Consider the following 278,866-nt stretch of genomic DNA (forward strand, 5'->3'; position numbering starts at 1 on the left):
GAGGAGGGAGATCGGGCGCGGGATGTCGACGGGCGGCATTCGGGGCGCCTCTTTTTGAAACGGCGATTATGAGAGGAAACTTCAAATTGATTTTCTGAATCGGTTCCTGGGATGGTGAGAATTGATGGGGTGGTTTTTTTTCGGAGAGAGATGTGCGGGAAGGAAAGAAATCGAAGGAAGAAAACATGGAAGGAGGGATTTCGTTAGGTGCAGAGGAGACGAGCACGAGCTTCTCGTGCTCGCTGGCGTTCGAGATGGGATGGGCCGGCCCAGTTGGGTCGGTCCATTCCTTTTTTTTTCCATTTTCTGTTTTTATTAATATCTTTTGATTCCTAACTCCAAATAAGGGCAAATAAACTCGAGTAAATTTGCAAATTCAAATCCTCCAAAGTGTGAACTTTTGGGACTTGAATCCTTTCAAAATAAAATAAGTAAAAATACTTTTGCTTATATAAATGTCATTTGGGCTTTATAAGTAATACACAAAATAGGTTTTGAAATCTATTATGAAACATTTGTTTCATAAATTAGTTTAAACTCCTATAAAATATTGGGTTGGCATATTTTGCACTAAAACCCTTCCTTAGCTAAATACCCCATTGGGTTGAACTCCAAATAAAATCTCATAATAATTATATGGTTCAATAAATTCCCAAATAGCTTTATAACACCAAACCTCTCACTTTGAAATCATAGCAAATGTTTCCAACTATATATAATTTGGGAAGTCACCTTATCCCACTCTCAAGGACGGAACAAATGTTGGAATAACATTTGCACACGCGGATGTCATGTTATCCTCTTCTCGAATATTTGATAACTTGTTCTCGAAAACAAAATGAACATGACGAAATAAAAATCGAAAAAACATAGGTGAATCATTAAATATGTTTTCCAACCATATACTTGGGAAAGTCATATTATTCTCTTCTTTAACATTTAAATAAATGTCGGAAATTATTTCTAATAGATTCAAATATTCCAACGATGCTCTCAAATGGTCATGGCATCCAAATTGGAAACTTAGTGTGCTAATTAATTCTTCAAAAAGAAAATAGGATTTATTAGATGCGAATAATAGTTCGGATAAAATCATAATATGCAAACGGTTCCAACTGAAATACTTTGAACTTATATAAATGTCATAACCATGTTGTACAATTTGGATAGTCATATTAATCCACTTTTTTGTTGAATATTCAAACATGGTGTGAAAAAATTTAAATAAGTCCTAAAAATTTCAAATCCTTCAGAAATTCACAACCAAAATATTTCCAAAGCCAATATTTTATTTAACATTCCAAAATGGGAAAATTCTGGGATGTTACAGGCGAGGAAGATGACGGGGTTCCGGTGACGCGGGGACGACGGAGGCGTCGTCTAGGACGAAGACGAGGCGGCGGCACGGGCAGAACTCCGACGGCAACAGTGCACCAAAAGACGAACGACTCGCATCAAAAGAACAGCCACACGGAGGGGAGAAATAAATACCGAGGAGGGGAGCAGCTTACGCTTCGGTTCACCGGCTGCAAAGGAAACGCGGCGGCGGCAGACGGCGAGGAATCGCGGCGGCGGGGTCGCGCAATTGACTGGGGAAGCAAGGGGGAAGAAGAGAGGAGGGCAAGGGCTTTAAAAGGACGCGCTCGGGGCTCCGAAAGAAGGACGGGAGAGGAGATCCCGGCGGTGAACGTGCGGCGGCGGGGAAGGATGGCGCGCGCGTCGCGCGCGTGATTCCTGGCCCTTTCCATCGAGGAAGAAGACCCTGACGCGTGGGTCCCACGCGTCAGTGGCTCGAGCGCTGCAGGCGGGGCCGTCGGCTCGGTCGGTCGGGTGAGGGCGAAGCTTGGCCGGGACGGTCCGGTTTTCTCCCTTTTTTTTTTCTTTTAGCCTTTTCTTTTTCTCCTTTTGTCATTTCTTTGATATCTTTTGATTTTGAACTCCAAATTGGTCCAAAGAAATTCTAGAAAATTTGTAAAATCATTTTTTACCATGATACAACTTTTGGGAGTAATTTCTCCTCAAAATAAAATATAAAAAAATACATTTGCCCTATAAATGCCTTTAGGGCTATATAACTATTTAAATAAAATAGTATTTCAACTCCAAATAATTATCCAAAAATTATGGGATAGCTTATTTATGCACTAAACCTTCAAATGGGTGTAAACCCTAGGGTTTAAATTGAAATAAAATCTTCTCAAAGGCTTTTGAGATTCAAATTTGAAATCAAATATGCAATTGTGGCATGATGCTTATGGATGCAATGCACATGTAAAAGTTTGACATTTTTGGGATGTTACAAAAAGCTTGTTTTAGGGTTTTAATCCCTTGTTTTTGCATCTTGCTTTTAACCTAGTATAATGATTTTAATTGCTGATACTTTGGGCCAGAATTATAATCTGGTTTCTATCCAAATAAAATCAACCAAACCATGTCACATGTTTTGCATTGCATCATGGCATATATTTCTTTTGCTTCTATTGTATGTTTATGTATGCATTATTTGCTTCGCTTAGTTTTCGCGGAGAGCGAACAGTGTGATTGCGAGGAGTGCTTGAATACCAACTGCTATCAAGGCACTAGATTTTATTAGTTGCATTGTTAGGATTATTATTGTATCTATGATAGCTATGATTCTCCTACTAGTATAGGATACCCTTGCTATGTCCTTACCACCAATTGCCATCGTAGGTAGTCAAATGCTATGCTATGTTAGAATATGAGGGTGGTATTATTACAATGTGATATTATTGTCAATATGAAGTAAAGTATGTTTTCCTAGTGTATGGCAAAACAAGTAATTTCATGAACCGTCATGGGTGGGCTGCTTTGAGTATTTGAGATGTATGCGACATCAGGTCCATTTCTATGGGTCCATTTCTATGAGTCGTCTCGCCATGTCTATGGGAGCATCTGCGTCACAAATGTGGGATGCCACCCGGGGTAACCAGAGACTGAATTAGTTTCCTTTTTACTAGCTTCCAGTACAACCCCATGATATTATGGGCTCTGCCAGGATGGGTGTAAGAAATAAGAACCTGGATCCGAGGTGACATCGGTATCACCTTCATCGCCGCTTCCCCACCTTTGAGCAAGGCCTCCAGTTTGCCATGCAGTGCGCCTTTGCGCCGATGTGCCGGGACTACGGGAATGAGTTTCCCGAGGACTCCCCCTTCCTCCTCTTTGGAAGGCGGAACCATGCATGCTCGGCCGTGGCACTAACCGACGGCGAGGATGCGACCGAGGTGACGACCCACTTCGAGAACATGGAGGCAAACACAGTGGACTTAGAGTCTTGCCTCGAACACGAGATGACCAGGGCTGACATAGCCGAGGAGCAGGCCGGTAAACTACTGGGGGAGAAGGCCCAGCTGCAAGGGGACAAGACTGTACTGGAGAATACTGTCCTCAACATGGGAGGCGCCATAGAGCAGCTGCAGTATGAGAGGGACCAGGCCCGCTACTACTGCGAGCAGTTCAAGGCGTTCATAACAGCCGCCGCCACAGCCGCACCAGCTACTACATCGGCGCCTGTTCAGACCCCACCTCCGCCACAGGATCAGGAGATGGAGCCTCAGGAGGGAGTACCGACTGAGGAGGAGGAGCCCCAGGAGGTTCATGAGATGGACACCCCTGCCTCCAACACCCGCTCCAAGAAGAAGGCGAACGGGGCCGCACCATCAGCCACACCTCCCTAGCCTTAGTGGATGCCTACCAGACTTTATAGTTTATTTTGTTATCCGTACTGCGAGTTAGTCATTGACCATACAAACTATGTGTATGGCAATGTAGATCGATTGCTTTTTCCGTACTCTCTTATTATGGGCAGTGTCCCATCGTGAACAAGTTGTGGTTCGCTGATTTATTTTTTTCAAAATCCTTTTATGAATGTCTGATTGTGTGATTGAAATAAGTCTGAATTAATGTTTTCTTGTGGGGGGCTTAGATATCCTTAGCTCTATTCTATCTGTTTTTCCTCATCTATGCTACCCTAAACAGATGCCTCTAAGACTCCAGAACCCCGCCAATAACGCTGAGGCCAATAACGCCGGAGCAGACAGAAATGCTACCACCATGCAGCAGTTGTTGGCAGCACAAACTCAATTCCTTCAGCTGATCACTCAGCAAACGGCCAACAACAACAACCAGCAACACCGCCCACCTCAAGTGGACATGCTGACCAGATTTCTGCGGTTACGAGCACCCACCTTCTCCAGCTCCACATAACCCATCATGGCCGGTGACTGGCTTCGTTCAGTCAACAAGAATCTGGTCACCATCAACTGCAATGATGAGGAGAAAGTGAGGTTTGCAGCTCACTTGTTTGAAGGACCCGCAGCATCGTGGTGGGAGAACTTTTAGATCACCACCCCCATCGAGAACGTCACCTGGGACATGTTCCAGGAAGCCTTCCGCACCGCCCACATCTCTGCGGGGGTGCTTAGCCTGAAGAAGAAGGAGTTTCACAGGCTGCGACAGGGAGGCCGCTCTATGTCGGAATACATCGAAGTGTTCAATCAGCTGTCCCGCTATGCACCGGATGATGTGAACACGGATGCCAAGCGCGGAGAGAAGTTCTTGGACGGACTGAACGACGAACTGTCGGTTCAGCTTGTTGTTGCTTATACCCCCACCTACCAGTCCTTGATTGACAAGGCCATTATTTTGGAGAGCAAGCTTACTCAGATGGAGAGTCGCAAGAGGAGACACCATCAGGGGAACCCCCACACTGGCCCGCATCAGAAGCAGCAAACCTCCTATGATGGAAGTGACAGTTCATCCTTAGGCAGAAATGAGAGCCATAACAGCCACCGCAGTGGAGGTAATGGCCACAACCACCGCCAGGGAAGCCAAGTAGATCACCACCAGGGTGGCAGTGGGAACAGGAACCATCAGCAGCACCAGCATCAGCATCAGTCTACTCGCCAAAGGCCCAACAATGGCAACGGTAACGGCAGGAACAATGGCAATGGCCAGGGCAACAATCGTCACTCTGGTCAGAACCACAACGCCAATAAGGACCTGAGCAAAGTGGAGTGCTTCAAGTGTCACAAGCTGGGACACTATGCAACCAACTGCCCGGAGAACCTTGAGAGCACCAGGAACAAGCCCAATCCGTTCCAGAAGGGCCACGTGAATCACGTGGATGTGGAAGAGATCACCGAGGAACCAGGTATCATACTTGGCACCTTCCACATTAATATTTTTGAAGTACTAGTTTTATTCGACACTGGTGCATCACATTCATTCATCTCAAAAGTATTGGTAGATAGAAACAAACTACCCTCTAAGACCATGGGTATACCTATGATGGTAAACTCACCTGGTGGAACAATGTTAGCGACCCGATACTGTCACCAACTACCCCTAATATTGGGAGACACACTTTTCCCTCTGACCTCATAGTGATAGACTCCCAAGGACTGGACCTAATCCTGGGAATGGACTGGTTGACCTTGTATGAAGGACTAGTAGACTATGCCCAAAGGACCGTCTCACTTACAACCCCTGACAAGAGACGCATCCGGTACAAGTCAACCCATGAGCTTAAGAAACCTAAGGTTAATGCTCTTAAGGGGGTTAGCATGGACGAGGTACACATAGTGAAGGAATACCCAGACGTATTCCCAGAGGAATTACCAGGCATGCCACCGGACCGTCACGTAGAGTTCCTCATTGAGTTAATGCCAGGAAGTGGACCCATAGCCAAGACACCATATAAGATGGCTGTGGATGAATTAAAGGAATTAAAGAAGCAGCTTGCCGAGCAACTGTCGAAAGGTTTCCTCCGCCCCAGCTCATCACCATGGGGAGCACCCGTTCTGTTTGTGGAAAAGAAGGACAAGAGCCAACATACGTGCATTGACTATCGTTCACTAAATGAGGTGACTATAAAGAATAAATATCCTTTGCCCATAATCAATGATCTATTCGATCAATTGAAAGGGGCACGTGTGTTCTCAAAGATCGATCTGAGATCAGGATATGTCCAACTGAAGATCCGAGAAGCAGATATTTCCAAAACAGCTTTCACCACTAGGTATGGTTTGTATGAGTACACCGTGATGCCTTTTGGTTTGACCAATGCACCTGCATACTCAATGAACATGATGAACAAGGTGTTCATGGAATTCCTGGACAAGTTTGTCGTAGTATTCATCGACGATATCTTGGTGTATTCCAAGAGCAGAGAAGAGCATGAGCAGCGCCTGCGCCTAATTTTGGAGAAGCTGAGAGCGCACAAGCTGTACGCCAAATTCAGCAGGTGCGACTTTTGGTTGTCAGAAGTTAGTTTCCTTGGACACATAGTGTCAGGAGCCGGAGTAGCTGTTGACCCGGCTAAGGTAGCAGCAGTTACAGAGTGGGAGGCACCGAAGAACGTCGGAGAAGTTCCCAGTTTCCTTGGACTTGCTGGTTACTACCGGAGGTTCATTGAGAATTTCTCCAAGATAGCTAAACCCATGACCGAGCTCTTAAAGAAGGAGAAGAAGTTTTACTGGAATGAGAAATGTGAAGAAAGCTTCCAGGAATCGAAAAAAAGACTAGTGTCAGCACCCATCCTTGTTTTACCCGACCTGCAAGAGGACTTTCAAGTTTACTGTGACGCCTCACGTCAAGGATTGGGAGGAGTTTTAATGCAGGGAGGAAGAGTTGTAGCATACGCTTCGAAATAACTAAAGAGCCACGAAGGCAACTACTCCACTCATGACTTGGAATTAGCCTCGATAGTGCACGCCTTAAAAACTTGGAGACACTACCTGATGGGGAAACACTGTGAGCTGTTTACAGATCACAAGAGTCTGAAGTACAAATTCACCCAGAAGGAGTTGAATCTGAGACAGAGGAGATGGCTAGAATTGATAAAGGACTATAACCTGAATTTATAATACCATCCGGGCAAGGCTAATGTGGTAGCCGATTCTTTGAGCCGCCAGGGCTATGTGAATGGTCTGACAGCTAGAGAATTACCGCCTGATTTGTGCGAACAATTCAAGGATCTTAGACTGGAAATTGTACCGGAAAGTTACTTGGCTACTTTGGAAGTACAGCCCACATTGCTGGACAAGATTAGAGAAGCACAAAAGGGCGACGCTGAAATAAAGGAGATAAAAGAGAATATGGTTATCGGAAGGCAAAGGATTTTTGAGAAGACGACCAGGGTACCATATGGTTCGGGAAACGCATTTGCGTACCGCAGGATCCAAAAATCAGAAAGCTGATATTACAAGAAGCCCACGACTCACCATACTCGATCCACCCTGGGAACACAAAAATATACATGGACCTCAAAGAGACATTTTGGTGGTTCGGATTGAATCGAGACATCGCCGAATTTATTGCCTTGTGTGATGTGTGCAACAAGGATAAAGCTGAACACCAGAAGGAGCAGGATTGCTAAGACCACTGCCAATACCAGACTAGAAGTGGGATAAAGTAGGCATGGATTTTATCACCGGTTTACTAAGAACCAGATCAGGATATGATTTCATATGGGTAGTGGTTGACCGTTTGACCAAGGTTGCCCACTTTATACCGGTAAAGACCACTTACACCAGTGCTCAGCTAGCGAAACGCTACATGTCCAGGATTGTGTGTCTACACAAAGTACCCAAGGAAATAGTCTCAGACAGAGGTACCCAATTCACCTCAAGATTTTGGGGACAACTACATGAGTCTCTAGGAACGAGACTGGAGTTCAGCACAGCTTTTTATCCGCAGACGGATGGACAAACGGAAAGGGTAAATCAAATCCTTAAGGATATGTTGAGAGCCTGCGCTCTAGATTATGGATCCAGTTGGGATGACAACCTACCGTATGCAGAGTTTTCATACAACAACAACTTCCAAGCTAGCATAGGAATGTCACCGTTTGAAGCCTTGTATGGAAGAAAGTGCAGAACAACATTGTTATGGGATGGTGTAGGAGACCGTAGCCTGTTCGGTCCGGATATGATAAAAAAGATGCGGAAGAAAAGGTTAGACTTATCCGAGACAGACTGAAGGTAGCTCAGTCGAGACAGAAGAGCTATGCAGACTCCAAACGTAGGGAGGTTACCTACGAGGTTGAAGATAGGGCGTATCTCAGAGTTTCACCGATACACGGAGTTAAAAGATTTGGAATCAAGGGAAAGCTAGCACCCCGTTTCATCGGACCTTTCAAGATTTGGTCACGCCAAGGAGAGGTGGCCTACAAATTGGACTTACCGGAAGCACTGTCAAATGTCCACAATGTCTTTCACGTATTGCAACTGAAGAACTGTCATCCCGAGATGGCCGACACACCCCTGAGGGATACGATTCTGCTCGAGGAGGTCCAGCTGCAAAGTGACCTCACCTATGAGGAGAAACCGATCAAGATCTTGGATACAGCTCAGAGACATACTCGGTCCAAGACTATCAAGTTTTGCAAGGTTTAGTGGGACCATCACACTGAAGAGGAAGCTACTTGGGAACGCGAGGATGATCTTCACGGAGACCACCCGCACCTCTTTGCTAGCCAAACCGAATCTCGAGGACGAGATTCATCTTAAGGGGGTTAGGTCTGTAACATCCCAAAATTTCAAACTCTTTAATATGCATTGCATTCATGAGCATCATGCCACATTTGCATTTTTTAATCAAATTTTGAATTGCAAAAAGGCTTTGAAAAGGGGTTTATTTCATTTTAAAACCTTAGATTTGCACCCATATGAGCTTTGGATTTTAAACCAATGGGATTTATCTATAAAAAGGGGTTTATTGCATAAATGAGCTACCCCATAATTTAGTATTTAATTTGGGTTGAAAAACTATTTTATACAAATAGTTATAAAGCCCTAAAGGCATTTATAAGGCAAATGTATTTTTATATATTTTATTTTGAGGGAATTTAGTCCCAAAAGATGAATCAGGTTATAACATGATTTTAAAAAAATTCTGGAACTTATTTGAATCAATTTGGAGTTCAAAATCAAAAGATATCAAAGGAATCAGAAAAAGAAAAGGAAAGAACAAACAAAAAAAAGAAAAACGGACCGGCCCGGCCATTTGGGTCGAACCGGCCCATTCCCCGCGCCGAGTAGCCCGAGCCAGGCCGCCGCCTAGCGCCCGCACCGAGCCACCGATAGGTGGGGCCCACTTGTCGGGGTCGTCTTCCCCGCAAGGAAACCCCCGTGCATCACGCACGCCCGACCCGCGCGCGCCCGTCTCATCGCCGGCGCCGCGCCGTCTCCCCCGTGCTCCTCGCAGCCTTCCAAGCGCGTCGCTATAAAGCTCGCACCCCCTGCCGCCATTCCCCTCTCCCAATTTTGCTCATCTTGCGCCCACACTGCCAAATTTCACCGTCGGAGCCGCCACTGGACGCCGCCGTCCCGAGCTCGCCGCTGACCGCATGGTGCGTCATGGACAACACGACCTCACATCTCTCTCCTCTCTTCCTGGCGGTCATTTTGACGCGCTCCGTTTTATTTTTGGTGCACCGCAGCCCCAACCTCGCCGTTGACCGAAGCTCCGCCGCCGCCACCGCATCTCCGTCGTCCTAGGCGATGACCCCGTCGACCCCGAGCCTCACCGACACCGCCACCCTCTTCACCAGGACGAGTCGCGCCCCCCGCGCTTTTCCCCGACGCACGAAGCCGCCGGAAACGCCCGCCCTGTGTCCCCGCATTGCCGGAGCCTCGCCGGAAACCTAGCGCCGCCGCCGGTAAGCCTCAAACGCCCTCAACCGTCCGATCTAGATCAAGGGCCAAGATTAGATCAATTTATTAGCCGAACCGGTATGCAGATCTGGCCGTCTGATCTAACTTAAGTTAGATCCGACGGTTCTCTTTTAATTTAATCCCGAACCAGTATCCTACAATAGGAACGCAACACGTGGCCCGGATTAAAAATTAAAAGTTAATTCCCGGTTTGATTAAATGGCAGTTTTGCAGAAAAACCCCTAAAACTTCAAATGCTCTCAACTTTTAAACCACTGGGCCAAACATGATAAACTTTATCTTTCTGGAAAGCTCTCGACCTGTAGAATCTTTTGCCATAATTTAAATTTAAATTTGAATAACTTAAACACAGTCAATTTATAGAATGAATTTGAATGCCATTTAATTCATATCTTATTTTTTAAAAATCCTTTTTATTTGAAACCAGTGCCCAAAAATTTGTTTTATTGTTCTCTGTTCTTTGGAACAGAGAAATAATTTTTTTTGATTTAATTACTTGGCTGATGCCAATAAAACCTTGTTTTAGGTTTTTAATCTCTTGTTTTTGCATCTTGCTTTTAACCTAGTATAATAATTTTAATTGTTGATACTTTGGGCCAGAATTATAATCTGGTTATCTATCCAAATAAAATCAACCAAACCATGTCACATGTTTTGCATTGCATCATGGCATATATTTCTTTTGCTTGTATTGTATATTTATGTATGCATTGTTTGCTTCGTTTAGTTTTCTCGGAGAGCGAACAGTGTGATTGCGAGGAGTGCTTGAATACCAACTGCTATCAAGGCACTAGATTTTATTAGTTGCATTGTTAGGATTATTATTGTATCTATGATAGCTATGATTCTCCTACTAGTATAGGATACCCTTGCTATGTCCTTACCACCAATTGCCATCGTAGGTAGTCAAATGCTATGCTATGTTAGTATATGAGGGTGGTATTATTACAATGTGATATTATTGTCAATATGAAGTAAAGTATGTTTTCCTAGTGTATGGCAAAACAAGTAATTTCATGAACCGTCATGGGTGGGCTGCTTTGAGTATTTGAGATGTATGCGACATCAGGTCCATTTCTATGGGTCCATTTCTATTCGTCGTCTCGCCATGTCTATGGGAGCACCTGCGTCACAAATGTGGGATGCCACCCGGGGTAACCAGAGACTGAATTAGTTTCCTTTTTACTAGCTTCCAGTACAACCCCATGATATTATGGGCTCTGCCAGGATGGGTGTAAGAAATAAGAACCTGGATCCGAGGTGACATCGGTATGTAAATGTGTAAGTGGGGGCGTGTCCCTCAGGTGGTCTGGGGGATTATGTTCTGAAAAGTCCTGTAATCGATGCCATTGCTACTCTACCATGAGGACAGCAAGGGATTAACACGTCGATTTCTTGTGGGTAAAGTGTACCACCTCTCGAGAGTGTCAAACTAAGTACTTAGCCGTGTCCCCGGTTACGGAGAATATTGAGCGACTAGATTTGGGGGCTGTAAGGAAAGTCTCACTCATTCCAATTTCTTAATAAAATGAATGGTTTGAACAAGGTAGGAGCAATTGATGTGTCTACTCAATGTGCTCTAGGTTAATAGGAGCATGGGTGTGTCTACCCCGTGTCCAATAGAGATAAAACTATTTGGTTAAAAATGATAGGATGAAACATTGATGCTTTTATGCAAATAGCCAAACCCCACTTAGCCAAAATATGCATGTACTTGATAGGTCCTTTTATAACCTCTGGTGAACTTGCCAATACATTCAATGTATTGACCACGCAGTGGCTGCAATTCACAATGCAGGTGGATCAGACGATGAGTGAGATTCGTCGTTGTCGTGTGGGTCATGTGGTTACATTCCAACATGCTCTCACCTTGGAGTAGTTGTGACCCTTATGCTCTACCTTTCCGCTGCGATTTGTGAAACAATATTTTGTCGTTTTGAAACTATTTGTTATGCGGACCCAAGGGGTCATGTAAGGTTGTAAGTACAATTAAATTCTGGATGATGCGTTGTAATAAAGTACTTTGACCTTTGTATCTCGATATTTCATCTTGAAACTGTGTGTGCTAATGAGTCGATCCAGGGACTAGCACGGTAAGCACAGAGATCGAACCCTGTACGGGGGCAGTCGCTTCAGATGGTATCAGAGCAATGTGTTGCCTGTAGGAACGTGACCCTAGCTTGGATTCGGATAAGACCAAACCTTAGGATTACTTCTTATACCTATCTGATCTATATATATATATTATTCCTTATCCCTACTCGTCTAAATCATTGCATTTACATCTTACACATGCATGTCATATTTGTTAATTTATTTTACCTTTACACTAATTACTATGCCATTGTACCACAGATACATATTTTCTTTTTATTTATTTTGCCACCCACCACCATAATCATGTTGTCATGTTATACTCATATTACCATGCATCCTTTTCTAATTTTTACAATTCCACCTTTAATTGTAATTTTTGTCATTTTATCCACCCTACTATCTTTATCTTTTATTTTACATGCGTTCGACCGTTTGATCATGCCACTGATACTTTCCTACCTTTCCTTCTTTGTTTTCTATAGATGGAAAGCCCACCACCATCCTTTGGCAATGTGCCGCCATTCACCCGCGTCTACTACCTCTTCACCGATGACGAGCTGTTGTTCAGTGCCCCTTTGGCGGCACTGTGTGCGTCCCTCGACCTGCCACCTCCCAGGTTCAGAGGCCGCGTCGAGCCCGCCGTGCCAGAAGGATGGCAACCACGGTGGGAGATTGAAGCGAAGGTCTGCGGGCGTGAGATCGCCCCAGCGACGCCGGATATCACCTTCATCGCCGCTTCCCCACCTTTGAGCAAGGCCTCCAGTTTGCCATGCAGTGCGCCTTTGCGCCGATGTGCCGGGACTACGGGAATGAGTTTCCCGAGGACTCCCCCTTCCTCCTCTTTGGAAGGCGGAACCATGCATGCTCGGCCGTGGCACTAACCGACGGCGAGGATGCGACCGAGGTGACGACCCACTTCGAGAACATGGAGGCAAACACAGTGGACTTAGAGTCTTGCCTCGAACACGAGATGACCAGGGCTGACATAGCCGAGGAGCAGGCCGGTAAACTACTGGGGGAGAAGGCCCAGCTGCAAGGGGACAAGACTGTACTGGAGAATACTGTCCTCAACATGGGAGGCGCCATAGAGCAGCTGCAGTATGAGAGGGACCAGGCCCGCTACTACTGCGAGCAGTTCAAGGCGTTCATAACAGCCGCCGCCACAGCCGCACCAGCTACTACATCGGCGCCTGTTCAGAACCCTGTACGGGGGCGGTCGCTTCAGGAGCGTCAGGTTTTGGTTGCCCTTGACAAGATTGCTGTGCTTGAGTCGAAACTCCAGGCCGCTTCGAGTCGAGAGGACTTTCTTCTTGGTGAATTGGTGAAGCTTAGTCTTGATCTCAGAGGTATGAATTTTTTTTCTTGCTGTAGTCCTTGATGAAGGTGCCCTTTGACTAATCATCCCCCTTTTTTTTTGGCCAAGGATTGTGTAAGAGCCGCATGGTGAAGCTGAAAGAGTCAAGAATCGGCTGAACCGGATTTTGTATTCGGGTCCGGCTGCCCCAATCTTTTGGTCCAATCGTGATAGAGGGTACACCGTGGCGCTACTGCAAGATCGAGTTGCTCGTGCTGTGACCTACCTTGAGTCATGTCAAGATCGCTTGACGACTGAGCACAATATCCTGTTTCCAGAACTGACCAGTCCGAAAGATCTGAAGGGTTTGATCCAGAGATTTAGTGGAGGTGGCTTGGTGAAGGGGTTTTTGCTGGAACAAATGGTAGAAGGGGCAGTCGTGTCCCTTGCATTTGTTCGGCTTCGCTACCCTTCACTCAATTTAGAGATGTTGCATGTTCCACCTCCATCAGTGCTAGAAGATCTTCCACGGGGGCCAGTTTACGATTCAGTGGAGCTCATGGCTCGCCAAATGATCGCGGCCGTGACATTAGAGTAGAATATCTCTTGATCGAGTCTTTCTTTAAGTGAAGTTGTAAGCTTGGAGCCTGTCGGGTGCGCGACCAGCGCTCCCGACGGGAGTAGCCCCTCGGTCTATGCGCGACTGTTTGCAGTCGGGGGTAGACCCAAGTGCCTTTTGCTTCCGTCGTGTCTGTAATGTCAGAATTTTAAGTCCAATAAAAACAACTGAAATGCGTACCTTTGGAGTCTGGGATCCCGATTGTAAAGATACTGAGATGAAATTCCATGAGGAATATAATAACCGACGAGCAGATGTAGATATCCTGAACTCGTATTATAAGTTGCTGTAGAGTAGCGAATAAGCCCAGTACGAAATAATCAGCCGAATTCAGGCAGCATTTTGTTTGTGTCTTGATTTTCCCGTAAGTAGTGGGAATCAGAATTTATCCATCAGTCGATCGGACGCAGCTCCCGAGTGAGAGGTGCAGCCAAGACTATTTAATGAGTCGATTGGCGCGGCCAATACTATTTGATGAGTCGATTGGACGCAGCCCCCGAGTGAGGGGTGCGGCCAAGACTATTTGATGAGTCGATTGGACGCGGCAAAGACTATTTGATGAGTCGATTGGACGCAGCCCCCGAGTGAGAGGTGCGGCCAAGACTATTTGACGAGTCGATTGGACGCGACCAAGACTATTTGATGAGTCGATTGGACGTGGCCAAGACTATTAGATGAGTCGATTGGGCACAGTCTCCGTATGAGAGGCGCAACCAAGACTATTTGATGCTCAGTAGAAGAATAATATCTTTGTGGTGTACCGGAGTACACAGTCGAGGAAGAAAACAAATGTAACATTGTCGCACCAGTGGCACCCGGGGTACCACCGCTGCGCGACGCGTGGCCCCCTCCCTCGGGTTCTCGGGAAGGTCTCATCACGGGGAGCGCCGACGAGCTTCCCGGCAAGCTACCAGCCCGAAAGGGGCTAGCTGGGCTTCTGGGAATATTCCCGCTTAGGCACCTCCCGGAAAGCTGCTTCTCGGGAGGAGGTTCCCGGGTGCGCTGGGCCCGGGTGCTTCCCGGGCCGACTTGCGGGGACTGGGGGTTCCCGGACACGTGCCCCCGCCTCGGGTCATGGGGCCCACTGGACAGCGCCACGCGGGCGCGTGACGGGCGCGGAACGCGCGGTCCCACCAAGGCAAGGAGTAAGGCGCGCGGCTCAGTAAACGAGGTGACCGACGGGTAGTTACCCATCCGATCCAAGGAACAGTGGTTGTCCAATCCTACCCTAGGGTCCTAGGCCCCTAGCAGCGGAGGTGGCACCCATGCATGCCACCAGCTCAGCAGGGAGAGTTGCGTGCCTCCCCGTTGGACACTTGTAGCACATGCACCGTGGCACATGTGGCCTCCCCTTGTGTATAAAAGGAGGACCCATGCCAGCGGTCAAGGGGGTTAGAGGGTTGACAGGTCAGACAGTTGGAGAGGTGAGTCAGTTGGTCAGTTAGTTGGTTCGGACGAAGCTCGCTCGATAGATGCTTACTGGCTCCAGTAGGCAGCCAGCGGAGAGTAGTGAGGAGTGCCTAGCAACTGAGAGAAAGCCCGGAAGCTTGCCCGGCAACCTGTAAACATTTGATCCGTAATCAATATCAGCTCAGACAGGCAAGACTAGCGCGTACCCCTAGCACTTTGCCTCGCCGGCCCCGTAGGGCTTCATCGGCCGTGCCGGCGATCATCTGGTCTCCACCCCAAACGCCCCTACCGAACCTAAAAGGGGGACGTGGCTGCACGCCCCCGGTGTCGGAGCACCGAGCGACGACATTTGGCGCGCCAGGTATGGGGCGCGGGAGTGGACAGCGCTGGAGATCGCCGGCAGCAGAAGTTCCCATCGGCATTGGCTTCGATCTTCTTCGTCGACGAGCCTTTTCACCATGCCCCCCAAGTGGGCTGGTGATTCATGCATAGACCGCGTGAGGCAACAGTGGTGCACACGCGGTCGCACGACGTGCGACCCGAGTCGGGAGCTCAAGAGAATCCCGAGTCCTCGAGGGTGCAGCAAACGCAGCTGCCTCCACCGCCTCCCCGACCGTCGACCGACAATCGGCCGAGGGGACCGGCTGCCCCCAGCGCCGGGGGCAGTCGGGCGAGCATGCATGGCGTCGCCGGGGCCAGCCAACGGGTGGAGTCTCGACCCAAGGATGCCCTGCGGCAGTGGCACCCGGAGCACACCGCGTCACGGGCGACCCCTGGAGGTTCGCACCCTGCGCACCCGGAGGCGTCCGGGGCTAGGGCGGGAAGCAGCCGTTCAGGAAACCGGTTGCCCCCCGTGCGAACCCCGGCAGAAGCCATCGTCGCCGCGTGCGTCATGGTGCGGTACAGGCCGCAGCAGGGCACGCCGGCGCACGAGACTTGGGGTGAGGAGTTGGAAGCGCTTCTCGCCCTGGCTGCCCAGCAGCCGCAAGGCGAGGGTGCCCCGGTATGCTCCGGCCACGGGCCGAACTCAGAGCGCAAAGGCGCGCCGCCCGCCTCGCGACAGGGGAAGAACCCTCCCCCTCCTTAGCGGGGCCTGGTAGACGGGGGCCCGGAGGGGTCCTCGAATTCATCGCCCACCGTCCCGGGGGGCGATGCGCGTGGCATCTTGAATGCCCGACAACAGGAGGATCTGCGCCGGCGCTTGGAGCGCCGGCTCAGGCGCGAGGTCGAGCGCCAGCGCCCCCTGGAGCAAGAAGACGCTCCCCTGGGCCCAGAAGACAGCTGCACCGCATTTGCGCGTGAGTTGCGGCGGGTGGTGTGGCCCCGTAAGTTCCGAGCGCCTGCGCTCGGTACGTACGACGGGACCGCTAACCCCAAAGATTTTCTCCTGACCTATACGCTGGGCATGCATGCCATCGGCGCCAGCGACAAGGTCAGGGCGAACTGGTTCCCGATGGTCCTGAAGGGGTCAGCGCGAACCTGGTTGCTCAACCTGCCCGCCGGATCTGTCACCACTTGGGCAGACCTGCGCGAGCAGTTCGTGAGCGCATTCCAGGGCGGCTATAAGCGCCCGGGAACCATGGCGGAGCTGCACACAATCGTGCAAAAACCGGGAGAGACGTTGCGGGCCTTCGTCAACCGCTTCTCCAATCTCTCCTATTCTATCCCGGAGGCGGAGGCGGCCGCCATCATCAACACCTTCGCCATCAACGTCCGCGATCCCAAGATGCGTGAGAAGCTGAGCACGCATCGGATCCGGACGACGCAGGACTTGTACGCCTTGGCACACAAGTGCGCCATGGACGAGGAGGGGCGCCTAGCGCCCGAGCGGGCAGCCCAGGCTGCCGCGAGCCCTGGCGAGGGCTTGCCGAAGAAGGGTTCCCGTAAGCGCAGCGGGAAGCAAGTCCTCGCTGCGGACTCGGGGGCTCCTGCTGCGAGGCCCAAGAAGAAGGCCTTGCCGGGGGGAGAGTCTGGTGGGAAGCAGGGCGACGCGGCCCGCTGCCCTATCCACAACAACTCCACCCACGACGCGCAGAGTTGCCGCGTCCTGCAAGGGATCAAGCAGCGGAGGGAGCAGCGCCACGAGGAGCGCCGCGCCGCCGGCGCCTGCTTCAATTGTGGCGACATCGAGCATCTCTCCCGAGATTGCCCGAACGACCCCAGAGCGGATCCGAGGCCAGCCGGAGGTGGTGCCGGCAGGGTTGAACCCCAAGGAGCTTCCACTGTTGGCAATGGGGAGCAACACTTCGCCCTTTCGCCTCCATCCTCTTCCGAATCTCGCATCCCTGCGCTCTTGCCAGCCTCCGACCTCGCCCCCCATGGCGCCCCCACCACCAGGAAGGGGAAGGAGGTCCAGTCTTCAAAGAAGCCCGCGACCAGCAAGACCGTGGCGGCACTCAAAGCGGCCGCCGCCAAGGACCAGAAGAGGCAGGAGATGCGCACAAAAGTAGCCTTCTTCCACCCCGGCTACAACGGCGAGGCGATGGGGAAGCTCCAGCACGCCGTTGCCTCCAACTTTAACAAGCACGGGGAGACGTGGATCTTCCCGGCGGGCGTCGAACACCAGGATAACGACTTCCGGGTATTCGCGCGCTTCCTCCTCTGCGGCATGGTGCCGCCCTTCTCTCTGTTCCTCCACGCGCTGATGGAGTCTTATCAGTTGCGAGTGGCGCAGCTCCACCCCACCTCGCTCTTCCTCCTTGCCACCTTCCAGTTCCTCTGCGAGGCGTTCGTGGGGGTGATGCCGTCGGTGGGGTTCTTCCGGCATTACTTTTACCCGCGCATCGACAACGCGAAGGCGATATCGTCGGGGGTGGTTTTCCGTGCCCGCGACCCGATGAAGCCATTAGGACCAGTAAATTTTCAGTATAAGTTAGTATCTTTAATCTGTCAGAATCAGACTAGCCAGCTTTGCAAGCCAGTAGGTATTTCTCTGTAGATCCTTTTGGGATGAGACTTGTTGGGTTAGCAAGTGCAATCTTAATACTATACAGTAGTATACTTTTCATCCCATGTTCTATCATTTAGCACCATTTGCCAAACAGCCGAAGTATCTAAATTATAACAGTTCCTATAGACTTAAATTCCAGACTTAGCCACATTAGTCCATGCCCAACCAAACTTTGTATCTGTTAACACTATCTTATTGATTAGCAATGTTCCAAAGCCCATACATGTTGATCCATATTTCCAAACCAGTTCATTCTTTCTGTAGTGACTAGAGTACACCAAACTCTAATTTCTGGACCACTTTGTACACCTTCCAAAGTTAATTTGCAGTAACCCATGACCCCTAGAAAATTGTATCTGTTAGCAAACATTGACTTCACCGTTTCAACTCCGATAGAACCCAAGCCTTGTTCCTACCTCTTAGATCTATGCCTAGGATAGCCTAACAGTAGTTAGGTACTGTTTAATTTAAACTTCGTATGTTGTTTTGGTTCTTTATTTGGAGTTATGATTTGGAGTTCTCGAATAGTCATTTATTATTGCTTTTCGTTCTTCGCGATAGATTATACGGAGTGCGGAAACTGTGAGTATCGAAAAGAAGAAGAATACAAAGACACTAATCAGGCAAGTTCACTTTGATCATTTACCCATTATTTTATTATGCACTAGATTTTATTAGTTGCATTGTCAGGATTATTATTGTATCTATGCTAGATATGATCTGTCCTAGTAGTATAGGATACGTTTGCCATGACTTCACCACCAATTGCCATCGTAGTAGTAAGATGCTATGCTATGATAATATACGAGGGTGGTATTGTTACAATGTGATACTGTTGAATTACAATATGATTTTCCTAGTGTATGGCAAAACAAGTAATTCAATGAACCGTCCTGGGTGGGCTGCTTTGAGTTTTCGGATGTCGTGACGTTAGGTCCATTTCTATGGGGCCCGCTGAGTCGTCTCTCCGTGTGATTCGGGAGCGTCCATGGTCGTCTCCCCGTCCGATTCGGGGAGCGCCTGCGTCACAATGTGGGATGCCACCCGGGATAACCAGAGACTGGACTAGCTTGCTGTTTAGTAGCTTCCAGTACAACCACATGGTATTATGGGCTCTGCCAGGATGGATGTAAGAAATATGAATCCGGATCCGAGGTGACATCGGAATGTTGCAGTGTAGGTGGGGGCGCGTCCCTCAGGTGGTTTGGGGGAATATGTTCTGAAAATTCCTGTAATCGATGCCGTTGCTACTCTACCCTGAGGACAGCAAGGGATTAACACGTCGATTTCTTGTGGGTAAAGTGTACCACCTCTCGAGAGTGTCAAACTAAGTACTTAGCCGTGTCCCCGGTTACGGACAATTATGAGCAACTAGATATTGGAGCTGTAAGGAAAGTCTCACTCATTCCAATTTCCTAATAAAATGAATGGTTTGAACTGGGTAGGAGCATTGATTTTCTACTCAATGTGCCTAGGTTAATAGGAGCATGGGTGTTTCTACCCCGTGTCCAATAGAATTAAAACTATTTGTTCAAAAATGATATGATTGAACAATGATGCTTTTATGCAAATAGCCAAAACCCCACATTGCCAAGTACTGCATGTACTTGATATGTTCTGTTATAACCCTTTGGTGAACTTGCCAATACATTCAATGTATTGACCCCCTAGTGGCTGCAACGTTTAAATGTTGCAGGTGAACCAGGTGAAGTGTGAGGTACGAATTGATAGGGTTGCGAGTTTGCATTCCAACATGTTTCGACTCTGGAGTTGTTATGGGACTCCCTTATCTTCTGCCTTCCGCTGCAAGATTTTATTTTCTTTTGGAGATAACCCATGGGGTTATGCAATATGTAAGGTACTATTAAATTATGGATCAATGCGATGTAATATACTTTTGACCTTTGTATCTTCATATTACATCTTGAAAACTGTGTGTGCTAGCGAGTCGATCCAGGGACTAGCACTGTAAGCACAGAGATCGAACCCTTGGTGAAGGGGGATCGCTTCACGGTCGCTGGACGACGAGGCGGGCCAGGTGGCTGCGTCCCCGGAAGTCGTCGCCGTGGAGGACGACGACGAGGAAAGCAGCGACAGCGCGCCCCTGATCCTGAGAAGGTCAAGAGCGTTCGCAGCGGCCGCAGCCACTTCCTCAACAGCAACGTTCGCCCCGGCAGCGGCCCCCAACCTGGCGGCCGCCGCCGCTCCTGGGGCGCCCGTTGGTACTACGACGGCATCCACGGCAACAGGGGCCGCGAGTGCCTCGGCAGCGGCCCCTGTCTTGGCGGCGGCCGCCAGCTCCGCGGCGGGAACCGGCCCCGGGGTGCTTGCCGGTACCCCGGCAACGTCAGCACCTGCGGGGGCCACCGGCGCCCCGGCGACGGCCTTCGCTCCGGTAGCGGGGGCCTCCGCGTACTTGGCGCCCGGCGTCGCGTTGGCATCGCAATCGACACCTGGAGCTCTCCGGGTCACGACGACGCCGCGGGCGCCCACGGCGCCGCCCACTCGGGGGGTCTTCCGGGGCTTCGCGCTCCGGCGCCACCCTCCGAAGTCCTCCTCGCCGGCGGGCGCTAGCAAGAGGGCGAGGAGCGATTCCCCGCCCGGTTCGCCAAGCAAGAGGACGCGCGCTGACGCTGGCGACGCCATCGATCCCGCTGCCTCGGGGGCTAGCGTCGGCGCTGGCGCGTCCCTTGGTGACCCAGCCCTAGCGGAGACAGAGCCGGCACCGGGTATGTCTTCGTTGATTTTCCTCAGGCGCAATTCCTGTTAACCAAGTTCATAACCATACATTCTCTTCCTGCAGCGAGTAGCAACTCGCCCGCGGCAAGACCCTTGGACGCTCCCGCTGGCGCGGGCGAGGTAGTGGAGGCTGCACCGGCAAGCCCGACGGCCGCACAAGGTAACCGCCCCGGTCGCCCTTATTCGCCTTCAATAGCACCAACCATCGCCGACCCTCATGCTTTTCCACGGGTGCAGGCACCAGTGCGCTCGCGCCCGAAACAGGCGCGGCCGTGGTCGACCCCAACTCGGTCGCCGGGACCGCGGGGGCGGAGGTGGAGTCGGAAACGGCTCCCGTGTCTCCCCCGCCGCGACGGATGCAGCGGCAGCAGTGGAGACCGCCGCCACCGCCGCGGCACCCGGCGACGCGCCTGAAGCCGCGGACGTGGCCGGCTCGGGCTCACCCGCCGTCCAGCAGGGGACGACCCCCGCCGGAAGCAGGGAGCCCTCTCCAACCCCGGTGTCCGAGAGCCTGGGCGCGAGGGAAGTTGTCGGGGAAGGACGGCAAGACCCGCGGGAGCAAGTTGGCGACCCCGCGCCCAGCTCCGCTTCGGCAGCTGGGGCTTTATCATCCTCGGGGGCCCTCCCCGGTACCGACCTCGGCACCCTCGCCGGGGTCGCTTGGAATCCTCTTACCTGGGATCCGAGCATCTTCGAACGGGGGCACCGGTTCCTGGACGCTGTCCGGGACCAGCAGTTCGCCTTCGTCACCTCCTACAACGACGTGAGGGAGCGCCACACCGCCGCCAAGAATCAACTCGGCGAGGTGCGGGAGGCCGTCGAGAGAGAGCGGCGCGAACTCTCCCGGCTGCGCGAGGAGGCGCGCCTCGCTGAAGAGGAGGCGCGGCTGGCCCGGCAAGCCCTGGAGGCTGCTCGGGAGCCGGTAGTCCCGGAGACTGAGCTCCGTCGGCAACTGGAGGTCCAGCGCACGGAGCTCCAAGGAAGGCTCGACGCAATGGCGGCAACCCTAGAAGCTTTCCGGAAGGAGCATGCCGAGGTGCTCGCGACGGCCCAGGCGCAGTTGGACGAGAAGAGCGAGCTGATCACCGACTACCGCGGCGAAATCGAAGGCCTCCGCGTCCTGCTGGAGGTGCAGGTCAAGGCCGCCGAGGGTGCGGCGAGGGCGGCGACTCAGCATGAGGCCGAGCTCAACTCGGTCAAAGGCAAAGCGGCCGGGCTTGAGGACGAGCGGGCCACCGTCCGAGAAGAGCTCGCCAAGGCCGGCGAGGCCAACGCGACCCAGGCCTTAGAGCTTGCGAAGCTGGAGGGGAAGGCCGCGCAAGATGCCCTACTCCATCACAGCACGCTGGTCGGGCAGCGGTAGCTCGAGACGGGGAAGCTGGCGAAGATCACCGAGTCGCTGCGCGACCTGCTGCCCAAGTTCGAGCTGTAGGCGGCGGAGGTGGACGGCACGGACGTCATGACGTTGATCCCCTTCTTCTCCGACTTGTTGGGGAAGCTCGGGGCGCTCGACGTCTGGATCGCCAAGTACGGCGCCAACGAAGTCGCCAACTGCGCCCGGGAGGTTGCCGGGACAATCCTCCCGCGGATTCATCTCCGGGACCCGGAATTTCCCTTCGAGTCCCTGCTGGACGCTTGTCCGACAGCGAGGACGAGCCCACGCACACCCAAGCAGTGCGCGCGTTCGTCGACGAGGTCGTCGAGCGGATGCAGATGAAGCCGGAGCCTGAACCCCCCGTCGACCCCCTGGACGAAGACGGCGACAGCTATCTGCCGCAGCCTCCAGCTATACTCGTTGCTTCCCCTGTACCTCCATCTTGTTTGCTTTTCCTGCAAGTATGGCGCTTAGCGCCGTTCGGACAATGACCTTTTGATTAGTCCATGTAACCACTCGACACCTAGTCAATCAAGCTTGTTAGTTTGCTCAATTTTTGTCCTTTTATTCCCGAGGCCGCCTCGCGGGGTGGTTCCCTTAGCCTGTGCGTGTCTTGCCTTGTGTTGCGGGGGGACTCGCACACGCCTCACCCTTGACCAGACCAGGGACCCGGGACGGACCCGCAGTGCCGACCTGGGGCCAAGCGGTAGCGGGGAGTCACTCCGCTTGCGGGGTAACCACTCCAAGCCGTGTCCTCCCGGGGCGGACCCGGGAGCCACACGGGGAGCGCACTCCCCCCGCAAGCGTCCCTTCTAACACTCCGGCTACGCGCGGGATCCGGGGCCGCACCCAGCGGGGCAGTGCTCAGTTTCGTTCAGCTCTTAGCGAGTTCAGCGTTCATGTTCAGATACTTAGTTTTTCCGTTTGGTCCAATGTTCCGCGATGCTCTGCGGTAGAGTGCAGACGGGGCGCTACCTCGGTAGGAAACCATCCGGGGCACCTGTTCAGGGGAAACGATCTCGGAGGGATGCGGCAGGAACGCGGGGGCAGGATCGCCGCCGGCGGCAACCGCTACCGATGACGCTACCACCACGCTCACGCGGCAACCCTCGCCCTCAGGGGCGGACCCTGGCCTTCAAGGACGAACCCTGGCTTATGAGGACTCCGCTCCGGGAGCAGCCGCGAGACGGCTATAACGTCCTCGGCGCCGGCTTCGCCACACCCCGAACGGCGGGTACGGGTGACGAGGAAGTTATAGCCTTCCAGCGACAGCCCCCGCAACTGGGGAGACCTGGGTTTTCTCCAGGGGGACTCGTCCCAAGGGATGCGACGACCCTTGTTACCCGGGAGCTAAACTGCTCGAGGGCCGCGGCAAGGACGCGGTGATGGGCCGGAACGAGCGACGAGCGCCGGCACCGGCGCCATCACAGCGTCCTCGCAACGACCCGCGCCCGAAAAAGGCTCTCTCAAAGAGAATGCGGCCGGGTCTCTGTGATAGTGCACCAGCCGGCACAAGGCACGGATGGCACGCACTACCATAGAGTCTTCCGTGGCCGACCCTGCTCCTTTGGTAGACGCGGGAGGGAGGCTAGCCACCGCGCGCGATGGATCCGCGCGGCACCGTGGCGCCTTTTCCTCGAACGCGGTGCAGTTTCCGCTGCCATGCTTACCGGATAACTGCGGCACACGTGGCGGCCAGCCGTCAACTCAGGAGCCTCGGAGTGCGGTGAACCCCTTGTGTTGCGGTCCTCCCTCACCGCAAGGCACCGGTTTATGGTGCGACCCGTGGGCAGCTCACGGGCACCACAGTGTACAAGATTCCTCCCTTTCCTGCAGGTTAGACTCTTACCAGGTCCGGGGTGCTACAATTTTTTTTCCGAAACTTACGAAAACAAGTAACGCAGATAAAACAGATGAATCTCTCCAGCTTCCTAGCCCCCGGCACAAAGGGGTCGATGCCAAACTTGGATGTGAGCGTTTCCTTTCCCAGGTGCAGCGACTGCACGGTGCACGCTGCGGGAGGCCGAGCAACCGCACGCCTAGTGATGCACGTTGCGGGAAGCCCGCCAACGGCATGTCCCGTGCCGGAACGATCCAGCAACGGGTTTACGTTTCGAGGCCACAACAGCCCCCTGCTCACAACCAAGTATGGAAAGACACCTTTGTGCACTTAAAGCAGGAGGCAAGAGGGGGAAAACACGCGAATGAACAAGGCAAAAACTAAGCTCATGGGTGAAACACTTATCTTTATTCACAATTAACTAGCGGTTTACACACGGGGGCTGCCCGGTTACACTAGTTCGAGAGGTATGCATCGGAGGCATCACCTGAGGGTCGGCCTCCGCCGCTTCACGGGTAGAACTTGCGCAAGTGTTCAATATTCCAGCTATTGGGCACCGGCAAGCCGTCTTCGGTTTCCAGGCGGACAGCCCCCGGCCTGGTCACCTGCACTACCCGGAAAGGGGCCCTCCCATTTCGGAGTCAACTTGTTCCCGGCCTTCGTTCCTTGTATCCGGCGTAGGACAAGGTCTCCGTTCTCGAGCCCCCGGGGACGGACTCGTCTGTCGTGATAACGACGGAGTCCCTGCTGGTAGCACGCGGCTCGCACAGCAGCCCAGCATCGAAGCTCTCCGACGAAGTTTAGATCATCGACCCTTTGCTCGTGTTGGCTGGTGTCGCCGTACGCGCGTACTCGGGGAGATCCGTACTTGAGCTCGAGGGGCAGCACCGCTTCTGCCCCGTAGACAAGGGCGAAAGGAGTTTCGCCCGTTGCCCGACTAGGTGTGGTCCGGATGGACCACAGCACGGGCTGGAGTTCTTCGATCCAGTGCTTCCCGTGGCCTTTGAGCTTGTCAAAGGTTCTCGTCTTGAGCCCCCGCAGAACCTCTGCGTTGGCTCGCTCCGCCTATCCGTTGCTCCTCGGGTGAGCGACGGACGCGAACCGCAGCTTAGTACCCATGTCTTCGAATTAGGCGTGAAACGCCGCGCTCGTGAATTGCGTGCCGTTGTCGGTGATGATGCTGTTAGGAACACCAAACCGGCACACAATGCCCTTAAAGAACTTGATGGCCACTTGGGCGGTCACCTTGCGCAGTGGTTCCACCTCCACCCATTTGGAGAACTTGTCGACGGCCACAAACAAGTATTCGTAACCGCCAACCGCCATTGATAGCTTGCCGACAATGTCCAGTCCCCAGACCGCGAACGGCCATGAGGACAGGATGGCATGCAGGGCCTGGGCTGGTTGGTTGCTCTTCTTTGAGTGGAACTGGCACGCTTCGCACGTCCTCACCAGCCACTCCGCGTCGGCCAGGGCCGTGGGCCAGTAAAAGCCATGCCGGAAAGCCTTGCCGGCTAGAGCCCAGGAGGCCACATGGTGTGAACACGTGCCTCGATGTATGTCCTCCAACAGTGCACACCCTTCTTCCTGCGGCACGCAGAGGAGTTTGACACCATTCGCACGCCTGCGGTAGATGCTGCCGTCTATCACAGTGTACATCTTGGCTTGCCGCGCGACGCGCTCCGCGGCGACGTCATCCTCCGGGAGAGCCTCCCCTTTCAAATAGGGGAGGAATCTCCCTGCCAACGCATGCCGTCATATATATGACGACTTTTTCATACTACCGGGTGTAGTTACTCCCACGAACGTTTCACACAAATTTGGTAGAATATAGCGCAATCGGGAGAATGTAGAATGTAATATATGGTTAGTATGTAGTATGTAGTATGTAGAACATAGAATATATAGACACACACACAGATTAAAGGGCAAGTGGGTGGTTTTTTTTATTCATATGACTATATGACATGTGCTTAATGAATAAATCCAACCGTAGAAAAAAGTAAAGACCAAATACCAAACTGCAAAACCGGCTCAGTGACCCTTCCAGGCATCCACTGTTGAACGCATCCATCTCCCAATCACGCATCTCCTCTCTCGCAATCGAGGCATTCTTCTATATCCGCTGGCCACCACAGCTTCTGCGATGCGTCCATTTCCTCCAAAATTTTCCCTCTTCTTTTGCGGAAAACCTCCAAAATTTCCTATCTTTTGTGTAGATCTCCTGCCTTCTGACGTAAATCCCGCTGCTCTTCCATGATCCCCTTCTTTTCCCAGTTGCACCGCTGCTGCACGTAGTACAGGTGCCGACCGGTGAGTACAGGGGCAGAACAGAGCCGAGGGCAGGGTCGCGGGGGTGAAGTGCAGTCGTGCGAGCAAGGGGCGGCTGGTTAGTGGCTGAGGCTGGAAGACGAAGGAGGGGACGACCGTGGCTTGCTGCGGAAAGAAATCAGGGGCGCGAATTATTCTATCCCCGTCTTGCATCACGGAATCTCAACAGGGAGTCCTGGGCTCGCGTTTGGGTAGTCGATCCGCCGACTGTTGGAAATTAATCAAACTTGTCCGTGTCCGACGAGAACGGGTTGATTGGTTTCCTAGTGGAACTCTGAGTGTTAGTCCTAGTCGGATTAAGGGTCCTACGTGTGTTAGGACTAGGTTGTTTGCGTGTATAGATATACACGTGAACTAGGCTGCTGTAAGGCATCGATTGAGTTTCAAGGAATAAAAAAAGAAAAAAGCCTTGGGCTGTACGTGAGACAGCCAGGCACCAAAAGATCGATCTCGCCTCTGTTCTGTTTGTTCTTGCTGTGTGCTCGTGTCTTTGGACCTAAGGTTCCGTCGAGTTGCGTCAAGCTGCCGCAGGCGTGTGGACATGTAATCTTGGTCAAAGTTAACAATTGGTATCAGAGCCACGTGGTTGATCTCTTAGCAACGGGAGATCATACTGAACGTCGGAAAGTACTCGGCGTCAGAAGCCACACGGTTCGAGGTCGCCGGGGAGCCGCGAGTCGAGGTTGTCGGGTGAAGGCTATGCTGCGATTGCGTAGGGAAAGCGACGACCAAGATCATGGCTATGAAGGAGGGGGTGTCTCTGCAGTACCCGATGTTGACAAAGACCAACTACTCGATATGGGCAATCAAGATGAGGGCAATTATGCGCACACAAGGAGTCTGGGAGGCGGTGGACCCGGATGCTTCCAAGAAGGTCGCCGTCGATGAGAAGAAGGATGAGACGGCAATTGTGGCCATCTATCAAGGCATCCCTGAAGACCTTGTCGTCATGATCGCTGACAAGAAGACAGCTAGGGAAGCATGGGAGACGCTGAAGACGATGCGCCTCGGAGACGATCACATCAAGGAGGCTAGGGTGCAAACCCTCACGTCCGAGTTTGATAGGCTCCAGATGAAAGACACAGAATCTGTCGATGACTTCGCTCTTCGGATGCCGTGAAGAAATTCCTTCGAGCTGTTCCTTCAAAGTTTCTCCAGATTGTATCTGCCATAGAGCAATTTGGCGATTTGAAAACAATGACCATGGAGGAGGTCGTTGGAAGGCTAAAGGCTCACGAGGAACGTATACGAGGCTACGACGACAAAGGTGATGATGAGCATCTTCTCTTGACAAGATCAGAGTGGGTATCTAGGGAGTGCGGATGAAGTCAAGCTAAATCTGCTAAATCCATGATTCAGTGCTGGAACTGTCAGGAGTTCGGACACCTCAAGCGGAATTGCCGTAATCAGAAGAAGGAACCGAAGAAGGAGAGGACGGAGGCAAATCTCGTATTTGGGGACATCGATGATGGACCGGCACAGCTCTAAGGTTGGAGCAGCGACAAGAGTTTTAAAGAGTCGTGTCTTAGTTTTGTTTTCGTTTTGTTTTTGTTAGCATGCTAGTAGAGTCTGCGTGTGGTCAGGTTTGTCTAGTCCACGTCGTCTATGTGTCTCGACGAGGAGATCAAACTCAAAAGCATTGTGAGGCGGTAACCAGCGATGAGTCTCTTTAGTGAGGCCATATTCCCTGCATGAGACTATGTAATTAGTAGCATGTGAATGTTTTCCGTCAGGAGTGGACAGTGTTGCCACAGGGTATATGATGTAGTGCACAAGGTTAGCGTGGCCGGGAGTTAAGATCATGCGTTGAGTCGATTTGGTCGAGTTGATGAGTAGACAAGTTTGGATTAGGAAGAGTTTGTTGGAAATTAGTCAAACTTGTCCGTGTCCAATGAGAACGGGTTGATTGGTTTCCTAGTGGAACTCTGAGTGTTAGTCCTAGTCGGATTAAGGGTCCTACGTGTGTTAGGACTAGGTTGTTTGCGTGTATATATACACGTGAACTAGGCTGCTGCAAGGTATCGATTGAGTTGCAGGGAATAAAAAAAGAAAAAAGCCTTGGGCTGTACGTGAGACAGCCGGGCACCAAAAGATCGATCTCGCCTCTGTTCTGATTGTTCTTGCTGTGTGCTCGTGTCTTTGGACCCGAGGATCCGTCGAGTTGCGTCAAGCTGCCGCAGGCGTGCGGACGTGTAATCTTGGGCAAAGCTAACACCGAGAAGCGCCGCCTCTCGCGCGAGGTGACAGCAGGGAGGGAGGGAGGGCGAGACGTGAGGGGAAAAGATAGAGAGAGAAAAAATGATTCCGGTACATACAAGTTTTTTTCTTAGGTGGCGTATCCCTCATAATTTTAATCTCCAAAATTTTCTATCTTTTGTGTAGATCTCCTGCCTTCTGACGTAAATTCCGCTGCTCTTCCATGATCCCGTTCTTTTCCGAGTTGCACCGCTGCTGCACATAATACCGGTGAGTACAGGGGCAGAACAGAGGCGAGGACAGGGTCGCGGGGGTGAAGTGCAGTCGTGCAAGCAAGGACGGCTGGTTAGTGGCTGAGGCTGGAAGACGAAGGAGGGGACGACCGTGGCTTGGTGCGGCAAGAAATCAGGGACGCGAATTAATCTATCCCCGTCCTGCATCACGGAATCTCAAAAGGGAGTCCCCGGATCGTGTTTGGTTAGTCAGATCCGCCAAGAAGCACCGCCTCTCGCGCGGGGTGACAGCAGGAAGGGAGGGAGGGCGAGAGGTGAGGGGAAAAGATAGAAGAAAAAACGATTCGGATACATATAAGTTTTTTCCTTAGGTGTCATATCACTCATAATTTTGATAAAAATACCTACCGCGACGTCCATATCATCACCACCAGCTCCAATTTAATATATGGGACCCGCTACACAGTGTAGGCTTACAGCGTGCGCCCGACAAGGCCACGTGCACGTGCTTTCAACCCCGTGCGTGATGTCAGAACGCGTTTTTTGTTGCCATCGTGATTAATTTCCCATCCTTCCGTACACTGCCCAGTACCGTGACCGGCCGCTGGGCGCTGGCTATGCTCATCCATAACACGCATCTTCCCCACGTAATTACATCCAGCAAGAATTCCAAATAACAGATCCTCCGTTCAGGGAATACGTCCACCCAATTACCCAAAAACGACGAAAAAGAGTACTCCAATTTAGTGTAAATTTGCACTAAAATCACGACAAGTATTTAAAAACGGAAGGAGTACGTCACAGTTCTTTGGGTACACAGGTCTGTCACAAATTCAGTGCTAAGTACCTAGAACAAACGAAATGCATGGAGAGAATGTACACGAGTTATCCTCCACACAGACTGTAACAAATCTGCAAACGAGGAAAAGAAATCCACCAAAACAGTTAGACAACTCTTGCATCCCCACTTAGGGCATCTTCAATAGGCAGGTGCCACAGCTGATACTAAAAACAGAGAGATACTAAAAACAGAGAGAGAAGCAATTCACATCTTAAGTAACAAGTGCTCCAACGGAAGATTACTTTGAATTGTTACTAAACACCAAAATATAATATTAAATGTTGCATGTGTGTCCGGCTAGGGAATAGGATGGAAGAGCATGGCTGTGTGTGCGCGGGCAATATGGCGGGTCCCCTCTAAGTAGCAGCGAGGAGGCCTCCAATAGCGTTTTCAGTCGGTACGAGTGCGTTGGTACTGGTGCTGGTATCGTTTCTGACAGAAGTAACCATTTCATCGCATTTCCTCGACTTTTTCGTCCATGTCATCAAATTGCTGGCGTGGCATACCACTAGTACCTGCTTATGTGTATTGTTGGAGATGCCCTTAGCATCACATACAATTGGCAAGAGCAAAATTGACCATCTTCTATGCCTGCATGAAAACATTACACCAAACTCAGCTCCAAAACCAAAACTCTTTCCAATTATCTAAAATTTTGCTGAAATGGTGAAGATAAACAATATGAACACAAATTCAAATTGCCAGAAGGATTGATAGATGTGAAATGCATGTAAAACAAAAGAAGTTGTGTCTAGCAATCAGCCAAAACTAGATCATTCAAACTTCATTTGACTTGTTAATCTGGCCATCAACAACAATATGGCTTGGTTCAGTATCCACTGCATTAGTTAAATCATGTCTATTTGAAAACAGTGTTACTGCAAAGCAAAGGTAAACATCATGATATGACAAAAACTACATCCAATATATTAAACTTATCGAACACATCTACAACTATATAAGGTAAAACTACATCCTATCGTAAGAAAACTGCATCCTATCTCCATTTGAAAAGAAAAACTACATCCTATCTTCCATTTTCTAACCTGTCATGTGTGGTACCCAAATAGCAGGTAACACATGCTTTCTCTCCTCTTGTTGTGGTCTCGCGTGATACGAAAAAAATCCGCCTCTTCATTCCATCGCTGCACCTCCTCTGCTTTATCAGATCTCCCTCTTCTTTTGTTCTATGAAAACTCCACACAACTACCAAAATTTACACTTTCCTAGGTCACAAGTAGATGTAACTTTTAACGTCACAATTACATCTAAAAAAATAGGACCGTCTTCTTTTGTTCTATGAGAACTCCACAGAACTACCAAAATTTACTTTCTCCAAGCTCACAAGTAGATGTAACTTTTGACATCATAAATATATAAAAAAATCAGGAAAGTAACTTTTAACATTAAAACTACATCTACGGAACTCATGAAAGTAACTGACATATGTTGAAACTACATCCAGTAGAATCGTTGTCGTCGCACGTGGCTCCGACACGGGGATGCGCGGGCACCCCCTTTTAGGTTCGGCAGTGGGCAAGGCCAATGCAAAGCGTAAGAATGCAATGAACACGAAAACGCTTTTTACCCAGGTTCGGGCCATCCGGAGGTGTAAAACCCTACGTCCTGCCTGTCGTAGCTTGTATTATCGAAAGATTGAGTGTTTACAAGTTGCCGGGGGAAGGGTCCCCGGGTGCTCTCTTTTTGGTTAAGTGCTCCTTGCTACTCTGGGCTAGTGCTAGTGCTGAACTATGAGTCAACCCCTGGACCGTTGGCGGGGGTCCTCCTTTTATAACCAAGGGGATGCCACAAGTGCCACGGTGCATGGATTACAAGTGGCGAGCAGGGAGCTTGGGCAGCTCCTCCTCGGTGCGCTGGCATGCATGCATGAGCGCCAACCCCACGGCTAGGGGTCTAAGGCCTAAAAACTAGCCCTGGGCAGAACCCCCCTCCTGTCGGGTCATTAAATGCGCCGTGCGCTTCACTCCTTGTCCTGACGAAACTGCACACTGGGCGCCTGCCGCGCGCCCACGTGGCGCTGCTGCTTTGTTCGCTCGGCCCCGCCCTCGCGGCGGAAACCTATGCCCGGGAACGCCTCCTCCCGGCAAGTGCCTTCCTGGGAGGTGCCCAGGCAAGATTATTCCCCGAAGCCCCGCTAGCCTTTCCGGACTGGTAGCTTGCTAGGCAACCTGCACGTTGCCGCCCGGGGTGAGATCCTTCCGGAAACCCAGCGATGCGACCCACGCGTCGTGCAGTGGTGGCACCCCGGGTGCCACTTGTGCAACAATCGTAAAGTAACTCCTAACCTGAAATTTACATCTAATTCACTCAAATGTAACATTTAAAAATTGAAGTTGCATCCAACAATAAATGGGATCCAATTCTTTAGTTACACAAAAAAAGATCATTGCAGTTCTATATCACCACGCATTGCTTGGGAAGTGGAGGCGCAAAATCATAGACAAAAAACAGGCGGCCAGGGATAGGGGAGGATTGGCACCTTGAACAAAACATATACCCCCTCCAATCCATAACTGATTTAGAACACTACCTACAATCAGCGACACTTATTATGGATCGAAGGGAGGGAGCATTAAAAATTCTAACTAATACCTACAATCAAAATAACACCCAAAACACTACAAAAAGCAAAACACTACAAAAAGCATAGGAACGATGCTCTCTCGGATCCAACATAAGTCTGACATCCTTTTTATGAACAAGCACATGTTGATCTGGACTAGAGGTTATTTCCCCTCTCTCCGAGCGCTACTAGCAACGGTACAAATTACTAGTACATAAATAAAAAAGGATGAAAACTAAGGCATATCAGATAACTGATTAGCTAGACAATTGCACAAAATGCTCGCCAATGTCAATTCTGGTTAACAAAGGTTCAGTGCTCTGTCAAAACAAAAGTGCATACACAAATCAACCCTATAAGGAGGAAGTTCAAACTTCATATCCATGGGACACCACCAGAGTTTCAGATATGCAAGAGTTTCAACCTGTGTTGTCTAAACACTAAACAAACATACTTGATTCAGAAAACAGATCAGAAAACTAAAACTCAATCTATTTATGCCTATAGTTACAGAAATAACAATCACGTGTGGAAGGATGTTGCTTACCTTCTCCCCCTCTCCATCCATGCAGTTCTAAGCTTATATTACATACTATTGCTGGACATTTTTAAACAGTCTATAGAATATATGTTCTCGAACGCAGTGTATCTCTCTTCTCTCACCTGGAAAGACAATAGTTTCAGATGTACAAAAGATTGGCCAGTGTAGGTATGTGCAATAAAAGACTGCTACCTTTGCCCCAGTCAAAACAATCTTGCGTGAAACAAAAATCAGAAGAACCATCTTCCGTTGCTCTATCATTAGATCAGGCCAGGGAAAAGTCCAGGCTCATACTGTAAAACAAAAAGGGAAACATTATCCGAGTTGCACTTCAAAATAAGTGAAACATGTGCAGAGAAATTCTTGCAGAGGCAGAGCCGTTCGAATTACACTTGCGAAAACACCATGAGAATATGCGAAGCCCTCTAGTCTAATTGGAGAGTGCGAGGGGAGGGGGGAGGCAACGCCGCCCGCGGGGAAGACCAGCGGCAGGAGTTGCAAGAGGCGCAAAAGAGGAGGGTCTGGGCGGAGGAGAAGATGCAGAAGGGCAAAGTGGCGGTGGAGGGGGGACGAGGCGGCAGGGAGGTGTATGGGTGGGTGGCGCCGGTCGGGCCAACGACGGCGCCGGTGGTGGATTTCAGGAGGAGATGTGGCGCTGCGGCGAACCCTAGGTTTGGTCGAGAGAGGCGAGAGACGGTCCGGCAGCTGGGGAGGAGGCGAGGGCCGTACGGCATCGGAGGGGTTGGGGAGGCGGTGAGAGGAGCGCCGCCGCCGGCGGTTCCATTGGAGACGACGGGAGGAGACTGGGAGAAGATCGAGAGGTAACCTGACGAGTGGATAAGGAAATGCGTGGGAGTTGGTTCGAGACTATCGTGTCCTTTGGATCCCATCCGACGGAGCAGCGATGTGAGCACCGTGGAAGACCAAATCGTGCGCAGGCACAGAATAGATTCGTCGTTAATATATTGGTATAAATAATTCCTCCGATTCACGTTACTTGTCATAAATTTCGTATGAAGTTGTACAGTACTAAGTCAGTGACAAATAATATATATAAAAAAATTGATCTTCCAAATTGCAGCAATGCCGCCACTGTCCGCCATGCTCTCCGCAAATGGCTTTTGAAAGCGCATTCGCGGAATACGCCTTGCCCTTTGCTTTCACCATACAGGAGGTAGGTTTCGCTTTCGCCCACAGAAATTGGCACCTCCAGAAATCCTCTCCCCTTTCCGTCTCTGTTGATCCGAACCAAACGAGCCCGAAGCAAGCGGAGCGGCGAGCGTCGGCGGCGGAGGAAGGAAGGAAGAGATGTCGTCGGCGGCGGCGGCGGGGGCGGGGGCGGGGGAGGAGACGGTGCGGGCGTCGCACATCCTGATCAAGCACGAGGGCTCCCGCCGCAAGTCCTCCTGGAAGGACCCCGAGGGCCGGGTCATCTCCGCCACCACGCGTGCCGACGCCGCGGCCCGCCTCGGGGGTCTCCGCGACCAGATCCTCGCTGGCGGCGCCTCCTTCGCCGACATCGCCGCGCAGCACTCCGACTGCTCCTCCGCCCGCCGCGGGGGCGACCTAGGTACGCTTGCTCTCGCTTGCTGTACGGGTAGATTTGGACGTCATGCTGCTGGGATCCAATGGTTGTGCATAGCGATCGATCCATCCGTTTGATTCTCGAGAATTATATCTAAGGCGAGTGAAGCTGCAGATCATCTGATGTGAAGTAGCATATGGTCTAGGCTCTCTGTAGTCACTCCTACTAACCAAATTTAAACTATAGAAGATAAATTGGGGCTATTATGTGATGGATGGTCACTGTGATTCCGTTTTTTAGTCATAAAAAAGAACACTTGATTCAACTATGCAGTAGTGTAGGGCAATTATTCGGTGGCCTTGCAGCTGGCTAATTAATTTTTTCGTGTGCTGATCAAACTTATGGATGCGTGTTCTTAACTCATAAGCACAAACTCTTGTATTATGTGCATAAACCTTTGATGTAGACTATCCACTGGATTGGATATCATTGGCTGATTTAAACTTTTAACATGAGGAACTAAATTGCCCGGCTATCTGCCATGGTATCTATTACAGTTCGAGGATTATTAGTGTGCACCTAGTTACAATGCATAGTAGATATAGCCTACCATAGGCAAGGATCGGGACCGATCATGAATGATGGAAGGTATCTCAGTGATCACTATGGCTACTGTTATGTCAGGCGGTAAAGGACCAGTTAGCATGTTTTGATGTCATTCCTTGCTGGCCTGCTCTTCTAGCATGAAAAGTCGTAAATTCTCCCACTTACTCTAGGTTGTTAATTCTCCAGTTGCGACTTGTCAATGGATGCAATTTGTTGAGTTCAGATTATACAGGATATGCACCAAACATGTGTTATGTTGACATGTCGTGTAGGAAGGTATGCTAATTGATGCAAAACAGTGTATTGTCCTGTATAATGTGCGGGTGGAAATATAGCACACGAAGCTCGAAGGATCAGGCTTAAATTAAGAGAGATGATAACGGACAGAGTTCAATAAAAAGTGCATAAACAAATTTGAAGATTTTTAGCTTATCTTAAAAATCAGGATGTTAATATCGGACTGGGATTGCAGTATGTTCTGTTTATTATATATTTGATGTTAACTTGTTATTGTGTATCAGAGAATAAATTGTTTGGAGTTTTGTCATCATATGAGTTGCGATTTGTTACATCTGCATGCCCCCATGCAATTGCCTGTGCATATTCTACAGGGCCTCATAATTTGCTGTTGTTTTCCTATTCCATGGTGCGACATCATCGTGCTCTTGTACTTTATTAGTGTCATAAAGAAAACCTAGCACGATGTGGCATGCTGTGAGCCTAGAATATTGCCTTCCTTGCTCTTCTCTCTAAAAGACTGATATTGATCCTTCAAGAAAAGAGTTGGGTTTGTTGAGATCAGTTAACTCGGCCGCATTGTCTAAATATAATAAAGACTGAAAGATGTGTCACAACTCATAAAACTGAAGAAGCCTGAAGCTAAAATTCTTGACTTGACTAGTTTGAAGATGCGGGGAGTGAAACCTTTTGCTGAACTCACAAGCTTGAGATAAGTTAGCACACAAGTTATATCAGTGTGCGTCTCTTCGTTTGGTTCTAAGGTTTACATAAAAGTTTGTTTAGAGTGAAGAGTCAAATACCATGTCGCTGCACTGATCGTGTTAGTGCTTTTTTACGTTTTATCCAATCATTTACTAATCTGTTCATTGCAGAGATACAACATGATTTTCTTGCATGTTATTCTTGATTGCACCGGAAACATGTCTATCGCTGCTGACCACACCTCTTCATGATCCATGGATGCATCATTCTGATCATTGTCTTGCAATCCTTGATAGGTACCTTTGGCAGGAGGCAGATGCAGAAGCCCTTTGAAGACGCCACATATGCTCTCAAGGTAGGCGAGATCAGTGACATCATTGACACCGAAAGCGGGGTCCACATCATCCTGCGTACGGCTTAAATGAGAAGTGTATGCCATCACAACGATGACTTTTTTCTTCTTCCAGGGCTTGTGCCTCGTCTCTCTGGCAGCCTGAAACTTGAACGAAGAAATGTCTTGTATCGTCCCACTTTTGCTACACCCATTTGAGCTTGTTGCATACATACATCAATGGTCAATGTTTGAGCTTTTCATGTCTGGTTGGTCAGGAAATTCTCCTTTTTTGTTTCCCTCATTGCATTTATGATATAACATTTCCAAACAATGTAATATGCACCACCAAATAAGTCACAAGAGTCCTTTCTAGATAGAAAAAATTCCCTCAAATTCACCATTCTGGCATTTGTCAACTGCAAAACTGAGTGAGTCGTTTTAGTTAGTTTGTGTATATTTTGTTAGCAACTTTGGTTTGTTCTTTTAACAAATTAGCACTGCTTATGCTAGTCTATCCAAATCTGCCTCTCCCTGCACAGCCGGATGTCACCCCTTGGCTCGGGCCTAGGGGATAGGGGTGGGCATATTAACCGATAACCGAAGTACCGAACCAAAAAAACCAGAACCGAAACCGAAAATTTTGGTACATAATTCGGTTGTCAATTTGGAAAAACCGAATTTAGTATGGTTTTCCTGGTTCTGACCCTCGGTTACCCGATTTAACACAGAGAACCGATCAGTAAATAGAAATATGAACAAGGGTGTCCCCCGTCCCCCTCTCTCTCTCTTTGGCCCTACCTAGCCCAATAGGCAATAGCCCATGATGGGAAAGAAAATACTTCGTCATTTGATTGATAGTCATTTGATTGATAGTCACGAGGACAGAGTCCCGATTCGCTCCACTCGTCGCTTCCAGTCTTCCAGAGCCTTGACCTATCTGCCACACTGCTGCGCCTGATTTCATCGGAATCCCAAATTTTGCAACCGCCAAAGACGGATCTCTCCTTCTTTTACTATATCTTCTCTGTCCTTCCCTCTCAACTCCGGCAGCGGCATTCCATATTCCGACGACGGCGGCGGCGGCGGCGGCAGTCCATATCTCGATGATTCGGGTGGCAGCTAGCGTTTCATCCCGGTCGCTAGCAGCGATTCATCTTTCCCGTCAAGGCTTCGTCATATCGAGCATGTCTATGCAATTTGCATTCCTTCGTTTTTTCTTGATACCGATCGGTTAATTCGGTCAAAACAAAATTTTCGGTTCCTCATTTCATCTGGGACCGATCGGTTAGGATATTTGAAGAACCGAATTGTTCGGTTAAACCGAATGCCAGGCCTACTAGGGGAACCTGCACAGCTAGATGTCTTCTTGGACGAATAACGAGCGCTCCATATTCTCAACCATAATTATTTTTTGAATTGAAATCGAACTTAGACATCATACATGAATATGAATATACGTGGAGCGGACATTCTCAGTCACAAAAATTTAGCTGGATATTACATGAAAACTAAAACCAAATGGATCATATATAAAGATAAACAACAATACAAATACAAAACTTCGAAATGTAAGTGCAGTAGAAGTTCTAAACGCTAGTGGTCATTGGATAATATGTATGCATAACATCTTTACTGTTCCTTAATTTCCGGTTACGTTAGTCATGCTACTTCCTCTTTCTTTCACTTCCCTCCGAATCTCCGAGTCCCCCGCACGCTAACAAATGGGCGAAAAGAAACTCCTGCTCCCACGAATGCGTTTGCCTTCCCAAGTCCCCCATCCCGATCCCCCGACAATTCTGCCCTAGACGGGCTCCCCCAGCCGTGGCGGCGTGGCGCTTGTCCCCTCGTGCCACCGCTCCTGCCCTCACCTGGCCGATCCCCTCTCCCTCTCCTGCCCCTGCCCTCGAGGCCTCCGCACGCTAGCCCCTCTCCTGCGCCGGATCTCGTGTGGCGGTGGCGGAAGAGGCCGGGATCCATCGCCGTCGCGACTGGCGAGGGCATCCTCCAGGCGGCCAGGAGACCGGCCCGAGGCGGCGACGCGGGGCGAGAGTACGTTCTACAAAGCTCCGCCTAAGTCACCGTCTCGCAAGATTCACCCGAGCCGCCGTCTCGCAGGAAGTTCGTCAGCGCGAGCAGAGCAGGACAACATGGTCTCAGCTTTTTCCTTCCTGCCATCCCCTCCATCCTTCTCCTTGCTTGCATCAACTACACTTACGGTTTGGCCATGGAACTTCTGAAACTGTCTTCCTGGGTCAGGATTATGAAAGTTAGATCATGATTAATTTGCATCTCTAATTAGATAGGAGAACTGTGTTCTGCCTAATGTATGTGTGAAGCCATATATGACGCATCCTCCAATATGTGGTTTCTCTCTACTACAGCGATAGGCTCTGGTTAACAAACATTAGGTCATGCATTTAAATTAAATTCTCTTATCTACAGAGTGCCATGCATGTTGTCACTTTTTTTTACAGCGCCAGACAAGTGCAGGTTTTTGATCGTTATATTTCATTGATTTCTTATTTCAATTGGTTGAATCTGTTGAGATTGTGCTGCTTAATAAAAGTTGAGGTAGCATTGGATCAGACGCTAGGATCAAACACTATTAATTCGTTTATCAGGATGTCACTATATTGTTGTTGGTGCCATATATATATATATATATATATATATATCTGTTACGTTTCTTAAACTTTTTTTTTGCTTGTGCTTGCAGACATGGATCACAACGTACCCATGACAGTGCAGTATTCATAAAACTATGCCAACTTGGATTGGCATTCCCTGAGTAGAATCAGTGCTTCTGTTCTCATAATTCTTGACACTTAACTTGAAGACTTCCAGTTATTTTTTGTTCTCATAATCTCATTGTGCAGGTACTTGAGACAGTAAGAGACTCATGTTCTGCTCTCAGACCCACAGAAAGGTATTGATAAAACTATGCCAAGTTTGTGTTTTGGCAAGTGTTGCTGTGTGCGAGTTTAGATATGATCTGTGGCTTGTATTGGTGACCATGCATCTTCTACAGAAATTTCTCCTCTGAATGTAGAAAGATGTTTAGATATGATCTGTGGCATTTCTACTCCGAATGTTTGAGGCAGAACTGCATGCTTCTGGAGAGGAACAGAGGCACATGACACTGACAGTAACCAACAGTAATGGCTCCTTTCTTTTCACCTGTCTTGATCGTAATTTGTAGGCATAATTTTGATTGCATTCGGTCAGGCCTTACCACTTTACCATGATTGTTTTCCCAATGCTAATTTTGCGTTAAAACTCATTGAGTGGTGTTCAGCTCTCTTTTGCATAAAAATTTGGTTAAAAGGGACTACACAAATTTGTAATTAATAGTAATTGTTTTTGTAAGAGGATTTTGAACATTGGTGGGGTAGATAAAAGATAGTGAGAGAAAGACATGCTTTGTGCTTTTCATATGAAATTTTGACAAGCTAGCTGTTTATATATATGAAAGACCTGGTCTTCAATTATTACTTAATCGTATTGATTACAGTGGACCATGATCATCCAAAGAGGCTGGTTATCATCTGAAGTGAACATAAATACGTTGGTTGGGAAGTCTTATTAATGGCCTTATGTGTTCCTATCCAGTTTTCCTTGATTATTCGAGATGCTTGTTTGTTTTGTGCACACTCAAGGTCGTTTCAGCATGATGTTGATTAAGATTGATATCATTATCTAAAAAAAACTAAGAATTGATCTTGTATGATTATTGCTAATGCATTTACCTCTTTGGAAGTTTCTTTTGCTACCATTTGCAGATCCAGTGATGCCATGGCGGCGAATAGGTTTAACACGTAATACGCCTCATTATGTCACTTTCATTTGCTCAAATAATGCTTCGCATGGTGTGCACTCTCTTTATTATTTTTCCCTCATTTCTTGGTTCATGCAAAAAAGATTTTTCTACAGTGATCTGTTAATTGGTGTTTGCTTCGGATCAGTTACCAGAGATTTGTTTTCTTCTCAGGTCTCTTATTTGATTATCTGATTTCTTTTATTACTCTAAACATGAGAACATGAGGTGTGCAACTATGGACAGAACAGATAATGAAGAATCTGGAGGAGAAAATTCTTTATTTCGAATATATGAGTTCCTTGCTCCCGTTTTCATTTAATATAGTGTCGATGGCATTCCAAACGTTAGAGAAGTTGGGTGAAGAAGAACAAGGCCATGCTTTTGTTTGTGTGTGTTCTTTGTGGGATTTTTTTTCTTCTTCGCTGCTCCTGTTTTTGATTTTCTGATTTCTGATATTTATCTGCTGTAAATATGAGGATTGCAGGGAAAGAAGAGGAGAGGAATAAAGCAAGAGTAAATATTTTCCAGTGCAGAGATAATTGATGTCTATATTTCTAGAGTTGTGAAGGAAAGAAGGTGGAGTTCTTGCTTTTGGTGTCAGTTCAAGTTCTCCTGTGCATTTGGAAGTGCATTCAAGACATCATAGTTGTAGGGTACTTATTTCACAAAACACGACAACCATGGATGTTTTCTTTATTTGCGAATGACAATGGTTTGCTCGCTATCAGTTCTTGCATTCAGAGTAGGAGATCAGTTTTTTGTCTTGGGGTTTGTTTGTACACGTACATGGATGTATTATCATGAACATGTGTTATATATGAAATCATTTTTATTTGTAAAGTGAAATTGTTCCATCTGTTGGGAAATTTATGGTGTCCGCACTTGTCAAGAAGATTGGTTCAAAATATGTGAATGGGGCAGCTCGTTGCCAGCGGCGGGCTCGAGTGATGGCGCTAGGCGATGGGGCTCTACAGCCCATGGGGGAGAGGGGAAAGATGGTTGGGATAACAAGGAGCTCATCATGAGTGCAACTGAGAGGTCGGGAGCGGTGGAGAGCACCAGGTAGAGGTCCTTGATGGCGACGGGCGGTGGCCGAGGCAGAGCATCGAGGTGGGGGAAGCTCGGGGCAAGCGGGAGTCGAGGAGGAGAAACGAACGATTCAATAGATATTCGTGAAGACGAGAAAGGCGGCGGCAATGACCGAGGGTTGCTGGAGGAGATCGGCGTGGTAATGGCGGTCGCTCTGACTCAAAGAAGAGGAATGCCGCAGTGACGAATCTTTGCACTTGAGGTGGATTCCTTCGAAGGTTAGGCTCAGGCATACATGATGAGTCGCACATGCATACATGGTGAATCCAACGGGCAAGAATGAGAGGATCGGCGAGGTGGTTGGCCGCGGTGGCCCGAGGCATGCACACGAGCGCCCTCTAGACTAGGCAGCATGCTGCTCGTGTCCTGGTCATAGAAAGTACAAGATGAGAAACAATTTCCGGCTATAGTTTCAGGATAGCAAGGCGGTGGAATGTTCCAAATGTAAACTTTTTTGTCAATCCGCAGCAACGCACGGGAACTCCACTAGTATAAGTAGTGGCTAGGTTCAAAGACAAGTTAAGCTGCTAAGATAGCTTGCAGTAGTTTAAATCTTAGTAGAGAGACTCCAACGCCAACCTATGAGAGTATCTCCAGGAGGTTCTGTAAAATTGGTTCCCTAAAGCCAATTCTAGGGATAGGAGAGAGAAGAAGTTGGAATTTTTTGGGCCTCCTCTCCCGCAGGTTTCCTAAACTTCATTCTCCATTTTCTTTTACACGTCACACTGACATATAGGATCCACACGTCAGTTGCACATTTTTCCTTTCTTCCTCTGCCGGCCCGCACCAATCACTGCTTGCAGATGCTCGCCGCCTTGCTTGCGCCTGCTGCCGCCACGCTGGACATCACGCCGCCCTACACCACGCGCTGCCAAGGGGAGCTCCGCGGGACGGTTTTTTCCTGCCAGAGATTTTCTACGTTTAGGGAACGGGGTGTGGTTCCCTACATTTAGGAAAATTGCTTAAAAAATTTAGGGATTGGGAACGAGATAGGAAACCTGCGCTGAGCAATTTCTGGAGCTTCTTAAAGAATGGAGGGAGACCCAACCCGCCGTGCCCTCTTCCAGTCGAAAATAATAAGGGAAAAAAGGAACTTGAAACCAGAAAAATTATCTATATTGTTCTTGTATTAGAACTGTGATGGTTCGAAATTAGCACCATCCTGCATTCTTAAAATAAAAATGCAATCATCATTCAGAATAAATAAATCAGCACCATTCTGTTACACCACGCTACAAGTAACCATTATGAAGCAGCCTGGAGCTCTTTGACTAACACTAACCGAGAAGAGATTCAATCTCATGAATTGCTGAGTTCTGGCTGTCGTTTGCGATGAACATGGATCGCCTAACATTTTTAGCCATTTTCTGCACGATCATAGGCGTTGGACTTGTGCTTTGGTGCAAAGGTAAATCCTTCTGGAACTTTGCCTAGTAACATCTCTGAGATCCTAACCTGTGTACATACAGAAAGATGCATCAGATTCCCAATGATATTAGCAAAAAGAAAATATAATGAGCTAACGTTCGCCCATTGGCTGCGCTGCATGACGAGTCTTCATGGCAATTTTGTTTTTTCAAAATGCTAATGTACATGGAGAGTGTAGAACTCTGGCATCCGTCCCTGCGTCACGCTAGGAACCCGAGCTTGCGTCGTGCTAATTGATACGAGTAGCAAATGGCTTGTCCAGCACTGGAGAAAGAGGACAGCTTACCCAGTCAGCTGCTGAATCAGAGGCCATTAGGGTTTCAAGGTCGTCACGGCCACAGTAGCTTGGGGGCCTCCAGTTCAGTCGTTGCGGAACCACATCCAACAGCCCGACCGGAATATACCGACAGGTGTAACTTAGCCATTCTAGTAAGAAATGGCGTGTTGTCTCCACACCTGAAAAGTCATTATATATCAGAACACTTTGGTTGAAGAGTCAGAGATTATTGTTTTTAAGACTTCTGTTCATTTTGTGGGTTATTTGTAAGATAATTTGGCTTCACATGGAAGTTTCCACTTTCCACTCCCTGTCAAAAAAATGTTCCACTTTGGCACTTTCCATAAAACTCAGTCTTGGCACCTACAGAAATGAGAGAACTGACCTTTGGAATCAGAGCCCCAATGTTCCAGACCGAAGTGCGCAAAATCTTTTAGAATATTGAACCTTTCCCCAGATGTAATATCCCAGTCCTTTTGTTCTTTGATCTCAGTAAATATCCAAGGCTGCCAAGTCAAACATCATGCAGTAGCACCAAATCAGTGAATCAATTACACATAAAGGCATGCCCACATAGGCAAGGGTATTCTTGAGGGAATAACGGCATGCCATTATAAAATAAAACTAGAAATAAACAAGGATGGGGCATACTCTAAGTTTCTAACCCACATAAACCCACATTAGTGGTATTATTAGCAGGAGCATGTATCTTTAGTACTACCCTACTCAGCCATGCAACCCCAAGGTTCTAAATCATACCCACAGAAATAGGGTAGACAAATTTCGAGGGCGAGTTCAGTTTGCATGTCTCCGTGAATATATTAGGATTACAAGCTAGAGTTTACTGTCTGTGAAGTATCAACTCAATGTAAATTATGCATTTTACAACCTTGAATTAGCAGGTCACCACTTCACAGTTGGAACATAAGCTAGAACTTTTCGAGACTAAATTCACTGGAAAGGTTCATGCACACCAACTGATTCTAAAGAATGATGGTTTTGGTGCCCTTGTGCTGATTAAGGTACTGCTCAGATTTGGCCAGCTAGCCTTAATTAGTCTCTCTAATCCAGCCCTAAGGTGGCCACCAATGCTGTTATTTGTTCAGTAGACTCTCGGAGTGTTCCGGGCTCCAGCACATATGTGGAGATGCCTGCTACTGTTGCTTCCGTTGGTGGCTCAGACCAAACTGCAATTTATTACAGCCAGATATGGCATCCAGGAATGCAGGTCAAATCCAATATCCTAGTGAGGCAACCACACTTCACAAAACCTTACTTAAGGCAAGTTTGACTTTCCTTGGCAAACGAACACTTTGCAGTACAACATGAAAAGGTGGAGAATAGGAAAAGAAGAATGAAATGGGTCAGTGTTGATGAGACCAACGGCTGATAAATCATGAAACGGTTTATTTCCATTTATGGAAAACCAAGTAGATGTTTGGTTTACAACACACTTTGCGACCATACTTAGGCAAGCTTGACTTTGCTTGGTGTCTGGTTCTTTGTCACAGTTTTGGCAAGCTATAATTTCTTAGCCATGCAATCCCATTGTCAGGTGTTAACAGCCAGAAGTACCACATTTGCGAAACTGTGGCAAGCCACAAAGTGTGGTGGAAAAATTGATTACCACAACTTCCGGAAAATTGGTAAGAGTATGGTTCTATGATGGGTGAAGCATACTGCTAAAAAATTGTTGTGGGCCACAGCTATTGCAGTGAACCAAATAGTTGCAACATCTCTGGTTAAGTTTGGCATGTAGTGGCTATCGACCAACTATGCCCTGATTCTTCTGTTTTCTTTTTTGAAAGCTTGCCAAAGGTTTGGTCACCAATTTGTTGGCCACATAAAGTGTAGCTTGACAATGTGTGGTACCCAACCAAACATGCCCTATGTTTGCTAAAGTGTTGCTTGCCAAAAAACCCATGACCAACAAAATGAACTGGACAAGGTTGCAACTAAAATGCTGGAATGTGCTGCCGGTGGTTTGCGCAGGGCGCAGTTGAGTGGCTGGGCGCCAGGCCGGAAGCCCTGGATGTGTGTGTGCCTGTGTGGTTTTTGTTACGGGCGCTTTGGGCTCATGTCGTGTGGCCGACAGGGAAGGTTTGCGTCGTTGGTGTGTCAGGCTCTGCCGCTCTGGGCCTAGTTGAGCTAGGCAGGCTGAGCCCTTCTCGTATGGTTTTCGATCCAGTTTTCCTTATAAACTGGTTCTGCTCCTTTCTTCTTAGTGAACAGCCAGAGCTCCTGGTAGTTGCTAAAAAAATACTGGAATGATCTAAATTCTAGATCTCACAAGGGAATGTAGAAAAGAAAGTAGAAATGTGAAGAAAAAAACTGTTTTCTTGAATGAGAAGTCAAAAGAAAATATTTTGCGTTAATAAATATGATTTTGTTTTCTGATTAAACGTATGCCTTTCAGATTGGACCTGTGCGATTTTTAAAAAATGTGGTCCCACAATGGTCAAAGCTCATGTTCTCACATGTTGTGCTGTGATCTTAAGAGCATCGACAGAAATTGCATTACAAACACACAGATCACAGAATGATCTGCTTTTTTTTACTCATAATATATATAGATGTAAATCATGTAAAGCTGTATGTGCTAACCTTGATAAGTGCACCTCGAGCAATCATGCAAGTGGAAATTTTCGAGCAGCCTGAAACATGCCTATTCCAGTCAGTGTAGGAGAATATATCACCATTGCCAATGACATGCAAGTCATCCGGGGCCTTCTGTGCACACTGGTAAATATAGTCCCAATCAGCAAGTTTGCTGTAGCGCTGTTGCCGCGATCGACCATGTATTGTTATGGCTGACGCACCCCAATCATAAATGTCTGAAACTAAAGAATCAGCACGGTTCCTGCCTTCAAAAAACGCCGTCCTTACCTGGAATCAAGCAGCACAAGGTTACCAAAACAATTCAGCTACTACATTTAATATAGAGTTACATATACCACTGGTCCATAAACTCGTAGCAAACGAACAACAGTTTGGTCCACGAACTCAGAAATGCACATTTAAAAACACAATCTGGTGCTACAGTTTAGTCCAAAAAGGTTTGGGGGGGGGGGGGGGGGGTGCTGATGTTTAAAAATGGCCACGTGGCCGTCATGTTGGGCAAAGGGTCCGACCAAAGGTTGCAGAGGGGAAACTGCGAAGTGTTTTTTTTGTATAGTTTCATCGATAACCCCTGGTCCTAAATACACATCATCGGTGACGAGCAGCAATGAGATTCTGGAGCATGACAAGACGCTGCTCCTCACATACATACCATGCCAACAAGCTCGCCGCATAGGCTGCCCTCGTGCTCGCTCCCTCTGCTACGATTAATATGCGAACGTCGTTCGCTGAGCTCATCCAGAGAGGATCCTCCGCAGGCTCCTCCTCCCAGTCGTCGTGCTCATCACCATGGCTCTCCTCATGGTAGCATCATTCATGTCCAGTATCCTACTCTTCATACTCCTCCTCGCCTACCTTTGCCTCAAGCCTGTCATGATGGCCATCACCGTCGTGTTATCATCAGTGTCAGCCTTAAGCGGCACAAGCTCTTTGCAGGGCATGGCATCATGTAGGGGTACCTTCTCCAATCCGTCACCGTCAACTCTACTCACACCGAGGCGAGAACGAGCAGCAGCAACTTTGCGAATGAGTGAACAAGGGCAAAGCACTTAGGGATTTAGCTGGCCAAGGCAACTTTGCAAGAGAAACCCCACGATACCCCCTATTCAACTGGCGGTCCAGTCTTTGTCTGATGTGGCGGCCACGTGGCCAATTTTATCTCAAACCTTTTTTTGACTTGTTGCACTAGATCAAGTTTATGGAGTTATATGTGCATTTTTTGAGTTCGTGAACTTCATTTGCTACAAGTTGGCGCATTTCACTCATTTAATATATGTTATTGTATTTAGTACCAGAATGCAGGATTTAACTGAAATAACTCTTTTTTGTTGCAATCGATTTCAGATCCCTTATCGACCCTACATGTCAGGATCATTGAGCATGCCACATCAGCATCAGATGAAGTAACAAACACCTAGGCCCTCATGCATTAACTACCTTCTAAGACATCCTTTGATAGTTGTGATATACCATTACCTTAACAGTTAACGGTCTTTCAGTGACGGCAGATGATGCTTGAACAATACTCTTAATCCTCATAGGTTTTGTGAGCAATTGGGACCCAGCTCCCTTGTTAACAACCACATCAATCGGGCAACCCATATTTATGTCAATGAAGTCAAACGAACACTCGTTATCCACAAGTTCAACTGTCCGTGCGACTGTATCTGGAAAAGCTCCACAGATTTGCACACCAAATAAATCCTCTGATGAATGTCGTCGCAGCAAAGCCCATTCTGAAGCTTGCCCCTACATGAAATATATCATATGAAATGATCTTATGAAGAATATCCAACAGATAATAATTTAAACTTCGTGTGTAGCAGCATTTCATAAGGGAGGTAATGTAAGAACTCCACTCAAATACACAGAAAAGGGGTATTGCCAAGAGGTGCTAGTGTCCTAACCTGCATAAGATTTGTGCACATAGCCATTTCTCCACAAGTAATATCAGCTCCCAATGTTTTGCACAGCCTCCGAAAAGGAAGATTCCCAACAGTAGTCAAGGGAGCAAGGTACAACTTCTCCCGAAAATCTATTATCTTTCTTTCACGTAAATGAGGTGTTTCAACTAGGTCAACTCTGCAAGAGCTTGGGTCATCTGAGGGCACTTCCAATCCATTAACCAAAGCTGAGTCTTCAGAGTACGTCGTGGTGTCATGAGTACCTAACCAATAATGTTGTTGAGAAGATCAATAAATGAAACCACAATATGAGCAACCGGAGAATTTATGACAATGATTCCCAGTCCAGAAACAAAATTACCAGCTCCATTTTTGTGAATTCCACCATCTTCAACCTTTGACTTCTTTGATGCCCTTGGTTCGACACATGGAACAGAGTTACCAACCAAAGGTTCTCCCTCCAGTTTTACCATTTCTTCACACAAACCGGAATCACAGTCCAGATTCACAGGAGGACCGGAAAGAGATTCAGTTTTATCATCACCATTCAGTTCACATGATACATCCAGATTATCATGATCAGCCTTCTGATCTTCAGTTTGTGCATTTGCTTTAGTCTTGATGACTTCCTGCATCATGAGACATATTGATCAAGATAGAAAGTAAGTATTGATGCAAAGCAGGTGTTCAAACCACCATCAGATGTACAAACATGAACCAATAAAAATGCAAGGCGCTCCAAGAAAATAATTATGCACAAAGAGAGTTATAATGGTGTGTTGAATCAACAGACTTGAAAAAAAGGGTAAACAGATAGACCAGATAGATAAAAGAATTCAACATAATTTAATTATGTACCTTAAGACCAAGATGTTTGATCTGGGCACTGGCCTTGGGAAATTTATATTTTGTCTTCCATAAGAGCTTTTGAACGTCTTTATTCAAGGGATTTATCTCATGATTTTCAGAAAGTGCATTGTTGTCCTTGTGTGTACCCAAAAAACGACAATTCAGACCATACGGACATAACTTGTCCTGTACAGTAAATGGGCACGATCCTTCCAGGTCAGCTGGTTTCTGCAAATGGAATGTAACGACAAGGTTAGCCATGAGTTGTAGGTTTAGGGAGAACACTCCATCAAAAAGGGCCAAGAATGACCAAATAAAACACCTGAGCTAAATAAGCATCTATGTCATGGCTGAAACGGCAAGAAGCACCATATTTGCAAGCATCCGGATTTCCACTTTTCCCTACTGCTATACAAAGACGTGATACAGACTCCTGTTCCTGCACAAATGATAAGTTTAGTGAAGAAAATAAACTTCATATTAAGTCAATGACAAACAATTTGTAATATCTGTTGTCTGCAGAACAACAGTATATACACAGACATAGCAAGGGCGAGAATTGACGGGATACATGGTTATGCAACAGGTGTAAAAGAGACAGCTTCACAACAAAAGTGGTACTTGTAAATCTGACTAGTAAGGCCATCCACAGCGTACCAAATGCCAAATAGACAGTATTTAGAACTGGTGTTAAATATATGGTACTCTCCAACGTAGGTGATGCCAAAAATTTTGCAGCTGGGCCCATGACAGATAAAATAGAGGTAAAAAATTGTGGCCCTCTCCACTCTATCGTTGCTTCACCAGAGAACAAAAGGAATTCCCCTTTCCCACTGCATGTCATCACACCCACTCCTCCCTCCCCTGATTTCAGATCCGACAACAACTTTGCGGTTTCACTTGGTCGGCATGGTTGTGAACCGCGAGGAATGTCAGCGCACAAATAGCTTGCCCAGCAGCGTCGAGCTGACTCGAGAGCCAGCTCCACAGCGGCCAGAATGACAAAAGCAGCCACAGGACTGAGTCAGTCCTGCTTTGCTCGAGCTACAGGCGGTCACTTACGCTCGTCTCGGCGGCCCTCAAGAAGATGCAGGCGTGGGTGGATTCTTGTCAAAGAGAAGGTACAGCTGCAGGACTGAGCCGGAGCCGCTTCTGATTCTATCTGCTTCCGCTCATCCTGGCGATAGATTCTTGTCAAAGAGATAAGAAATTTTGTTTGCCTATGATTTCTATCCATAGTGATTTTTTCCCCTTTTCTTCGATGTGTTTTTTGTTATTTTTTCCTACCGATTTGTGCAGTTCAGCCAGTTCTAGAGCACCACTTTTCCTTTTGGTTGTATGGCTTCTGTTAACAGGTGAATATTTGATCGTTGTCTTGTTGAAGAGCAGTTGATAGTTTGCCCAAGAAATGATATTTATTGCCAAGCGAACTTGGGCACCGGAGCAGCTATTTTCACCATTCCCCAGTTTTCTTGATTTGGCATTGGGCTGTACAATGGTGTGAACCGGTTCAAAAAGGCGAGTAGCAATTTGGCATAGCTGTTTGGCCTATGTTGTGGGTGCCCTAAGGCAGCCCCAAATTATCATTGCAACTCAAAGCAGGGTATTTACATTTTTACTTCAGCCAAGCATTAAAACAACCATAATGAGTACAAAGTTGCGTCCAAGTTAGCAACTAAAATTTCTGACTTAAGACACCCAAAAAGATGCAAGGATGAACTGAAAAAATAAATCCAGCTTAGTAAAGGGCCATGAGTGAGCAAAGAAAGTAGATCAGTCCGACAAGCACACATTTGATGTCAAGCTGACTGCTCAGGGTGGAAAAGATTATACTCCCTCCATCCAACAAAAGATGTCTCAAGTTTGTCAAAATTTGGATGTATCTAGACATGACTTAGTCTATAGATGCATTCAAATTTGGTCAAAGTTGAGACATCCTTTGTTGGACGGAGGGAGTATTAGCTTTAAACAAGACATGGTGCCAACATAGTAATCATAAATCTTGAAATTATTCATATATTTTATATCTAGCTACAAGTGGGTGCATGCATTATATGGAAATCAGGTGCCCACAAGTTTGCATCTTGAGTAAACCATAATCAAATAGAGCATGCCCCCATACAGACATAAGAAATCATGAATCCTCACATTTATTTTCAGTGTGTGGTTCTTGGTCACTCCTTTTGCACTTCTAGTCCTTATGCATAATTACATCTCAAAATATATTCAAGATTTCCAACTGGTAGACCTTACAGACCAACTGAGGGCCGTGCCTGCCCAATAGTCTAGACATTTTGTTATATCATCAAATGCAATCCAAAATATAATGTTCATCTAACAAGATTTTGTCCAAGTCATGCTTTGCACAGACACACATCACTTTAACAAGAAATCAGGCAACAGATACAACACAAGGAAAATGCCATCCGAGTCCAGAGCAAATGCACGCGGGCATTACAGCAAGCACCTGGCACGCACTGCTCCATCTGTCCATCACACTGGGGCAATAAAGCAAGAACCTGGCGTCCGCCACTACGGGTTACCTGCTTGCGCTCGCGCTTGAACTGGCGCTTGGACTTCTTCTCCAAAGGAACAGCGCCGGTGGCCCTGTTCTCCTCGCTGGGTGCCTCGCGGACGGGAGGCGGGCGGAGGAAGGCGGGCTTGACGGGGGCGACGGCGCGGGCCACCAGCTCCTCCGGGGTGGGTTGCGGCGGGGAAGAAGCTGCGGCGGCGGAGGGGCAATTGTCCGGCCGGTCGTCGGCCGGAGCGGTCGCGGCCATGGGAGCGGGCCTGGCGGCGGCGAGAGGAGATGGAAAATGCTACAGCCTGCGCATGATAGAGCCTGCGGCGAGGGTTTTATGAGATGGGTTTTTCTTTCGCAGGAATACCCATTTTGCAAAGGCAAATTACGAAGTGTGCCATAGTGCGGCGAGGGTTTTATGAGAAGTTCAGGGATTTCAGGATTTAACTTTCATCACCAATTGGACAAACAATACTCTTTCTGTTTATAAATAGAAAAAAGTCTTAATTTTGTCCTAAATAAAATTTGAAGAAGTTTGACCAAATTTATAAAAAACCTACTAAGGTCGATATCAAATGAGTATAATATAAATAATGTAGTGACATAATTAATTAAACTAATTTGATGTTTTAGATATTGGTATATTTTACATGCCCTTTACATAAAATTGGTCAAACTTGAAGAAATTTGACATACGACAAAGTTAGGGCTTCTTATATTTAGAAACGGAGATAGTAGTATAGTTTATTTGAAGGATGTGTTACAGAAGTAATACCATTGGAAATTTCTTTTGTATATGAATTTAATGATGCATTTTTTTTTTCATAAAACCCACATTCATTTGTTTTAAATTATGGTTAAAACTGAATTCGAGTTATGTGCCGTGCCTTGACCGGCCCGGTTGCCCAGCTATATGTCACCTGCACATCCCAAATCCTCTAAAAACAAACAAAACAAAAAACCTGCACACCCCAAAACGTTTCTTCCCTCGAACATCAACCGCATCTTCAGGTTAATGGCGACCACATCTCAGGCTCTCCAGGTGTGCCCGGTCTTCTAGCTCCAGGTTCTCCTAACTCACCCTCCTGTCCCCTGAGCGGAAAGGAACAGCAAGCGACCGGCAAAAATGGCCCAGGAAGGAACATTCATAAACGCTGGCAGCGGCCTCGCACTGATGACGACTTTGAAAGGAGCAAACACATGGCCATTATTAGCAATTAATTTCGAGCACCATGTTAGTTGCTGAATACATGCCGTAGTACTCTTGAAAACAGCCCATGTGTGAAGCTTTTTTCCAAAAAGGAAGCAAATTTTTTGCCCCATTTCATTCGTAAAAGAAGCATGGAGGCCGAAAGTACAAAGCCGAGGGCACAGCTTCCACGCGCGATGGCAGGAGAAAGAACGTGAAAAGATCCTATAATCACCAACAATATGGTCCTTCTAATCGCCTACCACCTGAGCTCAGGGTCGAGAATTTCAGGTTAGGACAACAATATGTGCTGAGTGGCAGTTAGAGCGACACGTGGCCAATTGACACCTGCCAAGATTGGATAGGGGATCAGTGACGCATCACCTAATATAAATATTAAACTTAATTTATAATTTTGAAAAATAAGACAAACAAGTATAAATAAATAAATAAAAAAGTTGCACATGTTTTAAAGATGCGCAGTTGTCAACCATGCAATGCTAGATATGAAGACGCTATCACAGGCCTGCCGGTGGTAGTGGACCTCCGCGCTACATTTCAGATTTGTGAGATTCCTCCTACACCGAAAACGATTCCTACTGAAAGAGACACCCCATCTTCTTTCCTTGGGTTCTTCACTCCAGTATCTCTTCTCCAATGCTCCAGCCCTCATCTCTCTGCAGACTGCAGGTATGTGGTCTGCGTTCTGTTTCAGATTTTCTTTCTGTAAGCTCACACCAGCAATTCGTGTTCTTGCTCCTTGTATATTTTTCTTTTCTTCTGGTTGGTTTCTTCCCAACAGTCAATATTTGTTTGTGAAATTCATGCCGAACCTGAATCATTCCGATTATCAATCAATCTCTTGATCTGGTGATTCAAGTTTTGAGAAGCCGAGGTATTTGTTGCTTATATATATATGCTCCTGTTGCAGCTGCAGACCCCCAAAACCAAAAGTAGTCAGCCATGGAAGCAGCAGATGAGGAGAGGCCCTTGCTTCTTCACCGCCTACCTCCTGACTTGAATCTGGCAAGTATAAATAAAGCAAACTATAGCAGTTACTGACTTGCAATTGGGCACAAAATAAGTATAGTTCAAATTATCAAAAGTACTCTAGCAAAAATAGTACTGTAAATCACAGTAGAGCTTAGTTTTACTGTATGATGTAGGATTGGGATTCAAGATACACTTGCGATGGAACGCTTGATGTTAAAGGACAACCTGCTGTTAAAACAAGCACTGGGAACTGGAGAGCATGCTTCTTCCTTTTAGGTACCGCAGAAGCAAAAGTTGACACAAATATTACAACAGCAGCAGCACTTCTCATCGAATAACCCTTCTCTAAATGATGCTCCTCGGCATTCTCATTGTTTGACCTGCACTAGGTATCGAATTCAGTGAATGCTTGGCCTTCTTCGCAATCTCTAAGAACTTGGTCACCTACCTTACGAGTGTGCTCCACGAAAGCAACATCGACGCCGCGAGAAATGTGTCTACTTGGATTGGCACCACATTCTTCACACCACTTGTCGGTGCTTTCTTGGCAGACACATATTGGGGAAGATATAAGACAATAGTGATTTTTCTCTCGGTTTACGCTGTTGTAAGTGAAACATATGCTGCTGACGAACATAATATTTATATACATTACATGCGGATATGCGCATCAACCAATGCAGAGGATGGGGGCACCACCTGTCTTTTCAAAAGAAAATGTGTCGTCAGCATTCCTGAACCCTTCCATTTTTATTTTTATTTTGCTAGGGGATGCTTGTGCTGACGGTTTCAGCAGCAGTCCCATTTATGCTGCAATCCTCCACCCACAGCGAGATCCATCGTGTCGCCGTCTACCTAGGACTCTATCTTACAGCCCTTGGCAATGGTGGCATCAAGCCCTGCACATCGGCCTTCGGTGCCGATCAGTTTGATATCGCCGACCCAGTGGAGCTCGTGAAGAAGAGCTCCTTCTTCAACTGGTACTTCTTCTCGATCAACGTTGGTTCCCTGCTGTCGACCACCATTATTGTCTGGGTGCAGGACAATGTGGGCTGGGGAATCGGCTTCGCGGTCCCGATGATCCTCATGAGCCTCGGTTTCACGGTGTTCGTCGCTGGTAGGAGGATGTACAGGTACAAGAAACTAGGAGAGAGCCCCATGAAAAGAGTCTCCCAGGTTGTTGTTGCAGCTGCAAGGAATTGTCGTCTGGAGTTGCCTGATGATTGCTCAGCCCTGCATCAGCTGCCTTCGCCATCAGAGGCTATCTTCAAGGTTGACCATACTAATCAGTTCAGGTACTAGAAACTCATGTTACTGTCTGGCAATTGTTGATTTTATTGCTGTATAATAAACGGTGTTTCCTCTCCAGATTTTTGGACAAGGCTGCCATTGTGCCGGCGCTGACGTCGGAGAAGAAAGGCCCGTGGAGGCTGTGCACGGTGTCTCAGGTGGAGGACGTGAAGATGCTGCTGCGGCTGTGCCCTGTGTGGGCATCCATGGTGGTCTTCTTCATGGCCACCTCACAGATGTCGTCAACGTTGATCGAGCAGGGCATGGCGATGGACAACCTTGTTGGGCCATTCGCCGTGCCGCCGGCCTCCATCGCCGGCTTCGATGTGATCAGCATGCTGGTGCTGATCCCCATCTACGACATCGTTCTGGTGCCCCTTGCCCGACGCGCCACCGGCGAGCCCCGGGGCTTCTCGCAGCCACAGCGTATCGGCGTGGGGCTCGCGCTGTCCACGCTCGCCATGGCCTACTCGGCACTGCTCGAGATGAAGCGGCTCACCATGGCCAGGGCACAGCAGAAGGCGAGCATCATGTGGCAGGCACCAGCGTACACCGTCCTGGGCGCCGGCGAGGTCTTTGCGACCATCGGCATCCTGGAGCTGTTTTACGACAGAGCTCCCAAAAGCATGAAGAGCTTGTGTACCGCACTCGCGCAGCTCGCCGTCGCGGCCGGGAACTACCTCAACTCGGCCGTGCTGGGCGCCGTCGCGTCCGCCGGATGGATCCCGGAGGACCTTGATGACGGCCACTTGGACTACTTCTTCTGGGTGATGGCGGCACTCGGCACCCTCAATCTGCTGCAATTCTGGCTCTGCTCCATTCCGGCCTTGGGATACAGCAGCAAACCAGCTTCTCGACAACGCCGTCCATATTAGCTAGCTACATTGGGCCCAGACACAAGATTGTACAATTGTGATTATTTGAGCTGCAGATTTCACTAATCCAGGAGATAAGGCACGGAATTGAAATCATTTCTGTTCATGATCAATCTTGTATATAGTGTCCGTATAGTATTAAACAAATATACTGCTACTGACCTACTGTATATTGGTACTACTATATAAATATAACATGTTTTTTAATAAGGTTACAGAATTGTGTGAACCAACAACGGTTCATACTAAGCCACATGCAAAATTTGGCTAAGCGTCATCCGTTTCTGGTGTACACATGGTGCTACAGGTTGAGCTCGGAAGCATTTCGACACATGTGCACGAAACATATAGCTTGGGTAGTATAACTAACTAGCTACCAAATTCAAGGCGCCTTTAGATCGAATGATTTTTTACTGGATTACAAATTCATAAGATTTCTAATTAAGAAATGGATTGATTTTTACAAAGTGGATTATAATTTCCTACGGAACCAGTAATCTGTCACACTCTCTCTCTCTCTCTCATTTTTTTTAGGGAAGGTGATAGATGGCTTTAGCTTAAATCAGTGACTACTCAGCTGAACCGATGTCCATAAATTCGAGTTTGTTTGGTCGACATACCTTGGAGAACCTCAAGAGCAACTGAAGGTATATAAACCTAACTGATCTTCCACCAGTCTGAATATATCAACAAGCTGAGAGGGAGAACACAGCTGCAGTAAGCCATCGAGCAATCAGGTACATTCCCTTGATTCAACATTGAATAATCTAACACTGAAAACACAGTGAACCTATCTAGAGTCAGTAGTACCTCTTCTACATGCAGCTTGGAAGAGTCCATGGTGAAAGCCACTATAAGATGTCTCCTGATCCGAGAATCGATCAGGCACAAAGGTGTGCTCCATCTTTTATTGTGTCAGTGAGATCCAATTTCTTCTCCATGTTGACTTGCCACCATTTGCCTGCAGTATAAAAGATCAGCACACTTGTAGGAAGCATAGGAATGAAATATACAACATGACACAACCAATGGTCCAATACCTATTGCTTTTCGGTGCAGGATTGCCCCTCATCTTGTCCAATATCACTCAGATTTGTGAACTGAAATTTGAAATGTACCAATAAGAAGCAAATAGTAAAAGGTAAATGCAACGAACTTACTTACAAGTCAATAAGGAACATGAGATTAGTCAAATGGGTCAAGCTAGCACATGTAGAATGGTTAACACAGACAGGCAGAGTAGTATCTGTCAACAGTGGGTTATTTGTACTTGGAAAGCAATAACAGGAGATGTGTGCTCAAGAATACAGGCATGCATAAAAGATCAGGAGCATTAGGTCATCATGTGTTGGTTTACCTAAGCAAGCCGGCAAATCTCAGCTGCTTACCGCCAAATTCACCATTGCCATTCAACACTAGAAATAAAATCCACCACTGCTATTCAGTTCAGTATACGATTGCATATCTAGACCATATGTGAGTTTTCGACAAAACATCCTTGTACAACCAACGGAATCTCCCTTTATGGCATTTTTCCTGAGAAGCACAAACTCCCCTATTCTCCGCCTCCACCTATCCTTGGGAGCCGAGGGCCGAGGCTACCTCCCAGTCCCGCTCCGGCGGGCATACCTCTCACACGGCATGCCGCTGCCGCGCTGTTACGATCCCAGATCAAAGAACTGCTGAGAAGATCGTTACTGGGCCAGTGGAGAATACCACTGATGGGCCGCCAGAAGATGGTGGGCTGCCGAACCTAAGACAGAGCAAACGGGGCCGAGTTCCATCGAAGCGATATGCCGGCCCGGACTGGACGAAGTGAGTACTTAAGGACGATGGCGTGCTGAAGGAAGGTTATCGAAGATCTGGCGAAACGAATCCTGAACTCTCGTCCCCTTCTTCTATACCTCATCTCTTGTTGTTCTTAAGTTCCGATATGTAATAGCCACTGGATTTGTGTATCATAACTCCTATATCGACTATATCCAAATCCCCAGCGAGAGGTTCGTAACACGCGCGCGGCCCTCCCGTCGCCGGCCGGCGATCTGCCCGAACCAGTCCGCCAGAGAGAGAGATAGATGGGGGATCGGAGCAGAAGCATACTTCCATCGGGGGAGGGAGGGAGGAAGGAAGAACAGCAGCGTCGGAGCAGGAAAGCCGAAGACGAAGAGGAGGGGCAGGGCAGCCTGGGCCTGGCCCGGGATATGGTGGATCGAGTCGCTCGAGCTAGCTGGGCCGCGGCCCATTTCTCAAATTCCTCAAAAGAAGAAGAAGAGAGAGAGACAGCGACCGTAGTCCAAATGTTCTAATCTAAACATTCAAGTTGCCCTAAAGAAATCTGAACATTCAAGTGGAGCGAAGGAGGGTAGTGTCAACAAAAGCGAGCAGCCGCGCGCGGCGCCGATCATCTCCGTTCCTTTCTGTGATCTCCAGTTCGCTTTCCATGGGCCGCGGCGGGGGCGCGGGGCCGGCCCGAGGAGACGGCGGGTCATGGCTGCGCACCTACGACCGGGTGGTGGCGATGGTGGGGAAGGTGGAGGCGCTGGTCGCCGGCCGCGCGCAGCTGGAGGCCGTCAACGAGCTCCAGCACGAGTTCTGGGAGGACCGCGGTGGCGTCCTCCAGGCCCGCTTCCTCCAGGTTGCTCCCCTCCTCTTGCTCTTACTCTTAGGGTTTCGGTCTTCTTCGGCTCCTAATTGATTGATCGATTGATTAATGCTGGCTGGTGCGAAGTGTAGGCGGAGGAGAGCAGGAAGAAATGGGAGGCGGCCTACATGGATTTGCTCCCCCACGACGATCATCGCAAGTTTGCCGGTAAGAATAAGCATCTGTTCCATTCTTATGATTCGCGGTGCCCCCTGTCAAGAATTTCTTCAGAGCAGTGTGCTGGGGTAGTACCGAAACCCCAGGTTACAGGTTTTAAGCCATCACGCAAACATATCAAAGTAAACTACTCCCGCAAGATCAACAACAGACCTACTTCCCTCCCCGCATTCCCACAACTCCTCACTGTAATCAGAGTATATATAAGTAGCTCGACAAAAAACCAATGCTACAGAAAGATACTTTCAAAAGTTTCTGGATGGACCAAAACATATCCTGAGTCCATCGCCAAAGATTGTGTATTCTTGATTTCCAGATCTGAATAAACTCCATCAAAGATTTGTCATGTCTGCTGATCCCATAACTCCCTTCACCGCTGCAGTAGCCGGTAAGGAGATCATTTCAAAAACTGCATAATATGTCCGCCTGGGACTGGGAGAGTTTTGTTGGATTAAGGTATATATAGGATCCATGATGCTTAGTGTTGTGACCTTTATAGTTGTTGTGGGCATTGCATGGTTCGCAGGCAGTCAAATGCAACCTTTAACTACTCCCTCCGTCCCATAATTCTTGTCTCAAATTTGCCCAAAAATGGATGTATCTATTCCTAAAAAGCATTTAGATACATGTAATATTTCGACAAGAATTATGGGACGGAGGGAGTAGTATATTAAAACAAAGAACCCAATTTCTAAGAATTTATGCTTCTGCTGACATCGTTGTGGAGTGTAGAGCTCCAAGAGAGTGACTTGGAGGATTTCACAACATTCATAGATCTTTTGACTGCCGAAAACAGTGAGTTGAAGGTACGTACAGACACATCAGTTCCATAGCTTAAAAACATGTGGTCTACAATCAGCATCTCATAGATTACCTTAATCATTGTTTCTCTTCCGTGTCTGTAATGTTAGATACAACTAAAGGAAGTTCGAAGCTGTGTAGAGGATAAGAAAAACACGACGGATCATGAGCAGACTGCAAGATCTTTAAGAGCAGAGTTAAGAAAACTAAAGGAAGCTCATGAGACCCTGAGCTCAAAGAAGGACAAGGAAGTTGCTGCATTAATTGCAGAAAAGGATCTTGTGCAGAACCAGTTAAGGAGAAAGAAGGAAGACTACTGAAGCAGCAGAAAAGCTTCAGCTGAATATAGTGGATCTGCAAGTGGTGGCCCAAAAGAAGGATGATAAGATTGGCAGGTTGCGAGAAGAAGTTTTTGCTCCCAAAAAGAAGCTGCAGGAAATGCTCTCCTCGGCTAAGGAGAAAGATGAACAAATTCATAATTTTTGCAGAGAAAATGATCTTGTGCAGAATCAGTTGAATGTAATGGAGCAGGACCATGCTGCGCTCCTTCAGGACAAAAAAAAAAGAGGCAGCACAAGCTATGGAAGCAGCACAAAAGCTTCAGCAGAATTTGGAGGAGCTGCATGTGGAGATGGATGGATGCTAGAATCGTCAGCTCACGAGCAGATGCTGCGAGAAAGATGTTGCTGGAGATGCGCTCCTTGGTCATGGAGAAAGATCAGGAATGCCAAAAACTTAAAGGCTGGCATCCTGGCACTAGCCGGAAGCGTAAGTATGCCTCATCGTTATCAGATGTAAGTATTTCATTTCAAATATATGGCTCACAATGAACAGTTTTTCTTTGCGTGTCTAGTATTTGTTTTGTGACCTTGGTTCTCCATACTGATATAACCAATGGACAGCGTTGTGTTTATCAAGTAAACCTTCTGGATCAGTTGTAACATTGATCAAATCTGCTGTTTATTGGAACTTAATGATGCGTGGCCATGAGCTGTTTTACTAATATGCATAGACAAGTATACTACTTTTCCTTTTCCCATAACTTGGTCAAAAGTTAAGGAATTCTATCAGTGAGACGCATAAAAATCAATGTCTAAAGTTCTTTTTTTTTCAGTAACTTCCCACTATTTTCTCACTTAAACTTGTGCTGATTGAGAATTTTCAGTTTGCCTATATTTGTCTAGTGAGGGTTTTGGTTTTGGTTTCTGTGAGCCTGTCAACTGACTAATGCTATTTTGCTGATAGGATGATGATCAGAATGGAAACGACGAGGAAGCAATGGGTAATCTAGTTCAAGAGCCTCTTAAGAAGAAGGGACCCCAAAAAAGGGAACTACAGCAAGAGGACAGAAGGGGCAAAGTCACTGACAACAAAAGCGTTGAAAGTGATCGGTAAGTATTCAACACCTGATGCAAGAGTTTATTTTGGAATGGTTGTTGGAATTTGTATCTGACCATAGTTGGCCTCAAAAGTCTAAACTTTTCTGAACTTTTTCCTCAGGGCAACGCAAGAGCCTAGCCAGGCTCAAGGTAAGCCACGAGCATCCTTCTGCACTTTATCCGCTGTACCGGAGTATGCATATTCGTAATGTGATTGCTGCATTGTAGTTGCTGCTGCCGAGGCTGAGAGGCTCAAGAGGGAGCTTGAGTCCACCCACGACCTGCAGCGGAGGCTTGAGGCCGCCAAAGCCCGGTCTCAGAAGGCAGAGGAGGACAAGGCAACTGCAGAGGCCTCCCTGAAGAAACCCCAGGACGCTGCCGAAGGTAAGTTGTGAAACTGAGTTTGTCAATTCCGTTCATTTTTCATGTCCTTTTCCTTCTTCCGGGCCACCAATCATTTCTTCTGAACGCAGTTCTCCAGGCCTCTATTGACAAGGCCATCCGGGAGGCGAATGCCGCCAAGGAGGGCTCTGCCAAGTTAGAAGCTGAGCTGCAGAAGGTCACCGAGCATGCCACTGGTGAGTTATCATCTCTGTCGGCACGCTTCTTGTTTGACTTGAGATCTGATGCATCTGGATGACATCTTGGTGCAGAGAACCAGGCGGTGGCTGATCGGGCCAATCAGCATGCCGCCACCCTGAAGGCGGCCACGTGCGCTGCCTACGCCGCCCTGTGGCTGGACGTCTGTGTTGCCGACAACGACGAGGCGGTGTTGCCTCGGCTGCAAGCTGCTCCTGCACGGATCGCCGAGCTGAAGACTGAAGCTGCGAAGCTGGGGGCGCAGTTAGCATTCGTTGTCACCAAGTGCCTTTGTCCCACCCTGGAATGGGGGAGCTTTGCCGAAGGTCTGGCTGCGGAGACCACCCAAGAGGAGGTCGATGTCCTGAGGAGCAAGACGGAGGAGTTAGCGGCTTGGATCTCCAAATACGTTGTCCTGTAACCACTTTTTTTCGAAAAGGGTTCCCCGTTCTCTGCATCAATCGATGCACACGGCCATTGTCCTGTAACCACCTAGTGTAGATGTTAGACGTTGGCCCACTCGGGCATCCTGGCACTAGTCGGAAGCGTAAGTATGCCTCATCATTATCAGATGTAAATATTTCATTTCAAACTATATGGTTCACAATGAACAATTTTTCTGTGTGTCTAGCACTATATTTATTTTGTGACCTTGGTTCGCCATACAGATATAACCAATGGACCGTGTTGTGTTTATTAACTAAACCTTCTGGATCAGTTGTAACATTAATCAGATCTGCTGTTTATTGGAAGTCGCTGCTTGCAAGTTACTTGATCATGGCATGATGCGGGACCATGAGCTATTTTACTAATATGCATAGACAGGTACTAGTTTTCCTTTTTACTGTAACTTGGTCAAAAGTGAAGAAACAGTATCAATGAGACGCATAAAACATCGATGTCTGAAGTTTTTTTCTTCAGTAACTTCCCAGTATTTTCTCACTGGAACTTGTTCAGTTTATCCATTTTATTTATCTAGTGAGGGTTTTGGTTTCTGTGAGCCTGCGAGTTGACCAATTGTTATTTTGCTAATAGGACGATGAGCAGAATGGAAATCATGGGGAAGCAGCGGCTAATCTAATTCAAGAGCCTATGAAGAAGGTACCTGAAAAAAGGGAACTAGAGCAAGAAGACAGTAAGAGCGAACTCACTGAGGGCAAAAGCTTTGAAAGTGATCGGTAAATATTGAACACCTGTTGCAAAGTCGATTTTGCAATGATTGATGGAATTTGTATTTGACCATAGTTGCCTCAAAATTTTAAACCTTTCTTGTTTGACGCCATGTAAGGCGGAATTTAATTACAGGCAGAACTACATCACATCTAGTTACACACGCCCTTACACTTGAGCTCTTGGAAATGCTGCACCCTTTAAGATGTGCGTTTTAGTCTCTTGCAATTGTGTTGTTCGTCTTACGTGATGAACATGTCCAGATCTCCACAAGCTGAAGTGTTCCACATTAGAGAGATCTTGTTTACAGCTGAAAAATCTTCTGTAGATTCGGTTTGCATTTTCTCCAAACTTGATTGGTCTTGCTCATTTGGCAAAATACATAAATCAGTTTGTATTTATTTGGTAGGTTCACCTGGCTTGTGGAGAGAGGTCGTTGTTTCTTTCTTATGCTTCCGATCGGCTGCTCCTATTTTCCGGTTCCTGTGTTTGCTAGGATGCTTAGAAAAATTATCACCTGCCAGACGGGAACTGTTGAATTATAAGCATGTGTATTGCCTTTTGCTATTGAACCTACCACTAGCAGCTCAAAAAAACGTCAAAGGTGACGTTTGATCACTGCTGTACGGCCACCATCCTCTGTATGTCTCGTTTAGTACGGAGGTATCAGGACCAACTCCAAAAGGCACTGTAAGATTATGTTTTCAACCTCGGATCTCTCCCCTTTGCATTCATTCAAACGGGAATACGCCGTCCACACCACCATTTATAGAGAAGTGTAGAGAAAGTTCGAAAGGAGGGGAGAAGAACACGCAGGAAACTCGCTGACCAGCCCTCGCAGTCGAGGACTGACTACGAGACAAAAACCTACTCGCTAAGATCTAACCCACTAGCAACCGAGAGTTCAATGTAGCAAAACAGCATTAAGTCTTACAGACCAACAACAAGAACCACAACAGTCTATCTACCAACAGCAAGCATCTCAAAAGCAACCACCGACAAGCAGGACTAAACTTCAGTGATCCGCGGCGCTGAGAGCACATCAGTTGGTCCAGCAACAGCCCTCGCGCCCTCCCCCGGCTGACGCATCATGTCCTTTGCATTATGAATAAGCTGCTTGGCGCCAACACGCAGCTGCTCCAGATCCCCTTCTTTCTGCAAACCTGCCCAAGATAGCAAAGAGGAACATGCGGCAAAGACAATCTCGAAAGGAGAATGGAGCACATATTTGTCAAAAGTAACTTTGTTACGATAGCTCCATATAGCCCACAGAATGACACCAAGCCCAACCACATAAAATATTTTCCCTTGAGGAAGAAAGTAATGCATCCAAACAAAGTATTGTCATAGAGAAGTAGGGATAAACTTAGTAGACAATAAGGAACCCACAACTCTCCAAACAACCCTAGCAACCCTACAACCAAAGAAAAAGTGTTGAGCATTTTCCAAATTATCACAGAAAGAGCACAAGGGAGATCCCTGCCAGTTCTTCCTCCTCAATGAATCTCTAGTTAACACGCATCATGAAAAAGCAACCCTATGAAAATTTTAATTTTAAGAGGGATCTTAGCTTGCCAAATCCATTTATGATGACTACCATGAAGGTCTTTCTCCAGCCATCTATACATTGATTTCACAGAATATATTCCTTTTCTCTCAAAATCCCAGGTGACCCGGTTCTCCTCATTAGACAAGATCAAGGCATTAGTCCAATGACAAATGGTGTCCCACTGCTGGGCCAGTACAGGGCCCAACCTTCTTCTAAAATTTATACTATGAAGATCAGACTGAAAATCTCTCACACAAACACCAATATGAGAACAAATATTATAAAGCTCAGAGAATTGCAAGCACAAAGGCTCCTCATGTTCCTTCCAACAGTCTTCCCAAAATCTCACAAGAGTGCCATTGTTAAGCTTTACTTTTCTCCCCTCCATATAATGGGGTTTAACTTTTAACAGAGCCTTCCAGCAAGGAGAGTCAGAAGCCCTAGCCTTTACATCAGCAACCTTACAACTATGAAGATATTTTGTCCTGACAACCTGTTGCCATAGCCCTTGACCAGTGTCAAGTTTCCACCACCACTTACATAAAAGACTGATATTTTGTTTTCTTAAGTCTTTCACACCTAGCCCCCTTTATGTTTAGATCTGCAAACTCTTTGCCATTTAACTAAATGATACTTTCTTTTATCACTATTACCCTACCAAAGGAATTTCCTCCTACGTTTATCAATTTTCTCAACAAAAGTCTTGGTGAAAAGAAACATTGACATATGATAGGAAGGAAAATTAGACAAGGAAGCATTGAGTAAAATAGTTTTCCCTCTCATAGATAAGCTACAACTTTTCCATGCATCAAGCCTTTTAAGAACTTAGCATCAAGGAAATCCCAGTCTTTATTTTTAAGAGCAGCAAAGCTAACAGGAACACCAAGATATTTCATGGGTAGAGTACTTGACAACCAAAAATATCAGAATAGAAAGCAGCAGTATTATTGTCACCCCAATCACAAAAATTTCACTTTTAAGAAAGTTGATTTTAAGGCCAGACATAAGCTCAAACATATATAACAACAATTTAACATTCAGAGCTTTATTTTGATCATCTTGTAAACAGAGAACAGTATCATCAGCATACTGTAATATTGCAAGTCCATTAGGAATCAAATCAGCAGCAAAACCCACAAACATGCCATTATCTTGAGCTTTAAGAACCATTTTAGTCAGACACTCAGCTGCAATGTTAAACAAGAGAGGAGAAAGGGGGTCACCCTGTCTAACACCCTTAGCATTAGTAAAGTAAGGCCCCATTTCATTGTTAATCTTAACACTAACAGTGCCATCTTTAAGCACACTCTTAATCCAGCCACACCACATGTCACTAAAACCTCTTAATTTCAAGCAATTCAAGAGGAAGTTCCAATTCACTTTATCATATGCCTTTTCAAAATCTAATTTGAGAAAAATGCCACATTCTTTCTTCACATGAGTATGATGCATCACCTCATGCAAAGTAAGAACCCCATCCATAATGTTCCTCTTCTTAATGAAAGCCTTTTGTTGAATACTGATTAATTTATCAGCCAGAGGCTCCAGTCTAAGTGTTAGCATTTTTGTAATCCATTTATAGATACATCTCAACAAGCAAATGGGCCTAAATTGTTGAATTTTATCAGCACCAGAAATTTTGGGCAAAAGTGTAATGACCCCATAATTCAGTCTCTGAACATCCAACTTCCCTTGATGAAAGGAGCTAAACATCTTCATGATATCAAATTTTATAATATCCCAAGTAGCTTGGTAGAACTCCGCAGGAATGTTATCAGGACCAGGAGCCTTATTAGGTTTCATAGAGAACGGAGCATTTTTTATTTCTTCCATATTAAAAGGTGTAGTAATAGCAAGATTCTTCTCAGGAGAAATAGTCTCATCCTCAGTCCATAGATCAGAGCTTAACTTCACCAGATTTCCATCAACAGGGCCAAACAAAGATTTATAATATTCAGTAGCATAAGCAAGGAGTTGTGTAGTCCCCTCAATATTAACATCCCCACTTTTGAGGTTATGAATAGTATTTTTTCTCTTCCTGCCATTAGCCACTCTGTGAAAATAAGCAGTATTGTGATCTTCTTGCAACAACCAATTCTCGTGAGATTTCTGAACCCACATAAGCTCCTCATCAGCATAGGATTCATTGAGCTCCACTTGAATGTGAGTTTTTCTTTCATACATCTCAAGGGACAGAACAGCCACCTCTTCCTAACTTTCAATACCAGCTAACTCCTCCTTCATCAGTTCTCTAGTCTTTCTTTTGGACCCAAACAAATTGGACCCCCAGCCCTTAAAAAACTTCTTAACTTTTTTAAGTTTGATATTAATAACATCAATAGGATCAGAGCTAAGAACAGGTTGATTCCAAATTTCAGCAACCTTAGGAAGAAATTCCTCATTTTTAAGCCAGAAAATTTGAAAATGAAATTCCCTACACTTTTTAGGAGAACTAACAGTCTCAGTTTGAAGTAACAGAGGGTTATGATCAGATTTGTCTCTTACCAACTTGGTAACATTAACCATAGGAAAAGCATCTTCCCAACAAAGAGACATAAGGATTCTATCCAGTTTCTCCAAAGTAGGATCAGTATGATTGTTAGTCCAAGTAAAGCTCCCCCAGCTAAATGGATCTCCCTCAAACCCAAAGTGTGAATAACAGAATTGAACAAGTCTGTGTGATGATTGGCCACAAAATGTTTGTTCTTTTCCCCAGCATGTCTCAAGATATTAAAATCCCCACCAACAATATAGGGACAATCAATAATAGAGCAAAAAGAAGCAAGCTCAGTTAAGAATGCCTCTTTAAACTCCTCCTGAGCAGCCCCATACACAGTTAGGAGATTCCATCTCATTTTTTTCCTATTATCCCACAAATTCAATTGTAACACATATCTCCCCAATTTACAAGTATGCATCTCAAAAGAATCATTCTTAACCCCACAAAGGATACCACCAGATCTTCCAACAGAAGGAATCCATTTCCAGAAAAAAGCATTAGCAGGATCAAGTTTCCTAAAGAAGACACACTTATAGTCTTTCTTAATAGTTTCTTGCAAGCAAATAAAGTCAAGGTTATTAGCATGGATGATATCAGAGAGGCAGACAGCCATGCCTTTCTTGCCTACCCCTCTGCAATTCCAAAAGAGACCATTCATGAGAATTTTTTATTAGGTTTCCTTCTCCTAACAGCCATGCCACGGGGTACAGGGCAGCTGCTAGGATCCAAAATGGCTTTCTTCTGACTTCTAGTCAAAGGTTTAGTCCTAACAGGAGTAACTTTAACTTTAGATTTTTTTCTTCTTTTTGGGTTCAACCAGCACAAACCGTTGATCTTCCCCCTCATCACCAGCGATCCAATCAAGACAAAGAGAAGTATGACAGCCATTCTGAGTGAGTACATGCAAATCATCAACAGGGGTAGGAATAGACTGTTTTTCTAAAAGGTTGTGTCTAGCTTGTTCAAGTTCTTTAACAACATCAATAATAGCAAAATCATTATCAGGTAAACAATTTCCCATAGAAACAGCTCTAACCATAAGATTAGAATTACTCAAGGCAGCAAAGGAATTAGAGGAGCAGGTATTAGTACCTTCCAGATTTCTCTTCTTAGTGAGCTCAGCAGCTTTCTCAAGGATCCTGGTCCCATCTTTCTGTCTGAGCCTAGCAGTAGCAACATCAGGACCCTGCCTGACAGCATGATCCTGCAACAGGTCTTCATGCTCTTCCAACAACTCTCCAGATGGGGAGTGGACTTGATACACAGAGGATTCGCGGCAAATTTCAGAAGGGGATAACTCCACTTCAGTAATAGCAGGAGCATGGCAAAGAGACAAAGGTGATGCACAAGCAGGAACCACCAGGTTCAAAATATTCTCAGTGAAGTTAACAAATTTAGGATGGATAGAAAAAATAGGTGTAGCTGGGGCAAAAGAGGAGATACAGGCCAGCCAATTACCCTGATCATGTGCAGGCTCAATCTCACGAGCAATCTTGTCAAGAAAAAGTTCACCATCCTCCTCACTCTTTTCCTCAGACACCTCCTCAACAACAGCATCCATCACCTCCATAGCAACATTAGAATGACCTCTGTATGATGAATCCTTGCCACCGCCACTAGCATTCAGATGGCCAGCAGGAGCGCCAGACACTGGTTCAGTTCTGGGACGCTTGGAAGGAGAGGGTCTCACAGCAGGTTCAGAGGCATCAGTCACAATAGCAGACAAGTTGCGTGAAGGATCACCAGAAACAACAGTTTCAAGCTCATAGAAGAAATCATAGAAATGGCGACCAAGACAACCCTCAGCAACCGGTGGAAGTTTCATCGAATCCCTACAACCCAACAAGACCCTTACAGAATCAGGGCAGTTCAGAGTGGAATAATCAATTTCCAGAGGAACACCAACCAAGGAAGCAGTGTAGGCAACATTCTTCTCACATCGTTTATCAGGAGGAATATTGGCAACCTTAACCCACCCAGTGTGAAGCTCAGCCTTAGCCCCCAACGCAACAGTCCACTGTGATAGACACAAGGTAGTCTTACAACCCCTCATATGAAAAAATTCATGATAGCAAGCTTTCTCCACCTCACGCACAGAAGGAAAACGCATCTCAAACTGTTTGGAGCCCACAGATTTAGCAGTGCATCGCCACCCAGAAGCAAAGAAAACATTAAACTCATTCTCAATATCTTTTGCCGTTGCAACCCCTTCCACAACTGAGATAACAACACTGCTCGAGCGATCTTTCAACTATTTAGCCGAACTGAAATCATGCATATAGTAAAACCCTTGCTCGGGAGACTGAAATGCACACATCGGAGCCATAAATTCCCAAGGACGAAAAACTTGACAAACAGAAGCCAAATGACCAGATCTACCACATCACTCACACAACGCCTGATCACATCGAACGGCAAAATGACCAGAACCACGGCAAATAGAGCATAGATCGGTATTACCGGATCCTTGATGAGTATCATCTTGGCGCCCAGGGAGCCGAGCTGCATCAGGATCTCCTTCCTGAGCCGCAACCAGCCAACGATCTGCTTGACGACCCCCACCTTGTCCTTGGGCCGCAGCCTCCCATCGCTGGTCGGCCGGCCCTCCCGTAGCGGAGGAATCTTGACCTTGCTCTGGCGAGTCACGCTGCCAGACGTTAGGGCGAGCGCGCCCGCGGTCGAAGCGGCCCGCCCCCCTCCCCTGACGACCCGCACCGAAACCTTCGTGACAATTTCCCCGATTGAACCGCGTCGCCCGATCCCCCATCGCAACAGGTGCAGGAGATGCAGCAACCTGAGCGAAGGACCGAGGATCGTCGGCGACTTTCCCCGTCCACCAACCAAATGTCTCACGCCGCGGCGGAGTCGAAACCCTAGATCGAGACCAGAAATGACCGAAAAGTAAATCTAGATCAGACTCACCGTGGGGATGGGTAGATGTGGGTGTAGATGCATGTACCACCGATCTCGTGCACCACCCGAACTCGGTTCACCAGGTTGCACATCGGACACTCCGCCCTGGTCCCCCCTGGTCCCACTAACCGGCCTGCTAAGGTTACCCGGCGGAGCAACCCCCAGAATACCAGGCAAAGATGTGCGACACGGAACCGCACCGATGATCACCACCTCCGGCGCTGTTGCCGCCGGCGATGTCACGGCCATCCCAGCATCGCGCAATCCGTGCTTCGAGTGGCAAGGAAACCGCACTGAACCACCATCATATCCCGCAACCCCAGCCCGACGAGTACAAGCGTCAATCGCGAATCCCCTGTCACCGATGAGAACGAAGCGCTAGGGATCAGGGAGCAGAAGAAGCTCGCCGTCGCGGCGAACGTTAGGTCGAAGAACGGACGCGTAGGAAACACGCCAACTTTCATGAGCCATCTTCTGCAGATGTACGTTGAGTAGTAAAAGTATGTTCCGTAAGATTATGTTACTCATACCATCAAGACAAAAGTAACTAGACTAGCAAAGAGAAATGTATAAAATAAAACATCCCTTATATAATAGAGGAGAGAGAAGATTGTGATGAAAAGAGAAGTGATGAGGTGGACATAGCAACCGTGTTGAGGTGTCCTCGGTTTATTTTTTTAGCTTAATGAGATGACAATCATTTCTTGCAAATGCTTAATGATACTCGCCCAAGTCACTCCCCGACGGCAAAGTCTAGGGTATATTTGGATTGTTTTCCAAATGTGCCAATTTTTCGGTGCTGACCAAAATTTGGTCTTTGTTTGGATGGTTACTAAATATGTGGCATTTAATTTTTTTTACGGTTTTACTATTGAGAAGTCATGTTTTTAGTTAGAAATCAATGGACATGCTAGGCCATCAGATTTTAATCCAACGATACAAAGTGAAAGATGAGAAAATGAAATGACCTTCAGATTTTAATCCAACGGCTCTGAAACGTCGACACTGAGGTTCACACTCATTTCTTAAAATCAGGCGACTTAAAACTAACCACGCCCTTTTCCTTACGCAGCTCTAGTTTATTTTTCTCGTCCAATTTGACCAACTTGTGACAGGCAAAAAAATGACCAATTATTTAATCAAGCCAAGTTTTGCTAGGGAACAAGTGAGGGCCACAATTCAGACACGTGCCCCACGCAGGCTCTCTCGTCTTGTGGGCCCGCCCAGGCTCTCTGTTTATATGTTGCCCCCACATCCAACGGTCCAATTCCTCGTGCCCTCCAGTCTCCGGCCTTCCTCTTCTTCGCATCGCATGAAAAGACAGAAATAGCCCCAAACGGCAGTCTCCCAACAATCCGCTCCGATTCGAATCCATGGCTGGCGGCGCCGCCGCCGCCTCGCCGGCGATGGAGGACGGCCGGGACGAATGGCGTCGCATCTACGGCCGGTTGCTGGCGATGCTTCGCAAGAGAGACAAGGACGTCGGCTCGCTGCTCGCCGACCGCTCGCGCCTGGAGGCGCTCATCAAGATCCAGCACGAGTTCTTGGTCGCCCGCGAAGCCATCCTCCAGGGCCGCCTCAAGGAGGTCTTCTCCCCGGCTCTCTCTCTCTCTGTCCCTCCCTTTGTTATAGGGTTTTCTCTTGGGTCTCTTCTCCTCGGCCGGCTGCTGACGCTAGCTAGGGTTTTGTTTGCAGACACGGAGTACGGAGGGTTGCTTGAGGAGGTGCGACGAGTTGCATCTCGGGAACAAGGAGCGCGATCTGCGGTGCTACCAGATCTACACTGGTAAGAAGACGCCTTCTTTTGCTTGGCGCTAATCTCTCCTGTTCTTGTGGGGGATCTTTGGTCCGTTTGGTGTGAAATTTCGACGCGCTATTGATAGCGGAGGGTTCTTTTCGATGATTTTGGTTGCTTGAGGTGGAAAAGGTGGCATCTTTTTTGCCTGGGTTTGGCCCAGGGGTTATTTTTGCCCTACCGACTGTCGATTTTGGCACCACTGTGCTGTTCCCAAAGTGTACTCCTAATGCTACTTTTGTGTTCGCCCTGCAATATTTGATACTGACCCTTCGTATTTGTCTTACGGTGTGCTATTCGTGGAAGAGCTTCATCTTTCTGTTCGCTGTGAAATACTTCATGTCAAATTGTTACAAATCTAGTGCTTTCATAAGGTTGGTTAACTGTACATTGGTCAGAACTGTTGTTAACAGATTAACAATCTTTGTTCCGTCAATAAGTAATGTTGTTTAGTGTTCTTAACCTTGCTGTACAGGTATGCCCTGCACGAAATTTGTGAACTTTTATGCTAGCTAAATATATATGTTATTGTTTGGAATTCAAAATTTGTTGTTACTCGCTGCGACTGCGAGCTCCTGCATTTTTGTATCGATGGACATTAAACATGTATCCCAACAATCATATTTTCTGTTATGTCCATTTACGCCCATCAAGACTGATTCCGACCTTTTTTACTCACCTGAAACTCTAGTACTGCTTTCCTTTCCATTTATGACAACTTTAACTAATTAAAGACAACACTTAAAATCAAGCAATGTCTAAGAATTTATGTTGCTACTGTCTACTGATATCATTGCTCTTTTTGTTCAATGCAGAACTCCAAGATGAGGACTTGGAGGATTTCATAACTTGTGCAGCTGATTTGGCCAAAGAAAACTTGAAATTGAAGGTACTTACAAAACATAAGTTGCATAACACACACGCATGCAGTACAATTTGTGTATTCCACTAACTATTGTTTCGGCTCTGCTTGCTTTTCTTAATTTTAGATAAAACTGAGGGAAATTGAAAGTCCTCCTGAGCTTATTGAGAACACTATGACAGATCATGAGCACAGTGGAAGAGATCTAAGAGCAGAGATAAGGGAGCTGAAGAAAGCCTACAGGACCTTGAGCTCAAAGAAGGACAAAGAAATTAAGGCATTAGATGCAGAAAAGAATTTTGTTTGGAATCAGTTCAAGACAATGGAGAAGGACTATGTCTCACTCCTTAAGAAGAAGAAGATGGAGGAAGCACGAGCAACTGAAGGAGCACAAAAGCTTCAGCAGACCGTGGAGGAGCTGCAAATGGCGGTCCAAAAGAAGGAGGATGAGATTGACAGATTGCAAGCAGAAGCCAAAACAAAGATATTGACTCTTGAGGATAAGCTACAAAACATGTGCTCCCTCGTCAATGAGAAAGATGGCGAGATCCAAATACTCAAAGGTGGGCACCTTCAGGCCAGTCAAAAGCGCAAGCAGAATGTCAATGGGACACATAGAAAATCTAGGTCTGAAGGTCATGCCTTAAAGGGAAAATCCAAAAGTAATGCTAACAGGCAATTGGTAGAAGAAGATCAACCTGAGACAAGTCAGAAGCGTCAGTGTGCCTCTTCATTAGCAAATGTAAGTATTCCAATTGTAAGTATATGACCGGCTCACATTAGTAGGCTTTGCTCATCTCTGTCCTAATTCTTGGTAGGCCGCATGAGTTGCGTCCTGCTGTAAATATGGACAAAGAATAGGGTTGATGGAATTTAGGTGAGCATCATGTGAGTCGTAGATGCTCATAAAGGACCATCACACATACATTGGGTGGCTAGTAGTGGGACTGTAACCTATTTTCAGTTTTTCACTCCTTATGTTCTTTTTTTGAACTCTTCCTCATGTATATTGTTTTTTGGAAGTCTTACTCATCTGTGTCCTCTCTTTTTCCAACTCTTGCTCATCTTTGTCCTAATTCTTGGTAGGCAACATGAGTTGTGTCTTGCTGTAAATATGGACACAGAATAAGGTTGATGGAATTTAGGTGAGCATGATGTTAGTCGTAGATGCCCATAAAGGACCATCGCACATACTTGGGAGATAGCTACTAGGACATGGCCAAATACTACACCTTTTCACTACCTGTATATTGTCTGAATTATGTTTCGTAACTTAAGGCTAGGGTGTTGGTTTGTGTGTGCACATTCCAAAACTATATAATAATGAGCTGATCTTTGTCTGTGCTGCTTTGAGATTTCTGGCTCACATATTATGATGTCCTAATTCTTGGTGGGCTGCATGAGTTGCATCTTGCTGTAAATGCGGACAAACAATAAGTTAATGGAAACTGGGTGAGAGTGTTCTTAAGTTTTGCATATCATCTGCTGTGTCAGATGATCCCAAGTTATGTCCACTAACATATGAGGTTTCAGAAAGCTTTTTTTAGACATGCCAGGATCATATATCCACAAGAGCATTGAAGCATCATTCTGCATTTCTTTAACAAGTGAATATATTTATTGGATTTTGTAACTTCATCATCTTCTATACCCATATTCCTGTGGTCAGCGCTGATTTTATCCCAGTTTACTTCTAGAAGTCAGCATGTGCTGAAGGAATGACATTTGTCCTGCAGGGTCTCACTCTCCGACGCTGCTCCTCGAGGTTGCGCTTGAGATCCTCAGCGTCGCCTGCACCTCAGCAGGTACTCTTCCCCTCCAGTTTCAAGGTCCCAAAGCTGAAGACCCCAACTCCTCCACATCCTCTGTAGTCTGATTTGATTGTATCCTGACATGTGCAGCTGCTAGACACCAGCGATGACGACGGTATTTAGGTGAAGTTTAACAATAGGTTAAACTTACATTTTGCTGTGTGCTCCACTCCCATTTGAAGGGGCGATCGTGTTTGTAACTTATTTTCGCCCTTAATTTTGGAAGTCTTTGTAATGTATTTGCTGGAGCTATGCGAGCGGTTGAGCTCGCTGGCCATGTGTGTATATTAACCATGTAATGCCCCTGTGCTGGAATCTGCGAGGGGCATCTGATTTGTTTGATTTGCGACACAGCCTGTATTGAGTTGCACGTTTCTAACAAATGTGTATGAATATTCAGTGGTGGAAGTATGAGAAAACATGACTGTTGCGTGCATTTTATTGTTAATAATTTTGGAGAACAGTGGTGCATATTTTTCATGGGGAAATTTGGTACTGGCTCCTGTCTAGCAGGTTAAATTTTGGGTTTGCGAAATTCATCTATCTTTTCAATGTCCAAGCTTTGTTTATCCACAGAAAACTGGGAAATTATTACTTCCGGATGAACGCTGATGGATTGAACTTGCACTACATTATATTGTTAAGAACGGAATATATACTCCGTATATAAAAAATAATCAGAAACAAAAGGATATTTCTGCAAGAGATATAGTAGGCGAGTAAAATAAGGGAAATCACAATGCTCTGAATAAATAACAAACTTACATAACATATATAATTGGGCATCAAGCAGAGAGAAAATCTACCATCAAGGTAGATTATGACAATTTTATTACTTCCAATTTTATTACTTACTCCGGTCCATATTACTTGTCGCACATTTATTTGTTTGGACGTATTTCGCAACTTTATCTAGATACATGTGTAACAGTCAACTTTATCTAGCTTCGATTTCTGTTTATAAAGCTTGGAGTAGTAGGAGTATAAATACGGAGTATGTGAATCGATTAAAGTTCAATCGGCCAACATTCGTGCAACAAGAAGAAATCGCCTCCCATCCCCATTTACTGACAGGCGGGTCCACCGGCATGAATGCGCTCCTCTCACGCCTACACGGGTGTTGGCCCATATAAGCCCGGCCCGGCCCACCAAGTCGCTTTCCTCTTTATCAATCCAGGAGTCTCTTGTCTCGTCTTCTTCTCCCCCACGAAGAAGCCCCCGCCGCTCCGACTCCCCTAACCCTCTCTTACTTCCTCCTCTCGGATCCCGCCGCCGCCTCCGCCTCAGCGATGCCGTTCACCCCGGGACCCTACTCCGGCGTCAGCACCCTAGCCCTCGTAAGCTCCTCTCCTTGCCCTCCCTCCCGCTTCCTCCGCAGTCTCGTCGATCAGATCTGACCCTTTCCTCCTCCCGCCTTTTTGCGATGTTTGCAGGTGGCTAGGGCGTCGGCTCTCGGCATCGGAGTCGTCTACGGGACCGTCAAGCTCGGCATCCTCAAGGTAAACGGGCGGATCCGAATCTCCAAACCCCACGCTGCCCTTCCTCTTTGTTGTTGCACCTTCGATGAACTCGTGATACTGTTGCGATCGATGAATTGTGGTAGCGTCAACTTTGTTTGCGTTGGTCGGTGTTATGCTCCTCGTATTGCTGCCTAGGTAGGGTTAGGAGGCTTTGGCTGGACGCGGTTCTAGGGTTGGATTGATTGGGTTGGGTAAGATGCGGCTGTGGTGTTTTGCCAAGGTGCGGTATTAGCTGAATGCTGGGTTTAGAGACAAGATTGAGAATGTAGGTTGCTACTACTGGAGTTCTGGTTTGGCTTAATTCTTCTGCTAGTCCTGTTGATAGCTGCTCGGGGCATCATCAATTTTGGGTGAATTGTTTCTCCCCTGCCCTGCATGATCATTATTCTTAGGCCTATAATTTGATTGGCATTTCTCATGATTTGTTTCTGGATAGTTTATGTAGCAATAGCGTAGGCCTATAACTAGATTGGCGTTGATTATGATTTGTTTTTGGATAGGTTTATGTACGAATAGCATGACTGGGTAATTCTGAACGATTGTAGGTGGGCCTAGGCAAATTTCAATCTCAGCTCTTTCATCAGCTGGCTTGGTTGCACCTGTTTGGTGTCATGTTTAGTTTGGTGTACGCCAGTGATTTATTCCGTTATCTGTCAATTGAGTTTGAACTGTAAATAAGACTGGATGCTACTTAATTTGTAGGTGTTTTATATTTGGTCCTATCACGTACTGCATTTGTTTTCCTACATATATTAAGTGTAATTATTGCAGCATGATTATAGTTTGTCCCCTGAGTTTACAAGACCTGTAAGCTTGTATTTAATTAGGGGATATGGTGTTACCTGTATTATGGCGGATCATTTCCGTAAGCTGCCTGTGATCATTCTTACTGGCCAAGCATGTATTAGTTGATCACATTTTGAAGATCGATTGAATGCATTTGATAGAACACATTTTATTTTGTATGTTTGCTTCAGTGTTTTGTGTTGATTAAACCAAACTAGATTACACTTATTGAGCTCCCTACTGCTGGATATTAAGATTCTATGTCTGCCTGCAGGCATCAATAAGTAAATACTCCCTCCGTCCTGAATTAACTGACGTGGATTTGTATAAGAATGTATACAAATCCACGTCAGTTAATTCAGTACGGAGGGAGTAGTTATCTTCATAACGACTTATTGGAGATAATGATGCTTATCTCATGCATATGCATCCTTTTCGTAATGACGCTTGTTTTGACATTTGTCCATGTTGGTTGTAACTAACGATCTGCTTACATAATTGTATGGTCTCCATGGAATGCTTGTACTATGTACCGTGCTTGAAGTTGAAGTAGTTCTACACTCTTTCAAAGAAGCATGAATCTTAGTTATAGTAAAACATCATATCTGCTCTAGTTGAAGTTGTTAGTACATCTCCTATTAAGATTGTCGATATATGATGGGATATTTGTAGTAAAAGTGCCCAGCATTTCCTTGTTTGTACTCCTTTTGTGAGCTAGCCAAATTTTCTTACTGCTTCACAATTGCTTGCTCCCCAGGCGACCAAACCCCGCAAGGAGGAAGCAGCTGCTCATCACTGACAGGGATGCATGGTGGTAGCTGAAGGACGCAGTAGATTTGCAATGTACCCCCTCTCCTACATACGAGCATTTGGTTTATGATTTGTGGAACCTCCTGTCTGAAACCCAAACCTATATGGGAGTTGAAACTAAGTTTTGCTTGTGGAAATAATAATTGAATCACTCAAAGTCAGGAAGAGAACAAAAGTGTACACATCCATCTGTTTCGCATTTGAGAGCTAGTTTTTGTTGTCGTGTGCTTGATAGTTTTGCTTGTTGGTTACTCGTTATTATTTTCTCTAACATAGGCTTGGCCTTTAATTTACCCGTTTCAAACACCTGTTCTTACCGCCGCTATGACGCATCAGTATTACTGCCGAGCATGTACAATACAGATGCTTAGTTTGGTGTTTAAGGAAAACTCCGTTGACATATGCTTTTCATCCACACATAAATATTGAGAAAATTATGATGCTGGCTAGTATGATCGACGATATAATAATAATTGCTACTTTTCCAATAGACTAATAATTAATAGTGTTACAGTGACAACTTATTCTGAACCAGTAATAATTAATAAAGTTGGAAATATATGAGCTATGTGGCGTGGAAATTTCGACGTGGAATAGCTATCAGCCGTAAGTCTTGACTTTCTTCCCACGGTCATACCGAATATCTCAGACATGTCTACAGATTCTGTGCTAGCCCCTCCAGGAAGTAACCAGTCGAAGTGGGAGAAGAGGGAGTAGAGACGACGTCCATGTACTGACCCGATGGTTCTGATACTATCTAGTAGAGTTAAGCCTTTTGCTTAAAATTCAGGCGTCACTATCTAGTAGAGTTAAGCCTTTTGCTTAAAATTCAGGCGTCTGAGGTATAGACACGCACATAGATATTTTGCATAATAAACATATACTTTTTTCAACATAGATATGGTTACATTAACAACAGTACAAGAAGTATCAAATAATACTTGTATTTTGTATGCAATTTTTTCACATGTGCATAGCCACAAACACAAATAAGAATGAGTCCATCAGAATAGTCACTAGCTGCTAAATTTTGTGAAATACCTTCATGGAGGAGAAAAGAATGGTAACAACTCATGCAAAGGGACATACCACATAGTATATAAGTCAAACATCACAAACAATTTTTTTTAAAATATTTTCGTTAGTAGTTCTCTGCAACAAAATCTGAACTCATTCTCAAAAAATACAAAGTTGAAACATGATTAATTAAAATCTGAACTAGCTACAACACAGGAGAAGTTTAAGTAGTTACAAGCTTCAACGAAGCCATTCTGGGCCTGCAAGCCGAGAGGGAAGGCGACTGTCTCGGATGGGCCGCGTCATCGGCCGATGTGGTATTGAAGAATGCTGGCCTGAGTCCAGGTCCTGACAGCGAGGTTCGCAGAAAAATAAAGAGTTGCATCTCGTGCAAGTGCAGACAGTAGAGAGTTCTTCGACTGCATCATCACAAGAGGTCGAATTTCCTGATGCTAAGTTGATTAGATCTGCATTGGAACAACATCGTAAGAAAGTTAACAAAAAACCCTTCATGAGTCGTGGTTAAAAGAACGAGCAATAAACAAAGTCTAAAAACAAAAAACAAACTCACGTCATCAAAAAATTAAAAAAATACACTTCATAAGCAGCAGTTGAAAGATAATCCCCTTGTAAAGGCTGCTTTGTCGTCGGCCCGATTTAAAGCCGCCGGCAAAGAAGCCTTTACCGGCTGGTCTTCGCGCCGACGGCCTTTGCCGCGGCCCCGATGGAAAGCCGCCGGCAAAGGACCTTTGCCAGGGGCTATTGTCTCTTTGCCGGCAGCTTTTGGCCACCGGCAGAGAGAGTTTTTCCAGTAGTGCATGCCGGGATGACAGCGGCTAAGGGTGCGTTCTTTTCGGCTTCTAGGACCGGCTTCTCCTAGAAGCTGCCCTCACCTAGCTTCCTGGAGAAACCGCATCTCAGATTTAGCTAGGTTTCAAAGTAGTTTAGACCAAACTATATAGTTTGATAGCCTAATCAAATTTAGGTGGCGGCTTCTCCAGGAAGCTGGATGAGAGCAGTTTCTCAGAGAAGCCGGTTCAGCAAACTAAAAAGAACTGGCTTCACCTTTTTTCTTTCTTAGTTTTTGATATCCACACTTGTGCAGGACCTAGTGTCTTTATCTAGTCTTTCTTCTTATTGGCTGTAGCTGGCTGATGCGATTGTATGAACAGCTGGAGTAAACCGTTGGTGGTAAGTCTTGTTGGCCTTGTGAGCCAGATTTGACTCGGCCTATCGTGCTCTGCGAAATAGCGTGCATGTTTCTCATCGGACGTAAGTTAGCAGCCGGATGGACGTAGACGATAAATTAAGGCGCATGCCATGTGGCAAATCCTAATTCGAACTTGCAGCCTCCTCCGTTTAGTTGGCCAAAAGCTGCAGGCCGGGTATGTGTCTCGTTTTTCGATCGTGACCATCATGCAGGACCAAAAGGCTTGGAAGCATGCATGCATCTCATAATGTACGTCTGTAGTCCCGTCCATCCCTATCCAGACAACCAAACGCATGCTTAGTTTGACAAATTATATGTAAATTTGTGTGCCATAAAAATCGTATTCCCTCCTGCCTATATTACATGTCTAATTTTACGGTATCCCGGTACTCCTTAACTAGAGATCGGAGTACCAAGTAAATCTGGACATCCATTTTAAAGGATGCTTTAGTCATTTTCTTTTGCTAATTTGCGAGAAATATTGTGTTTTATCTTAATCTAATCCGGTAATCCCTGGTGGCACGCACCACGCAACTGTCTCCTCCATCGTCGGGGCGTCGCCATGGACGACGGCGGTCCTCCCCGGTAACGCACGTATGCCACCCATCCCATCTCAGACCTCCCGACGTGTTGCAGATTTGCAGCGTCCGTCTATCTTCTCCTTCCCCACTGGAGATGTTACAAGCCTCAGCCGTGCATGGACGATGCCAGCCGCGCATGCATCTTGGTCGCCGCCGTCAACGTGCGATCAGGATTTGTTCAAAGCTAGCTAGGGAGCCTGACTAGCTCATCTGATTAATCGTGTGTATGTGCTTAATTAGCTGAATCAATACATGTTAATTTGTTATGGACCATATTAGCTTGCCCGGCGATTCTCTACAGGACCCGCATCCCAAATAATTCATCACATCTGTGCAATTGAATTGAATTTGTTCACGGTTAAAAGAGAGAGATCGGAACAAGCTAGCCGATCGAAGAAACACACACGCAAACCAAGATTGAGATGAAGGAACCCAATCAACAATCGAGAGAGCAATCCGGCTAAATTAGCTCGGCGGTGGCGGCGCCCCATTATCGATCATCCCTCAAAGGGGCGCGCCAGCGGTTGCCGGTGTTGAGGTTGGAGGAGCTCGGCGGCGCAATTAATGGCTTCAGCCATGGGCTCAAGGTCGGCGAGGGCGGCTGCTGCTCCATCTACCGTACCCTTCGTTTGCTTCGCCGGCGCGGATGGGTTAGGTCAAAGCACGGATCTTTTTCCTTTTTTTACTGGAGAGTATTTTTGTGCATGCTGAGAAGATCAAAATAACATCACGAGATTACGACTCTGCCCTCTAATTTAAGGTCCTCCGGTTGTTTTCGACTTGGTACTCCACATGATAAACGATGGAGTACCAAATTATGTTGGTCATTGGATCAGAACAAATGAATGGTCCATATTAAATCCGGGGTACCGTAAAGAAGCTCTAAATCATTCAAAAAACATATTAAATCCGGGGTACCGTAAAGAAGCTCTAAATCATTCTGAAAAAGTAACGTAAGGGCGGTCACTGTTACGGTGTGTTAATCACTCTGTGCTGCTTATCGTTTTTCTGAAGGTAACTAATTAATTTAACGGTTTGTTATTGATGTAACTAATTTATACACAAGACCAAAAGTACTAATCCGAGGTAGATTTATGAGTAGTCATATAGAGGGTGGCGGCGCAGTGTGTTGTATATATACCATTGGAGTTCAAGTGGCCGACAGATACAGAAACTCTCTCAACGAAACAATTTACATACAGCACAAACTGGTCATGACTCAACACAGGAAAGGGCTCAGCTCGTTCAAGGCGAAATCAAGCGCTCGTTGATCAGATAACCAATGGAGCTCCCGCTCGATCGCTTGACCAAAGCTGGGAAACGACACCAAAACTGACTGTCAAATTGACGTCACTGCACTTTTACTCCCTCCGTCCAACAAAAGATGTTTCAAGTTCGTTAAAATTTGGATGTATCTAGACATGACTTAGTGTATAGATACATCAATTCAAATTTAGTCAAAGTTGAGACATCCTTGATTGGACGGAGAGGGTATATAAAAAATGACCGTAAAATAGCCCGCTGATTTGTAAAAACCTTTTGAACTATATATAGGGAGGACAGAATTAGTATATGCATTTAAAGAAAACATGAACGCTCAAAATGCTAACGATGTCAATTTCCAGCACTGTTGGTACTTTGTACTCCCTCCGTTCCTAAATACTTCGTGGTTTTAGTGCAAAGTGCAAATTTGCACTAAAACCACGATAAGTATATATTTAGGAACGGAGTGAGTAATCATCTAGATGCATGACAGCAACAATTGCTACAGTCAAACGATAAGGTGATGGACATATCAAATGAAACGAATCAAATAACTGGCCATATAATATCGAACGGTGTAGTGAAGCGCGCTTCATGATCAAAATAATATTACAACTAGGAGATTGCATTTTAATTAATTAATCTCCAGCTCCTGGATGCTTCGAAATTTGCATAATACTCCCTCCGTCCCGAATTAACTGACGTGGATTTGTATAACACGTCAGTTAATTTGGGACGGAGGTATTTATTTGTTTCAGAAGTTTCCTTTATTTTACAATAGCAAGCCCGCATTGGGACTGCTGGTACATAGAATGCATGGTACACACATCTGCAATCTCAAAATCAACGGCGTACAATATATCAACTGTGTAAATAATTTCTTAGAGTATGTTGTATGCATCAACTAATTGGGGCTTAGACCACCCTAGATTGGCTTGACGAAGAATCTCTCGATAGTCTTATGGAGATGCATGCTGACAGTGTACGAATCGTTCCTGTTATCATAGAAGAAAGTCGCACTACGGGCTAAGCCGATAATCCGTTGCAGTGCTGGGAGCATCGCACGGTTTTCAAAGCGAGCCTGGCTCAGAGTTCTCCATTCAACTTCTAAGAGTGTATCAATTCTTGTAATGGCCACCTCGCCTGTAACGCCATGGTCGTTGACGTAACACTCTACGGTGCTTGGCACATCTCCCTTACACTTTCGGCGCTTCATATGTTGTCAGTGAGAAACTTTTAGGTTAGTATTAATTGTATAATACATACATACATACATACATACATACATACATACATACATACATACATACATACATACATACATACATACATACATACATACATACATACATACATACATACATACATACATACATACATACATACATACATACATACATACATACATACATACATACATACATACATACATACATACAGACACATACACACGTGCATTTTAAAGATTTAAGATTGACAATAATAAGATACTTAAATTATGTTTTCATTAACTTAGATTGTACGATAGTGATATCAAAGAAAAATACTTCCTAGGTAAGAGGAATTCAATTAATTTTTCCTTTGCCACAACACAACTTTACAGCCTAGTCATTGTTTAATTAACTGTAAGTTTTGAATTACATGTATGAACATATATACTGCATTCATGAATTAATCTTAAAAGTTGACTATATATGTATGTACCAGCAATGTCATTCATGAAACGTACAATCTTTGCCGCTGCTACGACAGGACCGGGGACACCACTTGTCCACTCGAGTGTCTGCCTCATTGTCATGTTATCCATGCCAGCAGCCATACACACACATAATGTGGGTGTGCCTATTGTCACACTAGTCAAGTTAATCTGTTCTTTGAAGCTTGGCTTGTGATTTTCGTGTGACCATTCAGCTTCTTGGAGATAACCAGTCACATTATTTTGAATCTGCATGAGCACAGGCAGAAAAAATTAGCCAGTAATTAAGTTTGTCTATTTAATAGGACTACTGTCTAATCAGAGATGAAATCATTTTTCACATTTACAACATGCGGATGAATTTAGATTTGGTCACCTTCAATTGCCACATTTGATTAGGGAAAACACTAGAGTGAACGTATGTGTTGTGCATTTTCCTCGTATAGTAGCAGCAAGAAAAAAATAACATTTGTCTAGTGTATATAGAGAGAGATATAAGGTTAAGAAAGGCAGAAATACTTATAGTTACCGCTTTCTTGAGGTAAGCAATATCGAAGTTGATATTAATTGGCATTTCGGTCTCAATATTCTTGAAGGTCCTCAATAACTCAATGTACAACTTCTTGAGGTACTCTGGCAGAACAGAAATGGCGCCCTCATCCCATCTACATAGCCAATTGCATTACACCAGAAATAGAGAGACATGCATTAGTTAATAGTATGGATTTGAATCCTTTTCCTTTTCTGGGAAAAGGCTTCCTTTTTCTTTGCTCCCCCCAACTCTGTATCTCTGTTTGTTTGTACAGACTGTTTTCCTCTCCTTAATGAATTGCAGTATTGCTGCTTGCCCGTCAAAGAAAAAAAAGTATGGATTTGCTGTTTCTCATGAGATTCTGGGTGATTTTGACAACTTCAAAGTACGGTACAAAATTCGAATGTACTTCCAGTAAAACTCTTCTCAAATATCCCTCCTGGGGACGGGGCTTGCCTGCTCTAGTTTAGTTTGCTTTTCGTACACAGTCCTTCCGATGCAAAAAACAGAATCCAAAATGGTAAAACTGATTGCCTCAACCTGTATCCATTGCTAAACCGAGGAATTGGAAATGATTCACACTATAAATACAATTTGTAATCCCTCTTTGTGATCGACTGAGTTTTTCTCGACGTGTTTTAAAAACTATATCACACAGTTGTGTATGTTAAACAATTAATGATCACAGTCAGTTGTGAGGTTAATTATAATACGCCGATCACCACGTTAGTAGTAAATGCTTATCCCGTTAGTGGAACATATACTACATATATAGTACATATTGATCTTATGTTAGGTATTGTTACACAAATTCAGAGAGGGAGAAGTTAAGTTTTTTCAACAAAAATAAGCAATGGTACGTATCATATCAGACTGTCAAAATATTTTGTTGCAAGTCTTAGAGATTGAGGAGTGATCTTGATGACTTGGTAAGCTAGCAACGTGAGAAATCCTTAATTTCTATTCGGTAACTAATAATGGAAAAGAAATGATGGGAACATATAGTATCTAACGAACCCAACAGAAATCGGTCATTTATCAGGTCAGCAGTTAGGGGAGATAAACCACATTTTATTATTCAAATTAATTAGTAAAAGATATCGGATTTTAGTAGGTAAAAATATCGGAATTTTTTGGGACGACTTTGTTCGGCTTTGCTACCTGAATTTGCCTGGCTTTAATAATATATGGCTGTGTGCATCAGTCGATGCAGAGGCCGGGGGTTATCCTCCTTTTCGTAAAAAAAGGAACTGAAACACTATTTTTTGTAAGAGGGTGGACTTCCCAGGCTAAAACTAGATCGCACACCCCTATTTAGTACTCCCTCCGATTCTAAATTGTTGTACATGTATCTAGACGCTTTTTAAAAATAGATACATCCATATTTGGGCAAATCTGAGTCAAGAATTTAGGATCAGAGGGAGTACTAAGTACATAAGGGAATGGGAGGAGTAGTACCGTGTTAAATTAATTGATTGGTACTGTTTGCGGGTAATAGCTTATGTTAGTAGTGCAAGCACAGATATATACATATTGACTGATCAACAGTTATGTTTTAGCACGAAACAGAATTAATCCAACCTTTGTATTGCTTGACGTAGCTTCCGGCATTCCTCTATGGTTGCATGAATATCATACGTGTCATCTATCGTGGTAATTAGAACAATCATCTTGGTGATGATACTTCGGGGGAACTCATAGCCTTTCTCATAGTATAGCACATAGGACCAAGTGTAACTCTCCACCACACGATCACGAATATAGCTTAACCCAATGTTTCCAGAAAAATGTTTCCACCACCTACAAATAAATGTAAGAGAGTTTACACGTGAATTATAAGTTGCTCTGTTTCTAGCTACCTTGATGATTAAATGCTCCATGGTTACAAGAGAGAGAGAGAGAGAGAGAAATTAACATACTCGGTGATAGCTCTCAATTCCTTCAAGTGGACATGCTGAAGGAGGTTGAAATCCAGTTTTGCGAGTTCCAGAAGAATTGGGTCGTGCCCTTCCTCTTTTTCATACTCCGAGATGTAATGCAGTGTTTCTGCCCTTTTACAGGTCCTTGGCAATGGTATGTGAAGGGCACGTTTGACTTCCTCAGCTAATGGGGACTTTAGACTGCCACTCATTGATTCGAGATGATGCTTTGCAAAAGTGATCGCTTCTTCGAGTACTGGTTCACCTTGAGCGAGAAGATGAGCTGCGTTGTATAAACTTAATAGACCCCTTGGATCATTAGTTAGATACTTGCTGAAGCTCCCATCGTCAGCCCTGAATTTGTTGAAAACATCTGCGAAATAAATAAAATTGTTTAAGGAAAAGAAGGCAGATTTTACCGTCCCTAATAATACTCTATCTAAAGTAACAGATTATTAGGTTACATTTTTAACCTTGACTTTTTGATAGTCCGTCATGATTTGAAATTATATTTCATACATCCAAATTGGAGTATCAAGAAGTAGCAGCTAATCTAATCCCTTCAATAAAGAAAGTGGACGGCCAAATTAATTCGAGGGTACCATAAAAGAAATTGTAACATAAATACTCCCTCTGTCCGGAATTGTGTACTGTACAAATCCAAATCACTTATTTCCGAACAGATGGAGTAATTAAGATGAATAATTCAATTATCAAGCCAGTAACAAGGCAACTAGCTAGTGCGACTAAGGCTGCGTTCTTTTCGGCTTCTAGGAGCGGTTTCTCTTAGAAGCTGCCCTCACCTAGCTTCCTGAAGAATCCGCATCACAATTTAGCTAGACTTTTAAAATAGAAAAGTTTAGGCCAATCTAGTTTGGTAACCTAGTCAAATTTAGGTGGTGGTTTCTCCAGGAAGTTAGGGAAGGGCAGCTTCTCGGAGAAGCCGGTCCAGCAAGCCGAAAAGAACTGGCCAGTTAGGCAAGGATTTTGCTTCATAGATATGACATATATGAATGGTCTGAATTAATTTCTGGGTACCGTAAAAGAAATTATAATATAGGTAATACTCCCTCTAATCCAAAAATATAAGTGTCGCGGTTTTGAACTAAGTCTAGTACAACTTTGCACTAAATCAGTGACACTTATTATGGATCGGAGGAGGTAATTAATTAAGATGAATAGTTCAATTATCAAGCCAGTAACTAGGCAACCAGCTAATGCAACTAAGTCAGGCAAGCATTTGACATATATTCCCTCCGTTTCATAATATAAGGCATGCACGCATTTAAAGATTTTGCTTTGACCACCAATTAGATCAACAGAATGTGAATTATGTATCATAAAAATTATACAGTCAGAAACTTCTTTCAGATATGAATCTAGTGGTATAATTTTTATAACACATGATTCACATTTTGTTAGTCTAATTGATGGTCAAAATTGAACCTCAAAATGCATGGGCGTCTTATATTATGGAACAGATGGAGTATGTATGTACGGATACACACACACGCACATATATATATACTCCCTCTGTTCCATATTAAGTGACTCAAATTTGTCCAAATATGGATGTATCTATGGCAAAAAACGTTTAGATACATGTAATGGAAAGTCAGTTAACATGGGACGGAGGGAGTATATACCTGGAGATACCCAATACCCATGCTCCCTAAGCAAGCGAAACCGAAGAGCAACCTCTTGGAGGCTAGATGAGTTACTCAATTCAGCACTATCCATGATTTCGGTTAACACGGCATCGATCCGGTCTTCAAAGTGGTGATCTATCCCAAGATGTTGGAGCGTATCCAGTAAGAACATTCTTGCCGTTGCGTTGTTGCAATTCTTGAACAACATGTGGACGTCCTCCTTCAGTTCATGGACTCTCACAATCATCCATTCTTCTGACCCCTGCCGTAAGTGCATATATATAGGTCTCATTGATTTGCATATTGACATATTGGTTGTTTCCTGCGTTCAGATGTACAAACAGATACCTGCAGTGGCTTGTATCCGATGAAGAAGTCACCCCATGGGGAGGGCTCATAGCCGGTGTGTTTCTCGTCAGGAGTGGAGGCAATGCCCACTTGAGGTCCGGGCAAAGCTTCATGGGGGGCAATAATATTCCTACACGATGAGAGTGGATTGGCACTGACCTGGACGTGGAAGGAAATTTGGCCTGGGCTTGGAGCTGTGTTTCGCAACTTCTTCCTTGACAAGCCACCGGAGGCCCTGAAGCAGAACAAGGTGGACAAGCCCCCCATATCGCATCAGATCTAGGTATATACCCGGTTGAATGCTAGATATATATGCTAGGTCTGAGTCTGCTATTAAGAGATTCTAGCTAAAAACATCGCCGGTGGAGTGATTGGAGATCTTAAAAACGTTTGCCGTCGGATGGCGCCTAATCGGTCGACTCGTTTGTATGCTAATAATTGCCCTCGCAGAACACGTGAACCACAGAGCCAGAGCGTGCCCAGCGCTCATCCATTCAGTATAAATTCTAAGAGACCCATGCTCATCACATGCACATCCACACGAGTCCCTCGTGCTCTCCGTCCATCCGTAGCTCGGCCAAAAGAAAAGAGGCCTCAGTGCGGCGAGTAAGAATGCTCGCGCCTGAGAGCCTCGTGGGCTAACTCGTTGATATCATGCACAAGCACGATCGTCGATTGTTGTTGCATTCCTATCATATACAATAGCTGATTGTTGCGGGTTTCGAGCCGTCCTATCTGGCCAACTCCTCTCCTTTGATTTATTTTACTTCTATCACCGACATCAATCACACACAATGCATACACAGTTCGAGGACAAACTCAATCATCGATCCCCAATAAGTTCGAGGACAAACTCAGTCCATTTCGACCGTACATTATCACCACTTTCTCTTTCTCTTTTTGATGTCTCTGCACATATAAAACTTAAAACTTATAAATGTGTGCAACTTACTAATTTTCAACGTCAAACCATAATGGTAGCTTGTGAAATCATAGGTGATGTGTAACATTGGCAAGTGTTTTAGATGAAACATTGATGTGGATATTTTGAGTAATATGGATACTTATGTGATGAGATGTATCTTGTTTGGACTTAGTGCTTTGTTAGTGGTGTGTTGATCCATTAGTTTCTTATGTGAAAACATGACGTGAGTTGTGTGGAACTTACCCTGAGTCAAGTCGTGGACTTGTGCTCATACTGGTTATTTGTGTGTTCGTTTTCAGGTGTTGCAGGAGTTAGAGGAACGTGGTCGATGATGGGATCGAGGGACGAAGCTTGGGAGAAGCTGATGTCGAGGATCAAGGTCATGCGGGACGTTTGTGCGAAAGAACAATGGAAATGAAGGTTACGATGATTCATGAGGGCACCGGTTCGTCGTACGTTGTTTATACCGGATATGTACGGTATTGGAGATATTCGATACATGATGATCGAGTTTTGAAGACATCACAAGAAAAGTTGATGGCATGGAGTGGCATCGACATGAAGATATGTAGGTTCAGCCGTGGCTGGATGAGAGCTGTTTAAAAATTAAACTGTGGCCTCATCAAGATGGCATCGGATGGAAAAGTGATCCACATGAAAGTTGTGCACGTCGTCGAGACAAACAACTTTGCTTTTGGAGTCATCTAAATCCGAGGTCTTCTGTGGGCCCCATGGGCAGAATAACGACTGGGACAGAGGAGTTCGTGTTGGATTCGGACTCGGTTTAGGGTCGCGAATTTTCCCTTATAATTAGAGGGCATCCTAGTTAGGGTTTCAGCAAGACGTGAGGGAACTCAGAGCTTTGGATCTAGATCAATTCTTGAAGAGTTCTTGGATGCATGGTTGCATCTTTTGTAATCGATCGAAATCGTTGCAATAAAGAGATTCGTTGGCGGTGTCATCTCTGCCACCTGGCGCCACAAAAGAGCCACCTTTCGGTGGATGTGAGCCCGAATCCGGTGGTTTCCAAAGGGGAGGAGGCAGATCAGGGGCCGCCGCACGGCCGCAGCCCGAGGAGGAGGAGACACGAAAGAGGAGGAGGGGCTTCGAGCCTGGATCCGGTGGTTTCCGAAGGGGTGGAGGGGGGGCAGGGGCTGCCGTCGCCCAAGGAGGAGGAGTCGCGAAAGATGAGGCGGGGCTTCGAGATCTGGTGGCGCCGAGCTCGGATCCGGCGGCAGAGACGCGACGTGGAGCCACACCTCAAGGCGGCGGCGGCGACGAGGAGCAGCGGCCAAGGTCTGTGTTTTTACTGCAAATACTCTTTTCTTGTACTCTCGTCTAAGTGCACAAATCAATCCAGTACTCTGTGTTTGTTCTTGTTTAAGTGCACAAATCAATCCAGAAATCCATATACTCTGTGATTGTTCTTTTGTAAGTGCACAAATCTATGCCCGTGCCTCTCTGTTTTTGCTATGCTCCTAAAATTGAGAAAAAGTGGTTTGTGTTTCTGTTTAACTAGAGATTTTTTCGGCCATGTATGCAAACGGCTAGCTGCCTAGCTTGGGATTTCACTGATGGTAAACGAACAACATATGCAGGTGATGCTCCTGGGTCACAGTGACTCCTATCTCAAGGACAAGGCAATGCAGCAGCTCAAGGCGTCGACGACGACGACGAGCAGCAGCTCAAGGTCCGGAGTATGTGCTTTTTTCTGTTCTTGTGCATCACCAGTTGAGTACTCTGTTCTTTGGTTTCATCAAGATTGACCATGGGGTGTTCTGTTAGAGTACAGTAGGAGTAGTAGTGTTCTCACATTAGTTTGCTTTGCTCAAGTTACATCTGTATAGTAGGAGTAGATTAGAGCAGCAGCTTTTGTACTTGTTCTTGTTTAAGTGCTCAAATTACTTTTGTTTAAGTGCTGAAATTCTACTCCATCAGATTGATTTCATTTTAGAAGCTGATTGATTTGCGGCCAATCGAAGGCAGAGGCAGAGCTCTGCCACAGATGGGAGATTGCGGCACCCCCAACGAAGGCAGAGGCAGATGGGCGATGGAGATGCCGGGCGGCGTAGCTCGTCTGCGTGCGATGGCAGGCAAGAGGCGATGGCGGCATGCGATGGCATCGTGCGGCGGGCGACGGCATCGTGCTCATGGCAGCTGATCACTGTAAGTTTAACTTGCGGCTGTAGCTGTTGCTCCTGTGATTTGATATATTTATGTGATTAGAGATTTAAATCCACACATACAACTGCCAAATGCATGGGGTACTGAACATGTTGTGTTAATCAACATGTTGTGTTCTTTATTTCATGAAGATACTATGCTCTCAACAATTTAAGCATGTGATGGTTACAACTATTCTGGACTTGAACACAAATCTACTCCGTATTTTGCTGAGTTACAATAATTTAAGCATGGAGTATTATGCACATGCTCTGTTTTGTATTTGGGGTACTCCGTATTTTTCTGAACAAGAACACAAATCTGTAGGAATAATCAATCTAATTTGGCTCTGTTCTGTTGCAGGAGTTGCAAAGGCACCGATCATTTACCTGTTCAAATTTGGTATGGGCATATTGCTGCCTTCTGCAGTTCAGATTTGGCTGAAGAAAGGAAGGCGGCAGGGCTGTGGAGAGAGGGAAGGAGGAGGCGAACTGGAGAGGGGGGAGGGGAGGGGGACCTGCGCCTGGAGAGGGGGAAGGATGAGGCGACCTGCAGAGGGTGAAGGGGAGGGAACCTGCGCCTGGAGAGAGGAAGAGGACGCGACCCGGAGAGTGGCCTGGTGGAGGAGACGTGGAGAAGATGCGGAGATTTGAATTTGAACGTGTTAATTGCTTGTCCTGTACTGTAATTATTGTAATTCTGAGGATGTTTTTGTAAACTTGCTTTTGAGAAGTGTCCGCGACAAGAAATTCGGTACGGAGGGAGTAGATTATAAAGTTGGAAAATATCTTTAATGGTTCATCTCTATTTGACTGATTCTCATTTTGATATTTCATTTCCAATTGCTAATTGCAAATGATCAAATAAAAGATAAGAGGGTAACATGACATCCTCATGTGCAAATGAATTTCCAATTTTTATTCAATAAACGAGAGCAGGAATAACGTGACTTTCCCAAGTATATTTGGAAACATTTGCTATGCTTTAAAAGTGCCTGATTTGGTGTTACAAATTTATTGAGAATTTATTAAACAATAGAAATATTATAAGACTTTATCTAAAGTTTAATCAAAACTTATTTTAATATAAAACTATTTACAAAAGAATATTTTGGTTTGAAACTATATTCCCTAAGCCCACAACACTTATTTTGATTTAATGGAATTCATGGAATTGTTGGGAGTTCATATGGTGTTTATAAAGCCATATTTGAATCTGTTACCCCCTCCGTTCCAAATTAACTGACGTGAATTTGTATAGATTCATATACAAATTCACGTCAGTTAATTCAGGACGGAGGGAGTAATTGTTTGTATTTGTAAAAGGGGTAGAAAACCCTAAACCTATCCTTGGGCCGAAGCCCATCTCTCTTCGCAGGTCGCAGCCCACCTCTTCTTGTTTTCCTTTCTTGGGCCGCACCTTGTGTTCCCCTGGCCCATCTTCTGCCCGTGCTGTTGCTCGTTCAACCTCCAGAACGCACCGAGCCATGGCCGCTGGTTTGATTCCCTTCTTCCCAACTGTTCTTCTACCACGAACCGATTCATTCAGTAAAATCTTCTGTTTCCCCTATTCATTTCCTAATTCCACCCACGCGCCCCGAATGCCGGCCGTCGGCATCCACCCCTCGATCTCCCTCCTCAGCTTATAAAATGCTACTCCGAGCGCGTCATTTTGAGACTTTGCCTATCCTATTTCATCCCCGTATTGAAAGTGTCACCTATAAACCTCTGTACATTCCGGTGCCTCGACGTCTTCCTCCGCCCGTCAGGTGAGATCGCTCCGAAGCACCATTATATCGGGAGACTTTTGGACCCCCTTCTACCTCTTCTTGGACTCGCCTCGAGGAGTTCGCCTACGACCTCGCCTTGGACTCGAGGAGTCTCCGAAGCCTCCAAGATAATATCCTCGATGCCTTGGTGTTCAACCTTGCCGGTAAGCACCACGCTCTCTCTGCCGATTTCCTACCGTGGCAGCAACATTCAGAAGTGAACTGTTTTGGTTAGCCACCTTTAGAAGCTCACATCTTCTGTTCTGTATATCCGATTAATGCTGTTCCTTTTGTATCGCAAAGAATAGATCACGCTCTATAATCTAGTTCAGTTTGTTCACATTTTCCTGTTCAGCCACACTAGTGCATCATCAGTTAAACTTTGTATTTGTACAGCACATTCACATTGATTAGCAAACTTTCAGAGCCTATACCTTTTGATCTATAGATCCTCTGGTGCCTATTCTTTCTGTTTTGTGTAGACCACATCTTGATCTGCACTATATGCTCCTTGTTTCTTCTAAAATATGAAACTCTTATGAAACAATTGGGACTCAAACGTGCAGTTTTAAAAAATTAAAACTAATTTGGAACATTTACTAAAGAATTAGGACGTCCACTGCATTATCCTCTTTGGGTTTTTGCACGGGCATTCGGTTATCTAGTACATAAACCTGCCCAGCCCACTAGCCCAGTCCAGCCGATAAGCCCGCCCCACCGGTACTTGTATATGGGTAACAACCAGTCAGAATCCCAGCCCAGGCTATTCCCTTCTCACCTGCAGACGCTAGCTGAGAAGAACACTGCCTCGACGTGGAGTACAAGACAAGAGCCGGGGAATCGAGGTGCAGTGCCAGGTTCCCCTTCTGGGAAAATACGAAGGAGATCAGCAGCATAGACAATATTCAGGGAAAATCCGGCGTCCGGAGAGGAATAATCCCGTTTGGTCCGGGTCAACGAGGGATATATTGAATCGATCCATCAAAGATTATGTTGACTTGCTCGCGAATATATTTACTTATAAAGTTATATACAGATTAAATCCTCCGGCCGCCGGTTTAGCAGCCATAGTTGACATTACTCACAGCTGAGCTTACGCACGCACGCACGGCCTATATAGACAAGCCCTACAAACGGCCAGGAACTAATTAAGAGCGAGCTATATAGGCAGCAATGGCAGTAGTGAGCAAGTCGTCGACGGTTGTGGTGGTCGGAGCCGACGACCAGCAGTCGTCGGGCGCCGGCACCATCGATCTGTCCTCTTTCGACAAGTCCTTAGGTCCTTTGCCAATTACGGTTCTTCTGGTCTTCGACCATCCAATCAAGGACCCCGTGGAGAGCATCAAGAAGGCCCTGTCGCAGTCGCTTGCCGTCGACCACTACCACCCCATGGCCGGCCGCCTGACCCCCGACGGCGGCGCCATCGCGTGCACCGGCGAAGGGGTGTCCTTCGTGGGCGCGTCGGTCAGCTGCGCCCTGGCCGATCAGCACTTGCCGTTGCTGAAGGACGACCTGGCCATGGGCTACCCTGGTGACTGGTGCCGCCCTGAAGACCCCTTGGTGCAGATGCAGGTGACCGAGTTCTCCTGCGGCGGGTTCGTGGTCGGGGTGACATGGAACCACGTCATGGCCGACGGCGCCGGCATGGCCCAGTTCCTGCGGGCCATCGGGGAGCTGGCCCGTGGGCTGCCATCGCCGTCCGTCGTCCCCGTGAGGTCGTCCTCGCTCCTCCCGTGCATCCCGCCGTCGGTTGTGGCCGCGCAGAGGGCCATGATGGCAGTGGCGTCCAAGGACATGGCCAGCCTCGACTTCACCATCCCCTCCAGCGCGATCGCCCGCATCAAAGGCCAGTGGGCCGATGCCAACGCCCATGAGCAGCCCTGCACGGTGTTCGAGGCCGTCACGGCGCTGCTGTGGCTGTGCCGGACCCGGGCGGTGGTCACTGCCAAGGACGACGATGAATTACCCGTGGGGATGGTTTTCCCCAGCAACGTGCGGCAGCAACTGGGCGCCGAGGCCGGCTACTACGGCAACTGCCTCGCCGCGCAGCTGGTCCAGGCCACGACCGGCGCACCGGCGATCAACGGCCTGGTGAAGCTCATCAAGCGCGCCAAGGACGGCGGGGATCAGCAGCAGCCGCTTCATCAGGGCGCAGCGGTTGGGTGGTACGACACGCTGTTGGTGTCGAGCTGGAGGAACCTGGGATTCGAGGCGGCGGAGTTCGGCGGCGGGGCGCCGGCGCGGGTGATGTGGCATCAGCGGCAGACGGTGTTGCCGATCTGCGTGGTGTGCCCGCCGTGCAAGGGGAAGGACGACGGCGTCAACGTCATGTCGATGTGCGTCCGGCCGGAGCACGCCGACTCCTTCCAAGCCGCACTCCACGCTGCTTATTCCACCTAGCTGCATGTCCTGCTGCTGCTGCATGCATGCAAACGTACCGTACATCCCTCCTAATCTCCGTACAATATTCTACTCCGTACCGTACATCCCTCCCTTCTGCTACCTCCGTCCAGAAAAAAATAGTGTCATATGAATTCTATGTCCTATATATCAACCACATATTTATAATACTTCCGCCATCTTTGTAACAAAGGATATCTTTGACTAAATTTAAATGCATCTATATACTAACTCATGTCTAAATTTATCTAAATTTTAACAAATTTGAGACATCTTTTGTTGTACGGAGGGAGTATCAAAATAGTTATTGTCCAAAGTCTTGCTTTAATGAAATCTGATGTGTTTTCTATTGCGGAACCGATGGAAATCGTGTTTGCAAATAGCCGGGAAATTAAGATGAAAACTGATAGCAGCCTGCTCTACTGTACGTCAGCAAATGGCAACCCAAGCCGCCACGAACAGATCAAATGATTAATCAGGGCACACTGTCAAGTATCAAGTGCGCCTAGTCCTCCTCGAATTCGTAGTACTACTTTCTTTGCAAGACTTAAACATAAATTAACATGAACTAGTCGTCTGACTAATTCTGACCCGCCTAACGATTGGACGACAGCCTAGCAGTTCGATTGAGTTGAATCACAATCCTCAACTTGCATGCATGCAAATGTAACAGTATTTATGCCGGCAAGCCTTCAAAATCCTCTTAATATCCGAGAAACGTACGCGGTGAAGACCATCTTTGCTTCGTGAAAACCATTATTTATAGTATATTTTTTAAATTGCATTTGTCAGGGAAGTGATTTTTCATATCCGCAAAATTTCAAGTCCAAACTCAATCCCGATTAGCGCCAGTGAAAAAACTAATCGAGCGTGAATAGTGGTTATTTAATGTTTACCCTATTTACTTGCATGTTCCTCTGTTTTATTCTTCCAAACATAATTGTGCTCTGGTCCGTTTTGGAACGGTGCAAAAAATTCATAGTTTTTTCCGTTTTGGTGGGTTATATAACCTATGTTATTAAAGTAGTTATTGTTCAAAATCTTGCTTTATTGAAATCAAAATGTGCTTTCTATTATGGAACCGAGGGAATCGTGTTTGTGAAATATAGCCGGGGAAGATGAAAACTGATCAAGTGATCATAGCAGCCTGCCATGCAGTTGACACGTCAGCAAAATGGCAACCAAACCTAGCCGCCTAGAGGAATTTTTCAGCTCCATGCAGAGGCTGGCAAACGCCAGTTGTGAGGCAGTGGTCTGATGCGCGTTAAGCGAGGTAGCCTTCGTTGACAATTGACAAACAACAATGCGATAACTCCATCTGGAGTTCTGGACTCGGTCACCTCCTGTTAAAAGACTCGAGACAGGATCTAAAATCAGTCCAAGCCAGACACGTCTCTTTCAATATACATGCAGCCTGTGTCCCTGGTACTCCCTCCTGGACGGAGAGAGTAGCTAACTACTTTAATTATGTCTTACTTTTGTCAACAAGCCGAAACTTTATTCCCTATTTTTGTCGACAAGCCGAAAATAAAAACTCTATGCCACGATATGTCTTCTATATGGATCTATGAGGAAGACCCCCACTACCTATTCATCAATTCATGGCTTCTCCCTTAAGCCACGTCATTCCTTTTTGTACAATTTCGCTCGCGCTCGCACCGTCGCACGCTCCTGTTCTTGTGGCCCAGCCTACCGCGTCCGCTCGCAGCCCACAAGTCACCACGCAACACAAGACGTTTGTTACCCCTGTGCATGGAAAAAAAATCCCGATCCCCATCCATGGCTTGCTGCTTCTTCGCCTCCTATGCGCCGCTCGCATGCTTTGTGATCGACTCGAGCCCTTTACTGGTTGGGCGCCCCGTCTCCTGCGCCTCCCCCTACCCCCCACGCCACTCCCCGACCAGTACAGCACGGCCAGGGCCGTGCCCGTCTTGCTCGTGCTGCTGGTCGATTCCCCCATCTACTTCACCAACACCAGCTACCTCCAGAAAATGATCTCCCGGTGGATCAACGTGGGAGAGGATCTCCTGGTGGATCAGAGATGAGGAAAAGTGCATCGCCGCCAAGGCGATGGCCGTCGAGTATGTTGTCCTCAACATGGGCGTAAGCTTCATTTTTCTGCAACTTCCTTTGTGCAACACTTCATCTGAATTACTGAAACATCTGAAACAGTCATGTTCTTTCCTGCCGGCAGCGGTTGGTAGCATTGACACTAGTGGGACGAGCATGTTGGAGACCCTACCTACGTACGGCGGGCGAGTTCCACATGGCCACCTTCTTTGCTGAAGTCATTTTCTTTGTCGTAGACTTACCTTTTGGCGCGGGGTACATCTCGGCTATGCTGGAGACCTGAAGAAATGCCTTGGGCAGAGATTGTGGCCTTGGGCAAAAAAGGTTTTCCGCTAGTGCCGTGGATGGATATACAAGATGGGGCGCAATGATCACAAGAACCCATGTACTCGCTCCGATCCATAAAAAATGTCACCAATTTAGTAAATTTGTACTAACTTAGTACAAAATTTATGCTAACTTAGTACAAAATGAACGGCACTTTTTACGGAGAAGTCAGAGGAGTCAGGTGGAAGCAACAATATTTTGGTTACCAGCATCTTCCAATATTAGGGCCCCATATTGGATATTCCACACGGGCCTTGAACACGTAGGTAGGGCCCTGCGTGGAGGGCTGCTTGGAAGGCGTCGGCGTGCTCCGGCCGGACGCAGAGCGACATGACGTTGACGCCGTCCTTCCCCTTGCACGGCGGGCACACCAGGCAGATCGGCGCCACCGTCTGCTCTTGCTGCCACATCACCCGCGCCGGCCTCCCGCCGCCGAACTCTGCCGCCTCGAATCCCAGGTTCCTCCAGCTTGACACCAAGAGCGTGTTGTACCACCCAATAAGCGGCTGCCGATCTCCACCGCCGTCGTCTTCCTTGAATAGCAGCTGGTCCGGTTTCCTCTCCTTGGCGCGCTTGATGAGCTTTACCAGCTTGACCGCGCCGCTCGTGGCCTGGACCAGCTGCACGAGTTGCCGTAGTAGCCGTCCTCGGCGCCCAGGAGCTGCCGCACGTTGCTCAGGAAAGCCAGCGGCGCAGGTTCGTCGTCCTCGGCGACCACCGCCCGGGTGCGGCACCGCCGCAGCAGCGCCGTGACGGCCTCGAACACCGTGCAGAGATGCTCATGGTCTTCCTCCTGATCCCACTCTGCTTTGATGCGGGCGATCAGGCTGGAAGGGATGGTGATGTCGAGGCTCGCCATTTCCTTGGACGCGACGGCTATCATGGCCCTCGGCGCCGCGACAACCGACGGCGGGAGGAGCGACGACGACCTCACGGGGACGACGGAAGGCGACACCCCACGGGCGAACTCCCCGACGGCCCGCAGGAACTGCGCCATGCCGGCGCCGTCGGCGATGACGTAGTTCCACGTCACGTCGTCACCCCACCACGAACCCACCGCAGGAGAACTCCGTCACCTGCATCAGCACCAAGGGGTCCGTGGGGCGGCACCAGTCAGCAGGGTAGTCCACGGCCAGGTCCTTCAGTAATGACAAGTACTCGTCCAGGGCGCAACTGGCCGACGCGCCCACGAAGGACACGCCCTCGCCCCGTTGCCCGTGCAAGCTATGACGCCGCCGTCCCCGGTGATGCGGCCAGCCAAGGGGTGGTAATGGCCGACAGCAAGCGACTGCGACATGGCCTTCTTGATCATAGTTTTAAATAGCCGGCTAAGCCATTTAGCGGCAGCCTGCTCCAAAAGCTATGCGTGCTATAGCGGCACTAAGACATTTAGCAGATTTTTAAAAATCATACAAAAATATCGACAAATGAGGCATCATATGATTAAAAAAATCTTCCCCTTGACATTAGTAGGAACTCATTGACATTTCAAAATACCACTTGTGATGCCAGCAAAATGGTACCTAACCCTAGTAATGCCAACAATGCATATATTGGGACAATATATGCATTTAATATGATGTTTCTGCTCAAATCTAGAAAACTACAATGAGCTGATGCACTGCTTGAGATGTGATGAAATTTTGGGCCGCACTTATGCCAAAAGCCCCAAAAATAATTATCACAGGGTCCGCTTAGCGCGCTAACGATCCCAAAATATAGCGCTATAGCGGATTAGCGGAGCTAATAGCGTTTTTCTTAGGTTAGCGTCAAAACTGCATAACTTTAGCGGGAGACCTCTCCAAACGCTATAGCGCCGCTGTAGCTATGCTATAGCGCGCTATTTAAATCTATGCTGTCCACGGGGTCCTTGATTGGATGGTCGAACACGAGGACCAACGTCACCGGCAAAGTAAGTATGTTCTTGTCGAAAGAGGACAGATCGATGGTGCCGGAGCCCGACTGCCGGTCATCGGCTCCGACAACCACAACCGGCGAGGACTTGCTCACTACTGCTACTTCTCTCATTGCTGCCTACTGGGCTCGCTCTTAATTAGTTCCCGGCCGTTTGTAGGGCGTATCTACAGGCGGTGTGGACGCTGACCTGTGACTGTCAATTATAGCTGCTAAACGAGGATTTAATTTGTATATAACTTCATAAACACATATATTCGCGAGCAACTCAACTTTGATGGATATATTAGGTGCAAGCAGGATGGACGCCATCCGAGCCGAGCTTGAGCCTGGCTCGGCCCGTAGAGCAGATGAGCCGGCTCGGCTCGGGCTGGCTCGCGGGGGCCGGCGAGCAGCATTTCAGCAAAATCATCAGTTAGCGAGCAGCAGAACAGAAATTTAGCAAGCAGCAGCAAGCAAGAAGGAGCAGTAGCGGCGGCAGCAAGCAACAAGCAGGGGAAGCAGCTTCTTCTTCCCCAAAGTCGTCGGCTTCGGTTGCGGCTTCTTTGGCTTGACCCGTAGAAGGGAGGCCATGGACCGCTCCTGCTCCCCCTTCTTGCTCTCCTTGTCCATGGGAGATGGGAGAGGACAGTGAGGAATTGCTTGGTGCTAATTCCCTCGCGTGTGGGCTTCGAGGATTAAGTTGGGCTGGGCCGGTTCTACTGTTCCTGTCGGGCCGCCAGCTCGCGAGACAGCCCGAGACGAGCCTGGCTGGGCCCGAAGGCCGAACAAGACTCTTTTAGCAACTCGGCTCAGGCTGAAAGGTAAGCAGGCTAGGGCCGAGCCGGTCCGGCTCGTCGCCGGCTCGGTCCAGCTCGCTGAGCACAGCTCGTCTGTCCACCATGATCACCATGTCCCGTGAAAATAAATTAGTACTCGGTTTTACATAATTATCTTAGATTCAGTACTACTTTGTACTAAATTAGAACGGAATATAAAATTTAAGAGCACTACTTTGTACTAAATTAGTATAAAATTTAAGACATTATTGTGGATAGGAGGGAGTACAATATTATACTCCTATAATACATAACACATCAGGTTTGGTTACGTAAGACAACAAAGAAATACTCTGGTAATAGGTGTGGCTGGTAAGATATGAAATCAGAATTATCAGTAAATACTTTTGAAAATAATTCTAGTACCTTCGCAATATATAGTGTGATATCAATTTCGTGTCACATATATATTAACCATACATTAATAATACTAAAGTAGTTATTGTTCAAACTCTCGCTTTAACGAAATCTAATGTGATTTCTATTATGGAACTGAGGGAATTGTGTTCGTAAATAGCCGAGGAAAGATGAAGTTGAACAGACAGCAGCCTGCCCTGCAGTGGACATCAGCAAAATGGCCACCAAACCATAGCAGCCACCCCTGAAAGGAAACAAAAATGATTAATCAAGACACCCTATCAAGTATCAAGTGCACCTAGTTCCCCTCGATGACCACCCCACATGTCATCTTTTTCTCGGCCCACATGTCATCCTTTTGCTCGGCCCACCCGTCATCCTTTTTGCTCGGCCCCAGCTGTAGCCTTTCCTCGGCCTACTTGTCATTAACGATGACCGTCCCACTTGTCAGGACATGCGTTGGCCCGCATGTAAGCTCAGTCGACCCGTTAAGCCCTGGCTGCTTGCACTTTCTCCTCGCAACCCCACACGTCAGAAACGGCCCTCCGGCCCCACCTGTCAGCACTCCCCGCGGCCCACCCGTTGGAAGCAAATGGTCAAATGCTCCGTCAGGGCATTTGCGAGGAATCTCCAAAGGGGCAGGTATAGAAGCAAGCACAATTACGAGGCCTCGGTATTTCTAAGTACAACTATGAAAGGTGGGACACAGAAATAAATAACCCATTTTTTTTGTTGCTAAACAGTGCTTTTCGACCCAGGACCTGTCCTTTTCCATGTCCATCGTTATATCTTTGTCTTTAATAATCAGTACTCCTTACTCTTATTGTGTCTCCTGCTTATATCTCATTCTTGGTGGTAGGTGCCTTTCGTCATGCCGTTATTTGCACCGAGCATTTTCGCTCAACATTTTCTAAGCTATACGAAATTTCCCAAATGGCACGATGGGATTATAAGGACCTACTAGACTCCTAGCTCTTTGTCCTATTTGTTGCCATCGGTATCAGCCTCCGTCCAACAATACGATGCATATTAGGTTTTGGTTGACCAAACTTTTGACCACAAATTACTTCATGAATATGTGACTAGTGTGATTAAAATTATAACCATAAGCAAATATCCTTGAGTAGAAACATAATGAATATGAATCTATGTCATATAATTATATATTAATAGAGTAATTTGTGGTCAAAGTGTTGGTCAAAGAAAAACTAATATGCCCCATATTGTTGGACGGAGGAAGTACATATGGACGCTTCGAGTGTACAAAGTTTCGGTCCACGTGGAAACCGCGCACTTCAACGCCATTATATAGAATCTTTCTTTCACCTATAATATTCACTCTTATTTTTTCCTTAACACAAAATACACGTATGTCTCCACAAATAAATTAAAGACTGAGCGACGACAGTCCTTCCACACACGAGATGCCCTCCAATACACGCACACCGTGTACGTACCGATCCTATCCTATGCACCATGCCATATGTCACCAACATAACTGATTACACGATCGATGGTTGATCAACATTAATACATATGCGTTTGTGGTTCAAACTTAACGTAGCGTCACGACCGATTGAGGTTTCGAAGGATGGCCCTGTGGTTGAGGTGCTGGCGGAGGCGGTACCAGTCGTGGACGGCGTCGGGGACGAAGGCGGCCAGGAACCACTGAAGCTGCTGCGAAGCGTCCGGCACGCAAAACGCGCCGCCGTAGCCGATCCAGCGCGCAGCGTCCCGGGCGTACGCGTCGGCGGTGGCCACGAACGGCAGTGTGACGGTCATGGTGGCCTTGACCTGCGGGGAGAGCATGCCGGTGTGCACGTAGAAGGGGACCTGGCACTACACGTCGATGCCCTGGCTCTTGTACTCCACGTTCAGGCATTTGGACAGGTGCTCCACGTACCTGCATCAATGTGCGAAAAGGCGTTTATATCTCAAATTGATATATCTCAAAGCCATGTGGCAGCTGACATGACCATTAGAAAATTTCAAAGTGGTTCTCAACAAACCTTTTGCTCTAAAATTAATTTCCAAATAACCTCCGAAAGCTTCCCTTCATTTTCTGGATGTCTCTTTCCGTTTATTTTCCCATCCAAGATATTGTAATTCCTTCTCTCTTTTTTCCCAAAATCGCTAAAGAGCTCATCAGATGACTCTTGGACTCACTATGACAACCGTGAGGGCACTCAGTTAGAAATTTGGTAAAGATTGGGAAAACTTTAGAAGGTTATCTGGAATTTCCAGTGATGCAAGTTTTGATAAATTCATCTCATTACTTCCTTAATAGCCACGTCAACCACCATGCGACACATGAATTACATGATTTTGACTGGTAGTGCATCAGCTTAATTACCAACTTTAAGTTGTTGAATGCACGATTTTTAGGTTTATAATTGTTTCCACCTGCCAAGTTTATTGACACGCCGTTCAATTTTCTCAATAAAGAATTTGTAATAGTGGATTTGTTCATATATGTTGCCATGTACAAAAATTTAAGAACTACATCGCTGCGTAAATATGGTAAATAAAGCATCTTTCCGATCAAAGACATAGAAATGTCGAGTCGAAGAAGAATGGAGTAGCGTGACCTTACCATAGGGCAGTCGTTGATCACCTTTAGCTCGACTAGGCCAGGCTCAGTCTATTATTGAGGTAGATTATGATAGTCCAACTTTTTACCAAACTCGTATCAGGACTATTATTAAATATATTTTAATATTGTGTTTGTTTGGTGTCATATATGTTTTTGGTGTCATATATGTTGATATTTGATCTCTACATTCTCGTTCAAAATCAAGAAATTAATTTATGACAACCCCACCTCATATGTATAGATATTAAGAAAAAGAGGGAGTAAATGTTTTAGTTTTTCGCATGTTGTTCGTGGCCGATTTTTTATTAATACAAGGAACATGGACCACTTTTCAGTAAATCACAAAAAAAAGTCGTATTACTCCGTCCAACAAACTTGTTTTGTTGGATGGATGAAGAATTTTGACCTTTTGGTGGCGCTATAGACGGTGTAGAGCGGGAAGGAAGGGACGGCCACGGTGGACCCGGACCCAACATTCACAACGGCGCCCCTCCCTCGCTCCAGCATGCCCGGCAGAACGGCTTTGGTCACCACAGTGAGCCCCGTAACGTTCACCCTCACCATCTTCACCAGCCGCTCCACGTCGGCCTCGTGCACGAACAGCGCCCCGGGCCTCGCCACGGCGGCGTTGTTCACCAGCACGCCCACGTCCAGCCCTTCAATGGCATCCCTAAGCTGTTGCATGGCTTCGGTGCCGGCGAGCGAGAGGTCGAAGACGACCGTCTTGGTCTGAATCTCCGGGTGGGTTTCGTGGAGGGTGGAGGAGATTTCATGGAGGTTTGCTGCGTGGAGGTTGAGGAGGATGAGATTTAGGCCCTGGCACGCGAGCTCCATGGCCATGGAGCGGCCGAGGCTGGTTGTTGGGCCGGTGATTAAGGCCCATGAGCCGTAGCAGCGGCGGAGGTCCTTGGAACGGTGGAGGCAGACGACGAAGTGAGCTAGAAGCCGGAGGCAGATTGTTGACATGTACAGTGCGCCGTGGCTGGCCAGCCAGATGAACCAGATTGGCGCCGCTCCTGCCACCATCGTTAGCTAAGCTTAGGTACGGCCTTGTCGTGCTAAGTTTTTCTGTTATATATGCAGCGGAATTGCTTTGCTATATGTGTAGTGTGCACAGGCTGTCACTCTCTTTCTCTCTTTGTATATACAGTCGGAAAATATATATACTCCATTCGTTCCGAATTAACTGACGGAGCGAGACCGGCTTTTGCAGATCATTGATTTCTTGGACGTCAAAGCTGAGTCTGCTCCTTTATGTGTGTTCGAATGGGACGCTTTGAGGGATGCTAATGATCGTGTGTCCAAACTTAGACTTGATGAAGAGACTAAGTGGTCTCAACGGGCTAAGGTTAAACATGTGCAGGAGGGGGGTAATAATACTAAATATTTTCACCTCATTGCGAATGGGAAACATAGGAAGAATTTTTTTTTTGCAACTTGAACAAGATGAGGGCACTATTGTTGGTCAACATAATTTATGTACCTACATTTCTGAGTATTATAAGAAACTCTTTGGGGAACAAGTCCCAAATTCTTTCTCTATGATGGAGGATAGGACACATGATATTGCGCAGTTGTCTCCGAGGAGAATGGTTATCTTGTGGTGCCCTTCACTGAGAAGGAGGTGCACGAAGCCATCTCTCAGGTGGAACATAATAAAGCTCCGGGACCATATGGGTTCCTTGCGGAGTTTTATCAATGTTTTTGGGAGGTTCTCAAGGTTGACTTGATGGCCATGTTTGTCCAGTTACAGTCCGGGGATCTCCCATTATTTAGACTGAATTTTGGTGTCATTACTCTCCTCCCCAAAAAGGAGGATGCGGTTCAAATTCAACAGTATAGACCTATCTGCCTCCTTAATGTTAGCTTCCAATTTTTTACCAAAGTCGGTACTAATCGTATTACTGGGATTGCCCATAGGGTTGTTAGGCTGACTCAGACTGCTTTTATGCCAGGGAGACACATTCTTGAGGGTGTTGTTGTGCTTCATGAAACTATCCATGAAATTCAAAGGAAGAAAATGGATGGTGTCCTTTTTAAAATTGATTTTGAAAAGGCATATGATAAAGTGAATTGGTCTTTCTTGCAACAAGTTCTGCGTATGAAAGGTTTCGCTCCAAAGTGGTGCGAGTGGATTGCTCAATTTGTGCAAGGGGGGGGGGGGGGTGTCGGGATAAGGTTTAATGATGATATTGGTCATTACTTCCAAACCAAAAAAGGATTAAGGCAGGGTGATCCTTTGTCCCCGATTCTTTTCAATATTGTTGCTGATATGCTTGCCATCCTCATTACAAGGGCTAAGGAGGATGGTCAAGTTGGGGGTCTCATTCCTCATCTGTTTGACTGAGGAGTGTCTATTTTATAATATGCCGATGATACTATTATTTTCATGGAGCACGACTTACAGAAAGCCGTTAATATGAAACTAATTCTCTGTATTTTCGAACAACTTTCAGGACTGAAGATTAATTTTCATAAAAGTGAGCTCTTTTGTTTTGGTCATGCGAAAGATGAAGAACAGCAGTATAAGCGTCTCTTTGGATGCGAGTCTGGGTCTTTGCCTTTTAAATACTTGGGTATCCCTATTCATTATAGGAAACTCCTTAACAAAGAATGGAAGTCTGTTGAGGACCGTTTTGAGAAAAAATTGGGATGTTAGCAAGGCAAGTTACTCTCATATGGAGATCGCCTTGTGCTAAATAACTCTGTTCTCACAAGTATGCCAATGTTTATGTTGTCCTTTCTTGAAATACCTAAAGGGGTACCGAAGCGTCTTGATTTTTATAGATCCATATTTTTTTTGGCAAAGTGACGAGCATAAACGAAAATATCTTTTAACAAAGTGGAATATTATTTGTCGTCCCAAAGAACAAGGGGGTTGGGGATCGAGCTTTTGGATACTAAAAATGTGTGTTTACTCAGCAAATGGCTGTTTAAGCTTCTTAATGAGGAGGGTATGTGGCAAGAGTTGCTACATAATAAATACCTTCATTTTAAAACTCTTTCTTAAGTTCAGGCTATGGCCGCAGACTCCCCTTTCTGGAAAGGACTTATGCGAGTTAAGACGGCCTTTTTTAATCGAGGTTCTTTTATTGTTGGGAATGGAATGAGCACTCAGTTTTGGGAAGATACTTGGCTAGGTGATGGACCTCTTGCCCAGCAATATCCATCATTATATAATATTGTGCAACGAAAAAGTGTTTTGGTTGCGACTGTTCTGTCATCTGTTCCTCTGAATATTGGCTTTAGACATACACTGACAGGGGATAAATGGACATCTTGATTACATTTTGTCTACCGTTTAATGATGGTTCGCCTTTCTGCCGATCCAGATTCTTTTTCCTGAAAACTTAATTCAAATGGGGTATTTACGGTTAAGTCTACGTATGGGGACTTAATGGATGGGAATATTGTTTTTCCTCAAAAGTATTTATGGAAGATAAAAATACCTTTGAAAATCAAGATTTTTATGTGGTTTCTTTATAGAAAAGTGCTGCTGACAAAAGACAATCTTGCTAAGCGCAATTGGGATGGGTGTAACCAATGTTGTTTTTGCAGATTAGAAGAGACTATCCATCACTTGTTTATAACTTGTCCATATGCTCGTCTTCTACGGCGAATTGTTCATGTATCTTTTAATTTGCCACCTCCAACCAATGTCACAAATATGTTTGGGAATTGGTTGAACGGTGTTGATAAAAAACTTAAAACTCAAATTCGGGTGGGAGTTTCTTCTGTTTGTAGGGCTATTTGGAATGGCCGCAATGATATTGTTTTTAACAAAATTAGAGTGCTTAATTTTTTTGCAGGTACTCTACAGGGCCACTCACTGGATCCGTTTACCGGTGGTCTTATCTACCCCCTGTGGACCAGCGGGTGCTTTTGGATACTGGGTGCAACCGTCTGGAGACGGTTTCTCGGGATATCTTCAGCCGGGGTGGATGGTGGTCCACTAGTAGAATTCTAGCTACATGATGCATAGGCATTTTTTGTATCTTTTATTCCAGTGGTTGATTTTTGTGTCAACTTTGAGTGATGCATAAGTTGTATTTTTGTGACACTGAACTTCGTAATAAAATGGCTGTGTGCATCGGTTGATGCAGAGGCCGGGGCTTTTCCCCCTTTTCGAAAAAAAACCCGATTGGATCCCACTATCGATAGATAACGGAACAACAGAGTTCACCCCCCACATAGCAGGAGATCTGATCGGTTTATGCGCAAAACATGCACAATTATGCAACATCCAGAGGGCCTCCGTGGATTTCGGGCCCCCTTCATTCCCGAAAGGTATTCTCCTCAGACCCACTCAATTCCATCCAACAAATTGCTCCGATCTGCTCTGGTTTTGGAGATTTTAGGCAAACCGTAGGTCATAATTAATGGATCTACTTACTCCTAACAGGGTATAGGTTCCCATTTTGGTTTTGTGTGATCTAAATAGTTACCTTGTTTATTTGTTGCACTGAAATTATTGGCATTACACTATTTGTATGGGCTAGGAGGGGGAGTATGGAGTAAGGAGAAGTAACTATTTGTGAAATTATTGGCATTTACACTCAAATTATTGGCATTAGGCTTTGGAAATTATTTGGCATTACACTATTTGCACATAGTATTATCTAAAGATGTTTACTCACTTTTAGGTGTGGATGTTACAGTTGAACTCTTAGGTGTGGATTTCACCGTGCTTGAACTCGTGTACTCCGTATAAAAAAAATTACACCTTAGCTTTTAATTGCCGTATATCATGAAGTTCTGATTCTGTTCGAGTTCCGATACTCATTCTACAAATACCAATTTACAATTTCTTACTGTTGCAAATTTGCAATATAACTTGCGAAGCACATGCCAATCTTGCACTGACATTGTAGTCAGTATACATGCTCCATTATTATATATTCTCTCCAAGTGCGTGGCAGAATGTATGACCGTTTAAGGGAGACCCCTATAATATAAATAGGAATCTAAATTACATCCGTGAGGACCTGAACACAGATGTTAGAATTGTACATCCACTTCTCCAACCAAGTAAGCTAGACCCACTTCCTCATGAATGTATGACCGTAAGTACTTATATGGCTAGCCTGGACAGAAGCATTTCATACATGCATGTAAGAATTACTGCTAGGCCATCTCTCTTTTTGGCTAGTCACGAAATTAATTTACATAATGAATAAGATTAGGACCGAATTGAAGGACCACGCAGCGACATCCCATCTAATTTATAAACGGAAAATATATAGACATTTTAGGAGCGATCTATTTGATTGATACTCACAGTTATTCATATATAATTGCATTTTCTGCATCACTGGATCTTGATCCAATGGCTGAACTTCGCCCTAAATACGATCGGAACCACAAGATCCAGTATTATACATGTTGGACCATCAATGTCTCGAGAATGTATATACTACTTTAATTTTATGAAGAATGTCGTTCACGTTTTTCGAAACCGAACTTTACCAACGATTAGACCAATAATATTTAGATTATATGTTACAAATTTTATGTTGTTCAAAATGTTTTTGAAATACGAATTCAATGATATAATTTTCATAACAGATTACCCTCAAATCATTAGTCTAAATATTAAATATTGGTTAAAGTAAAATATTGAATGCATGCGTGCTATGCTTTCTAAAAAGAAGGGAGTAATCAGTAAGATCATGACGCAACTGAAGGACCACCACGCTTAGCAACAGCCTATCTAACGTACAAATGCAGGATGACGTCATGCCTATCAAATCTTAAAGTGTGTCCATTTCACAGTAATGCTGTATCTTGTTTGCCGCAGCGGGCGCTCATGAATCCAGTTGGCGATGCTGCTTGAGGTCGAGATTGAAGCATTGATGTGAGGTACACTATTATACCACATGCATAACTGGATCTCGATCCAATGGCCAGCATTACCCCTTAACCGCCTAATTTCTTTTTTTTTCCAAACTCGATACATTAATTAAGAATAATAGAATTACTCAGTTAATTAACAAAAAGCCAAAGAAAAACAGTAACAAATGTTCATGGAACCGTCATGAAACATGACCACACCAAGAACCACATTGACCGACGTGGCCACCCACACTCAATTAACGCACACAGTCGAGAAAATAACCGTCGAGATTACTCACTGAAGTCATCGTCATCACACTAACACTTTTCCAAAGCTGGCCACTCCAACTTCTCCACTAACCGCTTAATTTCTAAGGCCGCCAAATTGATTAAATGAGACTTCAGTAAAACCAATGTATGGCCTCAACTTGGCGTGTACATGGACCACGGCATCATTATTAGTAGAAAAAAGGTAAGATAGATTTCTCTCGAAACAGCCAGAGCCCAGTGACGCGTGTGATGGATCGAGTACGTGTATGAAGTGCACACATATGCATAGAGTTATTATGGTGCTAACTACCGTATTGAAGTGAATGAAGATAGCGTTCAACAACCAACAGATTCCAGTTTTCAGGAGTAAAATAGGAGCATGCTGGCTTCCTGGTTCCGACGCCAACCTAGGTCCGACCTTTTGTCAAGAACATCCCATCAGTCGAGACGTCAGGACAAAATTCAGGCAAACTTTTCTTCCTTTTTTTTAGAAAGACCCTTTTCTTCTTTTTTTTGTGAAAACAACCAGGCAAATTTGGGTTCTGCATCCTGGCCGCCGCCGGTCCTGCCCTCCCTTCGCCTTAGAAGAGTCCTCCCCTCGTGCCGCCGCTCCTCGCCCGCGCCCTGGCCGCTGCCGGTCCTGCACGCCTCCGCTCCGCCACCGCCACCGCCCAACGCCCAAGACGAAGGACGCCGCCCGTAAGTTTTTCTTTTTTAATTTTTTTCTTATGGAATTTAAAAGTTAATAATAAAACATAAAAATAAAAAGTTCAAAAAAATAAAAGTTGAAACATAAAACCTTAAAACCTTTCGAATAAAAAAGTAGAAGTTCAGAAAATAAAAATAAAAAGATCAAAGAATAAAAGCCAACAAGCAAAATATAAGAAGTTGTCAAAAATGGCAAAACAAAATCAGACAACCCAAAAATGGGATGTCGGTAATCGTCCGTCAGTAACGTTTTGGGTGGTCGTCCGCCAAATATTTGGCCCCTATACATGCCACCCTTTCTCTGACTAATCGAAAATCTACCTCAGATCGATATATATGTAATTTGTTTGGTCCTTGGATAATCAGCACAGTAAGATGAATTGTTTCCGTCAGCTCCGGTGAGGAGCTACATGCAGAAAACGATCACCGTATGTGGACAACTGCTAAGGCCCCCAACGAAATACTATTACTAATAAATAGCTACACCGATACAGTAAAAAATATAGTGTCTAAAAGGTATGTGTCACCAATTTCCTTTCAGCTTTACAAGCATCGCATGGCTGAAGGACCAAATATTTTTACTGATGTGTCTTTTCTTGGAAGCCCACGGCTTCAAATTTGTCTTTTCTTGCAGGTACAAAGAATAAAGCAGGCATTGGTATCTTTATGCATCGGGTTGGAGTACAAAACTATTCTGTTTTTGTGGAGGTTTCCGCATTTGCAGGTTCATCACTTGAAATGGAGGTTCAAGCACTGGAGCTGGCAGCACAGATTGGAGCAGCCATGGGAGTTCATCAGCCAAATTTCTTAATTGACAAGAATGTTCTCGCAGAAGCTGTGGTAAAAAGCGACCCAATCAAGTATCCAGGACATTGGCATATAAAGCCAAATTATCTTCTATATTCAAAACTCGGATGCAAGAGTTATCAAAAGTAGAAGAGAAAACAACAAGATAGCTCACAGGCAAGCACATGATTCTTACAAGCTCCATAATGTTCAAGCTTTCTTTTGTAGTTGTGAAGGGTTAGCACATAATCCATCATCTTGCCCTGAAAAAGCTGTTATCAGCTCTCTAAATGTGCAGGTTTGAACATTGTTGTTAGTGACATGTTTATAAAGTGGTAATAAAATCTTCTTTTGCAAAAAAAATAATAATCCTACATGGGTTAACAAAGAGGCTATATATCAACAGTATACCTTCGTTCCTCCAAGCGAGCTTGGTTGAGGATCGTCCATTCATCTTCCATCAGTGTCTACATCCTTGCAAATGGCCAGCTCACCTGTCACGCCATGCTCGTTCATGTAACATTGTACAGTGCCTGACTGCTTGCTACCTCCCGCTTGCACTTTCGACGCTGCAAATATATGCATGTTTATGTTTATTGCATGTACCACCTTAATTATCCGGTGAAAATCCTCATTCGGTGCAAACCGTGCAAACTCTATAAAACCCATGTTTAGAAGTTTTAAAAAAATTCTAAAAAACTATCATATGTTGGGACTGTGATGTTCTACAAACCTGCAAAATTTCAAGTTCAAAATTAAAGGCATTTGGGAGAAATTAAAAAGAGAAATTTACAATGAATAGTGTCAAACACTGAAAAACACTATTCATGCCAAAAAAATATTCGCTGCTACCAAACGACATTGAGTTTGGACTTAAAGTTTACACATATATAAAACATCACTTTTCTAACATATGCAAATTTTTTTGAGAATTTTTTTAACTTTTTTGATGAAATTTTCACAGTTTGCACCATGGAGGCGGTTTTCACCGGATACTTCGCCATATATGTATCCTTGGTAGTAGTAAAAAAGATCTGTTTCAAAACTTAAGGTGCCGGGTCCTTCTTTTTCTTAGTACATGCATGGTGTATAAGGTTTTATGAAGACCAAAAAAATGACCACAAATTTCTGCGCTATATGTGATTTATATGAGTAATTCAGTCACAAATTTAGGGTCATAAAAATCACTATTAACAAAGTAATTTGATAAAAAAATTGCTGATCTTAATTCATGCATATTCCTCACCGGTTAAAAGCAAAGAGAATGGGGATTAGCTTGGGGCGGCGGCGAACGTGGGGTCTGCATTGGTCCGAGCAGAGGCTGGAGCTCTGTACCTAGCTGCTAGGAGGCTGGGAACGGAGGCGATGAGCTGATGCGGTGGCGGCAGCCACTACGCACCGGCGTGGTCTTGGAGCTTGACAACAGGGCGACATGGTCTTGGAGGAGTTGGAGCTCAAGTGGGGAGATGGCGACGGATCTGGCAAGATTGGGGAGAGCGGCAGATCCTCGAGTGGGGGTGGCGGCAGCGGATCCGGCAGGTTATGGTGGCGGGGGATCCTGGGGAGATGAGGAGAGCATCGGATCCGGGGAGACATGGAGGGCGGCGGCACTTGTTTGGGGGATTCGGTGTGGTGGCATTTTGCCCGTTATTACGGTGTGCCGTAGGGGCAATCCCACAAAACGCTAGTAGAGAAGCCCGGAAAGCTACTCCAGACTAGTTTCTCCCCACAGCTGACTTTGCACTACGATTTGGTGGGGCTGTCAGGAAGAACTGAGGATAAGTTTTCACTTATTTTGGAATTCAGCTGCCTGTGACCTAGAATCTGGGCTAGAAGCCCAAAAGAAGGGGCAGATCAGTGCCATGTACTATCTCTGTTTCGGATTTTTGGCCCTGCATGTATCTACAGGTCGACTATTTAACTCATGTTATTTCTGTATTTTTACTTTCATGCTCTTTTTCTGGCGAGAGTTGTACCCCGAGAGAAGAACGACCGGACAAGGGAACCCGGCCGATGGAGCTTGTGTGGATCGAGCTCGAGCGGCTCCCTGCGGATGGACGGAAAAAAGAGCATGGGTCGACTAGATTTCAGGAATGATTCTGACCGTCGGCCTTAGATTTACAGTTAATGGATGAGCACTGGACACGCTGGCTCACGTGTACGGCGAGATGGGAATATTGGCACATATACGAAGAATCCACCGATCAGACGTACGTCCGACGGCAATGTTTTTGGTATCTCCTGGTAATAGGTACTGTACACAGACTCCTCCAAAGGCGATGTTTCTAGACTGAAACAGACTCAGTATTAAACTGTATATAGCTCGGCCGGCCGGGTATCTGAGATCAGATAATCCAGATGCGATATGGATTGCTTGTTCTACTTCTGCTTCAGCCCCTGCACGACTGAGATGCCATCAGACTCCAGCGCCTGCGTCTTGTCAAGGAAGCTGCGAGGAAGAGTGCCCAAGCCCCCAAGGCACCCCATCAAGCTTTTGTCCTGCAGGATTGCCCGAATCCATGAAGCTCTGCCCGAATCTCAAGTGGGCATCGCTTCTTCCACCTGTGATGACAAACAGACCGCCCATGAGCCCTCGCCGTGGGGTGACTTCTTCATCGGATACGAGCCAATGCAGGTATCATGGAAAACCTTTTTTTTTACTAATAAGTTTCTATATCCATTTTTAAATATAACAAGTCTAAACTTTATCCCAAGTCTAAGTTTATAGAAAAACGTACTAATATTTACAATAGCAAAAAATATGTTAAGAGGACTAACTCAATACAACCCCCTCCCAAATTCAGAAGTGTAGGATGGTCTTTTCACGTTTTTTCTTTAACTTCCTTTTGCTTTCCTTTTACCTAATCTTTTTCTTTCTCCTGGCTCATTCTTCTCTCGCAAAGTATCTGCAGTTTAAAGTATTATTTTGACAATCCCATCGGTGAGATTGTGCGAAATTGTGTCTACTATGACGGTGTGAAATTTCGTCTCGATCCGACGGTGAAATCTCCGGCCAACTCCAAAACACCAAGTGTTGTTCGGATTCCTCGCGGCCGTGCGTCACAGCACGAATGTCTGAATTGTTCGCATGTTTCCCGTTGATCCAATCATTATTTCGACGATCCCTTCGGTGAGATTGTGCGTAATTTTTTCTACTACCACAGTGTAAAATTTAGTCGTGATCGAATGGTGGAATCTTCAGAAAACTTGAAAACACCGAGTGTTGTTTGAATTTCTTGCGACCCTGCGAGACAGCACAAACGTCCAAATTGTTCGCATGTTCCCCGCTGCCTCAAGAAAGATTTTTCCGATCCCTTCGGTGATAATGTGCGGAATGTTGTGTACCACTACAATGTGAAATTTCATCGCGCTCCAACGGTGGAATCTCCAGAAAATTGCAAAACACCGAGCGTTGTTTGGATTTCTCACAGCCATGCGGGACAGCACAAACGTCCGACTTGTTCGCATATTTTCCGCTGGCTCAAGAAGTATTTCACTGATCCCTTCGGTAGGATTGTGCGGAATTGTGTCTACAATCTCGTGAAATTTCGTCGCGATCCAACGGTGCAATCTCCGGCAAAATAAAAAACACCTAGTGTTGGTCGGAGCCAGGTGGAAAGAAGAGAAAAAATATTAATTAATGTCCACCATGACCTTTTTTATGAAGCGGAACGGAGTGATCTGGACCGTCCTTGTGTTTTCTTTGGAGTAGAGGGGGTGTATTGAATCAGAGGTCATATGTTAATAAAATGATATTTTTAAGGCGACTGATTGTAAGTCGACGCTAGCAAGCGTATGATCCAATCACTGAGATTCGTGCAAAACTCATACAAGCATAAATGATGAAAAAATCTTAATCAGGTGTCTATGATCGTCGATTGAGAAATAACGATTTTTAAGTTGACCGAAAAATAGACATTTCCATAATAAAACTAATGTAAAATCGTAAATGTTGGTAAGTGTCTATAAAAATTTAGTGAAAGTTTAAATTTTTTACTTAGAACAAGTTAGAACTTCTTGCATATTTAGGACCAGAGCACTCCAACGTCTAAGAGAATTAATTTTGCTTCTCGGATTCGTTTTTTCTTCAAAAATGAGGGAGTATCCCGGGCTCTGCATCGATTGATGCACACGGCCATAATTCTCCGATTACGTACCAAGGCACTGCAGTAATCGATCAATAATTCAGGATGCATGCACTTTTTTTTTTATAAAAAAACTGTAAGAAAGTCCCTACAATAATTTAAACCTTCTGCTGGATGAAGCCATGCCCACACAACTTTACCACCACACCAAGATGTGGTTACCAATATGCATGCACTTACAGCAGGGGTCGACGGAATGGATGAATGTGCAAGTGGATAAACTGAAGGAGGACGTACGCATGTTTCTCAAGACTTGCAACAACACAAGGGCAAGAATGTTCTTACTGGATACACTCCAACGTCTCGGGATAGATCACCATTTTCAAGACTGGATCGATGCCGCGTTGATCGAAATCCTAGAGAGTACTGAATTTAGTAGCTCCTCCAGCCTCCAAGAAGTTTCTCTTCGGTTTCGCTTGCTTAGGGAGCACGGGTATTGGCTATCTCCAGGTATATCCATATATGTCATATGCATTGAACAAAATCCTTACCTGACTTGAGGTAACTATGCATATGTTTTAGCTAGTTAGCGGCTTGATAATTGAGTAATCGAGCTTAATTACTTAAATTACTAGTATTTCTTTCTCCTCCAACGTACAGAAATGCCTTTTGGATTGTGCAGATGTTTTCAACAAATTCATGGCTGACGATGGGAGCTTCAGCAAGTATCTTACGAATGATCCAAGGGGTCTATTAAGTTTATACAACGCAGCTCATCTTCTCGTTCAAGGTGAACCAATACTCGAAGAAGCCATCAGTTTTGCAAGGCATCATCTCGAATCAATGAGTGGCAGTCTAAAGTCCCCACTAGCCGGGGAAGTCAAACGTGCCCTTCACATACCATTGCCAAGGACCTGCAGGAGGGCGGAAACGCTGCATTATATCTCGAATTATGAAAAAGAGGAAGGGCACGACCCAATTCTTCTGGAGCTCGCAAAACTGGATTTCAACCTCCTGCAGTATGTCCACTTGAAGGAACTGAGAGCTATCACTGAGTATGTTAATTTCTCTCTCTCTCTCTCTAAAATAATTCCGTAGGAGCTCTAGCCTAGTCTCGTATTTCTGAATAGACACATTCAGTCCAGACCCAAGGGAGAGGGATCGGATTAGTGTACGTTCAGAGGATATCCTCACCTCGCTACTCAAAAAGACCCGTTCAGTCCGAATCTGAGATGGCCCAGAAGATCTCTCGCCAAGTCTCTCGAAAAGACTCACCTGGTCCGAGCGTGCGGCTAACGACCTCTCGAAGCCTCTTCCAACGAGGCAACTGAACCTATTCAAAAGACATCAATGTGTCAAATTTTGTTACATATACGATGATCTTCTCTAATAAGGCCGTCGTCTACGCACTGCTTTATGCCTTATACCAGCAAGCATTGGTACCTACTATACTAGGTGTTTAATGTCTGAGTACGACAACATGTTCTACACTAAACATGGATGTTCTTGACATTAATTAGAACAAGCTAAATTGTTTAACTTCATTAGCTTTCTAGCTACAGTACAAGCTACTAGTAAAAAAACTCTCTTTTGACTTTCTTTTTACGCAAGCAACTCCCTCAACTTTATCATAGGTGGTGGAAACAGTTTTCTGGACATATTGGGTTAAGCTATATTCGTGATCGTGTGGTGGAGAGCTACACTTGGGCCTATGTTCTATACTATGAGAAAGGCTTTGAGCTGCCCCGAAGTATGTTCACCAAGATGCTTGTTCTAATTACCACCATAGATGACACGTATGATAGCCATGCCACCATAGAGGAATGCCGTAAGCTACATGAAGCAATACAAAGGTTGGATTATTGTTTTCCTTTTCTTTCAAATTACTTTGGCTTTAAATTTTATGTTCATCGGTCAATGTAACGTAAGCTATCAACGCACGTAACTAGGGGTGTTCTACCTAGTTGTAGCATGGGGAGTCCTCCTCTTACAAAAACTAGAGTCCAGTCTACAATGCTATGTGCACCCATTAATTTACCTACTAAAATCTGATAATTTGCTTTCTTATTAATTTCAAAAATGAAAGTGGTTTACTTATCTCACAAATTGTTGACCTGATAAAAGACTGGTTTCTATCGACACCTTCATTAGATATCATGTTTAGATGTTCCCATCACTTCTTTTTCGTTATTAGTTACCGGTTAGAAATTAAGGAGTTGTCACATTTTTGACAGCCCGATACCATCGCTTATTTCTTGATAAAACATAAATTCTTCCTCCCTGAACTTGGGTCACAATAACTATTATAAGATCAATATATACTATGTTGTATATATATACCAATAAAGTGATAACGTTTGCTACTAACACATTGATCGACATATTATAACCTCACAACTGGCTGTGTTGGTTAATTGTTTAACGTAACAATTGTGATCTACTCTCTCCGTTCAGGTTTTGAATGACTATACGGAGTATCTCTCAAAACTTGATTCACAAATCTAAGGCCTCTCTCACATGTCTCTCTCTTAACTAAATGTGTTAATTTTCTTGATTTTCACTCAAGCATTAATTCCTTTGCATGCATTGAGCCAATTTTGCTTTCGTACTAGTGTTATCTTTTGATATTAGTGTTTTTTTCTTGATTCTAGTGTTTTCAACATTAAATCTACTTCTCTTTTCATTGGTTACACCACTTTTTATGAAAAGCCTTCAAACCTGAACGAAGGATGTAGTTTTTATAATTAACACTTCAAGAAAAACTTGATCATAGAATGGAATTAATGCAAACTTAATTTATAGTTTGCATGTACGATTTCCATTTGTTGGATGTAGTATTTGATCGATTTAAGTTGAGGGCATGAGTTTTTCTTTTTTGGGCTCTGCTTTTTGTATTGGAAGGGTCGTGTATGAAAAACAAACTGGAATGTGTACCCCGAGGCAAGCCCCAAAGATATTTTAAAATGATATCTTAAAACTTGGATATGCCATTAACAACTCATAGCATTTATAGAGAATTAACAAGCACACAATGGTCATATTAACCCGTCAAAAACAATGGTCATATTATATGGGATTTGGTAGATTTAAATTCGGCGATCGACATTCATAAATGTCCAATGATCGCCAAATGTCAATAATCATATGGGATTAAGAAACTATTATTTCTCAGTCAGATGAAAAATAACAAATCCATATTATTAACTTAATGCACATGTCTCACGCTATTCCTGGTGTAATGCAATTGGCTATGTAGATGGGATGAGCGTGCCGTTTCTCTTCTGCCAGACTACCTCAAGAAGTTGTACATTGAGTTGTTGAGGACCTTCAAGAATATCGAGGCTGAAATGCCCAGAAATATCAACTACGATATTGCTTACCTCAAGAAAGCGGTAACTAATTAAGTACATCTGCCTTTTCTTAACCTTGTACCTGTATATACAAAAAGGCAAATGGTATTTTGTTTTTGCTACCGTACGAGGAAATTTAATACACACAAGAGCGTGTTCCATAATCAAACGTGGTAATTGAAGTTTGTAAATGTGAAATCTGATTTCATAAAGGTTGATGTATTTGCTTTCATTAAGAGAAGACAGATATCTCCAAACGAGCGTTAAGATCGATCAAATTAACAAAACCAAACACACCAACCTTTATGAAAAATAAAAAGTACTATTAAATAGACAAAAGTAATTAGGTAATTACTGGCTAAATTTGTCCACTTGTGGTTGTGCAGATTCAAAATAATGTGATGGGATACCTCCAAGAAGCCGAATGGTCACACAAAAATCACAAGCCAAGTTTCGAAGAACAGATTAACTTGACTAGTGTGACCATAGGTACACCAGCATTATGCGTGTGTATGATGGCTGGCATGGATAACATGGAAATGAAGCAGACACTTGAGTGGACAAGTAGTGTTCCCGGTCCTGTCATAGCAGCGGCAAAGATCGGACGTTTCATGAATGACATTGCTGCATTCGAGGTATATACATATATATATATAGTCCAATTCTAAGGTTAACTAATTAATGGAAGCATACCAAATTCAATTTTTTGAAATACATACTCTCTCGGATGGATCGAAGGGAGTACATGTTAAATTCAAGGTTAACAACAAATACATCCGTTCCTAAATATCAGATGTTATAGCTTTGTCTTAAGTAAGATTTCTTAAAAATTAACCAAGTTTATAGAAAGATCTAACTATATCTATATACTATAAATTTGTATTACTGAATTAGTTATATATATATATATATTCATAGTATACTTATTCGATATTGTAGTATTAGTTTTTTCTATAAATTTGGTCAAATTTTTAAGAATCTGACTTAGGACGAAGTTAGAACTTCTTATATTTAGAAACCAATGTAGTACTAGATCAATAAAATTGGGCTAGGATGTCCGCGAACCTCAGAAGTGTATTTTTTTTCTATGATATCGATTATCACTATCGCAATTTTATTGGTTTAATTGTTGGTTAATCTTAAATCTTGATGTGCATCGTTACCTTACACATTTAGTGAGAAGACTAACCTAAAAGTTTCTCACTGTCAACATATAAAGCGCCGAAAGTGTAAGGGAGATGTGGCAAGCACCGTAGAGTGTTACATCAACGACCATGGCGTGACAGGCGAGGTAGCCATTGCAAGAATTGATACACTGTTAGAAGTTGAATGGAGAACTCTAAACCAAGCTCGCTTTGAAAACCGTGCGATGCTCCCGGCACTGCAGCGGATCATCGGCTTAGCCCGTAGCGCAACCTTCTTCTTTGATAACAGGAACGATGCGTACACGTCCAGCAAGCATCTCCGGAGGACTATTGAGAGCTTCTTCGTCAAACCAATCTAGGATGGTCTAAGCCCCAATTAATTGATGCATATATGTAGCATACTCTAATAAATTGTTTAGCACACGGTGGAATATGTACACCGCTGATTTTGAGATTACAGATCGTGTACCACTCGTATATATATGTACCAGTAACAGTCCCAGTATTTGTTATTCTAAAATAAAATAAAATAAAATAAAATTCGTAAACGGTATATCTAGGCAAATGTTGAAGCATGCAGCTAGGAGCTGTAGATCAATTAACTAAACACTTATACTTCCGTAACCTTCATCACCAAATTCAAACATAAGGACGTACTAGATTGCACCGTACTCATACGATGGTCGATTTAGAATTTATAATCCTATCTCTCCTTCATGGCTCTCTCTCCCTTTCACCTCGCCTCCTTCACTCCCCCTTCTATCCTAACCCTCTTTCTCTAATTTTCTCCATCAATTGAATCTCTAATCTCACTGAGTCCGAGCTTGGTCAAGCGGGCCGGGTTTGAAATTGCCCATGCTAATAATCGAGCTTTCCACTACGCCAGAATGGGTTACTGGCGCACAATCTCTAGTGGCGGTTTCGATTGTCCAAAAAATTCACCGCCGCTGAAGGTCGTTGGAGGAATCCAAAACGAACACCGGTGGCGGTGAGCAACCACCGCCACTGCTAGTGGAGCACCAGTGGCGGTGAACGCACTCGCACGACCAGCATCGCCACCGGTGCTCTAGCACCCGTGGCGGTGGTTGTCTACCGCCACTGGAGCTCTTTAGTGGTCACTGGCGCACAGTCTACAGTGGCGGTTAAAGTGGTCCAAAAACACACCGCCGCTGGTAAGTTGTTGGAAGAATCTAAAACGAATACCAGTGGCGGTTAGCTTCCACCGCCACTGATACTTGAACACTAGTGGCGGTGCGAGCACTCATACGGCTGTCACCGCCACTAGTGCTCCTAGTACCAGTGGCCGTTTCAGTTAACCGCCACTAGAGCTCTTCAGAGTTTCCCATCCCGGTTACCAGTGGCGGGCAGATTCTTTGAACCGCCACTGGTAAGTTATCTATAAAAGCAAAGTTATTGTGGCCTTATCTTCCTCAGCTCGCGCGTCTCTAGACCAGCTGCGGCTCATCAACACAGGCGACAGCGAAGCTCTACCAAGATTCCATGGTGCCGGCGGCCAGAAGGTTGCTCCCTTTCCCTCTCCTTCTTCCTCCTCTCCCTCTCCTTTCCTCCAGCTCTTTCCTCTCTTCTCTTCTTCCTCGATCTGCCTCAAATGGCGCCGGCGGCCGGGAGGAGCTCGATCTCTCTCCAGGAGCTGTCCCGGCCGGCCCCCTTGCTCGAGAGCTCCCCCACTCTTCCCCTAGCTCCGTTTCTCCCTCTCTTTCTGCTGCTGGTTGCTGTGCGCCCCCACCCCTCTGTCTCTCTGGTCCCCTCTCTCTCTGCTCCCCTCTCTCTCTGTGATTAATTAAGCCCTCTCTCAATAAAATATGTGTTGGATGTGCATGTTCCGCGGCCATCGTGCCGTGTTTGTAAATTTTTGTTTGCACATGTATACGGGCCATCGTGCCGTGTGTGTTCACATGCGGGTGTGGGTGAGTGTTTATTTGGCAATTTTTTGTAAAATTTGTAAATTTTATAGCAAAGGTCATGCCGAATTTTTGTGTGATACTATATGTAACTTGATTTATGTTTGTTTATCGTGTTTTAGCTCGATGAGCCGTGCTTGGATGTACGAGGAGACAAGAAATTGCGAAGATTGGATAAGAAAACTGAAGGACTTCACTGATGTCGCCACGGAACATATGCTGAGAAAAGGGGACGACATGATATGTTGTCCATGTAGCAATTGTCGTAACACAATGATGCTTCTCCAAGCGATGTGGAGTTGCACTTGCTCCTACACGGTTTTGCGTTGGGGTTATTCACATTGGACTTCTCACGGTGAGGATGCCATTGAAGTTGAAAGCGACCCAGAAATGGAGAACATGGAGCATGATGATCCACCCGACGAACCATGCCGTGGCGAAGATCAAGAAGTTCCGCAAGGCAGGGTGGCCGAAATGCTAGATGATGTGCACCTGCGGAAGCAGTTAGATGACGCAGACGATGAGATAGTGTCACGTAAATTCCAGAAGCTGAGGGAGGACGCAGAGACGTCGTTGTATGAAAATGCAGGGCTGGACAAAAGTGTGCCGGAAGTAACGCTCGAACTTCTCCGAATGAAGGCAAAATATAACATCGTGGACTCGGGATTCACGGATATTTTGAGTTACCTTTCTACAGTTCTTCCTGCGGGCAACATGTTGCCTAAGAGCACGTACGAAGCGAAGAAGGTTGCATGTCCCCTCGGATTAGAGGTTGTCAGATCCCATGCTTGTCCATTGGACTGCATCATATACAAGGGTGACTACAAAGACATGCACAGCTGTCTAGTATGCCAAACATCCCGATACAGGAAGAAAGACCCCAATCCTGAGGGCCTCCCGGAGGAAGAAGTGACTCGTGGTCCAGTGGCGAAGACGGTATGGTACCTCCCGTGTGGTAGCCGGCTGGAGTGTTGGTTTCAAAACGAGAAGGAGCCCAGGTGGTTCATCGTCCACGACCCGACTCAGAAGGATATCGATCCTGATGGGGTGTACCGTAACGACAACGGTGTACTCAGACACCCTGCCGATGCGGCTCAATGGAGGACCCTGGACGAGGAGTTTCCAGACTTCGGTGCAGAGCCCAGGAACATCAGGTTCGGGATGAGTACGGACGCAATCAATCCGTTCGGAAACATGAGTAGCAAACACAGCACATGGCCGATGATCCTGTTCATATACAACCTTCCTCTGTGACTTATCATGAAGAGGAAGTACAACCACCTATCCATGCTCATACAAGGCCCTAAGCAACCGGGAGCTGATCTGAAAGTGTATCTGGAGCTACTGAAAGATGAACTTGCGGAACTTCGGAGTACAGGCCGAAAGGTTTGGGACGCTCACAAGGAAGAGTTCACCCTTCGAGCAGCTCTGCTGACATGTGTGCATGACCACTCTGCGAACGGGAACTCATCTTGCCAACGCACACATGGGTACAAAGCGTGTACAAAGTGCGGGGATGAAACGAACTCACAGAGGCTGCCAGTTTCACAGAAGATTGTGTACATGGGACACCGAAAGTGGTTGCAACCCGATGACCCATGGAGCAAGGACAAGAAAAACTTCAATGGGAGGTCAGAGCCTCGCCCGAAGCCCAGGAAAAAGACTGGGGACGAAATCTATGAAATTGTTAGGAACTTAAAGTTGTTGCCGGAAAGCAAATCCGCAAGCGAAAGACAAGGATGGCGATGGACCTGTGTTGAAAAGGAGGTCTGTGTTTTGGGACCTACCTTACTGGAAATTCTTACAAAGCCGTCACACCATAGATGTCATGCACGTCGAGAAGAACGTTTGCGACAGCTTGTTGGGCTTGCTAATGAACAATGCAGATAAGACAAAAGATAGGCCAAAGGCACGGAAGGACCTGGAGTTCTTGGGCATAAGGAAGAAGCTGTGGGCGGTAGAGAAAGAGTCACCGAAAGACCACAATTGTGAAGTCACGGTAACGACACAATGTAAACCTGCGTGTTACACCTTGAGCAAAGCCGAGTTACACAGAATGTGCCAGTGTCTTCACAGCATTAAAGTTCCATCCAACTACTCGTCCAGCATCAAGAGACTCGTTGACATGAAGAGTCACAAGCTTGTTGGTATGAAGTCTCATGACTGCCACGTGATTATCACGCAGTTACTTCCAGTTGCAATAAGAGGTGCCATGGAGCCATGGGTCAGAGAGACGGTCATGAAGCTTTGTGACTTCTTTGACACAATCGGGCAAAAGTCCATCACGGTGGAACGCTGCCTCCAGCTGAAGGATTCGATGATACAAATTTTGTGTGAATGTGAGATATTCTTCCCTCCAACAATGTTCGATATCATGGTACATCTGATGGTCCATATCACCGACGAGATAATCCTACTAGGGCCCTCCTTTCTGCACAACATGTATGGGCCCGAACGATACAACGGGGTGCTGAAGCGGTATGTTCGTAACAGAGGGCATCCGGAAGGTAGCATCATGCAAGGCTATCATGCAGAAGAGTGTGTGGAGTATGCCACTGATTGGTTGGCGGATCGCAAACTCATAGGAGTACCCAAATCACGACATAAGGGCAAACTAGAAGGTGAAGGTGGGCTTGGCCGGAAGGTTCTGGATGTGTATTCATCGGGGAGAGAGGACGACTATATGAGAGCACATACAATGGTGCTGCAACATATGTAGAAGGTCCAACCTTTCATCGACATGCATATGGAAGAACTTGAAAATCGGTGCCCTAACAGGAGTGCTAATTGGATACACAAGACCCACAATGCAACATTTGCCATGTGGCTCAAGAGTTTTTGGTATGCCAGGGTGGCGGCCAATGAAGAAGAAAGGACCGCTCAAAAGTTCTCACGGCTACCCGACGACTGCGTAGTGACTTACCAGTCGTACGCATTGAACGGGTATACGTACTACACCAAGGATCAAGATCGTAAGAGCAGTTACCAAAATAGCGGTATAGTGCTGGTTGCTGAGACTAGTTCTAATAACCAAGGCACTACAGAAGTGTACTATGGCGTGATCAAAGAGATCTGGGAGCTTGACTACACCTTCACCACCATTCACAACAATGACCCTGCCTCGTGAGGTTCCTCGTCATAAAGTGGACGTGAAGAAAATCCCGACAAGATGGGAACCATGGCAGTTTGCTTCTGCAAACAAGTTTTCTTCATCAACGACCCGACAAGCAAGAACCGTGTTGTCGTAAGGAGAGGAAAAAGAAGGATAGTTGGTGTCGACGAAGTTACTTCACAACAAGACTATGAAGGTTTTCCTGATCCAACGTTAAAGTAAAAAGAAGAAGAAGCATCATGGACAATCCAGACAAGGAAGAAGTCAAGACCTCAGGAAAGAGAGGCGGCATACGCTAGAAGTGGCCACAGCGAGACACTAACATATAAGAGGAAGGAGAAGACCAGAAAGAAGAAGGACAAGATTGTGGAATAGTTGAAAATTTGTGTATCTTTTCGTAGTTGATGTTTAACGATGCTTTTGAATGGAAAATTGTAACTTGTATTATGTCAAATTTGAAATCAAAAGCTTAAATATGTTCTGAATTTGAAATAATTTGTTCAAATTTGAAATAAAAAATATGTTCTGAAATTGAAATAACTTGTTCAAATTTGAAATAAAAAATATGTTCTGAATTTGAAATAACTTGTTCAAATTTGATAGCAAAATGTCTTAAATAACTTGTTCAAATTTCAAATCAAATGTATTAAATATGTTCTGAATTTGAAATAACTTGTTCAAATTTGAAATCAAAAATTTGTTCTGAATTTGAAATAACAAATGTCTTAAATATGTTTTGAATTTGAAATAACTTGTTCAAATTTGAAATCAAATGCCTTAATTATTTTCTGAACTTCAAAATTACTTGATCAAATTTCATGGAAAAAAATTAGCCCACCCAGTCAACACGGCTTTTCGGGTTCGGGCCCAGCCCGGCGAACCAGGGAGCTGTCTACTACCTACTAATGCCGGTTTGACCGGGCCCACAGGGCTTTGACCGAGCCCACCAAGTACAATCGGACCAGCAACCGGGCCCACAGGCCAGGAACAGAGCACAACCGGGCCCACAGGCCAGGAGCAGAGTACTATGGGAATTTGAATCGGAAGCGATGACCAAGTTGGAGAATCCTATTTATGCTGGTCGAAACGACTGTAAACAAGCGAGGTGGGATTAAACTCCCAACTCGCTTCGCGGAAGCTCGCACTGAGGAGCACTAGTGGAGATGAAAACGCAAGCACCCCCACTGCGGTGAAACGAATTGAACGGCCACTAGTACTGAGCACTAGTGGCGGTGCGGGCAACTAAAACAACCACTGGTATGATTTTTCTTTTCTCGCCTATTTTTCTGTCATTTTTCTTTCTGCTATTTTTCTTTTTATTTCCATGATAGGAAGTTTGAGAGAGAATTCACCCAAAACTTTAGAAATTTTGGTATAAATTCGTAAGCCGCTGATACGCTTTAACCACTAGTGGCGGTGAGTGCACAGCAAACCGCCACTACTATTGACCACTGGTGGCGGTGCTTGTAGCTAGATCCGCCACTGGTATGATTCGCAGGATCATTGGAGATCCTAAGTTTGTGTACCGCGTATCAGTGGGGGTTCTCATGACAAAAACCACCACTGGTGATGAATTTCTAATAAGCTATTAAATTCATATTATATTCTCTGGGTTTTAAATGAATACACCACCTCTTAGTTTATGTGTATAATAATATTGTTTATCCTCAATAAATGTTTGAACCATAAATTCAAATGTTATATACCCTGATTTCTATGATTAAGTGTCATTATGTCTGGCTTTTGTGCAATAAAAATTATATAAAAATCATTTTTTCTCAAAAAATTGTCAATTTTGGTGTGGACACTTTCCTATTTCTATAGAACACCCCTAAAAAAATTGAACTTCAAACAAAGAAAACATGTCACATTTGGTTCATGCGGTTGGATGGTTTCTGAGAGATCTACCCTAGATGGTTCCAAAACGATAAATCAAAGTGAAAAAAAGAAGAACGAAGGTGCATACTTTTGAAGTTTTGGACAAAAATTTATATGTAAGATTGTTGATTGATAGAAACTTTCCATGCAAATTTTCAAATCATTTTGAGCAAAATTCAATTTTAAATAAATTAATAACTTGAATATGAACAACATAAACATATAAATTGTTGATGATATTTCTGTATTTAGGTTTGAAACTTTGAATGGGACATGATATTAATAGTTTACACTCAAAAGTACAGGTGTTTTAATTTTTGGGTGTACACAGAATATAATATGAATTTAAAACTTGATTTAGAAATTAGTATCAGTAGCGGTTTTGCAGGTAAACCGCCACTAGTGCTAGCTCCAGGAGCACTGAGCAACACCAGTGGCCGGTTTTGCAAATAGACCACCATCCGTGCTAGCTCCAGTGCTATAGGCACTGAGGAGCACTGGTGGCGGTTGGCGGCACAAACCAGCCACTAGTGCTCGATCCAAGAGCACTGGTGCAGCACCAGTGGCCGATTTTGCAAATAGACCGCCACCGGTGCTAGCTCCAGTGCTATAGGCACTGAGGAGCAGTGTTGGCGGTTGGCGGCACAAACCAGCCACTGGTGCTTTGCTTGCTGAAACGCCACTAGTGCTGGCGCAAAAATCCCCTTGGCCAACACTAGTGGCCGTTCTTTCTCTCGGACCGCTACTAGCGCTGCCGTGCTATAAGTAAATAACGACGGAACTTGGCGAAATTTCGAACAATCACCCGCGCGTCTCTCAGACTAGCCGCGGCACAGCTAACCCTAACGCAGGCGAAGCCCTGCCGCGTCGCCGAGTCGCCGCCCCCGCCGTTCCCCTCTCCCACCCGCGTCGCCACTGCCGCCGCCGCCGTTCCCCTTGCTCCCCCACCCACGTCGTTCCCCTCTTCTCTTCCCCTTCTCTCTCCCGCATCTCCGACTCGCCGGCGCCCGCCATGGTGCGAACGCGGGGAACCGGCCGCCACCATGGCTTCTCCACGGCGTCGGCCACGGCGGATCTCCCGCCTCGCGACGAGCCGACGGATTAGGCCGCCACCCTGCCGCACAACGGAATCGGGCTCGCCGGACTTCGTGGAGGTCCGAACTCCGGCGGGCCCCCGCGACACACCACCGGCCTCCCCGGCCGCCGGCACCGACGAGGTAAGTTCCTCATGTTACTGTTTCTGCAATTAGGGATTAGGGTTAGGGTTAGAAATTAGGTTTGTTGCTGCTCCTTGGGGTTAGGGTAAGAAATTAGGTTAGAAATTAGGATTAGGGTTAGGGTTAGAAATTAGGGATAGGGTTAGGGAAATTAGGGATTAGTTGCTGCTGTTTAGGGTTAGGGATTAGGATTCAAATTTGGAAACATATAATAAAATTGTACATTTTTCACATAGTGGGAATAGCTTGATGGAAGTAACATGCTTAGGGTTTTGATGAACAAATTAATTATGTGATGATGTGGCATGCTTGATGGGAGTAACATGCTTAGGGTTTTTCTGAACAAATTAATTATGTGATGATGTGGCATGCTTGATGGAAGTAACATGCATGCCGTTGATGTGGGCCCGGCCATCATGCCGAGGCCGTTGAAATTTAAGGGGACGGCCATCGCGCCGAGGGGGTATATGTGGGTGGGTAATTTTTATGCAGGTTTCATTATCGGGTAGACCAATTCGTTAGCTTTATAGCACGGGTCATGCTGAATTTTTCTAGATTTACAGTACGGGTCATGCCGAATTTTTCAATTTTGTAAAGTAATCCATGTAAGCGCATTGTATAGGAACCTCAGGGTCGTGATGGAGAATACCCAGAGGACTCACCTTAGGTTTCTTCGTCGTCGGGCACACCAATAGCCCATAGTCAAAATGACGAGCCTGAACACGGCGGCGGTGATCCTTCGGGCTTCAATGCAGGCTCTGAGGCTACCACGTCACAGGCTACTTCAAAGAAGAAGAAGGCGCCGCGTGGGTGTAACAAGCTGACGAAGGAGAAATTCATCATCACTAGGACTGACGACGTGGGGAAACCCGCGAGTCCAAAGAGGGTCGCGTCGTGTTTCACCAACATATGCAATGCAATCATTTGCGAGTTCACGAACATCAATCAGAGATGGACTGAGGTTCCTGAGAGCGGAAAGCAAGATTGTTATGCCAAGGCATGGGAGAGGTTCGAGGTGCCTGATCCCGTGCTTCGTGAAGAAGTATTCGGAGCGATGAAGACCACAATGCGTAGGGGTCAGAGCAATTGGGGTACCAAGGCCAGAGCTTTTTTGAACGAAGATTGGGAGTCGGTGATTCATAAGAAATGGCCGAGGATCACAGAGGAGGAATGGGAGTTCAAGGAGAGGGAAAAGGATCCAAGATTCATAGCAACCCAAGAGTGGTACGCGACGCTACGTGCCAAGAGGAAATTAACCACTGCCTTGGCAATCTTGGTATCGAGGGAAAGAAGCCGGTGTGGGCGAAGGAGGACGCCGAGCTTGCGGCATGAGGGATAGTCCCTCCTGCCCCAACAATGCTCCGTCATGATCGATCCACCACCTTTGTGCGCAGTACCATGACCAAAGAATAGTGGGCGGGCCTGAAGCCTATCCGCGAAGACCAGAAAGTTTTAATCGTAAGGCCTCAACCGCCACTTCTTTTTCAGTTCAGCTTCTAACACACTCACTTATAAATTGGCACCGACTTTGTCTTATTTCAGGACAAGGTCGCTGAGTTCAAGTCGGAAGGCTCCCACGACAAGCTCCATGCACAGTGGGATTCACCACTCAGCTATGCTCTAGGAAGAAATGAGCACGGGTGCCATATTCGAGCCTTAGGAACCAGGGCCCTTCGCCGCAAAGTCTTTCCTCAAGAGAAAGAAGGCCGGAGCCGTAAAAGAAAGGCCAAGAAGCACGAATAAATAATAGAGGTGGCGAAAAAGGCGGCGAGGGAGGAGTTTTTCGCTTGCTTGAAAAAAGCAAGGGACTCCGGCCAGACTATGGAGGAGTTCGTTGCTACATATGATGGCAACCGGGGCGCGGCACCGACGCCTATGACTCCGAATGATCATCAGTCAACTCCGAATCCTTCGCCGCCACCGTATAAGAGCAGTGCTGGCTCCGGCACCGAACACCAGGATGACCCTGTTGGCCCATCTGATGACATCCCGATAAGCTCTTTACTGGTACCATAGTATATATACTCAATTACGTCATTCTTCACACCATAACACTAACGTACGTATGTTAATTTGTTTGTCATGCACAGAAGAGTACTAAGAGCCTGATATTGATGCCATCCATCGGGAATCTGGTAGGCACGCGTCGTATGCTGATGCCAAGAATGTCGGTCATGCACAACACGCCCATGGCACCGGATCATGTCAGGGTGCAGGTGGACTACGTGCTCCCGGAATTTGACAAGACGCCGGTCCCTTATCCTCTAGAGGAGGAATCAGTGACTCTAGGGCTATGCCGAGGCACGTACATCCAGTGACCCAGGAGGTTGGTTGCCCTCGCTACCCAACGTTCTCCCTCCCCGTCGTGTCCCGGAGCGTGACCGGCTTCCGCTCGACGACTTCCCTCTCCATCACCCCTTGGCCCATCCCCCAGTAAGCCGGCACGTCCGGATTCACCAACGTCGGGGCAAGGAGGCTTCGATTTCAAACCAGTGGAAGACTGCAGCGATGATGACGCTGCATCAGCTCATGTGCCACCACCCAATCCATCGTCGCCCCACCGTAAAGACAGCCAACCCTTACAACCCCCACAACCTGCACCCGTGCCACGGAAATTTGTGGCGGGCGCGCTAGAGTGCGCGTCTGGCAAGCAGGTCTCCCAGACCTTCAAGGATCAAGAGGAGGCCGAGTTTTTGAAACGCCGGCGCACCAATAAGACGGGGTCCAAAATTAGCAAGAGATCCAATGACTCGAAGAGTAAAGAGTTGGACTCAACGGGCAAGCAACCCAGCAATCCGCCAATAATCGAAGGGAATTGGGAAAACCGGCAAGATATTTTGAATATGAAGCCCCCCCTGTAGCTGGTGATTTAGTCGGCGGAGCCTACTTCATGGCTAGGGAATTCGAAAAAGTGCTGATGTTCTACCTTGGACAACCGATGGTCAGCCTTAAGGACCTAAGGAGCCTGCCGCGAGAGATGCGAGAGCTACATGGCTACTACATGGCATCATCAGCTAATTCTGCACAACATAGTCAACAGATGAATGTGAAGGTGCCAGAGTATTATGGCTTCTACGGTGCCGAAATGGGGGACCTACAGACAAAGGAATTTACCTTCGGCGTGGACTTCCTTGACTTGTTTCACGTCTTCAACCAAATGTGCTTAGACAACAACATGTTAAGACTCTGGTATGTATACTTCACATGGGAGTCCTTCCGCTGAAAGAACCACACGTTGCCATCGCCGATCCTCTCCTGTTCAGCAAAGCAACCATCGGTCTAGAAGAATGGAAACGGGGTTCGAGAGAGAAGGCAATTTCATAGCTATCTAAGTTCTTCGCAATGCACAAGCAACGCCGTTATGTTCTTACACTGTACCATTTAGAGTAAGTTGTTCTCATGACCATTGCTTTCTTTCTCGTTCCACTAAGTTGTTCTCTTTTCGGTTATAAATGTGTGTTCTTTTTGTAAATAGCGAACATTGGGTGGTGGTGGCCTTCACTTTCGAAGAAGGGTCGGTGACGTATCTTGATCCACTCCGACGAAAGAAAGGCTATGAGCAGCGCGACTTCAAAGCCGTCAAAACACTCTTCGAAGAGGCGTGGAAAAAGGCGGTAACTGAATATGAGTTGCCAAGCTACGGTGGGAAGAAAATAACCCATCACAGAAACTTTCCATGCATACAACAGCCGCAAGGTACGATCTTCTGTGGATACTACTGCGCGTACATCATCCGCAATTGGATCACCAATTTCAAGCCCAAGACGAAGATGACCTACCAGCAGATGGTGGATTACTTCAAGACGGAATCAGAATATGGACACAACCCACCTGTTCTTGTGTTCGATATTCAGAGGGAGATAGCCACAATTCTCAACAAAGAGGTCCTGAAGGAAAACAGTGATTTTTATGAAGGCGAGGTTGTGCCGATGTATTGAAACTTTGATGTACAATGTTAAATATTAAATATCTGTATTTTTGTAATAAGTTTTGTGAACGGATGCTGTTATCTTATCATGGATGTGTGGTTTTCTCATATATATATATATATATATATATATATATATATATATATATATATATATATATATATATATATATGAGGGTTCCTGTTCACCGCCACTAATAAAGTACAGTGGCGGTTGCATCCCACCGCCACTGGTGCAGTACCAGTGGGGGTGACCGAGAACCGCCACTGGTGCTACGAAAGCATACCAGTGGCGGTGAGGCATCACAGCCACTGGTAGTATACCAGTGGCGGTGTGTAATGTACCAATGGCCGTGACGACACACCGCCACTGGTATGTAACAGTGGTTGTCCTTCCCACGGCCACCGGTGCACTTTCTGAAGCTCCCTACGGATTACTAGCGACGGTTGTGGAAACCGCCACCGGTGCTAACCAGCACCGGTGGCGGGTATCATCACCGCCACCGGTGCTCATTCACACCAGTGGCGCAGACTTAGTGGCGGTCCGCGTTACCGCCACCGGTGTGTAATTCGGACCGCCGCTGCTAACCTTTTCCCGAGTAGTGTTCCCTGCTCCCCAATCGCCTGGTGGTTCGCAGAGGAGGGCCCGTTTCCGATGCCGCTTCACCCTTCCTGAGGTGCGGAACGGGTGAGGGTCGCGGTTTACGCGTGTGCTATTGTCAGTTTCCGCGTAGCTCAAATTTTTTCGGGCAGCGGCGGCTGACGAGTGAAGCAGTTATGCACGCTGAAGGAGGGAGCCAACGGCGCCGGTGGGAGATGAGAAAGATATGGTTTTTTTTGTTTAATTATTTTACTAACGTAAAAAGTTCATAATACATTTTCGAGTTTGGGGAGGCCGGAGGGTGTACCGAAGCAAGCCTCTGCAGAATATATATTTATCTGAACAGAAGAGCACAATATACAGCTCTCCCCCATCACATGTGCTCACGATTTCAAACTTAATTTCTTACAGCTAAGATGTACTTATTTTGAAACTGAAAGTGCATAGACAGAAGATGCACATCCGAGAGTATCCATGCATGTTTACAAGCTAGAGGGGTATAGGCTCGATGAACTGCTGCTCTATCTTGTCTTTGTTGCCACGGCTGAACGTGTAGCGGTCAATTTTATCATGGAACAGCCAGGTCATGTTCTTGGTGAGTCCGGCGACTCTGTTAACAAGTGGGAGCAGCGCACGTCGGTCAAATCTTGTCTGATTGATAGTTCTCCATGCATCTTCCACCATATTATCCATCACGGCGATAGCTACCTCACTTGTAACATGATGCTGGTTTATATAGCTATCAATGGTGCTGGCCACATCCATTTTGACCTTCCCTTGCTTTGAACATGCACACATTCAATTGGTTATCAATCCGGTTATTTACCATGAAAAAGATCATTTTTGTATAATAATCAAGGGAGATGCATGACATGTTATATGTACCTTAAATGCAGCCATGTCATCCATAAAACGTGTCACCTCACCACAAGACTTTACGGCATCGGTACAGCCAAGGGCCCACTCGAATGCTTCCTTGGTTGCTTCCTCACCCATACCAACAAGCAGACCGATGCATAGAAACGGAGTCGCTGCGGAGATGACTGAGCACTTGACATGATCTTCAAAGCTTGGTGTGTAACTATTATGAAACCATTCAGCTTCCTGTTGGTAATATCTGCATAGAGTATGGAATTGTGTGCATATTACATGGAGAAGAATTTTAAGATTAGGAGAGTGAGTTATAATGATTCTGCAGAAATGACAATAGAATTGATAGATAGATTACCGCTTTCCTACAATAAACAATGCGGTACTTGTGATCTTGTTTCAGTTCATCCTCCAACTCTCTGTAGGTATCCATCAACCTGATATAGTACTTCTTCAAGTATTCTGGTAAAATAGGAATAGCACTCTCATCCCACCTGCACGTACGTCCAATTAGTTAACTAGGAGTGGCATGCATATGAGTATATAGTATACAATATTAGTAACTAGCAGAGGAGATTATTGCCAACCTTTGTATGGCTTCGTTGAGCTTTCGGCCCTCCTCTAAGGTTGCATGTATATCAAAAGTGTCATCTAACAGGCATACTAGCTCAATTAACTTGGCAAGGATTATTCTTGCACCTCCATAGTGTTGTTCATAGTACACATTGTAGGACCAGAAGTAACATTCAACCATACGATGCCGAGAGTAGCTGAGTCCCACGTCTTCATATAGATCGTTTGCCCATCTTGGTAAGCTAATCACCTTGAGATCAAAGCTAATTTAGATAAAAATCACTAAATCAAGTTTATCTGCGTCCATTCATGATTGAGCTTGTATGTAAAACGCGTTCTTACCGACAATAAGCCTTGAGCTCTGACTGGTGAAGACGCTGCAGGAGATTAAATTCGAGCTTTGCAAGCTCTAGCACCAAAGGGTTGCATTCTTGTTCATGTTTGTACTCTGCAATATAATAGGGCACGTCCAATCTCTTTGAAATCCTTGGTAATGGTATCTCAAGATTTCTTTTGACTTGCTCAGATAAAGGGTAGTTAAGACTGTTTCCCATGGATTCAAGATGATGCCTTGCAAAAGAGATGGCTTCATCAAGTTCTGATTCACCATGGATTGAAAGGTACGCTGCGTTGTATAAACATAACAGTCCCATTGGTTCTTTAGTTACATTCTTGTTGAAGCTCCCATCTTCCCCCTTGAATTTATTGAATACATCTGCAAGATAAAGTAGCATATGGAGGTAGATTTGTATTATTCTTACATATATATTCACTTAATTAACTGCAGTTTAGGTGAAGATAAAGTCCCATTGATTCCCACTTGAGAGTTGCCACTTGAATTACTTGTTTTGTACACTATCATCATGTAGCTTAAATCTAATTAAGTTGACGAATCAGAGCTGTTGGATTAATATCTAGATCTCATTCTACCTTTTTCTTTGTCACCCTTTTCAAATCTTAAAAGACAAATCATATCCAATGGTTGAATAATCAACTTATCTCTAACTAAAAGTCAGGCAACTTAGATATGGTAAGTAAGCTTCAGGTTAGCATATATAGAAACATATAAAAATGATAGATATACCGGAGAGACCCAATGTCCATGCTCTCTAAGCAAGCGAAAGCGAAGTGCAGCCTCATAGAGGCTACAGCAATTGGATTCACTCTCGTAGATGCCTTTTATTGCCGTGTTGATCTGTTCTTGAAAAAGATGATCTATGCCGAGACGTTGGAGCGCATCCAATAAGATCATTTTGTCTACGACAGTACCATTATTGAATGTCTTGAACAACATGCAAACGTCATCCTTCAGCTTGTCAGCTTTCACCTTCATGCATTCTTCAGATATCTGCATGGATGACTAAAAAATGAGGTTTTTTTACAGCAAAAGATGAGTTGGGACTAACCAAAAGGCAGGACGGATAAAAAGTGCACATAAAAAATGAAAATATTTACAACAATTTATAAAAAATTTAAGTTCCTGAAGTACTAGTGTTTTTTGTAACAATATGTACTAGTTTTAATCAATTACTATTATACTTTTACTTATCTCACATAATCCAATTATTTATTTATTTTGTTTGCACACGAGAGCGGTGTGTTGTGGCAAATGACCACGAAATTGTAATGATACTGAGCAAATACGCAATTTGGCGGTGTGTTTTAACAAAGGCCAGGAAATAATAGTATGTTGTGGCCAATTTTCTTATTGGTATATGATATATGATGATACATTTCGTTGGTGGTTTATGTCATTGATATATTGCATATGAATGGTGTATTTCATTGATATATGGATTAAAAAACCACGTGGGCACCAGTGTCTGGTTGGCACACACAATGAAAACTTTGTGAAGTAGGAATAAAATGGTGGGACCCATGGAGAGGCCACACCATGTGGGAAACAGTCATTTGGGTCCCTCAACAATAGATCCCTAATATAAGCACTCTCATTCACATACTTAAAATCTGTTTAGGCATACCATCTATTGAAGCCAAATCTTCCGTTGCAAAATAGGAGGGACGGGAGAAGATCGAACAGAGAAGATCAAGGCAGTGGCTCATGTACAGAGCAACAAAGGGACCTCGAGATAACGTTTGTTTCCAGTCATCACTTCCACCTAGATCATCCTACCAGCAGGCTATTGCCTCCATTTGTTTGTAATTTATGGATATATTTAATATTGCTTTATCTTTTCATATTCGTTAATTGATGGGATTGAGTGCAAGGTCCATGACAATGTGATTTTTCTGGAAACATGGAGGATGTGATAAAACTCACGAAAATTTATTTAATTCAAATCTCTAGATCGTCCATGCTGACAAGCAAGCGGGTTGAGAAACAACTCTTGATGTGGTGATGGAGTTGTGGGTGTATGACTCCATACAATAGGGTTCAAATCTTGATGCTCACAATTATATTTTAGGGGTTTTTCCTACACTGTTTCCTTAAAAAACGACTACTATGTTGAAGGGATAAGTACATGTTTAGTTGGAAAACAGAAGAAGGTAATTACGGATGATAAGTTACTATACTAACACTTTTTAATCCTGCAGTTTAACATTTCGTTGGAATAATACTATACCGCAAACAAAAGCAAGAAATTTCTCTAGCTGAAAAAGAACCGGATATGTGAAATATGGATGAAGTAAGAAATTTCTCTAGGGTAGGATCAATGATAACTTTCATATATTGCAAGCCGAAAATGGGTGGTGCATTTTGTTATCATTGATCCTACCCTAGAGAAATTTGCAACTACACAGTGCAGTCAATGAAAGTTAGCTAGGCATATGCTTGCACGGTGGATTATAAATTTATCATGGAGTACATATATATACCTGGAATGGCTCTGGCTCGTATTGGACGAAGAAATCATCCCACACCGATGGCTCGAAGCTAGAAACTCTCTGGGGAGTCGCCATTTGAATTGCTAGTTGTTTGTGTGCGCGCGCTCGTGGTGTTAGCTTCAGGAAGCACATATCACTGCTGGCCTTTATATACACGCATAGGTTTTGCAAAGCTAGCACAGGCAGACTCCAAAACTGCAGTTTGATTTGAGAAGGCTGCTACTGGAGTAAGATACAGATTGTCGTAGGCTGCTAAGACACAGATTGTCGTAGGCTGCTAATTAAGATCGACAACAATTTAATCCAGAGTATCCAGACGGCTTCGAGTGCTTGATCTTCACCGGCCGGCATCACAAGATGGAAGACAGAAAAAGTCAGATCGTACGTAGTAATCTAGAGTCTTGTTGTGCATTAATTCCAACGTGCGTGTTGGACTTGTAGGTTTATTGAGTCGTCAGTAGGAATAGGAAAATTAAGCCGTACGTCAACGCATGTCAACGTCAACGTTGGCGTCTGTTGTGATCGTTTGAGGTCCATCTACACTTGGCTACCGAACGACAAAAGTTTCCAGGGCACCGGTATATATTTCCCACTAACGTGCGTGGTAACTGAAAAAATACCGCTTGGTACGTTACCGCCTGATATCTTTTAAACGATTTTTGGATTTGAGTTTTTCCCCGTAGAATACAGTTTTATTTTAAATTCCTTTGTAGACACAAAAACATTATCATAAGACAAAATCATTTGTTTATGTTCTAACCATGATGCATGCTAGGTAATATACTCTATAGTTCATGCTTAAATTCAAAAGATTCAAAATTACGGTGTTTTGTGCTTGATAAGTTCATTTAGTTACCTGGTGGTAACCTTGATATACACCTCTTTGTGAGTAAATTTAAATAAATTGTTTACTTTTATAGAAAACTATATATATGGGCAGATGCATTCTTTCCTAAGTAATGCTATGGTGCCATCTACATGTTAACATTATAATATTTGAAAGATCATTTTTCTGTTGAATTTTCAGTAGATTCTGAGGGTCAACAACCCAGATTCTTCTTTGTTCTATGTTCTACTTTTATTTTATTTTTCAACATGTGGAGTTCTTTTCCTTAGCGAAATCGCAAGCGTATGCTCCTCAATCTGAAAAAAGGACTTTTAATTTTTCATGAAGTTAGTTACTCCCTCCGATCCATATTAATTGTCTCAAATTTGTCCAAATATGGATGTATCTATGTTTAAAAAGTGTCTAGATACATGTAATATTTTAACAATTAATATGGATCGGAGGGAGTACTAGAAATTGTGCTTTATGAAATGCAGAATGGGCCAGACAAAACTGAAGAGTGTGGTAAATATTATATACGTTTCCAAAGTATCTATTTTAGTGAAAAATACTCGGTATGAATATCTATTAATAATGGGAAAAATTAAGAGGGAATACGTACAATTTGGAACGGTCTTTGGAAGTTAAAAATAGTCACTGTTATCATTAAAAGGTGGGTGAAATAAAGATTGAAGATTTTTATGTGAAAATCGATCATTATCTGGTTTTATATACCAACTAAGACACGTTGTTGTATATCATCCAGAATTGAATAAGTTGGAGTTGAGAAAAGTAATGGAGCCAATGCCACATGCCCTCTCACTTTTCAGGTGCAAAGAAACCTATTTGATTTTGTGAGCTCACTGCTGAGCATGTTAGAGAAATAAGCACATATAAGACAATATCAAGCCATACAATGTTGGTGCTCGTTCGTTTCTAAACAAAATCATTGAATTTCTCACCGGATAATCTAATTTAAGTTTTTATTATATAGGATTCCAGCAACTTAAATAAAATCAGGATGTTTCTAAACATTGTGACGAGAAGGCATTAGGAGCTAGTACACCAAAACAAACTAAACAATTGTACATACTAGCTAAGTGTCCTCGCGATTACTGTGCAGTTGATAACTAGCTAAATCCCCCTGTGCACATCGCTTGCTGAGTCACCATGTTAATCATTAATGTATTATTGAGTTTTGAGCTAGTATTATTTTGCAATTTCCGATTGCCAACTGTTTCGTGGAATTTCAGCACCATTATGTCATCGAAAATGTATATATTAATCCCTTATGTGTCTAGAAGAAATTGTTGTATATTGATACCATTATCAGTGCATTTGCATCTAGAAATGTATATATTAATCCCTGCAATGAGATATATTGATGGATACCAATATTGATATTGATACTTTACGCATAGAGATGAAATTGATATTGAAACCATTATCAGAGCATTTTGCAGCTAGTAATGTCGTGCCTGCAATGAGATATTGATAGATACCAAAACGTAAGGTTTTATTGAGAAGAAAATTGTTGGATGGGATTGATATTGATACTTTATTTATGCATAGAGAAGAAATTGTTGGATGAGAAGAAGTATGTATTGATATTTTGTATCTAGAAATTGAGAACGAGTCCATCAAGACGGACAACTTCCGCCTCCATGTCGTGTGCCCCATCGATCGGCGGTGTGATGTGCAGCTCCTAATTTCACCATTTGAGAGTCATTTTGACTTGTTAATGATGCAAAACAATGCTTAGGCATGTGGTAGGCTGAAGTAGTACTTGCGTCCACAACAACTTTTTTTTTTCAAAAGATCCAGCCCGGAGAGCTGGCTTGCATACCTTAAGCATGGAGAAATACGTACATAGGCGCAGAGAGGCGATCAAAGAAGAAAATTACCTCTAAATATACTCTTTCTGTTCCATATTAAGCGTGGTTGAATGATGCCCGAATGGATGCCACCAGATTGTGGTTGGCTCTGATGATGTTGAAGCGTGTTGAAGTGACTCAGATTATGAAGCAAGGAGGGCAATCGTATGGAAACACTGGTGCTATCTTTGATGCTTGCTATAGTTTGGCCTCAGATTTCATGAAGATCTTCTTCGAACAATAGCTGCCCGCAAGAAGCAAATTCAGTTGCTCGTGAGCTTGCCAAACTGGCCAAGGACTTACCAGGTCAATCTTTAGTTTTTTTGTTTACGAAATGCAGCAGAGCTACTTTTCATTTCTTAAGAAAGAGAACAAGTAACTAAAGTTATTTACAAGCTCATAAAAGAATGAGCAAAGCAAGAGTAGACTGGACTAGAAGAATCTTGGTTTAATATCCTACTCTTAGCATTGCACATCCTTTGGTTAATGATGTACGAGTAACAATTATCACAAGTTAATAAAAAAGGTACTTTTGCTTCTTCTTTTTTGAGAGGAAAAAGAGGTACTTTTGCTATATAAAAAAAGAGGGAGCAGATGTTACCTCCAAACTTCCAACGCAACATGCTAAACTTGCAACTTCGGTGATGTGCGGGCCTAGCGAGCTTGCTTCGCCCCAAAGCCCATTTATCAGGTCATCTTCTCGGCTGTAAAGCCCGACTTGAAGCGGGCCTTGTCAGTTTTTTTTTAGGGCAAGCGGGCCTTGTCAGTCAGTGACTGCGCTTGTTCGATCGCCTCCATCTCCATCCGTCTCTCCCTCCGGATCGAGCCGCCGCTCCAATCTCCTCCCGCCCCACAGCCGCCGTCCACCAGGTTCCAGACGGCCTCAAGGAGGACTTTCCTCCCGTGCCCACCAACGCAACTGTCTGCGAGGAAGCAGCAAGTAGAGGCTAGAGATCTGGAGGCGACGGAGAGCGAGCACCCGGCGCCGGCGGATGGAGAGCGCCCGGAGAGGGGCATCAGATCGGCTCGTCTTCATCACCGGCCAGACCCGCGGCCTCCCCTCCGACGATCCCAGGTACCTAGTTAACCTACCACAGCCCGTTTAAAACATCTCATTTTCGGCTGCCTTCACGTCAGATTGGATTAGATCGTAGCTAGTGTTGTTTGGGAACGCAATTCTCTGTCAGGGGACTTGGTGGGTCAAAAGCCGATTGCTGGTGCATGCCCATCTTGTTTCGAGGTTTGCTGCTGCTGATGCCTTGAACAACTCTCCGTTTAGTTATTGGATTTTCAATATCCGGTAGAAACCACACATATTACAGGTTTCGTTCTGCCGAATATCAGGTTTCCTGGTCACTGTTCATGAAAATTTCTAATTTTAGGATTGTTCGACGTGTAACCTGGAATTCATGAATGCACTTCGTCTAACAGGGCACAGACATGGGCTGGCATATTGCCGGTACCATTCATGAGAATCTTCTACCCAAATTATCAAGTATTGATGCGTGTTTTGGTGAAATGGTTTGAAAAAAAATTCATCATATCATTCATCGTGTCGGCTCATTAAGAGACATGGAGACCTGTGGATATTCAGCTTTGTCTGGTTTCTCTGTTGAAACATAACCATATAGTCAGTTATCGTGCAGCCTGTCACCATGTGTTGATAGTTTTCCAGGCCACTCTTTTGGTTTTCCAATTTCATATTGATATCACCTATCAAGCACAATGCTGTCTTCTACCCATTTGATTGCTTTTTGTTTCAGAATTCTCCTTGTCCTTGTCTGTCTCTTTTATTTTCACTATGGACATACGATTATTCGCTTATAGACCACTGCAGTTTGTTGCTATACATTCTCCTTGCATATCATATTCTTAGCTCAGCCGATCAAAGTTTAATCATTTTGACACTATTTTCCTGGTTCCTTACAGATCTACTAAAATGCTAAAACATATATTATGGCTTCTTAAGCATTATGCCTTGATCAAAGTAGTGGCCATTTTGCAGCTTCACCGCTTAGTTCTAGTGCTACACGACAGCTATCCAAAGGTGGCATTGGTACTGAAAAGTCGAGCTATTTGGAGAAGTCAGAGCTCAGACCCAGTGCCTGCTCCCCGAAATTCAGCCAACTGACGGGTCCTGTCAAAAATACTCAATCATAAAGCCCATACCTTCTCCAGATATTCAAGACAAACAGTGTAGTTCCTAGAATTCAGCGAGTAGGAACCGCCATTGCGAAGTCATGATGATAAAGCTCTCAGCAATTAGACTAGTAATGATGGACCAACAAGTGTGCAGTATTGGAGGAGATGGGAATGAAACCCAGACTGGTGTCTCAAACCTGTCTAACCAATCAGGGGCTTCAGCTTCTTTTGAAACTCTGAAGGAACTCCTGGATTTACGCTGCAGGAAATGATCCAGGCTGCATCAGTGACAGAAGAAAACTGCCTTTTAGCATCTGGTGCCACCACCTTTCTGCTGGTTCATTCAAAATGGGGACTGGTTATCTGTGGCACTATCACCAGGAAATTAGTTGGTACAATAGCACTCCTGTTTCTTATTGTAACCAACATAACCATTGTCATGTCCTTGTTGACGGAGAACAAAGATCCCAATGCGAGGGCCGAGAGGCAGGCTGGCTGGCAGCAACCTTGGTTCTGCTGATTGCTTAGGACTAATGTTGGAGGTAGGTTTTCTGCCATAGAAATCACTGGGGGCTCTGCTCATGGACTGCAGCAGCGCTGTCATCCTGACCTGTTATATTGGAATTTTGATTGTAGCTTTCACCTTGATCTTGTTCCGTGGATTCTGAGAGGATTTAAATATGTCGCAGAGATGTTCTTAAAAGTTACTTTCTTGTCTAAGGTACTGAGATGTGTATTTATCTGATATTGTAACATCCTCTTTGGCTGCATTGATTTACTTACAGTTTTGTGCGCATACAAACTTATGCGGAAAATTGAGGTAACAGTATCCACCGCAAGCGTTGTACAGTTAACTGTGGTTCAGTTATAACAGGTTAGCTGGACCTATGTATCATAATGCCTTTCCATAGTGGCAACTGATGCACTTGGAGCTTTTCTCTTCTGCTGTGGCTATTTGGGGATCTTATTTGGCCCACATTTGGTTCCTGTCCTTAATATCCTTTGTTCATTTAGCCAGCTGGAGTTTCCTTCATCCAGAGTGTTCATTACTTTCTCATTAAGTTGCTGCTGCTGCTGCTGTATGTGTTACCCTGTGCTTTTTTGGAACAAGTCTTAACCTGTGCTGAGACTATCTTTATTATTCCTCTATATTTTTGCTCTGTATGATCAACAGAAATAAATGTTGCAGTTTATAATGTGTACTATCCATTTTTGGCAGGTAAAAAAAAATCTTGGACGATCTCAGGCAGTGCATCTATCTTTGATGAAACCGCATGATGGTAAAGGTGTTCACTCTGTTTCTTTCCTTATGGGTTATGGTCACTTATGGCACCTGAGCAACCAAATCATACAAATCTTGTTACAGTGATACATATTCTTCTTCATTTTTTTCACTTTATCTTCTGTCATATTTGATCACCTTCAGCAGAGATGTTATTCTGCAAACTAATGAATAACCTTATCATAATTGCCCAGCTCATATCGAATAGAAGTCTCCCCATGTTTCTTTTTTTTCTTACTGATGACTGTGGACTTAAATCATTGTTTATCTAATAATAAATTAATGATGTTGTTTTATGTCAGTCGTCTAACGTGTTACCTTCCTTTTTTCATCTCCTTCAAGTAGGTCTGTATACCGGTAGAACCTTACATCTTTCAGGACTGCTGACTCCTATTATTCTTGTTGTTTACAAACATCAAGGATGTTGATTGTAACATATGGATGAAGGAACTGCTACATAAACTGTGAACATAGGTACAGTCTGCATAAGGTGATTAAGTTTACTTGCAAAAACCATATGAACTCTGTATGTTTATTTATTCCATGCAAATCGCCTACTAGTTTAAACACAGGTGTGCTAATAAAGATGATTATGATTCAGCAAGCTCCTGTAAGTCATTTTCACATTTCGGCCATGGCTAGATTTTATTGATGATGCCAGTGGTTTTGTAACTACTTTAAGCAGCCCTAGATATCTTTGGCATGCACATTTTGACTCCTATGTGGAAGTATAACATCCTGTAAAGATCTTTGGTATGCACAAGGAGCATAAGTCATCATGTAGCGAGTTCTCGGTGATCACACCAACCTTGAACTTGGTGATAGAGGTACTAGGATCTATGACATGAACTGTGGTGTAGTGCTCCTCACTAGGAGTGAGTTCCTCCTTGATGCCTTGAAGTTGCATCGCCTTATTTCCGGTGTCTCCTCCATTTTGTGCTAGTCTCACAACGATACCATAATCAATTGTCCTGCCCGCACCACCTTGCAGGTGATAAGAGTATCCATCATCGATGCTCACATGATGGATCTCATTGCTCACTATAATGCCCTTGAAGCCATACATCACATTTGGGAGGATGATGCCATTGGGAACATTTTACGTGACCTAGTAGCTTTGAGATCATTGACGGTCCAGGCACAACAAAGTGCATTGAAGATATTCACATGTCTCCCAAGTTTGCCCAATCATGTCAATGACATTAGATGTGTCATGGGTTTTATCCCATTACTAATATCGCTGCATACCGACGTAGTGCGTGTATATGCCGATGCCCTATTGTTGTTGTCGCCGTTTGTGCCATGCTTTTCATGTGCCATGGCAAATTCCTATTGCATCACACACACACACACCACTTCTGCAAATTGACAACATGATAACTGTTCTTGATCGTCTATAGCATTTCAGGTCGGCCATTATGGTCGACTCAGACGTGGACAATGTAACCATTTATGTGCTTCATGCACTACTAATTCGTGATCATGAATAGCAACATAAGATTTCAGATTTTGCACTTGACATCCTTATTACATGGAATATCGAACACATAATCCAACACCTGCGCAAGGACATTGATGCGGTGGTTACTACGGCTGAATACCATGCTATACTAGAGAAGGGGATCAATGTATGCAACAAAAAATATCTTATTGGCTAAAGACAACATGTCTGAGAGGAAATCATGATGACAATGATACTGTTATATGTCTATGTCATACAGTTTAATGTTGTTTTGTCCTTTGAATAAACATTCATTCTATTGTGTAATTTGTTTTTCAAACGCATTTTAGTTCCTTTGATGTTGTCCTGAATAGTTTTTTGCTCAAAATCTCTTAAACAGACGCCAAACTAACACCCAAGTTCTAGCACCTAATTATGGTGACCATAGCAACAAACTGGATCTTGGTGAATTTATTCACAAAACACGATATCATTTGATTTTTGATTTGTCAAATATAGAATTTGATCAAACAGCACAGATAAAGAAATGTTTAGTGTAATCACCTGTTTCAGTGATTCTTGAATAGCAACTACTTGTAGGACGGCACCAATAGAAGAGGTTTGTATTGCTTGGAGATTCATGTGAGTAATTAGTGTTCCTTGATCAGAATGCCGAACTCAATAGAAGTCTTCACTGGGAAGGAGAATAAAAAACAATCTCCCTATTCATACCTTTTGGAAGATAAAAATCTCCACCCTCCTGCAACAAATTTTGACAAGCGATCCGCCATAAAATCAAACGATTCTTCAACTAATTTACATTGCAATAATTGCTAGGAATTGTTTGAAAACTGAATTCTGATATAAAGATGTATATGTTTCATAGATTGAGCTGTATCTGTCTTATCAGTGCATCAAATGACATTATGATGTGGCATAAATTTACCAAGATCCAGTTTGTGTTATGTTAAAAGTAATTAGCCGCTAAACCTTGGCTGTCAGCTTGTCTTTTGTTTAAAAGATTTTGACCAAGTACTTTGAACAACATCACAACAAATAAAATGTGTATGACAAACAAGTTACGAAATAGAATGATAGTTTATTCAACGGATAAAATGATATGCATTTGTATGACATAGACATAGAACAATATCATACTCTATGTGATTTCCTCTGAGACATGTTACATTTAGCCCATCAGGTATTTGATGTAGCATGCGTCGATCGTCTTCTGTAGCATATCGCGGTATTCAACATTAGTGACCGTTGGATCCATCTCGTTACGCACGAGCTGGACTATGTTTTCGACGTTCCGTGGATTGAGGATGTCCACTGCGAGGTCCAGAATCTTCTGTTGCAGTACGTGATCACGGATTACTAGTGCACGAAGAACACAAATTGCTACATTGTCCACATCCGAGTTAGCCTTGATAGCTGAGCTGAGCTGCCGTAGACGATCAAGAACCGTTATCACGTTGTCGATTTGTAGAGGTGGGGTCTTTGAGAGGCAATTGTAGTAGGCTTTTGTGATAGCACATGCAAAGCCTGGCACAAACGGGGACAATGACAATAGGGCATCCGCGCATCCACACACTATGTCGGTATGCACCGACGTTAGCAGCGAGACGAAGGCCACGACACATCTCATGTCATTGACATTGCCGGGCAAGCGGGGGAGGCATGCACATAAAATCTTCAGTGCACCTTGCTGCGCTTGGACTGTCAATGATCTCAGATCCACTGGGTCACGTAAAATGTACCCGAAGGCCTCATCCTCCCAGCAATTGTTTATGGCTTTGAGGGCATTGTAGTGAGCAAGGGGGTCCATCATGCGAGCATTGATGATGCATGCTCTTATAGCCTTCAAGGTGTTGCGGGCTACACGGTTGATTGTGATATTGTTGTGAGACTGGCACAAAATGGAGGAGAGGCTTGCAATAAGGCGATGCAATTGCACGGCATCTGGGAGAGACACACCCATGGTGAGGGGCACCACAGTTTGGTTCATGGCGGAGATCCTAGTAATGTTGTCGCCACCCTCGAGGGTGGATGTGATCACCGCAAACTCACTACATGGTGATTGATGCTCCATGTGCACGGCAAAGATCTCTACGGAGTGTTATGCTAACCTTGATATTTGTACAAGATCTTAGATCCTAAATTTTGTGGTTTGTAACAATGAGACTTCGGGCTTGGGGGTGTATTGCCGGTAGATGCGAGTAGGCTTCGTTTTGGGGTGATTACAAATGACAGATGGATGGCTTTATATAGCGTGCTACCACATCGTATATATAGGAAATACCTAACTCGTAGTAATAGCAATATTATAGGTGGTCATTCTTAGCTCCAATAGATATACATCCAACTTAATTGGCTTCCTGCTAATCTTATAAGTGGCCAATCTTAACTCCAAGAGATATCTATCGAGTTAGTTGATTACTCGCTAATCTTATAAGTGGCCAACCTTAAGTCCATTAAATCCAAGGGATATCTACCTGAATTAGTTGACTTCTGACCCAAACGTTACGTTACCTGGAATGTTGTACCACAATAACATATCTTCTCTCCTGGACAAGAAGATTTTTTTTAGTTCAATTCACACAGTGCTTGAACAAATCATCGAGGGGGAGCCCAGATGGTGGCAAATTCTAAAGCTGGTCCCCACACATCGCAAGTACGGGTAGAAGCCACGGCGCGGGTTACAATAATAAGATTTTGTATGCCATCCAGATCAGACGATAAGGTGTCAAGTGTGATCCCAGCAACATCCCACTTCTAGTTCAAAATTTCAATTTCAGTACAAATTTTGAAGCACAATTTTGAGCTAGCAAATCCCTAATGAACTAGAAGTGGGAATTAAGTGGGATCCCACTTACATCCCTATCACACGACCATCCTCAAACAAGTGTATCGGTAGTTCTGCAGTACAAGGGCACCATGGAACTTACTGAAGAAGCTCTCATGGAAAGAAGAGGATATTTTACAAGTGCAAGCCCTCTGAATCAAGCCTGTGTAGGTGGTTGAAATGATGCACTCCATAACTTTATCGTACCGTAGAACCGTGTCATGAGCGTGAGTGTGCATGCAAGCTGTGGGGCAGTGGAAATGGGAGAGTCATGCCTAGACTTTTTGTAGGAAATGGGAGTCATGCAAAGCAACCTCGGCGATGACAAACTTAGTAGACTTGTTTTGTGGTCAAGCATGGAGGAGGCTCACAGGCGTCGTGAAAATAGTTGTTATAGTAGTATTTTCCCACTACAGACACTCCAACAACTGCCAAGGATGCACGGGCGCTAGTCATGCAACGGTAATAAATGGCGGTCACCTTGTTCATCACCTCGGTCTTAGCCACCATATTGCAGATGGATGGCTGAACCTATGTGCGGTCCCACCGCCAAAACATGAAATAAATCGCACGGAAGTTGTTGTTGAAGGGTCACGGTCACTCACGATAGAGTGCGAAAAGCCATGCAAGTGAATATGTGAAATTGGTTTGTAGTGAAACACTCTAGCAGCATGCATATACTCATGCTGATTAGCCTGGATGACCATAGCCAAACGATTTATATTTGGTTAAGTTCAGTGGAAATAAATGGTTAAGGATATGAACCATAATTTATACCAGAATCGTAAATGGTTAAGGATATGAACCATAATTTAATTACCAGGAGTGTTATCAACTGGACATCGGCACAACTTACTGCCATTTTCTGCTCTTTTAGTCTGAAGATCGCATGCAGAGGTACAGGCCCTGGCATTGTCTATTCATTTGATTTAAGATTGTTTATTCTAGGTTGTGGTCCAACCTCGATATTTTTTTCATCGATTCATCAGTGCAGGTAATTTAAAGCTCTTGATGATATTATATATAGAGATATCTTATATTTGTGCCTTCAATTCATTACATTCCATGTTTTAGTTCAAAGGACGAAGCAATTTACTTTGATTTTCTTCTTTGACCAAACCACACCATGTATTTGTTCTGAAAAGCATCCATTGTGTTCTTTGTTGTTAATTTCAGAATCTGTCATCACTGGTAGAAAATGACTTCTTCTCATGCTCATGTCCAGCTCCAGTGTGTCCTTTCTGCCAATTCCTATTCACCCCTTCCATTGATTTTGCCATTTTGTTTCTTAATCAATGCTCAGGATCAAGGTTGTCCTCTAGGCGCGTGCAGGTTAGCGGGTGCAAAGATATTTCGTTGTTACTCTGTTTCTAACAATGCTTGAGTTTCAGTATATAACTGTGAGCTTTTAGGTTCTGAAATGTATATCAAATAATGAGGAAAGTGTGATGTCTTCTATTTTAGGTTTAGTTGTGCTCAATTTAATATGCATGTATTTCTCATTGTCATTGCACATTCCGAACCTTCTGAGTCAAAAGTTATCTATACATTTTTATACTGATCAGGTGGCAAGTTTTAGCAATGCTTCAGCTTCAAGCCTTCAATTGCATGCAACTTTCTTTCCATGAGCACCCTGTAGTTATGTTTGAATTATATACTATATTTGTTTTCTTTCCACCCTGTAGTTATGTTTGAATCATAGCCTATCATATCCAATTCTGTGTCTTATTATCTTTCTATGCATGCTGCTTATGCCCCACACCAAAAAGGCGTGTGACACGAGTGCCCGCGACAACACATTGACTAAGGCTGCATTTTGCACTGCAGGCATTTTTCAGAAGCACTCATTTATTTCTCAGTGCACATACTGATCATAAGAAACAATCTCAATTTCTGGATGCATATAAACAATCTGAGATTGCGAAAAGTGTGTTTGAAAGTTGTTGCAGACATATGTCTGTAGTCATGGATGTTGTAATACATCTTGTTACATTGTCATGTGTCTATCCTTGGATGATATGACAATAGGCTAGAACTCTTGTGATCTCCATGATCTAGTGCTCTGTTCTTTTGATTCAATCTGTTTCTAAGCATAAATACCTTTCCAGAACCCGCCAATGGATTCTCCTAGCAAACTTCACTTTACATGTTCCCCTTAACTTAATTCATGTCATGGCTTTGTGCACGGAAAATCTTTTCGACTGCGTATGCAGGGAACGGTTTCTTCAATATGTTTTGTTAAGTTCAGTGGGAATAAATCCCATTTGATGAACACGCCTTTTATCACCAGAATCCTAAATGAGTAAATGGTTAAGGATATGAACCATCAGTTTTGTACCATTGCAGTAGTTATAGTAGTAGCTTCTTTGTATGGAGAAGAGGACCTGCAGTCATGCGTTCTTGAGAGTAAAGGAGCAGGAAATGGAAGCAAGTTTTGCCGATGTCCCATTGATAGCATTCCTGGTAATTCAGGCATTTACTGACTTATTGTTTCATTCATTTCTTCAGGTTTTATATCAGCTTGAAAAATACTAGCATTCGTTTCCCATTTGGCATTGTCTATTCATTTAATGTAAGGTTGTTTATTCTAGGTTGTGGTCCACCATATATTTTGCCATTGTTCATTCATAAGTCATCAGTGCAGGCAATATCAAGTTATTGATGCTATTATATTTAGATATCTCTATATCTATGCTTTCAATTCATTGTATTCGATGTTTTAGTTCAAAGGAATAAACAGTTTACTTTGATTTTCTTCGACCAAACCACACCATGTATTTGTTCCCCGGAAGAACGTGAGGTCATCTTCTTTGTTGTTAATTACATAACTGTCACAAAAATGGATTCTTTCTCATGCTCAGCTCCAGCATCTGTCCTTTTTGCCGATTCCTATTCATCCCTTTGATTTTGCTATTTGTTTTCTTAATCAATGCTCAGGATCAAGGTTGTCCTCTGGGGGCGTGCAGGTTAGCGGGTGCAAAGATTTTTCGTTGTTACTCAGTTTTAGCAGTCCTCGAGTTTCAGTATATAACTGAGATTTTTGCTAAGCCGAAATTGTAAGGTATTCGCCAGGTTCCGAAATGTGTAGCAAAATTATGAGGAAAGTCTGCTCTCTTCTCTTGTGTTTAGTTGTGCTCGATTTACTATGCATTTATTTCTAATTCTCATTGCACGTTTCTTCTGAATAGAAAGTTCTGTGTACATTTTTGTACTGATCAGGAGGCAAATTTTAGCAATGCTTCAGCTTCAATTGCACTCAACTTTCTTTCCATGAGCACCATGTAGTTATGCTTGAGTTATATACCATATTGGCATTCTTTGTGCCCTTTTGTTTATGTTTGAATGTTTGAATTATAGCCTAGCATATCCAAATTTGCGTCTCTGTGCATGCTGTTATGCCCCTTGCACCAAAATGTCTGTGCTACGAGTTCCCGTGGCAAACATTGGGTATCATTTAGTTTTACAATGCAAACTGCAAAGTTCAACTAAAAACCAGTGCTCCATCGACTAATGCTGCATTTTGCACTGCAGGGCTTTTTTCAGAAGCACTTACTTATTTCTCAGCGCATAGACGGAGCATATGAGGCAATCAAGTTCTGGATGCAATAGACAATCTGATTGAAAGTCGTTGTAGACATGTCAGTAGTCATGGATGTCGTAGTGTATCTTGCTAAATCTAGTGCTTGGTTCTGTTGATGCCATCTGTTTCTGAGCGTAAATACATTTCTGGAACTGCCAATGGACTCTATTAGCTTCATATGTTCCTCGTGAGTTGTGGCTATCAAGTGGATAACTTTGGTGTGGTTGGAGTTAACAGCGCCCAAAAGTGCCGTGCCGATCTCCAAGCCGTCTTTGGTGTGCTCGATGACAACATCCTCGGAGTTCTGGGGACTGAGGGTAACTATCATAAGAGTGCACCATCCATTGCTATATTGTCCTCCATTTTCTGAAGAATCCCTGCCGCTGCCTATCTTGATGATTCGGTCGGAAACTTCTCTGATGACCCTTCGTGGCTCCGTGCCACAAGTGAAGAGAGGTTGACCTGTACGTTGTTATGGGGAAGTTTGCATATTCAGGTAATAACTACAGCTAGATGGCCGTATGGCTGAAAGAAGAGCAGAAAATATGGTGTCGTGCATGATCGATTTGACTTATCCAAGATCAGATCGTTGGAGTTATCTTGTTGTACAGCACACAAATGCGGAGTCCTCTAATTTGACTTGTTGCTCAGCTTAAACTGAAACTTAATTGTGCTAAACTAGAAAGTGCATGTAGTGCTTGCGTTAAGACAAATGGCTCAGTAAGTTTTTTTGACACGTAAATGGCTGAGCAAGTTTGTTAGGAGAAAAGAATGACAAGACAGATCAGAAATATGACACGTAGGTAAAATTGCTGAGGTGGCCAACAGCCATATCAATGCATCACAAGTTTTGACGTTAGACGATCCAAATTGGTTACAATCAACTAGAAAAAATAACTTAAAATGCCATGTCTATTTTATGACCATTTAGTATAATTAAATTTTCACTTTTTTTACCAAGATTGTCATAAACATTTAGGGTTTGGACCCTCTTGAACACTCTATAACTATTTCAGCAACCATAACTAAAAAAACATGAACACATTTTCTTATAGTAGTTGTGGACTCGATTCTTTTCCAAGATCCAGATCCTTTTGGTGTGTTTGTTGATGGTTGATCTGAGGTTTGGTATTCGATATACGCTCCACGTTTTGCATTGCTTTGTTGTTGCCGATGGCTTTGTTGGAAGGATATTAATGTGTTTGTTGTCCTTGATTATGCTTTTGGACTTTGGAGCATTTCAGCAGGGGTGTTAAGCGCACGGGTATCTTGTTGTGTTTCTTCTATATCTTGGGAACAAGACCAGTTGATGGAGTATCCGAGGAATGTACGTCTTGTTCATTTGGGTTGATTCTCCGATGGTAGGCGAGAGAGCCATTGTTTCCTGATCCTCAAATCTGATGGATGAGAAGGATTCAAATTGAGATAGGTGTTGCACCTTAGAGATCTACTCCTTCCGTTCATAAATATTTGTCGTGGCTTTATTTGCACTAAAACCACGACAAGTATTTAGGAACAGAGGGAGTACATCTCTATTGCTCTCCACCTCGTGTGCATTGCTCGCTCAATTGTTACAGTCATTGGCTCTATCGTTTGCTCTCACTTTTGAGATCTTTGAAGATTTCAATTGTGGTTCTGCGCCAAAGTTCTTGACAGGCCGGCCATCAGACTTAAGCAAAAGAAAACGAGAAGAAAAAATAACTGAGGCCCAAAAAGCAATATTGACCTTTTATATTAAAAAGTGAGAGGAGGGTGCAAGCCTCATGATAAAATCCAAAGTCATGGTTAAATAGTGTGTCACAACAGTTTGTGGTTATTACCTCCCAACTTCCAAAGCAAAATGTTAACATTGCAAAATTGATGCTGTGCGGATGACTTGAGCCGAGCAAATACATCGTCAGTCTCGAACTAGCAATGTTGATGCAGTTTAGTCCTTTACCTCGCGAATCGTCGCTAGAGTAAATCAATAAATCATGTTGCTTAAGTGGTACATAAGACAAACACACGCCCGAAGAGGTATTTTCTAGTCCGAACCATCGATTAAATCTAACAACCCAGATCTGCCCAAGCCCTTTGAGAGCTCACCGAAGACGGGGCTTGAAGAAAAGGGCATGACTTAAGAGAAAGAAAAAATTATAACCGTGAACATAAATAAATGAAGAAACGAAGTAATAATAGAAAAAAAATGAGAAAGGACAGAAAAGAACAAAAATAAAAAATAAACTTGGATGGGTCGAACCTGTGAGCGTCGAGCACGAGTGCAGAGAAGAACAACTTACCCGATAAATAAACGAAGAAACGAAATAGTAATAAAAAACGAGAAAGGACAAAAAAGACAAAAAGGAATCAACTTGGATGGGTCGAACCTGCTGGGCACCGAGCAGGAGCAGTGGTGGATCTAGGATACTAACACTGGGGGTGCTAGCTTTGATAGAATAGATCACACAACATCACAAATACTGCATAGAGGTACAATTTTATTGTTAAAACTGCATCACAATTGTTTCCAATACCACAAATTCTTAAGATACAAAGTATTTTTGAGACTATAGTTAGCTAATTTGCTAGATCAATACGCAAATATTACATGGTATGGGATATTTTGCAAAATTTGCACCCCCATGGCACTCCCCCTAGATCCTGCAAAGAAGAACAACCAGGGGCGAAGCCAGGATTTGAAGATGAGAGAGGGAAAAAACATAACGGTCGTACAAGAAGTAACATCGCATCATATAAAGTCTCGTTGTAGTCTGACATCAAGCATCACGGGCCGTCGTCCGTTCGCTTGGGATGGAGTGAGGGGAAGGGAACGAGCGCTCATTGGAGGAAAACGTTTCGGTAAAGGCATTTCTGATGTAAATAGAGGATAACTGATAGGTAAAGGGGAGGTGGGATTTGTACAACATTCAGTTAAAAGGAGAAGCACCGAAATAGATGCTTGTGGTGCGTAGTGTAAATTGGCTGGGTGCTTCTTCTAATAAGCTAGCTGCAAAAAATGAGATGTTTGCTTTGGCTTGTTGCTTGTAGTCCCTGGAAGCTAAATAAGCAGAAGCTCCAACCTAAACAAAGGGAAAGCAACGCACTTAGCATATGACAGGTTACTACTAATCCCGGCTAACTAGTCTAGCTACAATTAATTAACTATTGAACCTACCCGATTTATTCACTCGAACTTCTAGTCACCATGTTTTTAACATATGTATTTTAAAAGATGGAATAAGCTAAAACAAAAAATTTAAAAGTTGGATTAACATCAGAGGTTTTGAAAACTTGCATGGGTTGCTCACGCCAAGCAATTAGTAAAATTTAATATGAAGGCACTATGGTCAAAGACACACTCCTTGCAAGGCAAGTTACTGAATCGGTGATGTGCTCCTTCGACTCATTCTAGTGATTGTTGCTGTCTCTAGGTGATCTAAAGACCTATTTGTATTTTTATTACTTTTAGGACTTTTGTACTGTTGTTGATGATGTTGATGATTATTAATAGATCGGTGGTCCTCTTCACACACAATAAAAAATGATGTGTCGCCAAACCGACGAGTGAGGATACTAAAATAACGAAATTGCAAAACATGATATCTACAGGATCCATGGAGTTGACCATGTTGACTACTGCAATGAAATTGGAAGACCATTATTTCATATGCCGCCACGTCCACTACCAAGATGCTTTTAAGAAAAACAAAACATCACAAAAAAAACACAAAGTTCATACTAAAATTATAATCGTTTATCTTTGATTCCACTCATCTCTTGGTGCCAAATCCATTCTTAGGTAGTGTTTGGTTGGTTGAAGATGGTGAAATTTAATGCAATGCAATGGTTCAAATCTTCCAGAAAAAATTAATGGAATGGTTCCAGATTTGAGCATCATTCTCATGTTTGATTAATAGAATGTATGAAACTTGAATGGATCCATTTGGTTCCATAAAATAGAATATTTTTCTAATATGCCTAACTATGTCATTTAAAATTATGTAAAATTAGTTAGTTCCAAGTGAAATTAGTAGCTTCAAGTGTTTAGCTCTTAGAATATAAGAAAAAGTACAACCACTTTATTCCATTTCATTTCTATACCGAGTAAAATTAAAACCATCACATTCCATTTCAGGTTGGTTTGCGACTAGCCCAATTTTTTTTTAGAATAGCGGCTAACCAAGCTTCTTTTTTTAGAACAAGCGGCCCCCACCTTTGTTTCCTTCTTCGGAAGCAAATTAGATGTTTCCGTTTACTGGCCCGGACCATTTCGGAAGAAGCAACGGATCCGGTACAGCTGAAGCGGGCCTGCACGCGTTCGCCTCCTTTCCGTTCCTCTCTCCCTCCGGATCGGAGCCACGCTCCAATCTCCTCCCGCCGCACCGCCGTCATCCGAGCTCCGGACGGCCTCAAGGCGGACCTTTCTCCCACGCCCACCAACACATCTGCCTGCGAGGAGGCAACAAGAAGAGGCTAGGAGATCCAGAGGCCATGGAGAGCGAGCACCCGACGGCGGCGGCGGGTGGAGAGGGGATCCGATCGCCTCGAGTTCACCACCGGCCATGCCCGCGGCCTCCCCTCCGACGATCCCCGGTAACTAGTTAATTTAACCACAGCCCGTTCAAAACGTATCATTTTCGGCTACCTGCTGCCTTCACGTCAGATTGGATTAGATCGTAGCCGTGTTGTTTGGGAACTCATTTCTCTGTCAGGGGACTTGGCGTCAAAAGCCGATTGCTACTAGCATGCCGATCTTGTTTTCGAGGATTTACTGCTGTTCATGTCTCGTCGTTTAGTGTTAGTTTTTGAGTATCTGGTTGAAACCACGAGAATTACCAGTTTCGTTCTGCCTAACATGAGGTTTCCGGGTCACGGTTCATGAAAATTTCTAATCTAGGTTTTGTTGGATGCATACTTCGTTTAATCGGGCACAAGTGCGCTGGCATATGACTGATACCATTCATGAGAATCTTCTACCCAGATTATCAAGTACTGATGGGTGTTTTGCTGAATTGGTTTGAAAAAATCCACCATATCGCTCATTGTATCGGCTCATTGAGGTGTAACTAATAAATAGGTCCCTTCTAGCATCTCTTTGTTGGTCTTGTTAGAAAATTTCCCCTTAAGAGACATGGAGACCTATGGATATTCAGCTTTGTCTGATCTCTGTGTTGCAACTTAACCATATAATCAGTTATCGCGCAGCCTGTCACCATGTGTTGATATTTTTATGTGCTACTCCTTTGGTTTTCCCATTTCATATTGATATCACCTTTCAAGCACGCTGCCGCCTTCTACCCATTAGATTGCTTTTTTGTTTCAGAGTTCTCCTTGTCCTTTGTCCGTGTCTTTTAATCCCCACTATGGGCATACGACTATTCGCTTATAGACCATTGCAGTACATAAATTCTCCTTACATATCGTATTCTTAGCTTAATCGATGATGTTTTCCTGGTTCCTTCAGATCTACTAAAATGCTATTGCATATATTATGGCTTCTTAAGCATTATGCTGTTTTGCAGCTTCACCGCTTAGTTCTACTGCTTCATCACAGCTATCCAAAGGTGGCATTGGTACTGAGAAGTTGAGCCATTTGGAGAAGTCAGAACCCAGTACCTGCTCCCTGAAATTCAGCCAACTAACGGGTCCTGTCGAAAATACTCAACCATAAAGCCCATACTAGCAAAGATGACCTTCTCCAGATATTGAAGACAAACAGTGCAGTTCCTGGAATCCAGCAAGTCTGAACCGCCATTGCGAAGGTCTGATGATGAAACTCTCAGCAATAAGACTAGTAATAATGGATCAGCAAGTGTTCAGTATCGGAGGGAGATGGTAACGATCAAACCTGTCTAACCAATCAGGGGCCTCAGCTTCTTTGGAAACTCTGAAGGAACTCCTGTATTTTACTCCGCACAAAATGATCCAGGCTGCATCAGCGACAGAATATAACCGCCTTATAGCATCTGTTGCCATCACGTTTCTGGTGGTTCTTTCAAAATGGGGACTAATATCTGTGGCATTATCACCAGAAAATTAGTTAGTACAATAGCACTCCTGTTTCTTACTATTATAACCAACATAACCATTGTCATGTCCTTGTTGATGGAGAACAAGGATCCCAATGCGAGGGCCGAGGGTCAGGATGGCTGGAAGCAACATTGGTTCTGCGGATTGCTTAGGATTAATGTTGGAGCTAGGTATAGAAATATGTGGGGGCTCTGCTGATTGACCGCGGTGTTTGCGCTGTCATCTTGATCTGTTTTCTTGGAATTTAAATTGTAGCTTTCTCATACTTTTTTTTTGAGAGAGAAAACTGTAGGACAGGCTCCGGTAGTGATTTTAGTAAACGAAAAAAATATATATAATATAAAAATAAGGGGAAAAGAACCCCAGGGACACAAGAGGACACAGAACACAACGAACAGAGGAGGACCAACCAAACAGGAAGAGTTAAGTTACAGCATCAATCGACTCCAGCCAGTCAGCAATGGCAGGCCTAATAGCCACCTTAAACCTAGGAAGGTGATACAGCAATTCATGCCTGAAGCCGGCAAGCTAGCGATTAACAGGAGGTTCCCAATCGAAGACTAACTCATTGTGCTGCTTCCAAATATGGCGTGCAGCACAACTAAAAATTGCCATGAAACCAGGCCCTCGGAAATAATTCCTGACAGAAATGATCCTGTCCTTGCGATCATCTGAAGGCACCCAGTGAATGCCAATCTTGTCCCAGCAGCGAACTCTGAAGGAGCAACTGAAGAAAAGATGGCAGCAGTATTCGAGCAATCCAGCGGCGCAGAGACGGCAAGGCAAGACGTTTAATCTTTACAGTGCCTCCTATCCATCATATCAAAAGTGTTGACCCGATCATTAAGCAAAAGCCAGAAGAAAACCTTGAGTTTTGGAACACATTTACTCTTCCAAATCCAGCCAAGAACTCTGTCCGGAGGAAGATCCTTGAAAGAAAAGCCATAGAACCTCTTGGATGAAAAAGAATTCTCATCATTACTGCAGGACAAAGAATCGCTCTCTGAGTCAACCAGATCTAAAGAGTAGATATTATCACATATTTCTTGAAACTCTGAAAAGCTTCAGCCGAGAAAGGGAGATTGGAAAGAGCCAACAGGTTCTCCGGATCCTTCACATCTTTGACAGAGAGGCTCTCCGACTTGGCAAAAGAGTAACATCTAGGAAAGCGAGGGGCCAAGACACCATGCGCACAGTCATCTCCCCAGAACAAAGCAGGCCTGCCATCCCTAACTTGTAGCTTTGACGTTGATCTTGTTCCGTGGATTCTGAGGGAACTTAAATATATCGCAGAGACGTTTGTAAAAGTTACTTTCTTGTCTTAAGGTACTGAGTGTCTTTTTATCTGATATTGTACACATCCTCTCTAGCTGCATTGACTTTGTTTTGTGCGCAACTGCGCATATAAACTTATGCAGGAAAATGGGGTAACATTATCCACCGCAAGCGTTGTACAGTTAGTATGTTGAAGTTAAAACAGGTTAACTGGACCTATGTATCATAATGCCACCATAGTGGCAACTGATTTATTTGGAGCTTTTTCCTTCTGCTGTGGCTCTTTAGGGAATTTTATTTGGCCATATTTGGTTCCTGTACTTAATTTCCTTTGTTCATTCGGCCAGCTGGAGTTTCCCTCATCCAGAGTGTTCATTACTTTCTCATCTAAGCTGTGGCTGCTGTATGTGTTAACCTGTGCTGAGACTATCTGTACTGTGCCTCTACATTTGGCTCCGTGTGATCAACAGAAACACATGTTGCAGTTTATAATGTGTACCATCTATTTTTGGCAGGTAAAAAAATCTTGGATGAACTCAGGGCAGTGCATATATCTGTGATGAAACCACATGATGGTAAAGCTGTTTACTCGGTTTCTTTCCTTATGGGTTATGGCACGTGAGCAACCAAATCATGCAAATCTTGTTACAGTGGTATGTATTCTTCTACATTTTTTTCATTTTATTTTCTGTCATATTTAATCACCTTCAGCAGACATGTTATTCTGCAAACTAATGAATAACCTTAACATAGTTGCCAGCTCATATAGAATCAAAGTCTCTCCATGCTTCTCTTTTGTTGTTTTTGGTTAGCGATGATTGTGGACTTAATCTTTATTTATTTAACAATTATTTGATTAATGATGTTGTGTTATGACACTCATCTAACGTGTTACCTTCCTTATTTTCTCCTTTCACGTAGGTCTGTGTATGCGTGTTACCGGTAGAACCATACATCTTTTAGGACCACTGACTCCTATTATTCTTGCTGTTTGCAAACATCAAGGGTGTTGATTGTAACCTATGGATGAAAGAACTGTCACATAAACTGGAAGTCAATTAACTCGGATAGATTTCTATTGAGTTAAGATTGACCACTTGTAACATTGCTATTACTCCGAGTTACTTGTTTCCTATATATATGATGTGGTAGCACGCTATATAAAACAATCCATCTGTCATTTGTAATCACTCATAAAACAAGCCTCCTAGCATCTACCACAATACATCCCCGAGCCTAAATTGTATCATAGCTACAACCAATAAAGTTTAGTATCTACTATCTTATACAAATATCAAGGTTAGCATAAGGCCTTGTAGAGATCTTTGACGTGCACATGGAGCTTAAGTCACCATGTAGTGAGTTCTCGGTGATCACATCCACCTTTGAGCTTTGTGACAGAGTTACTAGGATCTATGCTATGAACCACATTATAGGGCTCCTCACCAAGGGTGAGTCCTCTCAAGTGCCACGCAGTTCCGTCGACTTATTGCCAGCCACCCCTTCATTTATGCCAGTCTCACAACAACATTATAATCAACCGTGCAGCCCGCAACACCTTGAAGGCAATAAGAGTATCCATCATTGATGTTAGCATGATGGATCCCCTTGCTTATTGCAATGCCTTGAAGCTGTACAGCACAGTTGGGTGGACCTAGACTTTGGGGTACATTTACGTTACACAGTACATCTTAGATCGTTGACAGTCCAGGCACAGCAAAGTGCACTAAATAATTTATGAGCATGCCTCCCTCGCTTGCTCGAGCATGTCAATGATGTCAGATGTGTCGTGGGCTTCATCTAATTGCTAACGTAGCCGCACACTGACGTAGTGTGTGGATGTGTTGATGCCCTATTGTTATTGTCCTCGTTTGTGCTTGGCTTTGCATGCGCCATGGCAAAAACCTACTGCACCTGCTTCGCACACACACCACTTCCGCAAATCGACAACATAATAACTGTTCTTGATTGTGTATGACAGCTCAGCTTGGCCATCATGGCTGACTCAGACGTGGATGTGACCGTTTGTGTGCTTTGTTCAATAGCAGTCCATGATCATGTTTTGTAACAGAAAATTCTGGACCTTGCACTGGATATCCTCACTCCATGGAATGTCGAACACACGATTCAGCACCTGCGTAACGAGATGGATGCGTGAGTCTCTACTGTTGAATACCGCGCTACGCTAGAGAAGGCGATCAATGCATGCTACAACAAATACCTTATGGGCTGATGTCAGCATGCCTTGGAGGAAATCGTAAGGATAATGATGCCATTTTATGCCTATGGCATACAAATTAATGCCGTTTTATCCTTTGAATAAACATTCATTGTATTTTGTAACTTGTTTGTCAAATGCATTTTAGTTGCTAGTTGTTGTTTTGAATAGTTTCTTGGTCAAAATCTCTTAAACAAAAGCCAAGCTGATTCCCATGTTTGAGCATTTGAGTACAGAGCTGCAATTGCATCTCAAGATCAGCATATGGCTATAGTGTGTGAGGATGCGTATTGATTGTGGTTGCCTCATCTTCTACCTAAATGTTCCACTAGATGTGCGGTAGGTATCTCATTTAGGATTGCTAAGCTTTGTGCAGGGAAATGTTTCCTCAATTGCTCAAAATAGTCTTTCTGACTGCTTATTGAGGGAACGGTTTCCTCGATATGTTTGGTTAAGTTCAGTGGAAATAAATTCCATTTGATGAATACGATAGTCCACATTTATCACCAGAATCCTAAATGGTTAAGGATATAAACCATAAGTTGATTACTAGGAGTGTTATCAATGGGACATCAGCACAACTTCCATTTCCGGCTCTTTTAGTCTGATCGCATGCAGAGGTACAGGCCCTCTTCTTTCCATTTGGCATTGTCTATTCGTTTCATTTAAGATTGTTTATTCTAAGTTGTAGTCCACCCTAGATTTTTTTATTGATTCACCAGTGCCGTTAATTTCAAGCTCTTCATGCTGTTATATTTAGAGATCTCTTACATTTAGCCTTCAATTCATTACATTCCTTGTTTTAGTTCAAAGGAAGAAACAGTATACTTTGTTTTTCTTCTTTGACCAAACCACACCATGTATTTGTTCCTGAGAGGCATCCACCTTGTTCTTTGTTGTTAATTACAGGATCTGTCATCGCAGGTAAAAATGGCTTCTTTCTCATGCTCAGCTCCAGTGTGTATCCTTTCTGCCAATTCCTATTCATCCCTTCCTTTGATTTTTCCATTTGTTTTCTTGATCAATGCTCAGGGTCAAGATTGCCCTCTAGTCACATGCAGGTTAGCGGGTGCAAAGTTTTTTCGTTATTACTCTATCTTTAACACTGATTGAGTTTCAGTATATAACTCCGAGCTTTCGCGAAGCCAAAATTGTAAGGTATTCGTTAGGTTCTGAAACCTATATCAAATAACGTGGAAAGTCTGATATCTTCTATTTTAGGTTTACTTATCGTCGATTTAGTATGCATGTTTTTCTAATTGTCGTCGCACGATTTCTTCTGAATAAAAATTTCTCTATACATTTGGCAAGTTTTATCAATGCTTCAGCTTCAATTGCACACAACTTTCTTTCCATGAGCACCCTGTAGTTATGTTGGAATTATATAGTACTCCCTCCGTTTCATAATTCTTGTCGAAATATTACATGTATCTAGACACTTTTTAGAAATATATCTATTTTTGGGATTTGAGACAAGAATTATGGAAGGGAGGGAGTATATTGGTATTCTTTTCACCCTGTAATTATGTTTGAATTATAGCCTATCATTTCCAAATTTGTGTCATATTATCGTTCTATATGCATGCTGCTTATGCCCCTGTGCACCAAAATGTATGTGTGATACTAGTTCCCGTGGCAACACATGGGGTGTCATCTAGTTTTTTTTAGGGAGGTGTATCATCTAGTTTTACAATGCAAAGCTCAACTAAAACCAGCGCTCCATCGACTAAGGCTGCATTTTGCACTGCAGGCATTTTTCAGAAGCACTAGTTTATTTCTCTGCCAACAGACTGAGCATAAGACACGTTCTCAATTTCTGGGTGCATATAGACAATCTGAGATTGCGGAAAGTGCTGTTGGAAGTCGTTGAGGACATATGTCGTTTGTCGTAATATATCTCGTTACTGTTGTTGTGTGTCTAATGATATGGCAATTCGCTAAATCTCTTGTAATCTCCAGTGATCAAGTGCTCAGTTCTGTTGATGCAATCTTTTTCTGAGCATAAATACATTTCCGGTATCCAGTGATCTAGTGCTCAGTTCTGTTGATGCAATCTTTTTCTGAGCATAAATACATTTCCAGAAGCCGTCAATGGATTCTAGCGGCAAACTTTGCTACATGTTCCTACCGAGTCTTGGCTGTCAAGGCAAGAGCTATGCTGCATACTTCGAGTTAACAGCAGCCAAAAGTGCCGCGCCAATCCCTGAGCCATCTTTGGTGTGCTCGACGACGACATCCTCAGAGTCCCGGGGACCAAGTAGCTCGGCCATGGCCTCGAGCATATACACCCTGTACTGAGGGTAATTCTCATAGAGTCCACCATCCATTGCAACAACTTTCCTTCTCCTGATCAGCCCCTTGGTATTGTCCTCCATCTTTTGAAGAATCCCTGCAATGCCAGCGCCAGCCAACCGACCGCCTCTCTTGATGATACAGTCGGAAACTTCTATGATCACCCTTCGTGCCGCAAGAGAAGAGAGATTGACCTGCCGACATGGTTATGGGGAAATTTGCATGTTCAGTTAATAGCTACAGCTAGATATCCATATGACTGAAAGAAGAGCAGAAACTGACATCAACGATGTCGTGCATGATCGATTTGACTTGTCCAAGATCTTCTGAGTTATCTTGTTGCATAGCACACAAATGCGGAGTCCTATAATTTTGATTTGTAGTTCAGCTTAAAATGGCACTTAAGTGTGATAAGAAGCTGGAAAGTGCATTTAGTGCTTGCCTTAGGACAAATGGCTCAGCAAGTTTGTTAGGGAAAGAATGACCAAACAGATCAGAAACTTGAGCCATCTTGACTAGCACCCTCCGAACAATTTCACCCAGGTACATCCCGGAAATTGTCTTCTCAAATATCTGCGGATATTGCAAGCACAAGGTAAAATCATCATAAACAAAGGAAATACCTATATACAAGCAGTACTAATTATGTTGTTTTTACCTGTTCACCAGGATTTATGCTTTCAATATCCATGGCTCTGTCAAATTCAGTCAGAGGAAGATTGTCTGAGAAGGCTCCCCACTCAGTGTTGATAATCTGCATTGCAGAGACTTCAGTCAACTCCATTACCCCTTTTGTTTTATTTGAAAGAGCATAGAAATGGCATGCATCCAACTTCACTTAAGAACTAAATAAAAGACCTTGACTTTTATTTTGTGAGCAAATAAAAGAAGTTGACTTGTTACAGCATAGAGGATACCGTGTTTCCTGCTCCAAGTCCAAGGTGTTGCAGCTTTGGGATGACCTCGGTTCGCTCAATGTAGCAAGCATTTGTGCCGGTGCCCAAAATGACAGCAACCATCACATCGTCATCCCAATAATGTGCTCCAGCTAAGGTTCCAACGGTATCATTTACCTGTTAAGTATGGTTCACTCTGTTTTAAAAGTTTAACACAGTATCATGCACTACTGATTAAGTGGAAAGAATGTCACTTCAAATGCATTTCAAAACTCGCTATGAATATCTCATTTGCTATGCCAGCAAAGTATGAGGTTTATTACTTGCTTACCAAAGCCGATACACGCATGTCAAGCCCCTGTCTCTCCATTGCAGCATTTAAACAAGCGACTACATCTTTCCCAGCCTGTCAAAGAAAACATATTGATTGCTGTTGTCACAGATTCAACTCGAAAAATAAACTAAGTTGCAAAAAACAATCATTCCCAGTTTGAGAAAGGATTTCGGTCTTCCAATTCCTGGTGTTAGGTAAGATAGGAATAAATGATACTCCCTCTGTCTCATATTAAGTGACTTTCTATTACATGTATCTAGACGTATTTTAGTATTTAGATACATCCATATTTAGATAAACTCGAGTCACTTAATAGGGGACGGATGGAGTACAACAAAAGGCAAAATGTATTCAGAGAATAGTATAACTTACAGTCCCGGAGACAGCAAAACCTTTTGTCCACTTGATCAGAATGCCGGAATCAATAGAAGTCTGCTTCACCGGGAAGGAGAATGTGAAACCAATCTCCCTATTCCTACCTTCCGCAAGATGGAAATCTCCACCCTCCTTGGCAACAAATGCCGACAGGCGGTCCGCAATAAAATCAAACAACTCCTGTTTGGGACAATTGTAGCATCAGAAAATGCTTTGTTTCTTCAGGAAACAGATGATATGCTTGTCCCTGCAGCTATATGCTGAAAGTACTAACCAAACTACAGCATATTTATGTCTAGAAAAACAACTACTCCAAGACAATATTAGCTTGAAAAACAGATCACCTCTGTTGTACCATGCATGATTTCTTTTGGGATGGAGACTTGCTCGAACTCGGTGCCGACGACACGCTTATCTTTCCCTCCAAGCTGAACCCTCAGCACCCGGAAGTTTGTGCCTCCAAGATCCAGAGCATAGAACAGCCCAGTTTCATTCCTTCAGCATAACAGTTCCGATGCAAAAGTTAATTTCAGAGCTACCACTATATGCTAAAAGCATGGAATAATCTGGCTTTCAGCAGTCAAATTTAGAGATCGCAGTTCCAATTTGAAGAGCCAAAAACAGAGCTCTGGTATTATATTTGAGTACTCACAATCACCAACAAGCTGGATTGATTTGAACTTTAAAGTGGTAATGGCTTTACCCTGTGGGGAGCGAGTAGACGTAGCTGGGGATCATCTTGAGCTCGCCGGCGCCGTCCGCGGCGAGCCCGGCGCGCATGTCGGCGGCCATGGCGTCCGCCACGCGCCGCAGCAGAGGAAGCGGCGTCGCGCACTGCAGCCGCAGCTCCTTCAGGATGGGCGGGGCCGCGCCGCATCCCGCCTCCACCGCGGAGCACCGCCGGACAACGGCGTACCCACGCCGGCGGCGGTGCTGCGCGAGGGGAGCGGCGCGGAACGGCGAGCCGACGGCGGCGGACATGTCGAGGCTGGCTGCGAGCTGAGGAGTGGAGCGATCGATGGATGGAAAGGGTGATGGGATCGAGGAAGGTGGCAGGAAATGCTCTCGGTTCTTTTTTGAAGGTGAAAATTTTTGTTCCTCGGCGCACCCCAAAAGATTCTTTGTTTATTTTGTCATCGAACAAGAGAATATCGATTTTTGACATCTTCGATATAGAGCACACCTGGCGTATTTTGGTTTTTCGTTTTGGCATCACTCATTCATTTTAGACAAATATCAAATTATCCTCTTCCTCCATGTTCTTATTTCAATAACCACAAGAAACCTCATGCCACAGTCAGGCAATGGGAAGCAAGCCTATATGGGTGGTATCAATTGCGTCACAGGCAAGCGACGCGACAACAAAAGCAAGAGCTGCCACGGTCTGGAAGATACAGCGGTTGCGCTCCTTCCAAATGTTCCACATGATGTAAATGACCACCCCATTGAAATATTGTCTTCTTTCTTTGTCAATCGTCTCGGAGGCTTGAATCCACCAGGCACAGGTGTCCTTGTAGTCAGAAGGCTTGACTTGCTGAAGGATGTTGAAGTTGTAGTGGTCAAGGACTTTTTCCCACACCTGACGGACAAAGGGGCATCGAAGGAAAAGGTGTGTCCCGATCTCATGAGGATCAGCGCAAAGGAAACATCTAGGAGTGTGCGGCCAGCCCCTGACAACAAGATTGTCGACGGTGAGAATCTTGTTCTGCACAAGCTAGGCGAAGAATTTGCACTTGTTTTCGGCCTTGGCTTTCCAGAGGATGGAGCCGAGGAATTGAGCCTTGTACGCCGAGCTGGAGGTATAGGAACCATGCGAGGTCCAACACCAAGTGATGGAATCGGGGGAGTCGGGGTTCAGGACCACACCTTGAAGCGCATTGGAGATCTTGCCTCTTAAAGCGCGGACCAAAGCCCCCTCGGTAATATCATCGTGCATAGAACGATTCTCCCTCCTAGTGACGGCAAAAATGGTAGGTGCGATGACATTGGGAGCCAAACCATCCAGCAGCGATTTTTTCTTTCTCTCCGACAAATATACAACAGATCGATTCAAAAGTTGGCGAAAAAGAAAGGACTATTCTTGCTTAGAAGCTTGGAATCTCAAGACCAGACAGTTCTTGTTTCTTTCAGAGCCACTCACTTGTAATTCCAAATTTCCAAGCTAGCTGTGTACTGTATATATCGATCTTGTTCAGGATCTTGTAAGCTACTCCATAGTAGTGGTAATATATCTGGAGGCTGCAGCTATGTGTGGCCACATCGATCCTCTGCGAACCTATATATAGCTAGCTAGCTGTATACAACGACCGACCAAGGCGATAAAGTCGCTGACCGGCCCGTCCATCTCGATCACGTCCAAAGTACGCCGCCTACATATCAGAAATTTCACGAGGTTAATTTAATAATCCTAGAATCTTCGTTTATAAATATATATACATTCTCAAAGATATATGATAAGAATGGAGTTAGTTAATTAGACTGACAATGATCACCAAAATGAGATTAGTTATATATGTGACACAAAAGTGATACCACACTCATGAATTCATATGATATAAAGTCATCTCAAAATTAATGATAATACGTATCACTTTACAGCCACGTTAACCCACATTTTTATTGGCCCGTACGTTCCGTTGTTGGTCAAAACTTGGATCTTGCTTTAGCTCTTACACACACAAAAAAAACAGATAAAGTATATATGTTTAATTAATTTGTTATGTATAAACGGGTCGTGTAGATGTAGTAGATGTTTACGTATGTACTATAATTAATTAACCACGAATTGCATGCCAAAAGGAGACTAGGAAAACAAATTAAAGATAATATCGAGTACATCGATCGGCAAAATGGATGTGATCGATCTGGACCGTTCACCAAATTAAGCGCAACGAAGCATGGTCGCATTGGGCCGGCGGAATATTACAGTGAAGTGGACGCGAAGCAAAGAACCCACATCCACTCCACCACCACATTATCATCATCCATCCATCTCTCATTCTCTAGCTTCCTCCTGTGTGTTGGAGTATACAACAACGTTGTAACCTCTTGTCGATCTCCAAGTTTCTAACTACATCCCCACTTACTATTCTCCCTACTGATCCGACCGCGACATCCATCCATCCATTCTAGCTAGCTTCTTTTGCCGTTTTGTCTTGTCTTAGCTAGTATCTATATAGGATCAGACCTTCTATTTGGCTTTCCAGCTAGCTACATATATGAGCATGAATGCTTCCCTGAGCTGATCATCATCATCATCAAATTATAAGTTGCAGAGAAAAGACCTTCGAGAGGTTTGAGCAGAGAGAAAAGAGATCGTCAATGGATGGCGGCGGGGGCGGCGTGGTGACGGTGGGTCGGGCGGAGATCGATACGAGGGCGCCGTTCCGGTCGGTGAAGGAGGCCGTCGTCCTCTTCGGCGAGAAGGTGCTCGTCGGAGAGCTCCACGCCGGCCGACGCATCACCCAGACCCAGGTACAAACCATGCGTTTGTAGGTACATACATGCATGATTTCAGGGTTTTATGCATTTGTTTCCCAGAAATATGCATGAGGGATTTGGTCAGTGCACAATTAATGCATAGAATTCTTCTGTGTCCAAAACTCAAACCCAAAATAGTTCGACATATACTTATACTCCCTCCGTCCAACAAAAAATGTCTCAAGTTTGTTAAATTTTGGATGTATCTAGACATGAGTTAGTGTATAGATGCATTCAAATTTAGTCAAACTTGAGATATTCTTTGTTGGACAGAGGGAGTACTAATTTTTAGTTGCTTCAATCGATTTTCTTTTTGTCACCTCAAAAACTGCAAAATGTTGTTCGGACCTTCGGCCTTGCGACTTCAGTGTCTTCTGTTCATTTCATTATGTTTCAGCATATTAATCATTGCCTCAAATTCTATCTGGCAGAGATTCATTTTGCTTATTTGCTTCCTCCGCGCCTCTGAATACTTTAGTTCTACATTAGTATAAACAAAGCTAGGCAATCATTTATGAGAATGCAATTTTATAAATTGGAGTAAAATACAATTATGAGTACTCTTGCAGTACAAGTTTGAAATATGGTTCCACAGAAGAGTCCGTTTGCATGCATGTTTGTCCTATTATACGTAGAATTTGGTGAGCCATATGCCACAAGGAAAAAGTATGGTTGATCTTGGTGCAAAGATAAAAAGCGTGCTACATACTACTAGCCAGCCAGCTAGCTAGGTATTCCTTTCTTCCAAAACAAGAAAAATATGTGTCAGAAAAGCAGCTTCTTTTTTGCCAAGAATCTGCATATGCATGCATGTTTCTTCTTGCAAACACGCACGGTGTGCCTCGCTCGTGTATCCTCTAGGAGACCCTCATGTAGCTGCTTGGTGGTATATGCACTTTACAACATTTATTTCAGCTACTTTTGATTACAGTAACTAAAGTATAGCTTGAATGCTTGATGGAAAAGTGTTTGGTTCCAAAGACTTTAAGATATGTTCCTTCCACCTGAATTAAGGCAGCTACAGAAAGTGAACTCCAAAGCTTCCTACAACATCCATTTGATAATGACATTAGTACTGTAATGAGGTGCCGTAATGATCACCGGTAAAGAGTCTCTGTACATGTGTATGTATATAAATCAATGTTTAACATTTTTGTTGTGGTCAAAATTTGGCAGTACCCACTGGAATGACCGAAATTTCGGAAACTATTTTGGATTTCAATGTCTAAAATTCCACCTAAATTTTAGCAAATCTTTATTAAAATTGTAGCAGAACATAAATTTGTCTGACACAAGCTTACGCAAGGTAATTACTCCGTTCTCATCGAAAAATGAAACACGCCATACTGGATTTTAGGATAAAGCAAATTTACATAAGCTATTTTGGTTGAGCTTAAATTTTAAGTACAAACCAAAAAGTTTGACCGAAAAGCTCACGTTTCCAGGCCCACAGGAATTATTGAAATTCTGTTGAAATCTTAAACTTTGTAATACATATTCCTGAGCTATTTTGAAACATCTCATATCGTTATGCATTTTAAAAAAAGAGGTAAAAAATCCCAAAATGAGATAGCACCATATATTTGCAGCCAACCAGTGGTTTGATTTCTGGATTACTGTGCATACTTAATATACTCTGCTCTTACTGAAACAGATCAATTTTCGTACTACCAAAATGAACAATGACATCTGATCCATCCATGTTTCCATCTTAGAATCGAGAGGCCGCTGCACCAAAACCATGTGTCAAGTACCAAGCCGTCGCCCCCACGGCCAGCATCCTGGCCGCCGCACGGCCAGTGCCGGTGCCGATGCCGATGCTGATGCCGGCGCCGGTGGCGAAGACGACAAGGGAGCTGGACGCGGCGAAGCAGGAGCTGGAGAAGGAGCGCGAGGAGAAGCACAAGATGGCCGGCTGCATCCAGTCGCTCCAGGATGAGCTCAGCAGCGCCATGAGCGAGCTCAAGAAGCTCAAGGCCGCCGCAGCGCGCCACGAGGAGGAACCCAAGGCCGTCATCGACCTCCAGGTCGAGGACCTCAAGTTCATGGAGATCGAAGACAAGCAGCAGCAGCAGCCGCCGAGCGCCGCCGCCGAGTTCCAGAAGAAGAGGTACGTGACCTTCGCGGACCCGCCGGCGGCCTCGCCGCCATTGCCGGACGTGGTGCTGGAGCTGCATCATCCCCATCAGCAGCAGCAGTACTATACTCCGGCGGGGAGGCCGCAGTACCGCGAGGTGCGGTTCAGCAGGCAGGTGTCGGCGGGGCCGGAGGCGGTGAAGAAGCTGGCGGCGGCGGCCGTGGTGGCGGAGGAGGAAGGGAGGAAGAAGAAGAAGAAGCCGCTGATCCCGCTCGTGGGGGCGCTCTTCATGAGGAAGAAGAAGACCAGCGGCAGCTCTGGATCCGGCGGGCACCAGGATGGCGGCTCGTCGGCGGCCAAGCCGCGCCCATCGTTTTGAACCCTTGTACTCGCTCCATTCCGAATGAATTAACTGACATGAATTTGTATACGAATCTATACAAATCCACGTCAATTAATTCGGAACTATATTAATCTATACTCCCTCCGTTTCTAAATACTTGTCGTGGTTTTAGTTACACTATAAAACCGTTGGCCGTCAGATCTTGTATTTACGTACGGTTGTAGTCTCAATAAACATTCATCACAGCACGCACAATCATGCATGTATATTTTTGTTCAGCAATATACAGAAAAAAGAACGTGGGATTTGTATGGCTAATGTACATAGAAATGTATTCCTACGATTCAGTTATTGTTGGTTTCACTAATACTAATATCTCTATCACGTTCTTCTTCAATAAAGTGTGCGGATCGAGGCACAATTTCATTTGAGTGTAGGGTACAAAAAGTTTGAGTAAGGGCACTTCTTTTTTAGATTAAACTTTTGAAGTATTATTTAAGATTTCAAAAGAATTTTGGAAATTTGAGTTTGGCTCGTCGCCTATCTTAAATACTTTGGCAACTCCTTTGATCCCCGGTAATTAGGATTTAGGGAAACTACATTTCAAATAAATTTGTTCACAAAGTTAAACAATATAAAATCTGTTTTGTTGGATCACATGTCTAGCTATTCCCAATCGACTGGAAAATCGAGAAATATCAGTCAACCTTCCTAACGGTGCAAAAGAGAGGTAGGCCGGTTTGCTGGATGATGAGTTGGAGGAAGAGTAAGGCAGGGTGGTGGCTACTCTGGTGAGATAGCGCAGCGATATGCATGGCTCGGCTTAGGTGGCGGTTTAGTGGGCTCTTGCACATGTTTGGGCTGCCTAAAAGGTCACAAATGGTCATCTCCTCACAGCCCACATGAGGAGGATTTCCCAACAAATTCTTACGTGTTGGACAGGGTTGTTGGGTTACAATTTTTGCATGATGTGCTACTAGGCCTAGCCAATTCGGCTTGTCGAGCTGGCCCGAGTAGATCTACGCTCGGCAGAACGATCTAACATGCTAGAAAGGCCAACTCGGCTTGCGCTATTTGCGTAGAGGCTAGCCCGAGCCATACTGAGCCAAGGTGAGGTTGGGCCGAGCCCGAAAACGTTGCTTGGGGTTGGTGTGTGGGTGCTACTCTGGTGAGATGCAGTGGTACGCAGGGTGCGCGGTTTAGGTGGCCGTGGTTTGTGACAGTGTCATGACCTTAATAAGTTGCCCGCTTGATAGTTAACATAAGTTACAAACCTGACATTCGAAATGATCATTTGAGATCAATTGACTTCTCCATAGTCCACGGTAACATACTACTCCCTCCAGTTCATCAAAAAGTGACGTTTAATACATACATTTGGTCAAACATTAGAATTTTCGGCTACCGATATCATTCTAATGTTTGGATTGAAGAATTAAAATTCACATGCATGGATTTGCGTCCAAACATGTATCTTGAGAGTATGGTAATTTTGTTGGGTATTAACACAAACTAATGGTCAAAGTCACATCCAGAAAACGATGTCATTGTCCAAAACGAGACTTTTTTATGAAAACCAGAGGAAGTACAATACTGATAAGTTGTTTAAAAAGGTAACAAGACTGACATATATACATACTGCAAGAGATCTAATACATGAGCAAGTTTAATCTAACCTAATCTAGTTTACATATGGATGCACGTGCACCGTGCACGTACAAAGACACACGCACAGAGCAGAGCGCACACACACTGAGATAATAGTAGTACTATGCAATGCAGCAGCATTTGCATTGCAATTGATTATTCCTTCTATCCTAAACTATTAGTTCAAACTGAATTAAAACCACGACAACAATTTACGATCGGACGGACTACTCGAATACTCGATGACCCTACTGCTAGCTGACTGCTTGTCGAGTGTAGAATTTCAGTAGTGTGGCCTTGACCTGACATCGACCCTGGCGGACCTGTTGAAGAATTCGACGCAGTCGGCGATGGCCTCGTCGTAGTGCGCGTTCACCGGCTGCAGGTTCGAGCTGCACGACGACCTCTTGGGCGCCGATTCGCCGCCGCGGGAGCCGGGGACGACGGAGAAGGTGACCTTGTGCGGCCGCGGCGGGAAGGAGAAGAGCCCCACCAGCATCTTCCTGAACCCGTCCATCAGCCTGGCCGGCCACTTCGCCACCGGCCTCCCATGCTGAGACGACCCCGCCGCCGCTCTCCTCCTGTAGCTCTTCGCCTGCGGCCTAGCCATTATAGCTAGCTCCTCCTTGATGCTACTTTGCTAAGCTATTGGCTTATTGTTATCTGTGTTTGCAAGCTAAGTAAGGTTGTTAAGTAGACAGGTGTTCGCTGATGCATGCATATATGGTCCTATGCTATGCTTGTATAAGTGCCTAAAGGTGGTTAGTTAATTAACTGATGGGCTTTTTATAAGGGGCACTTAATTAACTTAGTGACCAAATGACCATTGATGTGATGGGCCAGAAGGGATTTTTCATGATACAATGTATGGGTTGTGTCTTTTGGAAATTTTAAGGCTTGGAGGTACAAGGATCCATGTGCAGTGATCATTATAAGAGGGGCCCTTCATTCCTTTCTGTAATTAACATTTCCTTCGATTGCCTTTACATTAGAAAAGAAAAGGTTTGTTTTCTGAGGAGTGTGATTGTTAAGTACATCGATTTCATCATGTCAAAATTTAAATTCGTCGAATGATCATCATTCTGCGAAAACTCTGTTCTCCGGTCTTGCATGGGTTGCTAGCTTTTGTGGGCAATGGCAAAGGTGAGAGGCAGTTGCCGGCTCCAATCACAGACTCACCTGTGGCGTTGCTGCCAAAAGAATTGTCCCAAGCCTTATTTTTGGCTTGCGACGTGGAAATCAGAGGCAACACGACGCCAGTTTAGCAATAGCTCAATTTTTTATTTTCTATATATACTACGTACCTTAGTATTTATTTTAATCACATTAAGGCAATGTTTGGGTTTAACTTAGCGTCTAGCAATGGACATGGTTAGATACGGGCAATGTATGATTTTTCAAGAAATCAAGTATAAATCACGCAACACAATTATTAAAATGCATGTACTCACCGTGTGAATTATGGTTGTGTGCATCGATCAATGCAGAGGCCGGAGATATTTCCTCTTTTTTGAAAGAATGTACCCGAATTATGGAAAAAATATCAACAAGGGAGGCAGGCAAGCACTGAGCGTCCATAGCTCCGAAGCAGTGACCCAACCCCCCCCCCACCCCCCCACCCCCCCACACACACACTCCCCCATGCCACGAGGTCTACCCTAAGCATTCCCTCTTTTACTAAATGTTTGAAGTTTATCTTTGTCTTATGTAAAAAAAATAAACATTGATCAATTTTATAGAAAAATCTATCAATACCTACGACTCTAAATTAGTTTATTAAATCCATCATGTTATATTTTTTCATAGTATACTTAATTATTTGATATTCTAGTTGTTGATGCGTTTTTTATATAAACTTGATCAAATTTTAAGAAATTTGACTTCGGATATTGATAGAACTTCAAATATTTAATACTGAGGTAGTATGTGCTTATAGGCTTATAAGTGTATGACAAGGTTTATCTATAAATGTCCCAGAAATGTTCATCGATAAATTCCGTAGGTGAAACATTCTTGATCCGGAAAAGGAGGAGGAGAGTAATTTGTTAGTTAGTCCTTTGCTAAACAATTATGCAGGCAGTACTAGTAACACCATGAACATCAATGATATGTCTCCATTGCTCTTGTTGGGAACTTTGGAAACATCCGACTTGTACATGAGCTAAACAATTTAACATATTGATAAAAATCCAAGCTAGTACGTACAGACGACATTAATTTAGTAAAATGCTCTTCTTCTAAATTCTAAAGGTGAATTAGTTAAAAGTTACGCAACTTGCGGTTGGCAGTAGCCAGGGGAGGTGACTCTAGCTGATAATGTTCACTAAATTAACTTTGGATGATAGTTTTTTTCCTAGTGAGTTATTAATCAGCGACAGACTCCATAAATTTGATCTTTGCATAATAGCAAATGTACCAACTTCATATATATGTATATAAGTGATCAACTTTAATTTAAGTAAACCCGGGAGAGAAAGTTATTTTGCATGCATGCATGATGCATCTATCTGTCTCTTTCGGCCGCGTGTACTTATTAGCGAATAGAAATATACATGCTTGGAGGATGCATGGTTACGAATAGCCTGAAGGACCTTTGCCGTTGATCACATATCTGCTTGTTATTAAGGATGAGCTTTTTACAACAAGCATATGTTATATTATACTTTAAGGGAGAAATAAAATATATGTAGTGTTCACTCAATCAAGGACACTGAAACATCTGTCAATGGTTAGATTCCGTCCCCCACTAACTTAGATAAAATTAAACATGTACATAGATGTTGCTGAGTGACACGACATGGAAATTTTCGTCAAAGATATTTAGTTTTTCGCCCTTTGTAAAAGGAAAATTTAGTGCTCAAAAATTTGTTGTACTGATTGTTTTTTTGTCGTTTGGTGCATAATTACGCGCAAATAAAAAAAACATAGAGATCTAGATGCATGATTTGTTTCGAAATTTTTGACACACTTCAAATAATGAATTTACTGTTCATGCAGAATGTGCTCGCGCGACTATTTGGTCTTTCTCCACGGAGGATGCACTTGTGAGTTGTGAAAAAGTAAGTGTTTCTGTTTTCTATTCAGATATCCATGGTGAATATATTTTAAATAAAAGTTACAAGATAATTGTGTAAAAATACTTTGGATGCCTATGCTTTTTAGAATTGCTCACTTTGCTTTTCTTAAATTGTAATTGTTTTCACCTTTTTGTCTGGTAAAACTTGCAGACTGCAATTGCTTTTTTTTTCCTGTCGAGGTAACAATTCTTATGAGGACACAGGCTCCAAGTTGAGGCCGTTCTTTCGGCCTGTATCTGTCGTCAAGCTCAGCAGAAGGCCCATATAAGCCTGTAGTTAGGCTTTAGGCCTCGATCTTTACTGGTATTGGATCCTGCAACTAGGCCTTAGTAGTGATATGATTTATAGGCAAAATATCCGATGAAAACCACCTCTACGGTGCAAACTGTGAAAACTTCATCGAAAAAGTTTCAAAAAGTTCTTCAAAAAATTACATATGTTAGAAAAGTGATGTTTTATATATATGCAAAATTTCAAGTACAAACTCAATGGCATTTGGTAGTAGCGAAAAAAACAGATTCTGCATGAATAGTGATCTTTCAATGTCTCACACTATTCAACGTAAATTTCTCTTTTTAATTTCTTCCAAATGATTTTGACTTTGAACTTGAAATTTTGAGGTTTGTAGAACATCACACTCCCAACATATGGTATTTTTGTAGAATTTTTTTGAAACTTTTAAACATGGTTTTTCTGAAGTTTGCACCGAATGAAGTTTTTCACCAGATACGCCGCCTCATTTATAATGCCATCTTTCCCTCTCGATCTGTATGCAATTCAGTAAAGGTGAATTAAAAATCCGTTTTCATGTTAAAGACTCTTATATCCTTTAATTTTAAACGGAGATTCTAAGTGCCCCACTTGGTCTTAGAGTACGGCGCTCTCTCGTCCCTACGATCTACCTTCTTTCCCTCCCGATCCCCCTCTCATTTCTGTATTCTTATTTTCTTCTCCTTCTGAAGTTCTGATGGTGGCTCCCGATTGAAGCATGGCGCAGGTGCGGCCCCAGAAACTAGAACTGGCCGTGGCCGCGGTGGAGAAGCACGGCCGCAGCGGAGGCTAGAGGGGGCAGAGCGGGCGCTGGAGCGCGGCAGATGAGCAGGGCGCAAGCCGCGACGGCGGAGCACGGCACGGACGTTGGCAGAGAAGGGCACGACTGCAGCAGAGGGTCGGAGCAGGTGCAGGCCGTGGCGAAGGAGCAGCGAGGGCGGAGCAGCGCGCAAGGCCGCGGCGGCCACGTCTGCTGTTCCTCCTCGGCGATGGGCAGCACAGCTGCGCTGGCTGGGGCGTGTGTGTGGTGGCAGCGCCGTGTGCTGTTCACTAGTAGTATGTGCGTCGTGGCAGCGTGATTGTACATTGTGGTGAGTACGGATTATTATTTAGCGAAAACAATTGTAGCTTGATCAAAGTGCTCGGTACTTTTGATTTGGTTATATTCTGATGCTTTGATCTGTAATGGGTGATTGAAGTTTGGCTGGCAGCGATTGTGCTACCAGTTTTTAATTTCCTGCATTGAACATCGAGATACTATGAACATGTTGGTCCATTAATGGACGGGAGTTTGCTCCTTTTCTCTAAAAAAATTTAGCTTGATTTATTCTTGTTGTTTTATTATGGGTCATCAATTTTTGTTGAACCTATTTACCACTTGTCATGTTGTTTTGTCATAGTTGCCATGTCACTTGATCTGTCGTTTGATCTTAATTGCCATGTCGTGCACTAGTACCTAGTTGTCATGTTGTTTGACCTAAATTGCCAAGTTTTTTGGCACTAATTGCATGTTGTATACTACCTAATTGTATGTTGTGTACTATCTAGTTGCCATTTTGTGCATCGTTATTTGTCATGCCATGTTTTGTAATAACATTGCTAGGTATTGTGCCATGTATAGTTGTCATCAGGGATGGAGCCATGAATTCGACATGAGCGGGGGCGAGTTGGGCTTAACGCGGGGAGGGGGGGGGGTGCTAAAGGTTTTTAATGAGCTGATTAGTAACTATTAAGTAAAATATAATTTCTTAGGGGGTAAGCCCCCAGCACCCACTGTCTCCGTCCCTGGTTGTCATGTTGATTCTACTTATCATGTTGTTTAACCTGCCAAGTATGCACAGGTAACCTGGTAAGTAGGCACATGTAACCTGACAAGTATGCAAGTCTAACCTGGCAAGTATGCACGTCTAACCTGGCAAGTAGCAAGTATGCACACCTAACCTGGCAAGTAGACATGTGTAACCTGGCTAGTAGGCACATGTAGCCTGACAAGTATGCGGTGCTAACTTTGTTTTTGCGTAGGGTTAACCTGACAAGTATGCATGCCTAAACTGGCAATTAGGCACTGGTAACCTAGCAAGTAAGCACATGTAATCTAACAAGTATATAGGCCTAGCCCTTTTTTTTGCGAAGAAGGGCTAGCTAACGTGACAAGTAGTCACATGTAACCTGACAAGTATGCACGTCAAGTATGTACACTTAACCTGGCAAGCATACACGGCTAACTTGACAAGTAGGCATAGTTAACATGGCAAGTATGTACAGTTAACCTGGCAATTAGGTGTGGATAAGACGGTAAATCGGCGTTGATAAATTAGCAATTAGTCACAATTAAATTTACATGTAGATACAATAACCGTGCAAGTAACACGGTTCAACTGACCATTAGGTGTTGATATGCCAATAGTAGGTGCGAATAATCTTGTAAATAGACATGATTGACATTACAAATAGCTATTGATAAGCCCATATGAACTTGCAAGTAGGTAGGTGTAAGTACACACAGAAAAACCAATTAATAAAGGACATATAATTAAACCAGCAAATATGACTTGCTCATTCATGTTATTTTGTGATTTTTGTCGGGTTCAAATCTGTACAAAATAGGCTTATTTATGTTGTTACGAACTGCTGTGATTAGTACCAAATGTTACCGTGCTTACTTCATCAAAGACACAAGTGCAACATCAGCCAAAAGGCTAAAGGGAGGGCAACGGGGCTGGTTCCTGGCGGCTTAATTGGTCGGACGTGAAGACCTGCTGCTTGCCGATCGGACCTGCGGAAAGACCAGACCTTGGGCCGTGTCTGGCCAGTAGTTTCCGTGCTTGGGCTGTTGCTGGGCCGTGGTGGGGGTTGGCTCGCGAGGGCACGCGAGAGCAGGCGCGCGGGGACTCTGTACGCTGGCGCCGCTGCGGCTGGTTAGGTGGGGAACGCCGCCGAGGAGTTCTGTCCAATTTTAAATCGGAAAATAAAATAAAAGAGAGGGACAAAACGTTTCTTGCGAGGATATTTTGGTGAACTTTGGAAAGTAGCTAAAAGAAATGTTCCAATCGTTGTCATTTTACGACCAAATATATTTGCTAGTCGCTGAATCTATTGCAGGTACCAGCTAGCTAGATATAGAGGATATTAGAGTATATAGGTGGGTTCGAATTAATCCTTAGTTAATGCCACACTTGATCTTTAGTTAATTAAGTGGTCGGCCTGGATAATTAGGTCTCACATGAGGATCAAGAATCAAATCCCCCAAATAGGGCGTACGTGCACTAGTTGCTCACCGATTTGCGCAACCTGGCCTGCCTTGCCTCACATTCACATGCATAAGCTGCTTGCGCACAAGACAAATTTCTCCCATCTTGTGGCTAGAATCTTTGATTTTCTGGATCAACCTTCCCGAAAGGCACCAACTAACCATAATATATGTAATCTTCTTAGCTTTTTTAAGGAACACAGTAGGTGAGTTTTTCCCACTGCCATTTATTAATTAATTCGAAAAGTACAACAAAAGTAGATTAGATCAAGCCAGTCCTGATATCTAGCCGAGTATTTCGCTTGGCTATATGGGACACCATTGCCATCTGATGCTCATAAATCTATTTCCACCTTTCAAATTTGGGTGCTTAAGTTGTGGAAGACCTTACTTTCTATGCAAATGCCCCAAGCTGCATTGCAAAATGCTTGTACTCAGACTCTAGAATCTAGAATATGCATGTGTGATCGAACCAGTTTTCCTGTTATGAGGATCAGATTGAAATTTGAGTGAAATCAGAATAACTTTATTCATCTGTTATATTCCGGTTTCACTCCACACCTTCGTCGGTCCTATTAGACAACCGGAATGAAATATTAATAAATTTGAAAATCTTAATACTCAAACTGAAGTGGAACATATCTTAGTGAAAGCAAAATCATGAATGGAATTTCAACTATTCAAAATTTGCTAAAATTTCACTCTAGTTCGATCTCTACATATTCACTTAGCTAAAAATTCAGCAATATATGCAGGGAGGAGCCTCAAAGCACTCCGCGTGACGCCACTCCTAGTTTTTCTTTTTTCTTTGAGTAAATTTCACAAAACCACGTTTTTTAAGTCAATTTTGTCGCGGAGCCACACTTAACACAAAACCGTCCGCAGAACCACACTTTTTGCGTCAATCCTTCTCACTTAACCCGAAAACCGCTTGTTTAGGTGGTTTTGCCTCAATCCTGACCGGTGGGCCCCACATGTCGTGCGTCACGTCAGCTCCTGTGGCACCCTCTCTATCTCTCGCTCCGCGCCTCTCTCTCGCTCGCCCGCCCCCTGGCCCGAGCTGTCGCCGAAGTTGGTCCCCCTCACTGCCGGAGTTCGTCCCCACTCGCTGGAGCTCGACCCCCTCGCCTCCTTCCAACAAGCCCCCCGGCTGCTGGAGCCCGTCCCCACGCCGTCGGAGCCCGTTCCATCCGACGAGGTACATGGTGCCGAGGCCTGCGAGGGGTAGGGGACACACCAGCGAGCTTGCACCGTTGTCTCACTGCCTCCTCCATGCGAGCATGGCCCACTGCCGCCTACGCGCGAGCTCCCCGCGCCGCCTGCGTGCGACCCCATCGCGACCGCCGCTGCCTCCGTGAGCCCGTCCCGCCGCCTCCGCGCGAGCTCCGCACGCCGCCGCCTCCGAGGGCCCGTCCCGCCGCCTCCGCGCGAGCGCACTGGCGCCGCCTCTGCGCGAGCACGCAACGCCGCCTCCGCTCGAGCTCGCCCGGACACCGGCATGTGACCCCATCGCGCCGCTTTGCTGCCTCCATGATCCCGTCCAGCCGCCTCAGCCCGCAGCTGCCGCCTCCGCCCGACCTCGCCCAGCTGCCTGCACGCGACCCGCTGCTGCCTATGTGAGCCCACCGCACCGCCGCCTCCTCCGCATGAACTCGCCGCGCCACGAATCAGGTCATAGGGACAAGCATCAGGGGAATAGAGCGAGGAAGAAGGCCGAGGAGGCTCACCGCTGATGTGTCGCCCAGACCCCTTGTCAGGATTCGGGCAAAACCACCTAAATAAGCGGTTTCGGGTTAATTGAGAAGGATTGACGCAAAAAATGTGGTTTTGCGGACGGTTTTGCGTTAAGTGTGGCCCCGCAGCAGAGCGGCAAAAAAAATGTGGTTTTGTGAAATTTACTCTTTTTCTTTCTGTAATACCCTGTATTATTTTTCAATATAGTAAGTAGAATACAAACCGAAAATCTCAATACGTACTCAATCCGAAGTAGAATACAAACTGATCGACTGGAATATATAGTGGTTGCCGATCTCCCAATCCCAAGGAATGATTTGCAAGGTTCGGGCGGCATCAGGCATGACTGCATGCAACACACATGTACATGCATGTGAATCAGCAAGTAGGCGGGTTAGTTTATCATTTTCCAGAGAATGCATCAAACAAGCAAACGACTCTCACCTCTGTATATATAAAGCCCATCATGGAAACCGTACTGAACACGCAGTACGGGAAAGAGAGAACCAAACCGACCACGAAGAGACCAAGCTAATATAAGCTTGACTAACAGCTAAACAGCAGAGACCACTCTAGCTGAAGCAGTAAACAAGCTCCTAGCTAGCTTGATCGAGCTCTCACTGGTTATCAGAAATGGAGGCCCAGATGTTCTTCCACCCCACCCCGGCCGAGCCCCTCAAGGCAGACATGCCCACGTGCATCCCAAGGCTTCGCGGCGGCGGCGGCAGCGGCGGTGCCCGGCGCCGGGCGCCGCGGAAACACGGCGGCGCTCCGGCACCGGCACCCCCAACGGCGTCGTCGTCATCGTCGTCGTCGGTGATGGACCGCGTCCGGGAGGCGCTTCTGCGGCTGGCGATGCTGTCGGCGGTGTCGTCTTCTTCGTCTCCGGCCTGCAAGGCCGCCCGCCTGCAGCCGCAGCAGCAGCAGCCGCAGGCGGCGAGGGCGCCGTCGAGAGCGGCGTCGGTGCGCATGAGCCCGTCTCGGACGGCGTCGGTGCGCATGGCGAGCCCGTCGCCGGCGTACGCCGACTCGTACCGGAGCGAGGCCGTCGACGACTGCATCGAGTTCCTCAAGCGCTCCGCGGCCGGCGGAGCCGCCATGCCGCCCATGCCCGCCGCCGCCCCCATTGTTGTCGCGGAGCCAGCAGTAGTAGTAGTGAGCTCGGCGGCGCGGCCATCTGAACCGATGTGATTTCTGATTTTCTTCTTTTTGTGTGTACATTTAATGGATGAGTGTTGGTAGGTTGTTGCATGTGTGGGTGGTTGTTACAAGCAAGCATGCATGGATGCATGTGTGTGATGTGGCCAGCGTCGTCGTGCATGTTGGATGTATATATGCAAACAAGTTTGTGAAAAAGTTTATACCTCACCTTGCCCAAGTGGCCGGATCGACTTTTATTTTTTAAGAGTCAAGTGGCCGGTATTTACATATGTTATCTCTGAGCTGCTGCTTCATGCGAGCTCTAGCGCATGCATCCATTTTATTCCTTGGAGGCATGTGCTTGTTTCAATCACTCATGCACCTAGCTATATAGGGTAGTGTTGGGACTAAGTTCAATTAGTTGTTGTGGAGAAAACAGTATAATGAACTAGTAAACTACACCAAATTTGGATTTCGATAAATGTGAACTAGACCCAGGGCAAAATGCAATATAGGGTCCTAAAATTTGAAAATTCGGATAACCAAAGAATGCTTTCACTGAATTAGATAAGTTCGATACATGTCATTTGTTGTTAATTAAGTACAAATGATGTGCACGTAGGGGATTCAGGGGCAGACCCAGGGAATTATTTTATGGGGGTCAAAATAGAAAAGATTGCTGGCCAGAGCACAAAAAATTCTTAAGTTATAAGGGATCTAAGCGTAATTTTTGAATCTTAGGGGGTCCAGGGCTCCTGATGGTCCCCCTGATTCCGCCACTGAGGGAACATTTGGGCGTTGATTGGACTTTTAGGAAGTCAGAAGCTCTCTGTCATTCTATCTAGGTTTTTTTTTGAGAAAACTGAATTCATTCAATTAATTGTAAATGCATACAGTCCTCTTGCCATATAGCAATTGCACCCGTCGGGACACATCCCCACTCAAGTGCCGGTTCCAGGCCTTCTCTACATAATCTAGCTAGCATATGGGCAAGTCCATTCGCTCTTCTATCTTCCTTCTGTACGATCACCTCGCTGAACTGATTGAAGAGGTCCCTTATATCAAAGATGGCCGGGGCCATCGTAGAGCGATTCATCCTTGTATCGGCCAGGGCTTGGATTACCCGGCTGCAATCACTAGCAAGGATGATGGGGAGGTGAGCGTGGACCACACAAGCTCGGATGCCCGCGAGACAGGCCAGGGCTTCAGCAGTAGATGTGTCCTGGCACTGCATAGACTTTCCCCAGGCCGAGAGGCCTCTGTGATCTCTGAGGACAGCCCCCCAGGATGTATCGCCAGTTTGGGTAATGAAGCTAGCATCAACATTCAGTTTTAGCCATCCCTCTGACGGTGGCTTCCAATGAAGGATGGATGTTCCATTCCGGTCCCTTTCAGGTTCTGGCTGAAAGCAACTATCGACCGCCTTCTTTCCCCCGAAGAGATCATCCATGATCCCGGTTTCTTTTTCCGCTGCCACGCCATGGAAGCTCTGGAGGAAGCAAGCAGAACCCAGAATTGTATATATCCTTACCATCCCCAAAGGTAGCATTATTCCGTAAATGCCAGGCTCTCCACCAGATCAGGAGCATTTTGGCTCGGTGGTCATTATTCATCTGACTTAGCCGAACCATAGCCCAGTCCTCCCCAATATCAGACAGGAGATGTTCTGGTGGTAACTCCCAGCTCTCCCGCATTTTTGCCCGCAGTGCTCTTGCCTTTGTGCGGTTCATCCTCGCATGGAATACCGTTTCATCCTCCGCTCCGCAAATACGACGGGTACGTAGGATCCGGGCATCCCTCTTATTTCTGTTCACTTGGACCGCAAGTGAGCTGGTGGCAAGTCAACCAAAATTTTGGAGTTTAGGGGCACTCTACTTTTGCAGATAGAGTCCCATAGCTTGCGATCACCGTCCGGCCTATCACTTGATTGTCCATTCCCACAGATTTGCAACGCGCACGAAAGGCCTAGGCGGTAGGCACTTTTTACCGAGAATTGCCCCGATTGCTCCATATGCCACCCCACATAATCATCCATAACTCTTCTGGATAAAGGAATTTTCAGAATGGTGTCAGCATCGTGTGGGAGAACCGCTTCTCTAATCTTTTGTTCATTCCAAGTATGGGTATCATGATTAATGAGTTCAGAAACCCATCGAATCTGGTTCTTCCAGTTCGGCCTGTCACTTTCAGGTTGCCGCAAGGCAGCCAGTTATCCCGCCAAATACGGACCTTTGATCCATCTCCGATCCGCCAAATAGCGCCCTTCTTCAGCAGCTCAAGTCCATGCTCAATTCCTTGCCACCCCGGTGACGCCTGCTGAATGAATGTCGTGTCCAGGAGCTTACCTGTGAAATCATATGTGATGTGTAACATTGGCAAGTGTTTTAGATGAAACATTGATGTGAATACTTTGGATAATATGGATATTTAAGTGATGACATGTATCTTGTTTGGACTTAGTGCTTTGCTAGTGGTGTGCTGATCCATTAGTTTCTTATGTGAAAACATGGCGTGAGTTGTGTGAAACTTACCCTGAGTCAAGTCGTGGACTTGTGCTCGTACTGGTTATTTGTGTGTTCGCTTTCAGGTGTTGCCGAAGCTAGAAGAACGTGGTCGATGACGGGATCGAGAGACGAAGCTTGGGAAGCTGAGGTCGAGAATCAAGGTCATGCGGGACGTTCGTGCGAAGGAACAATGGAAGTGAAGGCTACGATGATCCGGGAGGGCACCGGTTTGTCGTATGTTGTTTATACCGGAGATGTACGGTATTGGAGATATTCGATACGTGATGGTCGAGTTTTGAAGACATCACAAGAAGAGTTGATGGCATGAAGTGACATCGAGGTGAAGATATGTAGGTCCAGCCGTGGCTGGATGAGAGCTGTTTAAAGATTAAACAGTAGCATCATCAAGATGGCGTCGGATGGAAAAATGATCCACATGAAAGTTGTGCGTGTCGTCAAGACGAACAACTTTGCTTTTGGAGTCATCTCAATCTGAGGTCGTATGCGGGCTCCATGGGCAAAATACTGACCGAGACAGAGGAGTCCGTGTTGGATTCGGATTCGGTTTAGGGTTGCGAATTTTCCCTTATAAATAGAAGGCATCCTAGCTAGGATTTTAGCAAGGACGTGAGGGAACTCAAAGCTTTGGATCTAGATCAATTCTTGGAGAGTTCTTGGATGCATGGTTGCATCTTTTGTAATCGATCGACATCGTTGCAATAAAGAGATTCGTTGGCGGTGTCATCTCTGTTCTTCTCGGATCTTCGTGAAATCTTCGTGCTAGATCTTTCTAATACTTTGGTACAGGTTTGTCACAAGTTCATAATACTTTGCTGCAGGTTTATCACGAGATCAAGAGAAGATTGCGATTAATTCATCTTTCTTGTTATTCCTCGAAATTGGTTTTAGATTAATCCTCGTAACTTTCTGTCAGCTGTTACTATTTTGATCATATTTTTGATTGGTAAGTCCGATTGAGCTGATTCTTGTTGCCTTGGTTAGATAATTTTAATACTTTTCTTTTCCATACTCATACGTATTTTTTGGTTCATCCAATCAAAAGTTACGGCTGTTTTACTATCACGGACAGAAAGGTGATTTAGGGTTTGAACTTTCGGGAAAAGTTTTAATTTGCTTCCGCGCAATCATTCACCCCCCCTCTGATTGCCTATCTCGATCTCACATTACCATTCGGGTAATACTTGGATTTCAATAATTTGGCGCACAAGCTGTCCGGGTGTTCTATCAATCTCCAGGCTTGTCTTGCCAGCAAAGCTTGGTTGAAAATCCTCAGATCCCAGAATCCCATGCCACCGAAATTCTTCGGTTTAAGCAGTTTGTCCCACGCCAGCCAGTGCACCTTTTTCTTATTTCCCTCGTCCCCCCACCAGAAATTCTGTGTAAGCTGCATAAGATCCTCAAAGAGCCCTGCCGAGAACTTGAACACACTCATACTATAAGTTGGAATTGTCTGGATCACCGCCTTAATAAGTACCTCCTTGCCAGCTACAGACAAGTACTTCTCTGGTCGTTTAGTTTTTTAACAACTCGGTCCTTTAACGGTTGGAACTGCCAATTTTTCATTCGCTCCTCAGGAACCGGAAGGCCCAAATATTTTTCCTCAAAGCCAACATTCTGGACTTCTAAGATAGTGGCAACCGCGGCCGCATTGTCATCTCCACACCCATTCCCAAGGAGCAGCGAGCACTTGATTGGGCTGAGGAGTTGGCCTGTACCGATTTCATAATCCGTCAGAATAGATTTGACCACAGTAGCTTGGCCTGTATTTGCTTGAAAGAAAAGCAAGCTATCATCCGCGAAGAGCAGGTGAGAGATGCCAGGTGCTCGCCTGCACAACTTCAGCTCCTCAAGAAGACCCATCGTGACGTTTCTGTTAATACAGGCTTCTTTTCTTTTCATTTAGTCTTGTAATATGTTGATAAATAAGTACAGACACTTAATATAAACTTAGATTTGGAGCCTCCTAATTTTTGAGGGCCTGACTAGACCGGTCAGCTCCATCCATGTACTTCTTCCCATTTAGTGTTTTTCTGTAGTTTATTTTAAACAATAATCTGACAGTATTGAATCATGAAAGAAAACATAATAGATTGATACAACCGAAACAAACACAAACATCGAAGATCCTCGATTAAATTAAAAGGTCCATCACGATACTTTGAAGCCAATTTCTTTAGTTCCACCACCCGTGTCTTGACGTTCATCCACGTGTTCGGTGAATATATTGCAGAGTATCATACTTGCACGAGCTGAAAAAAGAATAAAAACATGAAAAAGACAAGCTTTGAGCATGCGAGAACCAAATTACTCCTCAGATATACTAAAAGCCTACACCATGGTGAGGGCACCAATCTTCTAAACAACATCATACCCATTGACGCCACCGTCAAGAAACACAAACCTAACAGAAAAAACAAAACTAAATGTCAGATGTTGATTTTTAATTCCTCTTTAAACGTCAGACCGATTATTTGAACCGCAGGAGGATTTTTCCATGGTGCTCCGCAGCTTCTGTGAGTTCTGTCAAACGCGGTTTCGTTTGCATTTGCGTGCAGTGTTCTAAGCCCAGCGATGGAATATGGGCCGGGTATGCCCAGGCTTGCCTAAGATCCCAGGCAGGCTACTAGCCGAGGCCCACCTCCGTAGGAGGCAACGAGAACATGTCCTCGGTCATTTGGGCTTCCTCCTACTTGTTTCTATTTCTTGGATTTCCCCAGGACCATCGATAGGGCCACTCTGATGGGCCAACTAATTTCTTCCGGAAGAAATCTATCCCAAAGCCTGCACTACGGTGCTTAATCCTAGACCATTTTGAAACTAAAAAAGAAAGAAGACTATTTGAAAACGGTGCATGATTCAAGTTAAACTATTTCAGAAACTAAAGTTTTGCTTTTTGATATGGAGGATTGCATAGACGATTGCAAACCCATCTTGTTAGCTAGTACTCCGGCCATGAATGCAGGAGCTTACTACATTGCTCCTATGTGACTGTGTAGGAGGACCATGAGCTAGGGATCAGCTGCATGCGTTCAGACTTCAAACAGGTGATTATTCAAAGGTTTGTGCTGACGTGTCAGACTGTACGGCCCAAAGAAGCCGGCTGGAGTGATGGCTGATGATCTGCCGGCCGCAGCCGGCAGGTGATCGAGCCAATTAGTGTGCTGGGCCACTGGTGGGCGCTGTCATCCAGCCAAACATATCCACGGTAAAAATTGGACCCACGATGGCCACAATTTCAGATTTCTCATCCGGACTCTGAATCCCAGTTGGGAGTTGGAACTGACGATAAAGCTCCCTTTGCTGTATTTCTTTTTCTGCGTGAAGTCTACTTGATTAACCGAATGTGTATTACACTCGGAAAAACAAGTTAACATTAAATTCGTATACAAAAGATTTTTCTAATGATATATTTTTTTCCGCGAGTAAATGATTTTTTTGTGACATATAACTTATATTTTATCAATCAAATACTAGGTGATTGGTCTTATAAATCCATATGCGTGGGGACATATACTGTGGGGATTATTAATGGATTAATACCACGTGGCAAGGATGGTTGGCAATCCCAAATAAATGGTGCCATCGCTACTGCAGCTATGTTTCGGTTGACCTGTGGATCCATGGGATCAATCAAAACTTGGTTAGTGTGTCACATTAATTAGACTGGCCCGCGAGACTCCCTTCGCAATAGTAATTTTTTTCGTTAGGAAACAGACAAGATTTTTTATTTTTTTTACCGAAATCAAACAAGCTGGGTAGGACATTGGCACATGGAGCATTTGCAAGGTAGCGATCGACTACAACAGTTCACACATGATCGATACTAGGCATTAATTGCACATACACGATTTCCGGCTTCTGGGGATCAACAATTTGTCTCAGCTCTCTCACACACTCATGACAACAAATCTTAAGACTAGACATGATGATCATACATAAGCATGAGACAAAGCAAAGCCAGCTCATAAGTTGCCGGCCCCAACAATAACCTGCAAAACAACAATGTAGCCTGAGTTAGTACTGTCTCCATTTCTAAATACAGAAAGTAACAGACTTGTCCTATGTCAAATATTTTTATTTCGATTAATTTTATAAAAATATCAATAGTTAGAATATCAAATAAGTATAACATAAAAATATATATCACGCTGAATTTAATAGAACTCATTTAGAGCCGAAGGTGTTGGTAGATTTTTTTTTTATAAACTTGGTCAAAATTTAAGAAGTTTGATCTAGAATCAAGATAAGACTTATTAAATTTAGGAATGGTGACACAAAATTGATACCGTTAGCGATCAATTTAAAAATTGGTACCGTTTTGATACCGTTAGAGATCAATCAGTTTAAAAGTCGTTGCATACATTCTCTGGTTGTGATTTTTGAAAGAGGACATTTTCATCCAACATGAACATTCCCCAAATAAAGTATGGAAAATAGGTCAAAGCATAAGTAACAAGATACCAATCGGTGGTAACTCCAAATTAATCAAATCACATAGCCTATTGCTAACCACCATCGATGTTGGCACATAAATAAATCTTTAGGCAACGAATCCCACGACTTCATGCAGCCTGACTCCACATGCCCTTTTTGCCCCGGAGTTGTAGCATAGACCACGGGTGTTAAAGAAAAGGATCCATTTAACCCGTCAAACCGTCCTAGACAAACATTTGTATTGCTCCGATAGCTAACGTCACATGAATAGAAGGAAGTTGAACTAGCTAGCATCTTTCAAGCAGGGTTGAACACCCCCTAGCATAGACTAGCACGGTAGCACCACAAGGTCAACATCCAAGGATTGACCATTATTTATTTATTGTGTTATAAAAACGATGTAATTCCATACTCACGCCAACAAGAATATGCAAGTGTAGAATGCATGAATTTATTATAAGCCAAATGTAAAACAGCAGATCTAGGGTTTTCAAAAAATATTTACATGGAATATTTTATAGTCACTCCGATTCATATTAATTGTCTCAAATTTGCGTGAATTTGGATGTATTTATGTTTGAAAAGCGTCTAGATACATGTAATATTTCAAAAATTAATATGGATCGGAGGAAGTATAATTTTTGCTCATATTTTCATAAAAGATCATACATATCAATTATAAACAAAGACAACACATATATGGTGTTCTCATAAGAATAAAAAAAACTAATACATGATCTGTAATATAACACTTTGAGTAATCCAAAGGTACACATGTGTGAGCATGTGCTCGTGATGGTGTTTTTTTTTTTCAAATGTCAAAACAATCTGAAAGGAAATAGAGATATAAGCGCCCGACTCATTTGTATGCTTGTAAAAATTTCCGGAAAAATACTTGGTTTTGTGCTCCTTTTGTGCTCCGTGATAAGAAGCTAATTTCATGGTTGAAATCTTGTTTCTCTAGTGTACCTTTGTTGTCAAAGCGCAAATACCGAAATACGTCACCTTTTGGATAAACATTTATAAACAGGTAGGGACATGCATGAACATTTATATGGATTTTCTTGATATTTTGCACTCTTAATTTTTTTTCCACATGCATTTACTGTTTATTTTAAAAGCTATTCCGCTTTTTCTCTCATGGTAGTGTCTCCTGCAACTAGGAAAAGGTGCAATTAATAGAATTATTTGTTGACACCCATGCATATATATATGACCCATGTGTAGTTGACCATGCGATCGAATAGACCCGGCCTGGCGGCAGAAATTTGGTCAAAAGTGTGTCAGCGAGCAACGATGTTATATCGATCGGCCACATCTTGCAAAGTTGAGATTCTTGCTGTCTCCCCATGGATCCGATGAAGTGATGACATATACATCTGGCCATGCATGCATGGTTCGATGCAGAGGAGAAGGTTCACCTACTCTTGAACTTACAAGAATCAAAGCAGATGAGGTCGGGCCCTACGTACTTCGAAACCAATAATCAAACCCAAGCTCTAATCATGATGCATATGGATGCCTGCCAGTGTTGTACGAGTCATAGATCCATTCTCATCCATATATAGATCCTTGCTTAACAAAAAATCTGGTGTAGTGCAAGATTTTTTTTTTAACATACACCTGGCTTTACTGATTTAAAGACAAGATTATAAAGAGCAAATAAACCGAAACAAACATCGGCATGCAACAAAGATGCCTAATAAAAACTGAAAGTTACGTCAAGACACTTCCAAGTAAGAATTCTAGATTTTTTTTTTGTGGGTAAAGTAAGAATTCTAGATTTGTCACGCGCTTCTTCATATTTCTCCGTGCCTTTGTTTATGAAATTGCAGACGTCCAGACCTATGCAAGCTGAACAAACCACGCAAGTTGCTAATGGTCTTAAGTTGTTATGAGGTGTTCATCTCGAATTAATGGTACAAGGTAAGACTATTGAACGTTCTGTACGCGGGAGCACGCATATCTTGCAAGTCAGGTTCTTATACCACCGCTTCATCGATCCAACCAGGAAGAAGGCCAAAATAACACCGTGAAATGCACTACCCGCAGAAAAGAAAAGAAAAAAAATTGAAAATGCACTAGCTTCATGGAGACCCCGACTGCTTTATACCAAGCCAAGTCAGGTTCTTATACCACCGCTTCATCGATCCAACCAGGAAGAAGGCCAAAATAACACCGTGAAATGCACTACCCGCAGAAAAGAAAAGAAAAAAATTGAAAATGCACTAGCTTCATGGAGACCCCGACTGCTTTATACCAAGCAAGGATGGAGACGGGAGACATTCTCTCCAATGCCAGAAATCATTTTGAATGAAAACTCATAAAACAAATTACACAGACTCGTGGCTTTGTGGCTTTCAGATATTGATACGTGGTTCCCTCATTTCCGGATTCCAACTTGGGAATCTGAGACAAGAGAACCCTGGTGAAATCGGAACTCTAGCGGCTAGATTTTTTTTGTGTGCCAAGATTGACCGGTTATTCACATATGAGATGAGAAATAATTGTCTTGATCGACAAAGCTGCTTAAATCAATAATATACTCCCTCCGTTCCTTTGCACTAAAACAACGACAAGTATTTAAGAACGGAGGGAGTACACTTGAACCTCAATCGATTATATATCAATTCATATCTAGCTCGCAATAGCATACCAGTTTGCCCAAATGGCAAATGCTGGAGCCTGGAGGTAGCTGTTGAGTTAAGACAGACAATACATAAATTTCAACACCAATAGCTCACAATGACTGGTTGGTAAAAATAGAGGGAAAGAAATCTCTGGACTGAGATATAATCATAAACGATACTTACTGCAAAGTTGATCCAAATTACTAACAAACACTATCTCCATTAGAATGTACGTAGCACTACTAGTATACATGCATGTATAGAAGCAATCAAGCAAGAACTTGTGAACTTGTACGTACTGTTCTTTGTGGGCGAACATATAGCAGTATACATAGCATGTAAGCCAAAAACTAACTAATTAACGCGTACGTACAAAATTAATCAAATCACACTTACTCCGTAGTACTGTAGTTAAGTACAACAAAAGGTATATATCGATAATACAGTAGAGTTTTGTGTACGTGTCAACATGAGGGAGCTGCGACACGGTAGATGACGACGAAGCAGGGCAGGATGGCCCTCGGGTTGGCGACAAAGAGCTCCTCCATGCTCCCATACGCGCCGCCGCCATCCTCCTCCCCGGCCACCGAGTCGAACAGCCCCTCTTCTTCTCCTCCGGCCTTCCTCACCTGCCCCGCGATCACCCGGCACACCAGCATCGCCCTCGCGCTCCCTGCCCCATCCCCGGCAGCCCCGGCGCCCTGATGCGCGCGGCCGCTGCTCGCCGTGGTGCGCACCCCGAGCGCGTGCTCCCCGGCCCACGGCGCGAACCCGTGCCGGATCGCCGCGCACACCCCGCAGCACTCGCCATTGCCAGAGGGAGTAGCCGAAGCTGATTGGGGATCTGTATCGTCGGCGGCGGTGGTGGAGGAGCAGAGGGAGGAGGAGCCGGCGAGGCCGAGGGCGCAGGAGAGGCGGGCGGGGTGGAAGCGGAGGAGCTCGTTGCCGTCGGCGGCGGCGCGGGTGGTGGCCGCCGTGGCCGCGCGGCACCGGGCGCGCACGGCGTCGCGGTAGGACTCGAAGCGGGCCACCGTGCGGGCCGGGTTGTGGACCTTGAGGATGCGCTCGATCTGGCACATGGCCGCGCCCATGCCCACGGGGCTCTGCCGCTGCTGCCGCCAGCTCGACTTGAAGATGATCTCCACGATGTTCCGCCCCGAGTCCTCCGGCCCCAGCTCCGACACTGCACGACACCATCGTCATCAGAAAATTAGCCCATGGACATGTATCTTCATACGTGGTAAATCAGTTCAAATACAGACATACAGTAAGCCTCTGACTATTGACTAATCAAATTATATATGCTGCTGTACTAACTATAAATAGTTTTGGAATCTGGTACACTCAAGGTACGGACTTTGGGGAAATGTGAAATTTAAGTTGGCTAAATCGAACTGTCTGAATTTGGACTTAGAGGGAGTAATTTTGCTCTAGTTAATAAGCTAGTTGCTCAACACTGAACTCCGGCTAAATTAAACTGCTACTCCTATCTGAATTTGGAATTAGAGGGAGTAATTTTGCTCTCGTTGAACCAGTTGCTCCACTGAACTCTAATCACACCTACGGCCATTAATCCCTCCAAACCAAAGAAGGCTGATTAATCAAATCATTGGAGTATCGATCACCACTAGCAATGGAGAAATCGAAATGTCGAGCCAAGAACAATAATCTCACAACACCGACAGTGCACTGAAATCCAGAAAAGCACCAACACAACAACAAGCTAGTATTAAGGCAGTGTGGGCTTTTGTCCTGTGATCCAGGACACTTTTAATCAATCAATCGTCCTAAACAGACGAAAAGCATGTATAACCAGTACAAGTACATTTAACACACATCCTGACCCACCTTGCAGCTGTGAGCCTGTGACTGTGCACATCACATTAATCGCCTTCATGAGACAAGCATGTAAAATGGTCCCATCCATGCAGAGTATGTTCATGTTTCACTTTCAGTGGATGCATGCAATTTCTTCTTTTTCATTCAAGGAAAGGGTAGATGCATATTCATGCAGTTCCAATGTGCTACCAACCACTATAAATTTCAGATACTGTAGCAGCAGCAGCAGGTCCTGATACTTTTCTAATATTGTAATTAGTACTCTGCTCATTCACATTACTGTTGCTTAATTGGTTTCTTGGTTGTTGGTTGATTAATACTACTCTTGCATGCATGCCAACACTGGCTTGCATGGGACCTCACTTTTAGTGTTCTGTGTTTCAAAATGTAAGAGGTACTAATAATTTATAATTAGCCAGTCATGTGGTGGAGTATCCTACTCCTGCATGCATGCCAACACTGGCTTGGCTGCATGCCTCGCATGCATGCTTAAAGATACCATCACCATTGATTAACCACTAAGCAAATTCTAGCCTCCGCCTTTGCCAAATGCAAGCAACTGAGGTGTACATACATGGGCAGACAGGTAGATAGATACCCTTAATTTGTTATTGTTACCGTCCAAATACTTTAATTAGGCAGTGGTTCAGATATGTGCACAAGACAGTAGCTTCCTTGCAACCCACAAAAGACAAGAGAAAAGAGGAGGAAAAAAGGGTAGGGGGTTAGCTTTGATGAGCAGGCAGCATCTTCCTAGCTAACCCACCCCACTCTTCCTTCTTGTCTCCTCTCACACACATGGCAACAACATGGATGTGGCAAGAAATTGCTAAACTAATCTAACCACTAAAAGCACTCGATGAATCTAACATAATCAGTAGTTACCAGTATTGATTTGGTATATATTGCTTTAGTGGGAGGGTGCCATGCCATATCATTTAACCATGATTAGCCCATCATATTGACCAAAGCATAAACTAATCAGCTGGCTAGTCATAGTGCTACACAGATCTCTAGACCCTCACTTGAGATTTTGCACACCCAACAAGCAAAAAATATCACCATCACATGCATTCCTGATCTTGCAAGTTCTAAATTAAGTGCAAATTTATGTAACAGTTAGCTAATTTACCAGAAATTTATATGAAGGAAGAAATTTCATACCGGCATGGCGAATGGCCAGGTGGTGCTCCAAGCTCTCGGCCTTGGTGAAGACCTCGCCGCACTGGGAGCAAGGGCACAGCTCCCTCGGCCTCGGATACCGCCTAATTAATCCATAGTAAATCAATCAACCCATAATCATTAGATTAGATTAGTGGCTAACGACGACACGGACCAGTTAATTAATGATGGAGGTGAAGATTAATGGGAAAGCTCAATTAACCAAGTAAGCAGCAGGCACCTTGAGACTGGCTCGACGTTGATGGCGCGGCACTCGTAGCAGCCGGAGAGGCCCCTCAGCGACGAAGGGTGCCCGCCGGTACTGGACGGGGTCACTGAGCGGTGGGTCCGGCGAGAGGAGCGGTTCAGCGGCGCGGCGGAGGACGCGACGGAGGAGGCGGAGGCGCCGCCGTCGATGAGCACGTCGCGGATGGAGCACAGCGACGCCCCGCAGGCGCCGCCGGCACGGAGACGCGCCGAGGAAGAAGATGCGGCCGGGTCGTGCACGCGCGCCGCCGCCGTGGCGCTGCGGCAGCTCAGCAGGCTCTTCAGCTGCTCCCACGAAGACGACGAGGAGGAGGAAGAAGAAGACGCCGCCGCCTTCTTGGACGGCTTGGAGTGGTGGCGCTGGTGGCTCTTTCCGGCGGCGCCGAGCTTGGAGCTGGCATCCATGGCGGCGGCGGGGCTCTTGATCTTGGAGGGCGACGCGGCGGCGCGGTGGCGGCTTCCGCTAGTACTAGTTCGTGCTGCTGGCGGCGGGGTCGTCCTCGGCGACGGCGACGGTGGCGGCTTCTTCTTGCGCTTGCCGTGGTGCTGGCGGCGGCGGTCGGAGGTGTCGGCGGCGGAGGCGGCCGTGGGAAGGAGCAGAGTGGAGAGCGCCATGGATGAAATGGAATGGATCGAGCTAGCTAAGCCAAGCTAGTTATGTGCTCTCTGTTCAACCGGCCGTAGTGCTTGTGTTTAAGAATTGGACGGCAGGAGCTGAACCTATTTAAAGGCCTCTCTGCCTGCTCTACTCCTCTCTCCCACTCGGGACCCCCCGCTTTGAACGCAACAAATGATTAAAAACGAAGGAATTGTATGTTTATTATGTCAAAGCAAAATTCAGGCAAAGCAATAAGAATACGCGGATTATTTACAATAAGTCGCATACATGGACGATGTTTGGATGCTTCGGAGAAATGTTCAAGGAAATATTTGTTTTCTTGAGCGCAGAGAGAAAACGAGGGAAGGTGTTTAAAAGTGGTGCTATGCCTTTCGCTTGTTAAAAGGGAACCAAAAAGATGGGCGTTGAGCTAATTATTGAAAGAGAAAAAATCCTCGAATAACATGTGAATGAGTCGGGCCCGTAGACAAAACATTGATTTTGATGATTAAGAGACCACACCAAATTGGAGCATTGAGAGAGGACTTGATCAGGGCATTTACAATGGACAAGGGACGTGTTGGAAGAAACGCTTTGTAGAGTTAAATTGTTTTTCCTACATGTGAGATAAGCAAAGGTGATTACGTTGGGGATTGATTAGGCACCAAATAGTACTCGTTTTTTCAGCATCATAAGACACCAATGCTTAACAGGGGGTAAATAACGAGCACAAAATTGAATGACCTAAGCACCTAGAGAAGTTGACCGATATTAATTACAAATACGTGTGCTTCGTGACGCGAGTTTGTTGTCTATTTCAAAGCTTACATCAACGCCTCGTGGGTGCATACTCTAGTACTCGTCAAACCACTTCATATTAGAAATTCTTCAAGCGTTATAGTGTCAAATAAATAAATTCATCTTTTAAACATGGCCTGAATCAATGGCCAAAAAAGAACAATCAATATTCAATTAATCACATAAGAAACATTGTATTGAGAAATATTTCAATTATCATAAAGATCATGGTAATATGCGTGTGTTAGAGAATGCAAAATAGCAGAAGTAATTTTTTTTAAAGACAGAAGAGTTACATGAAAACTTCAGGAATATTTCTAGAATGCTGGAAAACCTGGATCTGCAAATGGAGAAAAGGGCATAAATGCAACCTGAGGCCCAGGGTATGTATGGGGTTGCACTAACTTGAATGAGTAAAATGCACCTGAGGTACCTATTTTTTCGCGAAGGTGTCACGTAGATCCTTAATCTTTAAAAGTGCACATTTAGGTCATCATTGTTTGGTAAGTGGTTCATTCCAGGTCCCTCACCTGTATGCACAGCTCCGGCCACATGACGTGGCTGCCACCTAGGTTTTGGGCCCACACGTCAGGCGACGACGTGGCACTGCCACTTAGGATTAGTGACATCTGCATGTATTAAAAAATGGAATCTTTTTACCACTCTTGCAGAACTCATATTTCTCTTGGTAGCCACATTTTTCTTTTTAGGAACATCTGCCACGCGGGGTGTTTTCTGTAAGATTGCAACGCCACGTCGTCGCCTGACGTGTGGGCCCAAAGCCTAGGTGGCAGCCACGTCATGCGGGCGGAGCTGTGCATACATGTGAGCGACCTGGGATGAACCACTTACCAAACAATGATGACATAAACGTGCATTTTCAAAAATTAGAAACCTACTTGACACCTTCACGAAAGAATAGGGACTTCGGGTGCATTTTACTCAACTTGAATCCCTAGACGGGACCATATAGTGTGAAATATCAAGCGCAGGCCGGTCCCTTCAATTATTTACCAATTATAGGGTGAAATGTATGTAAATGTGAATGATGATGCGCGTGGAACAAGTTCATAAACATGTCCCAACCCCCATTTTAAAATAGATTATGTACTAAACACATGCTGTCAACTTTCTCAAGTATTAGCAATGACGTCATAAAAACTATCCTTCAAATTTGCAAAAAATTGACCAACAATCGGAGATGTATGGATCATGGACAGGAAATTGACAAATTATCGAGGCCATGCTCAATGCTTGCATTCCAAATCGATATCATGATTAATGCAAAAATTCATTGCAATTTGTGGGGGCTATCAAGGGTTTCAAGTGGTTGGTGTTTAATCTTTGACATGGGAAGGCTAACCTCTTGTTGTGTTGTGTGGTTGGAGATTATTTTTCTGTATGGATGGATGAACATTATACAATTTTGATCTCACGTTACTGAGTTACTGGAGAGCAGGAGTTAAGCAAATTCCCAACAGAACAGAACAGCATAAGGGAGTGGCTAAATGCTAAGTAGATAGTACTAAAATAATATTTATATGGGAGCGCTAATCCCAGTTGCTTACCTGCCTCCAGTAGCTTAACTGCCACAGATCTCAGTCATCTCTCACTTGCTCGATCCTTGTCTCTTTCCCCTTGATCAATCAATACTAACGTCAGATTCATTCATCTACGTGTAGTACTGTCGTCCTTAATGATTTAAAATAATTCTTTGGGAGATATGTTGTTTTCCTGCCAATAACATTGGATTGAGATGTTACACGGACTCGGATGTTAGCTGGGCACATGGAGACAGACTGGTACTAGCGTACTTATACGTAACGACATGGACACGATCTATATCATTTGCAAAAGTTATGCAGCTGGATAGAAGATAAGTCAGACAAAATTACCAAGATCCAATAAGCAGTATGATGATGTGGTTGAATTTGATCAAGTCACTTCAATCTTCAACCAAACACTTCAATATTACTAGACCAATCTTCTTAACCAATTTTTTTATAACACCAATTAATTGACCTCCAAGTAGAAAAATTCACCTCAAGCTAGAAAATGGATGCCATAAAAGATGCAAAGGTAAAGATAAACAAAACAATGTATTGATACTGAGAAAATGTGATCTGGCTACGATAGCATGAAACCGACTGATGCTAATGAGCTACCACATGAAACTAAGCACCGCTAGTGAGCTAGTACTACATGAGAATAGGGCTTTCTGACCAACCAACCATGCACGGATGGCACCATCTATCATCTGTGCATTATTATTTGTTCCGTAGAGCAGTGAAGTGGAATACATGCATGTTAGGTGTGAGGCATCTTCAGGGGGGAGCTAGCAGCTTGCCTGCATGACTCCATATTCTCAAAACAAAACCCCAATCAAAATGCTGGACCATCTATCAAAGGGATGGAAACCCAACAAATGGGAGAAAGGGAAACATGCATAAGAGAGAGATCATCTGATCCATCTGCGCTAACCTCCTCTGGAATTGGGCTCAGGGTCTGTACTTTCCAGAGGAAAACAAGAACGGGGCCAATAATTGGGATTTCTTGTTTGGAAGAATGGCTGCTGATGTATATGCCTGATCAAGAATTCAAGATGATAAGCATCTGACAGGCTTGCGTTGCACGCACTGACCTGCTCTGCAAAATGGTGATGCTGCACAGCAGCAGATCTGGTGCAATAACTTCATGAGATGCGAGTAAAGGGATATGCAGGTGATCACATGTATGTGCATTATTCTGATGATCTGATCTCCCAAGAGTCAAGACTATTAGATGTAAATGCATGCATCCCTTCCATGCTCACCAAGGACCACAGCTCCACAGATCCAGCCAACTGCTCCCCCAGGGGGGGCTCCATCAACAAGCCCTTGCACTTTGATCAGTCTAATTTTTTGGTCTTGTGAAAATTGAGCAAAGAACAATTCATTTCAAACCTACCCTGGGAAACATAAATAAGTGACAGATTCTTAACTGCCCATACCCTGATGCTACCAGCTAGAGGTCCTGAGATTTGGTCCTACATGATGCTGCCCAAGAGCACCAGTTGCAATGTCAACTCTGGTTACAAAGGTGTTTCAGTAAAAAGCAACCGAAGATCATACAAAGGTGCCCAAAGGGTTTTCTCAACTCCCAAATCCGGTATGGTATACAGATTCAGATGCTATCACAATGTTTTCTTAAGTTACGACAACAGATGCTGCAACGTTTAAGTTCCAGCTTGTTCATGGAATAGTCGAGGATGCCACTATCCACATCTGGTCAAACCAGCAGCATGGCAAAGCATTACATACATGGCATGTTCTCCTGCTCAATTCACTGGAATCTCTTCTGAAGACATTTTCACCCTGTGTATCATGTTTCGGCAAAGCAAGATCATGTTTCCTCATCACTGTCATTTCCGAAGACTGATGGAACTTTTGAAGCAATCTTTGGTTTCTTGCTGATGTGGCCAACAGGAGCCTATTCATGCATAGAAAGGAGTGCTCAATTTAGCAGATAGATTGAGATTAAGAACTAGTGAGTAAACAGTGCTCTCGTAATTAACCATTCCGCGCTAGCATGACACCACATACAGTGAGTTTAATGGAAGACAAGTGGAGGACATAATTGGCATGCAGAAAGGAGACATGAATAGTCACAATTTATTTTATCAATACAAAATGCATTATTTAAAGGATAGAAAATTTACATGTGGGAGTAAACTATGCATGTGCAAATTTTCATAAAAGAGTGAGTTCATTGTGGAGTGCACAACGAAGACACACATAAGGCGCTAAAGAATCAACTTTTCGCACAATGATTTTGTGTTTTTTTTTCTTGCCCGGCACATGAAAACACATACTTTTTGCTTGAAAATTTGTACGTGCACATATTATTTCAATATGTGCGCGTGGTACTTTTTTTGAAACAGGAGCAGATGTGCTTGAACTCAGTTTAGAGTTATCGAAATACAAGCAGAATACCCTTTGCTTCCATTGAGTCATCAGTTGAACAAAACAGTGGTGTTGATGTAACAAACCTTCGAAGGGGCCATTTTGGAAAAGCCAAACTTCAAGGTCCGACGCTGATCCTGATTGCCTGGAGTAGGCAAATTCTTAGTCATAACTTGCTCTCCTGAGATCTCTGGCTGTTCTTGCTTCTGTTGCTGCTGCTTTCTGTGAGCATCTGCACTGAAGTTCCATTAAGGAAATTACAAGTTCAATAAACATTCGCTGCATTTCTCAGGGAAATTTAGCACAATATTGTGTTCTTATTAAATAAAGTATGGAATGGATACAGTTGGGCAAATTTTGCCAGTTCTTTCTCTTCTCGCTGTTGCTCACGTTTCTGCCTGTCATCGCGGTTGCCGTTGCTGCTGCTTTGCATTTCTCTCATTTCCTTAAATCTCTGCACAACCAGAATGAGCAATTCTTATATACAATAGTACGGAAAAAGGATACAAAGGGGTTTCAACAACAGCACATATGCACATAAGGCACGAAAAGCAAAGCAATTACAAAACATAAAAAAAAAAATTGGACGAAGAGAAACTGAATACAGAGTTTAGAAAAAAGTGTTACCTTCCGATGATTATGGTCATATGAGCTCAAATGACTCTCAAATTCATGTGCCAGCTTGTATTGCTTATTACAGAGGTTGCAAAAGAACACTTTCTGTATCTCCTTAACCTCACTGCGGATTTTCTGCTCACGTTCTGCTGTGACCTGGATTGTCATGATTTGCACGGAGCAGGAAAAAGAAACCACCAAATAAAAAGTGCACATAATTCTTAAAGTTTGTGAGGGTTGATGCTAGGAACTCCATATGCAAATGGCACAACAGCTTCGCTGCTATGTAGTGCCCATAACTAGATATTGGCTTTTCACATGTGAAACACCAACCCAGAAGAATGTCGAAAGAAAATACAGAAATTATCACTCAGTGTATGATTGCACACCTCACGCTTCTTTATATGCTCTTCAGTCTCCTCAAGTTCAATATTTAATCTCTTTCTTTGCACATTCTCCTCGGATGTGAAGAAGTCATCTTGCTCCTGCTTCCCCACACCTAATTTTGCGTCCCTGATGCCAGCTTTTATTGGCTCTAGTATACCTGCATCAAAATAAACAACTAAGTTGCTAAAGGTGAAGGTGTGCAGGAACTAGAAGGAAATGCTAAATCTTGAACCATCTTTGGTAGATGAATGGGATAGAAAGAATTCGATGAAACTAAACAAGAAGTGCAGCACAAATAAAATAAGGCATTAAATTTCAGTCACATGGAGTATCAGATATGCTCTGGTTACCTGAGTTAACAATCAAGCTACTGCGAAAAGTCCAGAGTGGAGTTGGATGGTGTTAAGACTCAACAAAATGTCACATTCTTTACAGCATTAAACGAGTGAGATATTAAAATCTAAACGAAGCTTCTTGATTTACATAAATCTTGTAGATCTCAGGTCATCCCATATGCATCAAAGAAACTTAACAGTCACCTACAATAGGCTTCTGCAAAGACCTTTTGTGGTAACTACATAGTTGCAAACTTCTTTCAATTTGTCAGCAGCAGAACAATTCAGTTGAAGAAGACGTCAAAGAGGGCAAGAAGTCAACTTGTATGGCATCAATCTCGGACTACTGTATCTACAGATGACAGCCCCCTATTCAAAACCGAAAACTCATAACTTGCATAAATTTGTCCCTAGACAAGTTTAAAATCAATCACAATCACAACTACGGAAAAATTAACATGGTGTTCACTGGTAAGTCAACTAACTAAACCAACAGAGACAACATTATGCTGCAGACCTGTTGCTGTGGGTCTGTGGCATCAACAACACGCTCTGCCAATCAGAACCAATTTACTGATTCCATTCATCAAGCTATATTGATTAACTTGTGAATTTCGGATATTATGACAAAGCAAATTAAAACAATGATTATCGACGAGGAGGTGTAGTGTACAAGGGAGTTAATGAAACCTTGCTCGTTCTTGCCGAGACCCTTGCCCTTCCACCCCATCTTCTGCAGCAGCCTGAAGCCGAGGTTGGAGGAGCTGAGCTGCGTGTCGACGGACGCCTGCTCCAGCCCCTCCGTGTCCAGGTTCTCCGTCGGCCGGTGGCTCATCGGCAGCCGGAACTCCTCCAGATCGTACTCGTCGTCTTCACCCTCCGCCTCCTTCCCTGGGGGGTCCTTGCTGTGCTGATCGCGCTTCTCCTGAGCACCATTTGCAGCAGAAGCACCACAAATCAGATGGATCTGGAGCAGGAATCGGACAGAGCAAGCAACTAGGTCGTACTCACCATGGTCGAAGCGCGAGACGAGGAAGGCAGAGGGGAAGTACAGCGAAGCCTAGGGTTTCGCCGGAGCCGGAGCCGGAGCCGACGCCGATGACGCGAGGAAGCGGAGATTAGATTTGGATTCTCCGTCTCTCCTCTTCCTTTCTACAAAGAATCCGTGATGGGCTAAGCCCGGCCCATAATCATTTCAGTACTAGCGGGCCTTTCCCGGCCCAGCCTTGTAATTGAAACCGGATCCGAGCTCAATAACCCGGCCCGTCTCTTAAACCCTTCGATCTCCTTCTGCTTCTCTCCGCCCCCTCGCAGACTCGACTCCAATGGCGGCGCCGCCGCAGAGGCCGACGCCGGTGATACCACGGGAGGCGTGGGAGGGCTGCAGTGTCCTCCTCGACATTAACGATGGCGACCGGCTTGCCTTTTTCCGCCTCAATCCTGGCGCGTCCGTACCCACCCTTCGTTAGCTCGTTTGCTCCAAAACCCTAGCGCTTGCTCACGGTTTATGTTTTGTGGTGGCGCAGGACGGTGAAGATAGGGAACACTAGCTACTCGCTGCAGCCGCTGGTGGGCCGCCCCTTCGGCTCCCTCTTCCGCGTTGGACCCTCCGGCCTTGTCCCCTGCGCGGCTGAAGCACCACCTCAAGGTAATGATGGTTTTTCCCCCAATTTATCTACTCATTTAATTTTTTATATTATTTTGCTGTTAGTAACAATGTCTGGCATTGATATAGCACAAGTTGTTGCTGATGGCCAAGTGCAGGATGAAACTAGGGACAATAGGTCTCTGGTTGATAATAATACTGCTCAGAATTTATCGAGCGAAGATATAGAGGCAATGAAGAGGTGAGGACTCAACCGTCTTTTGATTGTCCTGTTGATTGGGCTTTTTTTTTTCTTATTTGCTGTTTACAAGATTTCACGTAATATTATTGAAATTTTGAATAGGGATGGTGCGAGTGGTGACGCTATTGTGGAAGCTTTGATAGCAAACAGCTCCACATTTGGAAACAAAACTGTGTTTTCACAAGTTAGTGCATAGTATAATTTATTGTCTACTTGACACTTAACTGTTATGGAGGACATTGAGCACTGATTTAGTTCAAATTTTTTTTCTACAGGAGAAATACAAACTTAAAAAACAAAAAAAATATGCACCTAAAGTGCTTTTGCGGCGCCCCTCTACCCGGAGGTATCTTATGTCACTTTACTTGCAGCATGAAAATATGATATATCTGTTCAAAGCCAATTCTATCAAAAAATTTGTACTGTATATTTATCATCTGCACAATCACATATATTGCCATGATATTTTGATTGCCTCCTCAATTTCTAGTCCAAAGTAGCGAACCAATCTCTCTAAATCATCTTAACTGCAGATTGTTCTAGACTCGAGTATTGATGTAGTAGGATAAGGATAACTAGGAAAAAGTCCTTACCTTGTAGAGTTCAAACTTAGTACAAAATGGGCGACACTTTTTATGGATCGGAGGGAGTATATAACTTTGTTACAACATTGATGGAAATACATGTAGTATGGGTTCTTGTTCTCTATTTCCACATCACTAAGATCTCTCTAAGGTGGCACGCTAGCCTGTTGTGGGCTTGTGACTAAAGTAACCTAGCCTTGGGTCAAGCCGAGTTCTACCAGATAGTGTGTTACTGTGTAGGAACATAACGACTATAGATTCTATCAATAATCTACATATTGAAACGATAGATAAAATGGGTAGACAAGTGAAACATTATAATGAAATATTTCTAAAGTTGTAACCTCTGGCTTTTGAAGCCCACTACTGTCATTTTGAATATTCTCCTCTTGTCCATTACATTAGAAGTCACTGCATAGGGTGTTTGGAACATGAAATGACTACTAAAGTCACAGTTGAAGTTAACCATTTATGTTGGTGGTGGCAGGGGTTTTGATTTTCCTCTGAATAGAACATTCCATTTTTTTTTCAGATTTTGGTTTGAGAGCTTACCCAGTATGCTGAATTTAACTTGTCTGGAAAGTTACATATTTTTGGAATAACTATTTTGTAACTCGTATTTGTAAAGCGTATGATGCCTGAAAAAATAATTGCCAAATGCTTATGGAGCTCACTAAACTTAGCCTGTATCATCTGAAAAATGTGCAAAATTATTTAACATTGTTTTCCTTTCTATGCTGCAGCATTTGTGAGACATACTTCAAGAAATACCCAGCTCGAATAGGGTAATTATTTTTCTTTTGTTACCGACGAACACCAATTAGTTCCCTGTCATCATACTTTTTGGTCTCTTGTTGTTGCCTAAAAACAATCCAAGTGCATAGCTATAGACTTTACTCATTTTATGTTGTGTGTTCTGTGGTCCCAGGTTTATGCGAGTTGATGCACTATCTCTCTTGTTGTCTATGGCAAATGTCGGTGCATATTCAGATGTGCTTGTGGTCGATATTGTTGGAGGCTTAGTTGTTGGAGCTGTAGCTGAACGCTTAGGAGGTAAAGGATGCCTCACTTTTGTGCATATTCATATTTAGTGTTATGCAGTTGCTACATATAAGTTTTTTACTCGGTGTGTGTAATAACAAAATGCTGTGGCATGTAATATATAGTTCTCACAATTCATAGTGGGTGTTTCCATGAAACTGCAATGTACATTCACATTTTTGTGTTTGTGTGTAAATGTGCGAACTAGAACACATTTTTGTGTTTTTTGGCATCACCACTATAATGTGTATGTTAGTTCTAATCATTGCTTATTGTCTCTGTTATCAATTATAGGCACAGGATATGTTTGCAACACTTATCTTGGATCAGCACCCAGCAACATAGACATTATAAGAATGTATAATTTGAGCAGCGACATGAACAGCAGGTACATTAATTTTTAGCGCTGTATGACTTCTTGTTTAAGAAATTAGGTCAAATCTTTGGAATACAAGCAAGAGTATAAATTCATATCTTAATGCAAAACACTACATTTGACATTTAAACTGGCTATAAAGACACTAACCAAACTGTAGAAACTGTAAAATAGGATCTTCGACTAGCTGACTACTTACACTCTTGAACTGATTGAACTGTTAAAAAAAGTTTATTCAGAATTCCAAAAACAATGCAATACATTATCATTAACGTCATGTATTCTCTGAATTGTAATTTGAGCATCTGTCATTTATTACTTTCATCGCCTTCATGGCTTCATGCCATCTAATTAATGCAAGATATATCTCGTACTAAATTGAAGTCATAGTGATCTATAGGAAGCAGTTGAATATTAAATTAAGTGGAAACATATTCCAATGTAGTATATAATATATGTTATTCTCTAGAACTTTTGAGTTTACCGTGTAAGGCAAAATTATCATACAAATTCCATTCAGAATATTTCAGGCATCACTTAGCGACGTCTGCTCCTTGCAAAATTCTGGCACTGTTCTCAATGGTAATATTCAAGGTGAGGTTGTTGAACCTAGTGCTGTATCAGATGAGAGTCCTCAGTCATCTCTGGCACTACCAGTTGACGCAGCAGTATCAGACGGGAATGCACAGTCAACTGGAGTACAGCCAATTAAGATAGAGGTCCCTGAGCCCTCAATGGATGAGAATCTTAATCAAGATGATAATTCTTTGTCGGGTAAGCTATTGATCAAGCTAATATGAAAAAATTCACTTAATAATACAATGCTTGATCTCTTGATGCTATTTGAATTTCTTAGATTGCAAAGGCAATGATGACACTTCAATAGCTTCAAAACCAGTTAAAGCAGGAAGAGCACCTTCACCAGAGAAGATGAAATATTGGGAAGAACATGGGTTTAGCAGGTAATGTAAGATATAGAAGAAAATTACAGTAAGCAACTAATTGTTCTCGTTGAAATACTGGTTTCTTGTTAATGCAGTTTGATCGTCGCGGCTCCAGGTCATGAGGTGGAAAGTTTGGTTGCTGATCTGCTTCCACTATTGTCTTATTCAGCTCCATTTGCTATCTACCACCAACATCTTCAGGTAAATCTTTCTTTACACACAGAAGCATGTCAGTTCGTACTAAATGTTTTTTGGTTAGGGCATTTGTGCAGAGAGATTAACTGTCTAGATTACTCTCTCTCTCATCAAAGATTATAAATTTTTCTTTACACTGACACAAGCATGCGAGTTCCTACTAAACGCTCTTTGGTTCGGGCGTTTGTACCAAGACCTTAACTGTCTTCTGTCTAGATTAAAGTTTCTGCAACTATAATCCTGTGTCTTGCCCGAAATTTGGTATATTGACTTCACATTTGTTTCAGCTTCACTTCTGTTTGCTCCTCTGTAAATTGTGCATGTTGCTGTTACTTATCTACACTTCTATTTGCATGCAGCCTCTTGCGATATGTATGCACAGCTTGCAAGTATCAAAAAGTGCTATCGGGTTACAGATTACTGAGCCCTGGCTTCGTGAATTCCAGGTTAGTACGTTAACAACGAGGAAGTTACGCGGGAAATAATTTGACTTGAGTTTTCTTCTTACCTGTGTTTATAAGCATGCGACTAAAGACTAATTTTCGATCCCTGCTAATTAATATGTCATGCCACTGAGTGCAACTATTAATCAAATATTTAAACGTACATATGGATGTATATCTGAAGTCTAAATTACAAAAATGGGGCTGTTTATAATGCAGCTTTCGTTGCCATTTTACTAAATACTAATGACTGCTGAGACTTACTGGGTGTGCTGAAAATGCTTGTTATTACTAACTGTATGGATAAGTTTAGGGACTGATTTTATCAAATGCTGTTTACATAGACAAGAGAAGTTGGCTATCAGCTGTGCTATTAACCTTGACATGCAGCAAAGAATCATTATTTGATGGTTACTTTTGCTTGTAAAAACATTATAAAATTTCCCTATGAGTGTTTAGATTTGCAACAGGTAAGAAGAAAGAATGCGCTGTAATTTCTTTTTATCTCCCTTGTCTTTATACAGGTCCTTCCATCGCGCACTCACCCACACATGCAAATGAGTGGGTTCGGTGGTTACATTTTGAGCGGCATCCGGATACAAAAGCCAGATCCATGTAACATGGAATAAGCAAGGGATCGCTCAACAAAGCATGCTCTTGTCCAATGGGGAAAATCAGAGCTCGCGATTCTACACGGTAGCTCAAGAAGATGGACACGATTTTGTAGTCCAGAGAAGCCAACTGGCATCATGAGTCTAGTTTATGTGATCACGGAGAATATCAAGTGGGAAAACCAAATGAGCGTTGCTACTTGGTAGTCTTCTTTTGTTACTTGGTAGTTGCATAGATAAACTTTGTAACTTGTACCATGTTCTGCTGTAATTCTTAGTCCACAGACTTAACGTGCACGCCTCGAGATATTTGATGCAAGCAATTGTAGATTCTTTATTGGGATATTGCTATGGCTGTCTATAATGTGGTTTGCTTGCTGCATATGTTTCGAGTAACTTGTGTTGTTCATTGTAAGATGATCCTCTGCATGGATCATCTTACAATGTGCCTCCTATGCGAGGAGTCTCCTTGTCATTCGCAAACTGAGGTAACATAAGGAGATGCCAAAGTCGCCGATCTTGGAAATATTGCCATCATCCAACAAGATATTGTTCGGCTTTGTATCCATGTGAATGATGGGTAGTCCACACCGCTTGTGTAGATAGACAAGGCCTTGGGCAATCCCTTAAACGCTTTGGAAGCGCATTGGCCAATCTCTCTCGACTAGAAAATGCCAAGAAAATGGTTTGTGCATTGTTAATTGTTTCAATTTGGTAACGAGAAAAATGTATATAGAAAAATGGAGTGAATAGATTTTGGCCAGAACATAATTAATTCATACACGTGAAGTGTCACTCTTTTCATAGTGCAACAGCAACATCCAGCAAGTTTCACTATATTTACATGCTGAAGCATTGTTGTCAAACGAAACTTCATTTTCACATTCTTTTTAGCTAGGTTACTTGAGTTTTTGGTACGCCCTCTATTATCGAGGTGTATTTACGATGTGCAACTCAATCACGCGAAAAAGTGGTTTAGCTGGCTGCCCTTAGCCGAGTTTTGATACAACACTGGTCATCACAGGGCAGCGGGGTGCTCTCCATTCAAAGCAGTGTATGATTATGATGCCTTATATGGCATATATAATGCCAGATTTGCCCATCAGGGGTAACACATGCTACAGGAGCAACAACAACACTCGGTGTTTCTGAAGAATCATCTCTTTTTTTTTGAAAAGGGGAGAGAAATCCCCAGCCTCTGCATCTCTGCATCAATAGATGCATACAACCATTATTTGAAGAATCATCTTGACCGTGCTCATCTACGGATGAAGAACATGGCAGACCGCGATCGTAATGACAGTTCTTTTCACGCGGGACAGCAAGTGCTACTGAAGCTACAACCGTATATTCAGTCTTCGGTTGTCAGCAGACCATGTCCCAAACTGTCATACAATTACTATGGACCATTCAACATTGAAGCAAGAGTTGGGTCAGTTGCATATCGTGTGACACTTCCTCCTTCTGCCATGGTGCACCCAGTGTATTACAATCAACCAACCCTTACAGAGCCATTTCTAAAGTAAAAAAAAATTACACACAAGTTCTTGTAGGTAAACGTTGTTGTCTTCCTCCTGCACTTGCCGGTGACGTGCCGTGAGGGAAACTCGATGTTGCCTCTGAACCTCAGAACCACGTCGGTGCCAGGAAGCCGTTGTTGACGTAGCAGCCGGGAAGTCGCCGGTCGGAGCCAGAAGACGGGGGCAACAGTGATCTGAGAAATAGACAACCGTCCCCGAGAAGAAAACGACGAAGAGGGTTGGATGACCATCCCAAATCCGGCTAGACATATCCGAGAAGACCTGGCCACCCTAACTCCATGACGAGATCGAAGCTGGCCGAATTTCATCGATCGGAAAAGGAACCAATAAATCGATACGCGTAGACGAACTGCAAAACACAAACACATAACCAGATCCACCACTACAGAAGAGTAGCGACCAACTGTCCTGCACTCATCAACGCCACCGGCAGGATCGCCGTCAACGAGGTGGACGAGGAATCGGGAAAACCTTATTCTTGACCGGCACAGTACCGCCATCACCACCATAACTCGGCTGTCGATTGACCAAATCCTAATTTTTGTGAAGCTACTAAATCACCAAACGTAGGACAAGTAGGGACGTCCTTCCCAGCCGGCCGGCCGGAGACGAGATTGTTGGGGAGCGGCCGCTGGATAGCGGCTAGGGCACAGCCCTTTTTTCTATCGGGAGATAACAAGGTGTCAGCATCGTCCTCTACATGGAAAGATTATGATGCGCTGAAGACGACGTTTCTGGATGCACCAGCATAGGCCAGCTGGTTCTGAAGGAGGAGGCAATGTCACAACTGCAGATCCTCCTACAGGGTAACACCAGGAGTTTGTCGACGTGTGCTTGTTTGTTGCTGGGCCTGTTCAGTCCTTTTATCTCCTGAGTTGTAACTTAAGTCCAGTGGGCTTCGTGGGCCGGTGAAACGGTGAGACTGCTTGTACAAGTAGTGTCTTCCTCGTAGGGCATCGACGAAATGAAATGAGAAAAGGATTTGCCTGAACTTATCTCCTCTGTGTTTCTTCTTCCCCGGCCACAGCCACACCGGGACAAGCTAGGGTATAACATGGTAGCATCAGAATTGCCAACTTAATTTTTCAATAAATTTTTTGCAAAAACGAGGTGATTTCAACACATTAAGATTGAATAAAATTAGGCATGAGCAGCAAGTGAGCAACATTACTGCAGAGCTGACAGAAAAAAAAATCGTCTACAAAACACATCACTGGAGCAAAGCATCAGCTTCGCCCACGAGGCCATCATTAAGACGCCGAAAGCTGCCCACGGCCAGATACATTGGCCTGCAAACGCATCACAATCAAGGGAAGGGAGGCCTTGGGGGCCGAATTCTTGGACCCAGCTGCTGATAACGATACGAACAGGCCGGACAGCAGCACGCACGTAGGATTAGATTCCATCTCAAGGGAAAACGATAAGAAATAATACTACAACAGCCCGCGAATGGCGCCAGGTGCCTTCAGTGTGGTCTCTCTCACAGACTCACACGCCCGTCGATCGGCCCCATGCTAGCTTAATGTACATCCATCCCAATATGCTATACTGAGCAGAGTATAAAGTAAAGCCTTTGGGTGGATGCTACTACTGAGCAGAGAGTATAGCCAAGTGTTTTGTGCTGCTAGCTAGAAGAAGAAAACCATCTCTGCCTAGAAACAAACACAAGAACAGCAACCAGAGAGAGTGAGAGAGGCCTCTGTTCCAATGGATTCTGACCTGGACTTGAGCTTCGATTTCTCTTGGCAGACGCCTCTCTTCTTCGACCTCGACCTCGGCGTCGTCGACAGGTGAGCCAGCAGCAATACTAATTAGCATCATCTACTACACATCCCCTGCTCTGTTTCTTCTTACTAATTGTGAGCCAGAAACATAAACATGATTTGCTTTTGCTTCTGCAGCATCTACATGCCGGCGGCGGTGGAGGACATGCCATTGCCGGCGGAGGACTCGCTTTCCGGCCTCTACTCCTGCTACGACGACTCCAGCTCGCCGGACGGCGCCTGCAACTCCAGCTTGACGACGACGAAGACGACGGCCACGGAGGGCAGGGTGAGCAAGAACGTGATCCTGGAGAGGGACCGCCGGAGGAGGCTCAACGAGAAGCTCTACACCCTCCGCGGTGTCGTCCCAAACATCACCAAGGTACGAAATCAGCCTCTGGAGCACAATTAATGAATTAATCGACATGGATCAACTTAATCTGATGAGCAATTTTGGGTGGGGTTTGATTTACTGTAGATGGACAAGGCGTCGGTGATCCAGGACGCCATTTCGTACATCGAGGAGCTGCAGGAGCAGGAGCGGCGGCTGCTGGCAGAGATCTCCGGCCTCCAAGTCGAACCCGCGGCGGCCATCAAGGCGGAGAGCAGCTTCGTGTCGACCGGCGAGGTGGTCGAGGAGGAGGAGGAGGAAGACTCGCCGGCGAGACAGAGGAGGAGGAAGATGAGGAGGACAGGCTCTGCCTCACCCATCAACGATGATGCCTCCTTCTGTTTCTGTTCCCCTGCCACGCGTCCGGTGGAGATCCTCGAGGTAATTGATTAATCATTGGCCTACTACTACTATTGGTTTGCCGACCGTGCTGACTAGGCATGGCCCATGCAGCTGCCAGCTGTAAAGGAAATGTGTGGCCACCTTGCAAAACACTTTACAAGTTCGATAATTAAGTTTGAAGTTTGCAGAGATTACAAGAATCATAGTGCTCCCTCTGACTCAAATTAACTGACGTCACGTCATTTAATTCGGGACGGAGGGAGTAGTAGTATTGCATAGTCTAGGACACCTCATGGGTACATTATCTTTAGAGGTATATTTTCTTAATAGATAGGAGTAGTACCAATATACAGATCCATTCGATTCATATTAATTGTCTCAAATTTGTTCAAATATCGATGTAGGTATACTTAAAAACGTCTAGATACATGTAATATTTCGACAATTAATATGGATCGGAGAGAGTAATAAAGAACTCAAATGGTGGTGGCGATCCTTTACTTTTGTAAGTAAATCAATTAACGGTGGCGCGTGTCACTTAAATCCACCTATTGATCACACAAACTAAGATGTTTGTGGGTATGGGTTATTTGATCTGAGATAATAAAATGCTATTTTAAATTTTATATTTTATTTTTAATCCCTTTGTGACCGATGGTTGATGCGCTAGTTTTTTCTAGGTCACTGACATGCTCAGTCGTCACCCTCAAGAGTGATGTTACATGGTTTTCAAGTTAGGTGCAAGATCAACTAATGTCGATATATCACAATATCATGTCCAAGACATTAACTTAAATGTTTTTTAGACCTCATTTGCTAGGTAAATAAAAATTCTGAGCACGAAGAGCAAATAAAATCACCGGGGCCGCCCTTAAAAAGCTCCCGAAGCAATAATACAGTTTCCTTTCCAATGCAAAAGCTTTCTAAAACGAGTAAACATGTTTAAATTACATTTGAAATGTGGTTTTTGTGCAGCTCCAGATAACAGAGGTAGGGGAGAAGATGGCGGTGGTGAGCCTGAGGCACGGCAAGAAGCGGCGGGGCGACTTAACAAAGGTGTGCAAAGCGCTCGAGTCCCTGCACCGCCTCCACGTCATCACGGCATGCATCACCACCATCTCCGGCAACATCGTCCACACCATGTTCGTGGAGGTAAATCACTTAATTAATAATAAATCTAGCGACCATCCTATGTCTTATACTCACTCCGTTCTAAAATAACTAACCTGAAATTGTATAAGAATTTATACAAATCTAAGTCACTTATTTTCGGACCGGGAGAGTACCTACTTTTTTTCCCTCAGGGATAATAAACTAATAATCTGAAAAAAAAAACAAATCCAAAAGGACAAAGAAAAAGAAATGCACCCATCTCTTTCTCCCGGTTCCTCTCTCTCGTTCGGGACGCCGACGTCACCCTGATGATGTTATGTGGAGATGTCACGTGGGTGACATCACAGGCGAGGTTTTGGATTACTAAAAAAAAAGCGTGTGCCGACTTCGTGGACGAGCCGGGAAGGGAGATCAGATGACCCCTTTTTTTGAGTGGATACTGGAAGTGAAATTGACTGCAGATCACTATCTCGGTCGTCTTGGCCTGCCTGTTCCGTTTGCGGCCGTGTTGGGCTTTTGGTCCTTCTTGGACGAATCCACTGACCAATCGATAGTGATCTGTAGTGTTGCTTCTGTAGAGCTTGGCACACGTGTTACTTCAAGATCATTCTTTTCTGAGGTCAACTTGTGCACTCGAAGCACCTGAAAATTTTGAGGCCTGAAAAATGGCATGCGTGTAATAACACGAATCCCCTCGAATTAGCATGGCCCTATTTCTTTTAGGACTAAATAAAAGTAGGCATGCGTGTAATTACACCATTTGTTTTATACTGATAGTAGACGCGGTTATTTCATTTAGTGATAGTTTTTTAATCTTGATTTCCAGGCAGAAGGAATGAGTGGTTCTCAGGTGATCAAGGAAATGGTACAGGCTGCACTAGGTCAGTTCGGTACATACGAAGAGAGGTCACTGGAATACATGAGCTACCAGTGAAGATTAAGCGTTGTTTCGGTCAAAAAAAAGGAAAAAGATTAAGCGTTGTGAAGTAAACGATGCATGGGCTATTTACACTCCTAGTAGTATATCCCGACTCTCCATGTTTCATCATTTTCACATTGCTTCAAGGTGTGTGCCGGCCGTACACTGTAACGCTATTGCTGTAGTCTCCGTGCACTGTTGCAATAAAAAGAAACAGTTTTGTTGTTCCTAAGACGGTTGAGGAGTTAACAATCTTCTCATCCAATCACTGAGATTCGTGCAAGGATAATGTAAAGTCGAAGAACCATTTTATTTCACATGCGGATGTGTGTGGTGGATGCCTTCAAGGCGTGTGCTGCCGTACACCGTAACGTGTTGTTGCGATACAGAAAAGAAAGCAAATAACATCGACTCATGCACGTAATTTTAGTGATTGATCGGTAGTATATTTTAGGTGTTACGTTTCATGAACACATGGTTTTGTAACCTCATTGAGAACATTTTTTGTGTGTGTTGTGTAAAATATGTTACCCTCCCCCTCCTTCCTTACCCGCCTACTCATCTGCTCCGTCAGACAGTCACCGCTTTACCGTTGCTTATAAGTATTTCCATCGCCAATTCAGCTGACGGAAAGTGGAGTTGCGAGATGATGATGACTAAAGGTATACGCACGCTTTACGCGCCGTCATAATATGTAAAACTTTAACAGGGAGGCAGTAAAAGATTCTCTCACCAAAAAATCTTCATTATTACCTACTCAATAGTAAGGATGAAACATACTTCCTCCGTCTCAAAATAAATGACATGAATTTATATAAAAATCTATACAATTTCACGTCACTTGTTTTGAGACGGAGATTTGAGACGGAGAGTGCATAGTACTGCTCCAGGCACACGATACGATTTAGATTAGATTCCGTTCTCCTTTATTGGAATATAAAGCATTCTCATTTCCTCTTCGTCAACCACCTGGCAATGCCTAGGCAAGCACCAAATCCAGCAAGCCCATTTGGCTTGCACTAGTGTTTTAGCACCACATCCAGCAAGATGCATCAGCCAAAAGTAACACCTTGCGCTTGGATATTATTGGTTCCTTAGAGGAACTGGGTAATCCACAATGCATTATTTCAGCATCTTTGACTAGTCAGGTCACCCAGTTTTCTATTTTTCTGATGATAAGAATCCAATTCTTTCTTGCCTTTTGTTTTAACTTTTACAAATGCGATCTCAACTTTAGTGTCTCTGTTTTAGAGGCCCTTTGGCGATTAAAAGCACCTTGGAACCACTAATATTACGATGAACTACAAGTATCTTCATCATCTTCAGTATTTTCCAGAACATGTGCGAGGGAATTGGCTTGTGACTTCTTAAACTTGGATATGAAGTCTGTTGCTTCTGATATGAGAGCGTCCTTCACAGCCTTCAGACCACCGCCGGCTTGCTGCTCCGAAACAGGCCTCTCAGGACCAGTTGCTTTCTTGCCAGCAGCCTTTTTACGAGGCTTTTTCGTGCCTTCTCTCCGTGACAGCTGATCGATGTACTTCTCATGTAAAGCAGCATTCTTTACAGGCTTCAGAACTGCTGGGCTTGGTTCATCTTGCTTAGTTTTCAACCTTGACAATGGTCTCTTTCGTGCTTTATAACTCATGCTATCCTTGTGCAGGGAACAGGAGTTTAAATAATTGTCAGGGGTCCCAGGACAATCCTCAAGCGGGATGTTCAATTGCAATGCAGAAGGTGATGTTTCAAATACTGAGAAGTGATCAACCTCTTGAGCTTGGTCAATGAGGGAATGCTTCTTCAGCAAATGCCTCACTGTCTTCTGTGCTGCTAGGCTCTTCTGTCTGGCGGTCCTTTGTCTTCCGACTAGAGGTTCCAAGAGATTCGGAAATTTTGTGTCGGACAATGTGAAATGTCCTAGAGGAGAAAACTGTACTTTACTTGTTCGAGGACGAGGAGCAATTGGAGTGGGCGTTGAAAGGTCAGCATGAACCCTGTTGAAACACTCTTCAGCAGATTTCCCTGGCACCTGAAAGGATCAATAATTGCTGAGCGAACAAATGATAAAAGGAAGAAGTCACTAACAAATGATAAAGGGAGAAGGCACCTATAAAAATGTTGAGTAATCTTTAGGACATACACGTATTTCAGATATGTACACAATAGATTGTCAAAGCAGTGCGATATGTTATGAATACATGTTACATTACACGTGGTAAAGAATCACTAGAAAAGGCTGAAATCAACTAGTAATTTATAGGGCATATCACTGGTGTATTCAGCTAAATACAAAATAGATTGTCAAAGTAGTGTGACATGTTACCCAAGTTACATGACATGTGGTAAAGCATCACTAGAAATGGCTGACATCAACTCCAGTTGAGAGACAACATTAACATATCTGAACTAAAATACTAGCAATCGTAATATGAAGGTATTTATTTGCATAAATAGTGTAAATGGCAACATTAACAGTATTATGATAGCCATGTTTTTCATATCCATGTTGGCGTCAATGTGTGATCAGAAGAACAAGAAAATCTAACTAGCATCACTGTTTTTTACAACTTAGGCCATGTGTTACTGCCACTTTCCTGCATCTACAAATTACGTGACCATTGCCACATTTCTGTACCTAGTTATTTCACAGAAATTTCTCATTTTTGGAAAGGAAATTACTACCTCTCATGTCCATATTCTTTAAATTTTGTTTAATAAAATAAAGAGCTAAATACACCACTAGTCCATAAACTCGCAACAAATTACTCCCTCCGGTCCATATTAGCTGTCTCAAATTTGCCCAAATATGGATGTATCTATTCCTAAAAAGAGTCTAGATAAATGTAATATTTCAACATTTAATATGGATCGGAGGGAGTAACATTTTGGTCCACAAACTCACAAAACGCACGCTGTACTCTCTAAACTCATCTCAGCGCTACACTTCAATCCAAAAATGATTTAGGGAAATAAAATAGCCACGTGGCTGCCACATTGGACAAAGGTTGGACCATGGGAAAACTTTCAAGTGTTCTTTTTTACAAAGTTGCCTCAACAGCCTTGGTGGCAACAAGATTCTGGAGGAAGGGAGGACTGTGTTCCTCGTCTACCTTCCGTACCTCAGCGTCGAACTCCTTTTTGGGCCTTGCAGCCCTCCTTGCGGAAGCCCCACATAATCCTGCATGGTCCAGCATCATTCTGAAACCAGCATGCTGCTCTCTTGCTTCCAGTTTTGCTGCTTCAGTTTAACTTTCCACCATCTTTTGTTGTCTAGAATCCCCACGACACTACACGTCGCCTCAGCCTAGCTAGCTAGCTCTTGCTCCCAGTTTATTCAGCAGCACCGATTCTAATTGCAAACTCTGTTCCTAAGGACCATGCACATGCTCACCTTCAGGTCGATGATGGCATCAACTGGGGCAGGGCAGCTGGCTCAGGCAACTTCGCAAGAGACACCCATTTCTCTCTTCAAACCACGGTTCGACTTCGAACTTTGTCTGATGTGGCAGGCACGTGGTCAGTTTTACCCCTCATGGGGCATTTTGGACTAAACTGTAGCACTTAGACAAGTTTAGGGAGTTAAGTGTGTGTTTTGTGAGTTCATGGACTAAAGTATTAATTCGCTCTGAGTTTATGGACTAGTGGTGTATTTCACTATAAAACAAAAGACAGCCAGCATTTCACTATTTATGAACCGTTTTTTGGACTAAACTGTTCTTTTAAGCATGATTACTAATCCTCGTAACTTCTAGCAGTTCTCCACATTTTCAGGAAATGCTTTTTACTAGTTAGCTTAGACTACTTACGAGAAGCACATCAACAAAACATTGCAGTGGAATATGCAAAGGCCTAGCCCCGAGGCCAAGAATAACTCCTATCCAGTTATGGACAATTCTTGATAAAGAGAAAACCCATTTACGAGCACAACACTTTAATTGCAGCATCATCATTGTTTTATTGTTAATAATAATCAAGCCAAAATAACAATACATAACGATGCTTTCTTAAGGCAACTCATGCAAATAATAACTATCAGCAGCTTTTGCAACTACAGAGATATGATCAAACCACTAAAGAACCAAAATGGAAGGATTGGCAATACCATTTTGGAAACTTTCTTCCAGAAATGTGGTGATGGTCGAGCAGCGAAGTAAGCCTGGCGCAATGTTAAGTCCTGCTCTTCTGTCCAATGATCCGAAGCACAAAGCCGTTGCTCTGATCGTCTTTTAATACCACTTAACTCTTCATTGCATTCCTTGGTGTTCATCAGTGTATCATCACTAATTTTAGGCTGCATTATGGAAGAAGGATCATTTTCACTCTTTTTGTGAACGATGTTTCTGGGTTCAGCTATAGGTGCAATTGTTTCACAATCAGATTTGGGCTCTTGGCGACTTGGCTTCCTTGATGTCGGCTTTTTTGCAGTGCCTCTCTTCCTCTTTCTTGTCAGCTCCTCAAAATAACTGGGCTTGAGCTCTTGCATCTCACTCATACTGCAAGATGCATCTGCAGTCTTTCTCCTGGGAGGAACACCTTGGGGTTCTTGTAACAATGTCCGGGGCTCCTTGTGTGTTTTCATCCTAGCTGAAGCCTTTAATGCAGCAATTCTCTGGCTACTCCTTGTTGGATTCTCTAGTCTGTTGTCTTTGTTAACAATAGTTTGAGTCTTCCTGTTATGGGCAATATCCCGGGCATTTGGTGTGAACGGCAGCTGTTTCAGGTAACTTCCCTTTTCCATTAAGAGCTTGCTCGGACTCTTATCACCTCGATGAAACCGTGCAGATCTCCGAAGGGGCGTAATAGCTGGTTGCTTACCCCTGACTTTATGTTCCTGCAATAAAAGGTAAAACTTAAAACACTGTTTGCCACATGCTATGCAATTAAAATGTGCAATAAAAACATCAATTAGTAAACCATGGTATTAGTTAGCAAGTACCGACCCTGAATAGAATGATAGAATGAAGCGTTCCAATGAGCAAGCATATTGATACAATAATTGGACAGGCAAAAAGACAGATCCAATCAACTTGAAATGGACAGAAATCAATAAGATGAACTAACTATTAGTGGCATAGTATATACAGGTAAGAAACTAATCTTTTTTTGGACAAGTAGAACAGAACAAGATTTTATTTGGTAGACAACTAGACATGCCTTACTAGTCTATGTTACTATTCATAGTTGGTTCATTCTAAAAAAAAGAAAATTGGGTTTTGTCTAGCTCGCTATGAAAGACCTAAACAAGGTGACCAAATCCTGCCATCTCTTTCTCAGACAACTACAATGCACAGGGAGGAGGAAACCAAGTACATAAATATAATACTCCCTCCATTTCACAAAGAATGGCACGCACGCATTTCAAAATTTTGCTTTGACCAATAATTAGACTAATGATTTGAGGCTTATGTGTTACAAAAATTATATCATTAGATTCGTATTTTAAAAACCTTTCCAACGATATAAAATTTGTAACATATAATCTACATACAATTGATCTAATCGTTGGTCAAAGTTCGACCTCGAAAAGCGTGGGCGCCATTCTTTGTGAAATGGAGGGAGTATCATGTAACCCAAATCGAGCCCATATGTGCAACCAAGAAAAGGTGTACCCCCTACCTTGCTTGCCTCGTCGAGCACGATCGGATGCTCCAGTTCCCGTCCAGCAAACCGTGGCGACCGGCGTAGAGGAACCTATTTTGAACATTTCAATCTTGATGGCAGTGTGTTGCAAAAAGATAGGAAATAGCAAGAGTGCGTTTTTTTAATATGTAAGAATGCAAAAACATCCAGATGCAAACAGCCAGTCATTTAAGAGTAAGAGTAAGGAAAGAAATCATTGACATACACTTCAAATGTCATCTAGCCCTGCCCTGCCATGTACCATTTCTAGAAAAGCAGCATTTGTCTAAGAGCCTATGTTACCAATATGGCAATACAGACAAGTACGCGGGGGGGGGGGTGAGAGAGAGAGAGAATCAGCTATGGTATTTTGGTGATTTTTCCAATTCCAACACAGCTGAAAAGAATTAGGAATATATCATCAACTTTCTCTTTCGAAAAGAATAAGAAAGTTGATACGAATCCGATACGCGATATAGGATACATGATACCACAATACATCTTTTTTTTGTGTGTGTGTTATTAAATAATAAACAATACAGAAAGTCAACCTTCATTACTCTAAAAGCTGAAGCTCTGCTTGCCCTGGTTGACCTGAACAGAGAAGGGAGAAGAGAGGAAATCTGTATTCTGGAGAGCGGATTAGGGGAAAGAAGACTCGGTGTCTCAGAGATGGGAGAGGGGCACCGGCAGCAGCAGCAGACAGCAAGTGACGGGCAGCGGGCCGAAGTCTGGCTCCTCTTCCGACGTTGCCGGTGGATGAGTGTGGCGCCACCTGGGAGAACTCGTGTGATGCGAGAGGGAAGGGTAGGTCGTGCGATGCTAGAGGGGGAAGGTATAAATTTTTTTCAAATAAAAAAACATTCAATATGGGCAAAGTACATATTGGACAGTATCGGGACGTATCTCCATATCCGTGCTGTATCCGATATGGATATGCCGGCTCAGGGCCATATCCTTGCTTCGTAGCGTATCAGCATATGGTCTCAGATGCTAGCTACACCAGCTCCAAAGAAAGTTAGTAATGCTTGTAGAATCACAAAGGAAGCTTAGCAAACACATGGTGACAAGTATATTGCAGCAATATCAAATTAGTGATTTCTAGTCCATGACAGTAATAACTAATAATAAATTAATGACAATGCAAGAATAGGGAGGAATTTCTCAATGTTCTCTGAACAACACCGTGACACAGATGATTGAGCACCACAAATAAGGACACAGATGAATGCAGTATAGGATATATGTTCGAGCACAAGATTAGAGGTTAAAGATCTACGTTAAGCTGCCCACAACACCGCAAGTAATCACCTTCTCTTCGGAAGCACCTTCAGCAGTTGCCTCACCACTTCCTTCAGACATCCTCCTATTTCTCCTCCCTTTCTAAAAACGTCAAAGAAAAGGATAAGTATTTCAGATTGCACTGCCCATTGCTGTCAGAACAGGACTACAGAATAGCAAGCTTAGCATTCAGTAGAGTTTGTACCTTTACATCACTGAGAACATCTTTGGTAATGCAAGGGGATTCCAAAAACTCCAGCAATTTCATACAAACTTCCTCCTGGAAGTACAGCAAAACAAAACTGTTACTAAAAGATTCACTGCTAGATCATAACAGGGTTGGTTGATGGGCCTAAGAAAATCAACCTTCTTGGTAGTTGCTTTCACATGAACATCAAGTATTTCACAAAAATCTAGTAACTTCTCCTTGTTAATCTTGTCAAGCTTTTCTTTTATCATGATCCTTTGCTTATCCTAATGAAATTACAGAGACATGCATCAGAAAAATAAATAAATCATGTTTCACAAACGCAGAACCATCAAAAAGCTTACTTGATTGTCAGTCCAAACAAAACCAGAAAACTGGGTTATGTTCCTTTTTAAGTAATAGACCTGCAGAGGATCAACAAACAGTTAAGAAAACAAATTTAACAAGTCAAACTAGAGCTATACAATGGGGAAGCCAGGAGCCTTACATTTGATTTTGTCCCAAACATTATAGTATGAAGACTCTGAAGATTCTCATCTGCCTTTCTCTTTGATAGTTTGAAGGAAACTAAGGGACACATGAAGAACAAATGATTAATCCAAACTGTGAGCTAGGATGTAGTCAGTCCCAAAATGATATACTGAACAAAGAAGTATTAGTTACAATACAACATGGGAGTTGTTCATTTTGTCTTTTTAGTTATTCAACCTTATATTAAACATCACAGTAACAGTACTGATCATATTAACTGATAACTAGAGCAACATGAAGAACATAAAACAGTATGGTACTTACAAAAAAAAAGAACAGGTAACTGTGTTGAAAGAAATTACGTATAGCAAAAACTTTATTAATCTGCTTATAAGGTCCTTAATATAAACCAAGCTAAGCAAGGATAACTGTGTAAACAAATCCATGAGTTGGTTACAATATCATGAGCATACAGAATCTTCTCTATGACGACATGATTCCGTTGATAGGCATAGCATTCCATCTTACTAGTTCGTAAACAAACTTCGGTATGACTCCCATTGTATGGTATCCACACAACAAATGTAACCAATATCCTAAAGCCAACCATTATCATAGATGACATGTTCAAATTTGAAACTCTAACACACAGATAGTTATGATCAGGGGAACAGTACCACAGTTTTCATTGAATTCTTCAACGAATCTGGCTACCTACTGCTTAAGCATTGAATACCAGATATACTTGGGAAAACGAAAAAAAAGGCAAGTTTCACCAAGCTAGATACCCATAGCAACAAGTTACCACTGCTGCAGGCAAACAGAGACATCCCATACTAGGACTTGAACTCATGTGGACCGTGACCAGGACAGATGATGCCACAGGCAAACAAGGACATCTGCTGGACTACTAGCCAGTAAGAGCACTGAATTCTTTCTTTCTTTTTAAGTAAAAGCACAGAATTAATAATATATATTCGAGGGGCAACAAGCTACCATTGGGGATGTCCTTCAGCTTCGTTCCAGGGCCCTAAATCACAGGAAGCAGCAAAACACGAATCAGCGGATGAACAAACGAGCAAAGGTTAGACAGACGCGCGGAGAAAATGGGATGGAGGGGGGAGATTTGACCTGGAGAATTTCGGCTGGCTTGATGGACGGAGGTAGCTCCGTGTACCTCTCCACCGTCTTCCGCTCCCTGGACGGCCTCCCCGATGCGGGGGTCGCGGGCGCCGCCTTCTCCCCGGGTGCCCTTCTCCTCCGACTCCGCTTCTTCTGCGGCTGCGGTTCCTCGTCCCGCTCCTCCTCGGCCTTCGCTCCCGGCTTGTCGACTGGCTCGGCATCCATGGCTTCGGCGGCGGGCGGATCCTCGGGCGCGAGGAACGGAGGCTTGGCGACGGAGACCATGGGCGGGAAGACGACGGCGCCTCCTAAAATTCAGAAATCTGATTCCTTTGAGCGGAGGACTTGAGGTCTTTGACGAGAAAGAGCCTTTTATTTCGGAAAGAAAATCAGAAGCTTGACCAGTACAGGTGGCCATCGGCCGGACCGGCCCTGTTAAACGGGCCTAGCCCTGGCCCCTCAAGCCGGCTATATAGGGGCCGGGCCGGGCCCAAGACGCCTCCTGCCAGCCCAGGCACAGCTCGAAGCCTCCCCAGGCCGGTCCTGGCGAGGCCCCTCAAGCCAAAGGTACAGAAATAAATAGAAAATTGAATTTGGACCAAAACTGGTTGAGTTGACGAGCCAAAACTGGTGAGTGATGGGCCAACTGTAAAACTCAGTTGGTTGGCCACAACATGGGCTAAAAAAGAGATAATTGGGCCAGCTCGCAGGCTCGATGATGAGGCCCAGGCGCAACACCGCGATTTGACGTGCGGAGAACGGTACAGACGGTGGCGGGGCGGGGATGAGTCATCGTGCCGGAGACGGTGGAGGCAAACGTGTGCGGCCATGATCTTAGTGGCGGTAGTTTGGTCGTGCGGCTCCGCGGGTGCACGGGATTCGTGATTTGATGTCTGTATATCCGTCGAGGGAAAACCGAGCGGCCGACGGGACTCTCGGTGTACCAGGACATATGTACAAATTGTTCCACTCTGGAGGGCCTTTTGCGAAAATTTTCAGGGGTCCAATGGGACTCCATGTTGCTGTTAATTCAGACTAATTGCACTAAGATGCTCTCGCTTCTCAATTTCTAGAACTACTTTTCCCGTTTTGCAACTTCTTCAACTACAAATGCTCCCATCTCTCAACTTGTTGGACCACTGTTACAATTACCGTTCTCTATATATATGCACTGACACAAGGGGCACAAACACACATACTTTCTTCGTCTAACAAAAGATGTCTCAACTTTGACTCAATTTGAATGCATCGATACACTAAGTCATGTGTAAATACATCTAAATTTTGACCCTTCTGTTGGACGGAGGGAGTAGTTTAATAGAGGGCTAAATATAGATAAAGCCACAAAAAATTGCATCTTATCTAGTAGTATTAGTTTTCTTTTAGAAACATCTTGCTTTATTGATTCAATAAACAAATTACAAGCGATCAAAATTGAAACAGAAACCAACAACAAAAAACTAATGAAACTAAAAGTTACATCAAGATTCTTTGAAGTAAACAACTCTTGATCTGTCATCTGTATCTTGAAAACTCTCAATTTTTCCGGTGATGAAATTGCAAGACCAAAACTAAACAAGCTGGACTAACCATATAGCTTTTGAATAGCCACATGAGTCGCTCACCGCAACCGATGAGAACCTAATATCGTTGAACGCACTCTGGCCGGGGACACACCCCTTGCAAGCTAGGGTGTCGATCTGCTAATTCGTCGCTGAACCAATTAGAAAGAATACCAAAATAACGAAAAACAAACCGCGAGATCCGCTAGCTCCATGGAGTAGATCGTGTTGACTACACCAGGAAGAGGATGGAGCCAGGAGACTATTATTCCATATGCCATCGCCTCCTCCACCAAGAAGCCGTCGCAAGGACACAAAACCTCACAAAAAAGATAGATAAACTGCAGGCAGACGTTGATCTATGGTTCTCCTCGTCACCCGATGCCTAATCGGCGGTCGGAGACCAGAAAAAAAAGCCGATCTGAAAACTCCCTGCGGCTAGGGCTTGCTCGTTACTTCATCCGTCTTCTAGTAGTGTTAGTTAAATACCATGCCATAATGAGATGCCTCCACAGAGCGACCGATCGACTGCTTCGTGCGGCCCGGGATTGGGGTTCAACAAGCTGCGGTGGGCTGGGTGGTGCTGCATTGGGCCCAGTGATATGGGCTTTTTTTTTTCATATATGCTCCTTTTGTGGAACTTTGCTGGGCCGGTGCTACAACCGGTGTAGCACCACACCCAGCTCCCTAACTGTGCCTAATTGACGGTGTAACTAACATGTCATTAGGATAGGATGAAAGTGAGGCAGAGGACAAGGAGGCCTGACTCCGGTTGTTAACGTAGTAGAGTCAGGGCGAGGCGGTCAGGGTCGCGTGGGCGCCGACGGACGAGGGCACAACGAACTGTGGGGCGATCCCCCGCGCCGCCTGCCAATCCGAAACGGACGCCACTCCCCGTTGGATTCGTTCTTTCCTTTTATCAGACATGGTTTTTTTAGGAGCAAATAGCTTTTTCTAAAACAACGAGCTGTCTTTATTCATTCATGAAACAAGTAATACAATATATCGATACATGAACGAACACAAAACAACAAAAATATTTAAAAAAACAAAAAGTTTCATTGTAGTCTTTCGAAGTTTCTCTTGATCCACCTTTCTCATCTTGATGCTTCTCCACGTATTCGTTGATAAAATTGCAGATTATCATGCTTCAACAAGCTGAACTAATTTCAAAGGTTTTGAAGAACCGCATGAGCGGCCCACCTCAAAAGGTGAGAACTTAAAATCATTGAGTGCACCATGGCCGGGGACATACCGCTTGTAAGACAAGCTGTAAACTACATGAATCAACAAAGAAAAAGATCAAAAACACACAAAAAACGTGTCGTGAGAACCACTGACTTCATGGCATAGGTTGAAACGCCTACACCAGAACGATCAAGGAGCACACTAATCTTTTAGACGACGAAGTCTCCATCACCAAGATGCCACTGAGAAAACACACAAGCATAACAAAATAAGGTAGCAAAACTAGATGCCAGATGTTGATCCGTGGTTCCTCGTCCCTTGATGACAGATCGACCGTAAGAGACGAGAGGAACCGTCGGAGATCTAATTATATAAACTTTCTCGAAGACAGCAGCTAGGTTTATTCTGTTGTTTCACGAAGCAGATACGTGCAAACATGTTTTTTTTTTAGGAAAAACCATCGTGACACGCTTTGTTATTATGAAAAATAGTTACGTGACTTATCATCGTCCAAAAACAAAACAAGTATTAGCCCGATGTGTCCGAAGCGAGTATTAGCCCTCCCCGAATTGGAAAGTAATCGCCATGACGATTGGGCCTCCACCACCCCTTCCCGGATAGAAACTCGGCCCGTTCCCGCTTCGCAGGCCCAGCCCATGCACCTGCAGGCAATGTGCGCTAAACCGACGTTGCCAACCACGTGAGGATGTACGCTCGAATGCGAGCCCATCGATGCTACGCACACAGGCAGCCGCTCTTGTCCCTGCCCAATGTCTCCGAGCGATCCGATCGATAGAATAAGAGTAGTTTTTCTATTCCAGGTATAAATACGCTGTCCCAGAAGTGTTCCTCTTCCTACCGTGTGCCATAAAAATATGTACGGAAACAGCATCAGGCTCTACCACTACTGTAGCTCAGCTTGCTCGATGGATCAAGGAGGTATCCTAGGGTGTTTTTGGTCTTATCCGTCTATGCTCACCAACAAATTGGCCATGGCTACATTATGCTCTACTGTTTTCTTGCAACAAAAAAGATTTGTATCCCTCCAACATTGCTATGTTGGTTGTAGCAAATGGGTCATGTATTTTTTGTTTCCACAAAATGTTGCCGACCAACCTAGCTGGGTGGAGGAATTCCTTGCCGATCATTTGGCTGGAAATTGAACGTACCTGATTAGCAAAGCTAATCGGTTATTTGGTGGAGTACGTTTTTTTTTTCTTTTCGGCGCAACTTGACACGTATGTAGTATATCTTAAACATGCGAGACTTATCTGTTTCTTGTATTGGCATATCTTAAACAACATACGCGATCCTAGTTGGCTTGCAATGACTGTCAATGCAATGGATGTCCACGTGAAGGTGCGGTGCTTGCAGTAACGTGGAGGTATTGCCCTATTGGTGGTTAGCATAAGTACAACATGTACCTGATTTTCGTAGTTGAACAATTTATCAAACACATCATGGCACACAAAAGGTGCACCATAGTTCACTTTGTATCAACTATGTTTCGAGGATCTACATCTTAGAAATTATTCGATCGACTTGAGGTGCAATTTGGATCGTGGTTACAAAGAAAACTAAATCCCTTTCCTTACCCCAAAAGGTCCATTGTTCCTCGGCCATTGGTTTCGATATCACTGTGTCTAAAAATAAACCATTCCAGCTTTCAACGGTAATATTACATAAATACTTGCTTCATTGAAGATCTCCAAGTCACTTACTATGATTGACAACGCATCACATGATCGTAGAAAACGCGTGGTTTCAAATTCAGGGAATAATCTCCAAAACAAAATTGTAAACCAAATATTCAGTTTGAGTAAAGCAATAAAATTGTGTTTCATCATGTTTTGGAACTTGGCAAACTAAAATCGTAATTGTAAGTCTCAAGAAGCAAAAGAAAAAAAGGCAAACACATAACGCATTCTAACTTTTCGTAGTTGAACAATTTATCAAACACATCGTGCACACAAAGGGTGTACCATAGTTCACTTTGTAGCAACTATGTCTCGAGGATCTACATCTTAGAGATTATTCGATCGACTTGAGGTGCAATTTGGATCGTGATAACAAAGATAAATAAATCTCTTTCCTTACCCCAAAAGGTTCATTGTTCCTCGGCCATTGGTTTCAATACCATTGTATCTAAAAGTAAACCATTCCAGCTTTCAAAGGTAATATTAAATAAATACTTGCAACAAATTGAAAATCTCCAACTCACTTACTATGATTGCCGGCGCATCCCACGATCGTAGAAAACGCGTGGTTTCAAATTCAGGGAATAATCTCCGAAACAGAATTGTGAACCAAATGTTCAGTTTCAGTAAAGCAATAAAAATGTGTTTCATCATGTTTTGGAACTTGGCAAACTAAAAATCTCAACTGTAAGTCTCAAAAGCACAAAACACACACACACACACATGATGCAATATGTGCAAACCTCAAATTAACCCATGGCCGTTGATTCCAATACGAGTGAACATGCTATGATCGCCAATATACATGGGACGGATTTTAGGGCAGCGAATATTTTGTTGAACAAAAATCATGGCATTTTGTTTTGCATTAATAAACGTAAAAAACACACCAGAGAAAGAAGGGGGAAGAAAGAAATAAGAGTCGTAGAGCGGCACGAGTTGTTGTTGAGTTGGTTTTCCCTCTTCGCCTTTTCCCTCCCTCGCTCCTCGCCCCCTTCTTCTTCCCCCCCAAACGCAAGCTTCCCCCGCTTCCCTCCCTCCCTCCCAACTCGGCTGGGCGAAACCCTACTCCTCCGGCCCCCTCCCCCCGGCTCCTCCCCGCGCCATGGACGGCTCTTCCAGCCTGCCCCTCCCGCGCCCGTCCCCCACCCCTCAGTCGCCGCTCCCGCCGCAGATATTCCTCCGATGCCCCGCACCGCCGCCGCCGGGCGCCGCCCCCGCACCAGCTCACGTGCACTTCTTCCGCGCCCCGTCGCCCATCCCCATGTACTCCCCGCGGATCCCCGGGCCTCGCTACATCGCCGCCAGGCCCCCCACGCCATCACCTCCTGCTGCTCCCGCTGCCATGGCGCCTCCGCGGCCGCCACCTCTGGCTCAAGCCTCCGCTCCCGCGCACCCGCCATCATCCGAGGCCGCCACGGCGCCGTTTCCGCCTCCAAAACCGGCGGCCAAGGGGAGGCCGCCCAAGCCCAAGGCGCCGGTAAGTCCATGGGAATCTCTATTGCTCATTCCTGTGCTAGTCAATTTTGTAGCTAATTGCTGTGATTGCGTATTCTGTGCTATTGGAAGTATGGTGGATTCTAGTGTTCATCTACCACGATCGATCATCCAGTTCTGGATGCCATGAATTGGGTTTTTATGTTCAACTTTAGTTTTGCTCGAGGGGAATGGTTATCGCAATTAATGGCTGTGTCGATTGAGCTCACTGGCTGATACTGCCCTCGAGTGGTCCTGTGTATAGTGGTGATGTATCCAGTCAAATCTTCCATGACTAAGCGCAACAATGTTATGTCTCCATCATTAGTTATGGTCTAGAGAAGCCATGCTAGGTTAAGCTCCGGCCGTGTTCAGATAAACTTGCGCTGTGGTCTGTGGATAGCAAACATCTAATTGCTATCTGATTGAGTTGTTGTGTTTTGGAGGGAGCATCTTAGGCAAACACTATTTTGTAAACCAACCTTGTGCAGGGGAACTTTAGTTTGTACATGCATCCACATACTTTTCTAGCTTATCTATGTCTTCAGCTTAGAACTGGTTATGTCAACTTTCTCAGTATGAGCATGTGTATGTAATATAGGATTACTAAAGTACTAAACCCAGACTGCTTGGATTGGTGCCTAGGTTGCCTAAATATAGTTATAGGGGTGGGTTTAGTCTTGCTTGGAATGTCCAACGCAAGTTTTAGTAGCATATAAGGCGTGTAGAGTCCACGGGTGGCACTTCCAGGTTAATCCTCTTGCACAAACCATTGTCAAAAGAGCAAGTGGGAATTCATTTGTTAGCACACCCTACGGCAGGCTGGGTATTCAGGGAACTTTTGGGCCCAGAGTGATACAAGTATGCGTGAACAAAAAAATGATGTGATAGAATTTGGACGATTTTTGGGATGAGGGTCTAAGACCTTGGTACTTAGCCTTATGAAACAGACTGTCCTGGTACTACGAACTAGTACTGCAATGTCGTGCAAAACCTTTCTTATTTTTTATCTTAATTTCGTAGCCACCCCTTGGAATCAGGGTTTTATTACTTGCTGAATTGCTTTGATTATTCCCTCATTGTAAGTCTCTTCTATTTACATGGCATGTTAGCATGCCATTTCAAGGCTCATGTTAGAAATGCCATAGTATCCCAATATAGTTATGTAATTAGTGGCACTCTGTTAGCGTACTACTATAATATGAGTATTGCCAACATCTTACTTTAACTGCTTGACATGTTTTAGGACAATGAGCAGAAACTTGAAAGAGAAAATGCCCAATCTGAAGTCGGCAAGGTAGAGACTGAGCAAGGGCATCATAAAGAGGGTACCACTGGACCAATTAAAGGCATCAAGCGACCCAAAAAACAAAAGGGTTCATCACACGGAGCAACTGAAGGTGCTCTTTTGCTTACGTTTAATTCTGTTTACATAATGTTTTGATGTGAGCCACTTCAATCATTTGATGAAAAAACGTTCAGTTATTCAAAACCAAATTGGTCAATATAGTGGCCATTTATTGACGGCTTTAGTTTTCCTTTCAGGAGATGCTGGGCCTTTATTTTCGCCAAACAACTGCCGCTATGACAATTCCCTAGGTAAATTATGCTATGATTCTCCCAAAGTAAAAAGAAAGAAAGATGATGTGTGTTTCTTATGAGATTCGCTTGCTGCCAGGTCTGCTGACAAAAAAATTCATCAATCTCCTTAGAGGAGCAGAAGATGGAACACTTGATTTAAATAAAGCAGCTGAGACATTGGAGGTCTGGTTTAGCACATAGCAAAAGAAAAAAAATGCTTTCATTGTCTCAGGTTCTTATATATTTTATTGTTGTTCGAAGTTTAGTGCCTTAATCCTTGTAATTTTATTAATTTCTGTAGGTGCAAAAGAGGAGGATATATGATATAACAAATGTCCTGGAAGGTGTAGATTTAATTGAAAAGGGCCTGAAGAATATGATTCGTTGGAAGTAAGTGTCACATGTTTCTGTTTTTAATGCATTTTCCCAGCCATTTGGCTTTTAACTGATGCAAAAATCTATCACAAGGGGATTTGACATGATAATGCCTAAGGAGATGGAGCGGCGAACTTCTGAATTGAAGGTACAGTACTAAACTGTATGATCTTCATTTCTGTTTTTATATTTTTCTTGCTATTTTCATGCTATGTAAACATATTTCAGTGTACATGTTTATTATGAGTCGCTTTAATTTTCATTATTACAGGGGTTGCTTTTTTTGGGGAAAAAATATATCTGATGTTCTCTTTAGCTTGCTAACCTCAAATTAGTGTAACGGAAATCAAACCATGAATGTAGCAACAAAGCATGCTGTAGTGGATGGTGTGTATCAATGATTTAGTGGATGCAATACGCTCAGCTGTCTGTAAATCTATTAGTCATACTAATATCCAAATCAATATGGATGTATCAAAGGTCTAAGATGAACTCCCTTAAAAAAAGGTCTAAGATGACCAGTAGTACTATCCTGCACATTTCTATACATTTATAACTTCTTGTTGGATTGACATTTCACAGGAGGAAATTGAGTCATCGTATGATGAAGATTACAGGTTGGATGAAGAAATACTGTAAGTTCTTTTGACAGAAGCAACAAAAATACCTGACCCCTCCTACCTTCTTAACGAATAATTACTCGTTCTGCAGGAAAGTACAAGCAAAACTTGAAGCCCTCAAAGTAAACAAGGACACTAGAAAGTAAGATCCCCACCTCGTATGTTTACAAAATTGTATCATGTGTTGCTATAGCCAAATGGGTCCTTGTGTATTTCTGTTTAGGTGGTTGTATCTTTCAAGAGAAGATATTATTAAGATTCCCCGCTTTCAGGTAAGTAATCTTCAGGCTTCATATTTCTTTCTTCTTGCTATAATTGTAGTTACGTCAACAACTTCCCCACTGATTGCAGGGATCCACTCTTATTGCAATAAAAGCTCCTCGTGGAACCTGTGTTGAAGTTCGAGATCCTAATGCGGTAAGTAATGTGTTAACTATGTGGTTTTAGGTGTTGAATCTGTGTGTTTGCTGACACAACTTCATTTACCAGGATATGGACATCTTCAAGGATCTGGAATCTCAAGAAAAACAATACCGGATTCTCTTGAGAAGTTCAATGGGTCCCATCGATTGTTATTTAATTAGGTAAAACTACAACCGCAGATTATACTGGAATTCATACTCAAATCATTAATCAAGCTGCTATGTTGTATCAGTGATCATCAGGAAATATCCAACCCAGATCAGGTGGCACCAGACAATTTAGATCCTGCGGTCACTACTGGAAGTTCTCAAACTCCGCAGCAGGTCGATTATCATCCAAGTCAAGCTCCAGAAATTGGAGAGAGCAACATTGTAGGCAAGCAGGCATCAGAACCATCTAGAATGCAAGAATTGATGTCTGGCATTCTGAGAATCGTACCAGCAGATGCTGATGTAAGTAGTGCTACTAAAACCACATAAGAAACCAACTAATTAAGGCTGTCTGATACTTACTGATCTTTCTTTTGCAGATTGATGCTGATTACTGGCTCGCTTCTGAAGTTGACGCTACTATGACTGATACATGGGCAAGGGCAACATAGTCGGTGGATCCCCAAAACTTAGCCCGCCTCTTTACTTAGAGAAATAGCAATGACACCACAATGCGCATTTGCATTGATGATGGAGCTGGACCAGTAGGGCATCCATGCACCTTCAACTGAAGTCTTGTCCTGGTAACTCGATTGCATTTTCCCTGATGCGAGCTCTGTTCGGTCAGTCTGCAGAGCAGAGAGTTCACAGCAGGCAGTAGATCTTGTACATTAACAAGATGATTTTAGCTGGTACCTCGCCTGGTACAATACTTGAGGTAGGCTCGCAAACCCAGTAGGTCCGAGCATTTCATTATACTGGCCTTCCTTTAGAGGGACTGTGTGTGTGTATACCAAGTTAGAAAGCAACACGGTCCAGGAGAAGGCCATTCGGTTGGTTTGTGTTATATGTTATCTGGTCTTCTTCCCCTTCAGGAGCAACCTTGATGTATGTATATCCTGACTAGCAAGTAGCAACCACAGTTACCGGTAACATATCAATAAAGGTATATTTCATATCAGTTTCTTTCATGTTCGGCCATTGGTTCTGATATGTGCATGAATATCTTGCAAGCAAATGGCAGTTGCAGATATTCAACATATATATATTGATTTCATATGCCTTTTTTTTCGAATTTGCTGTGCGTACGGCGTTTTTGTATCCATTGTGTGTCTGATTGTTCCTCCTTCGGTGAGGTAGTCCAGATGAACAGCATGATCTGCTGCGTCGGATGGGTGTCAAATGAGTAACGTTTTAAATTATATCCGTTGTTTTTTTATTAGTCTGATATCGTACATTATTAATATCTATACCTATATATACCTATCTAAAAAGTTCACCTTTTTTTCTCTACGTTTTTTCGTCGAGCTTCCGCTTCCACCTCCCCTGCCGCGGACGGCCCAGCTGGCCCTCCTGGCGCAGCCCAACGGAACCACAACGTCCGTTTCCGCAGCCCGCCCAGCTCCCTTGGCCGGTTGGCCCTCCCGATAGACACAGCAGCGAACGACCAGATTCTAAAAAAAAAAGCAGCGAACGCCCGAACCGCTGCGCCGCCGTCCTCCCCTGCGGATGACGCCGCCCGTCGCGGCCCTCCGCCCGTCGTCGCCATCCCCAGCCGCCGCGATCAGCGCCGCTTCCTCCCCACCCCGCGTCCTCCTTCTCCGCCGCGTGGCGAGCCGTCCGCGTCCGCGCCAACCTGATGATGTCCAAGAGCTGCTGCTGTCAGGGTACGGGGATTGATGCCCCAGTGGAGGCGGTGCCAGGAGTCGTCCGTGCAGGCGAGGTTGCGAGGAGGAGGGCAATGGAGTTGGAGGTGAGCTGCGCCTTGAGCAGGCGACGTCGCCCGGGGTGGTGGCGACGGGCGTAGCGGAGGAGCTCGGATGTGCCTTGGGTCGGATCTTGGTGTTGGACGCGGATGCGGCGGTGGTATAGGACGTGGCCGGGACGGGAAGCGGCGGCGCAGTAACGGACACGGCGGTGACCTGCTTGGTGGCGCGATGCTGGACGGGGCCAGAACGGGAAGCGGCAGCACGGTGCTGAACGCGGCCGGGCCGGGCCGGGATTAGGTAGTCGGGATCTCCCGCGGCGGGTTGCTTGTTCGAATCAAGTGGCTATGTGCTTGTAAAAGGATGAACTTGATGCCCAATCTTCATGCTTGTAAAAGGAGTACTGTGGTAACGTGGAGATGAGCAGGCTCACAGAGCAAGCTGTGTTCTCCGAACCATATGGTCACCAAATACAATGGCTGGACCTCGCCTTTTCTTGATAGGTGCTGAAGCAGTTCGACGGGATCAGGGGATCATGGGCTGAAGTTGGAAATTGCTGAATTGAAGTCAATGTAATTTGCACAGAACTTATACAAAACAATGGTGCTTATATGATGTGTTTCTGATGTGATTTTTTCCATTGCAGATTTATCGGGAGAGCACAGGTTTTGGTTCATGGAGATCTCCATACTGGTTGGTGACCACAGATTATTCATTTGCAAAAGTAACACGAGCATCTGAGCTCCGGTGAAGGAGCTCCTGGACATCGGTACTGAAGAAGAGAGCACTATTCGAACACGCAAGTAGAGTCACCGTCAGTGAAATTCGCGGGCAGAGCGTCCTCTCTGATAGCGGTGCGTCCCTTCACGCGCAGGTGGATGGGACCGATGCAGCTACCGAGAGCCGACAATGAGGACACCAACGGGCAGTCGGCGATGCTCACCTCCTCCAGCCGGGAGAACGCTTGTTTCGGCGCGTCGTCCCACGCCACCAGCCTCGGCATGTCGTCCAGCAGGAGCTTCTTCAGCTTCGGGAACGCGCCCCTGCCGCCGCCGCCGCCGCAGAAGCCGCTGTCGATCCTCTCGACAGTTGTCAGCTCCTTGATGTCCAGGAGCTCCAGGCATGGCAGCCCGCCCAGAGCAGGCAGGCACTTCATCTTCCTGCAGTTCCTGAGGTACAGCCGCGTCAGCTTCTCCAGCGCGCCCAACCAGCTCGGCCATGTCACCCCTGGGTACCTCGTGATGTGCAGGCCACGGAGATCCGGGTGTGGTCGGAGGCCTTCGAGAACGGCAGCGGCAATGTCAGCAGAAGCAGCCAGAGGAGCTGCCGCAGAGCTTCCAGCAGCTGAAGGTACTTCATTAACTTGGCATTGCAGCTTTGCTTGCAGGGGCGCCCACTCGAGCTTAAGGACCTTGACTGAGCCTTTGCTCGCGAGGCGAGCCTGCTCAGCTTCCTCCTTGCTCTCCACGGCTTCCAGGCCCTTTATGCTCAGCGTCCCACCCAGGGAGCTCATGCCCGCCAGCTCCGACATGGCATGCCCTTCTTTCTCGGACCCCTTGATCATCCTGAACTCGAGTGGGCCTTGCAGCTTCACCAGGCTCCCGATGCGGCTGATGGTAGAGATGCACTCTGTATGTATGTCAAGGTGCCGCATGTTGATCAGCCTGCTCATGTCATCAGGAAACTTGCACTGCCTGTTCCCCTCCTTGAAGCTGAATGTCTGGAGAAACAGCAGCCCCGTGACTTGATCGCAGAGATCAGTCATGGTGCTTGGGAGGCCTAGGTACCTCACATGTTTCAGCTTGTTGATACTTGCAGGCAGTTGAGTTAGGCCTGTCTCTGACAAATCAAGCACTCTCACACCCTTGAATTGTGTCAGTACACTTTTGTCAATGGCAACCAAGGGGTTCGATGTCGAAGGACCGTTGTCATCATCATCCTTTAGGACTAGCAAGGTACGCAGATTGCTGAGAGTGGTGGAGTAAGCCTTGAGCTGATCAAGAAATCCGCTAGTAACCGCCAAGTGGCGAACCGTCACCGGGATGCTTCTCGGCACGCTCGTGCGAGAGATGCTCATGCAATTCTTGGCAGAAGCCCGGCGTATCATCTGATGGATGTGCTCGTGGATCACATAAGCTGTATCGTCTTTGTCTTTGTCTCCTGATCCACCCCTGTTGCTGTTGTCTTCTCTTTGGAACAAGGAACGATCCACCAGGCTGTTGAAGTAGCCTCTGGCGATGTCTTCCATGCTGTTGTTTCCGCCAGGACAAGACTCGGTGTCCTCCACGAAGCCATGGGCTATCCACATCCTGGTCAACTTTTCAATCTCCAACCTGCAGCCGTATGGGAATATGCTGCAGAAGGAGAAGCAACGCTGCAGGTGCGGCGGCAGATGACGGTACGTGAATAGATGCCCTGAAATCACGCTGCCAATGTTATGGTCGATGTTGTTTAAGATGTCGGAACACCGTCTAAGACTCGCCCGGGCCCTCTGTTCCTTCAACTCGTCGCCGATGTCAATGGCTGCCAATGGGGAACCCTTGAGCTTGTGCACCTGTTTATGAAGGAGTTCCTGGCTTCGAGGGTCACCAGTAGTACCTATAAGGTTTGCAGTTTCATTTATCAGCAGTGTCATCTCCTTTGGTTTGATCCCGTTCAGGACTATGGTAGCGTCTGCTGCTCCGAGTGTCGTGGCACAGATCTTGGCTCGAGTCGTCAACACGATCCTGCTCCCGTGTCCGGCGAAACGGGTGAACGAGTCCAGTGCCACGCGTGCCTGCTTCCTTGCCGTTGCTGTCGTTGCCGATTCGTGGTTCCACACGTCGTCCAGCACGAGCAGGCACCTCTTGGACATCAACAGCTTGCCCAGCTCCGTCTGAAGGCTAGAAACGTTCATCTTGCCTACCGGCTTATCGCCCGCGGCAGACTTCCAGATCTCTTTCAGGAGGTCAAACTCTGTGTTCTTGTCGTAGGCGTGTACCCATATGCGGAGATCAAACTTTTCTTGGACGTCGCGGTATGCCTGGCGAGCAAGCTCCGTTTTCCCCATCCCGGCATCGCCAACGATGGCGATGACCTTCTTCTCCTGCTCCTGCAGCTTGCCGTCCTTCTGCAGCATGGAGACTAGCTGGGTATACTCGTCCTGGTACCCGAAGAAGCTCTTCTGATCCTTTGCAGGGTTGGGGCCAGTTTCTTCTCTTTTCAAGATGGAAGAATCTCCGCGATGCGAGTCTCGGTACAGCTCCTGCGCCCTGCCACGAAGCTCGTCGAGGTTCTTGAGAACTTTGTCCAGCTGATCCAATGAAGCCTTGCTGCTGGTGCCAGCAGCAGCAATCCCCGCGGATTTGCTGCTGCCGGCACCGCTCTGACGCTTCATCTTCATCTTCTTGGTCTTCTTCTTTCCTAGATTGTTAGTATTAACTTTCGCTGTCTCGGCCTCATGGATCTCCAACTGGAACAGGTCCAAGATCTCCTCCGCGTCATGGATGGCGTCCTTGAGCCTCCACAGACGGTCGAGCCTGGTTTGGCCGTTGACGAAGCCCATGTTGTCTGGATCGAGGAAGCCCTTGATGTCCTCCAGATCCTGCGCCAGTCTCTGCAGCTTCTCCTTGGTGCCCTTGGATAGCTTGCCGCACATGCTGGACGCGCAGGATCGTGCGACCTCCATGAGCTTGGTGATGTGAGGCGACACGAACCACCCGACCGCTGCCACTATAAAAGCTTCTGCTACTAGCACCATCGATCGATTTCTATCTAGCTAGCTGCTCTACGTCTCACCTGCAAAATCAATTAATGAGCTAAAAATGATGGATCTGATACATATCTAATTAACAGGAATGATATTACAGGTTTAAGTTCAACGATCTAAAAGCACTAGTACCTGTGAAATTCACAACTTAGAACGACGCCAGACGACCGATCAACAGAACGCAGATATATAGCTCAAATACGCACTGTATATATGATGTACGTACCAAGTATCAAGTAGCTATAGATGTTGGTCTGGTATAGCTAGGATTCATACGATCGAATTCTCCCCATCCCAGCAGCCAAAGGGGGGAGATATGGAATGAGGTGATAAAAGTCAAGTCAAGCGATACAAGTTAGGTCGATGCATGTTTCTGCTATCGTTATTAGCTAATTATTAAGCCTTATGAAGAGGAAAACTCAATCATCATCTGGTGGTTTGAGACGTCCCTGCGATTGGTGGTCCACTAGAAACAAAATTTAGTGAATTGGACTAGGGCCGGCAGATGGCTAACAATAATTAACCAAGTCAATGTTGTTAGGAGCAATCCGACCGGTTTAAGATTATTCCCTAGACAAATTGTGTGCCAAATTTCAAAATCCTAATCATGGACTTCCAATAAAAACATGGATAACTTTTTTTTAAAAACATCGTATTCCCCTCTATGACGATTCATTGAAACAGGCACCCAAGTTGGGTACAACATTTGGAGTTGGATCAAAGTTTAAACCGCGACGATGTGCGCAAAACGCACTATTTCATTACAGCCGGCATGAAGGCTCCGCGGGCCAAGGGCTTCTCCTTGGGGCGATGCCTGGAGCGCGTCTAAGATCTTGAGGCGGGAGCAGTCGTCTAGGAGCATCTCACTGTGGTCCCCGCATTTACGTCCTCAGATTTGAACTATAGATTCAATACGATGTGGTACCGTATACTGACCGATCAGTCCCGCATGTCAGACTACGGGCTGAGTTGTTTGTCGCTGCCTTCTTTTTGCCGAAATCCCCTGCAGCCTCCACCATGTTCTGTTGGTTTTCTTGTGCTCGCCGCAGACTCCTTGCTTCATCTGCGGCGGCAAGGCGACCATGACGTACGCAGCTCGATGACGCCGCAGAAGAGGCTGTCATGACGATCGCCATCTAACTTTGCTGAACCAAACAGGGAACCGGCCAAAGAATGATGGACTATAGCCTGTGCTGCAGCGATGGGGCGGAAACTACACGGAATGTGCAAGTGTCAGGAAAACGAATTCTGTGGACGGAAAATTACTCCGTAACGTACTCCTCCCTCGGTCCCTCCGTTGCTACCATAGTTAGGGGTTCCCGTCTGATTCATTGAAAAGCACCATACGTAAAATACAGGGAGAGATGGCACCTCAAATGGTTTTAATAGCCAAGTGGAATTGAATTGTAGTACATCCTTGTATTGCTAGCTGCACCATACATGCATGCTGCGATGAACTCCTGGACCTTGTCAAATCCTGGGTTCTTTTCCGGTTCATATCAGATGTCCATTCCAGTCAGTCATTTCATTTGAGCTTGTCCGATGTGTGTTTTCATGCAAGTGTTTGATGTAGTAGGCTAGTAGAACTTGATTTTTTTTTTGAGAACCGTCTGGCTTTATCGATTCATAGAAGAAAGTATAATAGAACGAAACAAGCTAAACGAACATAAGGAACGAAAATCTACCGTAGAACTAAAAGCTCCATCACGGTCTTCCGAAATCAACATCTCTAGATCCATCTTCCGCATCTTGACGTTTTTCCATGTAATCGGTAATGGAATTGCAGAACACCACGCTTGCACAAGCTGGACTAACCTTATAGGTTTTAAAAAGCCTCTTGAGTCGCCCACCTCAAACAATGAGAACCTAAAATCGTTGAACGCACCATGACCGGAGACACACCCTTTACAAGGCAAGCTGTGAAACTGCTTCTCCGTTGATGAATTGACAAGGAAAAAAAACTAAAAACATCAAAAGAAGAATTGCGAGAACCACTGACTCCATGGAGTAGGATGCGACGCCTACGCCAGGATGGGGACGGAGCTAGGACATAAATCTTCTAGACGACGCCATCTCCACCGTCAAGATGCCACCGCAAAGAACACACAAACCTAATCAGAAAATTGCAAAACTGATGCCAGACGTTGATCCGTGGTTCCCCCGTGTCTCAACGCCGAAACGGCAGTCAGAGACGAGGGGAACCGCTGGAGATTGAAATTTGTTTCAACAAGGACGGCTAGGTCTTCTCTTGACAGTAGAACTTGATTAAGAAAACTGTTAGCAGCCCTGTTCCTCGTCCGACAACAAGTGCAATTGAAGCCCACAAGCCAGCCCAACCCCAAGGCCCAAGCGAGTCGGCAAGCCCAACACGCGTTACTTCGGCAGCGACAGGAGAATCTCCGCCGGCCAGTATTTAAGTAGCTGTCCTTCGTCCCTGATAGTTCATCTGTTTAGATCACGGCTTTGAAACTTGGCGATGGCCTTGTTCCAACTGCCTTTTTCCTTTTATTCTTGTATCAGATCTGGCTTGTAGTTCTCAAACTCGATCGAATCCATCAAAAACGGTGAAATGATGGCAAAGTTTTAAGAGACAAACATGCAATTGGAAAGACCAAAAACCATGCTGCAGTTAAAAAACAGAAGAATTTCCATTAAAAGTGTGTGCAAAAACGCCATTATTGTGATAACCATCTTGAGTCTGCAGTCTCTTGTGGGAGGCCTTCAGCTCATAAGGCAGCCATGTGCAACTTTACTTCCTTGTGACTTCTCGTCATGGTTCTTCAATCTTGAGACAGGTACGATGCTAATCTGTGTTTACAGGATGCTGAAACCTTAGAGGAAAAGTTGGAGGCCCCGGCTTCACCGTTATACTGATGTCCAAAATCCAAATGTTTGCATCTTGAGCAAACAACTTCCTGTATTTTGTTATGTTTGCTACGCTTCCTTTGTGGATCATGTGAGGATACTTGGAGTTGTGTACACAAACACACCCCTGAGGTTGTGAGATGCGGTGATCGCTAACAGAAAGTTGAGGGTTGACCTTCAGGTGCGGTGATCGCTAACAGAAAGTTGAGGGTTGCTCCTTCAGATGTATTGAGGACCTTGTTCTTCAAATCGCTTTGTGTCCTGGCGTCTTTGTGTCCTGTAGAAGGGCGTGTTAGGTAGCCTGCGTGCTAGCAATGCCTCTTGACCCCTATGTGAGTTTTACTGATTAATGATAAAATAACTAAGGGTCTTATATGTGCATCAGGTGTGAATGTATCTTTAATCTACAGGCAAAGGTTAGACGATATCGAAAACGTCGAGGAAAGACTGCTCGAAGTAATGAAGATTGATGATAAATATTTACCGATTTGAGTAGTTTAACAAATAAGACATATCCATGCCCGTCGAAGCTAGTGAACTTGCTAATGCTCAGTTTAGGAACAAGTTTTCAGTCTAAAGAGGCGTTCAAAAACTCTTCAGTCCTATGTAACTTTGTAGTACAGAAACAAAACTGTGACTTTGTAGTAGTATTACATACAGGTAACAAAAAACTATACATCACACCAGCGCTGAATCTTGCTAAGACTGCAAGCAGGCTTATGACCTAAAATATTACATACATGGAGCCATTTGGTAAAACGACCGGATCACCGGACACAATACTCTCTAAATGCTAATGTTAAACAATAAATGCACCAACCCTGTACAAGTCTAGTGCCCTCCCTCTCCTACTAACTACCTACTATCTTTCAAACAATTCCATGATAATCTGTTCCAGTTGCCTATCAGTATACACTGGTTTCTGAGATTTGGCAGGCCACATAACCTTAAACCGAGAAGGCCAGCGTGGACTTGGATTTGCCAGCAGCGCCTTGAAGAAGTTCCCATACTTTGGAACAATTAATTTCACAATCTCTTTTCGCATTTCCATTTTAAGCTCAGTTCGGACCTTCCATGTCATCTGGCGATCACAGATACTGAAAAATTCTTCAGTGAACTTATCCAAAGATGCACGGCGCAGCTTCTTCAGATATTCTCCATCCAAATATATCAGAAGTGCAACCCAACATTCATCCAGGTAGCTCTTAATGTATTGCCTGATCAGTGAATCAAAATTACCCACTACATTAGGAAGGAGTAATCCTGGACGGCACTTCTCTTGAAAAACAAAATATATGTTATTCAAGATGAATATGTACCTTTGTCCCTTTTCTACAAACATTATTTCTGCACTTTCCTTGAGTTTGGATAACCAATAATTAAACATGTCAAAGCATGGATCAGTGTTGTAACCTCCAGATTCAAGTATTGGCTGCACCATATCTCTGTTACGACGGAAAAAATCCAAGACTTGTATGAGAACATCAGTTGCAGGATGAATGGTAGATTCATTGCTTCCATGGATGTCATTTGAAGTTCCCAGAATAACTCCTTCAAAAGCATTGACCATCTTATTAGCAATACCAGCAATCTCACCAGATCTGTTGAAATGCAAATCTTGTATATTGAATAGGACATCAACAATTGCGTCAAAAACAGTCAGCTGCTGCGAAATATGACCATCGGACCATCTTGCATCACTGAATGAACATGCGACAACTAGGAGCTGCTGCAGACATTGCCCGGCAACCTCAGCAAAGCATTCTTCTTTTAGTTCTTCACATGATTCCCAATTCTGCTCATATATTTCTTGCTTACTTAAATGAACAAGTTTGGTGGTAGTTTTGAGCTTTGTGACCCAAATCATCGTTGACTCATTAGTCAACTCACAAGGACCTGTAAAGGTATCTGTGCCTGCCTTTAGGATCCAAGGGTTCTCAAGTACATCAGACAATCTGTAACATGGACAAAATTCAAACTTGAGAATATGAAAGAAAATGCATGAAAGTTTTCTGAAAGTTTCATATAAATCATAAAGCATTGAAGAGACTTGTCTTCACCAAAACATCAATCCAAATTGCATGAAATATCTAAAGGAACTACGTAATGTAGAAACAGATAAAACTCGCTTAATTAGCAGAACTTCATACTCTAGAATTCCAATAATGTATGTTCTCATGATGTTTGCAGCAAAGCATAGTAAAATAATTGAAATGAAAGCATTTGGAATCTATTGGAACTATTGTGTTTACACCACTGTGAAGGGAACCTATCCCAGGCCCCACTACTAGTTTATCTTATATGCCATAACTGTTGCAAGTAAAAAAAATCTTACAATTCTTGCTTGCAATTTTTCTTGAATGCGGCGTTGAAATGTGTGCCATTTTGTATAGAAGAATGCCAAGAAGGCGCAAGGTTTACAACTCAACCAACTAAGGCCAAATGAAAAAGGAAACAAAAACAAAAGGACTTGAGCTAACAACCAGAAAGAAAATAATAAAAATAAAGAACTACCATACTGGTGCTGCCGCTGCTAGACAGGAGGTCTCTTGTCGACTGGCAGGCTTCCGTTGATCCATCTCCAGCAGAATTCCTTTGACAAGAGCATGGCAGCTCGGTTGTGCCCCATCACGATAACAGGGCATTGCGGAGGCGCCAGAGAGTCAGAGACGCCGCATCATAAGGATGATGAGCGAAACACAACATGGTGCCTGACACGGTGGCACCTCCGTGCTCAGCCACAGCCTAGAGCCAAAGCACTAGCTGATCATCAGCTTGGGGAGCAGATGCCTGCCCGTCGAAGTTCCTCGACACCTCGAACCACACCTGTCGTGCAAATACACAGCCAGTGAGGAGATGTGAAATCGTCTCATCCGCTTGCTTCCAGAGGGGGCAGACAGCTGAGTGTTGCAGCCCTCGACTCGCAAGTCTGTCGGCAGTTCAGCAGCGATTTGCCACAGCTAGCTAGGCAAAAATCTTGCACTTAATAGGCGCCCAGCAGTCCGAAGTTTGCCTCCAAAGCGGCGATTATTTCAACCCTGCCCGCAAAGAAATCCGCGTAGGCCGATTACACACGTGAGGCCGTCGACCTCAGGACTAACTGGTCTTGCACCTCTGCCGCCAACTGCATGCCACTCATAACTTCAATGAGGTTGAGAAATTCCAGGATACCTTGGATGTCGAGGGCTCCCGGGATGCTGCACACCCGGCACCCCTGCTCCAGGGCCTCACAAACTGTTTGCTTGTTCTCCGCATGCTTACTTAGCACGGCAAGAATTGCCGGCGCCAACTCGGCAAAAGACTTCCCATCAATCCACCTATCCAGCCAAAAACTGGCACGGTTGCCATTTCTAACCTAACCACCACCTTCCATGTAACATGGCTGTGACATGCCTGCTGCTGCCGACCTTGAAACGAGCCCATGGCTTGCTGGGACAGGCATGCCGCAGGGACAGCCATCGGATACGCAATACCCAATCTCTCATTCCCAACCCGCCCACCTCCACAGGACAGCAGACATCTCACTGCCCTTCCAGAAGAAATTCTGGCACTTCTTGTGATGGCTTCTGTCACCCATTTTGGCAGGTCAACCTCCAGGAGGGTATGGATTGGTGCCGCAGACATCATAGTTTACGGCTTCAGCATTACATGGTGTCCTCCCTTTGTGAGCAACCTGGACTTCCATCCTGCAAGCTTATTGGCGAGCTTGTCCAAAATGGGCAGGAAGTCACAGCGCCGAAGCTACCAGATCGACAGAGGGGTCCCCAGGTACGTAATTAGGAACTCCTTGACCGGGCAAGCAAGGTGATTGGCTATAATTTACGCTCCTCAGGGCCAGAGCGAATAGGTGTCGCCGAGCACTTCAAGAGGATGGTTCGCAGCCCGGATGCCATCACGAACATGTCCAACAGCTGTAGCATGGTAGCACAATCGTCCTAGGTTCTTCATGGTAGCCACTTCCTATTGAGTACTGTTCGACAAAATTATAACCCCTTTATCTCCTTATAGCTACAGCTTGCAGACGGACAATTGGTTTAAAGTAGGACCTAGCTTAACAGTTACAACTCTGCTTCTTGGTTTGAAATGCCTCAATCTTTGGATCATTGCCACAGATTTTAAAAGAAATTTGGCTTGGAAAACCTGACACTGAGGATAATGCCTGATTGTCTGCAGTGTTCTAACTTCTAAGTGGCATCATCATGAAATAATGATAAATACGTATATTTTCCTTTATTTTTATTTAGTATGATCGTTGTTCAGAATGAAACTGTTGTTATCAAGTTCCTAAAGGTTTATGCCACACCATAGAAGGTATGACATGTGGGATCATGCATCAGGGATGCGGGTCCAGTTGGCTGTGGGGGAGCATTATAGGTGTGATCCAGGTTATAAGGCAACATGCCCTGTATGTTTGATCTATCAAATGAAATCAATTGACTATGCTTCTACAGTTCTACCCCTATTCTTCTTCCTCCTTTAACCCCCAAACTATGTGCTTCTTCAACCCATGGTCTTTGCTTCTTATATCCAGAATCCTTGCTGTCTTGAGTGTATCATTGTATTCCCAACCCAATCAAAAAATTGGGATTCAACAGTTTAAACTAAGATCATTTCGATAAGCATATTTTGTTTTATGCATAATGAGTTACAAATTGTGCAAAGTAAAAGGTTGCCCTTATCACAATGAGTTACAAATTGTGCAAAAGTAAAAGGTTGTGCAAAAGAGTCAAGACACCTACTTATTCATAATGAGTTACAAATTGTGCAAAAGTAAAAGGTTGCCCTTATCACAAGATTTTGAATGTAGAAGCAGAAAATGGTATTACCTCTGTTCCTAAGAAGGGACAGAGGTAGTAGTTAGCTAACTAAAACCATGCTATGAAAAAGCGGTATTGGGTGTATCAAACTAGCAGCGAGTCAAGACCTAACAAAACAATTGAAATGAAAAGTGTTGGCGGAGACGCAATGAGATTGTTTGTCACTAGATGGATACCATGTGTACGGAATATCAAGTAAGAAAAGCTCCGGGTGATCACACAGGTAACTGCTGGACTGTCATGGCAAACAGAAGTTTCTTCCTCGCTCTTCTCTCCCACCTCTGGCTCTCTTACTCGGATCCCCTTTGTTGCTGCCAATAGTATCCAAGCAACCAATATTCCTGTGTGGTTTCATTTTTCAGTGATTACTGAATTGGGTTCGTGCTCTAGAGCAGCAAGCCAAGAACTACCCTACAAGAAAAGACGCAATAGGCAACTAAGCACAGCATGGTCGCACTACCAAGCACTCTATCATACTTCATGGCTCTTGGGCATCCTCCATTGCATGCCTTCTTCGCAGATGGTGAAGAGAACAACCTGGGTCATTCTCCTTTCGCTATTGAACATGCGTTTGTTCCTTTTCTTTCCAAATCATACAGTAGCGTGAATCATCACCATGGGTCGGAGCCCTTTTGCAAGGGGTGTTGGAGATCACATTAGGGAATAGAAGGATTGCAAGTTCTTGGCATTTTAGATGGCTCCATGCCCAATAGACGAAAGATTTAATACCAAATTTGTTGAAAACAGGCATAGAAATAATAGGACAGTAATATCCGAAGAGGTCTCGAAGTGTGCTGAGTCCTAAGATAAACAGACACTACAGAGTGATCTGATGAGTCTGTGTCCCTCTGGTTTTAAATTGCCCAAACCCTGTGTGAACCAAGGAGCTCAAGATGTGATTACTTGGAACTGGTCACTATATAGCTAATACAGTACTCTGTAGCGCACATATAAAACTCAGCCATCAGTTTGAAATAAATGCATTATTTATTTGGATGGTTGATGCCACAAAGCAGGAGCTGGACATGGCAGTTTCCCCTACATTGAACTGCAACATTTGCAAGAGCAGTGTGGATGCAATATTTGGACAGGAAGAATACGAGCAGTTGAATTTATTGTGGCACTCGTTTATCAATCAAATGATTGCAATCGGAAGAAGCCAAAGCACGCATAGAAAACTGAACTGCAGCGCAACCGTTGGAATTGGGGATGGCAATCATACAACGGACTAGCGGATCATTAATTGATTACGGAACCAAATCGAACGGAAAGGAGGGAGGAAGGAAGGATTTGTGATGGGCACATACCTGTAGAGGCCGTCGTCTTCCAGAGCATCCCTGACGGCGCTCCACCGCAGGGTTGGATCGGGCAGCCGCCGAACCAGTTCTCGGAGCCGCTCCGTGGAGCCGGAGACGAAGAGCCGGGCGTCCCCTACTTGGAGCGACTGGATCGGTGGATACCAGAGGTGTTGATCGGTAGGGTGGCCGCTTTCGTCGTCGTCGTCGTCGCCGCTCAAGTCGGATTGGCGCGGACCGAGGGAGGGGATCGGACGGGCCCCACGGGTGATGGCGGCGCGAATGGCGGCGGTGACCGCGTCCACCTGGGTGAGGTCCAAGAAGCTCGGAATGCGGCCGGGTGGAGTCTGCCGGATCTGATGGGCTCCGTCCACCGGAGGGCGGCGGAGAGTGAGGGCGAGGCTGTAGAAAGACCGCATCGGGCCAGCCGCCTCGAGGGATTCTTTGGGGCCTTTCACCTTTGGGGGAGAAGGAAGGAAGGAAGGAAGGAAGTGGGCGAGGCTTATGAGGAGGCCGTGGCCGGTGTTGGTTGAAGTAGGGGCTGCTGCTGGGTTTTATCGCTCACTCCACGAAGCAAATACCAGATGTAGTACCGATCTGAACACCATTTTCTCCCTGCCGCTCTTCAGAAAACGACCGGTCAAACCTTGGTCCGCAACGTTACGGATTTGGGGCCTGTGGTCAGAGGCCTGAACGATATGCCTTGTAAAAGTCTGTAGCCGTGATATTTTAAATTTGTAGCCTGATAAGACAAGTTCAGAAACGGTTGTTTCAAATAAAGCTGCATGACGTACTGTACCTTTATTCCAATCCATGCGCTTTTAGATACGGTCAGCAACCAAATGCAAACAAACATGCCAGCTTCCTAGTCGGCTGAGCTCCAGGACGGGCCTTCTCATCTTTTAACTCCTATAAAAGAACCATTTGGTGGTGATGGTACGTCACACTTTCTCTATCACTTACATGTGGGACCCGCGTTACCGTGTGGCCTATGCGTACCGCTTCCATCAGGGCATTTTTAATAGGAGGTATCAAGGAGGTACTAGTCTTACGTGGAGGAGAGAGCTGCAAAAAAATAGTATTAGTTACTTACAGAGGTAACAGCTTGTGCACGAGTACCAAGAATGAATAGAGCATGACACGTGGACCCACCAGGAGAAAGAAGAAAATAAAAAAAGAGAAAAAGGAGAGAGAAGGCATGAGATGAAAATTAGTACCGGCTTTTTGTCGAAGATGCCCTTCTACTTACTCCGTCCCAATACGTGAGACACGCACGTGTTCCAAGATCGTCAATTTAACTATCAAAATATAAATTATATGACGTAAAAAATATATCATTAGAAAGTTCATTTGATTACGAATCTAATGATTTTTTATAAAATACACTTATATTTTGCTAGATAAATTTGAAATTTTGGAATGCCTGTTTGCCACGGAGGGAGTATAAAATAACCATTTAGTGGTGGCGGGACGTCGTACCTTCTCTGTCACTTGCATGTGGGATCCGCGTTACCGTGTGGCCTGTGGGTTCCGCTTCCATCAGGGTTTCTCCCTCTCCTCTGTCTCCCATGCCTTCCACTCCCCTGCGCAGTCGCCGGCCGCCCCTCACCGAGCCTCCCTCTGCCCTAGCCAACCCAGCACGCGCCTGCCTCCACCCTAGCCTTCCCTCGCCGCGCCTCCCTCCTCTCATCAGTATAAGGCTACGGCTGGCCCGCCACAAACCAAATCCTCCAGGCGCCGGCCAAGGAGGAGTGGCGAGCGAGGAGGGGAGAAAGGAGATCGACGGCGCCGGCGATTTTCCGTGCGGTAGGTGCGGACGGAGCAGGCTCGGGCTCGCTGCCCCTCTCCGGGCGGAACTCAGAAGACGACCAGCCATGGAGCTGTCTCACGGTCTCACCTCCACCACCGGCGCAAGTGAGTTCGCCGCTGCCACCTCCACCTCCTCCGCGCGGTGAAAGGTGAGTTCCTTTGCTTGGCTTCCCTACTATTGCTAGCATGCTATCTATGCTTCTATCTAGATATCTTTTGTCACACCAAATCCTTGATAAATTTCCAATACCAATAGAAAGGTGAGATCGAAACTCCCAGGAACAGGTCCACACGATTTAGGAAGTGCAGAGGGTATGTCCCAATAATTGGTTGCTAATCTTAACAGTCTTACCAAATCCTTGATCGTATGATTAAACACCTCCACACGATTTAATTAGGAAGTGCAGAGGGAATGTGTATGTCCCAGCAATTGGTTGCTAATCTTAACAGTATGACCAAATGTGCAAAAATAATACTTTAGCCTGATGGAGTTCATATATCTCAAGGTTGCAAGCAGGAGGCCTTTATCCAAATATTCTCAAGTTCTGCCATGTCCTTCTTAGTGCTGTGTGTTTTGGCCTAAAGAACAATTTGCTGCAGCTTATCATTCTCGACCAACATTTCTCTCTTCTCTGTTCTATGCCTTGGGTTGCACAACAGCATCACACAAATACCAGTCGAATCATTCAAAATTTGCATGTTCGTATTGTTGTACGAGTGATAAAACCATAATCTATAACACGAAAGAAAATAAAAGTTGGAATCAAAAAAATCTGACCAAGACAGAACGAAAAGGCATCCAAGAACTTATCGATGTTAAGGTTGCAAGCAGGACGCAACCGTTGCTGGTGACAGAACAAGGAGAAAAGGAGCATGTAAAGGAAATTACCAGCCAAAATCGTGTTGTTGGTTCTTCAGTTAGCAGGCTTTCCAGTAGCAACAGGGTTAAATGATTTGTATGGCCCGTGTAAAAAAAAAAAGAGAACGTCTTATCTCCAACTTAAGAGAGAACTGCAATGGTGTTCTAAATTCAAGTAAGAATGAGCAAATAATAGCTATAGGGAGTGAGAGCATCAGTTTCAATACTATCAATTAATAGAACAGACATGATCCAACAACATCACCTTTTTGGCACTCGCATGTATATATGAGTGCTACTACAGAAAAGTGCAGTACTCGCACATAATAAAAAGAACTAAAATATGATCCTGATTCGGATCAAAACATTATGTCAAGCATGTTGTCCCAGGTCTGCAATATTGGTAATCCCAGCAAAATTCAGTTCTTTTTTATGAACAATTCAGTTTACTGATTTCAGATAAAGGCCTTTTAGCTGTTAGAAATGACACAACAAAAAACTTTGATCGTAAAGCTCCAAAAGAAAAAAAAAAGGAAAAGAACTTACTGATATTTATCCATATGCACACCAAGGTCAGTACAGTCAACTTTGTTCTGTCATTAGCATTTTTTTGAACCTAAGAGTGGTGTTTTTTACTGTGCGTTATAATACTTGAAAATTTGTTTTTTCAGTATATAACATGTTTCATGTCTTATTCGGGATAACTTCTTTTTCTTGCAGAAGCACTGCCTGCATATTGGCATGTCCATTTCTCCTTGGTGACTTATGAAGGCAGGTAAAGTCAAGGTTAGGGACAAGGAGTTAGAACAGCAACTAGGCTTTACAAACTAGCCATACAGTTGGTTACATTGTATCTTGTAGTTGGTTACATTTGCTATTTTGGTACACTGTATTGGCAATGGTGTCTACCTCCTGTCTGTACTTTCTTCATATATACATTTCGAATCGTGCAATTTGTTATATGTTATATTTTGTATGCCTATTCACTTAAAGTTTCTTCAAGCATGATTCACTGAATTTGAGTATGTAGGTTTACTGGAGGTCTAAGAAGATGGAGCTAAGTTTATTTCTGGCACTGAAGTGCCAAAGGGAAGAAGGATTACCAGATTATGACAAATCATGTGAGTTTTATAATTGCATATGTACTGACATATGAGAATTATACTTGCATAGGTACTGGTATTGGTTAATCTGCCCCTCTCAAGAAGGTATTGTTTTCTCCTTTCCTCTTCTGTAACGTTGACATATTCGTTTCTAATTTGTAGCTGTATCACGATTACTTCTCATTTTGATTAATGACATTAAAAATGCAAATCAGTTAGGTATGCACAACAGCCTTTTCTCTTGTCTCCTCAAGCTGTTCCTGTGCAAAGTCTTACCCCAACACTTTACTAAAGATAAGTAGGTGATGACAGGTCTGTAATGCTGTATCCCACACACACATACCCACTGTGCCTACTTATATAACAGCCAAGCCGCACTCTGTCATCTGATTGAAAGAAACCTGGTAAGGAATGTATTTGTCCTGTATATATGTTGCTAACACAATGTCTTTGAATGCCTGTTGCTATGTTTTCTGTTTTATAAGAGAAAAGAAAGGAATGACTACAGATGTGATCTGAACGTTGCCAGCTTTTTCCTTGTGAAATGATGGGATGGAATGCGTTGATATTTTCTGATTATGTAGGCATCATTAATCATTAAACATGGATGGTTGAATTCTGTAATACATGTTCTCTCCATTGCTACCTGTACATAGATTGTCATAATGTTTGCGGTTAAATTCATCCAATTTGTGAGAAGCTTTGTTGTGATGGCTTCTTCACCATGTATCTACTGTAGAATAGAGTCATGGTGTTGAATGGGATGTGCGGCTGGGGTTGAGCATTTGTTGTGTTGGCAAATCAATATGAGATTATGTTGGGAATCTATTCATTTTAATTTCTTGCTATCTCGTGTGAACTATTTGGCAAACCAATACAAACTTTGAGAAGTTTATCTGGTGTAAGATTTATTCATTTGCTGAAATGTTAAGGAGATTGGATTCCTTATTCCCTTGAGTGTTAACCTGGAGTCTTTCGACACCCAAAATTGAAGCTAATAGTTTTCTTTAAGAAATTCTCTTTGTGCAAAAGTTTTCTGGAAGCAATTATAAGGGCTTTATGCTTTGTGTTGACACAACTTGATGGTTACCATAAATATCTCAACATGTTTCAAGTCATTTCAACTGTTTTTATTACAACCACCACACTCCAAAAACTTGTCCTTTCAATATCTGTGCTGATCAAATATTTTATGCTTTTTTGCGCAAAAAAAAAATACTCCTTGCGATCAAATTTTTTTCCGCAAAATTTATACTAACTTAGTACAAAATGGACAACACTTTTTATGGATCGAAGGGAGTATATATTTATGCTTTACCAAATATCAATTCAAACAAATAATATCATTATCAATTATGAACATTGACAACATCAACTTGATATTCCTAAATCTAACCCAAAATATACTTTTATAGTGCTTATTGTTTGTTTCAGTCAATGTATTTTTAAATAATTGGTGGCCAGAAAATCACTTCTGAGACCATGTCATTAATAAAAATAACATATTTCATACTAAGAGACTGTTATGGTTCGGTAACAACACACAAGGAAAAGTTAGGTTTTTCAAATAATAGCCTATTAATTTCACATGCTTCCGTTGCAACGCACGGGCATTTTACCAGTGTGTCCAAGGTTTCTGCACTGCACTCACATGAACAAGTATTCCGGTTCGAACCAGCATAATAAACAGATAGGACAAGGTTAAGTGGTTAACTATTATACTGAGCAAATACATGCTTCGAGACGTTTTCTCGGGAGAAAAAAACTACTTCCTCCGTCCCGAATTAACTGACGCGAATTTGTATAAGAGTCAATACAAATCAACATCAGTTAATTTGGGACGGAGGGAGTAATATACTGAGAAAATTGCATGGGACACTTAAAGTTGGCAGCGATGTTCACGTTCATCCGTAAATTCGTGGATTCGAATTTCGGGCCAAATTAAATCACACTGGCGGCTGATGTGGCTCGGGAGGGTCCTTTTTGCAAAGTTGTGCATTCCAGAATCTTGCATCGAGCCCCTTGGAATGAATTGGCCTCTAACCCATGGTGCATGATAAATCCACCATATAATCTATGTTTACATCATCTACAACTTCCTGATCATCCGCACCCGAAAAACCTCCAAAAAAAAACCCAACTTCATCACGCTCTGTGAATGCTATTTGGGCGTGAAACCCCACTGGGGTTTGTGGAAGAAGCTATTCATCATCAAGCGGCAGGGTAAAGGCGACTGGATCTATAAGACCGGCGGTACCAACATCCAAGTTCGTGGAGATGTGCAGTACTTCTCTCTCCATCAGATCGAGTCGGTGACAACAGTGGAGGAGTCGATGGTTTTACCTCCAGGACGAACCAGTTGATGGCAAGGATTTCAGTCTGCCCGAGTTCTCCGCTACTACTCAGGTGAGGAAACTGAAGTCTTGGAACCATGAGCTGACAGCCGAAGAAGATGCAGAGGCTACTGTTCTACTGAAGCAGGTGCTCGAGCTTCAGCAGAATCCCAAGAAAGAGGTGAGCGGTCTGCAGCTTATAGCTCTTTTCATGAAGAGGCGGATTCAGCCGATCCAAGCTCGAGTTCACTCTATGTGGGAGTACTCGGGGCCGTCAGACTCCACTCGAGTCTGTGTGCAAGAGCTGTCGGACGAGGATCTTTTGACTCGAGTCAGGGTGGTCACTCGAAAGGAGATCACCCTGGAAGACCTGGAGTCGCCTTTGCCGCCTTACGGACCTGATCGATCGCGTGAAGAGGTGACCTTTACTTGCTCACTCGCCATTTAATACTCCGCAATATCTGTGTTAGTCCTTATTGAAAGGTGTTGCTGTAGGGCCATCAAGAGCTTATGAGCCAGCCTCCATTGGACGAAGGAGTGCCAGTCGACGACGACGATCTGGTCGACTGTTCTAACTTCGATGCCCTTTACGAGGATGACGTGGATGGGGATGAAGATGACCATCAATCCCGCAAGCGTGGTCGGTCGAGTGACGTTGAGCAATCGACCGAAGATTCTTATCAGCACGAGATGCCCGAAGAGCCGATTCCTTCGAGTGCCACAGCCGCATCCGACGAGCCAAAGTTCCGGTCGCCGTCTCCGTCAGCTCCCCTGACCAAGAAGGCCAAAGTTGTTGTCAAACCGAAGGGACGTCTTTGCATCTTTGATGTTTCGTTGAGTGGCTCCTCCAGGTACGCTTTGTTAACAGACCATCCCTTTTGTTTGTTGGAATTTCTTCTTTCTGAGTTGATGAGTAACCGAAATCCACAACGATGGTGATGCCGCGGCCAAGAACTCTCACGCGGTTTCTCCAGCCCGGAGTCCTTCAAAGCCGAGTGTGTCTTTGGCTCGGTGCGAGATTCTCCGCCAGCGAGGAACTCGTCGGCAGGGATTACTGAGACACCCTCGGCTCCAGCTATCGCGCAGCTGTCGACTTCTGCGTCTCAGCTTCGTATTGGGTCTTTGGCTCTGGAAAACCATGTAAGTGTTCTCCCGATGGGAGTGCTGAGTGAAATTTCTTTGCTAAGGGTTTTCACTCATGCTTCTGTCCATTGCAGCCTTTCGTTGAAAAGATGGTAGATCTTGGCGACCGCTACCTGATACTAGAGAAGGAGAACCAGCAACTACGCCTGGAGCTGGTCCAAGCGAAAGAGGCCGCTGCTCACGCCAATGGTATGAGTTTTAGCCAGATTTAATCCCTGTCCATACTGTCTGCATGGACTGTTGCCTATTAACCATGCTTGTATTTGTAGGTTTGACTGAACAAGCCAACCGACTACGCGACATGGCGGTTGGCAATAGTCAAGAATGGCGGTCGAAGTATGAGAAACTAGTTGCTGATTCCGCCAAGGAATTGGCGGCTGCTCGTGCCGAGGTGGATGCAGCTGTCAAGCAGGCCAAACTGGAGGCGCAGGAGAGCTTTGCACTCGAGAGGAAGGAGATTGCCTCTCAAGACGACGAGTTGAAGACACGACTTTCGGCTCCCGTCGACGCGCTCACCGGTGAGTTCGATCATATCTTAGGATGTTTCCTTTCCCCTTTGATTACTTCGGCTGATGTGAATTTTGCGCAAATTCCCTTGGCTCATTAGCCTCCCTCGGCAAACACCAAGTCACTAAGTTGAGTGGTGTGGTGGGCTTCGTCGGAGAATTGTGCGATCATGCGGGTGACATGCTCGCGAAGGTGACTTCCTCTTTGAGGTCACTATTCACGAGCATGTATCCAGACGCCGAGGCGCCGAGCTCACTCGACGGCTTGCTGAGCTTCTTCGATGGAGAAGATCCACTCGAAGATTTCACTCGGGCGCAGAAGCAGGCGGGTGCTGAGGCTGCCTTCATTCTCAACCAGGTGCTACTGCAGAAGGTTGCTGATGGTGCCCCAACGACTCCTAACAGGCAAGTCGTCGAGTTGAAGCCCTTCGTCAAGCGGGGGCGCAAGCTGGCGAAGAAGTTTACCGCCGTCATCAAGCACCTGAACACGGCAACTGTCCGGACCGCGCAGGAGGCTACGGATGAGGTTGGAGCTCATCCTTCGTCGTGATGTTTGTTCTTGCCCTGCTGTAATAGTTCATAGTATTGACTCCGCCATGACTTTGAGAAGAGCCCATACTATGGTGCCTAAAATTTATTCTCTTGATGTGATATGAATGTCTCTTGGTCATCTTTAAGATATATTTGCTTTTCTGTCTTGTTTGGCGCTGTAGAGCGATGATGACGAAAAGCGCAAAACGTCGCTTGCTGAGGCCGTTCCTGTGCAGCCGCAACCGGTGTTTGCTACCGTGGCGACTCCGGCGCCTTCCCCCGCCTCTCTTCTGGACCCGACGATCTTGAGGGACCAACTGAAGGGTCTTGGGCAAAAACTTCGGGTGGTCACGGGGGAGGTGGCTGTGCAACGGACGAAAGCCAAAGCCGCCACTCACCGCGAGCAATTCCTGATGAAGGAGTTGTCGACGATGTACGAGAAATTGGCGGGTAATAAAATTTCCCTCCTTCGTCTAATCTGACTATCACCTTTGCGACTGTGGCTGTTACTGATTCTGATGCTTCAGATCTTCAACTTGACCCCCAATTGGAGGCCGAGAGGGTGAACTCCCGACTGAGCAGGCTAAACACTTCGAACAGATCATTCTTTTGGTATGACAGAGACAGGGGCCGAGCTTTGGCATTGATTAAAGATCGTGTTGACCAGATTGGGGGTTTGCCGACTCCTGTCGATCGACGTTGGAGCACATATACCAAGCCCTGTTTTCGTTGCGTTGACCGCCTGCTGGACTTGAAGCTTTGATGCAAAAATTTCGTGGCGGCACGGGGGTACAAGATTTTGCCCGGAGTTTGATGATCAGGGGCGCTCAACATGCTTTGGTGTTTGCCCTTGTGAAGCATCCCAGTTTAGATCTTGATCACATCCACGAGCTTCCTGTGATGCCTGGGGAGACGATTGATATCCGACCCCAGATGGATCGAACTTTGCAACCGGCTCGATGGATCATCTTTCTTCGTGAGGAGGCGGAGCAAATGCAGCTTGAGGCGAACCGGGTCGCAAATCAAGTCGCACCGTAGGCACCTAGGGAAAAGATATCGGGTGCGCGATCAGCGCTCCCGATGGGAGTAGCCCCCGAGTGCGTGTCCAACTGCTTGTAGTTGGGGACAGACTCGAAAGAAAAAATTCAATTTGTATGTGGCCACCGTAATGGATCTGTTATATTGATGATAAATCGATGTTCATATGCTGTACATCTTGTCCATATTCGCTGCTTGGGTTACCGTCCGGTGCGCGTATAGCGCTCCCGATGGGAGTAGCCCCCGAGTGCGTGGCTAACTGCGTGGAGTTAGGCACGGACTCGAACAGACCTTGAGTTAGGAAAATTTTGTCGGGTGCACGAACAGCGCTCCCGATGGGAGTAGCCCCCGAGTGCATGGCTAACTGCGTGGAGTTAGGCACGGACTCGAACAGACCTTGAGTTAGAAAAATTTCGTTGGGTGCGTGGATAGCGCTCCCGATGGGAGTAGCCCCCGAGTGCGTGGCTAACTGCGTGGAGTTAGGCACGGACTCGAACAGACCTTGAGTTAGGAAAATTTCGTCGGGTGCGCGGACAGCACTCCCGATGGGAGTAGCGACCGAGTCCATGGTCGACTATTTATTGTTGGGTTTGGACTCATTGATGGGCATATCTGGCTAGGTCAACTGCTTCATTGCTTTTGCCGAGATGAGTTGCTCTGATGAGATCGTGTACCTTCGCGATCGTGTGAGGGACACTGAACGTCAGCTCTTGCCGCTTCGCGGGGAGGTTGCTGTGTGGAAGTCGAAGGCTCGTGCCGCTGCCACCCGAGAAGAATTTTTCCTGGGGGAGCTTGTTCCGATAAGCTCTGATCTGCGCGGTAAGCATTGTTCGTAGTGATTGCCCGTTCTGTTTTGCTTCCCGTCTTTAACAAGCTGTCTTGTGTTTGTAGAAATTATCCTCGAGTCTCATGAGGAAGCTGACCGCGTTCGTCATCGCCTGAACACGCTTCAACGGGTAGGGCCGACGGTTCCTTCCTTCTGGTTCGATTCCGATAGGGGGTATGTATTGGCGCTTCTACAGGATCGGGCCGCCCGGGCCAAAGCTTGTTTGAGCTCGTGCCACCAGATTATGACTGACATTCACCAAGCGCTGTTTCCGAACACGTCGGTTCTTGACAGTCTCCGGGGTTTGGTCCAATTATTCACAGATTCGGCCATCATCAAGAGTTATATACATGAGCAGCTTGTAACTGGCGCCACCGTTGGCCTGGCTTTTGTTCGGCTTCGATATCCCGGCCTGGATCTGGGGGGATTGCATGTGGTGCCATTTTTTGAAGATGGCGAGATTAACATGGAGTACTACTATGACGTCGTCGAGTGGCATGCTCGAGAGCTGGTCAACCTTGTCAAGATGATATAGATTTCTACTGCGTCGCTGAGTTTTAGTACTTTTGGGGAGGGGGGGGGGGATAGCCCTCGAGTCTCTTCTTGTCATTAGGTGTCGAGCAGCTCGTGTTTCATCTCCTTTTGTTGTGCCCTGCAACCAAAACTTTGTTAGTTAAATATTTGGAATACGTACCTTTATCCATCGATCCTTCTTGCCGATGTTGAATATCTTGTGTCGTGACAAAGTGCGACAGACTTGCGCTTGAGTGTCGCCTGTGATGAGAGTGTCGATCTGATGGTTTTGAGTTCTCGCCTGGATGGGGATAATCATGCAGCTGTACAATGCTTATATTGGCTGGTGTTTCGTGCAGCACCCGAGTCCTGATTGGCTGTCGGGTGAGTGCCACCCGCGGAGCATTAACTGCGGCGCTAGAGTTGCCACACTCGAGCGATATTATATAGATACCTCTCTCTGGTCTTTGGAGAGATGGAGGTGTTTTAATGTAGTAATTCAGCTCATGTGCGAGGGAAAAACTAGTCTTTATTCAATGACGTACTGACGAAAATACTATGACTGAATAGAAACTGAAGATGATGAAAAGATAAGCTGAGTCTGTTTGTAGAAAAAAAAACTAAGTGTAGAAACGCCGTAGCTGTGCGGCGTTCCACGGCGTGCCGAAATCGATGCTGGTGGCTGGATCCTTCAGGATGTAGGCACCGCTTGGGATTACTTTGGATATGATGTAAGGCCCCTCCCATGGTGATGCCAATTTGTGATGACTTTTCTGTTTCAGCCGAAGGACTAGGTCGCCCTCAACGAATGAGCGACGGCGTAATCGACGGTCGTGATAATTGCGTAGACTTTGTTGGTATACTGCTGACCGAGCAAGGGAGATGTCGCGTGCCTCATCTACTGCGTCGAGTGCATCTTCCATACCTTCTGTGCAGTCTGATCCGGCGTATGCTGCGACCCGAGGTGCATTCTACCTTACCTCGGATGTCAGCACTGGTTCTGCTCCGTACACCATAAAGAAAGGGGTGAACTGCGTGGAAGAATTGGGTGTAGTCCGAAGGCTCCAGAGTACCGAGGGGAGTTCTTCAACCCATGCGCCAGCTGCTCTCCGCAAGGGTGTCATCAACCTTTTCCGCATGCCTTCAGTGAGCAGACCATTGGCCTTTTCGACTTGGCCATTTGTCTGCGGGTGCGCGACTGCAGCGTAGTTGATTCGGATCCCCATCTGCTCGCAGAAGTCTTGAAAGTCGGCTGCTTTGAAGTTGCTTCCATTGCCTGTGATGATACTGTGAGGAACACCAAAACAGAAAACGATAGATCTGAAATTGAATAGCCGTTGTAGATGTGGCACTTGTGATTGGCATGGCCTCGATCCACTTCGAAAATTTGTCAACCATGACAAGCAGAAAGCGATGTCCTCCATGACGCGACTTCCTCAATGGGCCTACCATATCGAGTCCCCATTGCGCAAAAGGCCAAGCGATGGGAATTGTCTTGAGTTCGGATGCTGGGGCATGCGGCTTCGTGGAGAACATCTGACATGCCTCGTATTTGCTGACGATAGCCTGGGCGTCGAGTAAGGCTGTGGGCCAGTAGAACCCAGCTCTGAAGGCTTTGCCGGCGATTGTCTTGCTTCCGGCGTGGTGCCCGCACGTGCCCTGATGGATATCTAGGAGGATATCATGTCCTTCTTCTGGTGCCATACATCTCTGAAAAGTGCCGGAGACGCTGCGTTTGTACAACTCGCTGTTGATTACTGTGAAAGCTTTCGATCGCCGCATAATCGTTCTAGCTTCGGTTGTATCCTCTGGCAACTCCTGCCGAAGCATGTATGCGAGTAAAGGCTTCATCTATGTTGGTTCAATTGCTAGGACTTCGACTGTGCCGTTTGCTGCTTGCTCATCTGCGGGGCTGTCGGGTGAAACTGTTGAGTCGGTTATAAGCTCTGAGTTGGGCGAATTTTTGACTGAAATTGTCGCGCTCTTCTCTTTGATGGATCGTTGATGAATGATCTCCAAAAAATCGCCAGGCAGAATTGCTGCCCGTGTGGATCCTTGGTTGGCCAAATGATCAGCCTCTTCATTACTGGCTCGGCTGACATGCGCGAGCTCACAAACATCAAAATTACCCTCCAATGTGTTGTACATATCATGATAGGCAATCATGGTGTCTGATATTGCGTCACAGGTCTTCATTGTTTGTTGCATAACCAAGTTGGAGTCACCATAGATCATTAGACGAGTGGCGTCACATGCTTTTGCCATCTGCATGCCATGCAAGAAGGCTTCATACTCGGCTTCATTGTTGGAGGCATTGCGGAAGTGCATCTGAAAAACATAGCGCATCCTATCCTCTTTTGGCGAGATCAGTATTACTCCTGCCCCGGCACCTTCTACCCGTTTGGATCCATCAAAGTACATGGTCCAGGCACCCGACAAATCGGGTGGGCTTGGAGTCTGCATCTCGGTCCACTCGGCGATGAAATCTGGCAACACCTGCGATTTGATTGCTTTCTAGCGCTCGTATGTGATATTCCTGGGCGAAAGCTCGATTCCCCATAGGGCGACTCGTCCTGTTGCCTCTGAGTTATTGAGAATGTTGGCGAGTGGAGCCTCACTTACTACGACGACCGGGTGTTGCTGAAAATAGTGTTCCAGCTTCCGGGCCGTCATGAATACTCCGTATGCCAGTTTCTAATAATGTGGATAAAGTTGCTTCTTAAGAGACAATACTTCACTAACATAGTAAATTGGCCTCTGGACTGGCTGCGCTTTCCCTTTTCCTGCTCTTTCTACTACCAAGGCCGTGCGGACCACTTGATTTGTGGCGGCGAGGTATAGCAAGAGTGGCACATTCTCGAGTGGGGCTACAAGGACCGGTGAAGTCGATAGCATGCGTTTTAGATCGGCGAATGCGCTGCTGGCTTCGGGTGTCCATGTGAATTTGTCCCCCTTTTTGAGTAGCCGGTAAAATGGCAAAGCTTTTTCTCTCAATCTGCTAATGAAACGGCTGAGGGCTGCCACTCTTCCTGTAAGCTGTTGTACCGCATGGATGTTTGTTGGTTCCTTTATTGTTACTATTGTTCTGATCTTGTCTGGATTTGCTTCGATTCCCCTTGCAGAAAGAAAATAACCAGAAGCTGCCCTGCGGGTACTCCGAAAACGCATTTCGTCGGGTTGAGCTTGATCCGATACTTCAAGATTCTGGAATGTGTCTCGAATATCCTCTAATAGAGTATCTTCAGTCTTTGTCTTGATAACGATATCATCGATGTAAACTTGAACATTTCTGCCAAGCTGCGCCCCAAGACATGCTTGCATGCAGCGTTGATACGTAGCGCCTGCGTTTTTCAGTCCGAAAGGCATAGTTGTGTAGCAGAAACTCCATAAGGTGTTATGAATGATGTCTTGTCTTCATCCTCCTTCTTCAATCGAATCTAATTATATCCAGAATATGCATCAAGGAATGACAATCGGGCACATCCCGCAGTCGAGTCGACGATCTGGTCAATTCGAGGCATGGGAAATGATCTTTCGGGCAATGTTTGTTGAGTGAGGTGAAGTCGACGCACATGCGCAAAACTTTCGTGTTCTTCTTCGGGACAAGCACGGAGTTCACCACCCAGGTAGCTTGTTTGATTTCCCGGATAAACTTTGCGTTGAGCAAACTGTTGACCTCTTCACCAATGGCCTTCCGCTTGGGTTCTGAAAAACGTCGCATCGGTTGCCTGATGGGCTTGGCATGCTCGTCCACATGCAAAGAGTGATCAACGAGTTCCCTGGGAATACCCAGCATATCGGATGGTACCCAGGCGAAATATTTCCAATTCTCGCGCAGAAACTCGACGAGCGCGCTTTCCTATGCGGGAGGAAGGCTCGAGGACACCAGCACTGTTTTACTGGGATCCATCGGGTGTACCTGATGCTCTGTTGTGTCACTCTTCGTGTTGAACTCTATCTGTTGTGGCGCTTTCTTCGTCATGGGAAGTACGTCGTTGTCCGTCGTTGCCTTTAAAGAGGCGAGTTCCGTCTGCATGCCGAATGATTCATCAAGTTTATGGAATTCTCTGGCACAATTGTCCGATCTTGTAAAGCTTCCTCGGACGGTGATTATGCCGTAGGGTCCAGGCATTTTCATCAGAAGATATGCATAATGTGGGATGGCCATGAACCTGGCGAGTGCCGGCCGGCCCAAAAGCACATGGTATTGCGATTTCCAGTCGAGTACTTCAAAATCGATCCGTTCTTTGCGAAAGTTGGCGGGGTTGCCAAAGACAACGTCGAGGCTAACCCGGCCAATCGGCACTGCCGGTTTTCCTGGAACAATTCCATGGAAAGATGTCTCTGTAGCTTGGAGATTTGTTAATGATCTGTTCATCGCCCTTAGTGTATCCGTGTCAGAGCATGGGTCTCCGGCACCGGGGATGCCGAGCACCCCCTTTTTTGGTTCGGTGGAGGGCGAGGCGATTGCTCCGGCGATCGCCGACGTGACGAAAGACACGAAGTGTCAACGTGTGAGTCTACCTAGGTTCGGGCCACCCGGAGGTGTAACACCCTACATCCTGCTTGGTGTTGTATTCACGAAAATGTGTGTGTTTACAGGGTGCCGGGGGTGTTCCCCGGGAGCTACTTGCTCTCCTTGGAGAGTTTTCTGTGTACAGGAGCAACACTCCTTGCTACTACTGACTATGACTCCAACTGGAACTAGAACCAGAACCTTTGACCGGTGGCGTCCTCCTTTTATAGACAAGGGGATACCACAGGTGCCGATGCATGCAGCGCGACTCCTACACGCGTGTCCACGCTGGGCGCCATGCAGCGCCCAGGCCACTGTGCACGGTAGAAAAAATGAGTTATAGGGTAGACGCCCTAGCCTTGCTAAGCAAGACTAGCCGTGCCGATGTCACTCCTGTCGGTGCATTAAATGCACTGCGTCCACTGTCTCGTCATGTCTTCACTGTTCTGGAGGCCCTGCCTGCATGCCCGAGCGCGGGTTGCTGGGGAGCCCCTTTTTGGCTAGCACACCCTGCCTGCATGCCCGAGCGCGGGTTGCTGGGCAGCGTTCCTTCCACTTCCCGGGACCAGAGTTCCCGGGTACCCACCGAAGCGGGTGTTTCTCCTGTTCCGGCCCTCTGCTTTGTCTTCACCAACGACCGTCTCCTTGGGGCGGGCTTTCCGGGCCTACCGTGCCTGGGAGGGCAACCTGGCGGGGCTTTGTCACTCGCGACCCACGCGTCCCGTATCAGTGGGACCCTGTGGGCCACTGGTACGACAGTAGCCCCCGGGCGTGGGCCGGCAGCCTTGAGGCCCCGGTGAGTGCTATCCTTGGTCGGTTGCCGGGCTACGCCCTATCCGACGCGTGGGTCCCGAGGGGAGTACCCCGGCACCGCACCCGGCCTTGTGGGCCGCATTTACAGTTCCACTCTCCCGAGCGAAACAGTCAGGCACACGATTTCGTGCCTTATCCCCCATAATCACCAGAGAGTTAAGGCCATGTCGTGCACCCCCATCTTAATCCCCGATTCTTTAGGGCACTTTATTGCCGATCGTGGGGGTGTCCGTTGCAGCCCGCCAGCTCCGATAAATACCCGAGGCTGGCGGTGGGCACTCCCCACTGCTTCCTGCTTCTGCCATTGCCTCCCAAGCTGTCCGCGCCCCAACTCCAGCCAAATCACTCCCTCACTCCCGCTGATGTCTTCCAAGGGCCAGAACCGCCCAAGGGAGAGAAGCGCGAGAAGGCCAGCAAGAAAGAGCTGTCGGACCGAGCTCGGAAGGACGAAGAGATGCGAGCAAAGTTCTCCTTCTTCTCCCCTGGGTACAACGGCGAGGGGGTGGAGCACGGGCCGACGTGGGTCCTCCCCGTTGACGCAGAGCGTGACCCACAGTACTTCCGGATTTTTGGGAGGTTCATCCTAGCCGGGTTCGTGCCACCGCATTCTTTTTTCCTTTCCGCCATCATGGAGACCTACGGGCTCATCATGGCTCAAATTCACCCCACGTCGTTCTTCACATTGGCTGTCTTCCAACACCTCTATGCAGCATTCGTGGGGGTGATGCCGTCGGTGGCTCTGTTTTGCCACTACTACTACCCGAGGACGGAGGCGAAGGCTCCTCTGTCCTCGGGTGTGGTGTTCTGGTTCCGCGACAGGCTCAAGTCGGAGTTGGGTGCGCACCGACGAGCTCCAGGAATTCCACGAGGAGCCCCTTGGACCCCCAAAGGGCTCTGACGACTGGACACTCCGTGACCAGAAGGACGAGGAGCTGGCCCCGATCTGCGCCAAGATCAGGGCACTCCGCGAGGATGGGCTCACGGACATGGACGTGGCACGCCACTTCATCGGGAGGCGCGTGGCTCCCCTGCAGCGGCGCTCGCATCCGGCATGGATGTACACTGGGCCGAGTGACCGAACCCGGCTGCAGCGCACGGGGCTCTTGCCGGAAGAGGTGTAGTTCTGGGTGAAGGGCATCACCGGCGAGGACGAAGCCTTTCGGTTGCCGCCGCTCGGAGCGCACCCGCTCCACGTCGGGATCCCGAACCCGGGAGCCCGGGATCTCCCACTCTGCAACGAGTGGGGTATCGTGAAAGATCCCTCGGCGTAGCCCTCCCCCCGCAGCCCAGGCCCCGCAAGGGAAAGGAGCCAGCTGCCGATTCGGGGAAGGGGGGCTAGGACCAGGGCTCCGCCAGGCCGGAGGACTCGGACTCCGACGATTCCTCGCGGGGTGTTGGAGGAGACTCCGACGATGACGACGACGACGGCGGCGCTCCCCCGGAAGCCAGCAAGGTCGCGCCGGAGGAGGACGATGATGAAGACGACGTCCCCCTGGAGAGGCGGTCTGTGGCGGAGCGGGCGAGCAGGCAGGAGGCTTGCCTGCAGCCTCAGGAGCCTCATGCCGATGCGGGGACTGTGGTTTCCGCCGGCAGCGGCGCGGTTGCGGCAGCCGCCCCGGCTACCCTGGCGGCTCCGCCAGTTCCCCCCGCACGAAGCGTCCCCCCCGACGAGGAGCATCCTGGCGGACAGGGTGCTCAAGCTCAAACCGCCGGGGTGAGTGTGACGTTGCTCTTAACACTTTGGTTTCACAAATTTACATATCTTGCTAGCTTACTTTTACATTTCCCAGGTGCTCGAGTAAGAGGGGGCATGCCAGCACTTCGCCGATGGCCCCGACCAAGAAGGGCCACCCGGCGTCGGGCGGCGGTGACCAGGACGCCGCTGATGCGGCTGTTACTGCGGCGGCGGCTGCCGCTGGGGACAGGAGGGTCCCCGATTCGAGCTTGCAGGGCACCGGCCCGGCAGCAGGTATGTGTAAGCTCAAACACTTCTTTCACTCATCTGCGACATCTCCTAGACTGACACAGGTGCTATTCGTGCACCTGCCAGGGACGCTCCAGCTGCGCTCGCGCCTGCTGAGGTGCGGGTAATCGAGCTCACCGGAGAGGTCAACGAGGATGCTCCGGAGGAGGTTGCCTCCGCCGGAGCCCTTCAACATCCTGCTCCCGCGCCTGCCGGGGTCGCGACTGCTGCCGCCGGTGACGCCACGCAGGCGGCGCCACCTGCGGCAAGTGACATGGGGCAGCCTTTGCCAGCCGAGGCAAGCAGCAGCGCATTGGAGGAGCCCCCAGCCTGCCCCTTTTTATGGCCAAGGGGCGGCGGGGCTCGGCCAAGCCGGAGGCGCGTCATCGAACCCTGATGCGGCCTCGGGATCACAGACGGTTGCGGCGGGGTCCTCCTCCTCCGCCGGAGCCGCCTTCAGCCTGGGAGCAAGGGAGCTCGCCGGGCGGTCCTGGGGTCGGATCACTTTCGACCCCAGCGTGTTCCAACAAGGGCACCAGGTGATCGACAACATCCAGCAGCAATAGCGGATTCTTCAATGACGCGCAGCAGCACCATGCTCGCGTGGTGGCAGAATTGGGTGCCGCACGACGGGAGACGGAGGAGCAGTGCACTGAGCTGCAACGGCTCCGGGGGGGGGTTCCAGCAGGCGCAGCAAGCTAGGGCAGCACCCGCCGTGCAAGGAGTGCCGGAGGCCGAAGTCCTCCGGCAACTGTGGGACCTTCAGCAAGAGCACCAGCGGGAGCTCGAGCTGGTGAAGGCCGCGCACGCCAAGAGCGAGGAGGAGCACCAGGCGGCCCTGGACTCGTTCCAAGGGCGTCTCCGGGAGAAGGCAGACTTACTATCCAACTACTCCCTAGAGATCCAGTGCCTCCGCCGCGAGGTCGCAGAGCTGGAGACGACGGCTGCGACGGCAGCCGAAGCCTCGGCGCGCCGGGAGAAAGAGCAGGCTTGCGGGGCAGCTCAAGGCCGCCCAGGATGCCAGCTCGTCCCTTAAGGGCGAGCTTGACATGGCGCGGCAGGAGCTCCGGCTCGTCGACGAGAACAACACCAAGAAGGCGTCCGAGATCGGCAAGCTGAAGTCCGAATGCCGCGAGCACAAGCGGCCAGCCAAGGAGGCTCGCGGCGCGTGCACCGAGCGTCGGGCTCGCAGGACAGGGGAGGTAGCCAGGCTGAAGAAGCTGGCGGACTTGGCGGTGGAGGCGCTGCAGGTATTCGACATCCCGGTGACCTCCTTCGACGGGGCGAACATGGGCAGCTTCACCTCCTTTTTTGCAGACTTCGTAGGCTGGCTGAACGGCTTGCAGAACTACGTCACGGCTTTCGGGGATCGGCAGGTCGGCCTCGCAGCCGAGCAGGTTGACGGGCAAATCTTTACTCGGGTCCACTCCGCTCATCCCGACTTCCCGTTCGAGTCGGTCTTCGACGCCTGGTCAGACGAGGAAGAGGCCAAGACCCACCGGGAAGCGGTGCAGGGCGTGGTGGACGAGATGGTGGCGCGGATGCAGGGCAAGGTCGATGAAGCCGAAGCTGTCGACGAGGAGGCCGCCAGAGAAGCCCCCGGCGTCGAGGAGGCACCTGACACCGACACAGCTGCCCCGGGAGCACCTCCTGCATAGTTATCTGCTCGTACTTTGTTTTTACTTTCCTGCAAGTGGCGCAAGGCGCCTTAGAACTTCTTTGTGTTAGCCTTTTTTCGTCATTCTGAATGCTATTTGTGAACTCGTTTGTTCAAGTTTTCTTTTATCCAATGCTATTTCACTTGTTTTTCTGCCTAAGACTAGCTTGCCGGGGAGGGGCTCTGTCCTTCCCGTGTTTTAACCTTGTGTATCTGGGGACTCGCCAACTACGTGCTCGGCCAGACTAAGGACCCAAGACGGACCTGCGGTACCGACCTAGGGTCAGTCACTCTGCTTGCGGGTCAACTACCCCAGCGCGCACGCCTCCGGGACGGACTCGCGAGCCACGTGTGGGGGGCGTCCTCCCCCCGCAAGCGTCCTTCCTACACTCCGGCTACACGGGGACTGAGCTTACCTCGGCAAACCAGTGTTACTAAAGGAAGAACCAAGGACTCAAAAGAAAGTAATTAGCTTTCCGTTCTCTTTGCTCTTGGAGCACCTTGTTGAGAGCTGTGGCAAGGACGCGGTGGCAGTGCACCCTCCAGCGGCACGCACCCCCACCGCGTCTTCGCGACGCCTCTTGCTTCTTGCATCGCCTTTTCTGGTGTCCTTCCATAAGAGGTGTGGCAGGGTCGCGATGGTGGGAACACCCTCAACGACAAGCGCAGAGGGATGCACCACCATCGCCTCTCTGCAACATCTCTTGTTTTCTTACCCGTTGCTGGTGTTGTGCTTGCTCCAGTCTTTAAATAGCCGAAGCGCCGCCCTTGCCGCCATGCACGCGGTACCACCAGCGGACGCGTGGAGGCACTGGCCCTGTCTCAGTTTCCTGCATCAAGCCTCGAAGTAATTGCCATATATGTACAACTTACTCGCAAGACGACAACACCCGTGACCACCCCACGAGCATCACAATGTGCCCTCATCCCCATCTTTACCCTGCATGTCAGATTCTTGCAATGCCCAAGGTGCATAGCAAAAACTTTTCGAAATGCACGAAAAACAACACAAACTGGATAACCTCCTGCCTCCCAGCCCCCGGGCACAAAAGAGTCGACCTCAGACTTGGGTGTGAGCATTTTCATACTTTCATGGTGCCTTGCTGGCACGTAGCACGTTGCGGACAGGTCCGGCAACTGCTAGGCCTCGTCTGGGGCGTCCCGTTAACGAGTTGGTTTCCGGGGTTCCGGCAGCCCCCTGCTCACATCCAAGGATGAGGAGGCAATTCTGTGCACCTAGAGCAAGAGACAGAAGCACACATTAATAGTAAAGCACAATAATTACTGAAGCAACACTTATCTTTATTCAACTTTGTGCTAGTGGATTACAAACGAGCCTTGCCCGGCTACACTAGCTTAAAGAGTCACGCTGCAGCAGCGTCACCCGTGGGTAAGGCGACATCGTTTTATGGGTAGAACTTGCGCAGGTGCTCAATGCTCCAACTATTGGGCACCGGCAAGCCTTCTTCGGTTTCCAGCCGGACAACCCCCGGTCTGGTCACCTGCACTACCCAGAAAGGGCCTTCCCAGATTGGAGTCAACTTGTTCCCGGCCTTCATTCCTTGTATCCGGCGCAGGACGTGGTCTCCAACCTTGAGCCCCCGGGGACGGACTCTCCTGTTGTGATAACCACGGAGTCCCTGCTGGTAGCCTACAGCTCGCACAGCAGCCCGGCATCGAATCTCCTCGATGAAGGTAAGGTCATCAATCCTCTGCCCGCGTTGGCTCTTGTCGCCGTACGCACGTACCCAAGGTGACCCATGCTTGAGCTCGAGGGGCAGCACAGCTTCCGCCCCGTAGACGAGGGCAAACGGAGTTTGACGCGTCGCCCGACTTGGTGTGGTCCGTAGCGACCACAGCACGGGCTGGAGTTCTTCAACCCAGTGTTTCCCGTGGCCCTTGAGCTTGTCAAAGGTTCTCGTCTTGAGCCCCCGCAGCACTTCCGTGTTGGCTCGCTCCACTTGCCCGTGGCTCCTTGGATGAGCGACGGAGGCAAAGTGAATCTTAGTGCCCATGTCCTCGCAGTAAGCTTGGAACACCACACTAGTGAATTGGGTGCCATTATCGGTGATGATGCCGTTAGGCACACCAAACCGGCACACAATGCCCTTGAAAAATTTGATGGCCGCCTGCGCCGTGACGGCTCGGACAGGCTCCACCTCGATCCACTTCGAGAACTTGTCGATGGCCACGAGCAAGTACTCGTAGCCGCCAACTGCGCTCGGCAATTTCCCGACGATGTCCAGCCCCCAGACCACGAATGACTTGCAAGGCTTGCACTGGCTGGTTGCTCGTCTTGGCGTGAAACTGGCATGCTTCACAGGTCTTGACTAGTTGTTCGGCATCGGCTAAAGCTATTGGCCAGTAGAAGCCGTGCCGGAATGCTTTCCCAGCTAGCGCCCTGGAGGCCACATGGTGCGAGCATGTGCCTCGATGTATATCCTCCAGGAGCGTGCGCCCTTCTTCCTGGGGCACGCAGAGGAGCATAATTCCGTTAGGACGCCTCCGGTAGTGTTCCCCGTTCACCAGAGCGTACATTTTAGCTTGCCAGGCTACTCGCTCCGCGGCAACGTCTTTCTCCGGGAGGGTCCCGTCCCTAAGGTAGCAAACAATATCCGCCCCTCAAGGAGGCCGTTCCCGGCTCGTGCATGCCACAAGCTTGGTGGCATGGTGCCCCGCAGCTGCGGGGTCTCCTTGAGTTGCTGGAGGGGCTTCCCCGGCAACCGTCTTGGGATCGACAGAGGGCTTTGACTGCCTCCGTACGAACACCCCAGGAGGCACCTTGCTGCGTTCCGCTGCCCACTTGGACAGTTCATTCGCAACAAAGTTGTCCTTGCACTTTGCGTGCTCAAACCGAAGTCCCTTGAACTTGGACTCCCGTTTTCACACTTCCTCTATGTATGTGCCATTTGGGGGCAGTCGTAGTCCTTGTTTGCCACGAGTTGGGAGTCCCCACAAACAACCAGGCGCTTGCTGTCAAGGGCGATCGCCGCGCGTAGCCCGGCCAGCAGCCCCTCGTATTCTGCTGTGTTGTTGGTGGAGTTGGCGAAGTCGAGCTGTATCACGAACTTGAGTTGATCTCCAGTGGGCGACTCGATCACCACTCTGGCACTGGCACCCTGCAGGCAGAAGGCGCCGTCGAAGTACATGACCCAGTACCCTTCGTCCAATCTGCCGGGAAGGCTTGCTTCCGGCTCTTCTTCCTCTATCCCTGTCGATGTCCACTCCGCGACAAAGTCGGCGAGAGCGGTGCTCTTGATGCTTTTGGTATTTGCGAAACGCAGCCCGAACTCCGCCAGCTCCATTCTCCACTCGGCCACCCTCCCGATGGCTTCACGGTTGACGAGGGCCCGCTCTAGGCAGAACCCCGACACCACCGTGATTCTGTGCGCCTGAAAGTAATGGCGCAGCTTCCGTGAAGCGAGCAGGATCCGAAGCAGAAGCTTTTGTACCTGTAGGGTACCGTACCCGGGCATCGCGCAACACCGTGCTGACGAAGTACACGGGATGCTGCACTAGCCGCGTGTGGGGAGCAACCTGCGTGGGCTGTACCTCGGGTCTAGGGGCAGAGGTGGTAGCCGGGGGTTCTTCCAGTTCACTGGGAGCCCCCGGCCCTCCTGTCTCAGCCCCCCGGACTTGTTCTTCCCTCTCGGCAACGAGCACGGAGCTCACTACCTGGTTCGTCGCTACCAAGTATAGCAGCAACGGCTTGCCGGCTTGGGGGCGACGAGGACTGGCGGCGACTTCAGGTACCGCTTCAAGTCCTGGAACGCCACTTCCGCCTCGGGGGTCCAATTGATTGGGCCCTTCTTCTTCATATCCTTGAAGAAAGGCAGGGCTCGCTCGCCTAGCCTTGAGATGAAACGCCCGAGCACCGCAACGCACCCGTTGAGGCGCTGGACGTCTCTAACCTTGCGGGGTGCCTCCATCTTCTCGATTGCCTCGATCTTTTGTGGGTTGGCTTCGATTCCCCGGTGAGACACCAAGAAGCCCAGCAAGTGCCCTAAGTCCACACCGAACGTGCACTTCTTGGTGTTAAGCTTGAGCTTGATCCCGCGGAGGTTGTTGAACGTCTCCTGCAGGTTGCCGACGAGCGAGTCCCTATGCCGCGACTTGATGACGATATCGTCCATGTAGGTCTCGATATTCTGGCCTAGCTGGGGTCCTAGACACTTGCGCAAAGCGCGCTGAAATGTTGAGCCCGCGTTCTTCAGCCCGAAAGGCATGCACGTATAACAGTAGCAGCCAACCGGGGTGATGAACGTTGTTTTCTCCTCATCTTCGACCGCCATCTTAATCTGATGGTAGTCGGAGAAGGCATCCAGAAAGCACAAAGACCCACAACCTGCTATAGAATCTACTATTTGATCGATTCGGGGTACAGGGAAGGGGTCCTTAGGACATGCACGATTGAGATCAGTGAAATATACACACATGCACAATTTATTCCAGCCTTAGGGACTACAACAGGAGTTTCTAACCAAGTAGGGTACAACACTTCCCTGATTGCCCCGACGTTCTTGAGCTTCTCCACTTCTCACTGGATGAAGTCCTTGCGTTCCTGTGCTTGCCGACGAACCTTCTGCTTGATGGGCCGCTCGTCTGGCCGCACTGCCAACCGATGCTCGATCACCTCCCTGGGGACTCCGGGAAGATCTGACGGCTCCCAAGCGAACACGTCAGAATTCTCCCGGAGGAAGGCGGTGAGGGCGCTTTCCTATTTGTCGCCGAGGCTCGCACCGAAGGAAACGGTATGTGCCTCGTTGCCACATGCAGGGGCACCTTCTTGACCTTGGTGCCCTCCTCCTTCAGCTTCGCGCCCTTGCTAACGCGCGGGCTGGAGCTGGAGCTTCCCCCGGTGTCCTGTCCGAGAGCGGCTCGTGCCTTCTTCTGTGCGGGTTGTTCACCCGCAAGTGGAACCTCGTTCCCGGCAATGTCGTAGTCGTCGGGATCCGCCACTGCGGAGGCCTTTACGACCTCGCCCACGCACCAAGCATCATCCTTCAGGTCGCACTTGATGGAGAGTACACCGTACGTTGACGTCATCTTCATCATGCCGTAGGCGCAATGGGTTGCCGCCATGAACTTGATCAGCGTCGGCCGACCAATAATCCCGTTGTACGGCAACTGGGTGTGAGCCACGTCAAAGACGACGTGCTAAGTCCGAAACGCCTCCCGAGACCCGAAGGTCAACGGGAGCGTGATTCGCCCCATGGGCTGCACCACTCCGGGGTTGATTCCCCGGAACGGGTCAGTGGGCTTCATCTGCTCCAAAGGCAGCTGAAGCTTCTCCACCAGCTTGGCGGACAGGGGGTTAAGGCTCGCCCCGTTGTCCACCAGAACCTTGGTCACCATCACATTGTTTATGATCGGTGACACCACGAGGGGGAGTACCCCTGATCCCAAGGGACGAATCGGGTGATCGTCCGAGTTGAAGGTGATCGGCACATGCGACCACCTCAACGGCTGCTGCGCCTCCACGCTGGGGAGGAGAGCGCAAACCTCACGCGTAACCCGTTTCATGGCAGCGTGAGACGTGAGAGCGTATGCTCCCCCGTGGATGCAGGTGACGTCGCGGGGCTCCTGGAAGCCAGGCTCGTCGGCGTCGTCACTGCAGTCGTCCTCGCGCTGCTCGGCACGAGGCTTGTCGCGTCCCCGAGGAGGCCGGTCCTGGCCACCGCGGGCTTTACCGCGACCCCCCACGGGTTCTCCCTTGTCGCCGCCGGCTGCGCTCCGGCCCGCTCCGTTGCGGGGGTTGTTCGCGCAATCTCGGGAGAGGTGTCCGATATCCCCGCAGTTGAAGCATGCCCCGGCAGCACGGCGCTCCTCGGGGCACTGCTCGTGCTTCTCCTTCATAGTCTGGAGAGTGCGGCAGTCTTGCGCGTCGTGGGTGGCGTTGGTGTGGATGGGGCAGCACGCTGCTGCCGCTGGCTTGCTACTTGATGCTCCCACCGACGTCGCATTCTTGGTGGGCCTCTAGGGAGCCCCCGGTTCGGCGGCAAGCACTGCTTCCCGCTGCGCTTCCAGGAGCCCTTCTTCCCGGAGCCCTCGGGTGGGTTTGCCACCACCTTGGCGGAGGGCTCAGGCGCTAAGCGCCCTTGCTCGGCCATCGTGCACTTGTGCACGAGAGCGTACAGATCCCTTGTGGTCCAGATCTGGTGCGTGTTCAACTTCTCACGCATCTTCGGGTCACGGACGTTGATGGCGTAGGTGTCGATGATGGCGGCAGCTTCCGCCTCTGGATGGAGTACCTGTTGGTGAAGTCCCGCAACGTCTCCCCCGGTTTTTGCACTACCGTGTGCAGTTCCGCCATGGTTCCCGGGCGCCATGAGGAGCGCAGGTCAGCCCAGGAGGCAATGGACCCGGCGGGAAGGTTGAGTAACCAAGTCCTCGTTGATCCTTTCAGGACCATCGGGAACCAGTTGACTCTGACCTTGTCATCGGTACCGATAGCGTGCATGTCCAACGTGTAGGTCAGGAGGAAATCCTTGGGATTCACGGTCCCGTCGTTCGTCCCGAGCGTTGGTGCTCGGAACTTGCGGGGCCATGTCACCCGGCGCAGCTCACGAGTGAACGCGACGCAGCCGTCATCGGCGCCCATGGGGGCGTCTTCCTGCTCCTCTGGACGCTGGCGCTCCCCCACGCGCCGGCACTGGCGCTGCAAACGCTGGCGGAGATCTTCCTGCTGGCGGGCGTTCAGGACGCCTCGCGCGTTACCTGGCGTGACGGTCGGTGACGAGTCCGAGTAGCCCTCGTGATCCTCGTCACCTTGTCCTCCTGGTGGTGGAGGGTGCTCTCCATGCCCCGAGACGCGGGGCGCGTCTGGGTTCTGTCCCCGGCCCGAACCGGCCGGTCCGCCATCACCTTGCGGTTGTTGGGCAGCGAGCGCGAGGAGCGCGTCCAGCTCCGCGCTCCACACGTCATGCGCTGGCGTGCCTTGCGGTGGCTCATAGCGCACCATGACACGCGCGTCGATGATAGCTTCCGCCGGGGTTTGGGGGGGAGGCTGTCGGTTCTCCGACCGACTGCCTTCCGCCCGGTCACCTGGTGCCCTCGGATGTGAAGGCCGAGACTCCGTTAGCGTCGCACGTGACGCGCTGTGGTCCTGGCACTATCGTTGCACGTCCTCAGCCCGCGAGTGGGCTCACTGGCTGAGGTCGCTCGCGCGGCTAGTTCCGGCGCTAGGCGCCGCAGGCCCCCTCAGACGGTTGTCTGTCGACGGCCGTGGAGGTGGGGGTGGCAGCTGCGGTTGCTGCTGCTGCCGTTGAGGGGATCCCTGGTCCCCTTGACCTTGCGACGCACGTGCGGCATCGTGGGATCAAGTGCGCATGGCGAGGGTGTCGCGCAAGTCGACCCGGGGCTCGTCTGCCTTCTTGGGTGGCATGGCGAGTTAGTCGTGGACGATGTCGCTGATGAAGACGATGACGAGGCCGATGATGAAGACGATGACGCCGGCGGTCACCCGAAGCTCTCTGCACGCCCCCCTACCTGGCGCACCAGATATCGGAGCACGGCTCTTCGGCACCGGGGATGCCGAGCACCCCCTTTTTGGTTCGGTGGAGGGCGAGGCGATTGCTCCGGTGATCGCCGGCGTGACGAAAGACACGAAGTGTCAACGCGTGAGTTTACCCAGGTTCAGGCCACCCGGAGGTGTAACACCCTACGTCCTGCTTGGAGTTGTATTCGCAAAAATGTGTGTCTTTTCAGGGTGCCCCGGGGGGGTTCCCGGGGAGCTGCTTGCTCTCCTTGGAGAGTTGTCTGTGTACAGGAGCAACACTCCTTGCTACTACTAACTACGACTCCAACTGGAACTGGAACACTTTGACCGGTGGCATTGGTTCTGCTTTTATAGACAAGGGGATACCACAGGTGCCGATGCATGCAGCGCGACAGGTTTCCTACACGCGTGTCATCTCCACAGGAAATACATTACTATTGATCCACGCTGGCGCCATGCAGCGCCCACGCCACTGTAAACGGTAGAAAAAATGAGTTATAGGGTAGATGCCCTAGCCTTGCTGAGCAAGACTAGCCCTGCCGATGTGACTCCTGTCGGTGCATTAAATGCACTGTGTCCGCTGTCTCGTCCTGTCTTCACTGTTCTGCGGGCCCTGCCTGCATGCCCGAGCGCGGGTTGCTGGGGAGGCCCTTTTCGGCTAGCACACACGGCCAGTTGCCGGGGCAGCATTCCTTCCACTTCCCGGGACCAGAGTTCCCGGGTACCCACCGAAGCGGGTGCTTCTCCTGTTCCGGCCCTTGGCTTTGTCTTCGCCAACGACCGTCTCCTTGGGGCGGGCTTTCCGGGCCTACCGTGCCCGGGAGGCCAACCTGGCGGGGCTTTGTCACTCGTGACCCACGCGTCCCGTATCAGTGGGACCCCGTGGGCCACTGGTATGACAATCCGCAAAAATGATGTTAATGCCACTGACTCCATCTATGAACACCTTGGTCATCTCATAGCCTCCCACCTGAGCTTCGAGGACTAGTGCTGACTGTTCTGGCCTCGGAATCTGAGGTGGGTGATCTGCCCGCGAGAATGAAATGGCGACCTCGGACCAGTCGAGGTACTCTGGGGTGGCGGGTGGTACGGCCACAGCCAGATGAACTTGTCGAGTGATAACTTTTTTATGTCGGTTGGACAGCCTTCCTTTCTGTATCATGCAAATATTTCCCAAAGGCGCCGGATACGCATCAGCTGCGGCTGGTGGTTCTGATGGCTGTGACGCGGGCTGCGTGTGTTGCACGGATCCGGAGAAATTTGGTGGCAGTAGAGGGGGTGGTGGTGCGTTGTGCAGCTCGAGTGGCGTGCGGTAGAGCCAAAGTATTGGGATTATTCCTCGTTGATTGCTGACCTGGCCCCCTCTGAAACTGGCTGCATGTGTCTTGCAACTCGTGGAAACGACGGCACTCGAACAGTGTGTGGCCGCACCTTATATTTCCATCAATATCCTTGGTAACATGGAAGGGGCAGGGAGATGACAGCTGTTGCGTCAACGACAAAGCAGGTTGCCCATCTCACCGCAACCTCCGAGGCTGCCACTGCTAGTTCTTGTTGTTGCCTTGGTAGTTACCGTGGTTACTTCTATCCCGGTGTGCTTCATGATTTCCGTCACCTCGACCACCGCCATTACGGTCGAACTCTGCCGCTACGAACTCGGGAGCGTTAGGCTCCTGCTACTTTCGCTTCCTTCGTCTCTCGGTGTTGCAACCGTGTCCTCTCTCGGCTTCTTCATCATCGTTAGTCCATTGTGCTCATTTCGAATTGAATCTTCTCCATCCGCCCATTTATTTGCTATCTCCATCAGATCTGCAACCGTTTTTTGCCTGCTCCGTCCCAGTTCTTCCTTAAAAGTGACACGCTTCAACCCGCGTTTGAAGGCGTCGACTGCGCTTTCGTCTGATATTTCTTCTGCTCATTTTTTAGGGATGTCCATCGTTGTATGTACGATTGAATGGACTCACTCAACCTCTGAGTGCATGCACGGAGTTCCTCCAATGAAACTGGCCTTTTATACGTTGCCCAAAATGTGCAGGTGAAAACTTGGTAGAGCTCGTCCCATGAGCCTATTTCGCCTTCTGGCAGACTAGCCAGCCATGTGCGAGCGTGCCCCTTGAGCTGCAATTGTAAACACTGCATGGCTGTGTTCTTCGTTCCTCGTTTTAGTCATACCATTGTGAGGTAATCTTCTAACCAAGCTCTCAGCTCCTGGGAGCCGTCAAACTTGATTGCACTCAACAATACTGAAAAATTATCGGGCATCTTCAAATTGCAAACACGTCAGCTAAAGCAGGCCGCGCCGCATCACGAGCATCTCCTAGTACGGGGGTGTTGCGGCGGCGATTAGGCTGTTCTTCCAATCGTCGTCGTGGAGGAGTCGTGTGATTGTTTTGCCATGGGGAGGCGCCGTCCCTATGCCGTCGGGGCTCCATCTGGTTCGAGTTGGGGCCCATGAGGGCATTCTCGATGAGGCCTAAGACGGCCAAGACCTGCTTGTGAATTGCCGCCTTCGGGTCGTCATCAGGTGGCATAGTGGATAGGAGGTACGTGTTTCCAGCGACCACAGCTCCTTGTGGCGTCCGAGGAAGCAGCTCTCCCTAGGTATTGACTGTCATCAATTCATCATCCATAGTGCGTGTCATGCCGATGCGATCTTGCTCAAGGATATTGTTCAACCGAGATTGATAGCGCGGTGCTCAGTATCTAGGGGTGCTCCGGGAGCAGGCACTGCGACTCTGCACTGAGAGTTGTCTGCGAGCACTCGAGGCGTCGGCGACCTCTCTCCGCCGTTGGAGCTCCGTCTGCTCTTCTCGCAGTCGAGCATGCGTAGTGTCTAGCGCATGGTGATATGCCATCATCTCGTTGCGCGTGGCGTTTGCTGGTAAAGGGTTAGTGCCATTAAGAGCGGCCTCAACCCGAGCTTCTTCTTCCGGCGTGAGAATGATTGTTGGGCGATCATTGGTCACGTCTCTGGCGCGTGCCTTGGCGAAGATGGTTCTGCCGGCGCGGTGTCCGTCTCCACTGCTCTCGCCTACTTCTGCCACGAAGATCTGTGCCAAGGTCATGCGAGGGATCGCAATTGCGTCAGTGGGATTGATTGCTACACTCGAACAGGTACTGACGCTGTATGGAGTGGGATCTTCAGCGAACACCGAGTGGTGCGAATAATTCCTGTTTCACCCAACGAACGCATCGGGGGTGAAGGATCAGTCGGTGACGCCACCAGGGAATCGCAGATCTGTCCTGTCGGTGACAGATCTGTAAAGCTGATAATTCCTTCGTGACTGACTCGGAGGCCAAAACCTCCGAACGACAGCTCTAGGAGACCGCAAAGACTGTGGAAAGCGGAGCGCAATGCCGGCGGGTGAGCTGAGAAGCTCAAGGACCCGAAGCGGATCGGCTCCTCCGTGGTTGATGTGTTGTGGATTGAGAACTGCATGGTCAAGAAGATCGTAGATCTGATGCACTTCTTCCCCACGATCGGCGCCAATGACGAGGGGCTACCTCGGCAATACACTGCTTCGAGGGTTTTCGACTGAAGGAGAGCACGGGGTGCACAAGCGATCTTGTTGACTAACACGAACTAGGGGAGTCGCAAGATTTACCCAGGTTCAGGACCCTCGGAAGGTAATACTCCTACGTCCTGCTTTTGGTGTATTGTATTGATCGAGATTACAGAGAGGTTATGAAGCTATGGTGCGCAGATGAATCTGGCGTGTGTGTAGAGATTACCCATTCCCGACTCCCCTTCTAGCCTTTATATATTGGCGGCTAGGTCTCGAACGTGATAATCGGGAAGGTTACAATCAAATCAGTTTATTCTAGTACGAAAAGATTATATTCCTTGACTTGAGCCGCACTTTGAGAACTCGACCGGCATATATTTGATGGGCCTTCGTGTCGACCCCCTGTTGGGCTGTATCGGGTATATGATGGTTGAGAACTCGAATGGTCGTTCCCTCGTCAATGGTACCGTTTCTCACAGAAGTAATGGTTTCATCTCTTTTCCTTGATTTTCTCTGACACGTCGCCGATTTACTGATGTATCACAGAGTTAGTAACTGCCTAATTGAACTGTTGGAGATGCCATAATATTGCTCTGTGGGCGCAGTATCTTGGCGTGCGACACTTTGGGATCATCAGAATAATAATCATTTCTTGGAACCAATAAGACACGACAACAAACAACGAATAAACACACAGCAAGGACAAGACAAAGTTAGTACCACTAGCAATTGACTATATCGAAACAACAGTGGTGATCACGACCAGCAGTATATACTTTTACCCAAAGTAGTACAGTACGTCATTTCTTAAAAATAAAAAGTACTAGGAACGTCATGCCGTAGTACTGTTCACAGTGGATGAGAGTTGCGGATGCAGACGTGCCAGTTGTCGGAAAGCAACACGCCCAAACACGCGAACTCGAGCCGCCGCGCCCAAGGAGAGGAGGCCCCGCAACGCGCTTTTAACGCTGCGGCCACGTCCGATGGGCCCCGTATCCAGCACTTCCTCTTCTTCGAGCAAGTTTAATAGTTCTATCTCCAAGCCATTCCATGTCAGCAAAAACACATCGGAAGAAGCAAGAAAGGATGGAAGAGAATGATGCGGCCTGTTTTTGAGGCGTCCGGCTGTAGCACACAACACGAGAAGGAAAAGCTAGCATGCAGCCCGGTGCTGGCTGCAAGCGGGGGCTTCTTTTCTTCCTCTCAATTTTTTTACAGCAGATCCGTTTTCTCATTGGTTAAGTACATGCAAGCATTAAATGACAAAAATTCAATAAAGCCATCTAGTAGCCAGCCTATAATACCAATGCATATTTACGATGAGTTTAGGTGACGTGTCAAGAGTATAAAGCCAGCTTATTATTCTTGCTCTTCTGGAGGGCCTGCACGCAATGCCGGCCAGGACCAAACAGCGCTGCTCTCTGCTTTATCCCTAGCACTGCACGGGCCCCAGGAGACAGGGACAGTTTTTTCTAGTTCATACTGTATTTTTAGCGCTTCCTACTGTAGTTTTTATTTTTATTTTACTGGTAATGTCTTTCTAGTTTTCGATTTCCAAAGCTCATTTGTTTGACTTTTCTTTTCGGATAGGTGCGCACACGTACACCGCATCCACGTATACGGGCGTGTACATCTCTGTGATAAGCATGTCAGAATAGAACTACTTCCACCGTAGTTTGCACTAAAACAACGACAAGTATTTAGAAACGAAAAGAGTACTTAGTTAAATCCATGATTTTCCTTTTTTTAACAATGATTTTATCTTATATCTCATGGCATGTGGAACAAAAGGTTTTTTTTAACTCGTCGGAGTACTCTTTTTTCCCTCCAGTTTTCTATCAAAGGATTGAACTTGATTAGGCAGGTTGCACCACGGCCAGTCTTACCAGCAGGTATGGCTCAATTCGCAACTTGACTGTTGGAAGTATTGCAGAAAGAGTCGAGTAATAAATCCTTAAGCCATGTTCGCAAGATCAAGAAGTTTTTTTTTCGAGAAGGTCAAGACCATATATTAAAATTAACTAACCCCTGTAGAACCATCTCTAAAGTAAAAAAAAAACACGCAAGTTTTTGTAGGTAAATGTCGTTGTTTTCCTCATGCACTCACCGGTGGCGTGCCGTGAGCAAAGTTCGATGCTGCCTTTGGACCTCCGAACCACCTCGGAGCCAGGAAACCGTTCTTGATGTAGCAGCCGGGAAGTAGCCAGTCGAAGCCAGAAGACGCCGGCGACAGCGATCTAAGAAACAGACCACCGTCCTGAAGAAGAAAACGATGAAGAGAGTTGGATGACCATCCCAGATCCGTGAGAGTTGGATGACCATTCCAGATCCGGCCAGACGGATCCAAGAAGATCTGGCCTCAATAACTCCATGATGAGCTCGAAGCTGGCCGAGTCTCATCGGTTGGAAAAAGAACCAATAAACCGATACGCGTAAACGACCTGCAAAGCAGAAACACATAACCAGATCTACCACTCCAGAAGAGTAGCGACCACCCGTCCCGCACTCCTCAACGCCACCGGCAGGATCGCCGTTGACGAGGTGGACAAGGAGTCAGGGAAACCTTATTCTTGACCCGCACAGTGCCGCCATCAACACCATAGCTCGGCTGCCGATTGACCAAACCCTAATTTTTAAGGACCTACGATAGCACCAAACGTAGAAGAAGCAGTGACGTCGTTTCCCGGCCGGCCGGCCGGCCGACGGGAAATGAGATGGATCGGGAGTGGCCACTTGGAGGCGGCTAGGGATTTTTTCTATCGGGAGATGGAAGAAGTTGTTGATTTGTGGATCTGTGGTGTCTTCCGTTGGCATGACTATGGTTCTATGTTTTGTGCCCTGGTGATATTGTATGCCAAATCAGGCTTTTACCTGTAATTCTGCAACTGGTTAATTTTAGTTTTGTGTTTGTTCGCAGAAACTAGAATGTTGTAATAATTGCCGGCGGATTCACTAATGAATATCGGTAGGGAGACTCATTGTTTAAAAAAAAGGGCAACTTGACGAACAAAATTGGTACTACTACATATTCCGAAATATGAGTATCAAAATTATATACATCCGAGGGCCAATTCGTGTACAACATAGCGCCCGCTATAGGCTGCGCCTGGTCATGTGTTACGTAGTGAATTTTCAAAAACTCCCTCCGTTCCTAAATTATTGTCATTGTTTTATTTCAAATTTATACTAAACCAATGACAAGAATTTAAGAACAGAGGAAGTAGATATTTCTACTAGCAACAGGGCTAAGTCACGATACCTTTAGCACATACTCCCTCCGTCCGGATATGTAAGACCCGCACGGAGTTTTATGCCAAACTTTGACCAAAAATTACGTAAGTTATATGAATTTATTGTGACACAAAAGAGATATTGTTGGATTCGTATTGGAGAACTCTTTATAATGGTATAACTTTATATACATATCTTAAATGTTATTTGTATAATTGTTGGTTAAAAGTTTGGCACAAAATCCAATAGAGGCCTTATAAACCCGGACGGAAGTAGTAATAAAGTAGACAAATAAAGGCCATATGAAACCCTGAACTAGTAGACCAAGTAAAAGATCGGTATGGTCGACTAAAGGACGGAGGGTGAACATGCAACTAACAAATTTTAACATTTTCTTTTTTTTTTGAAAGATACAAAGCACTTAATCTTAAGGCTCACTAGATTTTCTAAAGTGAATGCAACCTTGGTATGAAGCGTAATAGCTGAAGTGATAGCCGGAGCAACAAGATAAACAATATAACTTGCAAGAATGTAAAGGGTTAAAAATGATACCACATGAGAGACGAAGATTTCTCCGGAGTTCCACCTTTTGGGATAGGTGTACGTCTCCGTTTTGGAGGAGTGCTCTACCACAAAGGTAGAGGCGCCACAAAGGCTCACTCTATTCTTCTCTCACAACACCACAAAGGCGAGGTGAGCTCCACTAGTGGCTTTCTTGAGGGTGAAGGTCGGACCCTTATACTCTTGACCGGGGCACCACTCCACAACTCAATTGGAAGCTCCCAATCCAATCCTCGAGCTCGTCAACACTAAGGAGGAGCACGAGGCTACCGCTTTCGTCTAGGGTTCCCAACAACCCAAGAGAAATGAAATCCACAAATCAAACAAGGAGAATCAACTTTTTGACTTGGTGAAACCCTAAATCTTAATCTTCTCTTCATATTCTCAAAGTATTGGCTTGGGAAATCAACTAGGGAGAGAGATCGAGGGAGATAAAGTTCTTGTGTTCTTGAGAGAGGAAATGGTGTTCTTGGCTTGAAGCTCGGGCAGGGGACTTGTTGGGGACGAAGGGGTATATAAATGGGGTTCGCAAAATCGAGCCGTTATGCAGTGAACAGTCTCAGGCCAGTACATCCGAAGAACCACCGAAACTTCCAGCGGACTAGAACTCGGAGGAGGCTAACCGAGAGCAGCCGGCGGTTCGGCGCGGAACTTCTGCCACCTAGGAAGCTGGAATCTCAGGAGCAAAAATTGAAGTTTGGTCTCTCCTCTCTCAATTTGGGTAGGCTTTTTAGTGGGTGCAATATGTGTATTTGTGTTGTGAAATTGATTCACCCAGTACCTTCCCTTGTGGATTCCCTCTTAATAGTACACATGTCCTACGACTCAAATCAAACTGAAAAAGCCGCTAACACCGCTACGCTTCTTTACATCTTGAGGGTTCACTTATCTTCTTGTGCCAAGTTATTTATAAGATCTGAAATGCTTAGCACACAATTAGATATGACAACATGTTGTCATCACCACCAAAACCACTTCGGAGAGAAATGCCCTTTCACCAAGTCTGAAATGAACCCTAACTTTTAATTCTTGAAATCCCTGTCCTTGTTAATCCCGTCTAATCTCAACCTTTGGGAATCCCTGTCGCTTCGTATGCGCATAACTGTATCGACGCCTGCGTGTGCGTGGCGTTGGAGAAAATGAATACATCTAAATTTTTTTGGTTATGATATTTTTCTACTAAAATTGTCATAATCTAAGTTATCTTCTAGTTCAAATGTTCAATGGGTTTTTGGAT

At 45.7% G+C, this 278,866-nt stretch overlaps 25 protein-coding genes, 4 long non-coding RNA genes, 2 other non-coding genes and 3 pseudogenes across 41 annotated transcripts; 20 read left to right on the top strand and 14 right to left on the bottom strand.

The window, feature by feature from the left end:
- Positions 1-29,648: 29,648 nt before the first annotated feature.
- Positions 29,649-33,634, bottom strand: LOC100835686. Its single transcript, XR_001404979.2, has 4 exons — positions 33,139-33,634; positions 32,941-33,041; positions 30,670-32,870; positions 29,649-30,214 (listed from the first exon to the last, which is right to left on the bottom strand). It is a non-coding gene; the product is annotated as an uncharacterized LOC100835686 (long non-coding RNA).
- Positions 33,635-33,940: 306 nt separating this feature from the next.
- Positions 33,941-36,486, top strand: LOC100838145 (peptidyl-prolyl cis-trans isomerase Pin1). The gene is made up of 2 exons (XM_003580413.4): positions 33,941-34,318; positions 36,118-36,486. The coding sequence occupies exons 1-2, from the start codon at positions 34,057-34,059 to the stop codon at positions 36,240-36,242; spliced, it is 387 nt and encodes a 128-aa protein (XP_003580461.1). The 5' UTR covers positions 33,941-34,056; the 3' UTR covers positions 36,243-36,486.
- Positions 36,487-42,155: 5,669 nt separating this feature from the next.
- On the bottom strand, positions 42,156-50,973 carry LOC100840789 (tRNA-dihydrouridine(47) synthase [NAD(P)(+)]-like). 2 transcript variants are annotated; one of them, XM_010241351.3, is made up of 10 exons: positions 50,682-50,973; positions 48,461-48,571; positions 48,148-48,366; positions 47,651-47,918; positions 47,293-47,552; positions 46,862-47,134; positions 45,371-45,652; positions 43,152-43,272; positions 42,776-42,945; positions 42,156-42,516 (listed from the first exon to the last, which is right to left on the bottom strand). In XM_010241351.3, the coding sequence occupies exons 1-10, from the start codon at positions 50,916-50,918 to the stop codon at positions 42,418-42,420; spliced, it is 2,040 nt and encodes a 679-aa protein (XP_010239653.1). In that variant the 5' UTR covers positions 50,919-50,973; the 3' UTR covers positions 42,156-42,417. The 2 variants fall into 2 exon arrangements, with proteins under 2 accessions (XP_010239653.1, XP_003580470.1); XM_003580422.4 differs by having other exon boundaries at positions 48,461-48,577.
- Positions 50,974-52,391: 1,418 nt separating this feature from the next.
- Positions 52,392-55,213, top strand: LOC100843227 (protein NRT1/ PTR FAMILY 8.5). 3 transcript variants are annotated; one of them, XM_003580430.4, is made up of 6 exons: positions 52,392-52,538; positions 52,780-52,874; positions 53,015-53,117; positions 53,231-53,448; positions 53,610-54,136; positions 54,211-55,213. In XM_003580430.4, exons 2-6 carry the CDS (start codon positions 52,812-52,814, stop codon positions 55,004-55,006), a joined length of 1,707 nt encoding a protein of 568 aa, XP_003580478.1. In that variant the 5' UTR covers positions 52,392-52,538; positions 52,780-52,811; the 3' UTR covers positions 55,007-55,213. The 3 variants fall into 3 exon arrangements, with proteins under 3 accessions (XP_003580478.1, XP_014751629.1, XP_024311642.1); XM_014896143.2 differs by having other exon boundaries at positions 52,531-52,574; XM_024455874.1 differs by lacking the exon at positions 52,392-52,538 and adding an exon at positions 52,557-52,631.
- A 95-nt stretch (positions 55,214-55,308) lies between these two features.
- Positions 55,309-56,116, bottom strand: LOC104585260. The gene is made up of 3 exons (XR_002961014.1): positions 56,047-56,116; positions 55,817-55,967; positions 55,309-55,718 (listed from the first exon to the last, which is right to left on the bottom strand). It is a non-coding gene; the product is annotated as an uncharacterized LOC104585260 (long non-coding RNA).
- A 760-nt stretch (positions 56,117-56,876) lies between these two features.
- Positions 56,877-61,313, top strand: LOC104585493 (titin homolog). 2 transcript variants are annotated; one of them, XM_024455521.1, is made up of 8 exons: positions 56,877-57,641; positions 57,740-58,630; positions 58,736-59,393; positions 59,871-60,016; positions 60,126-60,157; positions 60,236-60,388; positions 60,478-60,582; positions 60,658-61,313. In XM_024455521.1, the coding sequence occupies exons 3-8, from the start codon at positions 59,064-59,066 to the stop codon at positions 61,002-61,004; spliced, it is 1,113 nt and encodes a 370-aa protein (XP_024311289.1). In that variant the 5' UTR covers positions 56,877-57,641; positions 57,740-58,630; positions 58,736-59,063; the 3' UTR covers positions 61,005-61,313. The 2 variants fall into 2 exon arrangements, with proteins under 2 accessions (XP_024311289.1, XP_024311290.1); XM_024455522.1 differs by lacking the exons at positions 56,877-57,641; positions 57,740-58,630 and having other exon boundaries at positions 59,250-59,419; positions 60,126-60,154; positions 60,233-60,388.
- Positions 61,314-69,990: 8,677 nt separating this feature from the next.
- On the top strand, positions 69,991-73,631 carry LOC100846673. Of its 2 annotated transcripts, XM_003580439.4 has the most exons (6): positions 69,991-70,301; positions 70,411-70,501; positions 71,326-71,399; positions 71,500-72,114; positions 73,109-73,177; positions 73,274-73,631. In XM_003580439.4, the coding sequence occupies exons 1-6, from the start codon at positions 70,089-70,091 to the stop codon at positions 73,304-73,306; spliced, it is 1,095 nt and encodes a 364-aa protein (XP_003580487.1). In that variant the 5' UTR covers positions 69,991-70,088; the 3' UTR covers positions 73,307-73,631. The 2 variants fall into 2 exon arrangements, with proteins under 2 accessions (XP_003580487.1, XP_010239654.1); XM_010241352.3 differs by having other exon boundaries at positions 73,109-73,631.
- LOC112269642 lies at positions 72,192-72,298 on the top strand. The gene has a single exon (XR_002961533.1). It is a non-coding gene; the product is annotated as a small nucleolar RNA snoR103 (small nucleolar RNA).
- Positions 72,460-72,566, top strand: LOC112269541. Its single transcript, XR_002961433.1, has one exon. It is a non-coding gene; the product is annotated as a small nucleolar RNA snoR103 (small nucleolar RNA).
- Positions 73,632-74,347: 716 nt separating the features above from the next.
- On the top strand, positions 74,348-76,533 carry LOC100822706. Its single transcript, XM_003580445.4, has 3 exons — positions 74,348-74,520; positions 74,617-74,682; positions 76,247-76,533. Exons 1-3 carry the CDS (start codon positions 74,473-74,475, stop codon positions 76,286-76,288), a joined length of 156 nt encoding a protein of 51 aa, XP_003580493.1. The 5' UTR covers positions 74,348-74,472; the 3' UTR covers positions 76,289-76,533.
- A 4,678-nt stretch (positions 76,534-81,211) lies between these two features.
- LOC100826509 ((+)-germacrene D synthase-like) lies at positions 81,212-86,836 on the bottom strand. Its single transcript, XM_024455979.1, has 7 exons — positions 86,515-86,836; positions 86,164-86,428; positions 84,518-84,890; positions 84,180-84,398; positions 82,596-82,731; positions 82,100-82,315; positions 81,212-81,580 (listed from the first exon to the last, which is right to left on the bottom strand). Exons 1-7 carry the CDS (start codon positions 86,779-86,781, stop codon positions 81,296-81,298), a joined length of 1,761 nt encoding a protein of 586 aa, XP_024311747.1. The 5' UTR covers positions 86,782-86,836; the 3' UTR covers positions 81,212-81,295.
- A 1,755-nt stretch (positions 86,837-88,591) lies between these two features.
- Positions 88,592-89,561, top strand: LOC104585261. Its single transcript, XR_732854.2, has 3 exons — positions 88,592-88,735; positions 89,038-89,129; positions 89,378-89,561. It is a non-coding gene; the product is annotated as an uncharacterized LOC104585261 (long non-coding RNA).
- A 2,982-nt stretch (positions 89,562-92,543) lies between these two features.
- LOC100826823 (acyl transferase 15) lies at positions 92,544-93,940 on the top strand. The gene has a single exon (XM_003580922.2). It carries the CDS (start codon positions 92,544-92,546, stop codon positions 93,768-93,770), a length of 1,227 nt encoding a protein of 408 aa, XP_003580970.1. The 3' UTR covers positions 93,771-93,940.
- A 2,448-nt stretch (positions 93,941-96,388) lies between these two features.
- Positions 96,389-98,195, bottom strand: LOC100827126 (annotated as a pseudogene).
- A 2,406-nt stretch (positions 98,196-100,601) lies between these two features.
- Positions 100,602-102,876, bottom strand: LOC100827439 (annotated as a pseudogene).
- Positions 102,877-111,671: 8,795 nt separating this feature from the next.
- Positions 111,672-118,573, top strand: LOC100827547 ((+)-germacrene D synthase). 3 transcript variants are annotated; one of them, XM_003580458.4, is made up of 7 exons: positions 111,673-112,080; positions 113,773-114,040; positions 114,213-114,585; positions 115,165-115,383; positions 116,787-116,922; positions 117,267-117,515; positions 118,100-118,573. In XM_003580458.4, the coding sequence occupies exons 1-7, from the start codon at positions 111,811-111,813 to the stop codon at positions 118,382-118,384; spliced, it is 1,800 nt and encodes a 599-aa protein (XP_003580506.1). In that variant the 5' UTR covers positions 111,673-111,810; the 3' UTR covers positions 118,385-118,573. The 3 variants fall into 3 exon arrangements, with proteins under 3 accessions (XP_010239657.1, XP_003580506.1, XP_010239655.1); XM_010241353.3 differs by having other exon boundaries at positions 113,776-114,040; XM_010241355.3 differs by lacking the exon at positions 115,165-115,383 and having other exon boundaries at positions 111,672-112,080.
- Positions 118,574-129,392: 10,819 nt separating this feature from the next.
- Positions 129,393-130,092, top strand: LOC112269283. Its single transcript, XM_024455715.1, has 2 exons — positions 129,393-129,540; positions 129,630-130,092. Exons 1-2 carry the CDS (start codon positions 129,497-129,499, stop codon positions 130,090-130,092), a joined length of 507 nt encoding a protein of 168 aa, XP_024311483.1. The 5' UTR covers positions 129,393-129,496.
- A 1,069-nt stretch (positions 130,093-131,161) lies between these two features.
- Positions 131,162-135,061, bottom strand: LOC104585494 (alpha-humulene synthase). Its single transcript, XM_024456285.1, has 8 exons — positions 134,965-135,061; positions 133,211-133,474; position 133,072; positions 132,469-132,841; positions 132,141-132,359; positions 131,913-132,047; positions 131,569-131,818; positions 131,162-131,463 (listed from the first exon to the last, which is right to left on the bottom strand). Exons 1-8 carry the CDS (start codon positions 135,046-135,048, stop codon positions 131,173-131,175), a joined length of 1,617 nt encoding a protein of 538 aa, XP_024312053.1. The 5' UTR covers positions 135,049-135,061; the 3' UTR covers positions 131,162-131,172.
- A 2,694-nt stretch (positions 135,062-137,755) lies between these two features.
- Positions 137,756-149,670, top strand: LOC100827738. The gene is made up of 7 exons (XM_024455716.1): positions 137,756-137,838; positions 137,889-137,946; positions 138,422-138,748; positions 141,035-141,101; positions 147,730-147,846; positions 148,321-148,349; positions 148,915-149,670. The coding sequence occupies exons 1-7, from the start codon at positions 137,756-137,758 to the stop codon at positions 148,990-148,992; spliced, it is 759 nt and encodes a 252-aa protein (XP_024311484.1). The 3' UTR covers positions 148,993-149,670.
- Positions 143,500-146,727, bottom strand: LOC112269338 (coatomer subunit beta-2-like). The gene has a single exon (XM_024455930.1). It carries the CDS (start codon positions 144,628-144,630, stop codon positions 143,728-143,730), a length of 903 nt encoding a protein of 300 aa, XP_024311698.1. The 5' UTR covers positions 144,631-146,727; the 3' UTR covers positions 143,500-143,727.
- A 4,941-nt stretch (positions 149,671-154,611) lies between the features above and the next one.
- On the top strand, positions 154,612-160,446 carry LOC100828049 (annotated as a pseudogene).
- LOC100835291 (hexokinase-4, chloroplastic) lies at positions 160,404-163,450 on the bottom strand. Of its 2 annotated transcripts, XM_003580483.4 has the most exons (9): positions 163,066-163,430; positions 162,707-162,857; positions 162,360-162,542; positions 161,985-162,059; positions 161,675-161,830; positions 161,416-161,511; positions 161,200-161,330; positions 161,040-161,121; positions 160,404-160,951 (listed from the first exon to the last, which is right to left on the bottom strand). In XM_003580483.4, exons 1-9 carry the CDS (start codon positions 163,341-163,343, stop codon positions 160,619-160,621), a joined length of 1,485 nt encoding a protein of 494 aa, XP_003580531.1. In that variant the 5' UTR covers positions 163,344-163,430; the 3' UTR covers positions 160,404-160,618. The 2 variants fall into 2 exon arrangements, with proteins under 2 accessions (XP_003580531.1, XP_014751399.1); XM_014895913.2 differs by lacking the exon at positions 161,040-161,121 and having other exon boundaries at positions 160,769-160,951; positions 163,066-163,450.
- Positions 161,210-161,917, top strand: LOC112269339. The gene is made up of 2 exons (XR_002961100.1): positions 161,210-161,352; positions 161,427-161,917. It is a non-coding gene; the product is annotated as an uncharacterized LOC112269339 (long non-coding RNA).
- Positions 163,451-165,332: 1,882 nt separating the features above from the next.
- On the top strand, positions 165,333-168,584 carry LOC100828352 (WEB family protein At2g17940). The gene is made up of 2 exons (XM_003580924.4): positions 165,333-165,836; positions 167,558-168,584. Exons 1-2 carry the CDS (start codon positions 165,684-165,686, stop codon positions 168,296-168,298), a joined length of 894 nt encoding a protein of 297 aa, XP_003580972.1. The 5' UTR covers positions 165,333-165,683; the 3' UTR covers positions 168,299-168,584.
- Positions 168,585-178,726: 10,142 nt separating this feature from the next.
- Positions 178,727-179,608, top strand: LOC100828657. The gene has a single exon (XM_003580925.2). The coding sequence runs from the start codon at positions 178,874-178,876 to the stop codon at positions 179,429-179,431; it is 558 nt and encodes a 185-aa protein (XP_003580973.1). The 5' UTR covers positions 178,727-178,873; the 3' UTR covers positions 179,432-179,608.
- Positions 179,609-189,132: 9,524 nt separating this feature from the next.
- LOC100828959 lies at positions 189,133-193,212 on the bottom strand. Its single transcript, XM_014895406.2, has 3 exons — positions 192,211-193,212; positions 191,973-192,073; positions 189,133-190,152 (listed from the first exon to the last, which is right to left on the bottom strand). Exons 1-3 carry the CDS (start codon positions 192,849-192,851, stop codon positions 189,434-189,436), a joined length of 1,461 nt encoding a protein of 486 aa, XP_014750892.1. The 5' UTR covers positions 192,852-193,212; the 3' UTR covers positions 189,133-189,433.
- A 3,335-nt stretch (positions 193,213-196,547) lies between these two features.
- Positions 196,548-200,081, bottom strand: LOC100842404 (G patch domain-containing protein 8). The gene is made up of 7 exons (XM_003580506.4): positions 199,922-200,081; positions 199,601-199,835; positions 198,578-198,732; positions 198,201-198,344; positions 197,918-198,027; positions 197,660-197,810; positions 196,548-197,100 (listed from the first exon to the last, which is right to left on the bottom strand). Exons 1-7 carry the CDS (start codon positions 199,922-199,924, stop codon positions 197,014-197,016), a joined length of 885 nt encoding a protein of 294 aa, XP_003580554.1. The 5' UTR covers positions 199,925-200,081; the 3' UTR covers positions 196,548-197,013.
- A 110-nt stretch (positions 200,082-200,191) lies between these two features.
- On the top strand, positions 200,192-205,333 carry LOC100844528 (tRNA (adenine(58)-N(1))-methyltransferase non-catalytic subunit trm6). The gene is made up of 13 exons (XM_003580513.4): positions 200,192-200,357; positions 200,437-200,558; positions 200,646-200,757; positions 200,860-200,941; positions 201,033-201,103; positions 202,085-202,126; positions 202,270-202,394; positions 202,677-202,770; positions 203,279-203,532; positions 203,615-203,720; positions 203,798-203,903; positions 204,257-204,343; positions 204,865-205,333. The coding sequence occupies exons 1-13, from the start codon at positions 200,236-200,238 to the stop codon at positions 204,967-204,969; spliced, it is 1,428 nt and encodes a 475-aa protein (XP_003580561.1). The 5' UTR covers positions 200,192-200,235; the 3' UTR covers positions 204,970-205,333.
- A 2,612-nt stretch (positions 205,334-207,945) lies between these two features.
- LOC100821879 (transcription factor bHLH35) lies at positions 207,946-211,337 on the top strand. The gene is made up of 5 exons (XM_003580524.4): positions 207,946-208,282; positions 208,394-208,637; positions 208,734-209,027; positions 209,964-210,140; positions 210,928-211,337. The coding sequence occupies exons 1-5, from the start codon at positions 208,200-208,202 to the stop codon at positions 211,033-211,035; spliced, it is 906 nt and encodes a 301-aa protein (XP_003580572.1). The 5' UTR covers positions 207,946-208,199; the 3' UTR covers positions 211,036-211,337.
- Positions 211,338-211,749: 412 nt separating this feature from the next.
- LOC100829258 lies at positions 211,750-220,082 on the bottom strand. The gene is made up of 10 exons (XM_003580927.4): positions 219,731-220,082; positions 219,596-219,629; positions 218,616-218,695; positions 218,473-218,532; positions 218,287-218,394; positions 218,126-218,200; positions 217,951-218,022; positions 216,637-216,711; positions 215,123-215,851; positions 211,750-213,049 (listed from the first exon to the last, which is right to left on the bottom strand). Exons 1-10 carry the CDS (start codon positions 220,004-220,006, stop codon positions 212,312-212,314), a joined length of 2,247 nt encoding a protein of 748 aa, XP_003580975.1. The 5' UTR covers positions 220,007-220,082; the 3' UTR covers positions 211,750-212,311.
- A 5,110-nt stretch (positions 220,083-225,192) lies between these two features.
- LOC100829559 (transcription factor E2FC) lies at positions 225,193-229,756 on the top strand. The gene is made up of 13 exons (XM_010241356.3): positions 225,193-225,648; positions 226,891-227,044; positions 227,190-227,243; positions 227,323-227,408; positions 227,527-227,615; positions 227,694-227,748; positions 228,183-228,235; positions 228,312-228,362; positions 228,444-228,492; positions 228,572-228,637; positions 228,710-228,804; positions 228,876-229,095; positions 229,173-229,756. The coding sequence occupies exons 1-13, from the start codon at positions 225,274-225,276 to the stop codon at positions 229,242-229,244; spliced, it is 1,419 nt and encodes a 472-aa protein (XP_010239658.1). The 5' UTR covers positions 225,193-225,273; the 3' UTR covers positions 229,245-229,756.
- A 1,359-nt stretch (positions 229,757-231,115) lies between these two features.
- On the bottom strand, positions 231,116-234,633 carry LOC104585495 (putative disease resistance protein RGA3). Of its 2 annotated transcripts, none has more exons than XM_010242403.3 (2): positions 234,379-234,633; positions 231,116-234,275 (listed from the first exon to the last, which is right to left on the bottom strand). In XM_010242403.3, the coding sequence occupies exon 2, from the start codon at positions 234,235-234,237 to the stop codon at positions 231,286-231,288; it is 2,952 nt and encodes a 983-aa protein (XP_010240705.1). In that variant the 5' UTR covers positions 234,238-234,275; positions 234,379-234,633; the 3' UTR covers positions 231,116-231,285. The 2 variants fall into 2 exon arrangements, with proteins under 2 accessions (XP_010240705.1, XP_024311232.1); XM_024455464.1 differs by having other exon boundaries at positions 234,473-234,629.
- A 3,052-nt stretch (positions 234,634-237,685) lies between these two features.
- On the bottom strand, positions 237,686-243,758 carry LOC100826506. 2 transcript variants are annotated; one of them, XM_010241358.3, is made up of 3 exons: positions 243,236-243,758; positions 238,431-239,066; positions 237,686-238,328 (listed from the first exon to the last, which is right to left on the bottom strand). In XM_010241358.3, the coding sequence occupies exons 1-3, from the start codon at positions 243,640-243,642 to the stop codon at positions 237,974-237,976; spliced, it is 1,398 nt and encodes a 465-aa protein (XP_010239660.1). In that variant the 5' UTR covers positions 243,643-243,758; the 3' UTR covers positions 237,686-237,973. The 2 variants fall into 2 exon arrangements, with proteins under 2 accessions (XP_010239660.1, XP_010239659.1); XM_010241357.3 differs by having other exon boundaries at positions 237,686-239,066.
- Positions 243,759-261,040: 17,282 nt separating this feature from the next.
- On the top strand, positions 261,041-261,742 carry LOC112269285 (skin secretory protein xP2-like). The gene is made up of 3 exons (XM_024455719.1): positions 261,041-261,182; positions 261,242-261,474; positions 261,593-261,742. The coding sequence occupies exons 1-3, from the start codon at positions 261,041-261,043 to the stop codon at positions 261,740-261,742; spliced, it is 525 nt and encodes a 174-aa protein (XP_024311487.1).
- Positions 261,743-278,866: the final 17,124 nt, after the last annotated feature.

Source organism: Brachypodium distachyon, chromosome 5 (genome assembly GCF_000005505.3).
Source record: "Brachypodium distachyon strain Bd21 chromosome 5, Brachypodium_distachyon_v3.0, whole genome shotgun sequence".
In the NCBI taxonomy this organism is placed as follows: domain Eukaryota; kingdom Viridiplantae; phylum Streptophyta; class Magnoliopsida; order Poales; family Poaceae; genus Brachypodium; species Brachypodium distachyon.

What these genes read in the sequence shown, in the direction of transcription:
- LOC100838145 (XM_003580413.4), top strand. Translation starts at nt 34,057, where the DNA reads ATGTCGTCGGCGGCGGCGGCGGGGGCGGGGGCGGGGGAGGAGACGGTG. An exon ending in CCGCCGCGGGGGCGACCTAG is followed by an intron (nt 34,319 to 36,117) that starts GTACGCTTGCTC and finishes AATCCTTGATAG; the next exon opens with GTACCTTTGGCAGGAGGCAG.
- LOC100826823 (XM_003580922.2), top strand. Translation starts at nt 92,544, where the DNA reads ATGGCAGTAGTGAGCAAGTCGTCGACGGTTGTGGTGGTCGGAGCCGAC.
- LOC100826506 (XM_010241357.3), bottom strand. Translation starts at nt 243,642, where the DNA reads ATGCGGTCTTTCTACAGCCTCGCCCTCACTCTCCGCCGCCCTCCGGTG. An exon ending in GAAGACGACGGCCTCTACAG is followed by an intron (nt 239,067 to 243,235) that starts GTATGTGCCCAT and finishes TCCATGTTACAG; the next exon opens with ATTGTCTGATGTACTTGAGA.
- LOC104585495 (XM_010242403.3), bottom strand. Translation starts at nt 234,237, where the DNA reads ATGGTGCTAGTAGCAGAAGCTTTTATAGTGGCAGCGGTCGGGTGGTTC.
- LOC100826509 (XM_024455979.1), bottom strand. Translation starts at nt 86,781, where the DNA reads ATGGGGGGCTTGTCCACCTTGTTCTGCTTCAGGGCCTCCGGTGGCTTG. An exon ending in TTGCTTACCTCAAGAAAGCG is followed by an intron (nt 82,316 to 82,595) that starts GTAACTATAAGT and finishes GTGCTCATGCAG; the next exon opens with ATTCAAAATAATGTGACTGG. An exon ending in TCGTAGCAGCGGCAAAGATT is followed by an intron (nt 81,581 to 82,099) that starts GTACGTTTCATG and finishes CAACATATGAAG; the next exon opens with CGCCGAAAGTGTAAGGGAGA.
- LOC100829258 (XM_003580927.4), bottom strand. Translation starts at nt 220,006, where the DNA reads ATGGTCTCCGTCGCCAAGCCTCCGTTCCTCGCGCCCGAGGATCCGCCC. An exon ending in TGAAAGCAACTACCAAGAAG is followed by an intron (nt 218,201 to 218,286) that starts GTTGATTTTCTT and finishes CTGTACTTCCAG; the next exon opens with GAGGAAGTTTGTATGAAATT. An exon ending in ATGTTCTCAGTGATGTAAAG is followed by an intron (nt 218,023 to 218,125) that starts GTACAAACTCTA and finishes TGACGTTTTTAG; the next exon opens with AAAGGGAGGAGAAATAGGAG.
- LOC100828352 (XM_003580924.4), top strand. Translation starts at nt 165,684, where the DNA reads ATGGATGGCGGCGGGGGCGGCGTGGTGACGGTGGGTCGGGCGGAGATC. An exon ending in GACGCATCACCCAGACCCAG is followed by an intron (nt 165,837 to 167,557) that starts GTACAAACCATG and finishes TTTCCATCTTAG; the next exon opens with AATCGAGAGGCCGCTGCACC.
- LOC100840789 (XM_003580422.4), bottom strand. Translation starts at nt 50,918, where the DNA reads ATGGCCGCGACCGCTCCGGCCGACGACCGGCCGGACAATTGCCCCTCC. An exon ending in TAGATGCTTATTTAGCTCAG is followed by an intron (nt 48,367 to 48,460) that starts GTGTTTTATTTG and finishes TTCCATTTGCAG; the next exon opens with AAACCAGCTGACCTGGAAGG. An exon ending in TCAAACATCTTGGTCTTAAG is followed by an intron (nt 47,919 to 48,147) that starts GTACATAATTAA and finishes CTCATGATGCAG; the next exon opens with GAAGTCATCAAGACTAAAGC.
- LOC100828959 (XM_014895406.2), bottom strand. Translation starts at nt 192,851, where the DNA reads ATGGCGCTCTCCACTCTGCTCCTTCCCACGGCCGCCTCCGCCGCCGAC. An exon ending in AACGTCGAGCCAGTCTCAAG is followed by an intron (nt 192,074 to 192,210) that starts GTGCCTGCTGCT and finishes TGGATTAATTAG; the next exon opens with GCGGTATCCGAGGCCGAGGG. An exon ending in CCTGGCCATTCGCCATGCCG is followed by an intron (nt 190,153 to 191,972) that starts GTATGAAATTTC and finishes GGTGTCGTGCAG; the next exon opens with TGTCGGAGCTGGGGCCGGAG.
- LOC112269283 (XM_024455715.1), top strand. Translation starts at nt 129,497, where the DNA reads ATGCACAAGCAACGCCGTTATGTTCTTACACTGTACCATTTAGA. An exon ending in CTTACACTGTACCATTTAGA is followed by an intron (nt 129,541 to 129,629) that starts GTAAGTTGTTCT and finishes TTTTGTAAATAG; the next exon opens with CGAACATTGGGTGGTGGTGG.
- LOC100846673 (XM_010241352.3), top strand. Translation starts at nt 70,089, where the DNA reads ATGGCTGGCGGCGCCGCCGCCGCCTCGCCGGCGATGGAGGACGGCCGG. An exon ending in TCCAGGGCCGCCTCAAGGAG is followed by an intron (nt 70,302 to 70,410) that starts GTCTTCTCCCCG and finishes TTTTGTTTGCAG; the next exon opens with ACACGGAGTACGGAGGGTTG. An exon ending in GTGCTACCAGATCTACACTG is followed by an intron (nt 70,502 to 71,325) that starts GTAAGAAGACGC and finishes TGTTCAATGCAG; the next exon opens with AACTCCAAGATGAGGACTTG.
- LOC112269285 (XM_024455719.1), top strand. Translation starts at nt 261,041, where the DNA reads ATGGCCCCGACCAAGAAGGGCCACCCGGCGTCGGGCGGCGGTGACCAG. An exon ending in GGGCACCGGCCCGGCAGCAG is followed by an intron (nt 261,183 to 261,241) that starts GTATGTGTAAGC and finishes AGACTGACACAG; the next exon opens with GTGCTATTCGTGCACCTGCC. An exon ending in GGCAGCCTTTGCCAGCCGAG is followed by an intron (nt 261,475 to 261,592) that starts GCAAGCAGCAGC and finishes TCGGGATCACAG; the next exon opens with ACGGTTGCGGCGGGGTCCTC.
- LOC100827547 (XM_003580458.4), top strand. Translation starts at nt 111,811, where the DNA reads ATGGATTGCTTGTTCTACTTCTGCTTCAGCCCCTGCACGACTGAGATG. An exon ending in CGGGTATTGGCTATCTCCAG is followed by an intron (nt 114,041 to 114,212) that starts GTATATCCATAT and finishes TGGATTGTGCAG; the next exon opens with ATGTTTTCAACAAATTCATG. An exon ending in ATGACATTGCTGCATTCGAG is followed by an intron (nt 117,516 to 118,099) that starts GTATATACATAT and finishes CAACATATAAAG; the next exon opens with CGCCGAAAGTGTAAGGGAGA.
- LOC100822706 (XM_003580445.4), top strand. Translation starts at nt 74,473, where the DNA reads ATGCCGTTCACCCCGGGACCCTACTCCGGCGTCAGCACCCTAGCCCTC. An exon ending in GCGTCAGCACCCTAGCCCTC is followed by an intron (nt 74,521 to 74,616) that starts GTAAGCTCCTCT and finishes CGATGTTTGCAG; the next exon opens with GTGGCTAGGGCGTCGGCTCT. An exon ending in TCAAGCTCGGCATCCTCAAG is followed by an intron (nt 74,683 to 76,246) that starts GTAAACGGGCGG and finishes CTTGCTCCCCAG; the next exon opens with GCGACCAAACCCCGCAAGGA.
- LOC100828657 (XM_003580925.2), top strand. Translation starts at nt 178,874, where the DNA reads ATGGAGGCCCAGATGTTCTTCCACCCCACCCCGGCCGAGCCCCTCAAG.
- LOC100835291 (XM_003580483.4), bottom strand. Translation starts at nt 163,343, where the DNA reads ATGTCCGCCGCCGTCGGCTCGCCGTTCCGCGCCGCTCCCCTCGCGCAG. An exon ending in GTTTTGCTGTCTCCGGGACT is followed by an intron (nt 162,060 to 162,359) that starts GTAAGTTATACT and finishes TTTCTTTGACAG; the next exon opens with GCTGGGAAAGATGTAGTCGC. An exon ending in ACATGCGTGTATCGGCTTTG is followed by an intron (nt 161,831 to 161,984) that starts GTAAGCAAGTAA and finishes CATACTTAACAG; the next exon opens with GTAAATGATACCGTTGGAAC.
- LOC100843227 (XM_003580430.4), top strand. Translation starts at nt 52,812, where the DNA reads ATGGAAGCAGCAGATGAGGAGAGGCCCTTGCTTCTTCACCGCCTACCT. An exon ending in TACCTCCTGACTTGAATCTG is followed by an intron (nt 52,875 to 53,014) that starts GCAAGTATAAAT and finishes TGTATGATGTAG; the next exon opens with GATTGGGATTCAAGATACAC. An exon ending in AGCATGCTTCTTCCTTTTAG is followed by an intron (nt 53,118 to 53,230) that starts GTACCGCAGAAG and finishes GACCTGCACTAG; the next exon opens with GTATCGAATTCAGTGAATGC.
- LOC104585494 (XM_024456285.1), bottom strand. Translation starts at nt 135,048, where the DNA reads ATGGCGACTCCCCAGAGAGTTTCTAGCTTCGAGCCATCGGTGTGGGAT. An exon ending in ATTGTTTATTGTAGGAAAGC is followed by an intron (nt 131,819 to 131,912) that starts GGTAATCTATCT and finishes AATATGCACACA; the next exon opens with ATTCCATACTCTATGCAGAT. An exon ending in ATGACATGGCTGCATTTAAG is followed by an intron (nt 131,464 to 131,568) that starts GTACATATAACA and finishes GCATGTTCAAAG; the next exon opens with CAAGGGAAGGTCAAAATGGA.
- LOC100842404 (XM_003580506.4), bottom strand. An exon ending in ATGACCATAATCATCGGAAG is followed by an intron (nt 198,028 to 198,200) that starts GTAACACTTTTT and finishes CTGGTTGTGCAG; the next exon opens with AGATTTAAGGAAATGAGAGA. An exon ending in CTGGCAAAATTTGCCCAACT is followed by an intron (nt 197,811 to 197,917) that starts GTATCCATTCCA and finishes ATGGAACTTCAG; the next exon opens with TGCAGATGCTCACAGAAAGC.
- LOC104585493 (XM_024455521.1), top strand. Translation starts at nt 59,064, where the DNA reads ATGCTCTCCTCGGCTAAGGAGAAAGATGAACAAATTCATAATTTTTGC. An exon ending in TCCTGGCACTAGCCGGAAGC is followed by an intron (nt 59,394 to 59,870) that starts GTAAGTATGCCT and finishes TTTTGCTGATAG; the next exon opens with GATGATGATCAGAATGGAAA. An exon ending in AAAAGCGTTGAAAGTGATCG is followed by an intron (nt 60,017 to 60,125) that starts GTAAGTATTCAA and finishes CTTTTTCCTCAG; the next exon opens with GGCAACGCAAGAGCCTAGCC.
- LOC100844528 (XM_003580513.4), top strand. Translation starts at nt 200,236, where the DNA reads ATGGCGGCGCCGCCGCAGAGGCCGACGCCGGTGATACCACGGGAGGCG. An exon ending in ACAAAACTGTGTTTTCACAA is followed by an intron (nt 200,942 to 201,032) that starts GTTAGTGCATAG and finishes TTTTTTCTACAG; the next exon opens with GAGAAATACAAACTTAAAAA. An exon ending in AGCAGCGACATGAACAGCAG is followed by an intron (nt 202,771 to 203,278) that starts GTACATTAATTT and finishes AATTCCATTCAG; the next exon opens with AATATTTCAGGCATCACTTA.
- LOC112269338 (XM_024455930.1), bottom strand. Translation starts at nt 144,630, where the DNA reads ATGGAGCATCAATCACCATGTAGTGAGTTTGCGGTGATCACATCCACC.
- LOC100827738 (XM_024455716.1), top strand. Translation starts at nt 137,756, where the DNA reads ATGGATGCCACCAGATTGTGGTTGGCTCTGATGATGTTGAAGCGTGTT. An exon ending in ATGAAGCAAGGAGGGCAATC is followed by an intron (nt 137,839 to 137,888) that starts GTATGGAAACAC and finishes GTTTGGCCTCAG; the next exon opens with ATTTCATGAAGATCTTCTTC. An exon ending in TGTCCTCTGGGGGCGTGCAG is followed by an intron (nt 148,350 to 148,914) that starts GTTAGCGGGTGC and finishes TTTGCACTGCAG; the next exon opens with GGCTTTTTTCAGAAGCACTT.
- LOC100829559 (XM_010241356.3), top strand. Translation starts at nt 225,274, where the DNA reads ATGGACGGCTCTTCCAGCCTGCCCCTCCCGCGCCCGTCCCCCACCCCT. An exon ending in CGCCCAAGCCCAAGGCGCCG is followed by an intron (nt 225,649 to 226,890) that starts GTAAGTCCATGG and finishes GACATGTTTTAG; the next exon opens with GACAATGAGCAGAAACTTGA. An exon ending in ATCGATTGTTATTTAATTAG is followed by an intron (nt 228,805 to 228,875) that starts GTAAAACTACAA and finishes ATGTTGTATCAG; the next exon opens with TGATCATCAGGAAATATCCA.
- LOC100821879 (XM_003580524.4), top strand. Translation starts at nt 208,200, where the DNA reads ATGGATTCTGACCTGGACTTGAGCTTCGATTTCTCTTGGCAGACGCCT. An exon ending in TCGTCCCAAACATCACCAAG is followed by an intron (nt 208,638 to 208,733) that starts GTACGAAATCAG and finishes GATTTACTGTAG; the next exon opens with ATGGACAAGGCGTCGGTGAT. An exon ending in TCCACACCATGTTCGTGGAG is followed by an intron (nt 210,141 to 210,927) that starts GTAAATCACTTA and finishes CTTGATTTCCAG; the next exon opens with GCAGAAGGAATGAGTGGTTC.